Source organism: Magallana gigas, chromosome 4 (assembly GCF_963853765.1).
Source record: "Magallana gigas chromosome 4, xbMagGiga1.1, whole genome shotgun sequence".
NCBI lineage: Eukaryota > Metazoa > Mollusca > Bivalvia > Ostreida > Ostreidae > Magallana > Magallana gigas.
In genome coordinates, this window is record NC_088856.1 from 36,266,056 (window position 1) to 36,534,880 (window position 268,825).

General features: G+C 33.1%; 17 protein-coding genes and 1 long non-coding RNA gene across 34 annotated transcripts in view; 7 read left to right on the forward strand and 11 right to left on the reverse strand.

Moving 5' to 3' along the window:
• LOC105347524 (prestin) overlaps positions 1 to 16,730 on the reverse strand; it is a 32,627-nt gene extending 15,897 nt beyond the window's left edge. The window contains exons 1-4 of one of the 5 annotated variants that reach the window (XM_011456658.4): positions 16,470 to 16,730; positions 2,174 to 2,506; positions 1,535 to 1,645; positions 751 to 980 (exon numbers count right to left, since the gene is read on the reverse strand). In XM_011456658.4, the coding sequence (XP_011454960.3) occupies positions 751 to 980; positions 1,535 to 1,645; positions 2,174 to 2,495 (663 nt within the window). In that variant the 5' untranslated portion in view covers positions 2,496 to 2,506; positions 16,470 to 16,730. Of the gene's footprint in view, positions 1 to 750; positions 981 to 1,534; positions 1,646 to 2,173; positions 2,507 to 2,624; positions 2,764 to 3,992; positions 4,123 to 9,497; positions 9,787 to 12,515; positions 12,663 to 16,469 lie in introns of those variants that run through there. The other 4 variants (XM_011456656.4, XM_011456659.4, XM_011456655.4 and 1 more) reach the window with 4 other exon arrangements.
• A 5,578-nt stretch (positions 16,731 to 22,308) lies between these two features.
• Positions 22,309 to 25,066, reverse strand: LOC105347525 (probable G protein-coupled receptor 85). Its single transcript, XM_011456660.4, has one exon. The coding sequence runs from the start codon at positions 24,762 to 24,764 to the stop codon at positions 23,607 to 23,609; it is 1,158 nt and encodes a 385-aa protein (XP_011454962.3). The 5' UTR covers positions 24,765 to 25,066; the 3' UTR covers positions 22,309 to 23,606.
• A 2,104-nt stretch (positions 25,067 to 27,170) lies between these two features.
• LOC105320402 (3-oxo-5-alpha-steroid 4-dehydrogenase 1-like) lies at positions 27,171 to 30,972 on the forward strand. The gene is made up of 5 exons (XM_020063987.3): positions 27,171 to 27,762; positions 28,260 to 28,426; positions 29,149 to 29,250; positions 29,660 to 29,810; positions 30,795 to 30,972. The coding sequence occupies exons 1-5, from the start codon at positions 27,449 to 27,451 to the stop codon at positions 30,859 to 30,861; spliced, it is 801 nt and encodes a 266-aa protein (XP_019919546.3). The 5' UTR covers positions 27,171 to 27,448; the 3' UTR covers positions 30,862 to 30,972.
• Positions 30,973 to 33,962: 2,990 nt separating this feature from the next.
• On the reverse strand, positions 33,963 to 77,158 carry LOC105320202 (pleckstrin homology domain-containing family G member 7). 6 transcript variants are annotated; one of them, XM_066082292.1, is made up of 20 exons: positions 77,086 to 77,158; positions 53,644 to 54,532; positions 50,863 to 51,044; positions 48,958 to 49,028; positions 47,117 to 47,236; positions 46,550 to 46,629; positions 45,196 to 45,356; positions 44,679 to 44,722; positions 44,287 to 44,385; positions 43,540 to 43,704; positions 41,857 to 41,952; positions 40,928 to 41,029; positions 40,358 to 40,474; positions 39,939 to 40,113; positions 39,578 to 39,693; positions 39,378 to 39,474; positions 35,823 to 35,905; positions 35,331 to 35,460; positions 34,543 to 34,640; positions 33,963 to 34,182 (listed from the first exon to the last, which is right to left on the reverse strand). In XM_066082292.1, exons 1-20 carry the CDS (start codon positions 77,141 to 77,143, stop codon positions 34,084 to 34,086), a joined length of 2,982 nt encoding a protein of 993 aa, XP_065938364.1. In that variant the 5' UTR covers positions 77,144 to 77,158; the 3' UTR covers positions 33,963 to 34,083. The 6 variants fall into 6 exon arrangements, with proteins under 6 accessions (XP_065938364.1, XP_065938363.1, XP_065938359.1 ...); XM_066082291.1 differs by lacking the exon at positions 77,086 to 77,158 and adding an exon at positions 73,521 to 73,819; XM_066082287.1 differs by lacking the exon at positions 77,086 to 77,158 and adding an exon at positions 63,505 to 64,093.
• A 1,305-nt stretch (positions 77,159 to 78,463) lies between these two features.
• Positions 78,464 to 86,093, forward strand: LOC105320194 (uncharacterized). 2 transcript variants are annotated; one of them, XM_066082294.1, is made up of 5 exons: positions 78,464 to 78,799; positions 80,365 to 81,799; positions 82,259 to 82,409; positions 83,658 to 83,796; positions 83,970 to 86,093. In XM_066082294.1, the coding sequence occupies exons 2-5, from the start codon at positions 80,376 to 80,378 to the stop codon at positions 84,671 to 84,673; spliced, it is 2,418 nt and encodes an 805-aa protein (XP_065938366.1). In that variant the 5' UTR covers positions 78,464 to 78,799; positions 80,365 to 80,375; the 3' UTR covers positions 84,674 to 86,093. The 2 variants fall into 2 exon arrangements, with proteins under 2 accessions (XP_065938366.1, XP_019919533.3); XM_020063974.3 differs by having other exon boundaries at positions 78,464 to 78,497.
• Positions 86,094 to 90,719: 4,626 nt separating this feature from the next.
• LOC109617600 (adrenocorticotropic hormone receptor) lies at positions 90,720 to 92,068 on the forward strand. The gene has a single exon (XM_034451414.2). It carries the CDS (start codon positions 90,799 to 90,801, stop codon positions 91,867 to 91,869), a length of 1,071 nt encoding a protein of 356 aa, XP_034307305.2. The 5' UTR covers positions 90,720 to 90,798; the 3' UTR covers positions 91,870 to 92,068.
• A 9,883-nt stretch (positions 92,069 to 101,951) lies between these two features.
• On the reverse strand, positions 101,952 to 113,183 carry LOC105320185 (uncharacterized). The gene is made up of 11 exons (XM_066080717.1): positions 113,078 to 113,183; positions 112,856 to 112,888; positions 110,997 to 111,079; positions 110,706 to 110,777; positions 110,294 to 110,420; positions 105,795 to 105,889; positions 105,608 to 105,676; positions 105,244 to 105,412; positions 104,500 to 104,904; positions 102,532 to 102,924; positions 101,952 to 102,368 (listed from the first exon to the last, which is right to left on the reverse strand). The coding sequence occupies exons 1-11, from the start codon at positions 113,103 to 113,105 to the stop codon at positions 102,001 to 102,003; spliced, it is 1,842 nt and encodes a 613-aa protein (XP_065936789.1). The 5' UTR covers positions 113,106 to 113,183; the 3' UTR covers positions 101,952 to 102,000.
• An 8,696-nt stretch (positions 113,184 to 121,879) lies between these two features.
• On the reverse strand, positions 121,880 to 130,012 carry LOC117682870 (uncharacterized). The gene is made up of 11 exons (XM_034451431.2): positions 129,911 to 130,012; positions 129,669 to 129,701; positions 128,001 to 128,083; positions 127,712 to 127,783; positions 127,309 to 127,435; positions 126,033 to 126,127; positions 125,840 to 125,908; positions 125,455 to 125,623; positions 124,707 to 125,111; positions 122,509 to 122,901; positions 121,880 to 122,292 (listed from the first exon to the last, which is right to left on the reverse strand). The coding sequence occupies exons 1-11, from the start codon at positions 129,936 to 129,938 to the stop codon at positions 121,925 to 121,927; spliced, it is 1,842 nt and encodes a 613-aa protein (XP_034307322.2). The 5' UTR covers positions 129,939 to 130,012; the 3' UTR covers positions 121,880 to 121,924.
• A 2,638-nt stretch (positions 130,013 to 132,650) lies between these two features.
• Positions 132,651 to 134,391, forward strand: LOC105335819 (complement C1q-like protein 4). The gene is made up of 2 exons (XM_034451421.2): positions 132,651 to 132,860; positions 133,950 to 134,391. Exons 1-2 carry the CDS (start codon positions 132,725 to 132,727, stop codon positions 134,360 to 134,362), a joined length of 549 nt encoding a protein of 182 aa, XP_034307312.2. The 5' UTR covers positions 132,651 to 132,724; the 3' UTR covers positions 134,363 to 134,391.
• A 7,462-nt stretch (positions 134,392 to 141,853) lies between these two features.
• On the reverse strand, positions 141,854 to 177,019 carry LOC105320175 (interleukin cytokine receptor-related protein 1). Of its 4 annotated transcripts, XM_066082299.1 has the most exons (17): positions 176,657 to 177,019; positions 172,342 to 172,381; positions 171,211 to 171,381; positions 170,925 to 171,043; positions 170,180 to 170,354; positions 155,964 to 156,157; positions 155,722 to 155,772; positions 154,241 to 154,399; positions 153,057 to 153,174; positions 152,179 to 152,372; positions 151,925 to 151,975; positions 149,686 to 149,803; positions 148,813 to 149,006; positions 148,571 to 148,621; positions 147,114 to 147,272; positions 144,970 to 145,087; positions 141,854 to 142,471 (listed from the first exon to the last, which is right to left on the reverse strand). In XM_066082299.1, the coding sequence occupies exons 1-17, from the start codon at positions 176,789 to 176,791 to the stop codon at positions 142,467 to 142,469; spliced, it is 2,052 nt and encodes a 683-aa protein (XP_065938371.1). In that variant the 5' UTR covers positions 176,792 to 177,019; the 3' UTR covers positions 141,854 to 142,466. The 4 variants fall into 4 exon arrangements, with proteins under 4 accessions (XP_065938371.1, XP_065938368.1, XP_065938370.1 ...); XM_066082296.1 differs by lacking the exons at positions 141,854 to 142,471; positions 144,970 to 145,087; positions 147,114 to 147,272; ... (7 more) ...; positions 155,722 to 155,772; positions 155,964 to 156,157 and adding exons at positions 163,691 to 166,558; positions 167,031 to 167,153; positions 167,397 to 167,660; ... (1 more) ...; positions 169,029 to 169,079; positions 169,397 to 169,590 and having other exon boundaries at positions 176,657 to 176,973; XM_066082298.1 differs by lacking the exons at positions 141,854 to 142,471; positions 144,970 to 145,087; positions 147,114 to 147,272; ... (7 more) ...; positions 155,722 to 155,772; positions 155,964 to 156,157 and adding exons at positions 163,691 to 166,558; positions 167,031 to 167,153; positions 167,397 to 167,540; ... (1 more) ...; positions 169,029 to 169,079; positions 169,397 to 169,590 and having other exon boundaries at positions 176,657 to 176,972.
• Positions 157,177 to 161,922, reverse strand: LOC136274732 (uncharacterized). Its single transcript, XR_010713164.1, has 4 exons — positions 161,700 to 161,922; positions 158,393 to 158,432; positions 157,442 to 157,618; positions 157,177 to 157,295 (listed from the first exon to the last, which is right to left on the reverse strand). It is a non-coding gene; the product is annotated as an uncharacterized lncRNA (long non-coding RNA).
• Positions 177,020 to 180,262: 3,243 nt separating the features above from the next.
• Positions 180,263 to 189,450, forward strand: LOC105320509 (uncharacterized). Its single transcript, XM_034451427.2, has 4 exons — positions 180,263 to 180,452; positions 185,542 to 185,632; positions 186,345 to 186,520; positions 187,789 to 189,450. The coding sequence occupies exons 1-4, from the start codon at positions 180,410 to 180,412 to the stop codon at positions 187,986 to 187,988; spliced, it is 510 nt and encodes a 169-aa protein (XP_034307318.2). The 5' UTR covers positions 180,263 to 180,409; the 3' UTR covers positions 187,989 to 189,450.
• Positions 189,451 to 193,005: 3,555 nt separating this feature from the next.
• On the forward strand, positions 193,006 to 198,310 carry LOC117682862 (uncharacterized). The gene is made up of 5 exons (XM_066080718.1): positions 193,006 to 193,203; positions 194,881 to 194,965; positions 195,453 to 195,631; positions 196,138 to 196,296; positions 196,807 to 198,310. Exons 1-5 carry the CDS (start codon positions 193,161 to 193,163, stop codon positions 196,992 to 196,994), a joined length of 654 nt encoding a protein of 217 aa, XP_065936790.1. The 5' UTR covers positions 193,006 to 193,160; the 3' UTR covers positions 196,995 to 198,310.
• Positions 198,311 to 199,189: 879 nt separating this feature from the next.
• On the reverse strand, positions 199,190 to 209,466 carry LOC117682855 (protocadherin-like wing polarity protein stan). The gene is made up of 12 exons (XM_066082302.1): positions 209,368 to 209,466; positions 208,874 to 209,005; positions 208,452 to 208,586; positions 206,937 to 207,231; positions 205,760 to 206,266; positions 204,440 to 205,662; positions 203,496 to 203,772; positions 202,154 to 202,302; positions 201,415 to 201,619; positions 200,707 to 200,870; positions 200,047 to 200,325; positions 199,190 to 199,478 (listed from the first exon to the last, which is right to left on the reverse strand). Exons 3-12 carry the CDS (start codon positions 208,510 to 208,512, stop codon positions 199,399 to 199,401), a joined length of 3,240 nt encoding a protein of 1,079 aa, XP_065938374.1. The 5' UTR covers positions 208,513 to 208,586; positions 208,874 to 209,005; positions 209,368 to 209,466; the 3' UTR covers positions 199,190 to 199,398.
• A 647-nt stretch (positions 209,467 to 210,113) lies between these two features.
• LOC117683050 (protocadherin alpha-2-like) lies at positions 210,114 to 215,270 on the reverse strand. Its single transcript, XM_034451845.2, has 8 exons — positions 215,054 to 215,270; positions 214,206 to 214,336; positions 213,706 to 214,010; positions 213,290 to 213,386; positions 212,765 to 213,006; positions 212,368 to 212,482; positions 211,767 to 212,009; positions 210,114 to 210,346 (listed from the first exon to the last, which is right to left on the reverse strand). The coding sequence occupies exons 1-8, from the start codon at positions 215,215 to 215,217 to the stop codon at positions 210,204 to 210,206; spliced, it is 1,440 nt and encodes a 479-aa protein (XP_034307736.2). The 5' UTR covers positions 215,218 to 215,270; the 3' UTR covers positions 210,114 to 210,203.
• A 6,619-nt stretch (positions 215,271 to 221,889) lies between these two features.
• On the forward strand, positions 221,890 to 238,858 carry LOC105346451 (uncharacterized). Its single transcript, XM_020074609.3, has 14 exons — positions 221,890 to 221,988; positions 222,128 to 223,018; positions 229,632 to 229,753; positions 230,092 to 230,875; positions 231,166 to 231,348; positions 232,716 to 232,836; positions 233,198 to 233,404; positions 233,741 to 233,906; positions 234,174 to 234,344; positions 234,767 to 234,963; positions 235,790 to 235,915; positions 236,192 to 236,299; positions 236,467 to 236,595; positions 238,108 to 238,858. The coding sequence occupies exons 2-10, from the start codon at positions 222,177 to 222,179 to the stop codon at positions 234,934 to 234,936; spliced, it is 2,766 nt and encodes a 921-aa protein (XP_019930168.3). The 5' UTR covers positions 221,890 to 221,988; positions 222,128 to 222,176; the 3' UTR covers positions 234,937 to 234,963; positions 235,790 to 235,915; positions 236,192 to 236,299; positions 236,467 to 236,595; positions 238,108 to 238,858.
• A 395-nt stretch (positions 238,859 to 239,253) lies between these two features.
• Positions 239,254 to 250,165, reverse strand: LOC105346453 (succinate-semialdehyde dehydrogenase, mitochondrial). 4 transcript variants are annotated; one of them, XM_034451410.2, is made up of 12 exons: positions 250,106 to 250,165; positions 248,335 to 248,521; positions 247,107 to 247,228; positions 245,904 to 245,987; positions 245,383 to 245,553; positions 244,953 to 245,069; positions 244,563 to 244,706; positions 244,039 to 244,182; positions 243,442 to 243,600; positions 242,578 to 242,741; positions 242,144 to 242,202; positions 239,254 to 240,411 (listed from the first exon to the last, which is right to left on the reverse strand). In XM_034451410.2, exons 2-12 carry the CDS (start codon positions 248,447 to 248,449, stop codon positions 240,206 to 240,208), a joined length of 1,485 nt encoding a protein of 494 aa, XP_034307301.2. In that variant the 5' UTR covers positions 248,450 to 248,521; positions 250,106 to 250,165; the 3' UTR covers positions 239,254 to 240,205. The 4 variants fall into 4 exon arrangements, with proteins under 4 accessions (XP_034307301.2, XP_065938375.1, XP_034307299.2 ...); XM_066082303.1 differs by having other exon boundaries at positions 250,101 to 250,134; XM_034451408.2 differs by lacking the exon at positions 250,106 to 250,165 and adding an exon at positions 249,785 to 249,895.
• Positions 250,166 to 263,248: 13,083 nt separating this feature from the next.
• On the reverse strand, positions 263,249 to 265,810 carry LOC117682859 (alpha-2 adrenergic receptor). The gene is made up of 2 exons (XM_034451411.2): positions 265,651 to 265,810; positions 263,249 to 264,933 (listed from the first exon to the last, which is right to left on the reverse strand). The coding sequence occupies exon 2, from the start codon at positions 264,887 to 264,889 to the stop codon at positions 263,375 to 263,377; it is 1,515 nt and encodes a 504-aa protein (XP_034307302.2). The 5' UTR covers positions 264,890 to 264,933; positions 265,651 to 265,810; the 3' UTR covers positions 263,249 to 263,374.
• Between the last annotated feature and the right edge of the window lie 3,015 nt (positions 265,811 to 268,825).

The following is a 268,825-nucleotide window of genomic DNA, read 5'->3' on the forward strand; positions in this document are numbered from 1 at the left end:
AATGTTACCCTACTCAGTTCAAAAGATTACCCCTGTCAATTAAGTTTCACACCTTTTTTACGGGCCAGACCCTCATGAGTAGCTTGTATAAACACACTGACTTCCCAAATCACTTTCAAAAATTGGAAAATTGCGAACAACAGTGTATCACACACATATCACACTTGGAGACAAAGAATTTAGCTAGATTCGGTTATCATTATTGTCCGGTTAATATTTCATGACAAAATAATAAAATAAACCAGAGTTCTTTATCTCTTAAAAACGTTCATATCAACAGACAACTCTGGCATGTGTTGCTATATGGTATGAAAGGCAAAAAACCTAGTATCAACACTATCATTATAATTCATGACAACAATAGACACATTTCAGATATCCGGACGCTTCATCTATCCGGACGATTGAACTTGGGAACGAAGGCGTCCGGATAACTGAGGCTCCACTGTATATATAACAAATAAAATCTGACGAATTGAAAATGATATCTGTAAGGATGGCATACATAAGGTATATAGTTACCCAATATTTGAAAAATTGAGTTTTCAGTTGTTAAAAAGTTAAAATTATATTGCATGTAACATGCACTGAGAGACTGAAAAAAATGTAAGTCATCTCATAGGATCTATATAGCCTTCAATGGACGAAGTAATGCAGACCTGTATTGCATGTAACATGCATTGAGAGACTGGAAAACATGTAAGTCATTTGATAAGATCTATAGCGTTCAATGGACGAAGTAATGCACACCTGAATTAATCCAACCATGAAAGTGACGGCCATGGCGATCTGTAGCTTCACGGACTCCGTGTTATCACTACAGGACAGCGAGAACTGTTGAACCGTCTCATTGGTCAGATTGCTGACCGGTGTTACGGAGCTTGTCACGTTGACACACGTGGTTATGATGTGTACGTTTGGAGACTTCAAACCTTTCTCGATGGCTGAACCCATCATCAGACAAGCTACTGCAAAGGTACCTACAGAGATAAAAAAGTATTTCATATACAAGTATGTATATATAGAAGCCTATTATTTTCATATCAGTAAATGGTTTCTTTCTCTTCAATCTGTATCTCTTAGAAAATAAAAACTGCTTTCAAAAAATCTTATTTATTATGAAAATACAATGTATCATAAACTTAATAGTTTTTACAGTTACAATGTAAATACATGTACATGTATTAACTATGATATCAACATACAGTTGATCTTCGTATCTTGAACACCAAAATCTCAAATACAATGGATATGTCAAGTGATTTTTAAGTCCCAAACACTTAAACTTCCAAGTATTTTACCCTTGATATCTCAAATACTTGGATATCTCAAAGTTTTTAACCAGTCCATCTAGTTCAAGATAACGAAGTTTGACAGTAATTAAGTTTGTAGATTTTCCTAATATATGCACGTCTGATTTTCCAGCTCCTCGGTCCAGACTCAGCCGCCGCCATTAACAAAGTTGAGCAAAATAAAAATTTGAGAATTCTTAAAGTTTTATGGTGGCGGACCCAGAAGGCTAATTTTCTCCTACCTATAGATATATGCCGAGAGGTTCCAAAGAAGAAATAAATGATCACAGGGAAAAAGGAAGTATAGAGACCGTACACTGGGTCTAAGGTGGTCAGCATCCCGTACGCCATACCTACAATGTACAGCAACTATTGAGTAATCATTTATATCATCAAATTATGAATGATAATTTCTTTAGGACATGCGAAATCTTTACCCCAATCAATTCTCAGTAGTTTTCTTGGACATGATCATTTTCTATTAGTTACATTTTACATGCATGTAAATTAATATACATGTGTACTACATATTATAACTTTTTAGTTATAAAAATTCATTTTCATTCATTCAAACTTGAGTGGCATCCCTTTCCATTCAGAGTTTTTTTTTCAATTTTTTCAATTTTGCAACTTTTGCAATTACCTTGTTAGTACATGTAAATTAGATGAATACATATACACCCATTCAGAAATCATGGAAAATACTGAGACTGTGATTATATTTACTTTGAACATGTATTTTATCAAAATTAAATCCTCATATATCTTCAGTTCTTATGAGATCAGAGTCAAATTAGAATTTAAAACTTTCATGATATTAATACTATTTAGGAAACCTTTCTATTTCTGCTTTTTATAACTTTCGCTACTGACAGCCTCACCCTGAGGAATGTGCATGATCCCCACCGTCAGCCCGGACACAATGTCCCCGGTCAGATCAGTCCGAATGTTGTAATCCTTCATGATCCCGATGAACGGGAATATCTTGTAGAGAAATCCTAGGAAGCAGTCCTTGGAACACTGGCATTTCCTGCAGGACTTAAGGAAGCTTTCCCGGAATGTGGTCTGGGGTCGGGATCCGGGACTGAACCCCTCGTCAAACTTCTGCTGGGAAAACACCGGCCGCTCGATGACCACTTTGGCGTGTCCATTTGGTTGTCCGTCCAACAGTGACTCCCGAGACTCAACATCTTCGGAACTCATCTTCCTTTTACCTTTAGAAGTAAGAATTTTGAGAATATATGAAACCAGCTGCAACACTGTGTATCTAAAAAATCTTGGAGATAATTTTGATGGAAAGAACAGAATTTCCAATAAACACGACTTAAATACCTTCCTAATTTCGCTTTGAGAATATGCAAAATGGCACATGAATTAATGATGCATGTCTATTATAGTTAGTCGTGTGTCTATAGTTTTAGTAAGTTGCCAACATTTATATCCATAGCGATCGGGACAATACATTAATTAATAAACTAGACCTGAGGCTGTTCGACACAAGATTTACAAGGATCTTTAGATGACAATGGGGCCATTGAATTGAAACATTAATACTGCACACACATAGAGTGCAAACATGAATTATACCACATATACGCAAGTACTTATCCTACAATGAGGCTTTTACTCACAATGCAAACGTACCAGTATGAATCAAGGACTCAACAAGACACTGATGAATCTCATTCACTTAAAATTCAGGCTATTGTTCTACATGAATACATCTACATTCACCATGTCATAGCTCGCTAATCATTAGCTAGCCGTATTTATGTATGCGCATTTCACAGGTGTAGACTTAAAATCTAAAATTTCAGTTATTTTTAAAATGTAAATTAATCAATTAAACATGCATGTAAGATTTGTTTTAATTACTAATGATCAAATTACATTCATGTATTTTGCAGAGTTTCCATGCTATTCAAAATTCATACCTAATTTACATCAGAATGAAGTCTTTACGTATTTATGCATGTCAACATTGGTTTTGATGGAGAGTACACTTAACTTAAGATATAGTACTGTAAATTCCTTATAAATTAAATAGGAGGAATTTATATCTGTGTAAAATTGTGAGAGACACATCTCACAGATTTTAAAATCTTGCTTTTTTTTCTGACAGATATAAACTAAGTGAAACTACCATAAAAATATGGTGTTAGCGATTTTATATTCTCACGAATTGATGCGAAACAGTTGAACTGCAGAATAAAGTACTTGCATAAAACATGGAATCTACAGTAGACATCAATAGATAAAACTCCTATTCATATTGAGTCAGAAGTACATATCTGGACCTGATGTGGCCATTATAAGTATTTCATCAGATGATAGATTCTTATAAGTAACGTACATTATTTATTTACATGTACAAACAATAATACACATGTACTGTATCGTGTATCATTTCCATAAACTGTCCTTACATGTAACAAACCTTTGAGTGATAATACAGGTTATTGATACAGTAAAATGTGTAAAATATTCAGTACAAATAATATATATATGCGTATATATGTACATCAGCTTGTGCATACATGTACGCATACGCAATCACATTTTATGGTATATGTATACAGTCATGTATGTATATTCTAATCACATATTAATGCTTGTACATACACCTACAGACTGATCTATACAATCATTTACACCATACACGGCATACAGTACATGTTGACTATTCTATAACAACCCTACCCTTGATTCTGAGATCATCACTTAGCAGGCAGGATTTCTCAGTAAAACTTGGATGCCTTGACATCTTCTATCAATATCTATCGACATGCAACAATAGCTGATCGTACATCGATGACATTGTATAGCAGAGTAAGTGTCCAGTGCGTGTGTTCTTTATATAACAGAGTATAAATATATATATATATCATCATTGAGAGCGGAGAGCATCCTATTAGGATGAGTAAACCATTAGTATTAGTGTACATGATGTACATTTATATTTACAGTATCTATGACTAATCCTTTATGCTTTAAGATAATATGTAACATTCTTATAATTAAGAATGCTTAGGTTTATTATGAGTTCAATGCTGTGACTGAAGTATAGTGAAGTCTGCATCTTTAGACTGATTTTGACTCCATGCACCTCCAGTGAGTAAAAAAAATGTTCTTAATTACTTTGAGTAATTCTCTTTTCTTGCTTTAATTAAATAAGAGTAAATGCTTGCTAATTAAATGCAGATATACATTCCACTGCTGCAGTTGCAACTTAAAATGACATGTAAAATTCTGTTGTAAGTGCGTAGAATCACAGTGGAACCCCCCAGGAAATGTTTCTCTCTATTTCGAGACATTTGTCAATGTCCTTTGTTACCAGAATTGCTCATACAAGAGAAGATTACAAGTCATCTCATCACTGCAAACGTTTGCAACTAAACACTGAAAAACACATGGTCTGTCTAAGAATTTGCTCTGACCCAGGTGAATAAAGATTTAAGGTATACACTGTATGTACGTTAAACTGTAACAGCAGATACATAAATAAACTTGTTTTTTTTCTTACATTAATGACTTAGAAGATGTTCAAGAATAAAAGGTGCATGCAGTTCTCAATTTTTTATACAAAAAATCAAAATCAAGGTCTGACTCTGTCATTTTTTTGACAATTTTTATCAGTGACCCCCCCCCCCCTTTTTTTTACGTACCCCCCTCTTTCCTGGACGGCACTGAATTTACAAGTATAAATGTCAAATTTAGAAAAAATTTACAGAACATTTGCACATACATATGAAAGCAAAATAACTGTGTCCCCAAATCTTCTGACACACATGTACATGTAAATACATTGTAAATATATACTCAGCAAACTTCTGCAAAATGCAGATAAGCTAGGACAATTGTCAAGATTTACAACAGTTACTGAATTTTCAGCTCTGATCAAAGCCTTCCATATGATATCTTTAAGACTTCAGCTGATAAATCATCTTCAACATGCAACTTCAAAGAACCCAATATCTTAGGTTATACTTTCTGAAGAACAGCGACCTCCATTGGATTCAATGCCAACGACTATACACTCTCTTTAGTTTTTCCAAAGTGACAGATGAAGGGTACAGTGTAATTTAGGAGTTCTTTCGATCAAAGGAGACGGTGCATTGTAAAGTATCCATGCTTAGTAAAACACTTGAGAAATGATAATCTTGTTATCATATAGCAGCCTTATAATTTATAAGTTTATAACAGTACAAGCAAACTTTAAGACTGCAAGATTCAATCACTCAGCTCACCCTTAACATTTCTGCATAATAACCCTATAACCTTGACCTTTCTTGTACAACCTCATAAGAGCTACAAAGACTCTATCTGAAAATTATAAATGCAAATTGTGAATCCTTAATATTTTTTTTTTTTGAACAGGTGCACATATTGAAACCCTGTAGCACATAAAAGTTATACACCAGAAATCATTACAAAAAACTTAAACCAAAAAATTAATACCACCAATACAGTTTGGAGAGTCAGAGAAATATAGATAGTGAGAGAATGAGCTATTATAATTATAAGCTGAGACAGAGAGAAAAATGAGGATGGAATATGAGGAATGAGGTCTTGGACTTCCATTTTACATGTCTCACAAGAGTTAAGTGAGTCATTCTCAAAAAAGGTGGTTTTGGGTTGTTCAAGGGCACTAGAAAGTATAATCCTTGATTTTTGCAAAGTTTCACTTTTGTGCTACCTTTGGATATATATTAGCATACATATTGGCACATAAACAGTTAATTCTAACAAAATCTTAAAAATTTAGAAAGTTTATAAGTTGATTTTTTCACATTATTTGACTGTTCCCACTCGGAGTTTGCGACTTCAAATAGGTTTTGTGAGGTAGTAAGACCATTTTTTATTAAAATAATAGGGTCAAGAGATAAAAGGTAAGTAGAATACCTCTCTCAAACGAAAAAACAAAGAAAATATATGAACAATATTTTTCAGCGAGATCAAGTTTGTCTGTTACATGTTTTTACGTCCATGGTGTAACGAAACAAAATATTGGTGTGTAAGAGTTGTTATTCTTAGTAATTTGAAAGATAATTGATGCCTCCTTATTCCCATCGTATAGCTCTAAACAATGATAGAAGACAAAATAGCTGAAGATGAAATTTACTCAATTTTTATAATGATAAGTAAGTAGAAATAAATGTGTAAATTTTTATGTTGTCTTTGGGCTAACAGGAAATACTTAGGAAAAAGAAATATTTAGACACTCTGGAAAACAGACAAACTATTGCTATGTGTTGTTGTAGCAGATAATATGCTCTTTTACTCTGAGGGAGCAGTCATTATTTAGCAAAGACGAGTTAATTCATAAATATGTCCTTTGTGTAACAGTCCTTGGTGTAACAAGAACAAAAAGTTACACCATAGACTATCACTGTTATCCCAGAGACTATAATTTACATAATTTATTTTTTTGGGAAAGATATGATGAAATTATTCAATAAATATATCACAATGTATCACATTTGTTAGTTTATGCTTATATATAATGTTGATGCATCTGTTTGCTGTAGATCTAGATTATTTCTCAATCATGCAATATTTTGTTACTCCAAAGACACATACAATTAACACCACGGACATATGACCTAAAATATTCATTTTAAAAAAATTCAGCATTGTCAAATCAAATCAAATTTATCAATTCAAGTATAATTAATATTGAATTTGATATTGGACTTACAGCTTAAGCCAAATTTTCCCTAAAAAATATTATTTGACTTTAAACAAAATGTGTTACCAAGGACTTTTAATGTTACACAAAAGAGTATTTCAATTCCCATGCATGTATTTCTGATAGAAAAATTAATAAAACAAGTATTGTATAAATACATTTTATGACAGATTATGCAATGTAGTATGATAAAATACTAAAATTATTCATCAACTGGATAAAATGGTGTCCATGGTGTAACATGTTGTGTCTTTTGTATAACAAACTTAAATTTTAAGCCTGAACTTGTAGAGAATAACAGTAACATGTATAATATATCTGCTGAAAAGTGCATTTGGTAATTTTGAATTCATTTAAAATACATTCAAGCTTTCAAAACAAATTAAAATATTAAAACTTTGATTCTTATAACAGACAAAGTCCATGGTGTAGCATAAGTGTCCTTGGTGAAACATACTGGAACTAAATTGTGTAAATAATTTGACTTTAGGGGCACTATTATGCACATTGATAATGATTACTGTTAAATATATGCATTCATAAGTTATAGCTATGAAAACATTCAGTTGTCTCTATTTTGAAATCTGATGTTTTTGTGTTTAAATAAAGGTTGTCCTTGGTATAACATTTGGACTAACAATAATTGTCCTTAGTGTAACATCCCTTATTTTGTTTTTATTTTCAAAGATTTTTCAAGAAACATTGAGGTTTTTTCACTTAAGATTTTTTTTCTTGTCACTTACAAGTGTCTCCCAAAAAAAAATCAGACATTAAATGGAGAAGAAGTTTTCAGTGTGCAATACAATGTCATGAGATGGATGCATATTTCTCATTCACAAACCAAATATGAAAAATTAAGGAAAATACATTATTAAATTCTTGTTTTATGATTAAGTTCAAGAAAAACTTCAAAAAATTTAACTTTAACACCAAACCAAATGCATGAACAATAAGATTTAATGAAATTTATGAATATTTCTTGTGCGTTACACCAAAGACTGTTTTCTTTTCATGTGGTTGTAAATATCATATTTTTATAGATTTTCATTTGATGTACTGTTGGCATATTTTAGGAAACAAACATCATGATATGCACGATACAAACTATGATAAATTCAATCTGGTTGTAAGTACTTTGTTTTTAAACAAGTGGTACTTGAAAAAATCCACCTTTTTTGAGAATGACCCAAGTAGAGATTTATGTTGCATGTCCTTGCACATTAATATAATGATCTTACACACCTGACATGCTACTGGACAAAGCACCATCAGAGGTTACCACACTGGGGTTGTGTTAATGGACCCATAAAAGTGACCCCTAACAAACGACATTGGACGCCATTAAAAAGATAAATGGGACACCCTCTGAATGATATTACTAATTAATCTTTTGTAAACTCATTTCTTAAAAGCTGTGGGAAACATTCTCTTCACCATCAGACTTAGGCCTGTTCACATGCATGGAAAATAAATCTATTCCGGGACATCCAAAGGTCATGTTCGGGGTCACAAGGTCAAGGTGAATCAAGGTCCAAAAATAGACCATGAAAAATTCATTTTCCTGACTCCTGCTACATTTAGTTTCAACTAATACAGGTACATGTACTGATTAAAGCAAAAGAGGTGTATTAAGGTACCTCACTACACCCAGACTTACCTATACTTTTTAAGACACTACGTCCGTCACAAGATGGCGATTTAAATGTAATTTTGCATCCAAAATTGCACATTCTTTTGCCTATTTGACTTAAATACTTCTTATCCATTATGATATCTCTCATAATCAAGTAATTTTCTGTTGATCTGAGAAAATATTTCAAGGTGTAGTGAGCCACCTTAAGCTCAGTACATTTTTTCATGTTTATTTTACTGCAATAACAGCTGCAATTTGATATGATGAAGTACCTTGAACTGATCACATATGATTAATTAGATCAAAATTATTATGATCATCGAATTTTATTAGAAGAAAGACTTCACTTAACTATGGAATATTTAGCAGACCAACTTTTGTTCAGGACAATTCCTAAAAAAAGTTTACAAACTATATTCTTTTTTGTCATCTTTGTAGTAATTAATCACAATATGCAAAATTTTATGATAAAAAATTGCAACAGGAAAATTGCGGCTCATACTGCTTTAAATGAGTTTGTAGATATATAGCACGCATATGTATTAATTGCAATTTTAAAGACTATTTCTATTAAAACTTATTAATAAACTTTCCATTCAAATGTTAATACACCTTTTCTTACTAATTTCTTTCTTGAATAAAATTAAATGTCCAAGAATTTATTTTAGGTCATAATTACATGCATGTAAATATACATTCGGTTCATATCAAAGGAAAATCAAGGGATTTATGTTTACATCAAAGTACAGTATACCAACTTAATATATAACTCAATGCTAGAAACATGTATATCAATAAATCCATACAATTACTTAAATCAATTTCCAATATTTTGAACATCATTAAAATTCTAAATTACATAATATAATCAACATAAACTGACCTTATATATCCAACTCAAAAACTGTGTCAATTTCTATAATATCACACCTTGACCCAATTTTAATTGGGGTAGTACTTTATACTGCAAAAGTATTATCTTGTGAACAGGTGAGCCTGCAGTCACAGAATGGCCAGGTGAGACTAAGACAATCTCGTTTATATCTTCGTTTTACAGGTAAGAGCACAGGTAAGTTAAATAGTGCCTGTTTCAACTTACGTACATTATAAGTTACCACACAAAATTTACAAAGAAAAAAAATCCTTGACTGTCACTGAAACTTTTCAAGATTTTCATCTTTACAGGTGTGATAATTTAGGAACATGAGAATTAATTTGTAAACATATCATTATGCGTTCACAGTATTGTTTGTGTATATAGTGAATGTCGATAAAACTTGAGGGACCGGTAGCCGTACAAAGGTTAAAAACGTTACGTCATTGAGTGGTGATACAAACATTAAACACATCAACGTAAATCGTCTTAATGTTTGTAATGTTACAGTACGTGATCATAGCACATTTTACGGTGTCACTTTCAGGTCCAAATAAACAAACAAAATACATATATGCACTGTTTTCTTGAAGCATGTTTTTCATAAGTTATGGATCATAATGACACAATCAGTTCTTTAAAAGTGTTTCACATAACAATTCTTTGTATTGTAGATGATAGTACATTTAAAGAATAATTGACGGTAGAAATATGATACAGAAATTGTTTACCTGAGGCAAAATTTTCACACAGAAAAATAAACAATCTTCTGCATCGTAAACACTAAAGAAATTGGGATCAAATACGTCAATTTTTTTCACTCTAATATATTGTGCTTGATCAAATAACATTTTAGTACAGGATAGGAAAATTGACAAACATCTGCAGCAAAGAAGCAAATTATTCAATGACCTAAAATTGACCTGCACATCAATGTTTCTATATGTATTATATATATATATACATTTACTTAAATAGATATTGATATTAGAAAGAGTAGCTGATAATGATATACATTTTTTAATCAATATCATTGAATTAAATAACCAACAAAAGAGCAAAAATACCAGTACACTATTATAGGTAGTTTACCTGAAAAATTACAAACCCACAATGAAATTCTTATGAATTAAATCCAATTAAATTACATTTAACTTAACAGTGGTTGTCTTTGCAACTTATCATGTATGTAAAAAAGTATATGCATTTAATTATATAACTGTACTGCAAGTTTTACTAAATAGACTTTGACTTACTTAATTTACCTGACCGAAAAACTAAGTTATCATAACTGCAGGTAAAATATTTCATTTTATTTCAGTACCAACACACATTATTAATATTAATTACATCCTGTCGACTTTACGCTGCTAAGTGTTGAACCTGACGTCAGTCTCTCCCCTCGATTTTTTTAAAATGATAGATTCAACGTCAAATTCAACCTTTTTAAATAAGATCTGGAATTGTAGGTCCTTGCTCTGCCATTAGCCCAGACAGGTACAAACCACAGGTAACATAACACACAGATTGTCATATCCAGTCTGATATCTTGCACTCTTACATATTCTCATGCGTTTGTTGAATGCATTATATAATGCACAAAATAAAAAGAAAGATCTGTCTTTTACATGAGAATCAATGCCTGATGGAATTTGCATTTGTACATATGAGTACCATGGTAACATGTATAGTCACACATTTAAGATATACGACATATTTCTACTATACGCAGAAAGTTACAGCACAGTCATAACTTCTTGAAGTTCATTTGGAACTATATTTGACGAGATGGTTCCAAATTGTGATAATTACTTAGTTATAACCTTTGTAAAATTTTAACTTTTTTTAAGGGTTCATTATAGGCATAACTTTTTAGTGTTTTGTTTAGTATTGCTAGTGACATTAATAAGCAAAAGGTTGCTGGGCTGAATTCAACCTTATAAATTTAGCTACATGTTGGAGAAGCTTTTCCAGGTTTATAGTCAGTCATAGACTGCATGATAATACTTTACAAATGATGGTGCATGAACTACGATTACTTGTAATTAACATTTCCTATTGTGACCCTTGACATTCAAATTCACCTACATTGTATTGTAATCAATAGTATAACACTGTCATGTGGCATTTAGGGGGAATGATAAAATAGACTGCTTGCTGCAGAATCCCAAACAATATCTTTTGAATGAAATATTGTTAATTCTTTTTTAAGTAACACCGACAGTACTACACTACTAAAAGGTTCAAGTAATTTAGAAAGAATATGTGACATAAGTGGGGATCTGCAGTGGGGTGGGGGTTAGCGGAGCCTTAACCCTAATGGTGAACTTGTATTTATGGCACCCTCCCCCATCCACCTCCCAAAGACATACAAAATTATCCCTCAGACCCCACACCCCAGTGAACTTTCTGGATCCATGCATGGAGGAGGACACACATTAGAAAATATCAAATATTATATACGCACTGAAGATCGAGTTAAGGGTCAAAACCCACACATTCATTATGAAGTTGTCTAAACTGCACTTCTTGGACATCAAAAAAAAAAACCCACTCATATTTTTAAATATAAATTTAAAATATTATTTCACCAGCTGAAGATTATATTACATGTACATGCAAATGTAGACTTGTAAACATACAAGTTATAATACCAGGTAAACAAAACTAATTCACAAAAGCATGTCAATTAATGATGAGCACCTTATATTAATACTGAATTTCACACTATATACCCTTAAGTCTTGACTTTATAAAGCTCAGATATCAGTACTGATTATAAATAAAGTTATATTATATACACCTGTTACATGTATTATATATGAGTACTACAACATGCTCCAATAGTTTAATTATATGATGAATTATATAATGACCTAAAAATTGCATGATGCCCATTCCAGTCACAGAAATTTTTACCAACTACATGTATCTGACATGTCCTTTTGTTTTGAAAGATGCAGATTAATTAAAAACGCTACCAAGCATTTCAAGAGTTATGCCCCTTTTATTGTGTTTTCTACCTACCAAAAATGTGGTGGATCCATTTGGACCTGGGCTTTTTAAAATGTCTTCTATTCATTGTCACTTGACTTGAGAAACCGCACAAATTTGGGATTAAAGTCTGTATAAATGTCCCACAGATAATACAGCTAAAGTACAGTAATATTGTTCAATAATTAATGATCAATGTTCCTCAACTCGATCTGCACACAAGCTGCTCCATGAAAACATAAGTACGTCAAGACGTATTCATTATTGCCTCAGACAAAATCTCACCAACCATGATTGTACGCCAATATGGCACAAAAGTTTTAGTATCCACAGTACAAAAAAATCACAAAATGGCAGCTAGAACATGTTCTTTAAAGTTTATAAAAGCACAAACTGATTTAACGTGCCTGCATGCTTATCACTTGACGTTCCTCAAAAACACATTTTTCTAAATACCACTGAAATAAAAAAAAGTCATCCTCCATTTCCTGCTGTTACTACATTGTTAGAGTATATAATAATCCATAAGCACCTGCTGTCACAAAGGCACAAGGTATATAATCAGACACACACAGGTTTCATATAGAGATATTAGCCTGTTTTGTACAGTGCAGTTATTGATGCAGAGAGAGATATTGATCAGGCTACGAGAAAACCTCCCCCCTAACACCACACCATTGCAACGATTCGTGCCAGCTAGCCTATAATTGTTCATGTATCTAAAACAGTTAAAAACTGAATGGAGCCAGTTGGATTCAGAAACAAGTGGAATTGCTTCACTGTAGTTATTAATAGGAAGATTAGAACTTCGCTTATACAACATGATCGATGAATGGATGTAAAACCATTGCTGACAACAGATTGGGACTTTATTAAAATGGGTATTTATGAAAGTTTTCCAATTCTATTTGGCAATGATCTTACATATAATTAATTTTTCCTTTTTTAAGGTTGCTATTAATATTATGATTATTAATAATTTATTTGCATTAATAGAACAAATTGTTATTCAATGCAGTAATATATATCGATCCAATTTCTTTAATCAAGAACTGTCTTTAGGCAATACAATCATAATGCTTAACAAGCTTGGAGGCTGACACTTCTCACTGATAAATCTAAACACTGCATGTAACATATCCCCATGTCTGCAAGATTAATATATTTTATGATGCTGTATTTGAATCAGAGATATAGGAGAGAACATATATACATGTACAGGCATTAATTAATTCAATGTACATACAGTAGCATGTACATTGAATAAAATACTTATCAAAATTAAATCAAATTTGAATCTCCATATGTATACACGTAATATACATGCACAAAGTACTTTTTCAGTCGTAACTAAAAAGTACATGCATAAAAAATGTGCACATATAATACTACAGGTTGTCGATAAGACATATGCCTACCAGTATACATAAACTCAACAAGCAGTGCCTGCATGACTATAACCCCCCACCCCCTTCCTTCCACCCACCCACTGGAATCTCTACACTCACCACTTGTCCATATTTAATAAAAGTTGCACAATAAATTTCGTAATTCTAAAGTTTCTTATACATGCATAATCCACTCTTTATTCTCTAATCCAAGTATTTCCCAGAGGGCATATAGAAACTTAGAGATGTATGTTAGATGTACAAAATCAATAAAGCTTTAATTATTACATGTAGGTATTTTGGCCAAATGATGATTTAACTAATACTGTATTATTTTTAATACTATAAATTTAAAAATAAATTTACAAGTGAAACATCTCAAACTGCTACATTTTATACTACGAGCCACATTTTAACAAATATGGTGAACAAATTTCATATGTGTATGTATACTTTAATTATACATGTATTAATTATCACTCATTCTTTCAAAAAGGGAAAAGGCATATCGTTATAAGCAGTACTTTTCTTAAGATAGAGAAATTATACAAATGCATACAGTTATTACAAGACACTCAAATATTTGTACTTTCAAGTTATAATATATTAAAATGAAAAACTTATGAATATAAAATGCACCTTAATAGTGTAACAGTCAAATCATACAGGTGTGCTATCATGGTTATGGTAGTTGGGTTATTACAGATACAGTAAAACTCGTTTAGTACGAACACGGATATTGCGAATTCACGGATATAACGATTAAGTCATCTTGGATCCCCAGCTATGTAAATTTGATGAATTTCTTATACGGATACGAATTACGGATATAACGAAGTAATTTCTAAGGTCCCAGTGACTTCGTTATAACCGAGTTTTGCTGTATGTATACCATTAATTGTACTCACACTGGTAATTGCAATTTTTATTAATCACCCTTCAACTACAGTATGACAAGTCACTTATCTGAAGAAGTGACTGCTGTCATTAAAACATCATCAACAAACCAAGTTAAACACATATAAAGTAAGAAATTAAAATATTTTGTTAACTGTTACAAAAAGAAAGAAAATCTAATTAAAAGTTGAATTATCTTTACTATTCAAAGTATATCAATATGTATGTACATTAAACATATAAATTAATTATGTTAAATGATCATCACTTTTGCTTTGCATATTTAAAAAAAAAACAATCTTGCCAAAATCTATGAAATAATTATTAAATGAAATTTTATTTCTAATATTTAAGGTATAAGGAATAATTCTTTTAGTATTATGAGGTGATAATTTTGGTCGGGGCATGGTCAAATTCAATATGATAGATTATTTCCTATTTCTACATTTGAAACAACATTTTAACACCACTATTTTTTTCATGTAGCACATGATATGTATAACTAGGTGGCACATCCAATACCATTTTTTAAGTTATGCTCTTAGACAAATCCATTTTGTGTCACTCATCTTTTATGAAATTATTGGATTTTTGGCTCAAAATTGATTCGTAATGTTATCACAGACAAAGACAGTGGAAATGTAAATATATAACATTACGTTACTTTTGTTAATTATGATACAATTGAATACAAAACAAAGCCTATAACAATGTAAAATCAAGAGAAGGATATTCATGTAAACAAAGCCAATCAGAACTTGCTCAGCCTTTTCTGTCGAGAAAAAAAACCGGTTTTTCTCAATTGACAGAAGAATAGGCCGAGTGATGCTCCAAATGGATATTAAGCCTTAATTGTGCATTAAAATTTTCTAAACAAATTTCTAAATATTTCAATTCTTAAATTTTTAATTAAAATGAGAATTGAGGTCAGTTTAAACTCACATTAACACTTCAGCATGTTTGCCATTTACTGGCATACAAACATTAATCGCCAGTGCATTGTTACATCATTTTATAAACACATAAGTTTTGAAATAAAATGTATGTTCGAAAAATGATGTTACAATTAATGCATTGCCGATTGGCGAGAAATGGTACTTGGGGAGAATTGGACGCACACAAGTATATAGTGATAAACGTCGTACACTTACATATTTCAAGTTAATATTAAAGTATAACACAAATAATAAAGATTTTTTAAAATAAATTGTTATACATGATGATGATGATCATGATGATGATGTAATTGTATTCAAATTATATTAACTTAAATTGTAATGTTTAGCTATATTATATATACTTACAATACAGCCTTAATTTGATTCGATTTCCTGCCTTTCTTGAGATAATTTTTAAAAACTAGCTGTTCCAAAATACAACCTCGCTCCAATTTGTCACCCTTAACCATGTTAACCCCTTTCATCATACTCATATCTTTAAAAATATTTTAACACTGATTAAGTAAAATTGTTACAACCGCCCTGAAAACTTCAGATCAAACAGATACACGTTGAATACAATACACCAGTGTCTGATTTTCTAATTGATTTAACCTTCTCAAAGACATAAACACCCTATTATTCTCATATCTTTTGACAATGTTTTGTTTTGTTTATTTTGTAGGAAATTCGAATTGTCCGTGAAACGTGACACACGACCACTTCTGCTACGCCAGGGAAAAAAAAGAATGAATTTAACTTACTTGCGATTCCTTACTTATCCTTGATTCACATTTTGGCTAAAATCTCTGTCCGAATTTGTTTCTGTATTTGTAGAGCAAGGATGTACACAAATCAAATGAATGACAGAATACTAGATTTTAGCAATTTTCTGCAATATTTACGTTTTAAGTTGCGCACGAGTTTCTTCCCTTTGTATTTGTTAAATCATACCGAGTGTGTTTCGATAGAAATGTCATTCACGATGTACAGTGTAAAAACTGTAACATCGCAACATCCTTTCATCTTTCGTCGTCGTCATGTAATTGAAAGCACCTGATTTCGAAAGGAAAATTTTTACTAGAGATCTCATTCGATTTTTTCTGACATTATTGTCAAAGTTCAATCAAATATATGCCTTTTAAAATATTTCAATAAATTGATGGCATAGAGCAGACTTTGATTTCTGAGTCAGCAGAGGGATCATTAATTTTCGCTAGGCGTCTGATAATTCACCAGTTCACCAGTTAACTGACTGATAATATTTTCCTCTACTTCTCTTTCAATTTTAAAAACCAAATTTGGGATGAAACATTTTACAAAGTGAAACTCTACTGGCACTGTACCAGTTATCGGCTATAATTTAACGTTTTCTTTTCGTAATTCCTTATTTAATGATATTTTTGGATAAAACTTGACATACTTTAAAAAGTGAACTCCTTATTTATCAATCTGTTAGTTTATATCATTATTCAGAACCCAAAACATCTTGTTTTGTGCTTTTAAGCACGCCCCGAATTTGCCGAGTTTTTACGATTTACTGTACCAGTTATCGATATCGGCTTCGTGATAATAACATAGTAAAAATCCGTGTTCATGTTGATTTTATACTCTGCTAAATGTAGTTTGAATTATGCCCCTTGTGAGGTCAAAGTAAAGTATTCGGGGTCATGATACATTATAAACAAAACTCATAAAATAATTTGTTTATTATCATACGGTAATACACCAAATCGTATACTATTCAATACATAATTGTGCAATCATGCATTCAATTGCGCTACGAATCTCTCGGAAATTCGTGAATTCCTTTTGTTTATACATGTTAAATGTATTGATTTTATATGTCAAATCAAAGCAGGGATATAATTACGTATCACAAAGAGGTAATATTCTATTTTTAACTTATTACGTCACTTCCCCCACTGCTAAAAGTGCAAAGATGTAAAATCAGTGGTAAAGAATGATCGTTTAAGCTCATGTATAAAACATATTCAAGAAAGTTTTCAAGCAAACTTACTTTTCTTTATTCGAAAAAGACGACTGAATTAAAAAATCTTGGATTGTCGCGTGCTATAAACCCGAACTCTCAGTTTAGCCGATAACTCATATGGAGAAATGGTGTACATTTTACTAATTTGCATAGCGGCCATATTGTTATCACAATGGCGATTTTCAGTACAATAGAATATATAGAAAGGAATGAGAAAAATCGCAAATTTCAAAAAATAAGTATTTCGGAAATATTTTCTCCTCATTTGGTTCTCTCATTTACTACATCCGGCATCGGAATGTGCTTGTTTTGTTTACATTAGATATTGAGAGAGCGGTTCCTTTTGAATCTGAAAAATCGAAGCGGGGCGTTGTAGGAATAAAGTGTGTTTTAGTGATGAAAGACGTCATGAAGGGATTTTGGAATTATTTTTAAAATACTTGCCATACATAGGTAAATTAGTTTCTCATATATTTACAAAGTTTACATTGCAAACTAGTTGTGTCAGAAATCTTGACTCAAATTTTAAAAGTCTTGTCGGTTCCTTTTTACTTTCAATTTAGCATTTTTCAAGACTTTCTCAGTACGCTGTCGGACTTGCAACTAGGCATTTAGGCTTTATATTGAATCATTAGGCATATTGCATATTTCTATTTAAGAATTTTCGTTATAAATTGAATGAGATTTTTCAGGTTATAATTCTATTCTGTTTCAAGCTGATATTCTTAGCTGTTTATTTATTTATTTACTCATTTTAGCTGGTATAGTCCTATTTTTAGATTATCTATAATGGTTTGATAGAGAGGCATTCAAAGTGAATTTGAAGCGTGAATCACTGATTGTGGTGACAAAAACATACACAGATAATCTATGCATTGCCCCAACACATGTTCTCATTCTAAAAAATTAAAGTTTTGACGTAATCACACAAATTTCATACATAAAAGGTATGTAATTTTCATTCCTAAGGGAGATAATTTGAAGACATGAATATTAATGAGAACAGTGTCACGTGGCATTTAGCTCATGAATAAAGTGTACGTGATTTCTCCATATGTGGTCTTAGCCGATAACTGGTACAGTACCAGTATTCTCTTTTGAGAAGTGGACAGGCATAGCCTACAATGCCTGTCCACCTCTCAAAAGAGAATAAGTGAAACTCCAGCAGTTGGGCTCAAGTACATGTACCTTCCATGTCCTTTACCAGAAGGAAAGATAGCGAATGAAATTAAAATTTTTTGACATCTTTTGGCCAAATACATTTTTTTTATAATGATATATATGAAAATGATTTAAGTTGCAATGGTACCGATATGATTACACATTCAACACGATGAACATTATATAACTCAGGCACGTAGCATCGAGAGGGTTGCAGGGGGGCCTGGATCCCCACTTCTTCTCATATACATAGAAACAGAGAAAATTCAAAATTGAACTATGAAAGAGTTGCCCCCTACCCATCGTCTCAAGCCACGGGGTTTGTGTCCATTCTACATGTATTTCCACAAACTAGAATGGACACGAAACCTGTGGCTTGATACGATATCGATGAATATACTAGATAAGAAGTAAATTTAAAATTTATGTCATATTTGGATAATTCAAACCTCCCGAATTTTTCTCTCTGTGTAATTTGTTGATATTGTCTTATGAGAAAAGAAAAAAATTCTCATATAGAAACTGTTTATCAAGTTAGCTGAGAATGCAATGAGTTCTTTTTTAAATATATCACGTTAAGCTAAACAAGGTTAAAACAATCATTTATTGTAAATAAAACTATCCACTATTTTCACCATAAACATATAACGATATATGTCTATGTTTTCACTAAACCCTTTAACGCACTTTGAAAAAAAAATAGAAGGAAGAGCTAAACTTCCATATATGGAAGTCACGTATACAACTATTTGAAAGTGAGTGAGTCCTATATTGTCGTATCGATATATCCGAAACAAAGTTAACCTCAAAAGCAGGAATGAAGACAATGTGCCAATTGTTCATTATAGGTACTTAAATAAACGTTTTCATTAAATGTAATTAAAAGGTACTGCTAAATGAACAAAGCCAATTAAGGTTACGTACAAGTAGTTTCAGTTTGATTGACGGTGAAATGACAATGTGCTATATACATTAAACATGAACTTTCAAAGTATTTTTATTTATTTTTTAAGAAATATTCGATGAATGAAACTCACTAAAATGCGAAAATAATACATGTATATACTACAGATTCCTTTTTTACGCAAGTACTTAATTCCGCGATCCAACCGTTTTGCAAATAGCGCGAGAAAATTATCGCGAGCGCTGAATTTTCATCATAGTTTCATTTATATACATGTATAGGCCTAGCTCAGGTCCAAAAAAGCGGTATTTTAAAATCAACGTTTAATATTAGAAATATACAGTGTATTATAACGGAATCGGGAATTTTGCAATGTTTTTTGTAGGGTCTCTGGTTAACTTAAATTATAAGGAACTCTATGATAACGAATGGAGGGATAAAGTGAATAGATTTAATTTTGTAGAGATGAAGAATAATGAAATTTTAATATCAAATATATAAAAAAAACTTACGTGACAACAGTTAGAAATAATGGAATGAAATTAAATATATTTTTTCAGCATAAATCATTGTATTTATAAGTCATTTATCTCTCTAATGAAGATTATGCAATTAAATATATACCTGAGTGTAAAAATTTAATTCCCTTTATTTATATATTCGTCATGTATAATTTATTTAATTAGATACTTTATGATAAAATAAAATAAGTAAACGACACTTACAAGTACACTGTATCGTTTATTAGAAAGCTTTGACATTTTTAGAAACAATCTTCCGTAATACAACGTACAGTTGTTGATAAAGATAGATAGTATATAGGCTAAATGCGATCTTAACTTTTAGTTATCATTCTTTGAGTAATATGGGTGATCAAATTTAGTTGGGCTGATCAAATCCAATGAAGCCAAAAGGGCTTTATGGTAGATTTGATAAAGTCCGACTGTTCATGTATTTGATCTCCTCATAATGATAAAAGAATGATTCCTTATTAAATGTACATATAATTATTTATATAATTTTCAGTAATTACACTATTATATACTACTATTAAAATAGTAATTGATAAAATGCATTGGACTATACATTCTAAAATTAACTTGACTTGTAGTGTTATCACAGACAAAGACACTTGAAAGTGTAAATATATGCAGAAAATACTAACTAAAATCTGTAAATAAAAGAAATATGGAGAGAGAGAGAGAGAGAGAGAGAGAGAGAGAGAGAGAGAGAGAGAGAGAGAGAGAGAGAGAGAGAGAATGTGTTAGGGAGAAACAGATTGAATGGCCAAAAACCATATAACAATTTTACCCTGCATATCTTTTTTAAAAAATAAACTTCAAGCTATTCGTAATGACTAATTTTAAATGCTTGCATATGAAGGGAAAGATTAGTCCATCCTCATCCACTCCTAATATATAGCTTAATTGGTTCTTTTATTAGTTTTAAAGTTAAGCGGTTTTATACAGGTATGTATATCTATTTCTTTTAAAGTAGTTTGATGATAAAATACATGTATGTATACGCTACCTGTTCCACGTACATGTACACACATTACTGAAAAACATGTATCAGAATTCGTGCCCATTCAATGACCGCTTAACGCTAGGGTATAAAATGGAGCAAAAGCCGTCTTTTTTTCTGAGCGACTGGCAGATGTCCACTGAATTTGAGAATATTGGTCTCTTAAGCTTGTTATCATTTGCCATAACTAATAGTGTTTAAAAGCACTTAACACCTCATTCCCCAATCCTATCCAAAGTTATATGTAATTCTACAAGCAGATCTCCAAAAGATTTTTTTCTTAAATGACCACACGCTGTGAGGGACAACATCCGCAGTTTTAGACTTTGACACAGAGCTTTTATTTTCGGAAATTGCAAAACAGCCAAGAGAGAGAGAGAGAGAGAGAGAGAGAGAGAGAGAGAGAGAGAGAGAGAGAGAGAGAGAAGAGATCATCGCGATTGTGAAGACATTTAGATTCAATTCGACATGCTTCCTTGTAAATTCGGTTATCCATCTATGAATAGGAAGACTCTTCACTGACAATTGAATTAACGTTAACAATGTTAAGCCTTCTCTGTTTCCTTTTACATATCACCTCGGGATGTGGCCTCGAAGTACATGCAATACAAAAGGTGGGGGTGTTGGGTGGCAAACAAAATTCGAAGGGGTCGAAAGTACAGTAAGATTTTGTCAGCGAAGCAGTCTGATAGATAATAATCCCCTAATAATAGAATGACCTCTTGGTTCTGTTAGGTATTAATAGCTATTTGCTAATCAGATATACATGTGTCACGTGCATGCTATAATTATACCAAAAACAGAAAATCAATCAGCAACAAGACCCCCCCCCCCCCAAAAAAAAAAAAAACCCCAAAAAACCACAAAAACAAAACAAGAATTATATTAAAACAGCAATATTTTTTATCGTAAAACAATTGTAGCAGAAATTTTGTTTTCAAATTATATTACATTTTGTTATTATACAGTTGTAATAATAATTTTGATAATTTTTGGTATTGAACCATAGATCATGCATTATTTTTTTAATTCGGCGATTTTTTTAAAGACCAGATAAAACTGTAAAGATAGAGACCATGCAATCGATATCTGCATGGAGATGGAAAGATTCCGCAAACTCATTTTATCTTCTTCTTTTTTTTCCCCTTTTTTTCTTAATTTGAATGGAGTCATGTTACGTAATACTATAGTAGTCAGACCTGACATGGTATCGATCCCGTGATTTCGGTCCGGAAAATCAGCATATCTCATCATTTATGTAATTAAAGGACATCAAGAGAGAGTGCAAGATAAGGGGAATCCTGTGAGATCTGACAGATTTCTAAGTGGAAGCCCTCGCTTCCAGTTTGTTCAAACGATCGATTATATAACCAAATTGTTCCATCAAGACCGCATCCATGCAACGAAATGCGTTAATGTAATGGTAAAATGCCGGAGATGCTCAACATGGAACTTTACAGATATTAATAAAAATGTTCTTCGATATCAAGCAATTAACAATACATAATAATATGGAATGTTAAAAAATAATTTAAACAAGCATAGAAAAGATATAATTTTACAATTGCATGTGAATATCGAAGATTAAAATATGATAACAAAGCACATGTACACCATTCACTGCAAAAAAGTTAATTTAACTCGCTGAAAAACAAATGGATTTTTTAGATAACCGTTTATATAAATGGATTTTACCAAACTACACATTTTTTCTCCAAAAAAAATATGCTAATATTTCACCAAACTTAAAAAAAAATTACGGTTACCGTATCAAGTTATTTTTTTATTAGAATATCGCAAACATTGAATAGAAAATAGAATTCTAAACAAAAAAATTATAGAGATCATGCTTAAATAAATAATGAAAATATATAGAGTCTCTGTAACTGTTGTACTTCTTTACCAGTCTGCCAGACAAGAGGCAGCTTCCAACAACGAAAATATATAAATATGAGCTACGCTGAAAATATTCACATTTAAACCAAAAATTCATAAACATTGCTATAAAGATAAAATATTGAATAGACTGATTTACCTTTTTAGAGTACTGAATTGATATTATTATTGAAAAAAAGTCAGAGAAAATTTCAACCCCCTACCAACCCCAAACCCCTAAACCCAACATAATTAATTAATAAAACTAAACAAAACCCAAAATCACTTCTAAAAAGCCTGTCAATTGCAAATTAATTAACGTTCAATTGCACATAGAAATATAAATCGAAAACAGCAATCAACAATTATTCATAATGAAAGAAAAATGAGCGTCCATTATTATTAATAATGCCGCAAATTTCAAACAACAATTCAAAAATTAATCTAGTGAGATTCTTGTCGGCAAAGTTTTCTGCGTCTTCGATAAACTTTAATATTGTTTATGACGATTTTTCTGAAATGGAAAGTAAAAGTAACGGGACTAACGCAGACTTGGAGAAAAGTGGCCAGGGTCGTAATCCTTCGGAAACCCTTTGGTATCACCGTGTCTGAAAATATAAGAACAAGAGACTGTATGCAATAAAGCGACCACAAAAGGTAAACACACAAAGCCACCGCAAAGAAGAGTCGAGTCAGGTGCTCGTTTTTTCTATGGCGAATTCGGTCTATCTGTCCACTAGCACTCGATAAATTTTGGGTGATGGTTGGAATCGGGTGGAGAGGAAGACCGTTCCAAGCCATTGGGAACATATTTTGTAATCCGGGACCAGCGAAAGTCCAGTTAGAGCTCATGGAAGGGGGATTCTCCAGTGGTTTCATCCTTCGATGATGTCGAAGGAAAATGAAAATGCGACAGTAAATAAAGAAAGATCCGAATTGAACTGCGGTTAAAACGAGGAGGAATCCGAAGGTGTCGTTGTGTTTGTAAGAAGTATGCTGGAAAGTACACTGGTTCTCTTCCTCAACGAATGTGTAAGATCTGTCACCGAAAACGGGCGGAAGTGAAACGAGTCCGGACAAGAACCAGCCAATGGCAACCAAAACGAGGCTTGTCGGCCCCTGAAGGAGCCATCGTTTGTGTATATAGGGGTAGGCGACAGAGACGTAACGGTCAATTGCAATGACCAAAATCGTGATGAAGGAATTGAACACGAAGAAGAAATTGGTAAAGGCTATCACAGTGCAAGACACATCCCCGTGGACCCAGCCGACATCTTGGACAACGGAGGCAATCACGAACGGAACACAAAATAAACATCGGCACAAATCGGAAATTGAAAGGTTCAACTGGAAAAAGAATGGTGCTCTATGAAACGTTGCATTGCGTGCAATGGTTACAATGACCAGCAAATTGCCTAGAAAGCCAAACAAGAGCACACAAGTCAATGCAGTAACGTATAGCGCCGAGTCCATGATGCCACAGGACCTCAGCAAATTCAAACCTTTAGCAAGCCGAGTTGCTGAGTTCTGATGTCGAGTTTCTACGGTGTTGTTAAGTGACACCCATCCATTGCAGCCTGGATCAAATAGACAGAAGCTCATGATTTTTCACGAGCGTTCCACGTAATTGTTTACTAAAGTGTCCTCATCACAAGGACATTGCCCACGTGACTTGTTTGGAAAATTTCAGGATCAATAGCGAGCACCGTTTATATAAAAGTCAAACTCGGCTAAAGTCCGCTGCCAAAAAATATCGATTAATTCTTAGTATCCTTGCTCTGTCATTAATAGAGGGGAGATTCGGCTTTGATTTCTCTTCAATTGTTCGCCGAATAGCAGAAAAGGCAATTTTCAGAGAAATGAAGAAGTTACAACCACAATTAGGCAGGCCCGGCGACGCTTTTCCTCGCAAACAAGCCCAATAAATCTTTGACCGTCGCTTAAAAGCACTATTGGTTTTTCTAAATAAGCACCCTCGGGGTAATTCTTAATTTATATTCCACAAATAACCATGTCGAATAAAGGAATAAAAGCAGAGATGATTTATGGCTTAAACGCTGTCCGAGAAACTAAAACGAGCACAACTTTCTGTATACATTTTGATAACTTAATTTGGATCATACCGTACATGTAATAAGTTCTAATATCTGTATATTGCCAAACAAAATACGTCTACTAGTATTACACAAATTCACAACATGCACACACGTAGTACACACCATGCAGCATATGGCTCGCGAAAATAAATGCCTCTAAAATGTATAATGCTTAAAAACAATTGGCAACTGAAATAGATGCAGTCTAGAAAGCAATACATTTAATATGTGCAATTCAAGTGGTTGATATTAATTCAATTTGCAATATATTGGGTTTCAGTAGTTCTGATTCGCTACCGCTCTTGAGGAGTGATTGCAGAAATCACCACAGCATGAGAGTGGAACGCGCATAATTTTTCTGTACGATTATGACCTTTTAAACCAAACTAATTTGTTAAAATAATTAACCGATCTAAATAACATAGTATAAAAATATGAGTGTAATGATTTTAGTTTTAATATTTTTGCTAGTTGATTTAACAAGAATCTTTTTTTATGAATCAACGTCCAACCAAATGCCATAATACAAGCATATCTTTTAAAAAGGCTTTTTCCATCATGTAATTATAGTTAAACACCTTTAAAAAAATGTTACAAAATCACTCATAAACATCTACGACTTATGAATTGTTCGTATCATTTATACATGTAGAAACGTGCTAAAGTTAAATAAGAGCGCGCATTGCAAGATGAAACATAAATATTTTTTTAGAATACAGATTCACGTTTCGAAAGATTTTGAGCCCGCAGAATAAATCAAACAAACAAATTAAATCATAAATGAACCTACTCTATGTATAAGATGCTAGGCAGGAAGCTAAAGACTACTTTGATACAAGACTGTAGCCAAGTTATACGTCATTTTGTCTTCACACGATACAATCGCAACTTCTCGGGTTTTTCCGAGCTTGCCGGAAAGGCCCGAGAAGTTGCGATTGCACACGATACAGAAAGCTCCGTGGTCTGATCTCGAAAGCTTTCCAGGTTCAAGAAATTGAGCTTGACTGTTCAGGAAAAAAAAACTTCAGTCAATCAAGAATGGAATTTGAATACCAATATAAAACTTTGTAATCGCCGAAAACCGAGCTTCCACTTTACGTAGATTTTAGTACATGGAAAGTTCTATGAAAATTTTCAAGTTTTACAAAAATTAAGGATCTTACTATCCACGAATGTATTGAGATGAAAATTTTCAAGTTTTACAAAAATTAAGGATCCTTCTCTCCACGAATGTATTGAGATGGAACAATATTTACTTAACAGCGCGCCAGCGGTGTATTTAAATGCACGCATTTATAAAGCCTTCGATTAGCGGGTGGGTTGGGGTGGATTAAAAGTCATAGACACGCTTTAAAAAAAATAGTGAAATCAATTGCATACCTTTCCTGAAATACTAGAACTATATGTATTTGCAGTAAAATGTGTTAACATGTACTAGCACATGAAACGAAGCTTGACAATTGTGTTATTAAAAATCATAGATAAGGTTGTATGTAGGTACTAAAAGCGGCCTAAACAGAAGAAAATATCCATTATACGAAACAACCTCTCTCTCTCTCTCTCTCTCTCTCTCTCTCTCTCTCTCTCTCTCTCTCTCTCTCTCTCTCTCTCTCTCTCTCTCAAAACCAACAATGTTCGAAAAGAAAGATAAGAGACTATTGCCTAACGCACAAATGTTTCCTAAGTAGTAACACTAATCAATTTGAAAACGTTGATCTTAAGAGGAAAATCAACAATGAAATGAATACACGAATTCCGTTCAGAGAGAGAGAGAGAGAGAGAGAGAGAGAGAGAGAGAGCAAGAGAGAGAGAGAGAGAGCCGGATACTCGAGTACATTTACTTTATCAAGGTAGAAATCGGGGGGGGGGTATTTAGTCCTCGTCTGAGTCAACTAACTTCGCAGTATTGTACACGGCACTGAATTACCAGTACATGGCGATATGTTGTACCCCCCTGTACGAATGAATCATGTTAGCATGGCATTGTCTTCATGAATGAGCCCCTTTATTCATCCACACAGAATCGATAGGCTCCTTATCAGGAAACAAACAAACGGACAACGCGGAACTCGTGACGTCACATACCCCGAAAAAGTCAATAAATACGCGATTACTGCTAAATTCTCCATAAAGTCATTTCGACACTGCAAGGAGGACTAAATAGACCATTTTTATCAAAATATTTTCAAAATGATGGCATTAATACTGACACAGCTTGATGGCGCCTTTTCCCTGCACAGTTCACTGACTCTTGTTTCCGGTCTAATGATCTGCTGGGGATTCTGTAACTTCGTCATGCTCCAGTTCACCACGGCCCCCTACGGACGTTACAGCCGCTCTGGGTGGGGGGCCATGGTGCCCGCTAAGCTCGCTTGGTTCCTACAGGAACTACCCTCTTTTATCGTTCCTCTGTTAATCGTCCTAGGACGTTATGAAGAATTTCACAAAATGGACATTCACGACAAGGCATTAATCGGATGTTTTCTGGCTCATTATTTTCACAGGTAAGTGTGTTACACAATGATTACAGTTTTGTAATTAATTCAGCGTATTTAACATCATGTTGGAGTATAAAAAGTTTATTTTTAAAAGCACGTTTATAATCAAAATCATACCTGGCTTCCGAAACATGCAACTTAAAACTGACGCGTTTTTTGGCGAAATAGTTTTTAAATTGGTGTATCAAAAAATCGTTAATAATTGGCGTAAAAAAACAAGCCTTAAATAGTTTTCATTGTGAATTATCTTTTTAAAATCTGAAATCCAACTTACACCGCATAGAATAGCGAGTAAAATTAAAATAGTGAGCTGGTGGGTGTGGCAATCGGGGTTTCTCATGCAGAGGAGTAAACTCAGGACCCCATAAGTTGTGAAAGTTCATTCTAACAAATACCGTTATACATTTATTATGACAATGTAAACGTTCTCTGCAATAAACTGTATTTTACAGTTATCAAAATATGTACGCTTTGTCTATTCATGGTGTTATTTTAACTTACAGGACGTTTATTTTCCCGCTGCGGATCAAAGGAGGGAAACCGATTCCGTTGTTTCCGTTCCTGGTCGCCATGTTTTTCTGTAGCGTGAACGGAGCGGTCCAGACTTACGGCGTCCTTCTCCGGAACTCAGAGATCCGCCACTGGTGTCCCCATGCCAGGTTCTACTCAGGTATTAGGCGCGGATCTAAGGGCCTTTCAGCTCACCTGAACTGAAATATCAAGAGCATGAGGTTTTCCGATCACGTTTTATCTGTCTTCTGGCTGTTCGTCTGTCTGTCATTAAACTGTTGAAACTTTCAATTTTTTTCCGAACTACTGGTTCAAATTCAACCAAACCTGACACAATGAATCCTTGACTTAAGGAAATTTGATTAAAAAAAAATAAAATAAGGCCCATATACAGACCCTCTTCCAAGGGGAGATAACAAAAAATTATTTAAGAATTGTTAATCTTTAAAACTATCTTGAAATGTTAAATCTGGTTTTAAAGCATATTCTTGCAGTGTAGATTCAAATTTGTTCAAATCATGATCCACAGAATACAATACTTATTACTAAAATTTATTTAAATGATAGCAATACTGCTAGATGTTCCGAAAAGACCTTCAGCTTATCAAATATGTGATTTTACCATTATAAAACTTCTGTTAAAATCTGCATAATTTTTTTGTGAATCTCTACGGTTAAAAAGTTGATGTGTGAATAAAAAAAATCTTTACTTTTTCCCCCTTTAAATCGATTTCAATTGTTCTTTATATTGACAATTCGTCAAAATGTGATGGAAAAAATAATTGTTTCAGACTTAAACAAGATACATTGTATATCTGATACAAAACATTGGAGTTCCGTCATCAACTTATTTATACGGTGTATGAAACAATCTTTTTATAGGAATTCTGATGTTTTTGGGAGGAATGTACATAAACATCCGGTCTGACGTCATACTGACACGGCTAAAGGACCAGTCGGAGGGAACGTATAAAATTCCAAGAGGTGGGTCCAATTAACGCTTGCCTCAATAAAGTTTGGTCAGCATAACTATAGGATTAGCTACAGGTCTGTAGCTCCCGGTCTGAAAAAAATTCGGATGGACGTTTTGAGAGCTACAGTGCCTCCCATATTAAAAATCTGGTAGATTTGCATCGGAATTCCAATATTCGGCTTAGCAAAATACTTTACAGTGTGAAATCTGTGATTTATTAATTGATACAGCCTGGTATAATGCAGCATGTTGGAACATTCAGACCTGATATGATCGACCATTTACTTTTAGCTAATTATATAATATACCACAATTTCACATTAAAGAGTTCTGTTAACCATTGAATATGTATTCTTTGAAACCAATAAATCTGCAAGAGGTCACTGTCAATTCATGTGTACACATCATTGTCATTTGCAGGTTTTCTATTCGAATACGTATCTGGCGCCAATTTTCTAGGGGAAATCGTGGAGTGGATCGGATTTTCCGTGGCGTGTTATAACGTACCTTCCGTGGCCTTCGCTGTCTTCACCCTATGTAATATAGGACCAAGGGCGCTCCATCATCACAGGTATATGTTTAGCAGGGGAGGTTTCCAATGGCTATTTATAGAAACCCCACCCACCCCGACTCTCAAACCCTCTAGATCCGCGCCGGTAATGTATATACATAATTATGTATATTTCATATCTAAAAATGTGAAAGAAGCAAGAATGTGTAGGAAGCTGTTTGAATGATGATGTCTTCTTACATTTATAATTGATTAGAATCATCAAATTAGTATTACATGGAAGATTAATGCCAATATCCCATAACATTTACACTAATGTATCTTTATAAAGGGTTTGCATTAATGAGGGACTCCTTATCGTGCCAGCACCTTCAATATTCAAATTTCCTACATTTATATCCTAAAAACTAGTATTTTTTTTAGCGCTTGAGAAGTTATTTTTTTTTTAATTTGTTTGATCACAAACTTAAGTTTAACACAAAGAATTGGCATTTAAAATACTCATTTTAAGACATATGCATTGAAAACTGCTCAATGCACTGTAAATTTGTGTCCAATTTATGATAATAGTGAAATTAATAATTTGAACCAAAAAAAAAAAAAAAAAAAAAAGACCTAGAAATTAGTGGCCAAATCAATTATGCTCATTTTCATCTGAATTTGTTTTGAAATGGAAATGCACAGCACCGTTCTTTTTAATTTCAGAATGTTATGCATTGTTACGAAATACATTTACACGCAAGTCTAGAATGGAAATATATAAAGTTCACCATTGCTTTAAGTAATTCTTTCTAACCTTGCTCAGCTGACTCCTTTTTTAAAATTGATAATAAATATTTACTATATTGTATATATTAATGCAATGTGACAGTCAAATCCTGATTATGATAAATTATAGGAGTTTTAGTTCAGAAATATAGGAGACATTAGACATTGTATATGCCACACTAATATTTTGTTTGAATATATAATCTTCCTTTTGTAAGTATTTTTATTATATTTATTAATTGTTGTTTTTTTATTTTGTATTCTCTGATCCTACAGATTTTACCGCCAAAAGTTTGAGGATTACCCAAAAACCAGAAAGGCTTTGATACCGTTCATTCTGTGAAGTCGGTCTGCCAAAATGGGAAACTGCAATATATATTTTTAAAATTTTCAAATTCACAGTTTTGATACTAAAATATTGCACAATAAATGTCATTGATTTTGTATGAAATGAAAATAATAATAATAAATCTTACTTTAATATAAAATGGCTCCTGGTATGTTATATGTGTGAATATTGATTTGATTTTTTTTTTCTTGATTCGTGATTGTTTAAGTTATGAATTTAGTCAGGTCCACGTACGCCCAGAACAAAATTCCATTCATTATTTCGGTGTCCGCATATACATGATTGTACAAGCCCAAGTTCTCTCTTTGACACCCCTGCGAATGTGTTCGGAATGTTTTCTTTATCGCTAGCGCTGCTAAGTAACATTACTATATAATAAATCCAGAGGAGCTGGAATGAAAGTTCACGAGACTTCACCGAGATTTGTTCAGTTCCTGTAAATTTTCGAGCGGAAGTATAATATATTTATGTGTTCGGATAATATTCTCAAAATACGTAAGTACTGGTCCTTTTTCATATCATATCCTACTTTGACTTAATATGTTAAAACATGACATTTTTTTTAAAGATGTATGTTTTATTTCACCATCGATCAGCTATTTGAATTAAACTATGATATTCAGAACAGAGTTATCGTTCGTGTTCAACCTCGTGTAGAGTGGTTGAAAATACAGTCATGTATAAACATTGGGTTGCTTAATAAAAATCATAGCCATGTTTGATGCTTGTTGTGTGCAATACCATGTTTAAAAAAAAAAGATAATGGGTGTCTGTTTTGCATAAAAACTTAGTATATCGAGCCATTTTCAAGGAATAGCCTGCATAAAATAATACATGCATAGTCTGTTTCACTATTGATGCTATTACTAGGTCAGGTGTGGATCAAAAATAAACCTTTAGGGGGGATCTCCACTAAGCATGTTAATTGTTGCAACAGCAGAAACAAAACTTTTATTTGTATTGTCACATTTATTTCTAGAACACATTTTATCCACCAAATATTCAAGATAATGTTTAAAATAAATAAACCTCTAGATTTTATATTTGACTACCTAGTAGATTCTATGAAATAGACTACAAACAGGAGGCACGAGTTTCACTGCGAAACTGAAAGGGTCAAATAAAACACGTAGTCTAAAATTTAAATGACAATAACATTCGCAGAGGTTTTTGAATGCAGATGGTATTATTCATGGATCTTAGCAAACAATAAGTTTCATTCATTTGTAAGTTTAAGATCGTTATGTATACATGTAACAACAACTTGGCAGCTTGCAGAGAGAAGTGTTGTTTGATTCATACAAAGAAGGTTTGAATGACTGAACGGTTGATCGAGTGTTCACCGATTGGTTAAAGTTCTAGCGGAAGCTTTGTAAAAGTATGCAATATCATAGCTGATTGGTTAAGTAAACGTTAAAGGAAAATGTTTGTGAAAGTTTGATTGGTTAATGTTTTCGTGAAAGAAGCATGCATCGTCTTCTGATTGGTTAAGTAACGTTTATCAGTACGTCGGTTCGTGAATGTAGGCAATATCTTATCAAATTGGTTAATGTTTAAGCGGTATTATAGGTTCTTGGAAATAATATTATGATTCTAGCTATATATTAGCTGATTGCTTAAAGTTTTAACGATAGATTCATGGGAATAAGCAATACTCAAGCTGATTGTTTAACGTTTTTAATTAGCGAAAGTTTCTTAGAAGAAAACACTATCTTAGCTGATTGGTTATCGTTTTAGCGGTCGATTAGTGGAAGTAATCAATATCTTTGCTGGGTAGTTAACGTTTTATCAGCCTACATATTGCATAACAATTTCAACAAGTGGCATCCCTCTAACTAATGATAATAATTGAATATCATTTCATGAATTTTAGGAACACTTATAAGCCTTCAAGAACAGCAACTCTCAATTATACAATAATATTGACTATCCCTTGTTACCGTATATCTATCTATAACTATTAAAATAATATAGACTCGAATTTTTGGGCTTTAATACCGAGAAATCGGAAGAGTAATGTCTTTTGTTTTATGTATTTTAAACATCATTGGTACTTGAAGATTACCAATTTGTTTTTATTTTTTCTAAATTATTATTATTATTAACTATTAAAATAATAGACTCGAATTTTTGGGCTTAAATACCGAGAAATCGGAAGAGTAATGTCTTTTGTTTTATGTATTTTAAACATCATTGGTACTTGAAGATTACCAATTTGTTTTTTTTTTCTAAATTAAGCTTCGTAAATTAATAATCAACGAAAAATCCTTTAAAAAATCCGGATATCATCTGGATTTTTTGGATTTTACAATCTTGCGCATTACATCCACGTTAAATCACGGGGGGGGGGGGGGGGGGGGGGCTCTTTAGTTTATGTTTCCACAATATCACATTTGCATGGATTAACTCAGAAACGATAATACAATACGTAAAAATTTTAATTAAAAATTTGCGATATATTCTGTTCATGAAAGAAAATACGGGAGATAACTCTAACTCAGTGCTTTCAATAGGAAAAATCATTTAAAGCCTCAAAATGGTTGGTTATGAATAACTGTTATTTTCATTGCCGCTTTATTGATTTTCTCCAAAACCGTTTCGGAGCAATTTTGCAATATTTTGCTACATTACGGGGAAGTGAGATTCATTTTACTGTGGTGAAGGCCTGTCCCGAGACACAGTTAGACGGACCCCCGTTAGATTATTCTAACTAAGCAGAGTGTAGTGAAATTAATAGCATTATTGTAGGCTTAAAAATTGGTTATGTAAATGTCAACAAAACGGTGTGTCGATGTATCTACTTGAAGTTCGTAATAGTCCGATATCATATGCAATGCAAACCCGTGCATGCACGGGTCAAAGTCTAGTGATATATTAATTTATTTTATCATACACAACTACAATGTTTGAGTTCAGGTAATAAATTCAAGTGTTATAATAATTATCATTTAATCATAATTTGCGCAAAAATCGGTGTTAAAAGGTGACCCATTTGCACTTGTACTATTACGGAGATCCTACATGTATGAAGTTGAAGCACTCTCTCCTCCAAAAAATTACATTACTAGTATTACAGTTATTCAAAGCATGACTCGTTAAAAGTAAAGCCATTTATTTCCATATAACAAACACAAATAGGAAAAATACTCCTCTCATAATATTCATCAATAAACAATTTAAAAAAGTATCATAAATATCAGTGTTGAGTGACACTAGTCAATGTTTTGTTTGATTTTCGGAGTCACTCGTCCTTCTCTTAGAAACAACACTGTCTAGTCCATCCTTAGCCTCTCGGAGTTTATCCATCCACTTTAGCTAAAACACAAAGAAACTTAGCTATTATACATTGTAAAAGAAAGAAAAAATAGTCTATAAGAATGATTTGCACTCGCACGCACACTTTAATAAATAACTGTGTGCAATGCATGTAGAACCGCTTTAACAAGAGCTTTGACTTTCTGTGTGAAATTGACGCTGTTTCAGCGAAATATAAATCCCTGTGTGAAGTCGAGCGAGTTTCACTGCTTTCAATATATTCATATCTATTAGCCCAATGACTGGGCAGTAAACCATGAGTAGACCCCACCTTCATCAAATCGGAATTCGTCACGTATTACCCAAAGTCGAAGCTCTTGTTAACTAAAACGGTTCTATCTGATGACTTTACAAACAAACCTTTGTTGCGTCATTTGAGCATTGAAGCGTGAAGACACCAATAATTTGTTGATACCGACTGATCTGTACTAAAACAAACGCTGACTTGATCCCATTAGCTGAAACATAAGATAAATCTATGATGTCACCAAATTACAATATACATACATGTAGCAGCTTCATTTGACATATTTTAATCGATCACGTCAATCTGGTGAAAGTACATATCTAGTAAACAACAGCTGTAGAGATCTGTATCTATATTAGCTTGAATTAATCGAAACTCACTTCTCGGTCTTTTTTGACAATCAGATACCATATTTTATTTAGGATCCACGACTTCCTTTTTTTACAACATTAATTTCCATATATCTAAAGGTTAACAATTTCCTGTTGTAATTGGAGCTTAATAAAGCCTTATTTTATAAAAAAAAAAAAAAAAAAAAAAAACCCACAGAAAATGATGAGATAGCTGTAAAAATACTAAGTATACTGAAGAAATATTTGATGCTGTATAGCCAACATCTTAAATCATTGGGGGGGGGGCAATTTATTTATTTTGCGTATTTTAAGTTCAATATCTGGTAAAATTTAAACATTTAAAAAAGATTTTTCTCGCACTCTGTCAAAAAGGCCTGAGAAGATGCGATGTTCACATATTATTATTGTTTGAACCCCTCCCTCCCTCGCTGACCATGCACTTTCCCCAAAGTCAATTTCATTAATGTTCTTGAAAGAACATAAGGATATTTCCAAAGGTATAAACATTTGTAAATTTGTGCATTATCGTGTCAAGATCGTGCACTTACCGGCGGTCTCGGTGGGCGGCACGTCGTGCAGACAGATCCGGTCCAGTGATATGGGCTGTTTATACACGGTGTACAGATACTTGTCCCCCTGTAGGGGGGTCTTGGAGTCACCCCCAGAGTTCTGCTGCTTCTGAATAAAAGCATCAAAATTCCAATGTTTTCCTCTCTACACCGTTTTGTTCTTTGCACTTTACAGAATTTAATCACGTGACAAACCAAGTTCATATCCTGTGAACTTTCAATAAGCTATAATTTATTTCTTAAACATCATAATGAATTTGAACAGCAAAATCCAAAATCTTATCAGGTGTTTAAGATTGACACATTTTAACCGAATATATATATATATATCACGAACAACTTTTTCACTTTTTAATAGATATGACAAATGAATTATGTTCATGATAAACTATTCGCATACATTGTTTACGACTCATGCAGCATTTTAGAATTGAATGTGTTTGGCGTACTAAAGCCATGAATGTAACTTACTTTTTTAGCGGACTTTTTCATCCGGGTTATTAACAAGATGTCATCAAACAGAAACAGGTATATGTCAATCATCTTTGTGGATTCTACACAAAATGGGAAATAATATATATTTAAAATCACTCTTTAACGATTGTTATAATTATACAAAGTTGTTGAGTAACCATATTTACTTGTTTATAAACAAGTTGTTAAAATATACATAGAGAAAGTTAAAATTATATAAGATATTGAAATACTGTAATATAGCAAATTGAAATTGAATATATAGGTATATATTAAACAAATTACAAGAGGCCCATGGGCCACATCGCTCACCTGAGGAACAATAGGTATGATAAAATCAGCTTAATGGAGTCATAATACAAACTATCTGGACAATGTACAATAATACATGTAGATCCTGTATAAATAAAATCCATTTTCCCCTGGACATTCTTATGTTTATAATCATTAGTCCCTTTTCTAACAGGATGATTTTATAGTCATATCATATGTTGAGTATTGCAGTTCTCAAAAAGATCCTTAACAATAGTTTATATATGGGATATAAACGTACATCAAACTCTGAACCTTCTCGTGAGGCCTAAGAATTGTCCTGGGGCCAAAGTCTTAACAATTGTAAAGAATCATCTAGCTGATTAGTTTCTGAGAAGATTTTTAAAGATCTACCCTATATATTCCTTTGTTAAACTTTGACCCCCCCCCATTGTGGCCCCACCCTACCCCTGGGGATCACGATTTTCACAACCTTGAATCTACACTACCTGAGGATGCTTTCACACAAGTTTCAGCTTTCCTAGCTGATTAGTTTCTGAGAAGTAGATTTTTAATGGTTTACTATGTTTATTCCTATGTAAAACATCGACCTCCCATTGTGGCCCAAACCTACCCCCAGGGGTCATGATTTTCACAACCTTGAATCTACACTACCTGAGGATGCTTCCACACAAGTTTCAGCTTTCCTGGCTGAGAAAAGAAGATTTTTAAAGATTTACTTTATATAATCATATGTTAAACTTCGACCCCCCATTGTAGCCCCAACCTACCCCCAGGGGTTATTATTTTCACATCCTTGAATTTACACTACCTGAGGATGCATCCACACAAGTGTCAGCTTTCCTGGCTGAATAGTTTCTGAGAAAAAGATTTTTAAAGATTTACTGTGTATATTCCTATGTAAAACTTCGATCCCCCATTGTGGCCCCACCCTACCCCCGGGGGTCATGACTTTCACAACTATGAATCTACACTACCTGAGGATGCTTTCACACAAGTTTCAGCTTTCCTGGCTGATTAGTTTCTGAGAAGAAGATTTTTAAAGATTTACTCTATATATTCCTATGTAAAACTTCGACCCACCATTGTGGCCCCACTCTACCCCGGGGGTCATGATTCTCACAACTTTCAATCTACACTACCTGAGGATGCTTCCACACAAGTGTCAGCTTTCCTGGCCGATTAGTTTCTGAGAAGAAGATTTTTAAAGATTTACTTTATATATTCATATGTTAAACTTCGACCCCCCATTGTGGTCCAACCCCCGGGGGTCATGATTTTTTCAACTTTGAATTTACACTACCTGAGCATACTTCCACACAAGTGTCAGCTTTTTCTGACCGATTAGTTTCTGAGAAGAAGATTTTTAAAGATTTACTGTATATATTCCTATGTAAAACTTCGATCTCCCATTGTGGCCCCACCCTACCCCCGGGGGTCATGATTTTCACAACTATGAATGTACATTACCTGATAATGCTTTCACACAAGTTTCAGCTTTCATGTCTGATTAGTTTCTGAGAAGAAGATTTTTAAAGATTTACTCTATATATTTATTTGTTAAACTTCGACCCCCCACCCCCCATTGTGGCCCCACCCTCAGGTGAGCTTTAAAGGTTAAGTTTACAATACAATAATTGTTAAAGTTGGTTTCTGGAAGAACAGACTTTGAAAATTTTCTTAATAAATATTGACAATTTCTTTACTTTTTTAATCTTTAGTTTTTAAGATCTGTGTACAAACATAGAATTGTGAGCAAATCTCTGTATCTTGATTATAAATCGAAGCGTAACACTCAAATATGGTTAGTAAATAGAAATTGTAAACAATTAAACACAAGAAACATGCACTATAACAAATAAAGAACACAATTTATTTTTTCGAAATGAATCATATATATATATATACCTACATATTTCCGTCAGCGATATCAAACTCTATTTAAACTGAATAAACTCGAGAAAATGCCGAGCGACTCAACAAAACCTATTGCATTGTAATCTACCATTACGCAAAAGATAATGCCGAATTACCGATAGAATGAATTGTATTTCAGTACTTTTTTGATACATCAGATTTTGCTTAATTTGCGCAGGTAAACAGTTAACTGTTTGATTTACCGAAGTATCTGTTTGATTTGATACGTAAAAATCACGAAATACAGACGATAGTCTCCAAGTTACAAAGCATAAATAATGAAAACGAAACAAAAATCAGAACAAGCTAACACCAACGTCATGTGTGAAAACTGTCAACGCATTGAAATATTTAGCCTCAATTTACTTCACAAAATCGGCACCAATATATTTTTCATGTTTCAAAAATTTCCCTTCATACGCGAACTGTTGCATAACAAGCAAATTCATCATAGTCAGGTCGACCCTCTTTCGTATAATGTCATAGCTGCTTTAAACAAAGAGCCTCGTTTAGAAGTATGGAATACGAGTTTTGGTAAAATGGGTATGCAAACCCGGGCCGTGGCAAAATAAAAGCCGGGGCAGATCGGCAATCGTCAGTTCCAAATACGCATTATTTTGCGGCATATTTACAGCGAATGCAAATATTACTGGTCCATCAAATATCCTGAAATTTTAATGAGATTGGCAGATTAATAACTGCCAATCTTTTGTTTTGCCCAGGCCAAGTCTTTCCTACCCATTTTACCGGATGCCGAACGCGAAGCTGAAACACGCCTTTCCTTTATTATTAATTTTGTAATAACTCAGATTTGAAACAGAATTAGACCTTAATTTTTGCAATTTATATTTTCCTTCCCATAAGGATAATTTATGCTAAACTACGTTGAATTGAAATCAGTAGTTCTTGAGAAGAAGATTTTAAAAAATGCACCCCCCTTTTTCTACAGTTTCAAGGTTTTCTCCGCTTTGAATACAGATCGGACTTTTATTTCTGCAATTTATATTCGCCATCCCTTAAGGATGCTTTGTGCCAAATTTGGTTGAAATTGGATAAGCGGTTTTAGAGAAGAAGTTCAAAATGTAAAAAGTTTACAGACGGACGGACAGACAGACGGACAGACGGACGACGGACAAAATGTGATCAGAATAGCTCACTTGAGCTTTCAGCTCAGGTGAGCTAATAAAAGTATTAAAGTTTATACACTTGCATATACTTTGATTGTATGAAAACTAGAAAGATTGGTATCGATTTTAAATTTGTTATACCCCACATAAGTATACGACTAGACCTACTAACATTGTGAACCACAGCGATAAAATTTGCTGATCTTGGATCTGTTCACATAAGAATTATAACTACCTATAAGAGTTAGCTGCCCTTCATGAAGAAGCTGTCGATCGGCGCATGCCGCTAGGAGGCGGTCACACGGCTGCTTTATTAGCGTTGACTTCAAGTACTGTAAAAGGTATGGAAATAAATACATTCGTCTCATCAATTCATAAAACCAAAAATCATACGATTTTGAACATGGATTTAAAAAAAAAAAAGGATGGACTTACCTCTGGAATGAATACCCTGGGGTCGAGATCGGTCACCGGTGGCCATGACAGTTGCCGCGCAATTTCCTGTACTCTCTCGTAATTCTTTGCCCATTTCATTTTGTCTTCCATTTTTTCTACAGCAAGCAATACAATGAATACATGAACCTAACAGTGCAAAATAATATACGCAAACATGTACACTCCAAAGAAATTGTTTGCCGAGAAATTCTGTGATCACTTATTTTACTGCGCAGTAAACCATGTAACAAATTGTGCGCATGCTTTTTAAAACAATGTTTAGTCATCCAAGTTAATGAAAACAAAAGATGCAATAAAGGACAAAAATGATTAAAAACTTTAATTAAGATAAGACACGCACGTAGAGACATTTCCACTCTGGCTATGGATTCTGTTAATTTCTGCACCTCATCCTCGACTTCTGTGTACTTCCGGATGTTGCTTAGCAACAGAGGTAGTTTTGTGCAGTGCTGTAATGGCGCCACCAGCAGATCGGTGAGTTTTAATCTCTGACAGCGAGGGTCTTGACAGCAAGCCTGTGATAGTTTGTGTGTTAAAGAACTATGAAGCAAAAATAGCCCAATTATATAATGCATATTATTTGACGGCATTTAAATTTTTTATTTCGCAATAAAACTTGCAAGAGATCAAATTAAAATTTTGTGAAGAAAATAAAGTTTTATTGACAATCTCCGTAAAAAAGCTGCAAATTACTTTGCTCATTTTGATGTCATTTAAAAGAAATGACACTGAAAAACATTTGTAATTTCATGTTCATACTTTTTCAAACTCATTGAAGTCGTCGTTTCTGCGCAGCCGCTCCAAATACGTCAGAGCGTTTGTGTAATTTAGGCAATACGTGTGATATACATCGCCATCTTTGGAATGTGAAGAAAACTGTAGAAACAAATAAATCATGAAAATAAAAAAAATAAATAAACAAAATGAATGAGGAAGAAAATTTTGAATTATTAGAGTTTCTTTAATTTCATTTAATTTTTTTTTCTTTTTATAACCTAAAAAATTTATCACCTAAAAAATTTACTTCTATAATACTTGATGTCAGTTGAATTTGAAATTGAATTTTGAATTTATTCTTCAAAACACCTAGATTTTTTTCTGAGTACAAACGTCAACTACGAGTTTTATTAATATCATTACATGTACTTTATTCGACTACATTGTCTTTTATAACTTTTCTTGAAAAATACTTCAGTGAGCCGAATCGGACGCTAAGTAAACGTTTCTGCATACTCTCCCTATTGCCAATCGCTTTCAAACTGTTTTCCGATGACATATTACAAATATGGTTTTTTTAAAAAATAAAAGTAAAATGTGCAAGCTACTCACCCTGTCAAATGCCTTTAATAACACCGTTGTGCTGCCGAACTCTGTAGAACTCATTGCCTTCACCAATGTAGCGATAAAGTCTTTACAGAATGTGTAGCTCACCTACATCGATACAAAAAGGTATATAGTCACATTAACGATAATTCGTTAATTAACTGAAGACCGCAAGCTTTCGATGCGGTGAGACTATAATTATACTGAACTTTTACCTCAGAATTAAATGAATAATTATGAACTATATTAATGGAGATTGCATGTATAGTATCAGGCATTGCACAAACATTACGCCTCGCACTTCTTTATTAACTTTGCAGCTTTGAGTAAACTGATTTCATATTTTGATGCATTTTTCATGAAATGTGAACTTTTATACAGTGAAATTATCATTTATCCATGCATTAAATCAGGTGAAATAATTATTTAATCATGCTTAAATGCGTAAAATTTTAATCGGGAAGTACACAAGCCTCATCTACAAAAAGTATAGGTAAGCTCTTTCAGAAAACAATAAAACATCGCGATTTATGCTATTTTATGCACGTTGTAGATTCGGCATAACATACTGAACATATTCCATGATGCTGACAGTTTATATCACTTCTAAAAGGAATACAATGTTTCTGTACAGTTCACAGACAATTTTGCAATTATAGCGCCTTTGAACACGAGGATATACAATGTAACATGGCATCTAGATCCCGATTCGCATAAACGTGGGCTAGCCTGGTTCCATTAGCTACCCATAATATATCGCACAAGAACCAGGCTAGCTCATGCGCAATCTGAAATTTCCCCATTGCATCCGGTTTAACTTCGCTTAATATACATTTTCTGCGTGGACCTCAGGGTCCACGCATTGATATAAACTCCAAATGTTGCAAAATGACTTATACATGATTATATACAATGTAGAAATAATGCAAACTTACGTAACACAATTCATCGAGGTTGCCGAACAAATCCTCGGGCTCGGCGTACATTAAATGTCCCTCTACTTGGCACTTTTTCAAAGGTTCCATGAAGCACTGGAACAAAGGATAACTTCTGTAGATTCAAACCATAAAGCAATGTGTCAACAGTTCAGATCTGTTGATTTTTTGGCATGTCTTAAACAAATTTTTAACTAGTGTAATTCTAATCACTATTATTAAAATTGAAATAATAATGTTTGATGCATCGTGTATATATCATTTGAACTTGTAATATACCAATCATCTGAGATGCTTTTCATCAAAAGTCATAGTTTTTTGTCAGTATTAATATTTATGTTTTTTTCAGGCTGTACGTTGATTACATGCAGGTTTTTTAAGAATCTCCATTTAGACAGTTACGTTTATATTATGTATTAAGCTGTTAAGGAGACTGACTTGTCAACACATTTCAATCAAATCTACATGTACCTTAAAATTTTATGTGTGTATTTTTAGGAGCATCAGATTTCAGATTTTTTTTTTAAATCCAATATTTTAACATTAAAACTTGAATAGTTCTCCATATTTTCATGCATAATCTCAGCGAGAATCGTCGAGACTTCAATTAGAAATTTGACTGAGCTGGTCAAGTAGACGAACCTCCCTAAGATTACTTTATGCACAGCTCTTGATCTCACGTGATTAAAAAGAATCTGTCCATTCTATAAAATACATTGTATAATATTCATAAACATTAGATTATAGTATGGAGAGATCAGTTACCATACATGTAACATAGGCAATTGTTTTCCGATATCCGATATGTTAATTAATGAATGCCTTCAATAGTTGTGAAGAGTGGGTGTGGTTTGAATTTCAACGTTGGTGCATGCATGTTCTATTAATTGAATTGATTGTAAATTATGTGCTAAACTAGTTATCACATACAGAAAACATGTATGGGTGTGTTGTGTGTATTCTACTTTCTTTTTTAGTACTCGAACACTGACTTTAATGCATATGTACTGATTTTTGAAAAAATATCAAAATAAATTTTTGAAAATTGAATATCCGCGGAAATAAATACCCGATAACTTTTTATAATTTTACAATGCCCCCGCCCTTAAAGTGGCATGATCACGATTTTGGTCAAATTCTATTTTTCTCTATCTATTATATACAAAGCTTTAGGAATGCATTTCTAATGATCAAATGAAATTTGAGAGTCAGTCGTAGGGTTGTAGGCAAAATACAGTACTCACAATTCTTTGTCATGTAAACAAGGCTCGTATCCTGTTTTTTTGTTTACATACACTCTCTAGGTTATATTAGTAAAAATCTTTTTCAAGCTGATTTGTTTACCTTTTTATTCATTATAAGAATAAATAGAAAGTTTCTAACGCTAATTTAAAACACATTCTTTTTAGATCTAGGTATAAAACTGAATTTTTTACATCAACATTTAAAATGTAAACAAAAGCTTTGTTTACATACATGTAGGAAAGAATTGTAAGCTCTGTAACTCGCTTATAACTCAACGAATGACACTCAGATTTTGGTTACCCAGTAAAAATGCCTAACCAAAGCATTGTAAACATGAAAATCGTAAAAATGATTTTGGACCAAAATCGTGACAATGCCTCTTTAAAGACATCCGCTCTGGACCGAATAACCTGGTATACAATTTCCGGTGACACCTACGTGTTTGAGTACCATCAGATGATTCACCAGAAACACACACTCGCTTTGGAATAATTCCCATACTGCCTCGCGGCGCTTCCGCTCCACTTCCGAGAGCTGAAGTTGTTCGCTGGTTTTCTCGTTGTGTTTATCGGAACTCGCAATCAGTTCCGACCAATGGAGGTTCTGATTCAATTAATAAAAAAAGGAGACAGATCATCGCATGCTATTATCAACTTGTTTCGTCGATATTATGATAAGCGCATTCACTTTAAGGTTTAACAATACAAGAAGAAAATCAATACTTGTCCGTGTAACTTTCAAGATGCAGTTTTACATTTATCGTTGATGTTGCTTTATTTAGAAATCAAGTAAAAAGAAAGTGCTGTTTTAACATGGATCTGTACCTTGAAATTCCAACTATCGAAAGTCATAATTACAAAATTGTCAAAGGTTTCGAAAGTCTTAATAAATTGAAATCAATAAAAAAGATACAATGTATTCTATTAAATTGCCTGTCATGTTACCATATAATTAAAACAGGCGACTATATAGAAGTAAATAATTGAAATCTTAGAATGTCCAACGATTCAATAAAATGTGCACAGTACCTGCATACAAAGGACATTTTTTTTTTTTTTTTTTAGAAAAAACAAGCCTTTAAACCCAGACTATGTTCATTAAAATCAAATTAAATTTAGTTTCATAACTTATTTATTTGTTGATCAATTAATTCTGAGTCAGACTTAGAAGCTCTGTTGATTGTACCTTGTAAGCCAGTAGATGATTGTCCTTGAACTCGCTCGGTTTCATATTGGCTAACACGTCCTCTAGTTTTGCAATAGCCTCTTTACTTCGGGAACGCATCTAGGGTTAAAATAATCAAGCATTTCTTTCTATATCAGATACCCATTTAAGACAATACATTTGTAGATTGCTACATAGATTTCATACAAAGCTTTACTTATTTAACATATATTCATACTTAACTCGTAACCTACGTACTTTATATATCAAAGCTTCTTTTGCATGCATCTCATATATTTAAACATACCACTCGTAACCTACGTACTTTATATATCAAAGCTTCTTTTGCATGCATCTCATATATTTAAACATACCAAAACAAATCGACAGCCATTTACTAGTCTTGTACTTACAAGTTTAAGAAGAGAAAAAGATGATTGTCGCCCCTTTTTAGACTCTGTAAGAAAATGTCTTAGAGATATACTGTAGGATAAGGATAAAAACAAATAATCGCTCAGAAAAGTTGAACAATTGATTTAAAAATTAAAAAAGAAACCAGAACTGAACTGAAAGATTGATAAACATGTTCGATAACTTAATATATTAATAACTTTCGTTGGCACGGACGATAGCGCGAGGGTGGGTGTCATTGAAGTTGGAGGAAGCCAGACTTCCCGGAGAAAACCCACGTGTCCATGCAGGAATTTAGTTTAAAAATTAGAATGGCTCTGAATAACATACATGTACTTCCAAAAAAATGCATTTTTTTTCATTTCAATGAATTACGCTATGTAAGTTGTATTAATAAAAAATCAGTTGAATTCAAATGCAAAATAAGGACTGAATATAAGCCATTTGAGTTTTCAAAAGTTAAATCAAAGACGTGTGTAATGATTACTGCTTCAATTCATTCTTTTAAAAAAAATTTACCTTCATTGGAGTTCCCCTGCATAGAACTACGATTAAGAGAAAACTCCGCAATGGTATTTCTTTTCAGCAACTTCCGGTGATGGTCCGAAGCCAGAAAGTCACCCGGATGTTTGTACGAGTCCGCCTCTAGCGAGGAGCGATGGCGCCGAACTCGACCGTTTCTAAATTTAAGGATAGACGACAGAAAATTCATGTCAGCGAGTATTCTATAAGAACCTGATAATGTCTTATATAGGCTGATAATGGCTAGTATTCGATAATTGCGATGTCTAACAATATATTATTCACTTTGCAAGTCTAACAGTTTATCCAAAATAATTATCAAAATAGTATGAGGTCAATAATAATCCATCTTAATTGATAAAACATACTGAAAAATATTTTCAAGTTGGATAATTACTGGTAGTTAGCATATTACAAACGTACGTAATTGCATGGTTTTTATAATTTATATCATAATAATAGTATTTTGTTTACCATATTTGGTAATAAAGCAGTGAAAAGCCCAAGTTTTAGAAAAAAATTGCTCTTCATTAAAAGCAAACGTCGTGAATTTCAGACGAGATTTGTAAATGTCGTCGTCGATGTAGTTTTCGTCCACGATAAAATCCTAATGCTCAAAGGTCGTGAGTTTAGAGTAAAAGATTGGATTCATAGCCTTCAATTTTTGTTAAACGCCTCCACAAACCGTTAACGATTCTCATGAGATGCGTTAACGGAGAAAAATTAAACAATAATACTATTCCTTCTGATTTATTTCTGTAAATAAATTGCTCAGTGTGTGTGTTTGCCTACATGTATATAGGACACGTTTTTATTACACTCTAGTATGCTCATTTACATTGTTGTATCTTTTTGGTTACTTTGAAACATATCAAATTTGCTACATGTGTAAGTATGTACCAAGTAATTAACACTTATCTGAAAATATAAAAATCCAATTCTACTTGAGAGAATATAGCAAGCAACTCTATCATCAACATGAGAATTTATCATGGTCAGCATGTTATTCAATAGAGCTCTGTGTACACTGACCTCAATCGCAACTTCTCGGGCTCGGAAAAACACCTCGAATGTATTACCTAGGCGTCCATGACAACCCCCCTTTTTATAAAACTTGATATTAATACAACACATTTTACGATCTGTCGAGATGTAAGCTAGACTTCATTAAAGTAAATGATATACCCTAAACTATAACACAGAAACGACTAATAAGGCTGTCTAGCCGGTAATTATTTTAATGGGAAGCGACTCCATCTTGTATCAAATTCTAACATCCGGTAATGTTAATGCATTCGAGGTATTTTTCCGAGCCTGCCAGAAAGAACAGAGAAGTTGCGATTGCACTGACCTGCGAGTTTCGCCCTCGTCACATGATGTGGCCGGGGAACCGTCGGGGGACAGGTTTGTCGGGGAAACATCACCAACGTTCTGTGTGGACAAAGACATAAAATAAAATAGCAACGCTGAAAGGCAGACAAATAAATAATACTTGAAAATCATCTTTATATAAATCAGCAAACAATCACAGAAAGTGTTATTTAACAGTTAAATTTTGGCGGGGGGCAACAATACTTACATGTAACATGTATAAATCATGCTAGATTCAGTTGCTTCGTTTAGTAAGAGAATGCCCTTCGTGGATATACATATATATAGACGAGAGAGAGAGAGAGAGAGAGAGAGAGAGAGAGAGAGAGAGAGAGAGAGAGAGAGAGAGAGAGAGGTGTCCTTATTAACATCAGGAAGTTTTCCGTATATTTCCGGTTCAGCGCCATCTATACGCTCAGTTACCTGGACTTGTCCTCGCACCATTTGGGACTCGGTCATTTGGTTCAAAAGTATGCCTAATCATAGTGTATCAAAAACATGTGACCATGGTTAGCACCTTTCTTTAGTGTTCGTAAATCTTTCTCACCTTGGTGTCAACGATGGCTGACCTTCGACCTCTTCGCGAGATCGGCGGCGAGGGTTCATTATCACTCTCCTCCGAACAGCTAGCACTGGCCGAGGCATGTCGTCTGCGACCTCGATGCAACTACAAAACACTTAGGCGTTACTCACTAGGGACTATTTATTGTAAAAAGGGTTTATCAGTAACAAGTGCACACTAAAATTGATTTATCTAAAACGGTATATGGTTCATGCAATGTCCTCATATTTCATGACTTGCACGGCTTGATCAATATCCAGCTGTGTGCTGTATAGAAACAGTTTGTCGGCAAAAGATTCTGCATATATATCATAAACTGTATTTACCACAGTGACATCGCCAAAAATTACATATCACTGTTATCATTTTCTTTCTTTCATCTTTCTTTCTTTCTTTAATTATTAATTTCGAATATTTTGTTTTAAGACCAGATTTGACAATAGATCTACATGTATGTTGATTCTTTTGCTCATTAAAAAAAGAATGTTACAAAAAAGTAAACAAACTGAATACAAAAATATTTTAATCAAAATAAAAGAAGGAAAATGTCACGTTTCAACAAAATAGCAAGAGAATCTTATCAAATAATGCTAGCAAAACGGATGAAGATAAACGTCAAATTGACAGAATCAGACTGTATCCCATTGTCACGAGTTATATTATCCTGAGGATTGACTGTCACGATATTTTGATTACATAACCTTCGCCATGAACATTTTTTAACAGCTGGAAATGGATGACTTTTCACGAAACCTGCGTCGGATAATTAATTGGCATTTCAGTTGCATGTAGGTTTAAAAAAATGATTTATAACTCTGAAAAATGCGTAAATATTGAAGAGCGTCGGATGAACGTGGCCATTATTATTTTAGACCATGTCAATCTCCTTAAGAAGGAGGGCCCTTTATAAATACTGTATACAGGGAAATATTCGCCCCTGTTTTATTTTCGCTCCTTTCGGCCTCGTTGACAACGGGCGAATTTAAGACTGGACGAATTACAATGCTCTTCTTATGATAATCCCTCTTTAATTTAAGCAGAACTTTGTCTAGGCGAATTCAAGACGGGGTGGAAATGTATGCAAGTGATGAAGGGCGAAAATAACACGGGGCGAAAATAACCCTGTATACAGTATATAGTAAATATTCAAAATTTGAAATTAAGCTACTTGGAATTGTTCTTATAGTAATAACAAATAGTTTATGGTTTAAACAAACATATCTAATAGTTTAGTAACTGTAATTCTAATGGGGGTGTTTTTGACTATTTAACCTCCATGATATAAGAATGGCTTATCTTTCTGGTACATGTATGAAATGCTTGTAAGGAATTCATGTATGACAAAAACTCGATAGTAACGAAGCTATAATTTTTTACGTTCCTCAATTTTAAAATTAATACACATATAAAAGTAAATTATATAGTTTTCGTAAAAATGAAAGTTAAATCCATGTTTTTATACATCTGTATAATAGTACTAAGCACGTGTAACTGTAGATTTATAAACTGAACTTGTAATACAGGAATTCAAAACAATACGCAGTAGCAAGGGTTGTGTCTAAACTTTTCTATGGATGAATGCAAAACTATATTCTAAGTGCTTTTGATGTTTATTTTGTTGGTTAAAACTGTTAATTTTTTTCTAATTATAAAAAAACAAACATGTACCTGCAAATGTCAAAACGCACGCGTGACATTGTACATAGAAATCAGTATTTAGACTTTCATCACGTGTAAAAATTTAACGTGGAGCGCAATTGGCTGAAAACGAGCATTACGCCGGATGATTTGGTACATCTGCTTTTGATTGGTTGTTCACAACTAACCTTTCTTGGAACGGCCAGGAACTGTTGACCTTTCTGGAGATGTAGCAATGAACCGCTAGTTATGGAATCCCCTGAAATAAAAATTACACTGTGTACCATGTTACATGACTGATGGGCTAGCTGGCTTGATGAATCGTTCTACATACATGTACATTTAAGTTCGATTGAACTGTACTTTTTAATTTTTTCTTTTCAAATTGTAAGTTAATATAACCTGCAGCAGCGTCCAAATATTTGTCCATTTTGGAAAAGAAAATGTAATTGCCTGACAAAGCATGCTAGCACTCGTTATTCAATTTGTATGCACACACCGTTGCAGTTCTGAGACCCCAGTTTATAAAATATGATTTAATACTAAAATGTCATCAGAATGTTTCGTAATGCAAGTCCCTATTTTCTTAATGAATGTATTTTTGAGAATGGGAAAGTTAGTAAACAAAATGATAATTCATAAACCAGACCAACATTTCTTGTGGTAAAAAAAAAGAGAGCCAAGACTGACCCAATTCTTTTGGAATAAAGAACGAAGAATCAGGACTGCGTTTTACATAAGAATTTTAAGACAAAGTCGTAAATATTTTCAGTCAAAAACCATCGGAAACCCACTCATTCTCGAATGTGTTAACTGGCAGTAGATATTAACGGACTCATGGAACCTTCTTTGTTTTCGTGAATTATTAATGTTTCTCAATTCATCAATTAGACGGCAAAACTCTTAATTTTTTATTTTAGAAATAAAAACCAATTGCAAGATCATGCAATGAACACATTCAGATGGACACAAAAACCGTTAACACCATTTGTGAGATTTCCTTCATAAACACGAGAAAGAGCCAATTAAAATAGGACCTGTTTTATAATTCTATAGTCTGTCCCAAGATATTCATGCTGCATATTTGAACGATTTTGAATAAAAATACTAATATCTGTGACAGAAGTGCAGTTAAAATCGATGAAAGGGAAAATTATCAAGACAACTTCATTCACACATTATCATTTTTCCTTCGTAAAAATTCTTGGGAACGAAAACAGATTTCCTACGGAGATTTATGATTGGGAATGTTGACATCTTTTCTCCATTCGGAAATACTCGGGATGCCTCGCACAATTTTTCAACGTTATCATCCGGGCGTCTACATCTCCTTGGCAATGGAAAAACCCTGTAGGCTTTTTATTTTTAGCCGTGTTTTGTTACCCGACAAGCTAGAGGGGGCGTTTCAATGGGCAAATCTTGGGATTTTTTCATACTATTGAATGAACATCGTCTGAACCAAGAGGTATTTATAAATATCAAATAATTTAAGGAAATATGCGGAAAAAATATCTTGGGACAGACTAATATTTTTGTGTTTACAAGCCAACAACTGTTAGCGGGTTTCGTAAAAAGGTTTTGAACAATGCCATAAATTTTGGCTGTTTTTCATATTTCTTTCATCAACGTAGTCCCATTTTTAGGAGTTAATAAAAATCAAGAATTAAAAACAAGTGAAAAGCTGTCAATGTGACAGCAAACCGGGTTTTCTTTTATGTGAACTGTACCAATAGTCCATGTCAACCCGTATCCAGTGAAATGGATAAGGTGAATGGGTACCCTATATGCAATATTTTGCCAAAAAATGACTAAGTTCAAAAGCTGGTATTTTTTCATAAATAATCAGAAATCAAAATCCTAGCAATATGCACACCTCTGATATATGTACAATTGATCTGCAAAAGAACAATTTCCTATCTTGAAAACTGTAGGAGGAGTTATCCGTACAATGGGGGTACCCTTTTGGCAGCCGCCCGCCCGCCCGCCCGCCATTTTCACCATTTTAATAATCGGATTTTTCCGTTGGAAAACCCGGTTAATAAAACACCATCAAGGGGTCAAGGTTCAATATCATTTTTTGGTTAAATTCATACCAGAGTTATCCTCCGATTCTGACGTCACAGCCAGTCCTGGAATGTCATGAAATATGTCTGGAGACACCCGCGGGGACGGTAAAATGGCGACAGAATCCGTTTCTATATCCGGGATCCCGCCCAAAAGCGCCCGCAACTCGGCATCACAAGGCAAGCTATGTCCGCGTGAAATTTCAATACCACTGAAAAAAAAGAAACAAATTTTATGAATAACATTAAATAACATTTTTTTTTTTTGCTATATAATTTAGTGGCTGATATGAAAAAGATGAGATAAACAAAATTTACCTGGAAAAACAACAATGAAATTCCATGATTATAGATGAAGAAACCTTTTACTAAAGTGACAGAAACCTTTGCTTCTAAACCCAAAGTAATATCCGGTGTTGAGAATAAAACAGAATAACGCCTTCTGTCATAAGAACCGACTTCTACGCACATCGTCCAAAGTGACATAATAAATAAAGTAGAAGAAAAAAACTCTTTGTTTTAATATCAAGAGATGAAAAAAAAAAGAAAGAAAGAAAATTATTTCAGTCACATTATCAAGCTGTTTATTAGAAAATGTGACGTCAAAGTCGACATTTTTCAAAAACATGATCTGCTGGCAGAGAGAGAAAGAAAAAAAAAACAAAGTCGATGAAATGCTTGGGATCGACTAGAAGTCCTCTTGCTTAACAGTTAACTAGAGGAGTTTGTGTGACAGGTGTTAGGGGTTAAATACATCACTTTGTTGAACCCTGTCAATGTCGATTGACATGAACAACAGCAAACTAAACGGAGTCAATACAAGCCCATTGCTGCAATGTTTTCATACACGTTAATTTATGTATCAGCCTGTTGCAAGGTAAAACTGCGGGAATGAGTTTCTGACATAGGACCATATATATACATGTACCTTATACCTTATCTATAGAATTTTTCCACACGCAGAAGGAGACAATTGCTTGACGTAACACCAATATATGTTCAAATTTCTACATTTCCATTTATTATTAAAATTCAGCCATGTGTAATTTTTTCAGGACCTTTTAAATGCAATGTGTCCCTACTATATTGAACATGTTCACGCTTTATTAAGCTGAACATTTTTAATTCTTATTTTTACATTTTTAATATTTTACTGTTTCTATTGTTCAACTCAGTTTTTTAAATTCTTATAATCTGCAAAGTTTTAACAAAGTCTTTTGAGTTGCAAACGCGATACAGCGCATAAAATTCTTTATCATGTAAACAAAGATCGTGTCATGTTTTAATTTACATTGGTTTAAGTTTCCTTTTCAGATTTTTTCTATTCATTGCAGTTTAATTTTGTCCAAATTTAGACATTTTAAAGAGTTGTCCACAACTCATTTTGTTTAAAAAAGGTCTTATCTTTCAGCGATCGATACGTTACTTAATTAAAACATGACTAATGCTTTGTTTACATAACAAAGAAATATTTTTAGCTATTTCTGTCGCTGATACATGTAACATTACACTTAATTTGAAATCCATAAGTAATTCATATGCGCTAAAAGCATTAAAGGATAGAAAAGTGTGATTTTATTTAAAACTCTCGAATCATATCATGCATTTTACATTATGTAAACAGGCACACACATAGCACCCCCACCTCCCCTTAATCGCACCAAACATTTTCTTAACTTTTTAATTTTTACATAGAATTTGTTTAGGATTACCATGGAGATAACACCCCTACCCCCCCCCCCCCCACACACACACACACACCCACACCTTTTTTCGGGCGTTCTAAAAAAATCGAGATATGAATAAAGAAATGTATAGTGAAAATTGAAAAGCAATACTTCTATGGCATTAACCCCCTCTTTTATTTTTTGCTTGTGAAGATTTTTTGAATGCGTCCCTCTCCCTCCCCCTCCCCCCACCCCTTCGAAAACTACGCTACGTGTCTGGTTAAATAAATATGTTAATCTAAAATGAATGCCCCTTTTCTATACTTGATGGAATTTCATTCGATACAAATAATATACATTGATGGTGGTATCTTCTTGTGTGCCCCTCCATAAACATGTCTGACTGATTGTAACTTTATTTAAGCCAAATGTAGAGCTCTTGATTAAGATACATATATATGTAATTATACATGAATAATTTCACTGCAATTTCACATGTTGTACATGTACACGTATGAGACAAGCGCATGTCTAATGGTTTTGATTAATGTAATATCATTCTAAATAAAATTGAAAAAAAGTTCTTCAATTGTCACATTTTCGTGTTTGAAAAAAATATTTAGAATACTTCCCCAAAGTCATATCTAAAAAAAAAATCCATTTCATGATTTGGAACGGATATTTCCTTTATTTACAATTTCTCCCTTACCAAGAACTAAAAACTAAAATATCTTTATTTATAAGGTCTAAGTTTTTGTCCAGACGACTAGACTGGTATTGGATTGGACAAATTAAATGTGAATTATTTTATTTAAATAAAAATTCCCACGGGCGTTTATCGAACGTACAATGCACGCCATACTTTAAATATTGGCAGCATGATTTTGTATTTTTAAAACATATGAGGTAAAAATCGATTCTCAATTTACGTGTCGAATGAAAAACAACAACATCACACACACACAATTTAGAGTACAAGAAAAAAATTAGATACAACTATACAGTTAAACAGTAAATATGCAAAACTGCATTGCTCGTGGATGGTATTACATAATATGAAAAGAAGTGATTCGTCAATTTAGAATGCAGTAAAATATAACTAAAATCGTCACCAGTGTTTTAAATTGACACTCATCTGACATACCTGTTCAAGTCTTTATAACTTTTCCTCTCAGATCTCGTAGGTTTAATCACAGGCGTATCCATCCGCCCGGGAACTGCAGAGTCCACGGTGTCGGGTTCCGTCGTAATAAGGTTTCGATCACGTAGTCCGTTAAATGAATGAGGTCTGAAGCCCCGTAGCTGGTTCTGCTCTCGTGACACAGTGTCATTCAAACTTTTAGACCTCGCAACACTTTTATCATTTTTAGAAGAATCATAGGAGGAATTTACATGGTCGTACACTTCAGCGGATTCGATGGCGTCGTCTGCTTCGGTCATTTGAAGTCGAGGCCACGAGTTAGGCGACCGACGCAAATCTGGAGGTGCATTGTGGGTAAGAATATAGTTTTTGTCGGAATTTGAAGCTGAAATCCCCGGATTGAAATCACATCGGTTCGTGACGTCATCTTTAACGGAATATCGTCTGTGATAGTTGTAATTGTCGAGGACACGTTCCCGATCCGAAATCAAAGAACTGGAAGATTTGGAGTTTTTAAGGCAAGGTTTTACACGCCGGTTACTGTTAGCTTTGTTAACTTTGACATTGACTGCCGGCGATTGGCTAATGTCAAGGTCGTTTCGAAAATCATTTGGCACGTTGGTCATCCCTTCCGGATTGGAAAACCGGGTAAACTGGGGGGAACCCCACTCAGTCTGTAGCTGACCCACGCACTGGTTTGAAACATCCTCGTTGTTTTCAAGCTGTTCGCTCCAATTGCGCTGTGCGTCGTATGGCCAACTGTTACCGAGCTGACCCCGAGCATTGGGCTTTTTACCGGACTTTGATCGCCGAGGCGGAACTGGCGGCGGTTTATCCTCTCCAACTCCAGCATCTGGCTCGTTTTCTCTGGCGTCTTTCTGTTCGTCTTTTTCTGAAAAAAGGGAGATACATGTTTGCATTTTAATGTTTAATCTCCGCTGACTAATCGGTTGATAAACATGACATTGTACATTGTATATACATGTACATGTATGCAAATTGGCAGCACGCCAGCGCATACATTTTGTAACTATGTACATGTATTTATCAATAAATTAAAGCTCCAAAAAGGGGAAATAATAATTAAGGCCATCGCAATGAAACAGCAAACAATCAAAATCAAACCAAACGATAGGGAATTAATTAATGCAATTAAATAAAATCTAGGCTCAAGGGTATAGCTAAAAAGGTATCATTTTTATCCCTCACAGGCTGATTATATTTCTTCTTTTTTTTCTAAATCAAAGTCCGATTCTAATTTCGAACTGTACATAAAACCAGAAATTGCAATAACAGAGAAAATATCACTGGGTCGATCTTATCATTACGTCCCTCTTTAAATACCACCAGTTTATATTTATATATATATAAAGACTGCCTGAGGAGATCGACATTCAAGAAGAAATTCAATCTACAATACAGAAATACATTTTGACTTGATGTCTTGAAATGTTAAGGGGTGACGACCTTTCAAAAGACATCATTTAAAACTATAAAGTGCGTTTCGAAGTACGTTGTAATATTATTGGTCACTGGGGAGCTTTATTGATTTGATAACTGTTCAACGGTAATGTGATATTATACTTATTATTAATGACATAGCAATAATATCCATTTCCTTATTGAACAGGTTTGGTAAAATTCGATCGCTCACGAAAAAGGTTGTATATGTTTCATACATTCTAAGTTTTGTGACTTTTGATTGGGTTTCACCATCTTCGCTAGCCAAGGGTTTTCGGTCCACTTTGCTCCCCATAAATTTATGGGGAGCAAAGTGGACCGAAAACCCTTCGCTAGCGAAGATGGGGTTTCACTGCTAAAATATAGTATCAACATAATCAGAATGAAGCCAAAATTTTTCACAAATATGAAGTAATATATAATCAAATTATCCGAAAACTTAGAAATCAACTCATTAAGAAGGAATCATGGACATATTATTTTGTAAGAATTAAGATTAAACAACAAAAATTGATACTTCTTTTAAAACAACTCAAGATTTAGAGTGATTGTGAACAAACTTCAATGTCAATTAAGATCGCATGTAACCTTGACCTCAGGTGCTGCTAAAAGTATAATTCTATAATGTGACGTAATTGATGTGAGCTCTACAAAAACAAAATAATTGAAGATTCTATAAATGTGAACGTCGGGCACAGTTATATGAATATTTTGTGAAAAATGTTGATCTAGGATTCTGACTTTTAATTAAATTTTGCAATTACACCCACTTAGTCTAGGTTTACAATACGTTTAATCAATATGACAAAAACAACTAGGTATTCCCTAGGTAAATTAAGGTGCCCACGTCTAGAAAATAAAAGGAAATTGAGAAATCACGTGGTCTTAAACAAAATAAACATGGAAATGCAACTTATTCATTCACAGTGTAACATATTTTACAAACTGTGTCAGTTCGGCTAATACCACATACATGTAGATGTGAATAGACGGAAAAAAAAAAATGATAATGGTAGCATGGTAAACGCGATGTTCATCGAAAAAGTAATTTTACTTTGTAAATGAAAATATTACAGTTTATTAGGTGCATGAATCCAAGCTTTGCTGCTACCCCAGCAGGCCACAAAGGCAGTCAATTGCTTGTTGATACCCGGCGAGCGATTCCTTAAATTTTTGGATAGTTTTTGTTTTATTTTAATGTTTGTTTTGCTTTATTTGTTGTCTTTTTTTTTGTGTGTGTGTGTTTCATTTTTGACGACAGTAAAAGTCGATTGTTTGTTGACATTATTATTATGTGAGTTTTTCGAGGTTTTCTTTTTCTTAATTCATTTTTGGCCACTGTTAATGCAGATTAAATGATAGATGAATCTTTTAATTTTGTTTTGTTTTGTTTTAAGGCAGATTGAGTGTTAACGCTTTATATGAAAATAAATTTAGTGTTATATTGCGCAAAATTATAACATTTTAACGGAATGAATCCAATTAATCCATGTAATCAAACGTAGATTGGGCGTTTACACTCTATAAATGGCGAAACTGTATATCATATTAAAAGCGTAAACTGTTCCAAACCAGTTTTTATCCGTATAGCTCAGGTTCCTATCGAATATATTCTTTATTAATTGTTGTTCAATTAATAAGAACAGAAAACAGGAAAATACGTCATTTGGAGTAAAATTGCATGTCATTGTGACGTAGACAAAAAATCGATGCATGTACTTTATATAATGATAAGCTTTGCCAAAAAAATGGTGCGTAACGAAAAATTAAATTATGATTATATACAATTGCACATGTATACATACTGTATGTGTGTATATATATGTCCCAAGGCCGAAACATTCGAGTACAAGCCTTCGGTCTGCGTAAGTTTTGGTCAGTCCGGCCGTTTTCTAGGAAGAGAATTGCCGTTACCTACCCGAATGAGGGAGAAGTTCCCATCGGATTTTCCCTTGGGTATCCGAGACGCGACGGGCTAACCGAGGTTTCCTCTGGAATCTCCGCAATAAGCAGGACTCACTATTTCGGCGCTGCATAATGGCGGGAGCTGAGCATGATGGGGGAAACCAGACCCTTTTGCATGATTGGATCTGGGGCATATATGTAAAAGCTCTTGCGTAAACACTTCTGGTCGTTTTCAAAAATTAAAACATTCAAAAGATTTGCCAACAAAACCTCTTTAATAAGAGAATTAAAGTAAGTTTGTTTTCTTTTCTTTAAATACAAGTATTTCCCATGCCGGTCTTTATGCTGAATAGTTTCGAGAGTGGTTCGTTTCGAAACACACAATGGATAGTTGAAATATTGGTATTAGCATATCGCATATGAAAACAACCCCTTTAATGATCGTATTTATAGTTTGCCTGACTAGGAATGATCAGTCATTTTCAATTCATTCAGTGTATGATATTTGTAGACAAAAGCTAGCTTAAGGGTATATTTTTCTTATTCATATATAAGGAAATGCTTCAGATTTGCATTTTCTAGTCCCTGAGAATACCGCTGCTAAGAAGATTTATTTGCGGAATGCAGTGATGGTGGTAATTATAAGAGGCATGCGCGGACCTAAAAAGGGTGGGGTGGGGGGGGGGGGTCGGGGGGGTCGGGAGGGTTTTACCTTCCTCCACCTTTCCCAGGATCATTCAAAGTTCTTTAATTCACATAGTAAAATTACCGAATATCCCTCGGACCCCCCTCCTCCCGGAAAAAGAGATTATGGATTGGCGCATGGTGGAATGGGTGCAAAATTATGATGATAATTTTTTTTCTCGTCGACTAACTTGTTTAAAAATACCAAGTACATGTGTTTATATATTATGTTTTACATGTAAATCCTTATATTTACAGTGTACATCCACCAAGTAAGGTTCCCTCGACATTCTTTCGAAAATTGATTGAAATCTATAACTCTTTAGAAATTGAGAGAACTGAAATCTATATGAACCAGTTCTACATGTAACCAGTTTATCGATCGGTCGAAACCTTCAGCAACCTTAAAAAGAAAAATCACGGACTGCACGAAATAATCATGATGATGTCAGCAGAATCAAAAATCTCATATAAGACGACTTAGCTTTTTTCTTTTCTCTAACGTTCTTTAACAAAAATTTTAACGCGGGTAATGTATTTTTTTTTTTTGCAATGTCGCTACCTTCATATCCCGCATGAGTCACAAAAGAAAGCATTTATGGTTGATAATAAGCAGGCACGTAGCATCGTTTTTGAAAGTAGGGGGGACTCATCCAAAAAATCTTGACTAGCTAAAAAAAATTTAAAAATCCTTAAAATCCTAATCCGTGAGAGGGGCGGGGGGGGGGGGCAGCACCTTTACTTTTAATTCAATTTCACTGTGTATTTTTTTTTTCAATTCAATTTATTACATATTCCCAGAAAAGTGGGGGAGCAACTCCATGTTAATTCAATTTTTTGCGTGTAAATTTAAAAAAAATCTTTGCCGCGCAAAAAAAGTGGCCGGGGGGGGGGGGGGGGGGCAGGTATTAGTACTTAAAAGTATATCGATATTGATGTTATGCAATTGAAGGCAAAACATTGCTCTTGTATTGCATGCTACATCTATATATTTTGACCTCGACCAAATTACATGTATTACTGCAGCAATAGTTTCATCAACTTTTAAGTGTGACATTTGATAAAAAGTAAACACATACATTACAAGTATGAATGAAATTCAACAAGTTTTTATCGCTGTGAATTTGCATGCATGTATACATGTTAACGTTTGACCATCGTCTCAAGCCACGGTCCGGAGTCCGCATAGCTCTGTTGCAATCGCTTGTGAAATAATTTCAATAGTCAGTGGTTGTATTTTAATAGTGGTTGCAACATATCTCTCTCCGGATGGGAAATGATCTTACATATAAATTGGTCATGGTTTGCAACGAAGACGTTTGACATGCAGAGATTTATTATGAAACATGTCATACATGCTGTTGACCTAGATTTTAAAATCAGACTATTCTAAAGAATGCGTCATAAAAACAACCATAATTTCTAAGTAAATAGCAAGAAGACGACAAAAGAAGCAAATAAGAAATTTACTAATAGGAATCATGCTTGAAATTTAATCAGAATAAATTTGGATGATTTTTTTTAGCATTTTAATCTATAATGAACAAAACCATTTTTCCATTATTAATTATAAATCAATGGATGTTTAACAACAAAACAAATAATAAAACAGCTGTTGAATATACGTGGCGTTTTGTTGTTGAGGGGGCAGGCGGGGGTGGGGGATTATGGATTTGGGGTGAGGGTAATTTTTATCAATTGTAATAAAGTTTAGGTGCGCTATTAGTATATATACAAATACGTTTTTGTGATGATAAACTACCTGTACTAAGGTGACATTGCGTTATTAAATGAACTGAACAACCGACTGACCGAGTAAGGTGACAAATAATCGGTTTACGGAAACTCTTACAATTTTGTTTTCCTTTTCACTTTCTGACAATGGAGGTCTCTCCCATAGCGCACAATCTCTCCCTTCAGAGATGACCTCTGGGTCCTTTTGTCTACCATACCATACATACATACCTAGCCATTCTTGCAGACAGGTTTACATGATCTTGAAATCGTCAAAACAAATATTTATTTCGTACGTTTACAATACACAATTAAAAGATTTGTGGCGGGAGATTCAGCGAGGTGAAATCGCGCGCCAGTCGAGTCTTAGCAGACGTTCAATGTTTTCGTTTTGGCGACTGAAAATTGGGGGGGGGGGGGAAATTTCACTGAAGAATTGAAACATGTTAGAATTCCTAAATTTACCATGAGAAAGAAAAAGAAACGATTAGATTTCTCTCACAATGAAAATTTTTACGTCAAGTTGAACTAAATATTTATTTGGGTATCGGTAGTTCATACACGAATTTTCAACGCATGACAACAATTGATAGTCGCACTTTCGGATCGTGGTAAAAAAGAATATATATTTTTTAAAACCATTTTTATCCAATGAAGAAACGTTTACAAGTGCGAATAGTAAAAAAGAGTGAAACAAAAATTGAAAATGGTCTATGTAGAAAAACAAAACAACAAAATGCATGTAAATAAAATACATCTTTATCAATACATGTACATTTAAAAGAATATGTCTAAAAATTTTGCTTACCCTTAAAAAAAAAGGAGGGGGGGGGGGGGGGATAGACGCAAAATAATATCATATTCTGAAAAATTTAAATGACCTTTACCTTGAAGGTTTATGGCATGTTTTAAAGAACTTTATGCTTAACTGATCATACGTTCATCTTTGCTTCTGGCGACATTTTTTCTCAACAAAAGTTTTCATTTTGTCGAATCATTCTTTGGTCATATCTTGTTTATACATAAATAATGATTTTGTGTAGAAGTTTTGCCTTGAAATGACATTATAATTCAACTTTTGCATAAATCATAAATGCATTATCAATAACCTATATTTCACATCATGGAAGACATAATTGAAAGTTCCCCTTGAAAATCGATAATGTTATAATGTTGATATAACAAAACACGAAGTGTCAAGATATCGAATGCATGCATTATTTAACATTCGAGTCTGTTTGGTAATGAAGTAAAATGCAAGTTATTTTTTTTTTAGGGAAGTGGGGAAAAAATCGCAAAGTTGCTGTGAAATTTTTCTCTAGTTATTATTCAAGGACTTTATTTATTTGCAATCTTTGATCACGCCAAGCATTATATATAATTTAGTTTTGGGACTATTTTCCATGTATACTATGCAAACTTCAAGTATTTAAATTTGTTACGAGTTTCTACGAAAGTTTATTTTTTTTACTTATAATCGACACCCCCCCCCCCCCAAAAAAAAAAACAACTTCAAATTAAAAAAAACCCCAACAACTCATTCCTCTCACTGATCAAACAACCTGACAAAAAATTGTTGTCAACGTGAATTAAAATTTACATAATCCATATTTATCCTAATCCATCACAACCCACTTACTTTTAAGATTATCCCACTTCAGTTGCAGCCATTTTTGTGCGTTAATTAGCCGCATCTTTTCGCAGTCGAACACCTGATGATCGGCCGGCCCCATAGCTCCTTGATAATTATAACGCCTTCAACACGGAACTAATTTTATTTTTTGTTATTTTTTTTTTGTCCTTAACTGCCTCTCGACTGCGAGACCACTTGACACCTAAATCGGTATTATAAATACTGACATTATTATTGATCGGTTTGTATATATCGACAAAATACTGTCTGGGAGAACCCATATAGAACCGAGTATTCCCAAGTGAATGATAATAATAGGAACTCCTCGAGAAGATTATAATCCTATTATACCGAAGTACTTGGGGTCAATTCTATGTTTTTATTGCGGATTTTGCGCCTATCTCGCCAGTACACACAGCGATATATGGAATCTTTGTGCAAATTTTTTTATATCAAATTATTGGTGATGCTGCATGGGGACTTTAAGTACATATAAAGCAATATGATTTGCATTAAATTTATATCTTACATCTACTACATACAGGTACTTGCATATCGTGGTCTACTCATTTTTTTTTTTAATTTCACCTTTTTTCATTAATGTACATTTGACGATGCCATATTTTCAAAAATTAAAATTCCATCTATTACCAATAAGCACGATTTGAATAAAATCATAAATTGAATTGAAATTAACAACAAGAAATAACGCTTTGTTTTAATTTGTACATTAAAAAACTCCACGTTCATATGATAAAGCTGGATAAAATGAACTACTTCGTGTCTTGTGAGTTTGTTACCTTTAATTAAGTACATGTAATAGATCTTTATGTGAGTAAAAGATCTTAAATGATAGAACAAATCTGCGTTATCAATCAAAACTGTCAATAATATTTCATACACCTCGCCCTTGCCTTTCAATTACTCATTCGTAAACAAGGAAATACAATTGATATTTGACTATTACTATCAGTTACATGTATATACAGAAGAAAAAGGGGGGGGGGCTCAATCAAATATAAATCAATTTACTCGTCCATTAGATATAAATCAGTATTTAAATGACCTGACTTTCTCAAACGTGTGTATTCGTAATAAAATTCATTTTCTAACATTATCATGAATGTAATTCTCAAAAAAATATTTAACTTAAGGATATGATGACAATAAAACAAATTAAAGAAATTATTGGTGAATTTCGAAATATCTCAATACTAAACATCATTCAAGTTCAGGCATATTCTATATATATAAACGCCTACTGAATAAAATGTATGCTACAAAGATAAAATTGGGAAAATAAATTACACTTATAATTAAATGTAAGACAGATCCTGCAAAGGTTTGGAATGCATGGCATGCGAACAATCGACAGATGCTCAAATACACTACATTTTTATTGGAGAGAGAATAATACTTTTTTTTTAATTCAGAAGTCAAGAAGTACATGTAATTCATTAAACTTTAATTAAAAAATTCCTCCTCATTTATTCTTATTGAAAATGCTGAATAGACAAGAGTATAAAAGTTAACTTCAGAGTTTGTTTGCCCTAACATTAACCGATACCAATACGCTTTCATAATATATGTTTACTTTTTGCCAGACCTATATTGTGCGAAAGAGGAATGTGACCTTTTGTGATAAGATTAATTAGTTAATTTCATGATAAATACGTATAAATTCTGCCAAAGCACTAGATAGCTTATAGACCCTTGTATGTTCGACATGCAGACGATCGCACGTACCTGTGATGCAATCCAGGTGTAGACGTTTAGCGGGTTTGCCGCGTTATTTAACAAGGCACATGCAACATTTATACCGCGTGCCTCGAATAATCTTTTACAAGTCTCAAAACCTACTTTTTAGCCTATGCAAAATCTTTATAGATAATTGCCGAATGAATTAAAAAAAAACATGCCTTCAGGAAATCTTTCAGGGCAGGTAGGGTACGTTCAAGGCGGGTTTGTACTTAATTTCTAATTTAAAAAAAATTACACCTTTCTGAAAAATTTAGGAGTGGTGGTGGGGGGGGGGGGGGGGAGGGGGCTGGGGTGTGTGGTGAGGGTTCTGACCCCCTGATGATCAGAGCCCCCTCCCGCAATTATTAAACAGCGCATCGCAGTTTACAAAGTGTTAAATGGGTAATGTATTGTCTGCAATCTGCAGTTGAGATTGACATAACATGCATTCTGGTTTTCCGATTCACCACGCGGATACGTCGCCAAACTATTCTCATAGTTTGCCACAATTTCCGTACCATACAGAGAGAGCTAATGAACCAAGTATATTGTTCTCGCTATCGACCAGGAAGAGTGAGTAGCACAACATGCGTATATTTTTAATTTTTATACGACAATAAAATATAAAATATTAACTCAGCTGAAGGACAATTAAAAACACGTCTCTCTCTCTCTCTCTCTCTCTCTCTCTCTCTCGTTCGTCTCACCTTCTTCAAACGCCGACTCGGATATAGTCCTTACACGTGGATAAAACAATTTCCCGTACAAACGTCGCACGGAATCACCGTCTAGCCCCCCACCCCCGGGGTAGCCATGCCCGTGGGTCATTGGATCCACATCATAGGTCCCGTCCCAAGATCTCACCCTCCGACGAGAACCCAGGTCCAGACATGGGGCACTGTTTTGCTTCTGCAGTATCCGCGACCTTGGAAAATTCATTGCACCCGACACACACTAAATCATAATCCTAGGGTTGAATGATATTCGTTAAGTATTTACTCAATACTATAATAGAGGGCCATCTCATTCTTTTTCTCACTCTCACATTCTTTAATAAAGGAGGCTAGCGGCATAGATTTTATTCTTGATCCTTGTGTGAAAGATACTTCTCCCGAAATCACTGGTCCAAAAAAATCATCTTAAGTCCCTTGATAAAACACTTTGCCCAGCTTTCGGCGCCATTTTCTAATGTTTCACCAACGAATTAATTTCCTAAGTGCTTCAAGTCTCCGAGCGAAGCAATTTCCACCAAAATTGTCTATACTTCTTCACATTGTAAATAATTCATAGTAGCGAGAAAAAAAAATGAAGAAAATTTTCGCCAAAATAAGTGGCGGATCATCGTTAAAAAAAATGGTCCCTTCAAATACAACGCTGCAGATTAATTAATTGGCCCTCTCCGTTTGTGGTCACGATATCATGTTCTCATATTTTTATATCCAGTCCACACATGATGAAATTTTGGCAACATCGGCCACCGGCGTATAACATGCAAAAATAGTTCGCCCCTCTGTCGATCCTGAGCGCGGGGTGAATTATCGCGACAATAGACCATTGATCACGTACAGAAAGGAACAAATTGGATAAAAGCGACAGTCTATGGATAAAGTGCAATATGCCAGATTGGCTTCTATTGTGGAGTGAAATTGAGAGGTGTAGCTACGGTCCCTCCTCATTGCAAGACCCAGCTAGCCGCACACACAAAAATCTCTTATTCTAATTGGAAAGTCTACAAACATATATTAACGAGACACGGATTAAGAAATCCCTCCTAATCGGTTTCGTTCTGGAGCAAATCTGCGCCTCCAGTTGGAATTTCGTTACCTTTATTTTTTTAAATAAACAATTTTGAGTGTATTTGTTTGGCTTAGAAAATCCGGCGTTTCAATTCTTGAGTATGTACTCTATACTCTATCACTTTAAACAAGTTGAGAAGTATGTACATTTTAATTCCCCCCGAGTTTCTTAAATTTATATAAAAAGAAAATAAATATTGGCTGAACAATTTTAGAGGACTAAGAGAGATTCTTGAGATTCGATAATTAACATCATAACACTTGTAAATTTCGTCCTTTTCACACGTACCCGTGATATACACACGGGAAACATTTTTCGAAAATGACCCCAACTCTCGTCTGAGATTAAAAGTCGTGTTCTGATTTGGACAGTTTATCACCCCCCCCCCCCCCCCCCCTCGTTGTCTGCCAGGGCGACGCTAAAACCCGCAAAACGTCTCTCAAGACAACGAAAATTAAAGCCCCCCTTGTGTGACAAAAGAGGTCAAAATAACACGGAGTATCCGTCGCTGATAAAAAGCACAGGACTGGAGCCACTCAAGAGAATGAACACTGAAGTTCAATGCTTAATTTTCCATAAAAATTCAACGCTTTTGATAAGCGTATCGGAGTTATTTGACCCAGGTATATTATACGTGTATACCTATAGGTTTTTGCTTTTGTTTTTATTGCCAACGTGATATTTGACGATGTGAGGAAAGATGGTGTGTATTTTTGTAAACATCTCAAGATAACAGAGCATTAACCTGCTCAATTATCTCTGATCCATTAATTCAGGATACGATAACATCTTTTCATCAGGTTTATATGGAAAAAATTGATATTCGAGTCCAATAGGACAGATTAAGTTGAAAGTGATCTTTTAATGGAAAGTGGGTTTTTTTCCTAAATAGTTACGGACGCGTGGGTTGACAAATTATACTCTACTTTGATACTTTTAAAAAAATTAATAAAATTGATTTTAAGTTTTGTGATACTTTTCTTTCATGCAGCCAATTACAATTGATTCGTAAATTTTGTACTTAAAAATATTTCAAAGTTTAAAAAATCGAATTAAAAGGTGGTGGATTGCGTTTCTGAATTTTATGTCATTTTAAAATTAAGACACACATGAACCTTGCCAAGTCAAGTAATATTTTCAGAACATAGACACAGAACCATATTACTTTTATTTTGAAAAAAAAAATATAGTTCAAAGTAGGCGCTCCGCCTGCACAATGGTGCAGGGAATACAACAAAAAGTCATTGAAGAAGATTTAATTAGATTCCTCTGCAAGATTAATAACTACACTATGTTTCACTTTTATTCTTAATCTCAGAGGATCCATTCATGAATGTCATTTTGTCTGTTCTGCGATATTGATGGAATATCATAACTCTGTAAAATGGAGTATTATGACGATTAAAATTGCTGTTTCCGCCTAAACCATTTATAACAGCTCTGTTTGTCCACAAACAAATGCAAATTTGAATCAAAACAGGCAAAAATAAATGATTTAATCAAACAACGTCCGAAAAGACGGACGAAAGAACACAAAGAAAGTTCTTCAACTGTTCTCTAAAGATTCACAAATACATGTACACTGCCAAGATTGCGTATACGCATCAAAAGTTTCAGGATCATATCTCTCTCTCTCTCTCTCTCTCTCTCTCTCTCTTTCTCCCTCTCTCCGGATTTATTGATGTTCGCTCAGATTGTTCCTGAGTTCATAACAATTAGGTCCATTGCGACAGGGACGATGCAACAGAACACAACCAGATCGAGAGGAAAAAAATCAGATTCCCCCGCGGGATTATTTGATATTCAATTTCGTAAAACGTAGAAGGGGCATGAAAAAACGTTGATATTTAATTCCGATATTTATAAATGGTTGCTCGCTAGAAAAGTTTGTGTTAAATAATTGAACGGTCTCCGTTCCAGTCACTATAATATGCATCAGTTTTCTCCCTCGATAGCCTTGATATTGTGAATGCAAATTGCACTTACTAATATATGAATATTATTCATTAATCATTGATTGTAAAACTTTTCAACGAGCATGCAAAGTGATACCGTCTAGTTAAGGTTTTTTAAGTTTTAATTAAAACTGTTGTCAGAGAGAGAGAGAGAGAGAGAGAGAGAGCAGTGGAATTAAAGAGACGGTCGTATATTTAACCCCCTCCTTTTTCAACTAGCAAGCTTGAGGCAGGGATTTTTACTATATATGTACGCTAAAATAAGTTTTGTTTTGCATGCGTATAAAGATAAGAAAATGGGCTAATAAGGATTTAGATAAATGATTGTTTTGGTTTTATCTACGCAACAGATCTACGCAACAGATCCTTTATGGTACACATGTACATGTATATGTATATGTATGTATTCAGTAATGCCTTACGGGGGGCCCGACAAGACAGTAGAAACTCGAACTTAGAAAATGAATTATGTGCCAATTGCTTCAAGAATGATGCATAATTAAATTCAATCACCATGTATATCGGATGAAAGAATGCATGGGACCAAATAAATGATCATCCCTGTATTTCGTGGTCAATCCCTGTTCATCATTCTAAAATCTCGCGAGAGCGAGAAGAAGGCCAAAGCGACAGTAAAAATTTGCACATTTCACCTTATTAATTGAATTTTTATGATTCATTCGCATGAAAATTTAATCACAATGGAGTTAATCTATCAGTTATAACATAAGAACAGTCTGCAACGTAATGATAACCCAGACTTTCTGCTTTAACCGCCAATGAACACTTGATTTGTATTTTTACTTCTTAAATTTCATATACATGTACTAGTACTTATATATTTAATTAAAGAGAACTCGAGCCCGAGGTACTTCGGTACATTGTATGACCAGTAATTCAGGGGGACTATAATATCATACTTAGATCTATATTTGTCAGTGCCTTTGTCTGTGATAACACTACGTATCAATTTTGTACAATACATGTACAGTCCAATGAATTCCAATGACGTATACTGTAGTTTCATTAACATTTAAGGGTATCAATTTTCGTGGATAAAGTGAAAATCGCGGTTTAAAGGATACATAAATTCGTGGCCAATGACCCTATCAATACAAATTGTTAGTAGAAATTGCACTTCAATGAACATTTAATTTCATGGATAAACTTAACAACGAAATCCACGAATATTTGTATTCAACGAATATTGATGAAACAACGGTAATTGGGGCGCAAGCGGGCTTTGCTTATTCATATTCAAATCTTCAATCGTACAATTGCTGAAAATTATATAAATGTAAGTAATTAGGAATCATTCTTTCATTCTTTGAATATTATGAGGTGATAATTTCGGTCGGGGCGTGATCAAATTTATTGGATTTGATCATGCCCCGACCAAAATTATCACCTGATGATATTCAAAAAAAGATTCCCTATTCCTTGAGTTCATTGAACATGATAAGATTTTTCCAAGGGGGGGGGGGGGGGGTCCGAATTGAAATTCGGAGCGGGGTGGGGCTACAGTAATTAAAAAAAAGAATAATTCCCAAAATCATGAAATTCCTAATCCGACCCCCTCCCCCCTCTAGATCCGCGCATGCCTGATGTCTTTTTTGGGGTGGGGGTTCCTATCCTCAAGCACCTATGGTTTACATGTACATTGTGACATCTGAATGGAAAAAAGAAGACTCTCTATGTTATGCAAAAAATATACTTAAAATCCCAATGTCAGAATTGATACTATGTGACAGCACACTTGCTAACGGGGAACATTTTTTTCCCAATGAATATGGTAATTCTTTGAGCCTGCATAAAAGTAAATTGAATTAATATCATAAAAGGATAAAAAGATTGAAATGATTTGCATACAGCATGCATGACAGAGAAAAATGCAGCAGAGCAGAAGATGGACTCACACGCGAAAACAAAGTTGCCCGCGATCAATTTTGAAGCATTTGCCTAGACAGAGTGTAATGATAATAAATGCTCCATTTTCAAAAGCTTTTTAATAAAAATGTATATTATCCTATTTTTTTATTATTCTAATGGGTTTTTTTTTTTAAGTGTAGGTTGACATGTACGTCTACATTGTTATATATATTCGGGGTTGTTACATGCATATATAGGTCTTCACATCATTTTTGCATTACACGCATGATAAAATATTGCCACAATGCAATGCAGACTTCGCAAAAAAATTGATTTTATATGCATATCTATATGCATAAATATCATCAGCAGATTACTTAGGCAACATCTACATTTGTACTTAATTATACAGCTCATACATCTCATAAATATGAATGATATAGAAAAATGGAAATGAAATATTAAGCATATATATAATCCCTCATAGATGAGCTAGAAGCAATTCTAGCTCCAATATTTTTCTCAGTCTTTAATTTCTTTTCCTTCTTTTTATCCGACAAAAAGAAAAGGAATTCTTGCATCGCGGTTTCGGAAATGTCAGATATCCGTTCTAATCGTTACCGAGTGATTGATGTTTATCTGTATCATCAAGCAAATATCATAATCTGATAGCATATCTGTTGATATCCTGCCTCAAACTGTTTGAAATATTCACGTTTTTATTTGCTACATGTATATCACACCTTTAATCGATGCATGCTGTAGATTTCTTTTCTTTTTTTTTCATGGAATTTCAATATTGGAATGATTTCAAAAACATATTCTATAACGTTGCAATAATTCAAATGAATATTAATGTCGGAAAAAACCATGCTTTTTTATTCAAGACCACTGTTCTAAAAAATGAAAGCAAACAATGTATAATTATTATATTAATTTAAAATTTTAATATAGTAAAGTCACCTGATATCTCTGGAGGAGGAGGAGGAGGAGGAGGAGGAGGAGGAGAGAGAGAGAGAGAGAGAGAGAGAGAGAGAGAGAGAGAGAGAGAGAGAGAGGGGGGGTGTGGGGTGTGGGGGATACCAGGGAATCAATTATTAATTTTTGATCATCTTAAACAGTAAAAAAAAAGTGCTATATATCAAATTAGTTACAGACTGATACACTTTATGCCAAAGGTATTCATATTGATGCAACATGTAAGTCCTCTTGCCCACATTTTTCTTGATTCAATTTCAAAACAAGATAATACAGAGTGATTAGATACCCCAGGTCTGAGGATCCTTGAGTTTGAAGTCAGATGAAAATAGAATCATCAGAAGAATCTCAACTAATTTGTTCTAAGAGGGCGGGGGAGGGTCTGGCACATGAAAACGTATGACGAGCGATCGCAGCATTGTTTACATACCGTTACACCATTCCTTATAATTGTCAAATTTTTATTCCAGATTGGTTTCTGATGCGCAGATGTTTCAGGGTGATAAAAAAAAATTACATCGTTCTCCAAAACAGTTACACATTCAGTTTAAAGATGTGCTTTATATAAATCGATTCTTGTCGTAAATGCCAGTGCTAATTACAATGAAATATGAAATTGTCTATCGCGATCGAAGAAAAATCTTTGACGCGGCCAAAAATCCTACATTAAATTGTCACTGCCAATGACAGAATAAGTGTTTTAATAGTACTGTTGTATTGAAGATTATAGTGCAAACTGTGTATGTGTTAGAGTTACATGTACGATTTAGAACCATTTTAACAAGAGCTTGGACTTTGGGTAGTTGTGTCAAACAGTAATGTGACGTAGGCCTGTCTATTTCATTGCTGGCCACTCAGCCATGGCTCTTTGAAATCAACAAGATTTGTCTGGCTTTTGAACTAAGAGTACGCAGTCGGTGCATATTTCGCTTGAAACCGCGTCATTTTAACTTATTTTGACGCAAGAAATAGATAGCTACGCCCAACCGAAAGTCCAAGGTCATGTTAAAATGGTTCTAATTAATTTTTTTTTTAAATTCCCAGTATTGCATGTATGGTCCTTTTCAGATAGTCGATACACTGTCGTGTAGGCCGTGCGACTGGCAACCATGTAAAAAGACTACATGTAAAAAAACGCTTTGCAAATTTGCTATTGATTTCGTTACTGAGTGATTGACTTATGGTTAAATGATGGCGATCTTGTGAGCCTCTATTTAGATATAATTAATTGGATGATGAAGGAGTATGAAGGTCTACGTCCTAGCCAAACAATAAACTCTCGGGCCAATAACAGAAAACCTTTTGTAAAAACCTAGGAACGTCTACACACAAAGTATCATATGGCTAGATTCGAGGTGAACGCCATGAAATCTAACGGCATACATTTACTTGTACCTTAAACTTGAAGACAGAAAAGTCAGTCAACTTCATGGTGGCAATACATCATATGTAGATGGGGCAGCATATCTTTTATTGACAAAATTTTAACATTACGTCGAGGTGATTTTCCGAACATTGCAGAAAAGTCCCGAAAAATTGCGAATGCAACCGAACAAAAAATATATATTGCTTGTACATTGTATCTTGTAATTTTGACTATACATCAGTCAGCCCATCAGAGCCATATCTTAGTGAAAATCGGGCTAAAGCCTTCTTGCCCTTCTTAATTATCGCGCATAGCATGGAGCAGATCATTCAATTTGAATTACGTTATATCCTTTAAAAAATGGCGCATCTGAAATAAAATTTGAAAAAAACACTTTGCGATGAAAAAAGGGAAATTAATATTGAAATTAAGTTTTAAATAATCAGCTCGATACCACGAACCACAGGTACTAGTTAAACATATCAAACTAGGACCATTTTAGTTTGGTCTGTGCACATACTAGTACATTGAATTACTGACCATTTACTTACAACAGCTCTTAATTAGAGTACAACGCAACCAAATTGTAGTAACTGTTATACATGTACTATGACTTTCTTTGACCTAGTACTAGGTCGTGCCAACTACTGTTAACAACTATATGACATACTATAACTGTCATAGTCTCTAAGACATTGCTGGGTAAACCTTAGAGACGTTTTGACACGTATAATTCCTCTGCGTTCTCCGGTTGAAGCGCGGCATACATCGTGTACAAACTATGGAAGACAGATCAACACGGTTATACAACCGAAAGAGACAGGAACCTTGCCACATCTCAATGATATTATTTACATTCAGTATACGCGGGGGTCTACTGCTGCTTTGTTTTTGTGGTGTTATGTTTTGACACGAAGTCTTCGCACACAACAAAGGGAAAGGGGAGAAATGGATGGATATGAAAACAAGCACAAAGAGGGAGCTTTCTTTTAAATACCGGAAGTGCTTTGTAGAATCATGGTGTCTGGTCTTCTAGAATCTGTCTCTCAGTACAGAAATGTCATAGAGCCAAAAAAAAAAGCGACAGAGGGATCGATTTTAGAAACACCGTAAAACAACGTAACTCTTACAATGTATTTTGTCCAATCTACTATTAGCTATTCTTGTAGAAAAAAGATCGTTGAAACATTTACATGTAGATCAAGATCCTGATACAATGTACACTACATGTAGAATTCTTTATCTCCTTACATGTACATGTGTATAAGATTTCTAACTTAACAGTAAGTGTTGATGAAATTAGTGCAAACATTTGTTCTACTTGTAATTTCATTAGGATGTGAAGTCCTATGAATAACTAAATTAATATGAAACATTTTATAAATAAACACATGTGAAGACGTTTCAAAGGTATAAGTTTTAGACTATCTATCCAATACATGTACCTTCAAGTAAAATAAAAGCCTAAAGCACTCTATGCATACGTGAAAATCAGTTGCTTCTTTTGTCACCTAGTTTCATCGGACTTGTTATCAAGTTTGGTACATGTAACATTACGACGGTAAAATTGGTACTGTAAAATAATGCACGCAAGAATTTATCTAAAAAAAAACCATTTTGCCTGATAACAATGCCAGTGCCAAGGTAGCACTTTTGCACCCGTCTTAGCTGCATGTATTGAACAATTCAAATACAGGTGTATATATGCCAAATGATAGACCTTTCTTTAAGGAGTTTATAACTACTTTGTTATCATACCTTTCAGGTGAGATTCTTACCTTAAACAATAAATTCGTACTGGAAAATATTTTTTTTCGATAGGATTACCGAGATCAAAAAAAAAAAAAAAATCCTGAAGGAGTTTAAATTCCGATAGGATTTAATCAAAAGCCATTAGGATTTTAAAATCCGATAGGAAATCTTGATTTCCTACAGGATAACTACCTAGTCAGTGACAGCTTGTCAGTGTTTGAAACAAATTCCTGCAGGAAATCATTTTCTCCTAAAAGAAATTTAATTCCTATTTGATTTTTAGAAAATCCTTTAGAATTTTCAATATTTCTTGCAGGAAAAATATTTCTCGTGTGAAAATTATTGTTTTTCTTATGGAATATTAATTTTTAAAGGTAAATATCTCACCTGTCAGGTGAAACACACTTAAAATCAAAGTGGTTATATACTCTCTAGACAGTGGTCTATCATTTGGTATATTAGGATGTTTTTTACAAAACTGCATCCTAAGTAGGTGCATAATTATCACTTTGACACTGGCATAATTATCCGACACAGTGTTATAAGTGAAATACAATATAAGTACCAAAATGCAACAATGAATTAGCGCTATAAAGTGCTCCAATTGATAAGACCATAATTATACTAATCCCAGATAAGTTTTGAACAGTTTGCTTCATATCATTGCCGATCTCGAAATGAAGATAGGAAGAAAGTTCGATTATTCTTTTTTTTTTCTTTACGGTTGTCGTTTACTTTTCTCACGTTCATATGCATGCGACTCTAATCAATTAAATATGGATTTCTTACTGCAGTACAATTGATATACCATTTGACGAAACATGTATTGAAAATTTTAAAGCTTTTATAATCGTCACGAAGAAAAATCAGTATTTTTACATAAAAATTAATATTTCACTTATAAATAGTTCCACAGAATCCTGACAACTGAACGAAAACAACAAATAAAATCGAACATATAATAACATACATGGGGTTTTCTGTAAAGATTTCCCGCGTCACTTACTGTTGCCGAGTGCTCGAGACTTCCAGATTTTGGACTTGACTTTCGCGTTGACGACTTGGACCCACTTCAGCATCCCCGAGGAATTATCACCGAGCAAGAATAGCGACGTTTAACGTAGACAGGCATAAGGAAGCTGCCGGGATGAAATGATCCAATAAAATGGCTGTGAAGAATACGCAGACGACACAACAGACTTGCTTAACTAAGCTTGTTTGACGAAAAGGATTTTTTTTCTTCAAAGAAATAGTGTCCAAGATGGTGGAATCTGATAACAGGTGCGCGATTTACACACAAGCACCATGTCTTCTCTTTGAAAAAAAAACCATAACCGTTAAGGAGCACAATATTATCCAACACCTTTTTCTTCTTAATTTTTTTCTTTTACATGTTGCAGAGCATCTCGATTCAATCGTTATACTGGATCATCATCAAAGCATGGTGCGTGTTACTATAGCCGAAATATCTATTAATACATCATTCCGCATCAGCAGCTATGCAAAGGAGGCGACACGTCTATTTAACAGAAACAATGTCATTTATGTGCGAAACGAGCAATTCTGTGATTAAGTTGTTATCACTATCTCAGCACTTAATTATCACCAATCTGCGCTTCGACGGCAGCAATAAAATGAAAGACTCCTCTCTCTCTCTCTCTCTCTCTCTCTCTCTCTCTCTCTCTCTCTCTCTCTCTCTCTCTCTCTCTCTCCCCAAGAAGCAACAGACGATGTTATTAAGATATATAGACTTTTATAAGAAAAATCGAACGATGTTAAGATACATAATTATTTTTAGCATACATCCCCCCCCCCTCTCAAGAAAAAAGAGAAATTTCTGATGGCAAAATGGCCAAAAATTACTTGGGATGCGTTGAAACTTGTGTTTTACCAATAGACGAGCCGCCTACACATGCATAATACGATACCGCCATTGTATGGTTAGTGATTTGTTTGGAGAAAACGCAGACCTCATTAGAGGAAACTTCAAACCCGAGGCTAATTAAACACTTGTCATGCATTTCCAAGGGCTTTTCGTAATTAGCTTGGCGGAAATCAATCATCTGGGTGGAAAAAAAATTGCATAGCAAGATGGACAACTCAAATAAGTCAAAATACACGATTTAACTGAGCATTTTTTAAAATCAAAATTCAAATTGGAAAACTATCCGGAGTTAATAAGATTCTGTATTGGGCTTCAGAAGTCCCAGATTAAATTCAGTTTTTAATTTCAATTGTATCTATTACATGTACCTTTAAAGTCCAGAAACTGCAAACTGGGTTTTTTTTACTACATGAACCAAAAACTTACTGTTCTGAAATTATTTTTGGTGTTTGTTTGCCCTTATAATATTCATAAATTCCCCAAACGTTGACTATTTTGAATGTTAGATAACTCTTAAAAAAACAATTTTCAGTTTTATGTTTGAATGATTTATTTTTCATTCATTCATTCATATTTTATTTCCCTCATATGAGGATTATTTCAGAACATACAATTATACATACATGCAACACATATAATTATAAGACAAAGCATAAGTATTTACATATATACAAATAATGAAAAAAAGGGGGGAAGGTCCTACACGGGGGAGGGGGCACACACATACACAGGTTATGCTGCTAACATTCGGTTAGGTTGAGATTTGAGGGTCTGATTGTAGCGTGCAGCAGTGTCTCGGATGTAACGAAAGTTAAATATATGTATGTATGTATGTATGTATGTATGTACATGTTGCAATAGGCGGTTTTTGTAGGTCAAGACAAACAGAATTAATAAACATTTATTTTTTATACACAATAATGCATGGATTGGCTATACGTCACAGAGACATGATTGAATATGCATGGAATATTTCTGTCCGAAAAAAAAATCTTGTATACATTTTTAAAATTAATATGATGTCGAGAAAATTCTTGCAATACATCTCATAGCATTTGTTTGGAACTTATAAATAATTATCTTGTTGATAGTTTTATATATGGATACTGGTGACATTATTATTGCGATGAAATGTTATGGTGTTTTTTTTTCATGTATATAGATTAGACAGCAGCAAAATCGAGAAATAGAATAAATCATAACGAAAAGACATACAGTGTTAATCTGCCCTTGTCACTGCTCTATAGATACCTAATCTGTGCTTGAAGATAGGTATGTAAAGGAATACGTGTCACTGGCGTCGGAAGCAAAATGAAAGTGGGGGGGGGGGGGGCTAGACTAATCCTCAGAAATATTGAGAAAAAAGTAATTCCCAAAATCATGGAATCTTTCCTGCGAGAAAAAGTGTGGGGGGGGGGGGGGGGCTGAACCCTCTATCATGCTATGTTTCTAATGGTTAAGTATAACTTTGCAAAAAAAGTCCCCCCCCCCGGTTCCGACGCCTATGCGTGTATATGATAAGACATATAGATACTCATCAATGTCAATGATTTAAAAGCTAAAATATTAATGTCCAAAATTCTAAGTAAATAAAGCAAGCAGATATGTGAGAGATTACATAATATAATCAATAACTGGTTACATCCAATTTCAAGGAAACTCTTCTTTTTATCAATCGTACAGTCTTTTTACCGGTCATTTCCATCGCCGGTCTGTTTCGATTACTTCTTCATCAGAGCTAAACTCGATGAAGGCGAGGCTAATGGAATAATTCCGGGGAGGGGGTAGTTGGCGTTTTCGAGGAAAACGCGAGGGGAGGGGGGGGGGGGGGGGGGTAGTAGGGGGTGGTAGATGGGTATATGTTTATTTGTGGTAAAGTCAGTACGTATGAATTTTCCTGTCGGGAATGGGGAGGGGGTGGGGCCCCTTTGATCCCGTTTTTTTTAATCAGCACAAAGTTAAGACTAGATTAATTCCGATCGTTTGAATTTTTTTTACAGGTCGAGATGCGGTTATTCGTAAATACAAAGTAATCATCTTCAAATTTGTGGCTGCTAATTTTTGGTAGTGTTTAAGTCTCGCAAGTTCATTATGAACGCAACTTTAACGAATAATGAATAAAAACTGCTTCATTTTGGTTTGATGAATAAAATTGATATATTCATTTAGGAATAACAACGAAGATAAGGCAAGGAAGAACTATGACACAATCACAGAATAAATTCATGATCAATTGCAATATATGATTTAAAAATGAAATATTTACATGTTGAACGTTATCAACATATTTATGGAGACGGAAGCGTCAGAGCGTATATTATTCTAATCTTCACTCTAAATCTCTCATGAAATGAGAAGAGTCCTAATAAAACGGAATTTTACCTTAAATCATCTCAGACTTACTGCATATTTATTTTTTTTTAAACAAAATTCATGAAATCTATATTGGTTTTGTATCTCACATGAACAGCAATATGCCATTACTGTGTAAATGGCCAAAAAAAAAAACCCCAAAAAAACAAAACAAAAAAAAAAACCCCAAAAAACACACAAACGTCTGAAATGCATTTTAACTCATACAGCTTATAAATATTGCAGATAATTCCATCTAACTTTGCTTAATTACTCAAACAAATAACTTTTAAAAAAAAGGAATTTAAAAAAAATAAAAATTGAGATACCATACCTGGAATAATTTGAAAATTTCGATAAGTATACCACTGCGGTTTTTCAGTCCAATCCATCGATTCCAAAATCAAACCACCAAAACAAGAGCACCAATGTTGTGTGCCCTGGTTAACTACATGTACATGTAGTACTTCTCTCTCATCACATCAACAGTACTTAATGCCCGCTTGTACCATGCAACCATAATTGCAGTTTGAGCGCTTTTTAGATACAACATTTTTATATAAATATACATGGAGGAACAACGTACAGTTTGAAAAAATCAAAAGTTAAATACTGAATTTCCATAAATATTGCCAAAAAGGCACGGGAGAAATTGTTTTTTAAGACGGTACCCATTGCGTTACTGGTTGTTTGAATCACGTGACTCTCTGTGTCACGCTGATTTTCCCGCCATGTGTCGCCATGGAAATGTAATAATAGACGTTGGAGAACGCAATTAAGGAAATTAAATCAGAACATATACAACACTTCTGGGTCAAAGTCTACTGGTAAACTTGTTAACGCGATGTTGTTGTTAAACAAATATGCCCTCGATCATCGTATATTTTATCTTGATAAAACCATTAAAAATAGAAATAGGTAAAACATTATCTGTTGACATTTGAAACATTATAAAATACAAGTTAACGATTTATATGTTAGAATAAATCGAAGAAAATTTTTATATGTAACTCTCTCACTGTCTCCCAAACATTTCAAAAAATATTTAAATAATCCTATCGCATGTATAAATGTAACATGCAGCACGATTCTTCAAAATTAAAAAAAAGTTATTGTGACGGAGAGCTCCAAAGGGAAAAATTGAAGCAGCCAGAAGATTTTATTCAATTTAACACATGCGCGGATCCAGAATATGGGGTTTTTTTTTTTGGGGGGGGGGAGGGGGGTGAGGGGATATCAGAGTTGCCTGGGATACCTATTTTCGGTAATTTAATCTGGTAAATTTTAGAAATTTAACTTTGAGATCGAAGGGAGAGGTTCTTGATCCGACCATTCAACCCCTTATGTTTTCAAGCAGTCGAAATTGGGCAATCACTTTGCGTGTCATTATTCTGGTTAATACGAAAAAGGCGTCAGTACAAAATGTTGTCTCGACGAATCTTACACAGATTCAGCATATTAAGCAAATGACACAAACCTTGATTTTGAACGAAGTCAGTCAGATTTAAAAAAATATGTATATGTACATAAGTCTGCATTTTAAATGAATTTGTTCATTTAACGACACAACAAAATAAATTTTTATTCACCCCCCCCCCCTTTTATAGCTGACAAATCAACAAAGTTATAAAGAATCTCTCTCTCTCTCTCTCTCTCTCTCTCTCTCTCTCACAATTTTTTTGCCTTGAGTATTTTTATGTTTCATCAGTAAAAAGATCATAAGCAGCCGTGAAGGAGAGAAGTGTGGTGAGTATGATAAGGGAGCCGAGTGAGGCACTCGCTTCTGCCGTTTATTTCTGGAATATTAGCCGGCGCTCGTGCGCCATTGATCAGATTCTCTGCTCCCCAGCGGTGGAAAAATTGTCAGAAATTTTCTCAGAATTCCAGTCTGTTTTATGCAAACCACGCAAACAGTGTCAGCCACTAAATTCTGCGACAAAAATCTGCATTGATCCACTGAGGAGGAGAAAATAGTAAATGTGACGTCACAATCGGCAGGTGCCCGTTTTCCGACCAGAATACATATATGCCGATCGAGAAATTATAAGGTAAATTGAATTTAAACAGTAGAGTTTACGAGTTTTTGGTTATAACCATTTATGATGTTGATTTTATAAATCATAGAATTTTTTCCCAAAGAATTCCACATTTTGATATTCGATTGTCAGAAAGTGCTTCAAAATGCAACAAAATGCATATATAGATCTCTATCGACCAGCATGTATATGCACCAATGAGTTGACTAATTTTTTTTCCTTTCTCTCCTAATTCATAAGTTATCACACTATGTCATATACTTATGGAACGCCTGCTTTATAAAGATCGTGTCGAGAGATATATCTACTTAAGGGAAACAGTGTATTGTAATTGCATACAAATTCAAGTTATATGAATAAAATAAAAGAAACACATACATGTATGCGTGTACATGAAACTTGAGAAATGAAACCAGGAAGTTAAAAATAAATGAATGTATGCTACAATATGTGGTTTACTAATCTTATCTTCTTAATCTATCCATTCGTGACTGACAAAAAACCCCTCAAAAACAAATGAATATATCGGACATAGAAAAGACAAATAAAATGTTGGCGATCTATTCTGTCGAAGAGATGCAAATTGATAAAAACTGCTTCTGTTTGCAGTATTGACTTCCTACACATTCCTGGGTCCGCTCGAGGAGAAAGCGGAATCTGGTTAACGATTTTGCGTCAGTTAGTCGAACTCCCCGATTGATGTTTCATGTGTATTTACACTGAACTTATTTCCCGCATATTTTTTTTTTTTAGAAACAAGCTCGAGTTAATCCGTAGATGAGATGCAAGAGATATCGCGAAGTTTTCGTAAGGCAGCTAGGGCTGTATAATCTCTCTCTCTCTCTCTCTCTCTCTCTCTCTCTCTCTCTCTCTCTCTCTCCTTAGACGCTATTGGGTTTTATCATGACAATGATGCTTAGAATGTCACTTAGAACCGCGGATTACATAATTTGCAGACACAGTAAACTAGATAATTACGTACACAGCGGCCAGTTATTCCCTGTAATTACCGAGTTATTAGGATGGAACTTGGTCATAATTGCAGGGCACCTAGTGTGTTGGGCAATTAATCCTCTTCATCGGTCGATTCATTTTTTAAAAATTCTTAAAGAAGTGAAACCAGGCATATATTTCTTCCGTAACCCGAGCTGTATGTATATACATGTACACCGACATTCATATTAATTTACCGCTATCATACGTAAAAATCTTAAGACAAATTACTATTGTGTCTTATTGATGGACCCTTATGGTACGGAAGACCCTGTGTAATTTCTGTAACCATATCTCATTCATCGACGGTCATTATTGATCTAAGAATTCCCAGGATAAACTGATGCCAGTTGGTTCCCCGAGTTCGTCTTCCCTCTTGCTTCTAATCAACATTTTATCATTTGAAGATGTGAGCAAACCAGACATAACCAAACCATAGGCTAGGAATGTGAACTTCAATAATATAAAAAAAAGTCTCTGATTTTTAACACATTCACAATGAACTAATGTTCACCTTTCGATGCCTTTGGACTGCAAGCAGGTTTTACAGCTCAAAGTGATTTTTTAATTTTTTTGTTTTACAGATCTCCTAAAAATGGCGGAAGAAGTTAATATGGACAATTTCGAAGAGAAAATAACCTTCGGAGTTGATTTGGTCGAGGCTGCTTTGAAACAACTGAGTATTATAAACACTATAGAAAACGACAACCGATTTTGTGATGAAAAGTTTATACAACGCGCAGTGCAAAGGTACGAAAAATACTGGCTCCCTCTAGCGGCCGAAAACAAGGATAAGATTTTGCCAGCGCCACTGGACGTTGAATGGGTGTGGCACTGCCATTTACTTTCGCCTGTGAACTACGACGAGACTTGTCGTGAAATGTTCGGCCAAGCGATCGATCATAAACTCTTCTCCAGCGCTGAAAGAGAAAAAGAAATTTCAGTTGCCAAGATCCTGTGGAAGGACAAGTATCCGGATGTTCCGTTTGACGTGGAGGAAATTCCGGAAGAAGTTTCTGAGTTTGAAAGTAAGATAACGTACGACCTTCCAGGTGCCGCTAAACGACAGCGAGGATTTAATTACCAGGTGTCTTTACCACATTTTAAAGACAAAAAATATCTTGAGGACGCCGTCAGGCGATACAAGAAAATGCTTTACTTGAAACTGAAGAACCCGGGGGAATTTTTGGTTCCATGTTACGACATGGACCTCGTTTGGCACTCGCATCAACTTCATCCGAGTGTTTACAAACAGGATACAGAAAAGGTTCTTGGGAAAATCTTCAACCATGATGACTCCGTCGTTGATAGAAATCTAGGATCAAAACTAAACAAAGCCGACGAGAAAACGCGGAATCTTTGGAAAGAAACCTTCAATGAGAATTTTTCGAAGGCAGGAGCTATGTTCCGGGGGGATCCGCCCTACGACTCTTTGACACCTCCGACTAAAGAAGAAGTCCGGGCATTCTCGACCAAGATTGCAAGCATTAACTTCGATTACGTAGAAATAGAGGGATTACCCGATGAACTGAGAAAGTTTAAAATTAAAATTCATTTGATGGCGAATGAGAGGGAAGGCCCGCAGGTCGGGGCACTTAGAGGACCAAACAGGAAGTGGGACAAGAAGAAAAAAATCAATTTCACTTTTGACACAAAATCATACAATAGCGTTAAATTGACTCTCCTTGAGATTCACAAACCTCTCTGCGTTTCGACTTCAGAGCAACTTGGTCAGTGTGTGTTTCAAATGTTAGAACACGTGGAAAACGCACCTATCGAAAACGAGACTGAAATTTCGGAGATATTGACAGTAGATGAGGAACGGCAGATTCGTATACAAATAAAGGCAAGCGTAAAACTTACGGCGAAAATCGGACCCTGTTTACTTTTCCTGAAAAACGGGAATTACGATAATAGAATCTGCATCATGCCTGAACATGTAAAGCAAATGTGGGGACCAATTCCGTTACCTAGGTTACCGACAGGAAAAGACAACCAATGCATTGTTGCAACACACAAGTAATCATTCAATTTGTTTGCTCAACATGCATGCGTGAACCCAGATTTTTTTTTCCAGAGGATGGTCCGAGAAATACACGATACTTTTGTTTGTCGGTAGGGGAAGGGGGACCCACTTTTCGGAATTTTCTTATATTTTTTTTTTTATATTTTTTGTGATTAAAACTATGAATTTTCTAGTGGTCCGTATCCTCCCCCCCCCCCCCACACACACACACACACACGCGTGCGCTCTTAAGATCCGCGTAAGAATATACGCAATCCAAAGAAAATAATTGTGCTACTTTTTTCAAACAACATGTACAATGTATATAGCAGTAAATCAAGCAAAATATAGCAATCAAGTAATTAATAATTGGATTTCATTTACTTATTGTACGAAAACCTGAACATGTTCCGCTTATCATGAAACTCTTGACTGTTACATGTTCTATTTCGCATACATGTATTTATTTTCAGATTTCTGAATCATAATGGGGATTTGACCTTTACTTGTCGTGTGATACACAGCCTTCCTCTCCTATTGTCCGCCATTCAAGTGTTCTACCACGACAAAATGGCGGCCGTGGGTCACGTGATCAGCACGGATCAACTTCCGCTGTCCTCAGAAGTTTGTATAATTCTATAATTCAAAACACTTAAATTTATGCAATGCATATGGATGAGTACACATATGGAATTTTGGTAATTTATGTATGGTTTTATTTATTAATAAAATAATTACACACTTACATGTATATGACATGCATGTGACATTCGAAAGAAATTGTCAAGTTATGTGATTAATCGTTAATTTGCCAGCATTGACAAAAATGGGTACAATGCAGATATGCAATTTTCAACCGAGTGGAGAAATCAAGACGAGATACTGAAAAGCTTGAATGAAGAGCCTGTGGTTGTTGTTAAAACCCTTAAGTGACAACCGTGTGTTTACGGTGCTACAACTCGGTCGAATGTAACAATAAATACCGTGTAACCTGTTTTTTTCTGCAGGATGCGAGTTTTCAATGTTAATAAATAAATGCATCATTGTTTTTTTTTTCCAAAAACCCTGTCAGATATTTGAAACAAAAAAATTAAAAAAGATCTGTCAGATATTTTAGAAAATATTTTGACAATAGAATAATTTAAAACCATTTATCGTAAAAAAAAAACCTGAATTACTTGGAATTGCATCGCGAAAAAGGGATATATCGTCAGTAAATTTATAACACCCCCACCCTCCCCCGTAGCAACTTGAAAAAAAAGTTTAATTTAAGGTTTGAAGGGTTTGTTTCAGTCATTTGAAGCCGCGACATGCAAGTATTAACCCATAAATAACGAATATTAAGCCATTTTTGACGAAGGACTACTGTATTTAAGTAAAGGAATTCTGGGATGCAGTTGAAATTTCTTGATTCATTTCGAATGTACAGATTTATTTACATGTAGCTACAGCTCGTTCTATTTCCGCGCCTTAATCTATAGAACTAGCTTCTTTCCATTAAATTGCTATATAATAACGGTACCGGTTTTACAGAAAAATCAAAGCAAAGCTTTTTAAAGTTTTCTTGTCTTTATTGCCATTCATTTTTTTGTTTTCTCGGACACTGCTTCATTAAAGCATTGACTTGTCTTACAAAATCTATTGTCCTAGTGTAACATGAAAGTGAAAGAAAATTATCAACTTTCAGTTTCATCTAGGATATCGAATTTTTTTTTTCGAATAATCCTTTTGCTACATATCATAATCAATACAAGTGAAACGCAGTTATCTTTTCATTCTTTGACTAGCATGCTCATTTGTTTTAATAGCTAGACGACAACATGTCCATTTGTTTTTATAGCTAGACGACAACATGTTCATTTGTTTTTATAGCTAGTCGAGCCAAAGAACTGCCCCGCAATAGTCCCTCTGTCTGGACAGAGATCGATTCTGATTAAGAACAAGGAGGGAGACTGGGGCATCATAACGGGACAATGGACGGGATTCCGAAGGGGCAAAGGGGGCCTACCAGGTAACAGCTACGAAGTTTTATTTGAATGTCAGACAATAAACGTGTTTACAATTTACAATTATATTTATTGTAGCTGTAAATGTAATTACTTCTTGCATAAATAAATTATAATGATTATGGTACAATATTTAAATATAAAACTTTGAATTTTATAATGAAAATCACTTTGACAGGAAATAAGCAAAATAAAGGGAGAAGAGGGGTCCCCGGAAGCCCTGGAACACTAAGCATCCGGTTTTTCAAGTGCATCCGGAATAACTGGGATGAGCTTGCTTTGCCCTACCTTACAAATGTGTTTAAATTTCATCTTCATGACGTCGATGTTGACCTGGAGCATGGCGTCATTCAAATTGTCTCAGAAACAAATGAGATTGCGGAAAACTTGACTCTGGCATTTAGCGTAGCTCTGTTGCATGTGCTTTGCCAGCCGCGACCTTTAACCCCGGAAGGAACAGGCGCCACGGCAAATTCGGGAACTCCAATCAGGGGGTCTAAGGAGATTAAACATATACCATCGGAAGACCTCGGACTTGTAGTTGCAGCCGGATACACAGAAAAAACGCCAAATAACCAGTATATATACAGAAAACATGGCGCCGAGGGAGCTTCCGGATCTAAAACGGACCAAAATGGCGTGGGATACATGTACGCCATTGATCCTGTGGACGTCATTGAGTCTGCAGCAGAGGAGACTCCGGCGACTGAAAATCATACTGACCCGACAGACGAAATTCGACCTGCTACGGAAACTGCTGCCGAAAACGGAGACCACCAGACGGATATTCCGGACACGGCCGGATGTGGCGGTTGCGGAGGATGTGGAGGTTGTGGGGGTTCGTGTGGGAGCTGCGGTGCCTGTGGTGGCTGCGGTGGTTAATTGGCAGTGATCTACGTACATTTTAGATTGCTCCTTTACACATAGTCTGACTAATTATTAATATGTTAGGGAGTATACATGTAAGCAGCACATTGTACATGTACTTTTAAATAAAGTAGCCGATAGACAGCTAGCATACATGTATGGATTAGCTTAATCTACTACAAAGTATTATCTAAATTTAGGATATTTGATTTATTCGTCACATATGTGTACAAACCGATGGCTTATTTACGGTACTGTAGTGATTAATTTGTTAATTGATTAAGACTTTTTAAAATTTATTTTAATACTAGTATATCAATATGTAAAGAAGAACAAATATAATTGAATTTGAAAACTTTTGAGAATAACAAAAGAAAAAAAAATCGTATATTAATTTTCTGTCTCCTATGGGGAAGTTGTCAATATATGTAAGATAATTATACATAAAATAATAAAAGAAAATGAATATGCAAAATTAAAGTTTTGATTTTATATATTCAAGTATACAGATTTAAAATCAGTAATTAATTGTTTCTCTATTTCTCCAAAAAAATTGCTTGATGCAATGTTTATAATTAGCTTTTTATATGGCAACTTTAATTCTATAGTTGTTATAATAAATAATTTGTTCATGTTCATTAATGTCTTCATTGTACTTTTGTAGCTGCAGGTCTGCAATTTACGGCGCACAAAAAATTGCGCTAGTTTTGGACTGGTTAACCTTATTTACACACAAATTCAGTGAAAACAATTAGTACCATTAAATTCTTCAGACAATTTACTACTGATATTGTTACTTTACTTGCCTCAGACTTTCTTTAACACATGCTAAGTAACCGACCTCGGAAAATAAAGTATTATTAATATTAATTCACGTCGAGATCGAGAGTCGCCATTTTTACATGTAAACAAACTGCACCACTTCACTTTACAGGGCTGGTGATCGTGTTTAAAAGAATATCAGGGGCAAGTGAAGTGACGATATCTGTAGTCGCCATTTTTACATGTAAACAAACTGCACCACTTCACTTTACAGGGCTGGTGATCGTGTTTAAAAGAATATCAGAGGCAAGTGAAGTGACGATATCTGTAGTAAATTGTGCGAGGAATTTTTTGGAATCAAATATTTGTACAGAATAAGTTCGGAAATGAGATTAATCAGTCCAAAACTAGCGCAATTTTTTGTGCGCCGTAAATTGCAGTTTTTTTTACTATGGGAGGCACTGTAGCTCCCAGGTCGTCCATCCGAATGTTTTCAGACCGGGAGCTACAAACCTGCAGCTATGTACTTTTGCTGTTAATTTTCGTGGATTATTTCTTAATTAAGTATTCAATGTATAACGACCACATTTTGCACCTAATAAATGAATGGCCCGATGATCTTAATCATGATTATATCATTTTGCAGGTGTTATCAAATAAAAATGCTCCACCATAGGAATTTTCAGAATTTTGATTATGGTCCAATTTAATACACCTTGAATTTTGCATTGAAGTCTATGGGCAACTTATGTTTTATTAAGATATTGTAGAAAGTAACTTAAAATTCGTTAACTCTCCTGGTTAATACATACATAAACTTTCTCTTTGTCAAAATATGAAATAAAATGAATCATTTACCGCAGATATTTTGACGAAATTAATTTTTTCTTTTTTTCATAAAGGGGAAATAACTCTTAAAAAAATTTTAAGGTGCAAAATATGTTGTCAGTCAATGTGAATTTGGTTTATTTCACTTTCAATGTTATCTAGGAATACATATTAAACTATTTTAAAATGATTCAAAATTGTTTAATATCCCTTCATTATACATTGAATACCTTAAACGATCAAAAGTATAGCTAGTATATTGAGAGCACGAACTTCACGGACTTGCACGGGCTGGCCATGCTAGGACAGGATGCTCGAGAGTTCTAGCTAAACAACACAAATTTTGGCGAATTTCCCAGTTTTCGTAATGGCCCCGGCTCTGATGTTTTCCTGGCATGTAAAATATCAAACTCGTTAAAAAAAGGTCAGGCAAATTTTTAGAACAAAATTTATTGGACTATACATTACAAAACCGAATCCTAGTGTTGCGTGTATCACAGAAAATTAAAGACAGTGAACAATGTAAATATAAACATGTAAAAGTTATTACGTCAAAAAATCTCACTTCCTTGATCCGATTTCCACAGAAAGTCATTTTTTGTTTTTGTTTTTTTTTTTGTTTTTTGTTGTTGGTTTTTTTTTTTTTTTTTTGGGGGGGGGGTCATATACTTGTAAAAGAAGCATGACAAAGGGAAAAATACATATAGAACCGACCGTATCTCTCCGGTGTCTTCCCACTTAGCTAAAATTCTGAGTTTTCTATGGGTGACTGATTTTAGCTAAGTGGGAATGGTGCACAGGTAAGGGTGTCAAAGAACAAAGGAAATTAATTACAGGTGAATTATAGTCTGTTCTAGTTTTGACCTTAGGTAAATCTTTAAATAACAAAAAATATCAGGATTTTTTTTTTAAAGATTATATATAAAAAAAATTGAATACCTGTAATAGAAGTAAATTTTAATAATTAAAAAGGGGTTGTTCTATTGATTGATCTTACATAGATAAATTTTATTCAAAATTACCCAATATTCATTCTTTTGAGTGATAAGAAGGAAAACAGACATAGTTGCAATAAATTTTATTTTAAGTACAGTCATAGTCAACAACAAGCTGTGTATAGCATTTTAACATATTTTGATATATTTTTGCAAGTTTTACATAATTACTTAAGTACTTTAATAAATACATGCACTTTAAAATATGATTTCATCATGCACATCAATCATACACTTGTATACATAGCAGATAAATGCAATCATTACATATGCCACTGATCTTATATTTCACTTGAACATCTGTTAACATCACTCCAGACGAAAATGTTTAACATAACATTACACACATTTCACTCGACACATCACTCCAGATGAAGGAGACGAGAAGCTGCATCCGCATACTCCATCAGCTGGATGGTGCCCTGTTGGAGTCGGTCCTTCAGATGTCGGATACGGCTGTCAAGTTGCCTGTACTTCTTCTTCTTTGGACGCACAACAAAGAAAACGATCACCAGCCGAAGTACAGGTCCACGGTCCCTCGAGGTTGATGTCTTCCTGGGATGTTGGTAACTTTGGGGTTGTGGTGGACCGGTTCCTGTAGAGTGAGGACTTGCAGGCCTGGAAAGTAGGAATGTTCCTTATTATGTCCTCCACCGAGTCGTCACACTCAAAATTACGCAGTCCTCCTATTTCTTCATCGTAGATGGTAGGGATGGGTGTTGCTTCCTCTCTGCACCTCTTCTTCACGCCACTGGTGAAGGACTCTGCCGCCAGTCCAATGTAGTCCTCTTCATGGCTATGCGGTCTTCCAAAGGCTACCACGATGTTGTTGCATGTTGTCAGTGTGGCTGGGCACTGCCTGTCGACACATCTCCAGTAGGTTCTGTTGTTGTACTTGTTCCGAATGGAATACTTGAGGCCAGCATGTAGAAGGAAAAAGCCTCCTCTTCCATTGTCTAGAAAATCCAACCGTACTAGCGCGTTTGCCATACTTAAGAAGATGATCATAAAAAAGTACTTACTTTATACCATTATGTTTTGAAGATACAAACATTATGTCAATTTTCTTTAAAACATCGAACAGAACACTTTGAACCAAGGAATGAGCATTTAATGAAATTTAATATTGCATTTACATCAAGCATCAGTTTGATTGAAGATTCATATTTATAAATATTAACTAATAAATTATCTCAATTATAAGTGAAACAAAATAATGATGATCTTATTAAGCCGTCAACCTCTGCTGTGTATTGTTTATTTAAGCAATTGCTTACCATGCCTATCAAATTTATTTTATTTTAAATCTAATTTTGTTTTATTTTTTTTTCAAATTTTATTTTTGATTTATAAATATAAAACCTTTCAATAAATGATAATTCTTACGAAATTTTTATAACACTGTAAATCAATGTTGTCATGAATATATAACTATATTTCATTACATATAACTTGTTAACTTGTCTATACAGGTAGTTAACACCTAAAACAGACTATACTCAATGCTCACTCAGGTGTGAAAATCACAATTTTAGCTAGGTGGGAATAAGAATTTCAGAATTTTAGCTATCCATATCCATCTCTCCATATAGGAATAAGACCGAACGTGACTTTCTGAATAAAAGTTAGACTGGTTGGTCAGGAGAAGAAATCGTTTTAACACAGACAAGAATTTAAAGCGGAAAGTCTGGACATGACATTATGTCACCATTTATTATTATCATGTGACCGATTTTTTCTTTTGCGCCCTAATTATTGCTCGCTATAAGAACAAGAACATGCTTCTTCAAGTTACATCGGTTTTTCCTTCTTACGTCGACATCCTTCCTGACAAAACAATGTTACCCACAAAGTACAAAGTACCATGTATAACTTGGTAATCGTACCACATACATGTAATCTCCGGCAATATGCGTCATTGTTTTCCTTCAGTATAAATTTCACGAACATCTAAATATCATAACAGTTTTTTTTTTTTAGACTGTGAATGTAAATAGAGGTAAGATGTTCATTTGCAAAATGAGTAGCTATTTTAACGAATTTACGTTTGCCTTAATAACTAAATATGTTATTGTTTTCAATTCATGACATCATAAAAAGTCTAGATCTGTCTAAACGACTTCCAGTATATATAACTTACAATTGGATTTTGCAATCGAAAGTAGTTTTTGTCAAGTAGGATAACTAACAGCTAAATAGCCTTTTTCTTGCTCAAATTTTATCGAAGTGAACCATTGCATGAAATGCAATCTCTTAGTCTATATAAATTTAATATAATAATCAGAAAGAAAAAGTTCCCAAACATATCAGGAAATAATATTTCGACCTTTTTGCACTAGTCTAACAAAACGCTATCTTCAGATACATGTACATGTAATTCATTTCAAAATTAGAACAAATTAATTATACCAGATCTATAGATTTTAAAGTAGTGATAAATTGATGTAAAATTTTATAGATGGAATAAAATATGTTAACTTAAAGTAAATCCACCCTCCTGTGACGTCATACATTTTACATAAACCATGAATTCATTAAAATTCTTGCAAGTAGATTTGTAATTTCTATGTTATCATAGGTGCACATCAAAAACTCAAATCATTGTTTACTTGGAGATATTTAATAAGCGTTTTTCATCCTTGTATTCGACATAATTCAAAAATGACAAAGGGAAATAACTCTTTTCTACTTTTCTCTAAGTGATATATCTAAATGCTATATTTTTTCTAAAGTAAACAATTTTTTCTTTTTTTTAATTAATTTTAGTTTTCTGGCATAGTAAGCAATAAAAATTAAATAGACAAACAAGTTTCCATCCAATTATATTTAATTTTTAAACAAAAAAAGTGTGATTTTCAGATGATAATTTCAGCCTTTGGTTTTTATTCCCTTACATCTTAAATAATATGGATACATATATATTTTATTTATTTTTTGATGAAATTCAAGTCCAATAAGTTAAAAAAGAGTTAAGTTTTTAACTTTGAACCCATGATTTTATAGGTACGGGAGTTACCTTAAGGCAAATGAATTGAAATTAGTTTTTTCTTGACTTAAAGAAATTTTTAAAAAATCGAGGAAAATAATCATAAAAAAAACTGTTAAGATATGTTCCTATATTACTCTTTCTTTGCATTATAATTTAAATTTAGCAAAATTAATAATTATAAATTGCATACCTTGAAATCAGGACATATCAAAAACATAAAATTTAATAGTATCATACATGTAACAAATAAAGTCTTGGTAGGGGCCTGATTAATATCCTTGTTATGTCACTAATTAATTGCCACAATCGAGTTGTATTACAAAGGATACCCAGAAAACAAAAAAACCTTATTTTAGACTAACGTTTCCCTGAGTTTGGGTTACATGTGACAGCGATGGTTAAACCATATCACAAATGTACCTTAATCACTTATCTTTCTTAATTAAATTAATCTCATGTTAATTATCATTTTATTATAATATATTTACAGCAGACTTGTTCATTCTGACGCAGGAAAAATTCAAAAGCACCAAATCACAGAAAAGGGTCAACATTAAAGGAAATAAATGGCTTTCACAAATTCAGATCGCAACGCTTTAGATGATGATGATAAAAACCGCACTGTTTTACTTGGAATCAACAATACAACCTCTGGAATAAATACAACTTTCCCCGAGTACGATCCGGAGCAACAAACAGAGAAATTGCCACTAAACAGTTCTTTATTGTCCGTTTGTATCCTTGTAGCAGCCTTGGGCATCACTGGGAATATCGTAACAATGGTTAAAATCGTGTACGATTCCAAATTACACACACCAACGTTTGCTGCAATCGGGCACCTCGCGTTTGTAAACTTCTTGGCACTTATTGTTCTCACCGTTCATTTAATTCTGGTCGTGTGGGTAATCAAAATCAAAAACTTGTGGACACAGTTGACCGTCGTGTTTATAAGCGATACATTATACTTAAGCTCTGCCTGTCACGTGTTGTTACTGTTGTCCGTGAGATATTTGATCACAGTCCATCCTTTACAGAGCAGACGACGTTTAACGGTAAAAGCAGTGTCTTTGTGCTCTATGACAGTGTGGCCTGTAAGCGTCCTGTTCGGAGCCATCAAATCATATTTTTTCTATGTCCATAAACAAACCGGAAGCCATTTCATGATGCTTATCAATAGCATCACCTATATTATCTTTTTGCTTTTAGTTTGTTTTATTACATTTGCTTTGCATGTTTGGAAAATCAGAGCTATACAAACATCTCGCTCTGCTACAAAACGAATACAAACGAGAATGAATCTTGTTGTAACAGCAATTATAACTGTTTTTGCGATGTTTCAGATTTTTGCTATTGCAAAATCCCTTTACATTTACAAAGGCTATTGCTCTAAATCTAAATATGTTGGAGTGTATACCTTTTTTCACTTAAGTATGATTCTGTCTGGATATTTGACGTTTTCTCTAAATCCGTACATATTCTTTTTTCTGTCATTTTTTCGGTCTTGTACAATGAAGAAGAAATTAAGTGCCCCGGAGTCAACTGAAATTCCAACATTAGATATGCGTAGCCCTATAAGGTTAATCAAAATGGTAAACCATTTTTCTGAAACCAACCGTAAACAATATGTATGTAAATGATCAGAATTGAACAAATGATTTTATACATGTAGTACACAGGTGTCGATATTTTAAAGACTTAGTGCTTTTATGTATACTTTATTGAATGAAATCAATGGATCATGAAATGTTTATTTTATTCGATCTCAAATTTTATTATTTAGTAATGTTGTAGTTTTACTGTTAGTGAGTCAAAATAAATGATAATTTATAAGAAAAACTGTAATGTTTTTTTAACCGTCTGCTCGGTAGAACAAATCTACATACTGTTGTTCAAAACTCAGCCCCGACGATCGGTGTAATTCATGAAGCTATGAACATTGTCACAGTTGTTTATGTTATTACCAAGATGACAATTAAAAGGGTATGTCACGATTTGGTCAAAAATTCTTTTAGGTCAACATTAAAATCCAATAAGTAACTAAAATTTTAGTGTCATTTGTTGAGTTATAAGCGAGTTAAAGGGCTTACAATTTATCGCTATGTAAACAAAGCTTTTGTTTACATTTTGAATGTTGAAGTAAAAATTCCAGTTTTAGATCTAAAATGAATGTTAATCGTTAGGAACTGTTTATTTATGCTTAAAATAAACAGGAATATAGACAAATCAGCTTGAATAAGATATTTTACTGGTATATTGAACCTATGTAAACAAATTTAAAACAGGGCACGGGCCTTGTTTACAAGACAAAGAATTGTGAGCCCTGTATATTGCTTAAAACTCATCGACTGGCACCCAAATTTCATTTGATCACTAGAAATACATTCCTAAAGCATTGTAAATAATAAAAACAGAAAAATAAAATTCGACCAAAATCGTGACCATGCCCCTTTGAGCACCCGTCTGTGGTGAAGTTTTCACAAAACTCAAATATGTAAAAAAAAATCAAAAAAAAAATCAAAGACCGTTTCTTCGAGAGATTATACCCAATTTAGATAATGATGTCTACACCTATCATGTGAGAAATTTATCTCAAATTTTCTAAAGATGTTCCTTCTGGAACAATGAACGTATTGATAAAATGTGTTGAATGTCCTACAGTATAGATAAAATAAACAGACATGAAATATATCATATTTCATAGCAATAAAAGTATTCCCAGCACATTTTAATTCAAAAGTAATTGAAGTAAACTCTATTAGGATATTAAAATCTGATGAAAGAAAAATAATTATAAGGGAAAACTACTCGTTAAATATAATTTCTGTGGGAAATACGTACGTTTGTTTTAGATTAAACAAAATTACGACATAATTTTTGAAAAAAAACCTTACGCCATTTTCCAAAATATCCTGTAGCCAAACTATTTTTTTCCCTTCAGAATTATTATTTTGAAATATAACATAAATTGTAGAGAGATTTTTTTTATTTACCTTGCAGGTGAGACATACATTTACGAGAAACTAGTGTTTTATATGTTCTTTTTAATCCATCAGCGTGGATTTGAAAGAGAAAAAACGTCTAAAGATGTTCAAAATACCACATGACTACTACATGTACATGTAGCATACATGTGATTTCTCTGCAGAGTGTAGTTTTTATTTTATTTTGGCCAAATGCTTTGTAATTCATGCATATACATGTCAGGATCCTGACCACTAAATCAGTAGATGTATGATTATTAGAGCTTACTAACTAAAGTTGCATACATGTTATTACACTAAAATATCTAAATTCATCTGCCGTTTTTTTGAATTTTTATTTCGTGAGATTTCAATTAATAAGGTCCTCAACAATATTTATGTCAGTATACAATGTATCAGCAGAAAATTGGAACATGATATCTTTACTGTTCATGTTAACTGAATTAAATTTTTGAAAATGTTATTTTTCACTGAAAATTGCACATATTTTTGCCTATTAGACTTAAATACTTTTTATCCATTATGATATCTATCACAATCAAGTAATTTTCTGCCGATTTGAGAAAATATTTCACGGTGTAGTGAGCCACCTTAACAATAGCTTCGACTTTGGGTAGTTGTGTCAAACAGCAATGTGACGTAGGCCTGTCCATTTCATTGCAAGCCACTCAGCCATGACTCTTTGAAATCAACAAGATTTGTCTGGCCTTTGAGCTAAGTCTCTGCAATCGGTGCATATTTCGCTTGAAACCGCGTCATCTTTAACTTGTTTTGACGTAAGGAGTAGATAACTATGCCCTTCTGAAAGTCCAAGGTCTTGTTAAAATGGTTCTAAGTAGTATTTAACACAAACATAAACAAATTAAAGAGAATATTTGATCAGGAACAACAGTGACAAACCTAACAGTCATGCTATAGTTTCTTTAGTTTTATCGTCTTTAGGATAACAACTTAGGTACATGTGCATTTTAGTTTACATACCGCTTCCAAAACACTTAAATAAATATTTACATCATTGGCTCAAGATATAATTTATTTCATCTAGTCTACTTTTCTGTCGAAATCTATCCTTATTGAAATCGCGGTGTATTGTCATGTTGTAACTAGTTGTCATGTTGTAAATTTTGTATTTACACCCAGTAAATTCAAAATTTAAAACATGACAATATCATGTTTGTATGCGCAGATATTATGTAAACATGTACCTATATTTAAATGTACCTAGTTTAAGTTTGCAGATAAATGGCACGTGATTCAAATAGGTTTGTTTTGACTCGATAAGATTGAATTAATACCAAGATTTATGATATCATATCAGAACAAACAATATAAATTATATATTTTTCAAACATTAGAAAACAAACAAATATATATATATATATATATATATATATATATATATATATATATATATATATATATATATATATATATATATATATATATATATATATTATATGTTGTTGAGAAAAAATGTATCGTATAGAATATTTCTCTTTATTTTAATTCAAAAATGAAAGTTTTCTGACAACAGTTGTTGTTCTTACCTAGCTGCAGGACTGTAGCTCCCGGTCTGAAAAAATTCGGATGGACGACCTGGGAGCTACAGTGCCTCCCATAATAAAAAACTGCAATTTACGGCGCACAAAAAAATGCGCTAGGTTTAGACTGATTAATCTCATTTACGATCTCATTCTGTACAAAGATTTAATCCCAAAAAATTCCTTGGACATTTTACTAAAGATATTGTCACTTCACTTGCCTCTGATATTCTTTTAAACAACATCCCCAGCTCTGTAAATTAAAGTGGTGCAAGTTTGTTTACATTTAAAAATGGCGACTCTCGATCTCGATGTAAATTAACACACTTCATTTTCCGAGGTCGGTTATCATGTTTAAGAGAAAGTCTGAGGCAAGTAAAGTGACGCTATCAGTATTAAATTTGCTGAAGAATTTAATGGTTCTAATTATTTTTACAGAATTTATGTGAAAATAAGGTAAATCAGTCCAAAACTAGCGCAATTTTTTGTGCGCCGTAAATTGCAGTTTTTTACTATGGGAGGCACTGTAGCTCCCAGGTCGTCCATCCGAATTTTTTCAGACCGGGAGCTACAGTCCTGCAGCTAGTTCTTACCTTGCATAAATTTTAAAATAAATTATGATAAAAAAGGCAGTTATTAGAAAGCACTTCTTCAATTTTAACGTATACCTTCACTTCATATATTGGCCCAAGGACATAAGTCGATGGAGTGTCTGACACATTTACCTACTTCATAACCTACTCGGATGCTCTGGTTATTGGGATAAAGAGATATCAGTGGTATATCACTGACCTAATGAGACGGGCAAATCTTACTACAAACTTCATTTTTTTTTCGTTAAAAAAGTACCCTGTTATCCTAAAATTTAAAATCTATGGTGGAATATCTCTGCCCCTTGTGTGCAAGTTATTTTTCTATCAAATATGTCGACATGCAAGATAAATATATGTTGACATGCAAGATAATTATGTCAACATGCAACATAATTATGTTGACATGCAAGAAAATTCCAATCAGATAAGAATTGTACAAAATCTCAAAAAATCTCAAATATCACCCACCTGTTACATCCAAGATGCTAGATGCTACCTTTTTATGTCGACATGCAACTTATTTATGTTAACATGCAACTTATTTATGTCGACATGAAACTTACTTATGTTGACATGCGATATGAATATGTTGACATGCAACTTAGTTATGTTTGCATGCGAGATAAATATGTTGACATGCAACTTATAAGTTGTTTATCAACATAACTAAGTTGCATGTCGGCTTAAATATGTTGCATGTCAACATATTTATTTTGCATGTTAACATAACTAAGTTGCATGTTGACATAAAGAAGTTCCATGTCGACATAAACAAGTTGCATGTTAACATAAATAAGTTGCATGTTGACATCAATAGGTAGCGTATCTTATAACTCTTATTTGACTGCAGTTTTCTTGCATGTCAACATAGTTTTTGCATGTTGACATAACTATCTTGCATGTCAACCTACGTATCCTGCATGTTGACATAATTAATAGAAAAATAACTTGCGGACAAAGGGCAGAGATATGCTACCATAAAAATCTAACCATAAACGCAATCAGAATATTGTTGTGAAGTTAGCATGTCTTGTCTACAATTTTTAAGCAATGAGATGCAATCATGGAGAAATAAAAAAAAAGTTCTATACCCTTAAGAGACAAATCTAGTATGATGTTTTCAGATCCATTTACCGTCAACCATAACAACTGAAATCATTTTTGATTAAAATGAAATAGAATGATATAAACTTTCCCCAGGTCCCTTATTTAAAAGGCTGAGGCGTTGTTTCTTTTATAAAAAGAAAACTCTCGTAGTTGAACAGATTTTGCATATTTTGGGATAAATATTTTGTGTTGGCTATAACAAAGACCAGTGACTCTTTTAAAATGTCTCTATTGGGACCATTTTGCTAAAATAAAATGACATAAAATTAAATGCAATATTTTAAAAAATTTTACAAATTATTTCCCCTTCTCGAGATAAAAAAAATAAAAAAAAATTTTACAGAAAGGTTCTGAAACTGATGAGTTACCGGTGATGAATGCTGGTTTCCTGCATAAATTTTCTATTAACCTCAGCTTTGCGCCGTAAGCCGGCTTTTCTTTTGATTTCTCTTTCGAATATGTCAAATGACCGATTGCTGCGAGGCGTTGAAGAATCTCGTATAAGTACACCATTATCAGCATTCAGGTTACGGGGTTCATAATTCCATTTACGCAGGGACTGTAAAATGTATCGGTATTTTGTCTTTTAATGTCGCCAAAACTTCATCAAATACCAACACATACTTGTCAAGCATGCGGTAGATGTCTGCAAAATTCAATGATTCGGACACAACACTCAAGGAATCCATTCTTCCTGCCATAAGCATGAATGGAAAAAAATCATTGGGGTATATTTTGAAAATTATGCGAGAACTATTGATGATGAAGACTTTACGTAAAAAATCCAACAAGGGTCTCATGTATTCTGATCGATATTCAAGCAACATTGTGTCCCACATCTCTTTAGTCATCGCTTTCATTTTTACCCAAATGCTTCTCTCTCTCTCTCTCTTTTTCTCTCTCTCTCTCTCTATTTCTCTTGGCATATTGCACAGTAATAACAATGTAATTTAAGTTTTGTTTGAGTGGAACTTGCTTTTCGTTATTGTATTCAATTTCACTTTTCATATGTTGCAAGAAAATTTGAGTTATATTAAAATGTACCATGTTCTTGTCCTGTACTTATTATTTCCAAAATACTAGTAGTTGGCTCTTGTTTATTTCCTCTGTTTTATTAGACCCAGCATGAATTATGAAATACATTGTTCATCCAACAATATTGTCTGTGTTGCGACAAGTAAGCTGTCAACATTACTTTTTAAAATGTGTACCAAAGTAGTTACAAACCAATGACATGTCTTTTTTGGAAGAATGTATGTAAGTTAAAAACATTGTGTCGTTCTTTTTGTCGAAGTATTACAACTCGTGATTAAATAATCATAAAAAAATGACCAGATACACTGTTGATTTTTTGTTAAAGAAAAATTATATCAAAAAATGACTGATGGATTATAAATAATAAAATGATGAAATAAATTTCAAGCGACATAAAGCATTACCTCTTTATATGGCATATGATATGTCGTTAATATTGTTAAAAAATATTTTTTTTCTTTTGTTTTATCTTTTTTAAGCGAAGACGAACTGTTCAAATATTCATTTAAAACAAATGTAGTTCGTACTTCACAAAATGTTTTTGATATTTTCAAAATATTAACTAGTACAAATGTTTGCTTCAATGTTTTGATAATATGTTTTTTCTATTTACTAGTATAACATTAATCACAAGGTTAATCCATGTAACTTGATTAAACACTTACACACTCGAGCAGTGATATGAACAATTTTTACACATACGATGCATGATCATAAAAAGTGCTTTTTGTATCAGAAAGATGCTCACAACTCACAAGGTACCATGAATATGAATTTTGATTTAACACTTATTTCATGATCATATAATCCAAAATGAGTAAAGTTAATTCAGACAATCCGTTGCCTCATAAAGCATAGAATATATACACCTATAAGTGTATGTCCATTATGTCCATGTCTATAAGAATATGTCCATTATGATTCTAAAGCAAAACTAAAACCCGTTACATCCTTAACTGCACTTAGAAACTTAAAGTACATAAACATTAGCCACTGATGGACTATATATAAATATCTTTTTTTTGTTTGGGGGGGGGGGGTCTCAAACCTTTCTACATAACAGTTGGTGTTAGTAGAAGAAGTAGGAGAAACTCCGACACCGGATAAAGCTTCCTTATGATGACCGCTGAGTTCAAGGTTTACCACTTAAGGTGAACAATTTGAGCATTTTCTATATTGATTTCCTTTACAATCGGAGAACAATTAGCAGCGGCAATGGTATACTTTATCTGTATCAAAACATATACAGTCATACCAAATTTGGGGTTTTCTCAGTGCATATGAAGAGAGAATGAAAAGTGAGTAGCTTTTATGCCTTTGGTTTTCTTAGTCTTTAATGAGAAAAAGTATATTGACGTCATGGGCATTTTAAAAGTCTTAAGACAGCTCAGTACATGTATGTATAAAAATTCAATAATAAAATTTCGTGGTTGTAGGTCTCACTGTAAATTTATCCTTCTTTTCTTGATAAAAAATAAAAGATTAGGTTTCTTTTCGATTTATTAAGTTAGTTTATTTTGGTTTTTTGTCCTTTGATTTAGTTTATCTTTTTATGATAGACATTTTTTTCATACCAAATTTCACCAATACATTCCGTGATATATTACAATGTCTTAAAGGGTCATTAGTTTGACTAATATTCAAACTCGTTTCAGGTTCTTTTTCTGATGACCAATGCATTCTTCTGTATCACTTCGATAATTCTATCAAATGGCTGAGCTGAATTTTAATCTAACGTCAAAGCATGTTGGAGATGCTGAATACAACATTTCTTACAATGGAAAGAACAATACACCATTAAATGTAAATATGGCTGGTCATCAATACTATGTGGATAATCTTTTTTATGTGCATAAATCAATAGAAGATACCTTTATGTGCATTTGTTTCATTATCGCTTCCTTTGGGTTCGTCGGGAATCTTGCTACAATAGCTAAGATTGTGCACGATTTAAACTTACATACACCGACCTTTACTGCCATCGGATGCCTGGCAATGGCAGATGTTTTGTCAATTGTTAATCTCAACTTCATTATTGTTACAAACAATGAAAAATTTACAGAGACATGGATTATCTTGATGAGGTCGTTCTTTTATTATATGTTTTATTGGAGTTCTTCCGGTCACGTGTTGTTGCTGTCCAGCGTCAGATATCTACTTACAATGCATCCATTACAAAGCCGACGACATTTAACTGTGGCACTGATAGCTTTGTTTTCTCTGGTAGTATGGCTTATAAGCTTCCTTTTCGGAGTGATCAAAACTTATATATTCTATATTCATGTAAACAATGGAACCAATGCACTGGTGTTAGTTAATGGTATCGCCTATACCATTGCACTACTTTCAGTCTGTTCTGTCACGATTTTGTTGCATGTTTGGAAGATTAAGGCCATACAAACTTCCCCGTCTATTACTAGACATACACGAAAGAGAATGAATTTAGTGGTTACTGGAATTATTATTGTTTTTGCGCTTTATCAAATTTTCACTATTGCGGGAGTCTTTTACACATATAAGTGTAAGGTTTCTGAAGATTGTACACTAACAGTTTTTAATGTGTTTACTTTCGGTGGGATATTGACGGGATGTCTCAGTTATTCTGTCAATCCTTACTTATTCTTTTTCTTATCGATATTTTTATCCCGTTATGATTAATAACGTTACTTGTTCGTGCATGCATAGATAATCAAAGTACAACTATAAAATATGTATAAAATTTATAATGTCCGATTATACGATTTAACAGGAATATATATATATATATATATATATATATATATATATATATATATATATATATATATATATATATATATATATATATATATAATCCAAAATGAGTAAAGTTAATTCACACAAGTATTAAATAATAAAAAATAACAGAAAGCCAAATCAAAACTCTACCGGTTTCATTATAATCTTCAGGAGTTTATAATGAAGATTATAATGAAACCGGTAGAGTTTTGATTCGGCTTTCTGTTATATATATATATGCCTATCAATAAAATTACAAAATTAATGTTTATACGGTTTAAAACAAATTTTCAGGTTGTGCTTTTAAGTTGAGTTTCTGACAACTAAATTCTAACAACTAGTTGAGTTTCTGACAACTAGATTCTAACAACAAGTTTCGTTTCTGACAACTAGTTTCTAACAACTAGTTTAGTTTCTGACAATTAGATTCTAACAACTAGTTTAGTTTCTGACAACTAGATTGTAACAAATAGTTAAGTTTCTGACAACTAGTTTAGTTTCTGACAACTAGATTTTAACAGCTAGTTAGGTTTCTGACAACTAGTTTCTAACTAGTAACAACTAATTTAGTTTCCGAAAACTAGATTATAACAACAAGTTTAGTTTATAAATGCGGGTTTTAATAAATCTTAGTTACGAACACTGTTTTATTTTGTTACACTTGTAAACCATTAAGTTTGTATATTTCATGAAACACAGTAACCTTCTGCTTTTTAGGAGGTGGTATTAGATGTAATTATAGAAATAAATAAAAGACTAAGATTTTTACTAATACATTTTTGAATGACTAAAAAATCGTTAATAAGATTAAAGGGGAAAAATGCTTGTCCTGACGTCTACAAATGTATATGTTGTATCGAACTTGGCAATATTTGATTTTGTTTATAATTATTCTTTGTTTTGTTTAATTTTTCATTTGCATGGTATGTTTTTTTTCCTGCACGGATATCAATACAATGATTTGTTTTTTGTTGTTGAAATTATTGCAATTTTTTTTATTTTTGCATTGAACAATTAAAGTTTGGGTCGTATTATTGGCAGTTGTATTTTATACTGCTTTGTTTGTTAATAAAATTCAATAAAAAAACATGAAATACAGTTACCGCATAAATGTACAAAAACTAAAGAATTTTTCAAGACTGATTCCATTCAAATTGCATAAAAAAAGTAAAAAGAGTTTCTCGTGAGTTGACCTAAGAAGAACAAAAAATGCTGAGTAAATAAGCTCAATCTAAATAAATTTATTATGAACAAAATTACAGGGTTTTTTTTAAATTGAATGATAAGATTTTGAATTTACCTTCTGTAGAAACAAACAAGTTAATACATCGCTTCGCATTTTCTAAAATCGTTTACATTTAGCACATGTTTATAGCGTTGTAATCCAAATTAAAATGAAGTTATAACGTGCGAAACGGAAGATGTCGTACTAGATGAACAATTACTAGCTTGCTAATGATTTTACAAAATTTTATCATGCATCGTGGGTTAATTTTTGCAGTTTCAAAAGTGTTCGCATGTTTGCTATTATATTTCTAAAATTGCAAGTGTCCTTTAATTTCAAAATAAATAAATTTTGTTTACTCTCATATAATTTATCAGCAATGTTTTTCCTGGGCATGCTTTCATAGTGCACCAGGCAAATGAATATATATATATATATATATATATATATATATATATATATAATACAAGTCTTTGACAAGATACAACTTTTCGCAAATGTTTATCAAAGAACGTCAATCAAATTGATTTTAGGAAAACATAAAGTAGCCAGAAATCATTGTCTGGTCGCCATCTGCAGTATAATCTTGCGCTACCCTCACGTAATCATTTCTACGCAGGCGCAAAATGGCAAGATTAGAGCCACTATCATAACCTGCAGTGTTGCCGTCAGAGACTGTCCTCCCGACGATTGAGTCGTTTACTTCCAGGAAAGTACGGAGGTATCCAGAGGAAACCTCCATGTTCCAAAAAAAGAGATAGACACCATCCTTTGGCGCTTGGAAGGATGAGATTGAAAAAGAGCTGGATATGTCCAAAGCTTCTCTGTTGAAGCGCATAGGGGTTGTACTAGTTGACACGGAAGTATACTCAACAAAGGCCGGTGTGGATAATGTTGCTACAATTAGATACAGGGATACAATTGTTTTCTCTAAAGGCGGGCTACAGTTGTATATAAGAAGAATGTCTGTTTGTTTTTATCGATGCAGGTGAAAAGGAAATTGAAACTCATAAACTAAAGGTTAAAACATATATATTTACAATCAAGTTTAAAAACATACGGTTCTCTATGCGCCATCCAGAGAATGTAGAATGAAAGGGTTTGATACGTGCATCACTCTCAGACGGATAAAGATAAATTTGATCCCCTCTAGTCAGAAGGAAGATCTGAAGGGTGGAGGAAGTGTCCTGAAGCAGGCCGTCTGAAGAATCAGGCCAGACCCCAATCTCATTTAACTTCCTTCCTCCACGATAAAAATAAACCATAAAGTCAAGGCCACTTGTTTCTACGGCGAAGGCTAAGGCATAAAGACCCGTCTCAGGACACGTAAATACTCCTTTTGTGGAATCATATACGTTTCCATTGTTGACGACGCTTTGAAATTCAAGGCCGTGAGATATTGATGAAGGCCTATCCAGAGATGACATCGCTTTTGCATAAAAGGAAGCGTTGTCTGAAAGAAAATAGAAGTGATGAAAGTTACTAAATGGCCTTATTATTGTGTTTTGTTCCGGTATTACCACAGAAGCCCTTTGAAGTTGCTCATGTAATAATAATTGAAATTTGAATGCAGAAAAGAAAATATAGTTATTCTATATGTAAGTAGCATTCATGTATTGCATATCTTTTAATAGTGTACCGAATTATTTCTAAATAAAATAATATTCTTATATAAGTGAAACTTAAATTTCATTGTGTTTTTAAACAGTATAAAGTTATGCCTGTATGTAAAATTGTTAATTTATTTGTTAAAGAATGAATCATCTAAACAGTGCGATCTCGCCCCTTAGTAATCACTAAAATCGGCACTTTAAAACAAACAAGCATTCTGAGAGTATTGCTTAAGCAATACACGTCCCCTACCGGTTTGTAAGAAATTTGTGAAAACAATGCACTCTAATGCAGAATATCATTTCTTACCGTCTTCTGCACCCCGAATCAACAGACCAACCCGATAACGAACCCGATTATAATAATACAAAAAACACTGTCGATTAAATTTACGACACAATGCTTGACGCTATTTTACAGAACTTATTTGTTTGTTAGAAACAGTAAAAGGAATGGTCCTAGTAATGCACGATATTATTACTGACTACATACCTTCCTTGTTTATTCAGTACACCGAACCCGATAACGAACCCGAACATTTAGAGATTGGAATATTAAAAATTAATTTTCTCTAACATATGTAAACCAGACGCTACAAAAGTGTAAACTTGATCTGTAGTTTGACATTTTGAAGCTGTTCAGCAAATTTCATATTATTCCTTAAACGCATAAAGAAAAAAAGTGTGGAAAACTGAAGTGGGACAGACAGACGGACGGACAGACAGACAGACAGACGAACGGACGGACAGACAGACGGACTGACGGACGCAAAGGAAATCTATAGTCTCCTCCGGTGAAAACCGGTAGGGGACTAATAAACAGGCGTTGCAAAATAGTTACCTGACTTTTGGAAGCCATGTTTAAAATCACCGGGCGTAAATCCGGCCAAAATGGCCCCCTAATGCATGTAAAATGTATAGCTCCGGATCAAAATCCGGATAAAAATACGCTGACCGTTGACTGCGTTAGACAAGTGACCGCCTTTTAGAGGGCAATCTTATATGATTGATAATCGGGTGAAATATATAGACTGAATACCAAAAGTAAACCCTTAGTAAACCCAGAAAGCAAACCCAGGGTTTAGTTGGGTTACTCTGGTGTTGGGTTGGTTTTGCTTGGTACCGTAGGGAGGTAAAATGTGAAATTGAAATAATAAAAACCTCATTGTTTGAAAAAAACAAATGAGATAATAATGTGACGAAAATCATTTATTTGATTCCTTTGCAAATTATAGGAGGCCGATTTTGGATGTTTAGAGGATTCCTTCGTTAGTGTTGATGATCGTGAAAATTGTATCTCCTCTTGATATGAGAGAAATGCAAAATGTAATTGGCATTAAATGACATTAGGTATTTGATAGAGGCCTTTGATTTATTGTTTATAATAGCTAGACAAACGAAATAAAAAAGAAGCATACTTTGCTGAAGCCTCCATCCTGAAAACGTAGAATACAATGCATCAGCTGTTCCGTTGATATTGACTCTGACTTTGTCGCCGACCTTGAGGTTAAACACAACAAAGCCAGTGCTGGAATCCGCTGCTACATTTCTACCTCTAGAGTCTGTAAAAGACGATCCAATCGCAACGTCGTTCACAACAAGATCTGCGTTTGTGTATCGCTGACTACTGGTTGCAATCGTCCAAGAAAACGCATGAGCGCCGCTGTATTTGCAAGTGAAAATTCCCGTAGTCCCACTGTAAGCTGATCCCTCATTGGTTGTGACATTTTTGAAAATGACGTGACCAGTTTGTGCCATCAAAGTAAGTTGAGCGTAAAAAGCGTAGTTTCCTGGTCTTTCAGGTAGACTAGTTCCGGTTGGTGCTTTATCAATCAAACATCTTTATTGCAATTTAATATATATGCTTTGAAATCATGAGACGAAATATAGATAGATGGTATTTTTAGCAACCAAAATATTTGATGAAAATGTTTATCTAAAGTTTCAAATTAATAAACAAAAGGTTTTTCGGCCCAGGAAGGAAACCACTTACGTAGGTAATAATGCCCAAATTTGAATGTATTAGTACTGAAAATGAAACATCATTACAACGAAAATGAATTCCTATGATATCTCTTAGCTGGAAACCAACGCTTATTGCCTTTATTTGTTCATTAGAAATTACAACTTACATGTATAAAGACAATACACTGTACATATACCTGCAGTGCTTCCAGAGTTTACAACAGTATTAGGGGTGAATGTTGCGTTACAGTTGATGTTACAGAGGTCTCCATGGCAACAACCAGAACAGGGTGTATATGACCGTTGTCCTCTCAGTAATCGTTTCCGTCCAAAGATTATAGGAGCAGATGCATGATTTTCGCACGCCTGTGCATACAATCATAAGGAATGTTTTATTTAAAGTAGTTTTATTGGTGATAGGTATTTTAAAATTCTTCCTACAATAGTTACGTTATTTCCTTAAACGTATTTGTGTTACATATTATAAGAATAAAACAAAAATTATATATTCTTATTAATTTTTTACACATTTTTTAAAATAAAATTTGTAAACATATTTACATGTACGTCTTCACAGTGGCTTGTAAAATACCTTTGACCGAAAATCGGTTTCTCTCCAAGAAAACAGAGCTAAATAAGGGAAACACAAGTTTGATCTGAACATATGTGCATAATGAGTCCCGATACAAATTGTTTAATATGAATCACAGATATAAGCAATCGAAGTATATTTTAATACAGACTTTACCTCATTGGCTCCACAGACAGTCACGTGATGACAATCACTTGGGTTCAAGGTGTGAGCACAATTGAAACACATCGGTCCCCTTGAGGTGGGGAGACCTAGAGAAAATATTACGTGGAACCATCATTATAATAATAGATGAAGTAGTGAGATAGTCTTTACATGTGAAAAAGAACACTTTATCCAAAAAAGAAAGATCTTAATCACATGTAAGCTTAAATAACATATATAAAAAGTAAATGTAAAAAAAATAAGATATAATACAAATCAAATCAAAATAAAAAAAAAACATTTTTCATTTGATATTATTAATCTATGACTACAAAAAAAAATGTTGTCGCCAACACGTATTACACTGGTTTTCAAACTTATGCCTTATCATTGTTCATTATTGTAGAGAATTTTCAGCAATTTCTAAGGTATAATATAATCAGCAGACAATCAACATCTATTTTCAATTACTTTTTTGTATAAATAGATGATCAACTAATACCAAACGATAACATTCACTTTAACTGCTCTTATTGGTTCTTCTAAGGATTCTAAGCGTACAATGCATGTGGCCTTTGGTATGAAGAGGCGAAATATATATATATATATATATATATATATATATATATATATATATATATATATATATATATATATATATATATAGAAAATTTGAAAAACGAAAGACAACACAGAGTAAAACGTTAGCGCTTTCATTCAATCTTCAGACGTTTTTAAAATAACAATTACGTTACTTGGTGACGTCTACAATACAATGACGTCATAGTTAAAGTTAACGTAGTAGAGGGATATTTCCGCGTAATCTATAGGGTAATTCAATGAAATATATACACAATACATAAAAAAGTTAAATTATAGCAGTCTGTTGAGGCAAGGTTTTAAAGTTTGAATAAAATGTTTTTCTTTTTCTCTTCTTTCCGTTGCACTCTCTGTAAAAAGTTTATAAAATGGAAACACTTTAAATTGCCCGCCTCCGCATACATCGATGTGCTCGCTGAGTTTTATTTTCCGGTACTCTGGGTCTTTAATTTGCTGTTTATGCACCCGGATTCTTGTTCTTAATGTTGTCCCAGTTTCGCCGATATAAAATTTGTTGCAACCATCACATATAATGGTATATATTAAATTTTTGGAATGACATGACATGTCCGAATTTATGTGGAATTGTTTTCCTCTGAAGTCAACCGAGCTGCCTTGTTTTAAAAACGGACACGTGCCGCATCGTATGTCTCCACATTTAGATACCGTTTTTATTGACGTATTAATTGTAGATGGACAGAGTATTCTCTTAAGGTTCTGTGGTTGCCTTTTACTGTTAGTAAACTTGAGTTTGGTTAAAACGCGAGCCATATCTTCATCTGTTTTGAGAACTCTGTTGAGATGATTGACCACTGGAGCTATATTCGGGTTCCTAGGGTTATGGGTAGTAACAAGCGGTAATATTTTGGTTTCCTTGTTGTTCTGTAAAATTGGATTAATAAGATCCTGTCTATCTATTCCTTTGGCCTTCATTATTCCGTCGTTGATAAGGTTGATAGGGTAATGCTGGTCAGTTAAAAATTGTTTTAATTCGTTGAGACGCTGATTTCTTGTTTCCTCATCACTGACTATAGTACATATTCTCCTGGCAAGGTTGTAAGGGATGGCCCTCTTTGTATGTCGTGGATGGGACGATCCAAAATGCAAATATTGATGAGTATCTGTACTCTTGTAGAAGATATCTGTAGAAATTTTATCGTTCTCCTTTTTGACTAGAACATCTAAAAACGGAATTTTTGTGGAACTTTTTTCTAATGTGAATTTAATATCTGGATCTAGATTATTAAGAATATTTTTCAACCTTTGTAATTCCGAGTCTTCTTTATTCCATATGATGAAACAATCATCTAGATATCTTTTCCAGTTCTTTTTCAGAGTCTGGCTGAATTCTTCACCGAATTCCTCCTTTGTCTTTTTATACAGACTTTCTTCTAAAAATCCTAGGCATAATGTAGCGTATGTTGGGGCCATTTTAGTTCCCATGGCTGTACCTTTGATTTGATGAAAGTATTTGCCATTAAACGTAAATACATTATTCTTTAAAACCAAGTCTGTAGCCTCCAATAAAAACTCCTTTGTAAATCTGTTATCAATGTCCGTTCTGCAATTATCAATCCAGAAATTCAAAGCTGTAAGTCCTAGTGTACTGCTTATATTAGTGTATAAGTTGACTACATCCAAGCTTACTAGTTCAGCATCAGGATCCACTTGTTCCGGTAGATATCGTAGAAAATCTAAGTCATCCCGGATGAAACTTTTTACATTTTGACATAGTGGTTTCAAAATGATATCCAATAAATTGCTGAGTCGTTGGGTGGGTGCTGCAGGTCCTCCAACAATAGGACGGAATGTTAAATCTGCGGGATGTTCACAAGTAATGTATTCAGAATTCTGTTTTTGTATAGCTTCTTTGATTGTTTTTGATTTGTGAACTTTTGGTAACCCATAGAAGGAACTTTCTTTATATTCAAACTCAGTGACAAATTCTTTCTCCTTATCTGTTAAAGTAGAGGAATGTTTGAGTAGCAGTTTTTTTATTTTTTGTAGGATTGCTTTGTCCTGGTTTTCAGATATTTCAGTATAAAATTCCGTGTTAATACTGTGTCCATAATAACCACGGCTCCGCCTTTATCCGCGTGGTTATTATGGACACAGTATATTATGAGCAAAAAATAATGGATATGCTTTCAAACACGGAAGCTTGGATGTAGTCAACTTATACACTAATATAAGCAGTACACTAGGACTTACAGCTTTGAATTTCTGGATTGATAATTGCAGAACGGACATTGATAACAGATTTACAAAGGAGTTTTTATTGGAGGCTACAGACTTGGTTTTAAAGAATAATGTATTTACGTTTAATGGCAAATACTTTCATCAAATCAAAGGTACAGCCATGGGAACTAAAATGGCCCCAACATACGCTACATTATGCCTAGGATTTTTAGAAGAAAGTCTGTATAAAAAGACAAAGGAGGAATTCGGTGAAGAATTCAGCCAGACTCTGAAAAAGAACTGGAAAAGATATCTAGATGATTGTTTCATCATATGGAATAAAGAAGACTCGGAATTACAAAGGTTGAAAAATATTCTTAATAATCTAGATCCAGATATTAAATTCACATTAGAAAAAAGTTCCACAAAAATTCCGTTTTTAGATGTTCTAGTCAAAAAGGAGAACGATAAAATTTCTACAGATATCTTCTACAAGAGTACAGATACTCATCAATATTTGCATTTTGGATCGTCCCATCCACGACATACAAAGAGGGCCATCCCTTACAACCTTGCCAGGAGAATATGTACTATAGTCAGTGATGAGGAAACAAGAAATCAGCGTCTCAACGAATTAAAACAATTTTTAACTGACCAGCATTACCCTATCAACCTTATCAACGACGGAATAATGAAGGCCAAAGGAATAGATAGACAGGATCTTATTAATCCAATTTTACAGAACAACAAGGAAACCAAAATATTACCGCTTGTTACTACCCATAACCCTAGGAACCCGAATATAGCTCCAGTGGTCAATCATCTCAACAGAGTTCTCAAAACAGATGAAGATATGGCTCGCGTTTTAACCAAACTCAAGTTTACTAACAGTAAAAGGCAACCAAAGAACCTTAAGAGAATACTCTGTCCATCTACAATTAATACGTCAATAAAAACGGTATCTAAATGTGGAGACATACGATGCGGCACGTGTCCGTTTTTAAAACAAGGCAGCTCGGTTGACTTCAGAGGAAAACAATTCCACATAAATTCGGACATGTCATGTCATTCCAAAAATTTAATATATACCATTATATGTGATGGTTGCAACAAATTTTATATCGGCGAAACTGGGACAACATTAAGAACAAGAATCCGGGTGCATAAACAGCAAATTAAAGACCCAGAGTACCGGAAAATAAAACTCAGCGAGCACATCGATGTATGCGGAGGCGGGCAATTTAAAGTGTTTCCATTTTATAAACTTTTTACAGAGAGTGCAACGGAAAGAAGAGAAAAAGAAAAACATTTTATTCAAACTTTAAAACCTTGCCTCAACAGACTGCTATAATTTAACTTTTTTATGTATTGTGTATATATTTCATTGAATTACCCTATAGATTACGCGGAAATATCCCTCTACTACGTTAACTTTAACTATGACGTCATTGTATTGTAGACGTCACCAAGTAACGTAATTGTTATTTTAAAAACGTCTGAAGATTGAATGAAAGCGCTAACGTTTTACTCTGTGTTGTCTTTCGTTTTTCAAATTTTCTATATATAAAACCGGACACTGCGATATTTTTTGGATTTAACTATATATATATATATATATATATATATATATATATATATATATATATATATATATATATATATATATATATACATATATATATATATTATAAAACTTTTATATCAATTCGGATTCAATAACGTGAAGCATTTACCCGGCGCCCCACATCCCTCGGAGTTGCAGAGATCGCCATTACAGCACTCCTGGCAGAGAACAGATCCATGTACCGCTCTCCTGCTGTTTATTTTAAGTATTGTTCTATTTGTGACTTTGGCACAGTTCTTAATGCAAATAAAAAGTATATATGAGAAAAACATAAAGTTTAAAGGACAATATCTGGAACTGTACTTGTACCCACCAAAAACGAAAATTAAAAAGAATCTGTATTTTTGCGACTTTCACGTTAATGCAAAGCATGCTTGTTGGGTGAACAATTAATTGACCAATATTCGGGTTTTTTTCTTTTTTAACAAGAATATAAGGTAGATGTAGAGTTCTCTAAACAGGAGACACAATACTAGTAAATACAGAAAGGATTCACAGATTGAGAGAGAACTTCAACTTACAGAGTGTGGTAGACAACCTGACCAGAAAGAAACATCGCCGTTCTCCTTTCTATATCTCTGTACACCACAGACCTAGGACAGGTATTTGAAAATGTGTGTATTTTCATTAAAACAATTCTGAACTTCCAACAACTAAAATTATCTAGCGTTGAAGTATTCTATTCTGGTATGCTACCGCTTTTAAAAAGCGGCAGTGCATAAGTGCAAATGACTTTATTCATGAGATCGTTCAAATTAAAATTGTTCATGATCAAGAAACAACACATGTGCAATATGATCTTGCAAACTTACATCTCCGTCTTGGCAGTACTCAATTCGTTCACAGAACCGAGGCTCTAATACGTCATCACAGCGTAGACATTTTAAGCCAAAGCCTTAAAAATAGTAAATATTACAAACGTTTCTCTCAACTTTCGTTGCAAATCTTTGCCGAATAATAAAGAGAAACTCTACATGTAATGAAAACAATGCCGCTGGTTCTCTTTAAGACTACAACACAAGAATAAATGTATTTTGATCCTTAATTTATCATATTTAACTTGAGTTTTTACGATAATCTTTTTCTTATCTAGACGTAAATATGTAGCAAAAAAGATGTTGGTATTATAGTGGTTTGGGTTAACATGGATGAGCGGGTCTAATACTAGTAAGTTTATGTTTTTTTAACTTTTTCAACATCGAATGGTAACAATTATATACATAGTTGGACGTTTTAAAAGTGTTTGTTACGTGCACAAATATATTTTTCCAATCATTCTTCAAAGTGGCTGAATGGTCAACAATCTGGCCACCAAACCTGCCTTAAACTTTTAAATATGATACATTGTTTTTTGCAATTAACTTCCATTTTATAAAGAAAAAAATCCAAATAATTAAGCTTTAGTTTATCAGATTTTTCCAATTTCTTTTTAATTTCATTTCATTTAATTTTCATTCAAGATAATTCGTAAGCATTTGCACAGTAATTGTGTATCGCAAGACTTGGAGAAAAAGATATGAGGTTATTTCTAATTTCTCTTGTTTATAACATTGTGTATGAGAGGTGTTAAACGCTGTGGCGGATAATTATGCCAGTGCCAAGGTGGAATTATTCCACCTGTCTTATCAGCATATAATAAAAATATCTGTCATATGATGCACCATTTATTAAAAAAAGTTCATAATCACCTTTGCTTAATATAAATCTCACTTGTCAGATAAAATACTATCATAAAATTAAACTCCTAGAAGAAAACAATTTTCCCCATAAGAAAAACAAATTTACAAGAGGATATTTAGAATTTACTACCGGAAATAAAGACTTCCCTACATGTATTGAAATTCAAGACAAATTCGATAAGAAATATTTGGTATCTTTAGGAAAACTGCTTGTCTGAATCAAATTTCTGCAGGAAATGCTTTTCTCTTATAGGAAATATAATTCATTTAGGATTGTCAAAATTTCTTGTAGGAAAATTATCTATCCTATGGGAATTATTACTTTTCTACAAGGTATTTAATTCAAAAGGTAAACATCTCACCTGTTATTGAGACAAACTTATAACAAAAGTGGTCATATACTCTCTAGACAATGGTTTATCACTATGTATACATGAATTTTTACGAATCTGCATCATAAGTGGGTGCAAAAATGCCACTTTGGCCCAGACATAATTATCTGGCACAGTGTTAAAGGTATGATTATTTGTATTAAAAATATTGAAATTAACAAGAAAAAATTGTCTGACGTTTTAACTAGGATTAGTGTTTTGAAAGAAATCTTTTACGACAATGACACGATTGCATTTATATTATTTTATTTACGTAATGGAAATGCTACAAACTTTGTGCAAACCATGTTTTTAGCAAAGTATAATAATTATGAGAAAAATTACAATACTATTTGATTTGTGCATCTGATACTTGTATTTAACTGAACATATTCTTAAATATTTTGCATAGTCATCTATCCTTTAAAGGAAAAGAACCACTTGTATAAAATGTTGACCAATATTTGCCCTCTTAATACTTATTTCTATGATAAATGTTATAACGATGTATAAAACATATTTTCATTATTGCAAAGATTTTGTGACCAAAAGAACAAATTGGGTTCATTAAAAGTTTCAATAAAATATTTATAGCAGAAAATAAAATGCAAAACATCCTACCTTCTACTTCCTGTGAGGAAAGTACAATCAAACCTGGAAACAGATCACGAATTCCAATTAATATGTACGCATGACATATCTTATTGAGAGAGAGAGAGAGAGAGAGAGAGAGAGAGAGAGAGAGTTTGTAGAAAGACTGAAAAGTAGAGAGAGACGAAGGAAGGGAGTTTACAGAAAGTTTACAGAAAGACTAAAACGAGAGAAATAAAAGGAAAAAGTGACCGTATATTGTGCAAAGACAACGAAACATATTATCCAAAGAGATCAAAATGGCTGTTAGATTTCCAAATCGCCTCAAATACCAACGTGCAATTTCAAAATTCTTATCAGAGGACTGTTGTACTGGAAATAAAGATAACACAGTATAATGCGGCTAGTTAGTCAAAACCAGGTACTAATCAACGTTATATGGTTTTTGTATAAGTGATAATACTGTAAAATGGTTTCAGTAACCATATCAGATGAATTAACTAAATTGAAATCAAACTTTTTTTGGTTAACATTTGATCAAGAATTATCTCTTCAAAATGAATGTTTTATCATCAAGAGATAAAAAGAAACCAAACAGGTATATAGAGATTGAATATTATAGACTGCCACAGGTAACTGTTTCCCAAACATTTTGACTTGTATTACCAAAATTATACAAGTCAATGAAGAAAAAAAAAATTTCCTGAGGGAAATAAACAAGAATGGAAGCAAATTGCTTACGGTTTATAAAGGGAAATGTTGAGAACTTTTCTGCATTCGGAAGCACTTTGCCCTAATTTTAGTCTATTTCATATAAGATTTTAAATAAATAAATGTGAAAATGCGCTTGCATATGAGTCTTTATTGAATGCTATTCAAACTCTCTTTTCACAACATCTTTTTTTTTTTAGAATTATAACAATATTATCATTAATATTGGAATATGAAGATTTACAATGTACATATAAATACTTATAAAAACGCTTTTTGATTACAATTAGGACAAAATATTGGTACACAATTCACTTTACATCTTTTACACGTTGCTTCAAAATCCTGACTTTTATGTATTTATCCTAAATCCCATAATAAGTAGCATATTAGAATATTCAAATTAACTTCAATGCAAAGCCATGTGATGCAGTTGAGTCATGCGAGCATCAGAATATCTAAGAGCCTTGTGAATTATCACATTTTTATTAACAATGTAATGTTCTAACAATATGCAAATATAGATTTCACTAAACAGATAAAAGAAAAAAAATCAAACTGTTTTATTCCATCGTTCATTGTACATATAAGTACAGGAAAAAATTCCACATCTGAACTCTACATTATGTTTTTGATAATTTTATAGACAGAAAAAAACAGGATTTGTTATACATCTACAAAGTAACTTCTATGTAAACAAAAACAAGGTTTATGTTTTGATTATTTAAATAAAAATTCTAAACTGTAATATCTAACTTTCATCTTAATTATTGAAATACTAGAAGCAGGGGGAAAATACATCATGGACATGTATCTTTGACATGTTTGCAAAAAATGTTAAACTCCCAAAAAATAAATTGTTGATGTGCAAAACTTAACAACACCAAAAACATGAAAAAAAATGAATCAGTCTGAAAACGTCATGCGTTTGTACGAATTGATATCTGTAATATCTTTTATTAAAACAAAACGGTGGAAACAGTGATATTCAGTCACGCTGAAAATTATCAAAAGAGGGGAATGAAAGAAAATAATTTAACTTCATTCTGTCAGTGATGTGTTTTTGAAGTATTTAGAATAACTTCGTTATAACTGTTATTAAGCATGCTGCCGCCTTATCTTATGCTCTCACGAACAATTTTGTTGTGTTTATAAATCGTGATATATTTATATATAATAATCTCGTAAATATTTTTCTAAGAACATGATATTGAATAAAACTTTTGTTGCTCGTATATTTTGATAATCTCATACCATTTAGCCATTTGATGAGACTATAAATATAAATCACGAAGGTGTGTCCATCATTGACAACATAAAAGTTGACTTCACTGGAACAAAGTTTAAAACAACGTTGTAACAATGTTACGAAGTTTTGCTCTTGTCTTTCTTTGTCTGTTTGTTGTCTCTGGTGACGAATCGTGCGACCTAAGTGAAATGGAGAACACAATTTGCATTCTCTGTAGCCAACGAAGAGGAAGTGAGCTTTTTGAAGCAGGTAATTGTTTGACATAAAACAATAATATCGCTATGTTTGTCATCGTCCTTTATAGAAATTAATTTTCAAGTTTTTCATTTTGTTCATTGAATTTTTTGTAAAGTCAAGAGGGACAAAAGTTTATTTATTTTAAAAATCTGATTTGAAATCGGTGCATACATTGCCCGCCCCCTCCCAAGCAGGATATAACGGGGGGGGGGGGTCATTATTCTTAATAAAAAATTCTAAACAATCAATTTAAATTCATGATTATAAGTCATATTTATTGCACCAAGGATTTTCGCATCTATCATTATGGTAACACTCTACAGATTTCGATTTCCGTAGAGGTAATCACCGCAAAATCGGAAATATTTACGTGTTACGTCGAATACGTACTCAAATGCACAAATAAATGAGCTTAGCCATTTTGAAATGAACAAACTTACTAGAAAAAACATTACAGACACTATAATGGATATTTTAAAGAATTTATTTTTATAACATGAATATTTAAAATTAAAACACTATCGTCGCGTTTCTATCTCATTCTGCACATTTGTCTTTGAAGTGTTTAATGCAAAAGTTTATTGTACATATTAACAAGACTGTACATGAACACTGTACATGGTAGCATGCGCTTATTATAATATAGTAGATGTCTTTGATTTCACTTGAATAAAATTTTTTAAATTGTTTATAGTTCAAGATGATATTGCTTTCAGGGAGATGGGATTTCTAGTTTAGAATAATAATGATTTAATCAAAATTATTCCATTTGAGTAATAAAACACTACATAATTGCTTTATTATCAAATCATGATAATGAAGTTTGTATTAGCTGAAAAGTATAGTATATGTAAACTTAGAAAATTTTACTGCACCATATTCATAATCATGGTTTAATGTTCCCAAACAATTTACTGCAATTATTGTGAAATGAAAACTCCATCATTTATTTCGAGTCACTAAATTAGAGAGAACAATTTAAACGCTTTGCAATTTATAGTATCATTTTTGAAATTAAATTGATAAATTAACAAATATAAATAAAACGATTTATACATGTATTGCAGGGCATCAGATTGCCTTTTTTGCCTACATATGCATGTCGCAGAATGTTAAAATAAGTGGCATTTCCAAGCATATGGTATTTGTATACGATCGGGTTGAAACCAACCATGGCAATGGATATGACGTACAATCTGGCAACTTTACAGCTCCAGAAAACGGGGTCTACGTTTTCCATACCAGCTCGACTTCGTATGACAAATCTTACTGCTCGGTAGAAGTTGTTAAGAATGGCCAGATTAAGGATATCACTTTTGCTGACTCAGGACATCATGATGACAGAGCGATAGCCTCTTCATTGACTATTCTCAGTTTGACGAAAGGAGACATTGTTCACACCCGGGTGGGTGAAGCAAGAGGGGGGAAGCCATCTTGAGAGTAATCGATACACCAGAATGAGTTTCTCAGGATTTAAACTGGCATAAAAAATATAATTATGTTACTTTTACAAATATCATATATTTATGTATGTGAATCTAAAATATACAATGCATTGATTTGCTTCTTAGATTTGTATTATCTTGTTTTATTTGATATCATTTGTGGTTCTGAATCCAAATTACATTTAAATTGTTCTACAAAAAATGATATAAAAGTTTTACCAAAAAGTAGATGTTAACCAAGTTTTCATTTATTCAACTCTGTTAACTTTTAGCATTGTCTATTTGTATGTTTCTTTGTTTAGGTTTTGTTGTGTTTTTTGGGAGGTGTTTGTTTTACTGTTAATGAATTTTAATTTTTTTTTTTTTAAGGTTTTAACCGTTTATAAAATGGCTTTTTGTTGTCTGCAACTTCAACATATGTCTTTGTTATCTATGCTATACCTGTATATCTGTAATATAATTTGCTTGACATGTTTCGAGGGACATACAGAACCTTCATAGTGTGACCCATGGTCTTTCAGATGTCTCATTCAATCTTATTGACTTTTTTGCATTACATATAAATCATTTTATGTCGGACGTAAAATGTCTTTTTACGTTAATTATTTTTGTCATGTGTTAGGTTATGAAAAAGTCCCTCAATGCATCCAAGAATGTTATATGTGTTAGTGATTATATGAACTGCAACAAAATAACAAAAATTACTAAAGTCGTTACTATTTTCTTTTGAACATACCGTAAAAGTTCTATATGTGATAAATGTTCATATCATTCAGTGAAATCTTTCTGTCCTAGAATCACATTAGTTGTCTTCCCTGACGAAGGCAAATTATTTCGTATGCAGCTGTCGATTTTAATTTGATTCTAAGACACCTGCGTGTGTGTTAGTAACGTTACATGTACGAGAAAAAATATGAAAATACAACACCATTTAAGAACTTTGTTTCGATGACTGGAGGAAAGCCTAGCATAAGATAAATTTAATTCGTAAGTGACATCAAGGTTTATGAAAACTTAACTTCATCCAAACTGGTTTTTGGTTATATTGGAGATTTAAGGTGAAGAAATTATGATTAAGAGCTGTGTAAAGATATTTGAAAAAGTAGGCATCGTCTCATATAGCACACAACGCCTCGAAAAGGTGCAATTATGCGTCAGACGTCCAAATATATGTTACGAAATGACTCGGAAACATCAAACCTCGCATCTTGGATGAATGTAAAGATTTTCCAAAACTTAAAGAGGTTGTGAACATTTATTTATGAAACGAAAGTAAGATATAAAGATATACAAATCCAATCAGACCCAACCTGACAGACAGTAAACCCCAACTAAACCCTGGGATTACTTTCTGTGTTTACTCTGGGTTTACTTCGGGTTTACTAGAGTGGACCCAAAGTAAACCCAGAGTGGACACAGAGAATAAACCCAGTCAGAAGTAAACCCCTGAAAGCAGACGCTAACTGTGTATACGGAATATACAAAGGGTAGGAATTACAGGCAGTAGGATGGTAAGATAACATACTAGTCTGCTTCACACTCCAATGCATACAGTTGACCTCAAAAGCAATTTCAAAGTAAACCCAAAGTAAACCCCGAGTTAACCCAAAGTAAACCCCAAGTGGACCCAAATTTTCCAAAAGTAAACCCAGAGTAAACCCCAAGTAAACCCAAAAAGTAAACCTGGGGTTCAGTTGGGGTTTACTCTGGTGTTAGTTTGGGTCTGATCGGTAATGTAAGATATAAAGTCTTGGCATTAGAAGAAGGATGAAACAATTTGAAAAATGTGTACAAAAGCTGTGACAGTAGATTGAAAACTTACGATTTAAAAGTTTAAGGTCAAAGATGGCATTAATTCTTTTCTTAATGTCTGTTGGATTTTTTTTTATTTTGAGGATGTCTCTCATTTTGGGGTGTTTGACTTTAAGTGATATTGGGTTTCTAGCGGATTGTCAAACAACATCCAGTAAGATATATATCAGTATTTATGTCCTTTTCCTGACATGACTCGCACTAACAGTTGCTCTGTTTGATGTACTATTCACATGTTTGATAACAACACAACATAGCTTGAAGATAAAACGGGTCATTTATTTTTAAATATAATTTGTAAAATTATTACAGACTTGAAAATTGAGTTTTTAAGTTTACATTTCCATATCAATGATAAAAGTATCACCACTTGCTACCTCAAAAAATCCAAACATTACTGTATAAAATGTTTACATCAAAGGTGGGTAACGTAAAAATGCCATACAATCAAGGGAAGAATTGATGATACGTACTTCTTAATTATTTACAACAGTTGAGGAATTACATATTCTTCAGAACGAGGGAGAGGTGAGAGGGTTGCTAGAAAATAACTTGCAGCTTACATAAACAAAATGGCGCTAACACTGATTCTACCCAATCTGAAACTGACGCTGTTCCAAAAACAAGAACCCACAATAATGTTAGAGTTATCTCGCTTGCCCCTCTTTAACCACACAAGAAATGGGCATAAAATTATTTATGAACATAAAAAAAAAATTGAATCATTTGTGTTTGTTTCATATATCAAACAAATGATTATGGGGTCCACATTTATACATATAACTTTGGTTCAGTGTATACAAGCTTGTAATCTAGGGTTAAAATAGATGATAAATAACAATATGAGACATGGAATTAATAAAAAAAATGTACAAGATGCACGATTCTGCACGGTAAAAGTATATATAGTATGTAAGCATTTTAAAAAATTTACTTCCATAAATAACCCCCCCCCCCAAAAAAAAAACCCCCCAAAACAAGATCGAAATTAAATGAAACAAAAAATAAATCATAACAATTTGGCGGCAATTGTAAAAGCAAATACAAATTTAGTATAACAAAGATTCTGATGACGAAGTTTGAAAAAAGATGGCATTGTTCAATGACTGGAAACTTATAAAATGTAAAACCGCCGCAAAGATTTTCTTCTTTTTAAAGTACAGAAACATCCACGTTTTAGTGTAATCGAATCAACAATAGCCAAGCGGAGACAAAGCTCAATTCAAATTATTGAAACAATTGAATGAGATGAAATTAATCATAATGACTAGAATAGTATGATAGGGCACAGTATATGCATTTCTACAGTAAGTGGGAAAATGTCTCTCAATATTTCTCCCTGTGTGCCAACAAACATCTTAATATTCTAAATCTAAAAGCTGTATGTGTTAATGAAATAGCATAGATACATGTATTTCCTTTAAGCACTGAACAGTTAGCAGAAGGCAATTCTATGACGTATAAAAACGGAGAACTTCATACAGCCATCCAATAATAGCAGAAATGAGGCAAATATATCCTTTATGACGGAGTGCCGTTTGTTCCGACGCTGCAACAAATTTAAGATTTTTTTTAAAAGTGCACCATCTTGTTGTTAAAGGGGACAGTTGGGTATAAAAGTTTCAAGGCTTTTGTGTTATAAGTGATCAGTATTAATTTTATGCATAAATCATAGGCAACAAAAAAAACCCAGATGTATGTTCATTAATTGTCTAACAATACTGATGCCGTTAATGTTTTTGTTTTTGTTAAAGACATAAATCAGTTTAAGCTATATGTGGTAATACATTGTAATAATGTTCTAATGTACAATTTTAATTTTAATTGGATACTTCTTTTACATATTATTAACCATCGAGGATATGTTAACCAAAAGTTTACATCCAAACAAAATTGCTTCTTTAGCTTCATTAACGTTTGCGGTAACTTAGAATAATTATTTCTTATTTTTTAGAACAATTTAACTACTGCGAGCTAGCATATGTTATGTATTTTAAAATTAGACAAGTTTAATCTGTGATTAATGTTTCTTTATAGAACATTAATCAAATATTGCTGATGAATATACACATTTATCTCTTAGTTATTCTACATAGGTGTGATCTGATTGGCCTAGACATTAACATAACAGGGCAAACAAAACGTCGCGTTTACCAAAGAAGCATTGGGATTTTTCATTTATTTGGTATGAAAATGCCGCTATGACTATGACAGTCGACTTAAACGAACAAGTTTATATATATCTATCTAAAATCTAATTCTTCTTATATCGGAAAGTTGATTCTAATTACACGAACAAGACTAGATTCGAATAACAAGTTAGTTTTTGACACTAGTTTCTAACAACTAGTTTAGTTTCTGCCAACTAGTTTTTAACAACTAGTTTAGTTTCTAACAACTAGATTCGAACAACAAGTTTAGTTTATAAATGCGGTTTTTAATCAAACTTATTTACAAACACTGTTTTATTTTGTTAGAGTTGTAAACCATAAAGTTTGTATATTTGATAAAACACATTGACGTTCTACTTTTTAGGTGGATGTATTGGATGTAATAATAGAAATAAATCAAAGACTAAGATTTTAACTTATACATTTTAAAATAGCTAAATAATCTTTAATAAGATTATAGGGTGAACAAAATGCTTGTCCTGACGTCTACAAATGTATATGTTGTATAGAACTTGGCAATATTTGATTTTTGTTTATTATTCTTAATTTGTTTTGTTTAATTTTTCATTTGCATGGTATGTTTTTTTTCCTGCATGGATATCAATACAATGATTTTTTTGTTGTTGAAATTATTGCAATTTTTTTAATTTTTGCATTGAACAATTAATGTTTGGGTCGTATAATTGGCAGTTGTATTTTATACTGCTTTGTTTGTTAATAAAATTCAATTAAAAAAACATGAAATACAGTTACCGCATAAATGTACAAAAAATAAAGAATTTTTCAAGACTTAATCCATAGTAATTTGCATAAAAAAAGTAAAAAGAGTGTCTCGTGTGTTGGTAAAATAACAAAAAATGCTGAGTATATAAGCTCAAACTAAATAATTATATTATGAACAAAATTACAGTTTTTTTTTTAATCGAATGTTAAGAATTTGAATTTAGCTACTGAAACAAATTAATTCACTGCTTCGCATTTTCTTTAATCGTTAACATTTAACACATGTTTATAGAGTTGTAATCAAAACTAAACTGAAGTTATTACGTGCAATACAGAAGTTGTCTTTTTGGATGAACAATTACTAGCTTACGAATGATTTTACAAAATTTTATCATGCACAGTGGGTTCATTTTTGCAGTTTCAAAATTTGGATAATTCTTGGATATAAAAGGGTATACTAATATTTTAGCACAAATTAATGGAAGTTATTGCTTAATTATGTCTACTTAGTCTTGTGATAATATGGTGTTGAGGAAAAGTGTTCGTATTTTTGCTATTATATTTCTAGAATTGCAAGTGCTCTTTAATTCAAAATGAATAAATTGTTTTTACTATCATATATTAATTTATATATGATATAGCAATGTTTTCCTGGGCATGCTTTCGTAGTGCATCAGGCAATATAATACAAGTCGTTGACAAGATACAACTTTTCGCAAATTTTTATCAAAGAACTTCAATCAGATTGATTTTAGGAAAACATAAAGTAGCCAGAAATCATTGTCTGGTCGCCATCTGCTGTATAATCTTGCGCTACCCTCACGTTATCATTTCTACGCAGGCGCAAAATGGCAAGATTAGAACCACTATCATAACCTGCAGTGTGACCGTCAGAGACCGTCCTCCCGACGATTGAGTCGTTTACTTCTAGGAAAGTACGGAGGTGTCTAGAAGAAACCTCCATGTTCCAAAAAAAGAGATAGACACCATCCTTTGGCGCTTGGAAGGATGAGATTGAAAAAGAGCTGGTTATATCCAAAGCTTCTCTGTTGAAGCGTATAGGGGTTGTACTAGTTGACGAGGAAATGTACTCAACAAAAGCCGGTGTGTTTGATGTTGCTACAATTAGATACAGGAATACAATTGTTTTCTTTAAAAGCGTGATACAGTTGTACATGTATATACATAATTATAAGAGGAATTTATGTTTTTTTATCGATGCAAGTGAAAAGGAAGAACATATTTTTAAACAGTATCTGATTATGATTATTGAAACTCGTATATTAAAAGTTAAAAAATATATACATGTATTCACAATCAAGTTTAAAAGCGTACGGTTCTCTATGCGCCATCCAGAGAATGTAGAATGAAAGGGTTTGATACGTGCATCACTCTCAGACGGATAAAGATATATTTGATCTCCTCTAGTCAGAAGGAAGATCTGAAGGGTGGAGGAAGTGTCCTGAAGCAGGCCGTTTGAAGAATCAGGCCAGACCCCAATCTCATTTAACTTGCTTCCTCCACGATAAAAATAAACCATAAAGTCAAGTCCACTTGTTTCTACGGCGAAGGCTAAGGCATACAGACCCGTCTCGGGACACGTGAATACTCCATTTGTGGAATCATATACGTTTCCATTGTTGACAACGCTTTGAAATTCAAAGCCGTGAGATGTTGATGAAGGCTTATCCAGGGATGACATCGCTTTTGCATAAAAAGAAGCGTTATCTGAAAGAAAATAGAAGAGATAAAAGTTAATATATGGCCTTATTATTGTGCTTTGTTCCGATATTACCACAGAAGCTCTTTGGAGTTGCTCATGTAATACTGTGGTTTCATTAATATTCAAGGGTATCAATTTTCGTGGATAAAGTGAAAATCACGGTTTCAAGGATACGTAAAGTCGTGGCCAGTGGTCTAATGAATACAAAATGCTATTAGAAATTGCACTTCAATGAACACTTAATTTCATGGTTCAACTGAATAACGAAATCCACGAAAATTGGTATTCAACGAATATTGATGAAACCACAGTAATAATTGAAATTTGAATGCAGAAAAGAAAATATAGTTTTTCTATATGTAAGTAGCATTCATGTATTGCATATCTTTTAATAGTGTACCGAATTATTTCTAAATAAAATGATATTCTTATATAAGTGAAACTTAACTTTTATTGTGTTTTTAAACGGTAAAAAGTTATGCTAGTATGTGTAAAATGGTTAATTTATTTGTTAAAGAATCAATCATCTAAACAGTGCGATCTCGCCCCTTAGTGATCACTAAAATCGGCACTTTAAAACAAACAAGCATTCTGAGAGTATTGCTTAAGCAATACACGTCCCCTACCGGTTTGTAGAAATTTGTGAAAACAATGCACTCTTATGCAGAATATCATTTCTTACCGTCTTCTGCACCCCGAATCAACAGACCAACCCGATAACGAACCCGATTGTAATGATACAAAAAACCCTGTCGATTAAATTTACAACACAATGCTTGACACTTCTTTACAGAACTTATTTGTTTGTTAAAAACAGTAAAAGGAATGGTCCTAGTAATGCACGATATTATTACTGACTACATACTTTCCTCGTTTATTCAATACACACCGAACCCGATAACGAACACGAATATTTAGAGATTGGAATATAAAACATTAATTTTCTCGAACATTAATTTTGTAAACCAGACGCTACAAAAGTGTAAACTTGATCTGTAGTTTGACATTTTGAAGCTGTTCAGCAAATTTCATATTATTCCTCAAACGCATAAAGAAAAAAAGTGTGGGAAACTGAAGTGGGACAGACAGACGGACAGACGGACTGATGGGCGCAGAGGAAAGCGAAGAGGAAAGCGGTGAAAACCAGAAGGGGACTAATAAACAGGCGTTGCAAATGGTTACCTCACTTTTGGAAGCCATGTTTAAAATCACCGGGTGTAAATCCGGCCAAAATGGCCCCCTAATGCAAGTAAAATGTATAGCTCCGGATCAAAATACGCTGACCGTTGACTGCGTTAGACAAGTGACCGCCTTTTAGAGGGCAACTTATATGATTTGTAATCGGGTGAAATATAAAGACTGAATACTAAAAGTAAACCCTAAGTAAACCCCGAAAGCAAACCCTGGGTTCAGTTGGGTTACTCTGGTGTTAGGTTGGTTTTGCTTGGTACCGTAGGGAGGTAAAATGTGAAATTGAAATTTTAAAAACTTCAATGTTTGAAAAAAACAAATGAGAATATAATGTGACGAAAATCATTTATTTGATTCCTTTGCAAATTATTGGAGGCCGATTTTGGATGTTTAGAGGATTCCCTCATTATAAATGTATATGTAATTTTTTCCCTCTGTTTCCAAAACTTTTTGGTAAAAATCTAGATACATGTAGTTAGTGTTGGTGAGCGTGAAAATTGTATCTCCTCTTGATATGAGAGAAATGCAAAATGTAATTGCATTAAATGACATTAGGTTTTAGAGGCCTTTGATTTATTGTTTATAATAGCTAGACAAACAAAATAAAACAGAAACATACTTTGCTGAAGCCTCCATCCTGAAAACGTAGAATACAATGCATCAGCTGTTCCGTTGATATTGACTCTGACTTTGTCGCCGACCTTGAGGTTAAACACAACAAAGCCAGTGCTGGAATCCGCTGCTACACTACTACCTCTAGAGTCTGTAAATGATGATCCAATCGCAACGTCGTTCACAACAAGATCTGCGTTTGTGTATCGCTGACTACTGGTTGCAATCGTCCAAGAAAACGCATGAGCGCCGCTGTATTTGCAAGTGAAAATTCCCGTAGTCCCACTGTAAGCTGATCCCTCATTGGTTGTGACATTTTTGAAAATGACGTGACCAGTTTGTGCCATTAAAGTAAGTTGAGCGTAAAAAGCGTAGTTTCCTGGTCTTTCAGGTACACTTGTACCGGTTGGTGCTTTATCAATCAAACATCTCCATTACAATTTAATATATATGCATTGAAATAATGAAACGAAATATAGATAGATGGTATTTTTAGCAACCAAAATATTTGATGAAAATGTTGATCTAAAGTTTCAAATTAATAAACAAAAGGTTTTTCGGCCCAAGAACTAAACCACTTACGTAGGCAATAATGCCCAAATTTGAAAGTATTAGTATTGAAAATGAAACATCATTACAACGAAAATGATTGTATTCCTATGATATCTCTTAGCTGGAAACCAACACTTATTGCCTTTATTTGTTCATTAGAAATTACAACTTACATGTATAAAGATAATACACTGTACATATACCTGCAGTGCTTCCAGAGTTTACAACAGTATTAGGGGTGAATGTTGCGTTACAGTTGATGTTACAGAGGTCTCCATGGCAACAACCAGAACAGGGTGTATATGACCTTTGTCCTCTCAGTAATCGTTTCCGTCCAAAGATTATAGGAGCAGATGCATGATTTTCGCACGCCTGTGTATAAAATCATAAGCAATGTTTTTATATGGAGAAGTTTTATTGGTGATAGTTATTTTAAAAATACTTTAATCAGTTCAATTCTTTCTACAATAGTTACATAATTTCCTAAAACGTAATTTTGTTACATATTATAAGAATAAAACAAAAATTATCTATTCTTACTAAATTTTTTTTCATATTTTTTAAAATAAAATTTGTAAACATAATTACGTGTACGTCTTCACAGTGGCTTGTAAAATACCGTTGACCGAAAATTGGTTTCTCCCCAAGAAAGCAGAGCTAAATAAGGGGAACATAAGTTTGATCTGATCATATGCATATGTGCATAATGAGCCCTGTTACAAAATGTTAAATATGAATCACAGATATAAGCAATCGAAGTACGTTTTAATACAGACATTACCTCATTGGCTCCACAGACAGTCACGTGATGACAATCACTTGGGTTCAAGGTGTGAGCACAATTGAAACACATCGGTCCTCTTGAGGTGGGGAGACCTAGAAAAAATATTACGTGGAACCATGATTATGATTATTGATGAAGTCGTGAAATAGTAACACTGTGCCGGATAATTATGCCAGTGCCAAGGTGGCATTTTTGTACCCGTCTAAGTTGCACATAACGAAAATTTCAAATATGCCACATGATAGATCACTGCTTAGAGTTTACAACCACCTTTTTTATCATCTCTCAGGTGGGATATTTACCTTTCAAAAATAAATTCCTAATATGAAATAATATTTTCCCATAGGAAAAACAATATTCCTACAGGAAATTTGAAATTTCTTATCGGAATAAAAGAACTTCCTATAGAAATTTCAATTCCGTCAGTATTTGATAAAATCCGATAGGAGATATTAGTTTCCTATAGAAAAACTGCTTGTCTGAATCACATTCCTACAGGAAATACCATTTTCTTACAGAAAATATAATTCCTTTATGATTTTAGAAAATCCTATAGGATTGTATATATTTCCTGTAGGAGAATCATTTATTCTATGGGAATTATCATTTTCCTATGGGATATTAATTTTTATAGAAAATATCTCCCTGTTATGTGAAACACACAAAAACAAAAGTGTACTTTCTAGACGATGGTCTATCATATTGTATGTAGGATTTTTTTTCGAAACTGCCTCTTAAGCGGGTGCAAAAATGCCACATTGGCATTGGCATAATTATCCGGCCAGTGTTTAGTCTCTATATGTGAAAAAGAACACTTTATCAATACAGAAAGAATTTTAAAAAAAATAAGATATAATATAAACAAAATCAGAGTTAAAAAAAAACAGTTTTCATTCATTATTAATTTTACAAATAATATCTATAACTAAATGTACAATTAAAAAATGTTGTCGCATACACCTATTCCACTGGTTTTAAAACTTATGCCATATCATTGTTTATTGTTGTAGAGTATTTAATCAATTTCTAAGGTATAATATCAACAGCAGACAGTCAACATCTATTTTCAATTACTATCTTGTATTAATAGATGATCAACTAATGCAGAACAATAACATTCACTTTAACTGCTCTTATTGGTTCTTCTACGGATCCTAAGCGTACAATGCATGTGGCCTTTGATATCAATGAATTTAGTAAGAGGCGAAGAATATATAATATATAATTTATCAACTTTTATATATATTCGGATTCTATAACGTCAAGCATTTACCCGGCGCCCCACATCCCTCGGAGTTGCAGAGATCACCATTACAACACTCCTGGCAGAGAACAGATCCATGCACCGCTCTCCTGCTGTTCGTTGTAAGTATTGTTCTATTTGTGACTTTGGCACAGTTCTTTATGCAAATAAAAAGTGTATATAAAAAACATAACGTTTAAAGGACAATATCTGGAATTGTACTTGTACCCACCAAAAATGAAAATGAAAAAGAATCTGTATTTTTGCGACTTTCACATTAATGCAAAGCATGCTTATTGGGGGAACAATTAATTGACCAATATTCGGGTTATTTTCTTTTTTTACAAGAATATAAGGTAGATGTAGAGTTCAGGAGACACAAAACTAGTAAATAAAGAAAGGATTCACAGATTGAGAGAGAACTTCAACTTACAGAGTGTGGTAGACAACCTGACCAGAAAGAGAGATCGCCGTTCTCCTTTCTATATCTCTGTACACCACAGACCTAGAACAGGTATTTGAAAATGTGCGTAGTTTCATTAAAAAAATTCTGAACTTCCAACAAGTAAACTATCTAGCGTTGAAATATGCTGTTCCGGATTGCTACCGCTTTTAAAAGCGGCAGCACATCGGTGCAGTTATTTTTAATCATGAGATCGTTCAAATTAAAATTGTTCATGTTCAAGAAACTACAGATGGGAAACATGATCTTGCCAACTTACATCTCCGTCTTGGCAGTACTCAATTCGTTCACAGAACCGAGGCTCTAATACGTCATCACAGCGTAGACATTTTAAGCCAAAGCCTTAAAAATAGTAAATATTACAAACGTTTCTCTCAACTTTCGTTGCAAATTTTTGCCGAATAATAAAGAGAAACTCTACATGTAATGAAAACAATGCCGCTGGTTCTCTTTATGATTACAAAACAAGAATAAATTTATTTTAATCATTAAATTATCATATTTGACTTGAGTTTTTACGATAGTCTTTTTCTTATTTAGACGTAAATGTGTAGCAAAAAGATGTTGATATTTTAGTGGTATGGGTTAACTTGGATGAGCGAGTATAATAAGTTTATATATTTATATATAACTTTCTTAACATCGAATGGTAACAATTATATACACAGTTGGACGTTTTAAAAGTGTTTGTTACATGCACAGATATATTTTTCCAATCATTCTTCAAAGTGGCTGAAGGGTAAACAAATTGACCACCAAATATGCCTTAAATTTTTAAACATGATAAATTGTTTTGGGCAATAAACTTCCATTTAATAGAGAAAAAATCCAAATAATTAAGCTTAGAAATTTTCCAATTTCTTTTTAATTTGATTTCATTTGAATTGCATTCAAGATAATTGGTAAGCATTTTTCACAGTAATTGTGCATAGCAAGACTTGGAGACAAGACATGAGGCTAATTCTAATTTTTCTTGCTTATAATTATTACATTATGTATAAGGGGTGTGGAACGTTGTGGCGGATGATTATGCCAGTGCCGAGGTGGCATTTTTGCACCTGTCTATTCAGCATATAAAGATATACGTCATATGATACACCATTTATTAAAAAAGTTTATAATCACCTTTGCTAAATATACATGTATATCTCACTTGTCAGATGAAATACTATCATAAAAAAATCCTAGAAGGAAACAATTTTTTCCATAAGAAAAACAATTTTACAAGAGAATATTTAGAATTTACTACCGGAATTAAAGACTTTCCTACGTGTATTGAAATTCAAGACATTCGATAAGAAATATTAAGTTTCTTTAGGAAAACTGCTTGTTCAAATCAAATTTCGGCAGGAAATGATTTTCTCTTATAGAAAATTTTTTTCATTTAGGATTTCAAAATTTCTTGCCACCTTGTCCCTGCCATGATTATCCGTCACTGTGTTAAAGGTATGATTATTTGTATCAAAAATATACAGTCAGGCATTAACAAGAAAAAATTTTCTGACGTTTTAACTAGGATTAGTGTTTTGAAAGAAATCTTTTACGACAATGACACGACTGCATTTATATTATTTTATTTACGTAATGAAAATGCTACAAATTTTATGCAAACCATGTTTTTAGCAAAGTATAATAATTAAGAGAAAAATTCCAATACTATATGATTTGTGCATGTGATACTTGTATTTAACTGAACATAAACTTAAATATTTTGCATAGTTAAATATCCTTTAAAGAAAAGAACCACTTGCATAAAAATGTTAACCAAATCTTTGCTCTCTAAATACTTATTTCTACGATAAATGTTATAACGATGCATAAAAATTTTTCATTATTGCAAAGATTTTGTGACCAAAAGAACAAATCGGGTTCATTAAAAGTTTCAATAAAATATTCATCGCAGAAAATAAAATGCAAATCATCCTACCTTCTACTTCCCGTGAGGCAAGTACAATCAAACCTGGAAACACAAATTCCAATTAATATGTACGCATGACATATCTTATATATATATGTATATATATATATAGAGAGAGAGAGAGAGAGAGAGAGAGAGAGAGAGAGAGAGAGAGAGAGTTTGCAGAAAGACTGAAAAGTAGAGAGACGAGGGATAGAGGAAGGGAGTTTACAGAAAGACTGAAAACGAGAGGAATAAAAGGAAAAAGTGACCGTATATTGTGCAAAGACAACGAAACATATTATCCAAAGAGATCAAAATGGCTGTTAGATTTCCAAATCGCCTCAAATACCAACGTGCAATTTCAAAATTCTTATCAGAGGACCGTTGTACTGGAAATAAAGATAACACTGTATAAGGCGGCTAGTTAAGTCAAAACCAGGTACAAATTAACGTTATACGGTTTTTGTATAAGTGATAATGCTGTAAAATGGTTTCAATTCAATTATCAGATGAATTAATTAAATTAAAAACAATCGTTTTGTATGTATAACATTTGATCAAGAATCATCTCCAAATTGTTTAAGCTCTCCAAAATGAATATTTTATCCTCCAAAGATTAAAAGAAACCAAAAGGTTACCGTTTTCCACAATATTGACTAATTTTACCGAAAATATACAAATCGAGGAAGAAAAATACTCCCAAATTTCTTCAGTGACACGTCATCTTTTTTAACAAGGGAAATAAACAAGAAGGCAAGCAAATTAATTGCAGTCTATAAAGGGAAATGTTGACAACCTTTCTGCATTTGAAAGTACCCGAGCCACTTTGTCCTATTTTTTGAACGTGACCATCTGGGTATTATCATGTTTGCGTCAAGGCAAAATCACCGGATAGTTTTTTTTTTTTTTTTTTTAGTTTTTTATTGTGAAACCTAGAGGACCCGTTTTAGAAGCGAGTTCTTTTATTCTTTCATACATGTATCATTAAGTGATCATCGTTTTAACCCTGAGCTATTTAAAATGCGATTCAAAGATGTTTTGTGATATGATATAGGATTTTAGATAAATAAATTTGAATATGATTTATTGAATGCTATCCATAATAAAACCTCTTATTTTGTAGAATTATATCAATAGTATCATTAATATTGGCAAAGTGAAATTTACTATTTACATACAAATACTTATAAAAATGATGTGTTATAATTAGGACAAAATGTGGGTACACAATTCAATTGAAATCTTGTACACGTTGCTTCGAAATCCTGACTTTAAGATGTTTCCTATATCATATAACTAGTATATTAGAATAATCAAATTAACTTCAATGTAAAGCCATGTGATGCAGTCGACACGGCACTGTGTTTAAATGATATAATGATACGTGAAGAGATTTATATGAGCATCAAAATATCTTAGGGCCTTTTGAATGATCACATTTTTATTAACAATGTAATTGTCTATTAATATGCAAATAAGCATTAAATTTTTACTTAACAGATAAAAGAAAAAAATCAAATTGTATTATTCCATTGTTCATCGTACATAAAAGTGCATGAAAAATATTTCCACATTAACTCTTTATTTTTTTAATAACTAGACTTTACCCGTGCCTGTACGGGTTGACATTGCGTATGATATCGGGCATTTACAAAATAGATACATCGAAATACGGTATAATATTGCTGACATTTGCATAAGCACACTTCAAGCCTACAATAATGCTATTAATTTCACTACACTCTAGAGAATCGCTCCAAACGATTTTGGAGAATTCAAAATTAATAAAGTTGCATTGAAAATAACAATCAAATTGTTCATAACAAACCATTTTGAAGCTGTAAATACATTTCTTTGAAAAGTTTAATTCTATAATTGCAGAATTCAACATATTTCAACAACGTCTCTTACACACCATGTTGACATACGAAACTCTTGGGATTTTTTTAATAGTAAATGCAGGTTGTTAGAGTTATCTCCCGTATTTTCCTTGATGAACAGAAAGAAATTCCAGTGAAAATTAACACGCATTTGTTTTGTCGTTTCCAAATTTATCCATTCAGATGTGTTATTTGCGGAAACATAAAATAAAGAGCCTCTCGTGATTTAGCATGAATGTAATGCGCATGCGCAAGATTGTTAAATCCCCAAAAATTCAATTGATTTTTTGAGGAATTTTTTGAGGAATTTTCGTTTATTATTAATTGGCGAAGCTTGATTGAGAAAAAAATAACAAATTGGTAATCTTCAAGTACCAATGATGTTCATAATATATATAAAACAAAACACAGTACTCCTCCGATTTATCGGTATTGAAGCCCAAAAATTCGAATCTATTATTCTAATATAGTAGTATAGATTTTATAAACAGAAAACATACGATTTGCCGTATATTTACAAAGTAACTTCTATCAAAACAAAAACAAGGCCCATGCATTGATTATTTAGCTTAAAATTATAAACTCTTATATCTAACTTGCATCTTTTATAATGAAATAGCACTGAGAAAATATATATCATGGACGTTTCTTTGACATGTTTGCAAAAAAAGTTAAACTCGCAAAAAGAACTTGTTGATGTGCAAAATTCGACACCCCAAAAAAGAAATGAAAATAAATTAATCTGCCTGAAAACGTCATGCTTTAGTAAGAAATGATGTCTGTAATATGTTTTGTAAAAAAAAAAACAAGGTGGAAATTGTGATATTTAGTCACGCTTAAAATTATTTAAAGTGGGAAATGAAAGAAAATGATTCAACTTCAATCTCCCAGCGATGGGTTTCTAAAAGTCTTTAGAATAACTTTGTTATTACTGTTATCAAGCAGGTTGCCTCCCAATCCAATCTTCTCACGGACAATTTTCCGGTGTTTATAAACCGTGGTATTTTTTTATATATATTAATCTCGTAAATATTTTTCTAGGATCTTAATAATGAATGAAACTTTTGTTGATCGTTTCGTTTAGTCATCTCATACCATTTACCCATTTGATAAGACTATAAATATAAAGCACGAGAATGTGTCCACCAGTGACAACATAAAAGTTGACTACACTGGAAAAAAGTTTAAAACAACGTTGTAACAATGTTCCGAAGTTTTGTCTTTGTCGTTCTGTGTCTGTGTGTTGCCTCTGGTGAAGAATCGTGCGACCGAGGTGAAATGGTAAATACAATTTGCAGTCTTTGCAGTCAACGAAGAGGAGGTCAGTTACTTGAATCAGGTTTGTTATGTACATAAAACAGTTTATGTTTTCCATGATTTCGGTATTTTGTCTTACTTATGTTTAGCATTTTTGGCATTGTATTTTTTTTCTAAATAAAGAATAAATAAAATTCGTGGGGGTTGAATCATAGTAAGGGGCGAAATAACGCTGTACCAACTGATGTAAAGTTCGATTGTAAACAAATTTGGCATATCATTTTCCAAGCTTATTGACCGGGAAGGCTACTTTAATGCTTATGACTATTTTTATAGACACATACAAGTACAGTCATCGTTTAAAGCGCGCAAAAAAATTTGACATATAAAATCGAATCAAGCAACTTTAAATAACTATGATTTTATCCAAAACGTTTTGAGAGAGCAATAAAAAATACACGGCTTTTTAAAAGCAAACTTTAATTAAGCAAAATGATATAATAGTAAACTTGGTTACTGTTTAAACCCATTTGATTCAATTATATTGCTGCACTATATTCACGATGGTTAATGTTCCCAAACAATTTCTTAACCGCAACATAAACTTACAAACACCGTAATGAATTCAACGTATACTGTACTAGTATATCACTAAACAAGAGACATTGCAGACGGTTTCATTAATATTCTCCTGTTTATGATACCTATATTAGAATAAAGAATATATATAAACAAGTTCTAAATATTTCGTACATGTAATAAATATTATTCTTTTATTAAAAAAAAATCATTTCACAGAGGTACCGTACTTGCGGTTTTTACGCGTTACATAATTTAGGAAAAATAAGAAACTGTTTTTAATGAAACAGTTTAACAGCAAACAATGTCGAATAATATTTCTGCGAATTACATATTTTGCGTTATGAAAATTTCGCGAAAAAAAAAGCAAAATGATATCATTGCGGAAAGTACCCGATGTTCGGTATCCCCTTTGAAGTGTTTCTATTTTAAAAAAGAAACTTTAATAAGTATATTGAAGCTAGATCGGAATGACAGAATATAATTTATATATGTATAACAATCTTATCCAATCACAAACGTATTTCAGTGAATGCAAGATTTGTCGACTGAGCACCAAGAAATTAAAGTAAAAGATTTATTATAATTTCAGGACATCAGGTTGCCTTTTTTGCCTACATGTCGCAAAGTATTCAGATAAATGCCATTTCCAAATACATGACTTTTGTCTACGATCGAGTTGAAACAAATGTTGGAAACGGATATGATGTACGATCTGGCAACTTTACAGCTCCAGAAAACGGGGTCTACGTTTTCCATACCAGCACAACTTCGTATGACAAATCTGTATGCTCGGTAGAAGTTGTTAAGAATGGCCAGATTAAGGATATCACTTTAGCTGACTCAGGACAACATGATGACAGAGCTGTTGCTTCCTCAATGACTATTCTCAGTTTGACGAAAGGAGACATCGTTTTAGCCCGAGTTGGCACAGCGCAATCTGGAAAATATCTGGAAAGTAATCAATATACCAGAATGAGCTTCTCCGGATTTAAACTGGCATAAGGGATAATAGTACATTTACAAATATAATTCATGTACATGTATGTATGTGAAATTAGTTTTATTTAATGAATTATTATGCTTTTTACTTCTACTTAAAAATTCACTGAATTATTATCAATTTGAAACATTCATTTAAAAAAACTCAATGAATGTCAAACGATTTGTTTCTGTTTCTATTTGTGATTCACGATAAGAACTACATGTAATTCTGTTAGTCATAATACAGTATATATGTATTGCTTTAAAATGTCTAAAATATCTGCAATAATTTTCAATTTTAAAAACATATCTTACATTTGTTATATATTTATTTAGTGTTCTTATCATCCAGTGTTATCTCCCTGTCCTTGAATTGCCTTTGTCGTCTTCTCTGACAAAGAAACATCATCCTGTAAGCAGCCGCCGTTTTTAATCTGGTTCTAAAGCGCCTGCTTATCTCTTAGTAAAGTTCCGAGATAGCGTATAAACATGTGAAGATAAGACAGTATTTGCGAAATAGAAAGTAGTAAGACAAAATGTTCTAGAAAAGTTGCATGTAGCATTATGAAAACAGGTACCTTGTAATATTGGACCTTCTAGGTAGAGAAAATGATAAATAAGAGCTAGGTAAAGATAAGGACACCTCAAAGTGGTGATTTACAGAAAGTAGATGTTATACTCTATTGTAAACCAAGTAAACCTAAATGTATGTTGCTACTTCGGAAAAAGCAGTGTCTTTTCTCTAATTTACAAAAAGCCGGCACTACACTTAATAAAAAAGTGTTTACCTTGATAAATAGAATAAATTGAAAATAATGAAGAAAATAATATGAGTTTTTCAAAACTTTGTAACCGATTTGTTTTCTTAACTGTCAGGTATTCATCCAAAGTCAATTAAAGTGCCCCAAAACCGGTTTTCGTTGTTACAAGCGATTTTTGAAAACAAAGGCGTCGAGCTGACATTTTCTTTTAAATAGATTTATAAAATTATATCAATAATTTGAAGTTTTGTACTAATAGTCGCGTATATCAAATGATACATATTAGAATTAAAAAGTAAATGGTTAATGTTTTGTGTGCTTTAAAAACAAAAAATCAGTATATTTCCTTATAAATTAGGTTGTGATGCGTTTATAATACAATAACTCGTCATGGTTGCAAAAATCTAAGATATTTCAAATTTCAAAGATAAATTATATTTTCTTTCTGCTTTAAACAGTCTTTGAACATATTTCAAGGTTCATAATTTGAATACATTTACAGTGTGTCCCTATTTATAATAATAAAACATACTTTTATTTATTTCAATTCCCGTTTAAAACAAGATTACCTATGGTTGTTTACAAACAAATCCACAACACGTGCTATTTAAAATGCTCGACCAAACTGACTGCATTATCGTGTTTATTTATTGCAAAAAATCACTAGATACGTTTATCGTTTACATTCATTTTGGAGGCCGTGCCCGATAACAAATAAATTTATATATCAAATTTTATTTCTATCGGGCACGGTCTCCAAATAAAATGTAAGCGATAAACTAAAATAATATTTAATGAATGTTTACACCTTATTGTATTCATCCGCCATTCTTGATTAGGCAAATTTATACTTATCCAATGAGTTGTCAATAACCAGGGAGGCAAAGTTGGATTTTTTGTACACAATGTAGTTGAATAAATGGAGTAAAAATTTTGTAATACTTTTAATAATTTAAGGAACTTATTTCTTGTGCGCATTTAAAAGGCGGTGCAGAGCATTAATTTTTGGGCGATTGCCAATCCAGACGATTGCTAGAAGGCTGCCGAGCATTAGCTCGACACCTTAAATTTTTTTTTTACATTTTGTATTTCTCCATGAAGTTACGTAATTCACTTCTTAAATTAAACTTGATTTGTTGAATGTGTCTGAAAAATATAACAGCTTATTTTCCAGAGCTCTTATATGTGTCTTCTGGTCATTCAGATGTTGCTTTATCCAAATTTATACATATCCTGCGATATCTTTGAGCCGTTCTTTGAAAAATTTTGTGGCACTTTAACTGACTTGGATGTATTAAGACAATACCGATTGAAATTAATTACCCGTGACAAAACTTCAAAACATCGAACTTATATTTTGCAGCGTGTGCTTTATGATAATGGTTTTATTTTATATTGGATATTTGTTTTTGGTAACAGTGTTCCATGTTAAAAACGGGCATATTGACCGTTGAGTAAAGACACTTTGTCGAAAAAATATTAGTGACTGGATTGGTCATACGACAGGTCGTACACAATTTCAATCCATTGTCAATTTTCTCCCTGAAAATCTGTAAAAGTTATTTCAAAATTTTTCTCTCCTATAAGTGTCTCGATATTTTCACCAGCAAACCACAACAAGCTGAAAGCTTTGGGCGAAATTTAACGAACCCGGAACTGTACGTGAATGTCCGCAAATGTCAAGGTCAAACTGTGGTCAAGGCCGCTACATCGTCCCAACCACTAAAAAAATAAGTAAAACTCGGCTACCATAGCAAAGGCATGAAAAATTATGACTTTCAATTGCCGTCTTATATTTTCTCAAAACGCCCACTTCAAAGAGGTACATTCGCAAGTCAGACGCTTATACAAAGGTTATGACTTGAATCAGAAAAAATCAAACTACGCGTCTGTATTAATGAAAAGATATCTAAGATTAATAGAAAGATGTGTAAAACAGATGATGCAGCAGATGGGACAGCCTACGATTCAGAGGTACATTGTTTCAATAAAGTGACCTTTCTTTGCAGAGATTAGAGTCAGACGTGGTGATATTTTGTTTTTCTAAATTTGTCGTTGCTTTTTTCATTATTTTGATGGTTTGACATGTTTTGAAATTTTTGCCTTAAAGTAATATAAATTACTTTGCGGATTTTCAAACTGTATTCATTTAGAAATATGTATCACTATCTATGAATAAAAACTGGTCGTGATTTTTTCATATATTAACTAAAAGATTATTTGGTGGACAAATATAACTTTGGTTCAATGTATACATACTTGTAAAAAGTCACTAGATGCACATGTGGTTAATCAAAGTAAATAAAAATTCAAAACGAAATGATTGAAGATTTATAAGTAAAATATTAATCTTCTATTAGTTAGAAAGTATTTTAAAAGGCTTACATTCCAAGATATATTTATTAAGAAGTTACAAGTTATTATTGCTTTAATAATAATAAATTTGTAATAAAAGATAAAAAATAAAAAAAAAATAAAAGATTTGTATATTAAGCAAATAAAAAATCGTATTAAATTAAACAAAACGTTTAATCAAGACAAGTTTGCTACTAATAAGTAAACATAAACAATTTTAAGCAACCTTTGGGTACCTTTTGACAGCAATTGTAAAACCACATAGACAACTATTGTTAAAAAATATTGATGTAGAGATAATAAGATGAGCCTAACATTATAAAGTTGTTTAATGGAAAGTTATGAAATATTAAACCACCACCTAGATGTTTCTCGTTCTTCAAAGACATGTATTAACCAAACGTAATGAAACATCCACCTTTTAGTGTGATAATGTCATAAATAGTGAAATAATAAGACAATAAAAACTTTTTATAAAGATTTTAAAATAAGAAAAATAAATCTTTGAACATGTATTTCCACAGTAAATGCATGCTTAAATGTCATATATGTTTTAAATACCTGACCATTCTATAACTAAACTTAAATTTTCATGTGTCAATATAAAAGTATGCATATTCCCATTCAGTACTAAACAGTTGGCAGAAGGCAATAACTTCTGTGAGGTCTAAAAAAGTATAACTCCAAACAGCACTCCAATGACAGCAGCAATGAGGCAATTACATTCTTTATGATGGTGCTCCGTTTGTGCCGAGACATCTGTACTGCAACTAAATCAAGTGCATTACCTAGTTGTTGAAAGGAACAGTTTGGGAAAATAGTTTCAAGTCTGTTGCATTATAAATTACCAGTATCAATTATATGCATAAATAATAGGTAAGGATAGAAAAACCAAATATTTAAATATGTCATAATTTGCCTTACATTATGACAATCGTAATTTTTATTATTTCCATCAACATCGTATATATATCTAGCTACCCAAAAGTTTACATATACACAAAATTGCTTCTTCAGCTTCTTTAACGTCTGCAGTTACTAAAAATAATTTATTCTTATTTTAGAAAAATTTGGCTCCTGCGAACTAACATTTGCTATGCATTTTTAAACTAGGCTAGTTTGATGTATAATTATTGTTTCTTTATAGAACATTCATCAAATATTGCTGAGCAAAATAAAAAAAAAAATGTTTATTATTCTATAGGCCTATACGTGTCATTTGTTTGCTCCAGACATTAACATAACAGGGCAAAAAAAAAACGTCGCGTTTACCAAATAAGCATTGTGAATTTTCATTTCTTTGGTATGAAAATGCCGGTATCACTATTCGACTTAAACGTTTATAGGAAAATGTATTTATTTAATAATCTAATTCTTCTTATATCAGAACATTGATTCAATCGAGCCTTTAGTGTTATCTTTAATCCAGGAAAATAATAATTCATCGTAAAATAATTATATAAGATTTTCTTGAAGAAAGGAACGCTGGCCATCGATTCTGGTTTCCCTGGATATTTTGTTTCCTTCGGAATATCATACAGGTGAGAGAAATCGGTAACTGCTTTTGCCAAACAATCTTCAGTACGAATGATATATAAACTATATGAATTTTGTTTCAATTATTCTGTAGATTGTTAATAGTAATTCTTATGCTGGAAATTATTTTACGTTGGAAATTTTGTAATATGTGCCCCCTCAAAGTAATAACTACTCGAGGAAATTTATTATATTAAAACAATTCAAGACAAACAACTAAAAAAAATATACTAAAAATTGCTAAGAATTATTTTTTAAATTAAAAAATTTTGTGATTTTTTGTTCTTTTTTCTAACGTACTGATACTTGCGTTCCCGCATACCTGCATTCTGTATATGATACACGAAGCATGTGATGTTGGGCTGCAATATAAAAAGACACAAATTAACCATGGTGTTGTTAATTTAACATATAATCTAATATACAAAACAAGAAGCTCACAGGATCGAAAATGGCTGACCATATAAGATTGATAATTTGCTATTTTAATTGGGATCATTATAAATCAAAATCACATGGGTTTTTTTTTCAATTTCATGAAAACTAAATCATTTCACAATATATTCTGAGATATTTAATTATATCCATAAAAATATATCTGAGGCAAACGGATTTGGTTTTAAAAAGTCAATAAATAAAAAGACACATATACATGCAATTGACTGTTGTTTCAAAATATGAGAAGTTTGACCTTTATAACATTTTAAATCGTGCAATAAAACATGTACAATTTGTTACATTCTGATATAATCAATAGCCCGTTTAAAAAACACTTCAGTTATGAATTTGTTTATAATGTAATGCTTTAACGATTAAATTTCAAACGAAGAAAAAAACCTAAAGAGTTTAAAAAAACAACTCATTTTCATTTAAAAGCACGACTTCTGCATTCCTGAGGCAAATTTTTCCCCGTTTCACACTGTGCCTACAAAAATGCAACTGCATTTCGCGTTTTAAGTATACCTGTTCCAAAATAGCATGCATATGCACATCTCGGATTGCTTTTGGTAAATCGATTTTTCTTTGATAAGAAAATGTGCATGCGCAGCAGCTGTGAGATGTGTCATTTTTGGAATGCCATTTTAATTTGATTCGTTCTATAACGTTCACATGATACAAAAAAAAAATGCACTGAAAGCGCAAAAAAATTAAAACTAATTGTTTCAACGATTATTAACCTAACAAAAGTTGTTTTTGATATTTTGATATTTAAGACCAGCTGTTACAAGGGCATTTTTTCTCCAGGTTTTTAAAATTATAAATAGCAAATATTGATTAAAGTGACTTCATCGCAGCGAATGCTCATCTAAAGTACATCTGGAAATTAAGATTTAAAAAAAAGTTTCTCTCTCTCTCTCTCTCTCTCTCTCTCTCTCTTAATGCATTAATTGAATAAATAGTAGGTCAACATATAAAAATCAAACACCTCTCTCTCTCTCTCTCTCTCTGTCTGTTATTCTATGTTATCTATGTACTTACGTTTAATGAACATGTGTGATTGAAACTTTCCACGTGCCAATCATCCATTAATTTATTTAAAAAAAAATCCGCAGCTCCACACTTGATTAATATCAGAATATGAAACACGGAACATATTCCTGAAAGCGAGTTTTGTTTTCTTCTCATTGTTCCAAAAATGTGGTTAAAATTGTTTCACAAAAATCGTCTTAGTTTCAAACAAAGAGTGTGATCGATCTTTCTTTGAAACTGTTTCCGATGGATGGATTTCTTTTAAAATATTATGGATGGATATTTGCGGTACAATTTTTTTCTTAAATATTATGGAAGCATTTAAGAGCCACATTGACACCTATTTTATTTTCTCATCTAAACTCTATCATTGATATTTGATTTTGTAATATCCACACTGAAAAAGCTTGAAAGGTTAATTAGAGTGTTAACAGGGTTTTTTTTATCTAAAAACTCACGTCTATGTATCCACGGTTGCTACATTAGTGCCACTTTGAACTTTTCTATACACGAAATATAGTGCACATACTCTGTAAAACTTACACTTCAATACTTTAATATGTAACTCTAAAAGTAATTGTTTAAACCAACTGATGTTTGCAAAATTACCTTAACATTTATATGACATATGAAAAAAAAATTGAAAGGACTCTATATGACATGGGCCTAAAATGACAACCTGAAATTAACATCATCATTTTTACTTTAATTCTCCAATTTCTTTGTATAGATGTATACGTGATGTTTTTTAAAAGTAATTTTCATTTTAATTCAAGTATCCACAATTTAGAATTATGACATCGTAAAGATAACCTTTTCCCGCCATTCCAGCATTTTAAACATAAAACAGTTCTTTTTCAAGCAGTTTTTCCGTCAGAAATAAAGAACGCATACTTGAACACACAAAATATTTTAATCAGAGATGTTTCTAACCGAAAGTAATAAGTGACAAAAAAATTTCCTTGTTCATGTTCAAAGCCTTGCTGTATATTTTCCATTCGTAAAAAGATTTTAAGATATGTCTATTTTTGACTGATTTGAAAAATGAATATTTTTTTGGTATCTTTTGTATTTGTTTCGGATATTAATCAAACTTACATATACTTTTGGTACAGTGTGTACAAACTGGTAAGGAAGGTCACTATATGGTTTGAAATTATATTAAAATAAAAGAAAAGAAAATTTATAAAAAATTGTATATGATGCATCATTTTTAACGATAAAATTACATCTAGTTTTTAAGTATTTATAATAGTTTACACACCAAATGTTATTTTGACAAGAAGTTATACAAATTAAATATTTTATTGGCAATTAATCAAAGATTTGTATAAAGCAATTAAAAAGATTGACAACAAATGTAAATAAAAATGAATCATAACAAATTTACCACCTTAAAGTAAGCACAAACTAATTTATACAATATCTAGTTACCTGTTGACAGCAATTGCCAAACTACATAAAAACTTAGTTTTAAAAAGATTTTGTTGTAGAGAGACATGCTTGAAAAAATGATGACACTAATATCATAAAGTTGTTCAATGACAGGAAATTTTAAAAATGTAAAAAACCGTCAAGATGTGACAGTCTTTCTTTTTTCAAGTACATGTATAAACCAATCGTCGTGAAACAAACGCCTTTTAGTGTGACCTTATTCAGACTAGCAAAAAGTTCAGTTTATAAAAACAAATTATTTTTAACAAAACAAATCATTAAAAGGTTTAATCAATAAACATATATTCCTAGAGTAAATGGTGAAATATTTGTCATTATTTCATTGGGGTTCTCAAATATTAAATATTCTTAAAATTATAGATAACAATGTGTCAACATAATAGTATTTACTCATTCAGCTTTAAATTTAAACAGTTAGGAGAAGGCGGCGAATCCTAAGAGAACAAAATACGGAGAACTCCAAAACACCCTCCTAGAATAGCAGCAATGAGGCAAATATTTCCGTCATGCTGGAACACAGCTTGTGACGATACATCCGATACTGAAACTTAATCTGCATTCAAAACAAAAAATATAGCATTATTATGTTTTTGAAAGGAACATGGGAAAAACAGTTTCAAGGTTGTTATATTAAAAAAGTAAAAAATATGAATTTTATGCATATATGTATGAAAAGAAAACCAACATTTACAAACATGTAAGTATTTCATTAATTATTAATAAAAAATGGTTTTGCTCTTAACGAAAAGAAAATCAACTACAGCTGCATGCTGTAATACATTGTAATAATAATCAGTTGTTCAATGTCATACCTCTTTGTAGATGATTTATTTTCATAAACATCGTGATTATATCTAGCCGACATAACGTCTTAATGTTTGCAGTTACTTTATATTTTCTTAATCTTGCGAGCTGACATATACATGTATTTAAAATTAGACGAAAAGTAGTTTATTAATAACTTAATTTCTAATGTTTCTTAACATAACAAGTCCTAATTTGATTATATAAGGATGAGGGAATAATCCTTCCCAGTAAATTCCGAAAATCTTTATGAAAGATTTGATCATGTAAATTGTCCTAACTGTAAATATCACCTCATTAATATTTACTTAATTGTTTAACTATTTTACGTACGATTAACATAATCTATATCTTTAGAAGTATTTGTTTTTTTTATTCAACTTCTGCTTATGTTCTATACATTAACGTGATTTGACACATATTGAACTTTCAAGGGTTTAACCACACGGTGCAAAGCAAATACATGATCATTTTAGGCAATGAAAAATCATGAATTTGTTGAAAAGTAAAATCAAATAGACATGTCAGCGTTATCAGACAAAAAAGTAATTAAAAAACTTACCAGTTGTTAAGCCTATCAACTGTTTTCAATAAAAATGCTTTTTAAGAATAAGAAAAAAATGTAACATATATCTTTATGACCTCATAAATTTTGATGTAACACCAACTTGCGATTTCCATAAAGTTCTGTGAAATGTGAAATTGTTAACAAGGTAATACAAATATTCAACTGCAATAAATTTCAGGCTAAATTTTATATATGTATCATTATCCATGTTTTCAATATGCTTGTATAAGGTTGTTTACAACAAAACATATTAGTTATATTATCTAAAATCATATTAGTTGTCTTGAAACATTGTATTTACAAAATTCAGGAAAACAGTGGTACTCAGAGGCGATAGTGGTAGTGTTGAATTTTTTCAATTGGAATTGTTGTGCACGGTGCTCTGTCAGTAAAAGTCGTTCTGCGAAGTTTTATCATGAAAAGACACCATCAAATATTTCTAAGCAATCCACAAATTTATCTCAGAATTACTCTATATGTCGAGTTATCTTATTGGTCTAGACATTCACGTGACAGGGCAAACAGAACGTCGTGTTTACCATCGAATAAATTTCATATTCCATTCCTTCCAAGTAAACCTCGGGATTTTTCTTTTCCTTGGTATAAAAATGCCGATATGACCATACCTCAAATTTAAAGTTAAATATAAGAATTTTAAGATTTCTTAAAATTCTTTATGTATATTGATAATAGCACAATACCATATGTTTTGGCATCTTCATATATGGTTACGAAATTAGCAGCATGTAACCAATGGAATTATAGTTTAGCCGGATAAATTGTGGATGAGTGGTTTTATTAGCGTGAGCAATCACTTTTTCACTGGATGCCGGGCAGTTTACAGTCTTTGGAACCTTTTTTTTTCTTTTGCTTTATTTGAGTTGTCTGCCGGTTTCAAACCACAATAATTTTTTTTTACAAATTGTGTAATCAATAGCGTCATTAAGTTTATGAGTTATAGGATTATCATTATATTGGTTGTGAATTAATTTTAGGCAGAAAAGATCAAATATTCATAATTTTATATCAATATTATAAAAGGGGATAATTACATAATTATATATTGTCATACTTTATTTTTACTTTATTTTTTTTTTATTTTTTTTTTTTTTGATTTACTTTATACAAATGGAACACCCAGGTGGTTAATATTGATGATTCTGATTTTATAATCGTTAATTTGGAATATTATCTGTTATGGATGAATAATGATACAATTGTTCTTGTACCAAAACACCAATTCAACTGTATTTGATTCAAATTATAAAAGATAGGGAATAATTCAAATAGAAAACCAAACTTTTCCGACGTTTTTCTCTTTTAAAAGATGAAAACCTATTAAAAATTGACCAATTTGGTGTATGGCGTTTAGTATAATAAACAAACTACAGCATGAATAATGTATATTTAACAAATATTAAGATTTAATCTATCACAAATATCAATTTTCCCTCGGGTGATGCCCTCAGGAAATTTGATTATTCTTAGGGTTTAGTTTTCATATATCGTACATATACATATGCAATGTACATGTGTCTCCCACACCATGATGCAACAAATGTATAGTACACATATTAATGAAGAATATTTTAATGAATTTTTTTTCAAGTTCTATTCGGTGAATGATTTAAATTATTTAAATGTGTTGAAAAATTAAATAGATAAATATCTGTACATACTATATCCCACCGTGAAATCGCTTGTAATCGTAGGAGTGCATGGAAGACACCTGCCGTTTTCATTCTTGCAAAGACAACGGCCTGATGCTTGATTGAAATATGGATCAAAAGGTAAAACCTGAAAACAAATGATAGGTTTCTAGTCAATATATCAGGTTTTTTTATTCTTAATAATAATTAGACTTTGACCAGTGCGTGCACGGGTTGATATTACATAATATCGGACATTTACGAAATAGATACATCGACACTATAGATATAGTGCCTGTTTTGGAGGGTAACATTTCAAATTGACACCCCGAGGAAACCAATGTCAACCGACGCGAAGCGCTTGTTTACATTTTGAATGTTGAAGTGAAAAGTTCAGTTTTAGACCTAAAATAAATGTGTTAAACGTTAGAAACTGTTTATTTATGCTTAAAATGAATTAAAAGATAGAAAAACCAGCTTGAAAAAGTTTTATTTACTGTTATATTATATAAAACAAACACAGGGCACGAGCCTTGTTTACATGACAGAGAATTGTGAGCCCTGTATCTTGCTTATAACTCTACGATGGACTGTCAAAGAACAAGTGCACTTAAGCTATAGAGAATGGGCCCTTTTTCAGTGCCGTTTATATGTAGAAAATATCATCAAATTGCTTTTTTCTCATAATAGTTAAGCACTCATGGATACTTCTGATTTATATGCACGCTTAAATTTACCAAAATTAGAATACAATTTAAAAAATTGAGGATTTTTAAATGCCTATAAATAATCTAAATCCGGAAAAATCGAACCGAACCTACTTGAATTGTGTCTATTTAAATCAGAGGGAGGAGACACTTAAATCAACATTGCTCTGTTGGTGGATCGATTGGCGCGTTTGCTGAATTATACTTTATGCATTATTTTACGTCTGAAAAAAAAATCGAATGAAGCTTTGAAGTTGCATATTACCATAGTGACAAACAAATATTCCTGACCATACAAAGATGAAGGAAAGCAGTCTAAAACGTGTCAATGTTTTACAGTGAGCACATTTGACAAACGTTTACCTGGATAGAAACCACGTGATTGTTTGAAATAATTTATTCCATGCGTGAGTTCAAACATGGGTCACGCAGGTTATAGATTTCGCTTGCTATAGGAAAAACCTTGAAATTTTCATACCTTTTTCATTTTTTAGGTACCAGCCTAACCGAGTACAAACTTCTTACTTTCACAGGAGTTTACTAAATGTATAATGCGTATATTGTCTTTTCCACAAGTTTGTACTCGGTTAGGCTGACAGTAAACAAAGGCTTTAAAATGAATGCCTGTCCTCGATTTACTATACAAAATCACGAATGTCTGCTGACCCCTACTATGTTTTAAAGCTTCGTGCTTTTCATAAACAATAATTTCAGCGCTAAAACTTGTTAATTCTTATGGAATAGATATCAATAGATAATGTTAAGGAAAAAAATATGCTTAATTTGATTCTTCATTCTTTCACCTTTCACCGGGGCCCATAAGTGCACTCGTCCTTTCATTTGATCATTAGAAATGCATTCCAAAAGCATTGTAAATAATAAAAAAAAAAAGAAAAAAAGAATTTGACAAAAATCATAACCATGCCCCTTTAAATACACTGAGTAAGAGTTATCTCCCGTATTTTCTTTCATGAACAGAATATAAATATATATATATATATATATACATATAGCAAATTTCGAATTAAATTTACACGCATTTGTATTATCGTTTCTGAGTTAATCCATGCAAGTGTGATACGGTGGAAACATACACTAAAGAGCCTCCCGTGATTTAGCGTGAATGTAATGCGCATGCGCAGCATTGTTAAATCCAAAAAATCCAGATGATTTCCGGAATTTTTAAAGGAACTTTCGTTGATATTTAATTAGCGAGGCTTGATTTAGAAAAAACATAAACAAAGTGGTAGTCATCAAGTACCAATTGTGTTTAAAATATTTAAAACAAAAGACAGCACTCTTCCGGTTTCTTGGTATTAAAGCCCCGAAATTCAAGTCTATTATTTTAATAAAGTAGTATAGATAGTAATAATGTAATAAGTCAAATGATTGTTATAATCTTTTTAAGCTCAAATGGATAATATGTCATTGATATAAAACAAAGAACCCATGTGGTTCGAAGCTAACCTGTTCAGCAGTGGTGATCTCTGTTGAATCTCTGTACATACTGTATCCCACCGTGAAATCCCTTGTTATTGTAGGAGTGCACGGAGAACAAATACTGTATTCATTCTTGCAAAGACAACGGTCTGGTCCTTGATTGAGATATGGATCAAACGGTAAAACCTGAAAACAAATGATTCAGTTCTAGTTAATGTATCCGAATTTTGTTTCGCAATTCCTTTATCATCAAAAGTGTTTCCTCTAGTTTTCTTTCAACCATCATACATGTTTTGCTTAATTGGTCGTCTATGTGAACACGTTAATAAATAAAGTTATTTTGATTTGTTAATATTAATCATGTATTGATGATTTATGATATCTTTATATTTTTTTAATAATTGCACAGCTATCTAATGTGAATTGCTGTTTTTGCTCACATCCTTTAAATATGTATCAATAATTTCAAACAGTATGAATTATTTTTTTATTCAAAGTAAACATCATCTGAAAAAAAAAAATATTATTTCAAAGTGCCTTCATATGAACGATATCAACGCAATTTGAAAAAATCAAACGTAATTGTTTGGTCACACTTCAATATGTCAAACAATTATTCTAATTTTGTTTAGCTCAAACGGTTAACATGTCATTGATGTAAACAGTGAATCCGTGTAATTTTAAGCCAACCTGATCAGCAGTTTGTCAATGAACAAGTTAATATAGTCTTTATTAGTTCAAAATTAATCTCAATGATAAAATTATGAGAGATTTACAGACATAAACTTTGATAATAAGTCATGGCCTACATCGCTTAGCCCTCTTTTGTCCAATCAGATTTGTTTACAATTTTACCTTGTTAATATAAATACCCTGCAAACGAACTCGTTTAAAAAGGATTTTTTAATTTGCTGAAAACATTGTGCTATGCCAAAAAACCAAATCTGTTTAATTGAAATTCATAATTTAAATAACTTTAATATCGTACACGTATAGTGTATCAAGTGTGTAAATCAAGCATACTATCATTTTAAGTTAGGTTGTTACAAGTACACTGTTACTTCCTTACTTTTTATAATGAATATTTAGATGTATATGATGATATATTTGGGAAGGAAATAAAAGAGATAAGGCTTGAGGGGCTCTCTTCCTGTAATCAATTAAAATAATGGTCTGGTAATTACAGTGCGACCGTTGGGGCGAGCAAAGCAGAAATTACACATATCTTGCATCATTTCAATTATATAATATTTTAACAATTATGAATTAACTTTTGATTAGAGAATTTTAAAAGAGAGAAGGAGAGAAAAAGAAAGATGGATAATATTCATAAGTATAAGAAAATAATTTTAACATAATTTTTGTACTGTTGATATAAAATATCTATATCGTGGTATTAATAAACAGTGCTGAATATTACAAAGATGGCAAGTATTATGTTGTTCTGTAAAGATTTGACATGTTGACATGTAGAAAATGTTTACCTTTACAATATACGTTCCAGGTGAAATTCCCTTGAACACGTGACTTGGAAACTGTAAAAAGAACAATCTCTGCAAAGTACTACAGGTAGTAGACATTTCGTTTTGTATAGTTTTCCTATGAACATTTAAATAATGAATTTTCTTAGTCGTTTAATTAAGAACAAAGTAGTAATAATCATTATAAAAGAGGTGAACTTTTTAATTTTTCTGATTAATAAAGAATGTTGCTTACTGACACTTACATCTTTAGTGACGTTGACGGCAGACACTGGAGATGTGTCATTAACGTTGTGAAGGCTGATGGTGTAAACGGTGAACGGGAATTCAGGGGGAGCAAGAGAAAACGTTACTTGGATCTTGTTAAAAGGACCCGAGTCGTTTGTGAGGGCTTTGTTCATAATGGTCGTGACCCACTTGCAGGAAGGCGTCGGGGTGCCTAGAACAATATAAAGTAAACGTCTAGAAAGATACATTTAATGTATAATAAAAGGGGATAATTACATAATCATTTATTGACATACTTTATTTTTACTTTATTTTTTTAGTTTTTTTAGTTTTATTTTATACAAATTGATCACCCAGGTGGTAAGTATTGATGATTGTGATTCATAATCGTTAATTTGGAATATTATCAGTTATGGATAAATAATGATACAATTGTTTTTGTATCAAAACACCAATTCAACTGTATTTGATTCAAAATATGAAAGATAATAATTCAAATAAAAAACCAAATTTTTCCGACGTATTTCTCTTTTAAAGGATGAAAACCTTTTTAAATTGACCAATTTGGTGTATGGCGTTTAGTATAATAAACAAACTACAGCATGAATAATGTATATTTGACAAATAAGATTTATTCCATCAGAAATATCAATTTTCCCTCGGGTGATGCCCTCGGAAAATTTGATTATTCTTTGGATTTAGTTTTCATATATCGTACATATATATATATGCAATGTACATGTGTCTCCCGCACTATGATGCAACAAATGTATATAGTGCACATATTAATGAAGTATATTTTAATGAAATTTTTTTCAAGTTCTATTCGTCGAATGATTTGAGTTATTTAAATGTCTTGAAAAATGAAATAGACAAATATCTGTACATACTATATCCCACCGTGAAATCGCTTGTAATCGTAGGAGTGCATGGAAGACACCTGCTGTTTTCATTCTTGCAAAGACAACGGTCCGATCCTTGATCGAAATATGGATCAAAAGGTAAAACCTGAAAACAAATGATAGAATTCTAGTCAATATATCAGGTTTTTTTATTCTTAATAATAACTAGACTTTGACCCGTGCGTGCACGGGTTGATATTGCATATGATATCGGACATTTACGAAATAGATACATCGACACTATAGTTATAGTGCCTGTTTTGGAGGGTAACAGTTCAAATTGACACCCCGAGGAAACCAATGTAAACCGACGCGAAGCGTTTGTTTACATTTTGAATGTGGAAGGGAAAAGTTCAGTTTTAGACCTAAAATAAATGTGTTAAACGTTAGAAACTGTTTATTTATGCTTAAAATAAATATGGAGATAGACAAATCAGCTTGAAAAAGGTTTTTTTTTACAGGTATATTAAACCTATGTAAACAAAAACAGATCACGAGCCTTGTTTACATGACAGAGAATTGTAAGCCCTGTATATTGCTTATAACTCTACGACTGACTCTCAAATTTCATTTGATCATTAAAAATGCATTCCAAAAGCATTGTAAATAAAAAAAAAAAAATAGAATTTGACAAAAATCGTGACCATGCCCCTTTAAATGCACTGAGTAAGATATATCTCCCGCATTTCCTTTGATGAACAGAATATATATAGCAAATTTCGAATTAAAATTTACACGCATTTGTATTATCCTTTCTGAGATAATCCAGTGTTTAAGTGTGATATTGTTAAAACATAAACTAAAGAGCCTCCCGTGATTTAGCATGAATGTAATGCGCATGCGCAAGATTGTTAAATCCAAAAAATCCAGATAATTTCCGGAATTTTTAAAGGAATTTTCGTTGATATTTAATCAGCGAGGCTTGATTGAGAAAAAATATTAACAAACTGGTAATCTTTAAGTACCATTTGTGTTTAAAATACTTAAACAAAAGACAGCACTCTTCCGGTTTCTTGGTATTAAAGCCCCGAAATTCCTTTATCATCAAAAATGTTTCCTCTAGCTTTCTTTCAACCATCATACATGTTTTGCTTAATTCATCGTTTATGTGAACAATTGAATAAATAAGGATATTTTAATTTGTCAATATTAATCATGTATTGATGATTTATGTTATCTTTATATTTTTTTAATAATTGCACAGCTATCTAATTTGAATTGCTGTTTTTGTTCACATCCTTTAAATAATGTATCAATAAAATCAAACAGTATGAATTATTTTTTTTATTCAAAGTAAACATCATCTGAAAAGAAAAAAAATATTATTTTAAAGTGCCTTCATATGGTCGATATCAACGCAATTTGAAAAAATCAAACGTTATTGCTTGGTCACACTTCAATAAGTCAAACAATTATTCTAATTTTGATAAGCTCAAATGTTTAACCTGTCGTTGATGAAAAACAGATAATACGTGTAATTTTAAGCCAACCTGATCAGCGGTTTCGCAATGAACAAGTTTATATAGTCTTTATTAGTTCAAAATTAATCACAATAATAAAATTATGCGAGATTTACAGACATAAACTTTGATACTACGCCATGGCCTACGTCGCTAAGCCCTCCGTTCTCCAATCAGATTTGTTTACATTTTTACCTTGTTAATATAAATACCCTGCAAACGAACTCGTTTAAAAAGGCTTTTTTAATTTGCTGAAAACATTGCGCTATGCCGACAAAAGCATATTATTATTTTAGTTAAAAACATATACATGGTTGTTACATGGAGACTGTTACTTCCTTACGTTTTATAATGAATATTTAGATGTATATGATGATATATTTCGGAAGGAAATAAGAGAGATAAGGCTTGAGGGGCCCTCTTCCTGTAATCAATTCAAATGATGGTCTGGTAATTACGGTGCGACCGTTGGGGCGAGCAAACCAGAAATAACACATATCTTGCATCATTTCAATTATATGATATTTTAACAATTATGAATTATCTTTTGATTAGAGAATTTTTAAAGAGAGAGATAGAGAGAGAGAGAGAGAAAGAAAGATGGATAATATTTGTAAGTATTAGAAAATAATTTTAACAGAATTTTGTACTGTTGATATAAAATATCTATATCGTGGTATTAATTAACAGTGTTGAAGATTATAAAGATAGCAAGTATTATGTTGTTCTGTAAAGATTTGACATGTTGACATGTAGAAAATGTTTACCTTTACAATATACGTTCCAGGTGAAATTCCCTTGAACACGTGACTTGGAAACTGTAAAAAGAACAATCTCTGCAAAGTACTACAGGAAGTAGACATTTCGTTTTATGTAGTTTTCCTATGAACATTTAAGTAATGATTAAAATTGTGAATTTTCTTAGTCGTTTAATTAAGGACAAAGTAGTAATAATCATTATTAAAGAGGTGAACTTTTTAATTTTTCTGATTAATAAAGAATGTTGCTTACTGACACTTACATCTTTAGTGACGTTGATGGCAGACACTGGAGATGTGTCATTAACGTTGTGAAGGCTGATGGTGTAAACGGTGAACGGGAATTCAGGGGGAGCCAAAGCAAACGTTACTTGGATCTTGTTAAAAGGACCCGAGTCGTTCGTGAGGGCTTTGTTCATAATGGTCGTGACCCACTTGCAGGAAGGCGTCGGGGTGCCTAGAACAATATAAAGTAAACGTCTAGAAAGATACATTTAATGTATAATAAAAGGGGATAATTACATAACCATTTATTGACATACTTTATTTTTACTTTATTTTTTTAGTTTTTTTAGTTTTATTTTATACAAATGGATCACTCAGGTGGTTAATATTGATGATTGTGATTTTATAATCGTTAATTTGGAATATTATCAGTTATGGACAAATAATGATATAATTGTTCTGGTATCAAAAAACCAATTCAACTGTATTTGATTCAAAATATGAAAGATAGGGAATAATTCAAATAAAAAACCAAACTTTTCCGACGTTTTCCTTTTTTAAATGATGAAAACCTATTAAAAATTGACCAATTTGTTGTATGGCGTTTAGTATAATAAACAAACTACAGCATGAATAATGTATATTTGACAAATAAGATTTATTCCATCAGAAATATCAATTTTCCCTCGGGTGATGCCCTCGGAAAATTTGACTATTCTTTGGGTTTAGTTTTCATATATCGTACATATTCATATGCAATGTACATGTGTCTCCCGCACTATGATGCAACAAATGTATATAGTACACATATTAATGAAGTATATTTTAATGAATTTTTTTTTCAAGTTCTATTCGGTGAATGATTTAAGTTATTTAAATGTCTTGAAAAATGAAATAGACAAATATCTGTACATACTATATCCCACCGTGAAATCGCTTGTAATCGTAGGAGTGCATGGAAGACACCTGCTGTTTTCATTTTTGCAAAGACAACGGTCCGATCCTTGATTGAAGTATGGATCAAAAGGTAAAACCTGAAAACAAATGATAGAATTCTAGTCAATATATCAGGGTTTTTTATTCTTAATAATAACTAGACTTTGACCCGTGCGTGCACGGGTTGATATTGCATATGATATCGGACATTTACGAAATAGATACATCGACATTATAGATATAGTGCCTGTTTTGGAGGGTAACAGTTCAAATTGACACCCCGAGGAAACCAATGTCAACCGACGCGAAGCGTTTGTTTACATTTTGAATGTGGAAGGGAAAAGTTCAGTTTTAGACCTAAAATAAATGTGTTAAACGTTAGAAACTGTTTATTTATGCTTAAAATAAATATGGAGATAGACAAATCAGCTTGAAAAAGGTTTTTTTTTTACAGGTATATTAAACCTATGTAAACAAAAACAGATCACGAGCCTTGTTTACATGACAGAGAATTGTAAGCCCTGTATATTGCTTATAACTCTACGACTGACTCTCAAATTTCATTTGATCATTAAAAATGCATTCCAAAAGCATTGTAAATATAAAAAAAAAATAGAATTTGACAAAAATCGTGACCATGCCCCTTTAAATGCACTGAGTAAGATATATCTCCCGCATTTTCTTTGATGAACAGAATATATATAGCAAATTTCGAATTAAAATTTACACGCATTTGTATTATCCTTTCTGAGATAATCCAGTGTTTAAGTGTGATATTGTTAAAACATAAACTAAAGAGCCTCCCGTGATTTAGCATGAATGTAATGCACATGCGCAAGATTGTTAAATCCAAAAAATCCAGATAATTTCCGGAATTTTTAAAGGAATTTTCGTTGATATTTAATTAGCGAGGCTTGATTGAGAAAAAATATAAACAAACTGGTAATCTTTAAGTACCAGTTGTGTTTAAAATATTTAAAACAAACGACAGCACCCTTCCGGTTTTTTGGTATTAAAGCCCCGAAATTCAAGTCTATTATTTTAATATAGTAGTATAGATAGTAATAATGTAATAAGTTAAATGATTGTTATAATCTTTTTAAGCTCAAATGGATAATATGTCATTGATATAAAAACAGAGAACCCATGTGTTTTTTAGCTAACCTGATCAGCAGTGGTGATCTCTGTTAAATCTCTGTATAAACCGTATCCCACCGTGAAATCCCTTGTTATTGTAGGAGTGCACGGAGAACAAATACTGTATTCATTCTTGCAAAGACAACGGCCCGGTCCTTGATTGAAATATGGATCAAAAGGTAAAACCTGAAAACAAATGATTCAGTTCTAGTTAATGTATCCGAATTTTGTTTCGCAATTCCTTTATCATCAAAAGTGTTTCCTCTAGTTTTCTTTCAACCATCATACATGTTTTGCTTAATTCATCGTCTATGTGACAATTGAATAAATAAAGATTTTTTAATTTGTCAATATTAATCATGTATTGATGATTTATTATATCTTTATATTTTTTTAATAATTGCACAGCTATCTAATGTGAATTGCTGTTTTTGCTCACATCCTTTAAATAATGTATCAATAATTTCAAACAGTATGAATTATTTTTTTATTCAAAGTAAACATCATCTGAAAAGAAAAAAAATATTATTTCAAAGTGCCTTCATATGAACGATATCAACGCAATTTGAAAAAATCAAACGTAATTGCTTGGTCACACTTCAATAAGTCAAACAATTATTCTAATTTTGTTAAGCTCAAACGGTTAACATGTCATTGATGTAAAACAGATATTCCGAGTAATTTTAGGCTAACCTGATCAGCGGTTTGTCAATGAACAAGTTTATATAGTCTTTATTAGTTCAAAATTAATCACAATAATAAAATTATGCGAGATTTACAGACATAAACTTTGATACTACGCCATGGCCTACGTCGCTTAGCCCTCCGTTCTCCAATCAGATTTGTTTACATTTTTACCTTGTTAATATAAATACCCTGCAAACGAACTCGTTTAAAAAGGCTTTTTTAATTTGCTGAAAACATTGCGCTATGCCAAAAAAACCCAAATCTGTTTAATTGAAATTCATAATTTAAATGACTTTGATATCGTACATGTATAGTGTATCAAGTGTGTAAATCAAGCATACTATCATTTTAGTTAAAAACATATACATGGTTGTTACATGTAGACTGTTACTTCCTTACTTTTTATAATGAATATTTAGATGTATATGATGATATATTTGGGAAGGAAATAAGAGAGATAAGGCTTGAGGGTCCTTCTTCCTGTAATCAATTTGAATAATGGTCTGGTAATTACGGTGCGACCGTTGGGGCGAGCAAAGCAGAAATTACACATATCTTGCATCATTTCAATTATATAATATTTTAACAATTATGAATTAACCTTTGATTAAAGAATTTTAAAAGAGAGAGATAGAAAGAGAGAAAAAGAAAGATGGATAATATTCATAAGTATAAGAAAATAATTTTAACAGAATTTTTTGTACTGTTGATATAAAATATCTATATCGTGGTATTAATTCACAGTGCTGAAGATTATAAAAATGGTCAGCATTGTGTTGTTCTGTAAAGATTTGACATGTTGACATGTAGAAAATGTTTACCTTTACAATATACGTTCCAGGTGAAATTCCCTTGAACACGTGACTTGGAAACTGTAAAAAGAACAATCTCTGCAAAGTACTACAGGTAGTAGACATTTCGTTTTGTGTAGTTTTCCTATGAACATTTAAGTAATGAATTTTCTTAGTCGTTTAATTAAGAACAAAGTAGTAATAATCATTATTAAAGAGGTGAACTTTTTAATTTTTCTGATTAATAAAGAATGTTGCTTACTGACACTTACATCTTTAGTGACGTTGACGGCAGACACTGGAGATGTGTCATTAACGTTGTGAAGGCTGATGGTGTAAACGGTGAACGGGAATTCAGGGGGAGCCAAAGCAAACGTTACTTGGATCTTGTTAAAAGGACCCGAGTCGTTCGTAAGGGCTTTGTTCATAATGGTCGTGACCCACTTGCAGGAAGGCGTCGGGGTGCCTAGAATAATATAAAGTAAACGTCCAGAAAGATACATTTAATGTTGTAACATTATACCTGTAGTCATGTGGTATATTTAAACATCACGCGGTAATCTTGTGGGTTGTATATTTCTAAATACTTCGAGTTTGTAATATAAAGTTGCTGAGCGGCGGAATACGTCATTTACACTAATAGCCTAGGTCATTCTAAATTCAGAGATTCTGTTATCAAGTTCAGAGTAAAATTGTTGCTAGAATTGTTTTCAGAGAAGTTACAACAATTAATCTTACTTGGTGGGTTAAAAATATTACTACATGACGATTTCTTCTATCTCTTTACGTCACCAACATACGTATGATTAATACGCATATAAACTCAGTTAACTATTTAACAATGTCTATTTGGTCTATAATGACATATTAAATAAAAACGTTTTTAATACAAATCAAATGAACCAATATATCTGTACGTCAAGTACGTACCTAAACAATCAGAATTTGGAGGACATAATCCCCATTCACCCCACGTCCAGACGGTCTCTGTCGCGTTCAAATAGCGGTCATATTCCGCTGGGGCTGGAGGAAGACTCCTGCTGACCAATAGAACAGCGTGGGCATCGTACACCTTCATAGGCCATATATCAACCCAGAAGTCAGTCTGTGTAGGTATTAAACAGAAGTATTTTACGTAGCTTGACATTGTTATATATTAATATCAATTACATGACAATCTATGAAATATCTTTAAATTTGTATTTTTTAAGAGAAACGAAACACACAGTTCAAGCTGACAGTGTAAATGAGATATAAGATACTTTTTAAAATATGAACTAGGATAACCTTATCTCAGTAAAATATGCTAACATAATATATATATTTACATGATAATTGTTCTCATAAGAATTAAATGTAGAAAAAAAATTTTAAACTGTTTTTTTTTTCCATTCTATTAAAAGAAAATGAGGAACAGTCTAGCCAAATTCGCATTGAATTTCTCAACCTCAAAAGAATTTCTAAGAACCAGAAATATCTACTTGCCTCCACAACATCTGTGTACGTTAGTTTAGCATCAGATAAATCGAAAATCAGACAGCCATAGTTGATTTCCAAATTGTAGGAGTAGATTAGTTCAAAACCTTTAAGAACCTCAAAGCTCACTTAAAAAATAGCATAATGCTTTGATAAAAAGAAAAAATATATAAAACATAATTTATAAAACAAAGAGAATAGTTTCTTTCTCAGAAATTCAAAGTATAAAATCAAGCAAGTTAAGGTTGACTTAAAAACTTGCCAATAATCAAACCTGTGACAGAAGCCTTCAGTTTTATCGTCAATCCTGGGTAGTACTTATTGTTCGATGTATATTTCTTGTGAAATGGATTGATGACCATTGATTGTGGTTTTTCCGAAAATTTATTTTCCTTCGAATTCGACACATCATACAGGTGAGGGAAAGCGGTAACTGCTTTAGCTGAACACCCTAAATTCAAGTAATGAAAAGTTATTTACAATTATTACAAATTATTACGTAATACATGTTTTATGTAACAAGAAACATGGATAAGAAAAAATGTACAATTACAAAATATTATATTATCATGCATATAATTATGTATAACATTGAAGATTTTTTGAAATTTTCTTATATTCATAACTAATGTTTAAAAGTCGCTTTATTAATTATTTTCACTTTTTTGACATTCATTTAGCAGGTTTAAAAAATGGAGGTGATAATAATGAACATGTTCATTGCTAAAATAAAAACTTTTACTCATTTTGTAAACTATACATTTTATATAACCGGTATCATATTGCTTCGCACAGCGGTTTGAAGGGTACACGTGTAATTAATAAACAATGTTTAAATAAACTTTTGTTAAACACCTTATTTCTCGGTAGAAAGACAGAACTTGTGTATATTCAGTAACCCCTGAGATGGGCCTTAACCCAGAAGAAGAAAAATATAGGCCGGGTGCCGATTTTTACCTATATATATAAACTTAAAAGATTTTCTCCAAGTAAGCCCATTGACAAGGTCTTCAAAAATCGGAAATCATTTGTACTATCAATTGTCAAACTGTTAACATTTTCTGTGGTGTCTTTTTAAAAATATTTTTTTTAACCTCAAGAACGTCAAATAAATTGAGAATAATTTATACAATCTCTCTCTCTCTCTCTCTCTCTCTCTCTCTCTCTCTCTCTCTCTCTCTCTCTCTCTCTCTCTCTCTCTCTCTCCACTAACAGCAATACATACCTTGATATCTTATAAAATAAACAAAACAGGTAATGTTTGGCTGAAATAAAAAACAAACGAACTTAGAAAAGTTTATTGAAGTAAATAAATTATTACATTGTACGTGTAATAGTAAAAAGTATAATTAGGATTTTTTTAAATGATGTGATATTGTATTACCAACTAAAATACACACGCATTTGATCCAAATTAGTGTAACTCTAATTGATGTTTTACCATACCTTCAAAATGTTTAAAGACGGCTGGCTGATCGTAGCCATTTTTTGATTATAATCTTTAGAAGGAGAGGCTTGTAAAAATATATTAAAAACTATTTAAATTCTAAAGCTGAATATATTCACATCTACCAAGTATTATTTCCTCTAATTCTTACGGAAACTTATAGTTAATTCATAGCTCTATAGAAACAGCCAGATTGAAATCTACACGCCCCGTTTATTGATTGGTCGAAATCTACAGCGGCTGAAACTGACAAGAAAGTGACAGGACCATACTTGACACGCCCAGTTTATCGATTGGTCGAGACCTACAACTACCTAGAAAAAATCACGGACTGCACGAAATAATCATGACGACGTCAGACTCAAAGTCTCACAGGAGACGATTTGGCTGTTTCTTTTAGTTAACGTACTTACGTACATTAACAGTAATTTAGTGAATTTTACTTACTTTTCATAATCAATATATCAATTGGCACTGGAAAGTTTAGAAAAAAAAATTTCATATAGAAACAAGTTACGTACCCTAATTACCTGTGGCGTCCTTTTCTATAAGTAGGTCATACATAGATAAGATTACACTTCAGCATACCGATACACGTATCCTATGGTTTCTTCTCTAAAACTGACACCACTTGAAAACGAAAATCCCTCTTATTTTTAATACGTGTATGTAGATAGTAAATGTTTCCCTAGGTACGCCAACCTATCTATCTATCTATCTATCTATCTATCTATCTATCTATCTATCTATCTATCTATCTATCTATCTATCTATCTATCTATCTATCTAATCTATTCATCTATTTGGGATAATAATGTGAGCATAGCTTTCATGGGCAACAATCAAAACTATTCAATAACACTATAACAAGCAAATTGTACTACATACTTTTCAAACGGGGAACAATTATAAACCGCTATAAACCATATGCACCAAACTACTAAACCAGTTGTGAGTAAATACTATGCATGAAAAGGTAGATAAAATATGTCGAGTATAATAACGCTCTGCTAAAATAATGGTTAAATAAAAAAAAAATTAAAAAGTCGTGCTCTCTCTCTCTCTCTCTCTCTCTCTCTTAGCTGCAATAATGTAGCCCTCTCCCGATTTTTTTTTTGGGGGGGAGAGGGCTACAACTCCATAGGATCTCCGTAATGGTGCAAGTGCGGGAGTGATTCACTCCCGCAACGATTTCGTCTCAAATCGTATATAAATGACGATAACATCTGCATTTCTTACCTGAACTCAAATATTGTAGATGTCTATGGCATAAATTAATCCAAAAATATCAGGTATAGTCCATATATCGGTTATTTTTCGTGTATGTCAACAACGCAAGTTGAATTTGTCCGCCATGTTTACTGACCTTGACCGGTTTTATTTTGAGACAGCCAATGAAAATTTAGGAGCGGATCTTGAACTGAATATAGGAATTCCCCTATTTTAAACATAATTAACGCGGTAAATATGAATTTTTCATTACATACCAGTTCCTTAAATGATGTTTTAGTGATAGAACGAGGTTAGATAAATTATTTATAGTGACATTCACGTTATCAAGCCCATCAAAACTCCAAGCGTAAATCCCATAAAATCACGCGAGAACTGTCATGGCTGCTGAAAAAGACGACTGGTAAACATGCTGATGTGTTTTATCTGGTTTTGATTTATATACGGTTAGTTTGTTCAACCTGAATTAAAAAATCATTTTATCTAAAGGAAGTCAAATATAAAATCGATCTTTTCAGACCGAAGTCAGTCGCATTAAAAATTTAATTTTGCACCATTACGGAGATCCTATGGAATTGTAGCCCTCTCCAGTAAACATCAGATATAAAAAATCGGAGAGGGCTACATTATTGCAGCTATCTCTCTCTCTGCACTTTTCTGTCAAATTAATGCACCTCCTTTATGTATATGATAAACGAAGCTGGTGAGTTGGGCTAGTACTGTAACATAAAAATATCTCAATTTATTCATTGTGTTGCTGACTGAACTTAATACCAAATACAAAACGCGAATATCTCACGAGCCAGAATGGCTGACCTTTCTGTATCAAATTAAGTATTTTCTATTCTAATTGGGATTGTAAGTTTTGGGTTTGATATTTTTTTTTGGGGGGGGGGGTGTTCGTTTCATTAAAACTTAATCCAGTCACAATAAATGATTAAATTATTAATTATACTCTTAAGAGTCATTTCAAATCGAGCATACAGCAATTGAAAAATCAATAAATCAAAGACACTTATACATACCTGACATTTATCGTTTATTAAATATTAGAAATTTTCTATTTTAGAAACATGTATTTTACGATTTTACGTTTTAATCTTCATTCACGAACAATACATAGTTTTCTTTAAATATACACGCATTAAAGTTAGTAAAATTTGAATTCAAATGAAGGGAGATTTAAAATAACTATTATTTTAAAAAAGCTCGGAAAGTGTCCATATCATCTTTCCTTGAAAAGCACTACTCCAGACCTTTATTTTTCAGATGTTACAGACTGTGCATTCGTGTGTATACAACGGCACTTTGTGTTTTGACCCCGTCTATGAAACTAAAAAAAACCATGCACATCTTAAGAACATCGGATTGCTTTTGGTGCGTCGAATTCTCTTTGAGAAGAAACTGTGCATGAGTGACAGATGTTCATAAATGTATGTGATTTTTTTCATTATATTCTTGGAGCGCCCTTTATATAGTTAACCGTTAATATAATGCAAAAATAAAGTAGTACTACACTAAAGGCTTTAAAACTGATAAAAAAAAATTCAATGTTTCAACGGGTATCTAAAAATTATTTCTTGTTTTTATATTTCAGAGCAGCTGTGACGAGGTATTTTTCTGGAGATTTTCATCTCAATTTTAAATTAAAAGTATGCAAAGTGACTTCACCTAAGCAAATACTCATCTATACGAGTTCATCTGGAAATTAAAGTGCATTACGTGCACACGTTCTCTCTCTCTCTCTCTCTCTCTCTCTCTCTCTCTCTCTCTCTCTCTCTCTCTCTCTCTCTCTCATTTCCCTCTTTATCTCAATATGTGGTTGGTAGTTATTCCATGTAACATAAGTACTTACGTTTGATGAACAGGTGCGATTTGAAATAATTTCCACACCATTAACTATAAAACCCGCGGTTTCGGACCTTGTCAACATCAAAATATAAAATACAACAATTGGTCCTGAAAGCAAATCTTGTTTTCTTCCCATTTTTGCCAAAAATGTAAATGAAAGTGTTTTCTAAATAATCTTTTTTAAATCGTCATTTTAAACGCATATTATGGTTTCCTTCGGATGTATGCTAACGATACAATTTCCTTTCTATATATTATGGAAGCATATTATTGCCACAACTGACACGTATTTTATTTTCCTACCCTTACTGTTTTATATACACTTGATTTTGTAATATTCAAACTAAAAAGCTTGAAAGGTTAGAATTAAGGTATTTTTTTTTTTAATTTATAAACTAACGTTTATATCTAATACAGTTAATACATCAAATTTAGTGTCACTTTAGTGATATTTTTCTACACTAAATGGAGTGTAAATTCTGTGCAAACTTACACTTTAATCTGTTACTTTAAAGGTAAAGATATGGATTCAAACTAAAATTGTCCTCATAATATAATTCTGCAAATGTTTAAAATGAAACCTTTTGATGAATAAGTGTCATGTTATTTCTTAATTACAATTATTTATTGTTTCTGTCAATCTACTTTCTAATCACTTTAATTTGTTGTTATTTAAAGGGTTTAAATCAACTTTGCAAATTTACCTTAGCATTAAATTTGGTACATTAAAATTTTTTTTAAAAAACTAGGTAAGGTAAACAGGCCCTGTTTTCAAAGTTAATGAAATTTTAAGGTGGTATGGGACACTTCCATGTTGTGACGTATTGTTTATCGAAATAAACAATAAAATAAAGTAGATTCTTTCCAAAAATGGTCACATAACTCCGTAGCGCAGTGGGTTAGAGAGTTTACTTCGAACCTGTAAGTCATGAGTTCGAATCCCGCTGGGGGGTTTACAATTTTTACCGTTACAAATATTTTTAAAAGCTATTTTTTGGTTAAATATTGTAATATTTATAAATTCTAAACCGGTGAAAATTTTTCAATTATATAGTACTGTACTTTAATTCACATTAATATCGACAGATGTCCCATACCACCTTAAATGAAATATTTGGAGAATAAGCTAGCTTCAAATAAATCTCTTAACAGATAAAATACTTTTTTAGGAGTCGAAACTTGATTTTTAAGAAATGAATAATGTGAATTGAAAGTTGTACCTGCGAATCATTTTGGGTGGCATAATATAATGTTGTCAATTGCTCGTATAGTGGTAACAACGTAGTTGCTGACAAGTTAATGTACAAAGTGGATTAAATATATATGTTTAATACGCATTTATAACTCAAATCAAACTTATTGTCAAATTTAGCTATTAGTTAGTGCGAAATATACGATTAAATGCTTTATTATTGAAAATATTTCAGGATTTATTAATTCACTGACAGTATTTACACATAATAAGTTGTAAAATTTCAAAATGAAACTATTTTTATCCATTGTTAGCGAAAACAACTTAAATGATTACAAATGAAAAATGAAACAATGTAACATAATATAGATCCATATAAGTTAGACAACTCGGGACAGCTGAATATCTAGGACAGATAACTAAGATATAACTTTTTCTACAATACTGTAATCCTCCTAACCTATTACAAATGCAAATGCTATTCCTCGTCAAATCCTCAAAGAAAGGTAATTTTCTAACTTTTAATTTTCTATTTATTTCATTGGACTTTTTATAAGAATCTAAAAAATGCTTTCTTTGAACTGTTACCCACAGTAAAACAGATTGATGTTTCAAAAACGCACTTTTAATTGTATAATAAACTTTCATGTTGATGAGTTTGATATATAAATCTCTCTATTATTTGAATGGCAACTGTATCTAACTGTAAGTGTCTAATAGTATGTACAATAAATTCATTTTTTTTTCTTATTTAAAAATCCAAAATTATTGAAGTTTGTTGCGGTTCCACCAATTATATGAAACACAGTTCACATTAATTTTATTTCATAAAAATTTATTATCAAAGTATATTATCTCAACTAAGTAACTATACAAAAACTCAATGATAACGTCGGGGGAAAATGTACAAAAAATACTGAAACATTCATTAAGGTGGTATGGGACACCTCCATGTTATGACATACTTCCTATTGAAATAAATATAAATAATAACAGTCATAACTTTATATATTTATATTTTCTTTCTGCTTCCTAACAGCGTAGCGCAAAGAGTTAAGATGTTAACTATCAATCTGTTTGTCAGGAGTTTGAGTCCAGCTGAGGTTTTGATAAGTTTACCTTCCAAAAACAATTTTAAAAATATTTCGTCAAATATTGTAAAATTTGAAAATTCTGAACTGGAGAAAGTATTTTGATTAATATATTTTAATATAATAATTTTCCCTTCATGAAATGTGATGCTAACAAACAGAGTATTTAAAATCAAAGGACCAAAGGTAAAATCCAAAAGTAAGAGCAGAGCAAACACGAACCTCTACACAAGATAGGGGTAGGGTCAGGTGCCATGGAGGAGTGAGCATCCTCCTCTACCATATATGCTGACCGGTCACACCTGCCCTATGCTCTTTGTCGTAATCGGGAAAACGGAAAAATCCATAGACAATTCAGTGAAATGACTTAACAATAAGTGTTAAAAACGTCAGTCAGCATTCCATCTAGCAAAAGATTATATTTGTTGACAAGGTCGCAGTATCGACCATAGAACTCATTAGTTATTATTCATCAATTTCGACTGGTTTCCCATACCATCTTAATTTTAACATGAACCAATATTGCAATGTTTACGTACAATTGAACTTTTTCAAAATCACAAACACGTATGTAAATGCATAGTTATAAGTCAGCAACTTCATGCATATTGCGAATGAGACACTCAGATTATCATAAAGTAAACAATCCTATTGCTACGAAAAACAAACAGCAAAGTTGCTGAAGAATTTGTTTATATTCAACCTTGCAAAGACAGATTTGTACGAGATTAGAGAACATGGCATATTTAGGACACTAAGGAAACTACTTATTTTCATATGTTCATCATATCTAGATATCTGCATGAATGGTTTGTCAGTAAGTAATGAATTCTAAAAACAAGGCAAAGACATTATAATCTTATATTCTTATTTCAAATTAGTATTAAGGTTAAAGATCGTTATGAAAGAAATTAAGTTAGATATTGGAATGAGGTACATCATTAGATTTACTCTCTTTCTTTTCATTTTGTATCAATCAGTACATGTACATGTGCAACAATTACTGTAAAGTTTTTGTTTGCGTAGTTTTTGTAAAGTTATATTAATCATCTGTAAAACAAAATCTTTTTAATCAGTTATTTTTAAAAGAGAAGTTATATAGAAAAATAGGATCACGCTTAACAATAAAAAAATTCATTATTAATTGATCACTCTTGATAATCATGATGGAGAAAACAAGTAAAACATTACAGCATACAAATAAAACCATTAAAACAGCATTGTATCAGCAAAAGGCTTTACATTTTATTTTTTTATATGTGCTAAGCAATTGGTTCAAAATACAAAATTTTTAAAATGAAAAACTAAACAAATAACTTCTTTTCTTTATAAAGAAGTTCAACGTAGAATTTAGAATACGTCCTTAACTCTCAGATCAGAATGTCAAACGCTAAAATCATTAAAACATGGCTTATGTCATCTGATATTCTTCCTCTATATACAAAAAATAGCAAAAAAGAAGATCAGAGTAAGTTGTTTTTATCATGCACTTGCTAATTCAGATCTATTGTAAAAAAAAAAAAACACTATGTCATCAAAACAAAAAAAAATAATTTGGAGGTCAGACACTTCTTCCTCCAATGCTTATACATGATTCGCCATCGAACGTAGACTCGCTGTCTCGGTCTTGCTCTATAAAGTCCTCCGAGGCTTCATAGCCAAGATTTCTAAAGTTAAGTGACAGCATTTTATCCATGAGGGCACCACTGGTCTCATCGAAGGATACACTGTCGCTTGGGGGATGAAAATCTGACTTAGTTATTGGTGGTTCATAGCTAATATCCGGTTCGCGGATAAAGTCATTTGCAATGATTTCCGTTATACTGTCACCAACAGCTTCCATTTGAATGGTTTCTTCACTCCAATTGTATCTGTTTTGCTCATAGTTTTCTTTAATAGTCGCCTTGTCTTCCTCCGTTAAACTGTCCATCCCAGAGTCGTTTGACATTTTGGAATCCATACGCCGAGGAAACTTGAACTCGTATTCCTTGGCTTTTTGTATTTTGTCCTTTAGTTGAGTCCCATCTGGAAGTTGTGTGTAGTCATCCACAAATGCCAGTCCAACGTTTTCCATCTTGGTTCTCTGCTGGTCAATCTGGTGAACATGGCAGAGGAATTCTCGGAGATGCTTCGTCAAAACGTATTCTCCTCCAGAGTTCAGTTCCGTGATGGAGTGTTCTTTCGAGGTGTATTCAAAACGAACCATGATAAACTTCCTGTAATTGGACTGATTATTCAACCGAATGCAGGTTTGGTTCAGGATTGGGATAAACAAATCTGCCAGCGGACTGCCTTCAAAGATTTTACTATCCTTCTTGCCATTCGTTTTCCATTGTTTAAATTGTTCGAATGCCGTGAAAGAATTAACTATAACGGTATAATCTGCTTGTTCCATAGAGTTAATAACCCATCGGAATTTGTCTTGCATTATATCACTTAATCGCCACGGTGCAAAAATCACATTGCAGCGACAGTGTGTCTCTAGGAAATTTGCGAATGATGTCAACACATCTTTGTGCGACTCGTGGTCCTCAGCATACGCAAGAAAAATTGTTTTCTTTGGCAGAACACGTCTTTCACCTATAATGAAATATATAATAAAGATTCCTGTATAATTTGTTTAAGGTGGTATGGGACACGTCTATGTTGCGACGTAGTATTTATCGAAATAAACAACAAAAACAAGTGTAATTTTATAAATAGTTTCATTCCCAAAATTGTCGGCCAACTGTTCAATACGAATCTGTAAGTCATAAGATCGAATCCAGCTAGGGATTCGAAAATCTCTACCTTTTCAAAATTGTTAACACGTATTTTTGGGGTTAAATATCTTAAGATTTGAAAATTCTAAACCGATGAAAGTATTTTAATTATAATGTACTTTATTCCACATTAATATCGACTTGTGTCCCATACAACCTTAATGGTGTTTTGAGACAAATAAACTGCATAATTGAAATGTCAGTTAAACAATCTTTTAAAAGTTAGATTTGATCAGAATAATATATTATTACAAACTTTCACAAAAACTTATTTAATATATTCTACGAACCATCGTTATCTTCTAAACCATCATTTTGAAACCACAGTGGGTTGCCTTTATCAGCGACTTTTATGTTTTCGTCTTCGATGATATTATAATTATCACCTCTTTCAGTATCATTATCATCGTCATCTAGAATGAAAAGACGGTTGGAACACTGGTGGGTTTTTGGCAATATTGGTATGACATACAAAACTGTCTAATAGTATTGACAATTAAAGCATGTTATTCAAACAAAAAACAAAAACAACGTAAAAATGGTCACTAATCGATGAAATATTTCCTTTTAAGTGAGGAATGTGTACTTTGATTGCAAAAAGGCGTGCCATTTTTCAAATAAACCTTGAAATAATGGTTTGCCATCCAAAAATGTACCTCTTTTGTCTTTATTTCTCCAGTAGAAGAAGAGGAATCCCATGACAACAACCAATAAAACCCCTATCAATACACCAATGACGGCTGCAATAATGCCTACACCTGTGTGAGGACTCTCTTCTGATTTTCCCGAGGTGTCTGCAGCTGTAACAGATTCAATGGTTGAAGGAGAATGTGACTCCGCGACTGTAATGGAACCAGTGATTGGAGGAGAATATGAATCCGAAGTAGTAACAGTATTAGTGTCTGGTGGAGGACGTAGAACTGGAAGTTTGATATAAAAAAAAAAGTAAAAGATTTTGCGTGCAATTATTGAATGTATCTGAATCAATGTTTGGTGAAAGCTTCGTTTTCTAAATTGTATAGGCCGTTCGATTTTGATCACATTCACAATGTTAGCAATTTTCAAACTTCTTGCTAAAGGGACCTTGACACTTTTGAAATTCTGTAAATTTGTTACATCGCAAAAATCAGAAAAAAAGTGTAACTGCTTTTTGATTAGAAAGCTAAATAAATATTTTAAAAGCGTGTGTTTGACCACCGAAGTATATTTCGATTTTTTGTTAGTCATTACATTGTATAGTTATTTTAAAAATATTACACATTTGTACATTGTATAGTTGTTTCATTTTTCTTACGTATGAAATAATAAATATTAAATATGAGAATTTATATTTAACAATTTTATTTTAGTTTAAAGTTAGTTTTGCATCTATTTTAAAAATGAAATCCAAAAAGTAATGTTAATAATACTTATTACATGTATAAGTAGCAAACAGATTCAATATAATTTTTTTAAAATTACGATTGTGTCATTTTTCAGATTATTTAATTTTATTACAAAAAATCTTTGGCATAGAATCTACATCTTCAAAAAAAAATATTTTAATGGTTTCGCAACTTTGTTCAATATTTGCCAAATGTAAATTGTATGATTTTTATTTTGGCGTAATTTGCTTTTGTTGACACAACATGAAAATTGATTGAGAACAACAAATGTTTGTACGTACTGTATCCCACGGTGAAATTCCTTGTTACTGTTGTTGTACATGGAAAACAAGTATTGTATTCATTTTTACAAAGACAACGCCCTGGTCCTTGATTGAAATATGGATCAAACGGTAAAACCTAGTAAGAAGAAATGATAATTGCTAAACAGTTTTATCGATATAAATTTTATTGCTATTACTTTTTATTCTTTACATTTTAAGTAATTCGAATTAGCTTTGGTATGCATCCATCAAATATGGAATTTTCCATATGTGAAATCGGTCTGATAAACATTGTTTTATGAATTTATAGCATATGGTTATAAAGTATTTTTTCATTGTAATAAAATGATTTGTTTAATTAAACCAGTACACACAAGATCAAGGAATCCAACACAATTATTTAAAATGTTAAGATATGCTATCTTTAGAATTACACAATTAATATAATGGAATAATCTAAAGAAATAAAAATAAATGCATAAAATTCGCATGATGTATACAATTCACATGATAAGAAAAATATTTGATCTGCAGTTCTATATAAAATGAAAATATATTATTAATAACACATATCAACACTGACAATTTGAATGAAAAATAATACATTAATGTCAGCTGTATACCCGTGAAAAATATTTACCTTTACAATATACGTTCCAGGTGGAATGCCTTTGAACACGTGACTTGGATGCTGTAAAAAAGAAAGATTCTTCCATATACATGTGCATCTATCTAATATATTTGAAATAAGGAATAATATCTTCGTAAAACTTTTGCTCTTTTAATGAATGAAGATATATTTTAAATTAAAATTAAGATTCTCGTTTAAAGATTTAGAGATTTTTTTTAAATCTCCTGAATCAATGTATCGTGTTTTCGTTGTCAACCTCAATTAAAGAGCTTCGCTGATGTTTGATAAATCAAATATTAATTATGAATGTCCATATCAGCAGTCAGTCTACTGTTTTGTTCGTTTTTTTAGGAAAATATTGTTAAACAAAAACTTACATCTTTTGTAACGTTGACGGCAGACACTGGAGAAATGTCATTGACGTTGTACAGGCTGATGGTGTATATGGTGAACGGGAATTCAGTGGGAGCCAAGGCAAACACCACTTGGATCTTGTTAAAAGGATCCGAGTCGTTCGTGAGGGCTTTGTTCATGATGGTCGTGACCCACTGACAGGAAGGCGTCGGGGTGCCTAGAAAGATGCATTATAAGTAACATTTCACAAATATTATTTAATTCTGGTTGTAACACGGCATTTGATTGGATAAAAAAATATACAAGTTAAATTTGTATAATCTGGTTTGCACGTCACAATGCACAAACGTCAAAAACGTGCTTATCCACTTGACGTTACGTTTCAATTTTGAACAGATTAATTAAATATCATTTTTACAAGTGAAACTAATTCATTTTGTACAGTAAATTACAGATAATTATGTATACAAGTATGTACATGTAACTGATAGTCATAGGTATAATAATTTCGTTTCACGAATACTATTCACATAATAGTTATATATTTGATGATTGTTAATTTCGTGGATATCACTTTTTAACATGTTTAAATTTATATCTTATAAAAAATTTTGTTTGTTGAAAAAATCGGTTACTCGTTAACCTTAAGAACATTTGCTTCCAGAACTTCAACTTATGCATCTAGTAAAAAAAATATCAAACTCGGGAAAAAAAATCATGACATTTAATGGCCTTGAGAACATTTAAGTGTATTAATGATATTTAATTTGTTTAAAGAATATGCCGTTATTTTGTCTATTACTTACCTGTACAATCCGAATTTGGAGGACAGAATCCCCATTCACCCCACGTCCCGGCGTTCTCTGTCGCGTTTAAATAGCGGTCATATTCGGCTGGGGCTGGAGGAAGACTCCTGCTGACCAACAGAACAGCGGGGGCATCGGTCACCTTCATAGGCCATATATCCGTCCAGAAGTCGGTCTGTGTAGATATCAAGAGAATTATTTTATGTGATTAGACATTGTTATTAATATACCAATTTATAACCCATTTTTTTTTCATAGATAGTTTCAGCTGTCAATAAGATATACATGTAAGATAGTATTTAAAATATGGTCGAGGATGTCAAAATTAAATTTATCTATAAAAGATTTTAACATGATCTCAAGTTTAGAGAAAATTTTTTACCCTAGCCAATAAAAATAAGGAAAAGTTCAGCCTAAGCTGCATCAAATTTCTTGACCAAAAACATTCTTAGAACCATTTACATATTGTGGATTAAAAACAAAATTGTGACACGGTCATTTTTAAGGGGGGGGGGGTGTCGTACATGTATTTCCTTGAATTTTATCAATTTTATCTTCATTCCAGGATACGACTGGATTATATTTTTTTATATTCAGATCATGCAACACTCCATATTCACCTTTCAAAATCAATATACATAATATAAATTTTTTGTTTGTGAATGGTAACATGTTGAAATAAGGAGTTTCATTGCTATTTATGATACAAACTTAATGCTACACAGTGAAAATAAAATCCACTTGCCTCCACAACATCCGTGTACGTTAGTTTAGCTGCAGATAAATCAAAAATCAGACAGCCGTAGTTGCTATCCAAATTGTAGGAATAAATGAGTTCAAAACCTTTGAGAACTTCAAAGCTCGCTTTAAAAAAAAAGAATATCATAATCATAATAAAGAAAAGGTATATAAAAAAGTATACAAAATATAATATACCAGTATAAAACTAATAAAAAAAATTCTCTCTTAAAAATTCAAAGTATGAAATCAAGTAATATTGGGTTGTCTTAATGAATGGACAAAAACCCAACCTGTGACAGGAGCCTTCAATGTTATCGTCAATCCGGGGTAATATTTATGGTTCGTTGGATATTTCTTGTGGAACGGACTGATGACCATTGATTGTGGTTTTTCCGGAAATTTGTTTTCCTTCGACACATCATACAGGTGAGGGAAAGCGGTAACTGCTTTAGCTGAACATCCTAAATTCCAGCAATGACAATTTACATGTATTTACAATTATAACACGTTATTACGTTATATATGATTCATGTTACAATAAACATATATAAGTAACAAAGTACAAATACAAAATATTATGTTATCATTAAAATCACAAATGCATATAATTGAAGATTTAATGTTAATATAAATATATTCTAATGTACACAATTGACTCTGTCTAAAAATTTGGATTTTTTTTTCAATTTCATTAAAATCACAAATGCATATAATTGAAGATTTAATGTTAATATGAATATATTGTTATATCCATTTCTAATGTACACAAGTTGACTCTGTCTAAAAATTAGGATTTTTTTTCAATTTCATTTAATTTTCCAAACCTATAACTATAAAAAAAAAATCCCGAGCCTGTTTTTTATGGATTCAGAGTATTTTATAACCACCAGAAGAAGGGTAAATGAAAAAAAAAACCTGTTCTAATAATTTTCTTCTTTATTCTAAATGAGAGCTTTATTTTTGACTCATTTCGTAAACTATACATTTTATATACAAATGTACATGTACCCACTAGCAATATATGCTTCGCACAACAGACCTCTGTTCCATTTAAAGGGCACATGTGTACTGAACGCACGAGGTTAAAATAAACTTTTGTTAAACACTGTAGATTTCTCGGTAGAAAAAAACAGAACATGCTGTGTATTCAGTGACCCCTAAGATTGGCCGAAACCCGGAAGATAGAATTATTGGCCGGGTGCCGATTTTTACCTATGTATATAAACTTTTAAAGATTTTCTCCAAGTAGATCCATTGACAAGATCTTTAAAGATCGTAAATCATTTGTACTATCAATTGTCAAACTGTTTACATTTTTCTGTTGCGCCTTTTTAAAACTATTTTTATCAAACATGATCTCTCTCTCTCTCTCTCTCTCTCTCTCTCTCTCTCTCTCCACACACAAAAAACAATATACATACCTTGATCTCTTATGAAATAAACAAAGCAGGTAATGTTTGGCTGAAATCAAAACAAAAAAACAAATAAATACTCACTGAATATTACATTGACCATGTATTAGTGAACAGTATAATTATGCAGAAAAAAGGTTTTAAAAAATCATGTAATATTGTATTATCAACTATAATACACATGCTTTTGATTTAAATTAGGATAATTTTAATCTATTTTTTCCGATACTTTCATTAAGAGGGCTGGCTGATCGTTTTAATTTTTAGATTATAATAATCTCCTTACAAAGGAGAGTTTTGTAAAAAAAAAAAAAAAAAAAAAAAAAATTGTAAAATGTTAATTGTAAAGCTAAATCATTTGAATTTTTCTTTTCTAAAATAATAACTTTAAGGCTAAATATTAATTCATTTCTAACGAATATACAGGTCACTATAATGGGTAATTTATTGATCAACCATCCTCCTTAACACAATAATACTGTACAACAACCAACATCTCTCTCTCTCTCTCTTTCTCTTCCTCATTCTCTCTTGATGTCATTTTTCTTTCCTTTTCTCTCAAGCTGTTGTATATCAACGTCAACATTTTTCTGTTGCACTGTTTTCAAACTATTTTTATTAAATTCTCTAGTAGGAATGTCAAAGTGTATATGAAGATAAGGGTTACTCTCTCTCTCTCTCTCTCTCTCTCTCTCTCTCTCTCTCTCTCTCTCTCTCTCTCTCTCTCTCTCTCTCTCTCTCTCTCTCTCTCTCTCTCTCTTCTCTCTCTCTCTCTCTCCTGAGCCACTATGTTTTTTCCCGTTTCAGTCACAATATTTAACTGCTACAGTGGTTTCATCAATATTCGTTGAATACCAATTTTCGTGGATTTCGTTGTTGAGTTGATCCATGAAATTAAATATTCATTGAAATGTAATTTCTATTAACATTTTGTATTGAATGGGTCATTGGCCACGAATTTACGTATTCTTGAAACTGTGATTTTCACTTTATCCACGAAAATTGATACCCTTGAATATTAATGAAACCACAGTAAGTGATCCTTTATCTCTCTCATCCAATAAAAACAAAACAGTAAATAAAAACAACAAATAAAACAAAACATCCTTTTTATCTTCAGCAGGAAGATAGGAAAGTTTAGCAATACTTCATATTTACATAAAAACAAGTTTTGTGCCCTAACTACCCGCGGTTCAGAGCCTCGCATATTGTCATCATATTGTACATTTTGAATTTCCTGGGTATGCGTAGAATATGTAAATACATAATGCATGAAAACAACATCAATATTTTGGATATTAACTAAAAATAATAAAAATTGAATCTGTATGATACTGAGTATCAAGAATATTGATTCTGCAGGATACTGAATCAATGATATTGAATCTGCAGGATACAGAATATCAAAGATACTGAATATCAGGGATATACTGAATCTGTGCAATACGGAACATGAAGGATATTGAATCTGTGGAATCTGTGGAATACGGAACATTAAAGATATTGAATTATTGGAATATGGAACATAATGGATATTGAATCTGTGGAATACGGGACATTAAGGATATTGAATCTATGGAATCTGTGGAATACGGAACATAAAGGATATTGAATCTGTGGAATACGGACCATCAAGGATATTGAATCTATGGAATACGGGACATTAAAGATATTTGATCTGGAGGATACTGAATCAAGTTTTCAGGATGACTCGCAGATGGCGTCCTTTTATATATGTAGGTCATACTTAGATGAGAGAACACTTGAACATACTGATACACGTATCGTACCGTAGGGTCTATCCTCTAAAACTGACACCACTTGAAGGACTCTTGCCGATCACTCGTGACTGTTTAAGTTCAACTTAAATCGAGAAATTGACCACAGCTCGTAGTATAGTATTTTTCGAAAGCGAACATTTTTCTTATTTTTAACACGTGTATGTTGATAGTAAATGTTTCCTTAAGTACATTAATTATAAGTAGGCCAACTCATCTATCTATCTATCTATCTATCTATCTATCTATCTATCTATCTATCTATCTATCTATCCATCTATTTGGAAAAATAATGTTGAGTATGGCTTTAATGAGCAAAAATTGAAATTATTAAATAAAACTAACAAGCATTTTGTAATTAATACTTTTCAAAAGGGGAATAATTATAAACCATTAAAAAAAAAATACATCAAACTTCTACACCAGATGTGCGTAAATACTATGCATGACAAATTCTCTTGATAAAAAAAATCGCACGCGTATCAAAAAACTAGGTTAGTACTTCAGAATCTCTTTGTGTGAAGCGTTTTTACAAAATGTAGTTTTTTTTAAAAGACTCTTGAATTTGGAGAAAGAGTACTCACTTAATTCAGGAAGTCATTAGTAGAACTTTGAAATGAGCGAACCAGCGAAAGCCTGATGACGGCGCGCTATCTCATGTACGCAATCGTAAGGGAGGGATTCTGAGAGGCTTTGAACCATGGGTAATTATGGTACGTAACTTGTTTTTATGTAAATAAAAAGTAATTATACAAAATTGCACTCTCTTCCTAGTGCAGATAATTTTGTTTGTTTTGGAGTTTTTATGTACTGTTTTGTTTTCATTGCATTAGAGACGATAGAACAATTTGATGTAGAGAGAATTTAGTTTAAAATTATGAAACTGAAACAGAAATTTTTTTTAAAAGGGCAAAACCAGTATATCAATGTGAGAGAGAGAGAGAGAGAGAGAGAGAGAGAGAGAGAGAGAGAGAGAGAGAGAGAGAGAGAGAGAGAGAGAGAGAGAGAGAGAGAGAGATGGTGTGCGCTGTGAAAGAGGGAGAAGAGAAGGGCAGGGAAAGTGAGAGAGCTAGAGCGAAACGCATGCAATAAGAAAGAGGGGCGCAAAGAGACAGGGGCAGAAATGTAGATATAGATAGTAACTTAGACAACTTGATAGCAACCTGACTGATCTGACCAAGGTAGCATAACACAGGTAACCCACAAAAAACTTCAGAGATTAGTCTGCGTTTTCTTTAGTGCAGCGCCGAGATAACCGGCCTCAGATTTAAATCTGAACAACACCCCTACACAGAATGAATATTTCAACACATCCTAGCACAAATAGAAGTTTTGTTTGTATTTAAACTGCATTCAAGTCGGTTTTTTTTCAGCATTTACATTAATCTGTTAGTATCGATTTTCTATGGATGACCTATTTTTCGTTAATGACACTAATGAAAAGCTATAGCAGAAAAGGGGGAATTTTAAATGGAAAAAACCACCCCGGAATGTATGGAAAAATATATAACAAGAAGCTACTTGTTAAAACGCGATAAATAATTACAGAAGGAAGATGGAGGCTGGGGGTTTACACAAAATATAGTTGTAGGTCTTAATTGTGAACAGTACGAACAAATGTCGTTTTATATATGCGTTTTAACTTTTTATTCATTAATTTATTTTTAAATCTTTCAATATTCTACCTCTTTCTAGTTAATTACAACCCTCTTTGTATAAATAGCTACTTCTATTTACCATTGAACAGCTTAAGAAATGAGGAAGGTATATATATATATAACCTTTTTATTACTAGGATTTATTTCCCCGTTGATTGAGGACGTTTTATCATTTTTATTCATTTCTTTTTTTTTTTCTTCTTCTTTTGTGCAGTAACTGCCTATTATCATTCAGGATTAAATAGCACTTAACAAAAATCAATTATCATATTGAATTCACACAAGAATGAATGCATGAGATCCAATGAACTGCAAGGTTTTTTTTTTTTAATTCTGAATAAGTGGATATTATTTACGAAATAATAGTTATCATACTGGGGAAAAACGTGTTTATACATGTACATGTGCTTCTTTTGACACATTTACAATATCATATGGCATAGTTTTAATTGTGATCATAAAACTTATGAATTGCTGGCGATGTTAGACCATTCTTGGTATAGCTATATCAGGTTGCTAGTGGAAACGTTTTTATAGGCAGATATACATGTTTAAGATATTTTTTAAATGTAAGTCGAATCTCCGTGTGCTTTAAAATGAACTTTAAAAAAACTGTTGTTGCAGGTAACCTGAAGCTATACTTTTTGTGAAAAAGAAAGAAAGAGGAAGAAATTTAACTCTATCATATTTGTCTCTAACTAATTTTTCTTTCCTCTCTCTCTCTCTCTCTCTCTCTCTCTCTCTCTCTCTCTCTCTTAACATTTCAATCTATCTTTGTCTCGCTTCTTTTACTGAAACTCTCTCTCTCTCTCTCTCTCTCTCTCTCTCCCTCTCTCTCTTTCTCTCTCTCTCTGGTGAGTTGTAATTCCATATTATCTAAGTACTTACGTTTGATGAACAGGTGCGATTTGAACTAATTTCCACACCATTGACAGTAAAACTCGCAGTTTCAGACTTTGTCAATATCAAAATAAAAATCACCACAGTCAGTCCCGAAAGCACTTTTTGTTGTGTTTTCTTCATTGTAATCAAAAACTAGTGCCGAAGAGTCAAAATTGTTCCGATAAAAATTCAACCGGCTCAAGATTTCCCGATCTACTGATAAAACTTTTCTTACACATGCTTCTACACACACCTAGAGATCTTCCTTACTCATGTCTGTTAAAAAGTTGTAAACAAAACGAGTGGTCGTTCGTAGCTATTGAAGCTACAGGCGCTTACGAAATTTCCGGAACGGAAAAAGCTCCTTCAGATTGAACCACGACTAATGCTTATTTTTCTAAAGTCAATTCACATGGGATTTTTCATCAATGAAGGGAGGGACAAGGAACTTAAAATCTATTTATAGGATATACCTCTGTTATCTTAATATATGAATTACAATCACTTTCCTTGTTTGATGTCAACGTCGGATTAAAGATTAAAACAATATTGATTTGATGATTGATTTTCTGAAATGCTGCTATCATTTCCTTATATATCTCTATGGTTTTACAGATAACACTGCAATATCTAGTTTCATTTTGATCTTGATTTTGATATAGACCGTGAGAGTTTCAATGAGCAATAGGTCCCAAATTGTGACATAAATTATACATTACATATTATTTGTATATTAAATGTTGTTTTTATACAACTTATTAGAAAAATGTCTTTTTAAAAAATTTCCTCAATGAGAGTATGTACATTAATTTATTCGCAGAATGAAATAAAAAATAAGGCATTACACTCTATGTCTTTAAGCTACATGCAACTATTGTGCTTGAAGATTTTGTATACGTTGTTTGTTCTTATTAATGATAGATAATAAAAAGAAATTGTGACATAATTAAGTTTTTAAATTTAACCTCAATATCATTTACTTTATGTATGTTGGATTTTCTCCAAGGGGAAGGGGAGGCTGTTATGTATAAAGTTACTGGTTTTAATACTTTGAGTACAAATGTACCAATCTTATTGATCGTGCAGACACCCTCCCTTAATACTCTCTGTGATTGGGCCAGCCTTGTTAATGCATAGCCGCAGTTAATTACCTTAATTGCTCTACATTATAAATGATACATATGCTCTGTTAAGCACCTTACATGCGCGGATCTAGAGGTGAGATAGATCGTACCCTACTCCTGGATAACTCAAAATCATTAACTTCACTTAGTAAAATAACAAAAAACAGGACCACCCCCCAACCCCAACCCCCTCCCCCGTGAAAATTATCTAGATCCGCGCATGTCTTAGTAATATTATATAAATAGTGCCCGTTTAGATGGTTAAGAGTTGAAATTGACACCCCGAGAAAACTATTGTCAACCGACGCGAAGCGGAGGTTTACAATGGTTTTCGAGGGGTGTCAATTTCAACTCTTACCCTCCTAAACGTGCACTATTTATTTAATTATACTGAATGTCTTAATTTTAAAGAAAACTTTACTACTTTTATATATGAATGACGTGAATTCTTTGGCGAACCGTACGCGCATAGTTTACGCGCATGTAACAATTCGTTATGTTACCCGTTGCTTAGTGTGTTGCTAACGCTGAGGGCAATAGAACGGATTATCAACTGCGTCTAAACCAATCAGATTTCAGTATTTAACATGAAAGTATAATAATAGGTATTATCCTAAATGTATTTTCTATAATTCAAAGTTAGATATGGACGCTAAAAGTTTACTAGATAAATAAATTCGAGTTCAAAGAAAAACTGTACTGATAAAATTGAACGATAACCGGGAAGTCTTCGTTGTTCTGAGAATATAATAATTATGGTGCATAGTAAAGTAGGTCAAGTAAAGTGGGGAAAAGTGAAACAGATCTGAGTTAAGGAAATCTTGCTTTTCCTTGGACCAATCAAAAGACCCGACCTTCTTTCTTTATGCTCAAGGACAATTCCGTGTAAATTACACGTTGCGAGCGAAAAAGATGAAGACTAAAATTAGTGCATTTAGTTGCAACATACAATGAACAATTACCGAAAGATTTACAATCAAGGACATTTTTATAACCATAACGCGGACCAAAAAAATTTTCACGGGGGGGGGGGGGGGGGGGTAATATTTAATGTGCGAATCCAGAGAGAAGGGATTGAGGGGGTCGAAACCATCCCCATCCACGGGAAATTCAAGCCTCCTTATTTCAACAAAGTTGAGTTACAAAAATTAGGCCTCGGACGCATCCACCCCTGTCCACCGGAAAATAAAATTATCTCGCAAATACCCCTCCCCACTGGGAAAAATATCTTGATCTGCGCACGTGCTGGAACTAATTTGTCCATTTATTTGTCTGATTGATAAGAAAGTTACAATTTTGATTATATGGTCAATACAAGTTCTAGGCTTAGGGCCTCACACATAAATTATAAAATTAAGATTAATTTTTAATCTTGAGTAATTTAACTAAAGACTGTTGTTTTGATTTTTTTAAAATAATAGATCTACATGTAATATGTTTACAGAACAGATGGTACATACGGAAAGGGAACTTTTTTTTATCCAAGTTGTTTAGCAGGTGACATTTTTAACGACCTTTAGACATAGCTATAAGAGTATTTTTAAAGACCATCTGTTGAAGTTTAATTTTAGTACGATGAAAAGATAAAATCTCTTAAAAATTTCAAGTTGCATTTTCCTGGGTGTCTACGACGTTCTGGATAGGCACCCATTGGGGCGAATCTACATCACTTTATACCATTGAAAAGTGGATTGCATGCAGGTTGGTAATGAGTACTGTGTCCACCGATACAACGCGATGACTCAGATTTAATAAAGTAGAAAAATACTGTGAGAACTGAGTAACTACTTAAGAGAGTCAGAGTAAAAAAAAACACAATACAAGGACAAAATGACAGACGAATAAAGATGAAGAGATAGAGAGTAAATCGCAGACATACACACAGACTGATAGACCATCGGAAACACAAAAACAAAAACTGACAGAGACAAAAGCAAATCATACCAGAGAGAGAGAGAGAGAGAGAGAGAGAGAGAGAGAGAGAGAGAGAGAGAGACGGGAAGGTTGAACGAATCGCAGACGGGGAATGTAGACAGAAATTCAATGACTGACTGTTTTTTAAAAAAAAATTCCAATACCACATTGCATACGGTTGCATGAAGTTATAACATTAGAATATCTTTTAAACATTGTATGTATAAAATTGATAATTATCTACAGAGCAGTGCCTCCCCCCCCCTCTCTCTCTCTCTCTCTCTCTCTCTCTCTCTCTTTTAAACTGTGGTGTAAATAGTAAGACAAGTGAAAAATTCCGAACTGATTCTCAACTTTGAATGTATTAGGTTAATCTAATCTTTAATGAAAAAAAACCTGATAATACAATTATAATACATGTAATAGATCCAGTGGGTCTGAGGCACCCAATGTAAAAATCTTTGTACAGTGTATTCTCCTTTTTATTTGACGTATTGCATACAAATGCAAACAAAGCTATGATCCTCAATGTGGAAATATTTCCCATTCATTCTCAATGGAACAGCAAACATTCATATATTGATTTTCCCCCAGTAGGTACCCGAAAATCGACCCGCACTTGTAATAATTCGATATTGTAAAACAAAGCTACTATGAGAGATTGCGTTTTGACTGAAATTAAGAGACTGTGCACGAATTAATGTCTTGAAATTCAGAAATCATGCTGGAGTATTCATTTGCGAGGATGTTTTTCCTAGTCTCGTGTAAGTACATATTCTTGATTTGATTTGAACATATTTTTATTGTACAATAATACAATTGGGATTGGGCACAAGTTCCCTAACTTAGACCGCCCTCACCAATACAAAGATATAATACAATATATGTGTAACAACATAAATAAAGGTCAGTGAATAGAATGGACGTATACATACATGCAATTGACATGTATATAATTAACAACAGTGTACTAGTAGTTATCTATTCTTACATATTCTTATTTTATGTAACATTTACATACGAGTGATTTCAAAATTGACAACCATTTTTTTCTATTGAATTCTGTATCATTTCATAATTTTTTTTCTAGGAATTTCATTTATTTAATCATTATTTAATCATTATGCATCTATTTATAGAACAACGATAGCGAGAAAATAAACGGACCATGTTCTAAATAAATAAAATCAATAACAACATAGCAAAAAGTAAAACAGAACTCCGATTATTTTTCAAAAGTATCAAATTGGTTAGGTATTAGTTTCAACGTTTCATTGTATCCTACAGTAATAAACTAATATCTGAGCCCAGGAAAACTGATGTTATTAATATTTCTCACAATTAAAAAATTACCCTCTACCTTATAATACACAAAATATTTAGATACGAGAATTTTGTTTTATTATGTCAAAAGTATATAACGTCAGGTGTCCTCGTATCTAATATTCAAATCGCGTGATTACGTTTACTTGTGCTCATACGTCGTGTTAGGTTTGACGTGTACATGTGAACTATTGAATAACGAAATTTCAACTAAAACTTAATTTTTGTTGTTGATATTGTTATTTATGAACACATTCAATCTGCTTATCTTCAAAAATCACTTTGTTCAAATTACGGTTATTTCTTTACAATACCATAGTCGTAAACTAAAACAATTTTCGAGTGCTAGTTTTCTTCATATAAAACGAATTTTGACCTCTGAATTTATATCTCGATTGCAACGTACCGTTATCCTCCGATATGGCGAAAGATCTAAAAAAAAAAAATACCAAAGATCATTAATTTGTACATAAAAAATGACAAAACAAAGAAATATTTTTTCAAAAAAGTCATGAGTAGATCCCACTAAGATGAAATAAATTCAAAGCCAAGATAAGGTGCACCAAAGAGCAATTACAAATGGCAACGATTGCCATTACAAATCAAGTGTAAACATAAGCGAGTTATCTCTCTTTTCGTACAAAAGCATTAAGCCTGCACGGATCCAAAATCTGAGTGCGCAGGATACAGGATCTGAGGTAAAAGTGACGCGATGATTAATACAGCCACGCATGATTATATATATTGGAAGTGAAGTGAATTGCACTTCCTGTTTTTACGGGAGCATAGAGAGGAGTGGGGTTCACCTATTGTGCCATAAAATGAAACGTGCAAATAGACATGTAACGTACGTTCACTTTTAACTCTGCAGAATATAAAATGTCCTTTTCTGACCCAAACGGAGATATATAAGATGTGTCATTTGTTATAAATGACACATTTAATTTAAATTACTTATTTAAATTAACAACCACGGATCTTAAAGGGGAATGTGGAGGGATTTCCGCCCCCTTCCCCTCCCCGAAAACTCTGATATCTTGGACCAATCCCCCCTTTATGGAGGGTAATCGTGTTCAAAAATCTAGACATGTAAACTTGTAAATCCTAATATGTAATCGTGTTGATGTGTGAGCCTGAGTATGAGTATGTGTTATTCTGATCGTGTAACCTAAAAAACTCGGACATACATACGTGTAGGATTTGACTCAGTTCCTTCGCATGATGCACATTTTGCAACTTAATTGTTTACATTAGTTAATTAAACCTTCAACTTTGCACACTTTCAATCCGTAGTTTCTGCATTTGTAACTCCAGGCTCGACAATAGCACATCTGACATGATACAAATTGACAAATGTTAAGTCTACAAGTTTGTCGAATTTTGACATGACCTTATATGGCAACTGCCTTGCTGCAGGAAAAGGCATGCCGTAACCGCCGGAATGAACAAAAAATAAACATAATATTCAGCTAAACTGTTGCAATAAGCTTTTAATGAACGACACCTTTTCTATCGAAAACACCAGTATTATTTTTATTTTAAAAAAATGAGGTATGATTGAAACTGGACCAAACAGGAAGAGGTTCATGTAGAAAAAAAATCGTTGCCGATGTGATGAATGTGCTAATTTCCGTAATATAATTAAATCTCGTAGAATTATAAAAGGAAATGCCTAATATCTTATTTTTATAAAAAAAAAATTGACATGTAATTTAAACTGGAATATAAGTTAATGCGTACTCTTTTCTAAAAATGAGACGGATCAAGAAATTTCCTACATATAAGGGGGTAAATATATTTTAAGCGGCATGGGGTTCGAAGACCGCCGTGAGGTCCCATGTAACTCCATTGCTTCTAAATTCTACGAATTTTGAGAGAGAATTTTCAACCGGGTTTCCGATTACTAGTATTGAAATAGTAAAAATGGCGGGCGGGCGAGTGGCTGTCAAAAAGGTACCCTTATTGTACCGATCACTTCTCGAACAGTTTTCAAGATAGGAAGTTGTTCTTTTGCAGATCAATTATACATATATCAGAGGTATGCAAATTGCTAGGATTTTGATTTCTGATAATTTATGAAAAAATATCAGCTGTTGAACTTAGTCATTTTTGGGCAAAAACATTGCATATAGAGTACCCCATTTCTTTGGATATGTAGTATTTATCAATTCAGGATTGACAAATGGATTATGGATAATGTTCACACAAAAGAAAACCCAGTTTGCTGTCACATTGATCTTGTTATTTTTCTGAATTAGTTAGAATAAACGACCTGCAAAGATTTGGTAATTTTTCGCGGAAAATTTTATGTTACTTTACATGTATTTAGACTTTTTTTGTTGTGTAAGTGAAATAACACAATCTTCAATAATAAAAAAAACTAGCGCATATTTTTGTGCGCCGTAAATTGAAGTTTTACTATGGGAGGCACTGTAGCTCCCAGGTCGTCAATCTGAATTTTTTCAAACCGGGAGCTATAGACCTGCAGCTTGTTCACAAGTGGCTGTAAGCTGTATTATAATATATAGCTCTCCAGAAAATTTTTATCAACCAACTTCACAAAGTGAGTCTGTATTGAACCGACATTCAGGACGTCATACTCATATCCCGTAATAATTGCTTGAAATAATTTTAAAAAATGCCAATTTTTACCTGCATGATAGGCTTTTTTCCCCATATATTGCAAAGAAACATTTCTTAAAATAAATTATACACATTTTAATTTCACGACAGTTAACCTTATCTTTGGAATTTTTATTCATTTTTTAAGGGGGTGTCGCTTCTTATGTCTCATATTCATCACAATCTCAAAACCAATGTCTTTAAATAGTTTGTTTTTCTTATCGATAACTTTGCAACTCAGCTGGCCGACCCCGTGTAAATTTTATCAGGGGATGTGGGGCGCGGGGGGGGGGGGGGGGGGGTCTTGTCACAACTTTGTGGTAGCGATTAGGATGCATTTGGAGATATTTTCCTAATTCAGCCGAGGCCTATACTTTAACAATTTGTTGCATGTACTCTAGCTAATAACCACTGGCATCGGAAGCAAATTGAAAGGGGGGGGGGGGCTAGACTAATCCTCAGAAATATTGAGAAAAAAGTAATTCCCAAAATCATGGAAATCCTAATCCGAAAGGGGGGGGGGGGGCTAGTATGAATTTAGGAACAATAATCTTTCCTACAAGAAAAAGTGGGGGGGGGGGGCCTGAACCCTCTATCATGCTATGTTTTTAATGGTTAGGTATAACTTTGCAAAAAAAGCCCCCCCCCCCCCCCCGGTTCCGACGCCTACGATAACAGTGGCGTCGGAAGCAAATTGAAAGGTGGGCTAAAGTAATCATAAAAAATCTTGACAAGAATTCCCAAAATCATGAAAATCCTATACATGTATAATCCGGGGGGGGGGGGGGGGGGTATACCTTTAACTCCAATCTTACCTGCCCAGTTTTTTCCCCCAAATCATGAAATTCCTAATCCGTGGTGGTGGTGGTGGGGGGGGGGGGGTGCGCTAGTATACCTACTATGACTCTACTAGTATACCTACTATCACTATTAATATTTCATTCTCTTTAAGGTCTTTTAAGGAACAATTTTGTTTGTTGCGAGGAAAAAGTGGGGGGGGGGGGGGGCTGAATCCACCCTGTTGCTATGTTCCTAATGGTTAGGTCTAACTTGGCAAAAAAAGTGGGGGGGGGGGGGCTAAGTCCCCCCCTAGCCCCTCCCCCGGTTCCGACGCCTATGAATAAAAATGCGTATATATCTTTATACACGTGTATTCATACAAAGTCATTAAATGTATTTTTTTCAGTTCTAAGAGGATAGCTGAAGCCGGTCGAATTTTTCACTCGCATCTTTTATACATTCTCTTGATATGTACACCAATCTCATAATTCAATTTTCCGAAAAATTATACTTTCTATGAAATGTTGTTATTCAGAGATATTATGATTATAGGCCTACCTAATATTTTTTTTTATTTACTCCGTCCCTATTCCGGCGATTACGGCATGCCTTTATCTGCAGCTATCCTTTTTCTATCGGTGACGTAACTGTTTCCATATATGGTCATGTCAAAATTCGACAAACTTGTAGACTTTACATTTGTCAATTTGTAAGATGTCAGCCGTGATATTTCAGAAAACGGAAATACAAATGCAGAGATTACAGATGAGAGTTTGTATTATAGTGGTAGGTTACATGTGAATAACAAACAGCATTTTACAGCTGCAATTAGCATCTGTAGAAAAAATTAGATTAAAGGCCAGCGGGGTCAACTCTAAAGTCTTTATCCCTGAGTTTGATAGGTTACACGATCAGAATTACACATATTCATACTCAGACTCACACACCAACACGATTACATATTCGGATTTACAAGTTTACATGTCTGGATTTTTGAACACGATTACCCTCCATACCCCTTAGCCCACGGCCTCTCAACCGCATCCCTTCCACTCGCCGCCTCGGAAAGTTTGCTGTCAAGTGATGTTTGTTATCAGTTTTTGGTTTTTTTTTTTGTTATTTGGACAGGTGTGTGGAAGGCGTCGAGTAGCTGCTATTACAGGGCGTACTATAGGCGGTACTACTGTTACAGATACTACTACGGCTACTCCTCTGATGTGTAAGTCTCTTCTGTAATACATGTAGTACTTCTTTACGGATGATGGGTAGTCAACAAATTAAACATTAATGCATCAGATCAAAGATAATTTGTTAGGCTATACACTAATATTTAGTAAAGAAAAATTTCATGTATTTAAACTTTAAAATTTGAATGTTTTTTCGTAACTCTTGATTCAGAACTTTTGTTTTTATGGAGATTAAAACGGGCTAAAAATGGTTCCGACCACCACCCCTCTGTTAGTTGCATTCATTGAGTGATTGAGGGTTTGTTAGATTGTTCACCAATCGCTCTTTTAGAAATTAAAAAGTTTCTATACCCTGTATAAAGCACAAGCATCTAATGTTAATATCTTTTCTCATAATAAAAATAAAGACCCCCTGCTTATATGTTTATAATTATCTATGTATTACTTGTATGAATTTTTATTATGAGAAATATACATGTAAGTACATGTAGTTTTTTATAAGAAATATACATTACGTAATTATAAGGTGGTAGTCTGTATTCTAAGTAATAGCAAAAATTGTCAATTTTTAAAGCTAAAAATATTAAGATTTTTCTTTAAATACCCTTTGATAGTTAATAGCCAAAATTATCATATTTAAAAAGTTTAAGGTAGATTTGATAGGTAAGTTGTTAAACATCCCGTCCAGTCTTCTTATTTCATAGGAACAATTATATATACACCAAACTTGTTTTGTACTTGTAGAAGCGGTGGTGCCATAGCAGGGATTGTAGTAGGGGTACTAGCAGTTTGTGGAATTGGTATTGCCATCTTTGTCATTCTCGTACTGAAGAAATGTAAGGGGAGAACGATTAGGGGTCGCTCCATCTGGGGGACGCCGGTCTCCAATGTACAGACTGTGGTCTCATACAACAACACAGGTAATGGTACTGCGATTTCAATCATATTCGTGGGTATATTTCAATTTTGGTTGATTTTAGTAAAACAATTCACAATTTAAATTCGTAGCATTTGGCCCTATCAATACATTATATGATTTAAAATAATTGCACTTCGATTAACACTTGATTTACGCGGAATAACACACAACGAATTCCACACAAAATTGGTAGTTGACGAATATGGACAAATTTATGGAGTCTCTTTGATAAGTTGGTATATTTTTAGATTAAAAATGCCGAAAGAATTTAATTTTCTTTATCGATTCCAAACGTGCTCAAACAATTTTTGCTACATATAAAAATTATTTCTTTTAGTGCAACTTTTTTCATTACTTATTTTTCATTCGAAAACAATGCTAACGAAACACGTCATCAAACGATATTTACCTATTCAAGTTACAAATAAAGTTTGTGCATAGACTAACAAAGATGCCTGTAGGTTCGTGATAATAAGTTCATTTGCGACACGGTGACTTCCTTTACTTATACTCATATAAGCCCTGAAATATCATAAAACAACAATATAATTTACCATCAGTTCAATACATGTACATTCCAATCCATTCCATTCCATCGAAATAACATTCTTTAAAGTATTTCAGCGGGAGATAACTCTTAAAATATACATGTAAGACATATCTACAAATGAAGTCATAAAAATATATTACTCAGATAGAAATGTTCAGAGACAATTTCTCACCATTCTATAGGAATAAGCTCATGACACTGAATGCTTGGCGAGGTATTATATTACATTCACACCTGACTCTGTAACATAAACAAAATAAATCTAAGAATGTTTCTTACTACAAAAGTAATCTAATTGACTTACAAATGACCAATTTACTCAAATATCTGATCATCATAAAATTCTTATATACAATTGATTTTAGAATCGATTTATACTCTTATAAATAAAACAAATATTAAACTTTATAATCAACACTGTATTCAATATTCAAAAAATAACTTTTTATTCAAATTCATTCACACTGACTCATTAGCACTTCTTGTTGCACGTTTAGAGCAAGTGTTTTTACAATTATATATATGGACATCATACAGCCGATACATATACAACGATATATAACATACTGTGTAATACAGGGTTTTTGGCATACTATAGTAAGCGATCCAGCTTTTAAATGTACAATAAACGTATTAGTTGGCTCCAGGACTAATTCTAAATCTTAAAGCTTGCACAAATTTTTTCCCTGATTATGTTTTCTCTAAATTTTAATTTCAAGTCCAAAACCCAACCATGTTTCCTCAGCAACATTTTCCTCAGCAACAAGCTTATCCACCCACAACGGCGAACTATGGCATGGGTCAGGGTTCAGCCTTCCAGTACGGACAGCCCCCTCAACAATACGGAGTGCCGCCTCCTGCCTACAATACAAACATTGGATCCGCACCCCCACCAACTTACTCCTCCATGTACCAATGAAAACCGTATATAGCCGTCCTAGAAACTCATTCCTGATTATATCTGCGGTCCGCCTGAAATCTCGTTTTAAAGCACCTCTCGCAGATTTCAAAATGCCGCTTTTCTTTTTAACTGACAGTAATAATAAAAAATTATAGGCATTTGCGATTTGATATTTTTTGCGGTATAATTGTATGCGAAACGACAGAATAAGTAATCAAAAATACTTGTTCTGTGATGAAGTTTAGATGTACATTATACTCCATAGATTAAGGAGGCTGAATGTTTTACAAGTTACTCATCAGATCTACCGTACAAATTTAACAAAATTAATGCGATTTTTAGCAAAAAACTATACAGCATGTGTGAAATAAAACTCTTAATATTTTCAGTTCAAATTTTCGATATTTTCTTTCGATACCTTTATTTTAAACAGAGATCTTCGTCCTAAGAACATTTATTCTTAAGATCATTGATCGACCCTGTTAGTATAAACACGAGCTTTTAAGTACCGAATTCTAATCAAATTGACGAAAAGTACGCCCCTAAATTGCAACATAACCCCTCATTGTCGGGGCGACCTCAAGGTACTCTAGATAATTGCAATTAGATGCCTTGTTTTGTTCTTACACTAAAGATCAAGCGCGTGTCTGTGATATGTTTGTACATGTATGGAGGTAATCGTTATTTGTATCACATAACGTTTTTTCTCTCTGTGATATTATTTGTCAATTGTTGAATTTTATTGTAATCACTATCAAATACAGATATTTTTATCTGAATGTTATTTTTGCCTTATCACCAGATGAGTTGCCTCTTTATTTCTAGCATTGTATGTGTAATTTATTTATTTATTTTTTTTGTTAATGAAAAATGTTTTTGAAAAAAAGTTTCATGTATTAAATATATAAGTCAACACAAAGTCCACTGTCTATTAAAATTATACTAAGGCATGAAAAACAATAATAAAGATATCAAAAATGCTTCATACAGAAAAATCGAAACTTGGTGAGTTTATATCCAAAGGTTGTATTGTAAAGCAAGCTATTTATTTTATATCTATTTTTTTTAAAATTAATTGTATCCCTTTAAACCATCCTTAAGCAGGCTGGGTGGTCAACCAATGAATAATCAGCTCTGCTTAAAATTTAAAGCTATAAGCAACTGTACTTCTATAGGAGATAAATACAGTCTTAAACTGACAACGACAATCGAGTCATTGTAACACATCTAAGCTCTCACCTGATAGAGTTTAGGGAAAGCCTTTATGTGCCTGTCTATTGTTCATAAAAAATGTTTGTTATACTGAACACAATGTCCAGTTTAAATGTTTAAGGCATCTTTTGTTTTTATTATGTTAAAATAATCGGAACCATGTCCATGTTCATTTAAATATAACTTAACATTGACGTATGTTACTTACACGTGTTTACCATGTTTGTCAATAAAAATAAAACATTACAAGTTAAAACTTGGGTTTTCATTGCAAAGATTTTGCAAAACTAAACGAATGGAATGCAGGAAATCCATCATATTTTGCACCCAACAACGACCAAAGAAGCGTATCATATCATCAAAACGATTTTTAGAAGTGTTCCATAAAAACTGTCAATTCACAAATCCGGCCCATTATGCAAAACGCAAAAATCAAGACTACAATATTAATATTGGTCAATTTCAAAAGCAAAAAAACTAAGATAATTACATTTATCTTTTTACCCATTTCCCTCCACCCCGTGGGTGAATTGAATTAAAATTTTCCCTTTCCACCGTCTTTATATAAAAAAAAAAATCTTTTATGACAATAAAAAAAATACAATAAGATTCTATTAATGTGCACATGTTTATATTTTATACTAGGTAAAAATGTATTGATCAAGTTTGTGAAATAGCCAGGATGGTTTTATCATTTATCACTTGTGTGGGGTTCTTTTTTGTGAAAGTGGCATTTATTGATACACTTTTTTTTCTTATACCACACTGCACGTTCACGATTGTATGAGGTATTACGGTATTAAACCCTTAAAAATATTAACACCATGGAATGTGTAAAATCATCGACAACTATATAGAACAGTGCCTTATTCATCTCTCTCTCTCTCTCTCTCTCTCTCAATTTACTTTAAGGTGACAAATACAAATGAATGGTTAAAAAATTAAAATGGTTTTTGATGGAATTTATTTGACTGTACATAACAACAATATTGATTTGTAGTTTCATCTCAGACAAAGACACTGGAAATTGTGAATTTCTGTAAATTTCTGACTCCCTAAGTAATAAGTTCTTAAAATTCTAAACTTTCAATCATATACTAAGTAACATAACCTTTATCGGCATTTCCAATATTTTTTTTTTTAATATCGAATATATCAGGTCAGGTCGATCTTAGACACCAAAGGTACTAAATTAAAAATCTATGTTTTCGGCTTCACGCGTTCATTGGTACATGTTTGTTTGACTTTTTTTCATAGAAATGCAAACAAAGACATGAAGTACATTGCAGATATCTCAATGAACAGCAAAAGTTCATATATTGATTTCCCCAGTAAAGACCCCAAAAACTGACCCTTAAATGTAAAAGTATTCATTATTAAACGAGGCTTCGATTGAAATTAAGGAAATATTTAAACATTTGGCTTGATCTAGAAAATTTTCTATTTTTTAATCAAAAAATCATGTTGGAATATTCTTTGGTGAGGTTATTTTTCCTAATCTTGTGTAAGTACATATTCTTAGTACATTGTATGTATAATATTTTTACAAGTGTTTTAAAAACAAATTCAAAATGGTTAGCCTTTTCTTTCTATCGAAATGTGTCTCTTGTTTTTTCAGGAATTTGATTTCATGTTTTAATCATCATGGATTGATTTTTTTTAACACAATACCAAAAACATGAAATGAACCTTGTTCTTAATACATTTTGCAATCGCGATTTTGCAGGTGTCACTCAATAAAAATTATATTAAAAATACAATTCCTTATAGATTGATTTAACATGTCCGGTTTTTTTTTTTATTAAATTAAGATAATCGGAATTAATCATGCGCATCTTTATTAAACTTAACGTTACGTATGTTCTTTATGTTCTTAACGTTACGAATATTACTTACGAGCTTAATGTTACATTTGTGACTTACACGTTTTTACAGTGTTTGTTATTAAAATTAATATGATATTGTAAGTTAAAACTTGTGTTTTTATTGCAAGGATTTTGCAAAACAAAACGTATGGAATGCAAGAAACCCATCATATTTTGCGCCCAACAACGACCGTAAAAGCGTATCGTATAACAGATTGCACCAGGCACTGTGTGCTTCCAAACTCTTGTTACATAGCTAGAAAAAATATCGAATAAAAGCATTTCAATTTTATGTTTTCTTTAATCCATATTTAAAAGAAATGCTCTGATTTGGAATTATTCAACAGTCAATTCTCTTTGACCTCGTGTTGTTTTAAAACTCCTATACTTGTAATCAGTGCCTCTTTTCCTCGCTGTCGTATTTTCTGTTAGATAAATTCTTAAATTTATCACTTTTAACATTGTTGATTACCGGGTACTTTTGTCCATGTTCTGTGTACATACAACAATTATTTAAGTAATTAGGTAAATGACATGTATTTTGCCTATCAAAATGATTAGTACGTCAGGTGTTCAATAAAAACTGTCAATTCACAAATCCAACCCATTATGAAAAATTCAAAAAATGAAGAATACAATAAATGTTGGTAAAACAGTTTCAAAGGCCAAAAATCTAAGATATTTACATTATTTTTTACCCCTTTTCCCTTACACCCTGCTTTATATTTATTTATTTGTTTTTTCTCTATCCTATCCCTCCTCTTCGTTGGTGAATTGAATTAGAACAATTTTATCAAGAGCTTGGACTTTGGGTAGTTGTATCAAACAGCTAGTAACGCAGGCCTGTCTATTTCACTGCTGGCCACTCAGCCATGACTCTTTGAAATCAACAAGATTTTTCTGGCTTTTGAGCTGAGACTACGCAATCGGTGCACATTTCGCCTAAAACCAGCTTCAATTTAACTTGTTTTGACGCAACAGATAGATAGTTACGTCCAACCGAAAGTCCAAGGTCTTATTAAAATGGTTCTAAAATCACCCTTTCCCACCATATTTATAAACTAAAAACAATTTTATGACAATAAAATAAATACAGTTAGATTTTATTAATATGCAAATGTTTAAATTTTTTACTAGGTAAAAATGTATCGATTAAGCTAGTGAAATAGTCAGAATGCTTTTATCACTTGTGTCTGGGTTTTTTCTTTTGAAAGTGGTATTTATTAATACAAAAGTTGTTCTTATACTACACTGCATGTATACGAATGTATGAGGTCTTACCCTTAAAAATATTAACACCATGGAATGTGTACAATCATCGACAATCATAAAGAAGAGTGATTTATTCATCTCTCTCTCTCTCTCTCTCTCTATCTCTCTCTCTCTCTCTCTCTCTCTCTCTCTCTCTCTCTCTCTACTTTAAAGCGGAAAATAATTAACGAATAAAGAATCATTATTTAAGTATCATAAGGTTATAAAATACTGTCTGGAGTGATTAAATCTAATAAAGCCCAAAGTACTTTTTGATAGATGCGAACTTTCCCGGTTGTATTTAATCACTAGATAATACTCAAAGAACGATTTTCTATTTCTTAGAATATTTACATAATTTTCAGCAATTGTACAGTTAAACATTAAAATGGTTTTTGATGAAAATTGGAATATACATGATTACGAACTTGAATTCTCAGACAAAGACACTGGAAAATGTGTATTTATGAAATAGTCCAAAGTTAAGAATTCTTTTAAAAATCATAATCTTTCAATCATATACTAGGCAACAATATCGGCATTTCCAAATTTAAAAAAATCGAATATAATAGGTCAGTTCTATCTTAAGCACCGAAGGTAAATTAAAAATCTATGTTTTCTACGTCACGGGTTCATTGGTGCATGTTTGCTTGAAGTGCAAACAAAGACCTGAAGTACGTTGTAGAAATCTCAATGGACAGCAAAAGTTCATATATTGATTTCGCCAGTATTTAAAGACCCCAAAAACTGACCCTTACATGTATAAGTATTCATCATTAAACGAGGCTACAATTGATATTAAGGAAACGTTTGACATAAGGCTTGATCTAGAAAAGTTTTTTATTTTCTTAATCAAAAAATCATGTTGGAATATTCATTGGCGAGATTATTTTTCCTAATCTTGTGTAAGTACACATTTGTAGTATGTATAATATTTTTACAAGTGATTTCAAAATAATTTCAAAATAATTCGCCTTTTCTTTCTATCGAACTAGTCCCTTGTTTTTTCAGGGATTTGATTTCATATTTTAATCATCATGGATTGATTTTTTTAACACAAAACCGAAAAAATGAAATAAATCTTGTTTTTAATCCATTTCGCAATCGAGATTTTGCAGGCGTTACTCAATAATAATAATATTAAAATACAATTGCCTGTAGATTGATTTCAATTAACATGTCCGGTTTTAATATGTGTATTCGAAATGATGATCAAGTATACTAATATTCAAACAAGTATACAAATCTCTCAACATTTAATTCATATAATCTAATCTCAGAGAGAGAGAGAGAGAGAGAGAGAGAGAGAGAGAGAGAGAGAGAGAGAGTAAAACATAATTATACGTATGTCTTTCTCAATAAAGAAATTGAATTAGATATGTTATTCAATAAACATTAAACCAGTTTTTCTTCTAAGTCCCAAATCAGTTTGTTTAATTTATGGTAATTTCTTTACAATATTTTTTTTGTGAACAAAAACAAAACTCGAGCGCTAGTTTTGTTTGGATAACAACGAATTCTGACTTGTGTATATTGTTTGTACAAGCTTATCCTTAAATATAAAAATAATTGAAAGGATTTGACTAAACAATGAAAAGGCCCAAGTCAACCATTTTATACATATAAATTTTTAGATATCGTGTCTTGGTCTCATTGAAAAGAAACACATTCAAATAAATTTAAAGCCAAGATAAGTAATTTACGATTGTATGTAATGTAATAATAACGGGGTTACTTCTCTTTGCGTACTTTTTTGTCGACTCATCGCAGGCCTGCGCGGATTCGAAATTGAACAGCTGATCTGAATGAAAAGTGACACCTACATGTTTATATAAACGATTATAACGTACATGTATGGTTTATAAAAACCTTTATAACGTACATGTATGGTTTATAAAAACCTTTATAACGTACATGTATGGTTTATAAAAACGTTTATAACGTACATGTATGGTTTATAAAAACGTTTATAACGTACATGTATGGTTTATAAAAACGTTTATAACGTACATGTATGGTTTATAAAAACGTTTATAACGTACATGTATGGTTAATATAATCGTTTATAACGTACATGTATGCAATAATACATGATAATTTATTTTTGTGATATAAATTAGTTTTTAAATGACTTGCAAAATTCGAGAGATATGAATTTAGCATAGAGAATAACGCATTCTGTTCTCACGTCCGCTAAGAAAAAAACAAGGTTTACTTATTGAATTCTTACATTAAAATGAATCTTTCAAGAAAGACTTTCACTTTTCAATCTATTACTGTTTATACGCTTATTTTTGCCAGATTAAGATTATATCGGATATCAAATATATAATTTGATTTAAAAAAGTAAACATGCGCGGATCTTCTTATGTAGAAGGCCATTGGGCGAGGGCTCCGGATCCACCCACCCACCACTCCCTTAAAATTCATATTCATTAAATTCAAATGGCTAACAAAATCATGATACATCGGCTTCTTTACCCTACCTTAAACTCCACCCCAAAACCCAGTGGATCCACAGGTGGTTTATTGAAAAATGATGTTACATTTATTCATGTGCTGTGTTTTTTTTATTCGGACAGGTGTGTCGAAGGCGTCAGATGCTTGCTATTACAGTTACTACTATAGCTACTACTACTGCTCTTACTATTCTTCGGATACTAGTTTGTAAGTCAAAGTACTTTTTTAACAATGTTTTTTGATTGCATCCATTGAGTGAGGGTTGAGTGAGGGTTTGCATATCTCGTTTACCATTCATCCGTTTACAATTTGATATACATATATATATATAAATATATATATATATATATATATATATATATATATATATATATATATATATATATATATATATATATATTTCTTTCAATAACAAATATATTATCTTCTTGAATGTGAATTTAGGTAGGAGATGTAGATAACTTTATAGAGAGAAATACATTATGCCTGTTGTGTAGGCTGTATAAGAAATTAGTCTAATACTAAACTATTTAAATGTTTTACACTTCAAGATAGTTTTAATATGATAGCTAAAATATCAGCTGCAAAATTTTAAAGATAGATCTGATAGGTAATTTCTGACCACCAAGCCCTAGTAATAAAAAAAACCAATTATTGTCCATCACTCAACAATAATTGCTGTTTTCACTTGTAGAAGCGGCGGTGCCTGGGCTGGAATCGTAGTAGGGATGATAATATTTTCTGGGATTGTAGCTGCCATTATTTTCTATCTTGTATGCAAGAATGTATGCCCTGGGAAATCACCTTTTAGCCGCCACCTCGGGCGTACTCGTGTAGTCAATATACCGGGTTTGGTTTCTAGCAACAACACAGGTAAGAGTACTGTGATTTCAACGATATTCGTGGGTATCAATTTTCGTGGATTTGGTGAAAAACTTACACATTCAAGTTATGTAAATTTGTACCATATAACCCTATCAATAAAACATATTGATTATTAAAAATTGTAATTCGATAAACATTTGTTTTACGCAAAGTAACCCTATAACCAAACACACGCAAAATTAGTTACCACGGTGTCTGTTTAATGAGTTGTACATGTATTTTAAATTTTCCGAAAGTGTTATTATTGTAAACGTGTTCGAAATTTGTACACTGTCTTGTTGTTTTGAATTTAGAGAAATTAATAGTTTATCAAGGGCGTTCATAGCTACAAAATTAGTTCAAAGCGGAATTTAGATAACATTTATTATAATTTTATGAATTGTTAAAATTTGGACTTCAGTCTGAAAATGCTAGATGATCAAGAAGCCAGGACTAATACGGATTTTTAAAGATTGCACATACATATTCATTACATATATTTTTCCTTTTTGTAGCTCCAGTTCAAAACGCAACTCTTTCTCAACAACACGCTTATCCGCCCATTACAGTAACCTCTGGTCCTCGGAAATCACTTTTTAGCGGCCTTTTAAGCGGCCACTTCGGGCGTACTCATGTAATCAATATACCGGGTTTGGTTTCTAGTAACAACACAGGTAAGAGTTCTGGGATTTCAACGACATTCGTGGGTATCAATTTTCGTGGATTTAATGAAAAACTTGCACATTCAAGTTACGTAAATTTGTACCATATCACCCTATTAATAAAACATATTTATTATTAAAAATTGTAATTCGATAAACATTATTTTGTTTTACGCAAAGTAACCCTTTTAACCAAACACACGCAAAATTAGTTACCACAGTGTCTCTTTGATGAGTTGTTCATGTATTTTAAATTTTCCGAAAGTATTATTATTGTAAACGTGTTCAAAATTTGTACACTGTCTTGTTGTTTGAATTTAGAGAAATTAATAGTTTATCAAGGGCGTTCATAGCTACAAAATTAGTTCAAAGCGGAATTTAGATAACTTTTATTATAATTTTATGAATTGTTAAAATTTGGACTTCAGTCTGAAAATGCTACATGATCAAGAAGCCAGGACTAATACGGATTCTTAAAGATTGCACATACATATTCATTACATATGTTTTTCCTTTTTGTAGCTCCAGTTCAAAACGCAACTCTTTCTCAGCAACACGCTTATCCGCCCAATACGGTAAACGATGGTATAGGTCAGGGTTCATCCTTTCAGTACGGACAGCTCCCCAACCAATACGGAGTACCTCCCCCTGTCTACAATACCAACATCGGATCTGCACCCCCACCAAAATACTCTTCCATGTTTCGATGAAAACCTCGCCGCCTAAAAAACTTAATCTTAATTATATCTGCGGGATTATTATCCTCGTAAAATTTTGAAAAGTACTTCTCGCGGATTTTAAGATATCTTACATTAGTTATTATAGGTAATAATAATTTTAGGCACTCGGAATTTCATATCTTTGCTAGTTGTACAAGGCAACACAATATTAAATTATCCGCGTTAAATCTCGAAAAGCACCTCTTACGGATTTTTGAATTGCTGACAATAACTATGAAAAAGAAAATAACGCATTCGCGTTATTGTAATTAACTCTGTCGTATGCACTTTTTATGCAATAATGTTTGAATTTATCTAAAATTTTACCAAAAAGTTTACGGGAGCTGGATGCTAAACCAATTTCCTATCAGATCTATCTCAAACTTTGATGAAAAAAAATAGTGCAATTCAAAGCAATAAGCCATATAGTATATGAAAGTTATTTAAATAACTGTTTTTATGTAAACGAATGAATCATTATTTTACCCATTTTCTGTTTTTCCCCGTATGATACCTCATGTAGTGTGTAACCCTTGGTGAGCCCCTATGCATTTGATGTTTCTATGATTTCTGATTGGTTAATAATATTTAGGTATCTTATTACATTGTTAGCGTCCCGCATGTAAACACTGCAAAAAATCGGCGTAGTTTTTAAATATAATATATACTCTTATCAATATTTTTAGTTTAAAAGTTTACTATTATCTTATATCTTTGTACAGAAGTCTTCTTCTTAAGATAGTAATGTTGTCAAAAAATAATTTATTTGGAGAGGGTTTGCATAGGCTGCCTGTTCTCCAAATCTCTGTGAATTTTCGATAAAGTATACTAAATTTGTTTTTAATCAAATACAGAATTTTTGAACCTGAATATAATCTATGCAATCTTACTAAAAGAGTCGCTTCATTTCCTCTTTGTATGGATGATTCATTTTCTTTTTCAAATGAAATATATTTTTGTAAAACAGTTTTATGTACTTAAGAAACTGAGGTAAACATCAAGTCCTTTGTTTATTAAGTCATACTACATTAAGGCATGAAAAGCACTGACTCTTAAATAAAAGAAGACGTCTTTCAAATAGACTTATGTCAGTTTGGTGAAAAGTATATTCAAGTTTTTATTGTAATACAAAGATACCTCTCATTTTGTATTTTATTAACCAAAGGTGCGACTATATCTGTTTGCCATTCTTTAAAAAGTTGGGTGGTCAACAAGTTAACCACCAGATCTGCCTAAAAATTTTAAGGATGATAAGGCCATAAATATTTTTTTGTAAAGATAAAATCCAAGTATTTTAGCTTTTAAGTTGGAAAACATTATATATATATATATATATATATATATATATATATATATATATATATATATATATATATATATATATATATATATATATATGTATTTCAATGATTCAGTTCCAAATACAAGTCATTTTGTTTTTGTTGTTGCATATGCTACGTTGTTGTTGAAGATTTTTAAAGATAATGTGTTTGCAAATTTGTTGATGTTATATGGTTTTGTTTTAGTTTCACTTGAAAATTAATCAGTGACGTCTGATTATTAGAAAATACAATTTTATATACTGAATGAGCTTGAAGAGACTAAAGAAACATTGAATCACAACAATTCTGTTAAATCTGGAAGTTGTATGCTTTCAAATAATTTAGGTATTTTGAAATCTACCAACCGTAAATAGAACCAAAGCTTTTTTTGTTTGTTTTTTAGTTTGTTTTGTTTGTTTGTTTTTTTTGGTTTTTTTTTGTTTTTTTGTTTTTTTTAACAACTTAAAAAATTCAAATACAATTGTTTTTGGAATAAGGAAACATTCGTCAACAATAGTTAAAGTGCATTGGGGGATACACTTCAGAATTTTCCCCTTCTACATTATGCTCTATTTTCAGTTGCATGTTAATATTCATATATTGCATGTTTGTGGGCATCGTCAATCATAGACAAGGACAAACGGAACCTAATTGAGCACGTGTGTTAACATCTCGTTTGGGGTTTGCTGTGTATATTGGTTTCTATTTTGACGTACATGTTATTCTGATATATTGCAAAAGAACATTTAATTTTGTTTTGCACATTGAAACTCAGAAAGATTCACTACGTTGTGTTATATTTTTATATGCAATTTTATATAATTTGTTTTGAAAGAATAAATGATTTCTTGTTACATATTTGTCATAATTTATTAAACAGAAACATCAATTCATTACAAATAACATAAAATGTACATTAACTATCATGATATGCCAACACAATTTAATTTAATAATGTAAGATACATTTCACTTTTGTTTAAATTTGAATGTGTTCATTAAGATAATGAATTGTCGATTATTGATAATATATGTCATATTTCAAAGGGTTTCTCTTGTTATTCCTTTTGAGTTTTATCGAGAATCGCTGTCAGGGGTTCGAAGCCACTTTCTGGTCTTTGTTTCAGGGTCTTCTTCATAAATCCAACCAGTCACTTAGGATAGAAATATGTTGAATTTTTAAAGAAATAGTTTGATGATGTTGAGTAAAATTTTAGTGATAAAGTTAAGATGGGGGGGGGGGGGTAAAAATGGTTACCGTGCCCTAACTAAATTACTTGAATAAATATGATACAACTTGATTAGAAAATAACCGACTTTTCCATTGTCTGTTCAAATGATCCGCGCCAAATAAACGAAAATGTTAACTTAGATAAATTCTTAAAGATTAAAAGCTTTACTTAATAGAATTTAAGCTATTGCTGATTGGAATTACAGGGAGTTAAGTTTTAATGTTACAGTAACAATATCATCTACATCATTATAGTGTATATATATTGTATGATAAAATCGAATCTGTCAAAAACATTTGATTAGTTAAATGTATTTAATAATTCAAAAGTGGATCGACATTTCATTATTTAATCAATTTATATACGGATAATTTTGTATTTAAACTAGCATTCTGGCACTTTGAACAATAAAATGTTTGAAATTATATTTTTATTAATTATATTATATCAAATTTGACACATCGGTAAGATATTTCTGACTAATACATACCAAAATCAATGCCTCTGTTTGGGTTAAATGAAACAGGTTTTGTTGGTGCGGGCGTTGAAGTATTGGACATTGGATTCCCAAATAACGATGGGCTTAAAGTGACGCTCTTGAATTCCTGCCTCGATGAGATGCCTGAATAGTCAGGCGAAGTCTTCCCAAAGACTGGGGTGTCCGGTCTTTGAATGGATAAATTGGGTGAAGTCTTCATAAAGACGGGCGCTTGAGACCTCGGAATATTCAGTAATGGTTCATTTGTGTCCCTCTCGGGTTTAGGTAATTCTTAAGTAAAAATTTTTTTTTCAGGCAAAAATATATTTCATTTATACATATACTTTGTCTAATACTATGCTCATTATTTAGACAAATCAATATGTCATACCGGGTAATTACGTTGTTCTCTTATTCAAAAATTGTTCCACTTAAATGTAAACGCTAGCTTAAGTCTGTTAAAGCCTCTTGAATATAAAAAAAGAATTACATGTGTAACATTAATTTAACAGTTTTGCGGTTACAAAACTTTACGATTTTACACCTTGTATTTCACCAGCCAGCCCAGATCTGATGAACTTTGAATCAAATTGACATTCAGCAGCTCATGAACCAAATGGTCTATCAGAAAATTGAAGTAGTAAAGCTAAAAAAAAACATGAAAACACGTACCAGTGTGCTTTAGCGGGAAAACGGCTAATATTGACGTCACCTTCGTTCCTTTGATCTTACTTCCGGTCATCTCGTCGCTATCATCTGGTGATTTATCGCTCAAACTCTTGATTTCTATTATCTGTACGCGAGGATTTTTAGAGGAATTAAAAAAGTTAAAATCTCTGAAAAAGAAAAAAACGAAAAACAATGTAAGAAAACGGATACAAAAAATCAAGATATTCCGGTGGTCCAGAATTATAGGAATTTGACAAATTAATTTCTGTAAACTATTAAATAAATCATATTTTGAGCATGTCGTATTAATAATTGATTGCAGTGATTTAAAAAGTAAGATTGTAGATTATAGTAACGCTTTAAAAAATTAAATAGATACATAGATAACGATATGTACATAGTTTTTACAACATTTATGCAATGCTATTAAAAATTCGTATGACATTTGTTGTGATATGACGTACAATTAGCTTTTTATTCGCACCAATATTTGCACAATGGTTTTTTTTTTTATAAATTAACAAATCAAGAATAACATAAGAATAATTTTTCAAACAAAAGGTGTAATCATTTATCTTTATTTCCCACAACATTTAACAAAATGTGTACATATATCATTTTAGCATATTTCGATTTGTAGTTATGTCTAGAACAAATTTTAACAAGTAGATAACGGTTGTTATGAGGTCCAAACACTGTTACCAAACCCACCTATTTTTACACCATTTTCGTCTCCATGCCAGGTAAACAATGAGAACGGAAATGATGAGGAATGCCAGAAGACCAAAGGTCAGTCCCAAAATAAGTCCCAAGTCATTTTTTTCCTCCGCTTGTGTAACGGGATCGGGTGGCGAGTAAAGGAGCGTTTCTCCTAACGGTACTACTTTTTCTACCTGGAATCTGTCCCATGTCTTTCCTGGACCGGAATGAGGTCAAATAGAAACATTGTAATAAATTAAAAGTAATTCAACTGCGTATCTTTTCACAAACTACTGTTGATCTGGATTTGTTTTTCTGACATTTGAATGATTGTTGTATCAAATAAGAGATAAATAACATGTAACTGATAGGTAAAGGAAAAGGAATTGGAAAAGGTAAATTAAATATGTACAAGTATTTTTATCCGATGGATACGCAATTAAATTGCTGCTACACCTACACATTGCTGTCATCTTAATACTGCTCTTTTTACGTTTCTAAAGATATTTACTTTAGAATGAAGTTGTACTATAAAGTCACCAAAAAAGGATTACTTCGAGGCCAGTTCACTCAGCTACCTTCTCAAACCATTTAGATAAATTATATAATTGACCAAACCACAGCGTCCTTATGTGTATTATAGATCAAAATAATCCACTAGCAGCATATATCGTTCCAATCCTAATCCCTCCATTATTTGAAAAATCAATTAAAAATAGAATCAATCAATTTGATTATGTTTAAGATTTACCTTCGACTGAAACAGTTGGAATTTCGTTGAGGTTCAGTTGCAATCTTTCTATAAGGTCTCCATTCTTTAAAAACGTCTTCTCCAACTGCAAATTTTTGACGTCATTTGTGATGTCATTTCTTACAGCATATACATGTACAATAACTGACCTATAAAATATGTAAAAAACAAAACAAACAAACAAACAAACAAAACAAACAAACTACAGCTTAGTTTCCTGTGGATTCTGAAGGTGGGATGCTACAGTAAAAGTTTACTTTATGGATCGGTTTAGTATCATTTCTGAAACATAATTCATTGTTCAAAGGATTTAATCTATATTTAGACGGTTTCTTTACGTATTTTTCAAGACCAAAAAAAAAACCAAAAAAAAATACTATAATTTGCTTGATATTGTTATCTAATAAATAATGCCCCGTAATGTCAATAAAACAATGATGGAAAAAAGCACCTTTTGTTCATAGCTTTGGATAATAAACCTTAACCTGTTCAGTATTTTAGTTGCAACCAGACAGATTGTTCACCCTTTCGTTAAAAGTAAAAATATTTAAGATAGTATATCCTCTCTAAACAACGAGATCATGCTTCAGTATGATACTTTACAATCCATGAAATTAAGCTATGAAGTAGCATTAAATTGATAAACATTTAGGGGGTTTTTTTCTCAAGGTACGCTACACCGAGACTTATACTTTTTTAAGACCCTACGTCACAAGATGGCGAGTTAAGTGTTTTGTTAAACTGTTTGTATCAATCGATTCAGATGTATATCGTCATAGCTCAGTGGTTAAAGTATAAAGGCTTGTCAACCGCAGGTCATGAGTTCAATCCGCCTGGCTTCATGTTTACTGAATGAAATTTTTGAAAATATCATTTTTTTATCAAAAATTGCACATTTTTTCGCGTATTTGACATATATACTTCTTATCCATTATGCCATCATGCTTATTTGAGAAACTATTTCAAGGTGTAGTGAGGTACCTTAAACACAAAAGGTTAATATGGTAGAAACGCATCCATATATTTTATTTAATTTTTTTATCGGGTTTATTAAAAGCATAAATATTTTCGTAAACTTCATAACAAATAACAAAATATATATCATTAATGTTGGTTACATTAATGATATATATCGATACAAATAATCTAAACGCTCGATAATACATACTTTAAAATTAAAAAATAAGCAGCTATAAGGTTTTTTTCTGCAAGTGTATTGCGAAATTATTACATAATATTTATATAAATCGTCTCGCGGTATTTGCTCGCTTTTTCAGTATGAATACTTAAGACCAAAAATATCTATTATCTAAGTCCATGTAAACAGGATTAAAGTATTTACTGTATTTTGTCCGTAATGCACCAGCGTCGAACATATGAAGTAGGAAAATCTTCTCTGAATACCTCTTGCAAATGGTCGATAAACTCATTTTCCATTGCCAAATACGTGACCAACGTCAACTGCAGGTAAAACGTGATAACTACCATTTCTGACTCAAATGTATCAATCCTTACTAAAGCATCTTTTAGAGAAGTAAGTGGAGGTTCTCCTCCATCAAATGATTCGATTTGGAGAACGTATTTAGATTCTGTCAGTTGGTTTCCAGATTTAACATCTCCTGCAAAAAGTAAAAACATAAGTTAATGGTTATCAACGCGTAAGCGATATTTCTGTGCGAAATTTGATGTGCAAAGTATGTTTACAAAACAATTTTTACGTAACTGGGTAACATGTGATTATAAAGATTTGCCCCAGTGTTGCGGAACTTGTTCAACGATTTTGGCATTTGATGTAAAAAAAAAAAAAATAAAGTACATGTATCTTAGCTTTTGAAAATGTTTGCAAATTAACAAGAGTGTGTTAATGTTTCACAAATCTTTTGGAGTTTGTGCTTATAATTGATGAATAATATGCGGTTGGAATACATCCAAATAATCGGTAGACGAAACCAACTGGTTCCCTTTTTTATGACGCATTGGGTCTATTTGTTTGGTTTGGGTTACTGATGATTTTCATTTTTGGGGGTATCAGCATACAAAAAATCTAAAATCTTTTTATTTGTTTCGAAAAATTCATCTTTGAAAATAGACAAATTCGGGAAAAGTGTACAACTTTCCAACATAGTTTTTAATTGAAATTGTTTTTATATTGTGAAAGTCATAACAGCGGATCAAGAAGCATTACTTTTATACAAATGTTTTTGGCTCAGATATATGGGTTATTCAATTTTGGGCTTTTTTAAATAAACATTAGAATGTGTTAGAGTCACTTAATTGTATATTTACCAAAATTATCCACCTGGAACAGAGAATCAGTCTCTGTTGGGTTAAGTCGATAACTAATAACGGCATTTGCTTCAGAATCTCTGTCAACAGCTATTACTGTGGTGATAACTGCGTCACAATAATCAGTCATCGAAGCCTCTGAATTATAGAACTGGGGCAAGAATTGAGGCCTGTTATCGTTAACATCTATGATTTCGATAGTCACGTTAACTTTCGACGACCTTGGTGGAGCCCCACTGTCCCTTGCAATCATAGGAAACGTAAGTTCCTGGTATACCTCTCGGTCAACTTGTCTTTTTAGAATGATATCTCCAGATTCCGACCTTACACCAAAGAACTGTTCCGCCAATATACCCTCCTGTGTGGTGAAATCTATCTCATAGATCACCTCACCATTTAAACCCTCATCTAAATCCAAAGCTTTTGCTGTCAGAATCTTGCTTCCTTTCGCCACGTTTTCTAGTATTGATGCTTTATATGCTTGTTTTTCAAATACTGGCTTCTGGTCATTTATGTCTTCCACAGTAATGTTTACGTTGATCTCAGTGGAAAATGGTGGAGATCCGCCATCTTGAACTCGAATCCACAATAAATATTGTGCCTCGATCTCGCGATCTAAATCTTTTATCGTATATATTTCTCCAGACGATTGGTTTATAGCAAACATCCCGTCCCCTCCTGTCCATAGAGTCGCTATACTATAAAACAACTTGGAGTTTTCTCCTTCATCACCATCGGTTGCCTCCACTTTTCCAACTGTTGTCGCTAACATTGTATGTTCTTTCACGGAAAAATCGTACGAAGACGATTTGAACGCAGGTTTAACATCGTTCACGTCATCTATATTTATAGTAGTGGTCACAGACGTGGAAAACGATGGATCGCCTACGTCAGCTACCTGTATGACGATCTCGTACCTTTCGACGAGCTCCCGGTCAAGCTTAGATGACAATATTAGATATCCGTCTGTAGGGTCTAGAGTGAAGCTAGAATCAATATTTCCAGTTAGAATGCTAAAGTTGAAGTTGCTGTTATTGTCTGGATCTTGAACCTTTATTGAGAAAATCGTAATACCAATTGCAAAGTCCTCTGGTATTGTTGTGTCGTAAGTTCCAATGACGGATGGTGGGTTGTCATTAACATCTGTGACGAGCACATCGACTGTAAGAGTCCCACTTAACTGCGGATTCCCTTTGTCAGTAGCAATGACTATCATTTCATATCTGAAAAGAAATGTATAATATCAACATTTAGATACGGCTATATTTGAAGAAAAAGGCGAACTTTCCTCAGTATAGAAAAGCAAATTTTTAGAGGTACCTTTCAGTAGTTTCTCTGTCCAAATCATTTGTAACCGTCACAACTCCGCTGTTTGGGTCAATTTCAAAGGGGACATTTGAATCAGAACTATAGCTTAGTTTGTTGTTGCCGTTGAGCGCAGAATCTTTGTCTGAAGCGAATATTTGTGTCACTGATTTGCCAACTGCCACGTCTTCTGGTATCCATATCTGAATTGTGCTCGAAGAAAACATTGGTTGATTGTCATTGATATCCTTTATTTCAATCCTTACAGAGCATACTTCAGACTGCTGTGGAGTCCCTTTATCAGTCGCTCTGATCACCAAAAGAACTTCTGTTGCAACCTCGTAATCTGGTGGAGAATCGACGATGAGTTTTCCAGTGTTTGGGTTAATTTGGAAGAAGGACTCTCCGTTGCCCGATACTATGCTGTAACTTAGCTTCATGTTGTCCCCGGTCGTGTCTTTATCATCGGCTGTTACAGACTCAATAGTCTGACCTGACGCTGTGTTCTCGTTTACAGAAAACCTGAAGGTAGAACCATTAATAACGGTGCAATATGTAAGGAGACTGGGTGGTCAACAGATTACCAATCATATCTAATTTACATTTTCAGATATGATTTTTATAGTTAATTGTACAGACTATAATTTGGTCAAGAAAAAGTACACATATTTAAGCTTTTAAATCTGAATACGTTCTTATGTCTTTATGAACAGTTTTTCAGGGTTTTTTCCAAGGAGATCAGTATAGTCTAAAATCGTTCAATACCATCAAGCTCTCTTAAAACTTTTAGCATATATGTATCATTATAATCTGATAAATCTGCGTTCCACGCAAAATATCAATAAAAACAATACGTTGCTTGCTTTGTTAAGAAAGGAAGATGAATTGAAAAATGTTAAAACTCTAATTGCATGTTCAGTGATGTGCATTATCAAACATATATTAATACTGTCAAGTGTGTGTTAGTATACTTTTTTTTTGGGGGGGGGGGGTATTTACTTTTTTTCAATTATAATATTCATATAAAATAGTTCAATGAGGCTGGATTGTCAACAAATTAACTATCAGAACTAACTAACCTTTTAAGATAAGGCTATTATTCCATATTTTTATAAAGAGCTATTAGTCTTCTTAAAGAGAACAGTAGTCTAATTATGGCTATGATGACCACAAGATCTTCTTAATAACTTACCTGTAATTTGATTTAGTAAACTGAGGAGGCTCATTCACATCTATAACTTCAACCATCACTGTAGCAGTAGACTGCCTACCTCCATCAGAGGCCAAAACGTGAAGTTCGTAAACATCTTCCATTTCTCTGTCTAAAGGACTGGTAAGGAAAATTTCGCCGCTGTTGGAATCCAAAACAAAGTTCCTGTACGTGGTTCTAAAGTTGTATGTGAGTCGGTCATTGTCTCGGTCTATTGCAGAAACGGTTACTACAGGAGTTCTTGGTAATTGGTTTTCTGGTATCGATACTTGAACGGCTGGGTAAGAGGGAAAGGTAAGTAACTGATGAATACTCATTAAAAGTAACTGATTTACGCCCATTTTATATAACTAAAAAGTGGTTTGACTTATATATGCTGTTGTTTTTAAGTTTTGATTTTTATGAATGAAGTTTGGTAGTTAAGTTTAGATGCTTAATGTAGTAAATTAAAGTTGTTTCATGCCGTCGATGTTTTATAATAAGAAGTTGTAATTTCTCTTTTTATTACGATCTTAAGGGGATGTACGGCCATCTTGTTTGATGACGAAACATGTAAACATTTCTAGAACTGGTTTGTTTCTGCAAAAAAAAACTGACCAAAACCGTTCTCAAAAGATTTTATTCCCTTAGACCTGGGCAGCTGCAAATTTAATTAAACATTACAAAATCTGGGAAAAAAATTGAGATGTCATTTGTGTCCACTCTAAAACCATTTGTTGATGAAAAGGTTGAAGCTTGCCCATTTAGGTTATAACAGCAGCTCTAGATCCGTCTTAAAGTATGGTTCCTTATTCTTAAAACGGGTCTCAGAAACTAACAGTTGACACGATAGATTCTTATGTGTCTAATGAAGTACATTGAAGTTATATAATCACAGAATAATATATGTATATTTTCTTATTATTCAAAACTTAAAAAAAAAAAATTTGGTCTGGTACATTCCACACATATTGTTTTGAACTGACATATATTTATTTAATTTCTATGGAATTATAACTTCAAAGTGCTTCAATAGACACAGGGTTTTAAGTATTATGCGTTGTAATTTTTTTTGTTCTAAAAAAGATGTCGAGCCGACATTTTTGAGACAATGCTACGAGATAAATGTGCAAGATTCAACATTTTTCTCCTAAATGTTGTAGGTTGTAGAGTGGACACCAATGACAACCTCTCATACTTGGAGATTTTCTAAATCAGTATTCAGTTTTATGTTTGCAATTGCTTTGTTCAAAGTGATTAAAATACACATTGTACTGTGCTTCTTTAAGGATGTGCATAGAGAACAAATCGTAAAATCTCATAGGTTTTGCTTTTGTATCCTTTGACAGCAGATTCATAAATTTTGGGCATAGACAAATCAGCTGAAAATATTTTTACAGTTTGGTTCACATGTGTACAAGATGGCCTTACACCCGCCTTAAACTTTACCAAAATGTAGATCAATCTTTTGTATATGTGTGAAACTAGTAATAATACATGTATAAAGCGGTCCTTTACCTGATTTAAGGAAAGTGGGTGGCCATTCGTTTTGATTAATAATTTCGACTGCTATCGACATGACTGTTGTGAATTTTCCATCGTTAATCGAGATTTCTATACTGTAAAATGGCGTTTCTTCATAATTCAGTACACCTATTATGGAATAAATTGTTATGATATGAGTAAGTTTCTTTATTAATTCTACATGTATTTATACAAAATATAATAAACACAAAGCTCAACATTCCAAAATTTATAATATCAGCAATTAAAAATCATTTGAAAATACATTGACTTTTTTCATTTTGGTAATTTTTTGGTTTGTTTGATGTCTTCATATTTAAGTTTTAGTTAGTTTTAATCGTCGTTTTAATTATACTGTATCATATTTACATATTCAACTATATTAAAGTTTATAACTTAAAGTTAAACTACATTACCATTAACTTTAAGCTCTCCAAAAGGAGACACTGTGAATCTATTGTCACTTGGCTGTTGATTGAAAGAATAAGAGAGGGCATCTCGATCCCGATCTGAACAACCCAAATTTGGGATGACAACGAAACCAGTATCTGTATGAAAATCAATCTAATGGTGCATAAATTTTTCACGGGAAACTAATCATAAATATCAAATTTCGTTACATTCGTATCATCATAAAATGATTTATGCAACTGGTTTTCAAATTGATAGCCAAAGCTTATGAAGAAAACCAATTTTATTACAATACAAAGTGTTAAACAGTAGTTTCATTTGAATTTAGAATAAATTATTTTGAATTATTTTGATGTTGATTTTTTTATTGACTTTTTTTACTGTACCAACATCAAATAAACAAACGGTCATAAATATTGTTGGAAAAAAATCCGCCGTATAAAAGCATTATCCAACAAAATTAATATTGTACATGGTAAATAAAATCCGTGAGCAGTACCTGCTAGTTCCGAGACTGAGGCTGTCAGCACAGATTTCTGACACACTGGCCAGTTATCATTGACGTTCTGTACATATACATTCACGCTCCCTGTCGTCTTTTACCCAACGCAGTTTGAAATAACAAATGTATCATTACATTACATAGTACACTGTACATCTCTGTGGTAAGTTTAATGTACCATTGTTCGCAAAGTAAATTATTTTTATACATAATATTTAATATTTAAGATGCAAATTATGGATAAATTTGTCAAATAAGATGATAAACGTTGCATTGCTCCAGATTTCAGAAAGAAATTTTGAATGTTTAGTTTTTAAATAATGCTTTATTGCTTTAATTCAGTGCTAATCCCTAATGATACAGAAAATAATACCATGATAGATATTATAGTAATATGCTTCACAGCCAATAATTTATACCAACTTGCACAATAACATCATCTTCGCATGCCAAGGGGTTTTTGGTCAGCAGAGTGAACCGAACATTAATGCTTGCTTTTGAGATGATGTACCAATATAGCATTTACATAATATATTTTTAGGAAAATTCACATTCTCAATGATAAAAAAAAGAGGAGAAAAAATTCAATTTCGCTATATACTGTAAATTCCTTATTTTACGTGAGTACTTAATTTCGCGATGAAGTATCAAATCGCAAGAATATAAAATCGATTTTTGTTCTAATTTTAAATAGTTCGAATCCGTCTGAAATAAAAAAAAAATGAGATTTTAAAATCCGCTAGGCTTGCTTCTCGCGATTTTACGTGAATATTAATTCCTCGCGTTAAGTTAGGAATCTACAGTAGCTATATAATCTAAATGCACCACAATTATTAACCTACCTGGTAAACTCCACCATCGTCTACAGATATATTGATCCTGTAGAAGGTCGTGCTCTCGTAGTCAAGTTTATGTGCAAGGTATATTTTACCACTGGAACTGTCAATCAAAAAGTCATCAGGTAGTCCGTTTTCCACTGCATAAAAAATTATAATGGCATGGATATTTTGTTATAAGAAACTTAAAGGTCATGACTGGGGAATATCTTAAGAAAAGTTAAGACACTCTAAATACAGTTAGCTCAACGTCTAGGTTTGAGAACATGGATATTCGCCTCACGCCTAGGCCTGACATTCAAAAGTTTTGTGGAGCGTAGGCAATAATGGTATTTATTGGTTTCGGATATTAGTTTTGATATGCATGTACAGTGATTACAGCCTGTTTGAAATAGAGCCATCAGGAATACAAAACTTGGGTGTAATTTTTTCGTTATAAAAAATGTTTTAAAATATACAGTAGAATTGAAAAAAAAACATCTGTAGATACACATGTACGTGTTTTCTTTTTTTATTTTTCAGAATTAAATAATTTTCAAAGATCAAGTAAAACTACTGTCCAATAATATTAAAATAAAGAAATCAGTTGTAAGCTTACTTTAAACACTATATGATATCTAAATAGTCACAATAAATCCGATAAATTAATACAATTTTCAGCAAGATAACATATATTATAATTTAACAAAATATCTACAAATAAACTTATTTAATTTGTCAGATATACATACAACAATGGACAAAATTCTGAGGAAAAAACCGCCAATGTTTCTAGCCTAACAGTGAAGACGAATTAAGGAGGTTGCATAGTCAACATATTACCTATCATATCTACCTTTAGATATTAAATAACAATTTAGGGTAGGAAAATAAACCAAAAATTAACTTAAAAAATTAATGAACATTATTTTGTATCTTTATACGCTCTCTTCGTCTCAATGAGAGTCTAAAAATGGCCAAAATCATCTAGCCTTCTTTAGCTTCAAATTGACTCAAAACCCTGATGGAACTGTACATGTAAGAAACCCTGCAAGCATTCAAGAACCTTTAAATGGTTAATGGTTGGCATCATTAAGACAATGTTGATACATTTCATAGACAAATACATGTAACAACAGTAGCTGGTATATTAACCGAAAGGGAGTTGAGAGCTAGAGTTATGTTAATAATGTTCGATGGCAGCAAGAAAGGCAACAATCAAACTTGTTACGTTTTCTTTGATCGACAAGACCGTATTAAACAGACATGCTAACCTCATTTGCTTATGACCGGTCAAACTAATAAATAGTGATACATACATGCATGCCCGGTCCATTTGTATATACATGTATTATATATAAACAGGTGTAAAGTAATTGGTCCTACCTGAGTATCCTGCTTGAACATAATCATGTAAAAGTGACACAAATGCTTGATATTGGTTACATCTATCATAACTTACACGTATAAAAATGCATTGCTAACCAGATCAGGTTATAAGGTCAAAATCGTGTACCAGAGATCTATACCTGCTAAACCAGAGCAAGTAATTGGGTCAAGGTGTTATAATGTCTGAATTACCTGATACGATTGAAAATTGGTGGACATTATCTGGGTAGGCATCACTGTCAATGACAGATACTGTGGCGATCTCTGCTCCAATTAGCGTGTCCTCTCTGACGTCAACGCTGAGTGCCAGAAAATTGGGTCCATTGTCGTTAATGGGCGTCAGAAGTATTAAGACGTTTACCGTTGCTGTGTGTACCGAGTCTCTAACCTCTACGGTCAGGCTGTGGGAGTAGGTTCCTGAATCGTAGTCCAAACCTGTGCCCCAAAAACAACATTATTATGTCAAACCAATATGGCCTCCAGCAAATTGTGTACACTATGCTCAGGGATGCAAAAATTCCACTCATATGAACATTCAACCAACAATGTACCAAATTGTCAATCAACTATAATTGTAGTGAGTGTTTATATATTTTTTTAAATAACTAGGTCAATGACTTTGCATGCACGTGACCTCTTAATATTCGTCAATAGTGTTCGTGAATCTCTATCCTGGATGTCTTTATTTTGAAATCATCACAGGTAATAAAACGTAGAATTGTGTTTTTGTTCTTAAGTACCAGGCAATGCAACCTTTATTTTTTTTTAAGTAAGTGCGTTACATTTTGCGTACCTCCGTTAACCTGTAAATCTCCACTTCCGGTTATGACGAAATAACCTTGCGGGGAAATACTGTAACTTAATGGAAAGCTTGACCCATCTTTGTCTGAACAATCAATAGCGGCAATCTGTGATAAAATACTTTATGATTATAAGGAATCTGAGAGCATGAAAACAAAATATAATCAATGCAAACTACATTATAAATACAGGATATTATAATAATACTGATAATTATGATTATTAACAAATTCACAATTTTTTATTGTACCAATAGAAAAAAAGGTATAACACATGACTTGTATAAAAACTATTTGATAAACAAACTTTAAGGATCTTTTTCTCGCCGACAGAAATCAATTTATCATGTTTTTTTTTGTAAAATAGATGTCTTCGGCATGCGCATTTACCTTGCTTCCGCCAGTAGTGTTTTCAGCTATGGATTTTTGTAAATGGGGTTCTGAGCATTCGGGAGGGTTGTCATCTACATTCCCCATGGTAATGGTAGCTACGGCAGTGCTGGATGCTCCACCCCCGTCCGTCACTCTGATCGTCAGAGAATAGGAGGGCGTGGCCTCATAGTCTAAGAAACCTTTCGTGAAGATTTGTCCAGAATCTTCCATTATCATGAATACATCTCCCGTATTTCCGGCTGGGATTTTGTAAAACGAAAACAAAATCTAAGATAGATGCAAGAAATTGAGGTTGTTTGGATAGTATACAGTTTGATTTTATTTCTTGACATTGCGGTTTTAGATTTCTTATCGTAAAACCTTTAAAAGGACTTTTACCTTGAGAACAAAGGTTTGATAGCAAATAAAAATTTAGATCGAAGTGTATTAGATATATTTTATAAAATATTCACGTACATCTCTCTTTCTCTCTCTCTCTCTCTCTCTCTCTCTCTCTCTCTCTCTCTCTCTCTCTCCACATACCCGTGATTTCAAACGAGACCTTCCCGTGATCTCCTTCATCATTGTCTGTGACGTCAACATCGAGGACTTCTGTACCGGGCGGGACATTCTCGTCAATCTGTTGGAATATTTTATATTAAGAATTAAAATTGAATCTAAATTAATTGCCAATTTGCTTTTCAAATGATAATTAATAAAATTGTGAGTTAAAAGTCGATATTTGATTTGACTCAAAATTACAGTCGTTTTACAACAAAATTTAAAAGTTTATTTGGAACCGTTTCTCATGATCAGTCATCCATTACGTATATGTCACTTTGAAAAATAATCTGACATTGAAGTTTTTATCAAAGAAACGGCTTATTAAAGACCAGGGTTCTTTTTGTCTGTTTTCAGATATAAAAGAATTTATTCATTTGAAATGTGCATTTATTTACTCTTCTGCCAAGCGGTTGTCCAACAATAGATGGCGTGAACTCATTCACAGGATCCACGGCGACAACGAGAGTCATCGTTCCTGTTCTAACGGAACCGGTAGGTGGCGCATCAGTCGCCTCAATAATAAGATTGTACAACATTTTGGTCTCGTAATCTAGCGGTGTGTTCGTTGTCCTGATCTGCTGGTTGCCAACCAACTTAAACTTGTTTTGTATACCGTCATCACCGGAAGTTATTCGCAAATTAAAACATCCGGAGCTACCAACATCCGGATCATTACAAGTTAGCGTTGCTACTAATGCATCTGCAAGATTAAAAAACAAAAGCGGAATAAGATTGTATTCCTCCATTAATTGAATAATGAAGACCGAAGATGTTTTTGGAAATTTTAAAGCAAGTTTTCAATATACAAAGAGTTTTCTGCAACATTGTCTGTATAATTTTTTAATATCTATTTTTTTTTAAATTATCGTTTCTTTGTTTTTGTAGTTACTTGTACCATTTGGAGTGTTTTCGTCGATTCTTTGAAAGAGAAGAGAAGGTGAAAACGTGGGTGGGTGTTCGTTCATGGGTAGAATATTCAGTACGAACTCCGCGGTATCGGGTGTGGAGCCTTGATCATCAGACACACTATTCAAAATAGATCAAATAAATAAATAAATAGATAAATATATAAATAAAATCATTATATTTTATATTAAACGGATATATTGTCTTGAAAACACGACATACATGTATAAAGTAATAAAGGACTATATATGATAAGGGCATAAAATGGCCCCCTAAAATGAACATCATCATTTTACTGTAAATCTTTGTTTTCTTTGTACAGATATATATGTGATGTTAATACATTATGTTCATTTTGATTCAAGTGCCCACAATTTAGAAATATGGTATCATGAAGACAGTCTTTTCCCGCCATTTTTGCAGTTTTAGCATAAAACAGCTTGTTTTCTAGCAGTTTTTCTTTCAAAAAACATAGAGCGCAAGCTTGAACAAACAACATATTTTAATCAGAGATGTAACTAGCCAAGACTAATAACTGACAAAATGTTTTTCCATGTTCAAGCATGCGCTCTATATTTCCCATTCGTTTAAAGGTAAGAAAAATGTCTACTTTTGACTGATTTTGAATGAAATATAGAAATAGCGTCACTTCTGACGTCATATACTGCAAGTGAGTGCAAATAAATCAAATAAATAGGTGAAAAATATATTTTATATCAACTCCTCTAAAACAATAACATAACATTTTAATATTCCCGAAACACTTTAAAAATGGCGAATTATGGGGGCAAAATTCAACTCATATCATATATAGTTCTTTGATAAAAATACACTTACCGAACGCTAAACAAAATTTGTTTCGTCACTTCAAAGTCTAAAGCCTTTTTCAACTTCAATGTAGCCTGATTCCCATTATCTACTAATTCGATATACTCGGAAACTCCGGTCGGTATGATAGCATATACGAGTGTCCCACCATTATCATAGTTAACAGTCATCATAAAGATTTCATTTCCTGGCGCAGTGTTTTCTTCGATGTAAATGGTTTTGTCTCCCGGCGCTGGGGGATCCGATATTTCCAGAATGGACTGACCTGGGGAGGGGGTAGGGGGGATATTATCATCAGACAATAATATTACTACGTGAACATCATATTAAAGCTTCCTGTTGGTTTGTAACATGTATATTATAATTTTGTGTTTTAACTATTTTCAATAATTTTTTACTTATTTACTTAAATTCACTAGTCTGAGATGAAATTAAACTATCAAATGATATAAAATTTGTACTCACACAATGTAGATAAAGAACTAAAGATTATCCAAAAAGTAAGCGTTCTATCAAAGAAACGCATTCTGAATTTCTCATACTAAAAACACAACGACATTTTAGTATTTGTCCCTTACGTAGTCCTATGCGTAAAAATATTTGTGACTTTATGATTTTTTGTGTGTCGTCACTTGCTTTTAAAGAGAGAGAAATAAACAAACGAATATTGAATGATAAAATCTTTGACAATGTTTCAATAAAATGTATATCAAATAATCTTATGGAATATTTTGAACATTGACGCATATGGAAACAAAATGGCATCGCTACAATAAGATGGCGACACAGGTGATCGTCTTACTGACTGAAGATACATTTAAATTTCGGTGTTCACTGAGGGTTTTGTTTTACTTTGTTGGTTTTTTCTCAAAACTTCTTTTAAAGGTGAGAAGCAAAATGCATAGTTGTAAGTTATTTATTAAATCGAATTAAAGTTGCTGTTTTGGTCTCATTCTTTTACTTTGTTCGAACAATTTTTTATCAGTAATGACGCATACAAGACCCGGGGGATGGAAGGGTGTGGTTTGTGGTGGACTCGTTTGATTGAAATTTATACTGATGGATGGATGGATGGATGGATAGATGGATGAATTTTTCCTTTTTCTCATGTCTAAAGATCTCTCTACATCAAATGAAATAAAGCAGAAACTTGTATTACAATCCAAATAATGTTACTTGAGCTTTCTTGAGATATCGATCGCATTAAATTTAAAAAACCAAACGAGTGCTAAATCAATGTTTATGTGTCCTTTGATGCATTCTTTGAACTTATAGATATTGTATGGTTTAGTCTAAGCTGTTTTGTTGCTGTTGTGTTTTTGTTGTTTTCCGAGTTTTCAAGATCATTATCACCCTTAGTAAAAACAATATTATTTTTATTGAAACCCATTTGATAACAATAAACAGAACTTAAGTCTACTTATTTGTTCCCAGAATAATGTTCCTCCTTTTTTTTCCCGCATAACAAATTAAGTCATTACCACTCAGTTCAGCCAACGCGCGGTCTGGGTAATTGCGCTTTTATATAGATATATATAAATACAAAAACCTTCTCCTTCTTAATCAGGCACGTAGCATAAACTCGGGGGGGGGGGGGGGGGGGGGGGGGGGGCAGCAATCTATCTTTCTTGAATTGAACATATAAAAAAGTGTTATTACATAGAGTCCCCCCACCGCCACCCCCCTTATGGTGATCATGTAAACAATTGAAGTGAAAGGAAGAAAATTGACAGTAAAATTGGAAATAAAGTTAAATATTCAGGTACAACTGCCCCCCCCCCCCCAAATGGATCCACTGATTAGGATTTTCAGGATTTTTGAAAGGTTGTAAAAAAAATTATTTAAGCTTGTCAAGGATAAGACCCCCCCCCCTCCCCCCGCTACGTGCCTGTTAATCTCAAGTATTCGTGGATTTAGAATTGGTGGTGGATCTTGAATTATTTATAGAAAAATGCAGCAGTGATTGAAGTTGAATGTACATGTGGATCCTTTTCACACCCATTCCACCCCGAAAAAAATCTTAATTCCTGTATCTGCGTTGAACTTCGTGAGGTGAAAATTATCAAATAAGAAATGGAGATGAATAAATGGTATTTTAGATTTTTTGTGAGAGAAGAATAAAATCGCCCAAATTGATAATAACATTTTTCTTACAATTCATATAATTTGGACGTTTTCATTATCGTTTTATAAGTATTGTAATGATTTTTAAAACGAATGTTTCATCCTATTTAAGCATTTTTCGCCATTAAAGTTAAGCGATAGAATAAAAAAAACGCTCGCCAAAAAAAAAATTTACAGTAAAGTTTGCACTTGCAACACATCATCCATTCTAAAACTGAATCGGGCCAATAAATAAATTGCATACATAAAATGATTTTATTAGCCCATGTTTTTTTGTTTCTATAAAGATTTTCTGTTTGATTATTATATTAATGATGAAAAGACTTTAAAAAAAAAATGATAATAGCCATTTCAAAAATAATCAAAATTTGTAAGTTTTGGCCACAAAAATGCATCAACTTTTTATTTGTTTAAAAAAAACCCACAGCCAGTCTGGACCTCACGAGATAGAGATAAATGTATCTAGGGACGCATTAACCAATTCAGCTTAATAATTAATGTTTAAAGAAAAAAAGGTATAGATCTAATAGAACCATTTTAACAAGACCTTTGACTTTCAGTAGGACGTAACTATTTCATGCAGCGCACAAGTTAAAAATGACGCTGGTTTCGAATGAAATATGCACACATTGCGTAGTCTTAGCCAAAAAACCAGACAGGTCTTGTTGATTTCATCAAGTCCACATGATGGCTATTGGCCCGCGATGAAACAGATAAACCTACGTCACATTGCTGTTCGACACAACTACTCAAAGTCCAAGCTCTTGTTAAAATAAATTATCTAATTTAATAATGTATCTTAAAGTACTGTGAAATTGTTTATAAGCTGATAGCAAGAACCAAATGGTTCATATTAGGTTCAATGTATTTATTACTGAAATTTGTATGTAGGGTTATTTTCGCCCCGTGTTATTTTCGCTCTTCTACTTTTGCAAAAAGTTTTGTCCCGTCTTTTATTCGCCCAGATGCATTGATATTAATAACAAGAACAGAATTCGCTCAGTCTTGAATTAGCCCGCTTACAATGAGGGCGATAGGAGCGAAAATAAAACGGGGGCGAATATTTCCCTATATAAACAGTAGTTGTACATATAGATCCGGAAACATAAAAGACAACAATTCTAAGCTAGACTGTGGAATAGTACTGTGGCCACATCAAACTTACGCATTTAATGGCAATGATATAAGAATTGTAAAACAGAGAAGATAATGATCTAAAAACACAAGTAGAGTAGAAGGGTCACAAAATATAGGTGCCCCGATATTTTTTTTTTAAATTTATTGATGATATACCCGATGATTAATACACAAACGACTAACACGTATTGGTACTGATAGTCAAATGCACATGCAATTACCTAGATATGTTTTAGTAGGCTACTAGGTTTATAGAGCAATTCAAAATGAACGATGTTGCCAAAGAAGAGACAATGGCAAATAAAAACAAAAATTTGACGCACATGTATAAGCGCAAATAAGCACAGAAACTGCAAGGTCGGTGCTAAAAACATAAGTCTTAATAATCTAATTCGAGGTCAAGTGAAGATCAGTGTGTACTTTTCTGCTATTCAAAAAAGTACTTTCAATTTGTACTTTTGTATAATAAGAATATTTTGGTTAATTAGCATGTTTGCCTGAGAGTGTTTTTGGTAACCTACATGAACACCAATTGTCTTCACATGATTGCAGTAATACCTTTTAATCAACGTCCTCTATGGCAATAATGTGCGGGAAAAAAGCCCGTAGATTGGCGTCATTTAGCAATAATGTGTTGGAACAGAAGGTACAGGTCAGATTTAATAGGATGGCTTAATGCATGTTTTTGTGCAAAAACAGTTTTGTACTGCAAACCATCAATTGGTCATTTAGCAGGTAGTTGGGAATAGAATGCTGTTCAAAGTAATGGTAAACATCTGACTCGTTTCCTATAAAAGGGACTCCGAATCTGAATCAGGAATCATTTTGCATTTTAAGACGTACACGGCACGACATGACAACAGCAACCATGCAGCTTATTGAGCCGATGAACTACTCCAGATCTTGCCTTGACAAGAGCATTGCCAGCATTTCCAAAGGGCTAATAGGAAGCCCCTGTTGCGGCCGAGCTCCATTGTCGCCCCGCCTTGCCTTGAAGCCTCTTTATGAGAACAAGGTAACGCCCGTGCAATCGGCGAAACCTTCTCCGAAGTCCCCGACGAAGGAGCAGAAGAAACAGGAGTCGGCCGCCGTCTGTGTTACAAAAGATTTGATTGGTGTAAAAGACAAACCCTGGAACAAGGCGTGTGAGGCCAAACCAAAGAAAAGCAGTGAGGTAGACAATGGTGAACTGATAGAAATCCTCAATGAAAACCGACAGCAGACGAAACCCAAGGCGCATAAGTCATGCCGTCGTAATATGTCCATCGATGTCGCCTCGCTTTCTCACAGTAATAACGAGTCGTCTGCCAAATCAACCACGCACTTTCTTCTGTTCTATCAGGAAAATACTGCTCGGTTGCCATCGAGGCGATGAAGCTCGTACAACCATTCAAATGACAGTCGTCTCTGTGATACCATTCAGACTTACTCAAATCAGAGTATTGAACCGGCACAGATGATGCTTTGAAATAACTTATAACTGCTTGCAAATGTGGGGTAGTCCAAACTGACGAAAAAGACGCCACTTGTCTGACTTCGTAAAAGGAGGACTTAAAACGCACGAAAAATAGAACGATGCTGTTGATTGTACATATATATTTAACTTTTGTTTCTTATTGAATGCCACATTTTAAAACTTGTTTTGAATCACAATAAACCCTTGAAAGAATCTTTATTCCTTTGCTTGTATTTATTTTGTCGTTCACATTGTTAACATATGACTTGAATATACTTCAATATTAAGGAATTTAGTGAAAACAATTTATATAGAGGAGATAACGATTTATTACTGAATTATATTTTCCGGCACGTGTCACTATCATACATGTAAGTATCGGCATATTCCATTGGAGAACCTTAAACCTTAGACTTAAATGATATGAACCTGTTGTCATTGGAAAGTTCTTATCAAAATTACAGCGGTATCTTCTGGGGTCTTTCAGGCTGAGCTAAAAAAAAAAACTGCTTTTCGGAAAGGTCCGAGATATTACGATTGTTAAAATCAATCATTGCTCTTCTTTATTTGAAGGAAGAAAACTATCAAAATTGTCTGGATTTTCAATCCGAATTATCATTCGGCCTAAACCGTCAAGTCGAGAAAAAAAAACGACTTGACAGAAAAGACCGAGTGATGTTCCGGTTTTCTTGACTCCTCAGCTTTTTAGAAGACGATGTTTTCATTCAGACTTAATTTATTCACCTTTTCTGATAGAAGCAAGATGATTCAATTTTCCTTCCATTCATTGTTTGACCCCTATCTCCCGCTATAAACCAATTATTCATTCATTTACCGATGAATGTTTGATCTCCGAATTTCTTTCCACACATGGGACCATTAACACCATTAAAAGAACAAAATACAAAATATATGCGGGCATCGCTCCTATATATACATGTACATGTATACAGTTGCTTGAGGTCAGGACACCCCCCCCCCCCCCCTCGCGATTTTCCGGGGTAGTTGACGCTTTTTTGATAGAAATTCGTTAAATGCCATGTACACAACATGTTTGATATCAAATATCTTAAAATTAATTAATAAAAAAAACATTCATTTAAAACAAACCCAACCTGCATATAAAAAAAGGAAAGATATGCAATGGGGTGTTATACATTAATCGTTTATTTTCCGTTAATTTTTAGATATTTAAAATGGAACATGTTGTATATATATATATATGACTTTTTAAAGGATTTTTTTTCAAAAAGGTCAACTATCCCAGGGGTTTAAATCGCGGGTGGAGGGGGTGCCCTGTCCTCAAGCACATGTGATGTGTACATATTGTGGTGTCGAAGAGGACTTTTTTCAGTTTCTGTATTGTCAAGTTTCTTTCTATGGAGAAGAAAGATAGTTTTCATATTCAAATTTAGATGATATTAATATTTTTTTTCTTTTTGGAAACGTACATAGTCATGCATATCGCATGTGAGTATGTGATAAAACTTAACACTCGAAATCAGATTCATGAAAATGTATATTACAGAATTATATCTTGTATATATTTGATTTTGAAATAATCGAGTTTGATTTTCCAGGTAGCTTAATGGATTGTTATTGTAAAATTTACGCATGCCTGAAAAATCGAACCGGTAATTAATTGAGATCAATGCTAATCGTTGCGCATGTACATCGTTATGCTCATAAATGAATAAATTTGAAAACAAAACAACAAACAACATTATTGAAGATAATGTATTTTAATTGTCCATACGGTAAAACATTAACAGAATTATTCACTTTTAAATCCAAGTTTTTTAAATCCCACTTTGAGCGAGAGTTTAAATACGTACGCTTAATGTAAACAAATCGATCTGAGTTACGGATAAACAAACCATGCAGAAACAGCGGTATCCCGGCATTTTACAGCTCATCTATGCTCAGTCGATCTGGTATATATTAAGGTACGTGTAGGAACGTAAATAATTGATAGTATAGCTATAATGAATTTTCTCCATTTTTTTCTTTCTTGTATCTTATTCAGCATTTGGATACGAGCGATTTCAACTGGCGATTGCGCAATTTTGCTCGACATGTAAGAAACTATGCAAAAGGTAGATAACTCCAGTTGTGTTTTTCTCTTCATTTCAGTATGAAGAATAGGTAAGAATACAATGCAACATGATTTTGCATTTATATGCACAAATGGCACCGAAGAAGAAAACAGAAGGAATTTAAAATGCATGTAAGTTAATCATTTATATACTTAGTACATGTAATTCATTATGTGTTATAAATCATATTTATCTTTTTTTGTGAGTGAATGAATATTGGACAATGTACTATATATAGTTTATGTAGCTAAAATAACAAATTTTCTATAGAATGATTGAGTCGGCGCGTTAGGAGGCGTTATAAGGCTATAAAGCCAACATGGTAAACAAGACTGTCCGATGCGAACAAAGAACAGGAAATTCCATTAAGACCCATGTCTGGAGAAATATTTGTAGTTCGAGGGATGCTTACGTGGAGATGGAAATCGATCAGGGGGACATCGATGTCCTTGATATCGGGAACATCGAATACACGATGTCCGAATTTTCTGACGGAATTCACGGGACTCCGAAGTCCATGGAGGAATCAGTCACCAGCGGCCATATTAGAGAGAACGGGTCACTCCAAAACAATATGGAGGTATTGTTTTCTCTTAACAAACGTAAAAGATGGCTGCTCCAGGACACGGTAAAAGCCAGAGCGTATGAACTATGTGAAGAGAAATTCAAAGTAGTTTTAGCATGGCGGAGGCAAGTGTTGGTGCTGAAAAATAAATGCGAATACGATCTGGTCAGTGTTTATTTGCAACAAAATGACTGCGCTGAATATATGGATAGCTCAAAACTTATCAAAATGCACCTGCCTAATAACACTTTTGCGAATTTCTTGGACCTCAAGAGAAAGAGTGACGAAATCGAGGACGGAGAATCTCGGAATTTGCGGCGAAGGAAGGTATCGATGTCCATGATATCGAATATTCTTGACTACAAGAGAAAAAGTCAGAAAACCGAAGAAGAAATTTTAAAGATGCGACTTGAAAGAAGGAAGGACCCTCCAATAAAATATCTATCGAAAATGAGAACACAGGAAATTCAACGACAAAGAGGTATTCAGCGTCCGATGGAATTATTCTGGCAACGTGTTCAACTTTACGACCTCCAACTTCCAAGCGACAACGTAAGACCTCAATACGACCAGAAACAACCATCCTGGGACAACCAGTACGTAACATTATAAAAATAGATTATCAATCGGTCCTAGATTAGAAAAGAAGATGGGTGAATAAGGCATGTAAACTGCCCATAGGAGAATAGTTAAGATACTATAAAATCAAAATATCAACAAATCTCTGAATTTCTTTCTAAATTTTTGAAAATAATGCATATTTACCATAACATCGATTTATAACCTTTAAATATGTTAAATATTTGGAATATGTTGATTTAAACTGGCGTATCCGTGTCAAAACCTCCAAATAGTGTCATTTTTAGAACTTCCATGTCTTTTCTTCTATAGAGTGGGTCTGAGCTCCATATTTTTGTCATAGTCTATATAAGGTTTAAAGGAAATCAAACCGATTTCAAACAACGAAAACATGGAGAGATGTACGAAAGCCGAGAAGGATCATTCGAGATTCGAGATTCGAGATTCGAAATACGAGATTCGAAATTCGAGATTCAATATCTAAATTAACCAATCAAATCATGGATCTGAAACCTGTATCCTAGCAACATCAAACTGTTCTAAATAAAGATCATTCGTACATGCTCTTTCCTACAAATAAATGTCTTAATAGCTCTTATATAGTGGTTATAAAATGGTTAAATTAACATTGATGAATTAATCCCACACAGTATAAACCATTAAATTAGAAATAACACTGTTGGCTTTGCAAATCTAAGTGGTTTTGTTTGCCCTGTATGTATTTCCCCCCGAACAATTTTAACCCGAAGTGTATTCGCCCCAACTGTGTAAAAAATCGGCTCGCGGAGAAAGATCTGTTTAATCTAAATGTTTTAGCTATGAAACGAAACTCAATGAAATAATCGACATGTCAAAATATAGGTTATGATAAAGTTTTAAACCATTGAAGATATAATGATTTACAACCTCAAAGACAAAAATCCAGATAAGAATAGTGTATTGTAGGGTATGGCAATGCCATTGTCGATATGAAAGAGAGAGAGAGAGAGAGAGAGAGAGAGAGAGAGAGAGAGAGAGAGAGAGAGAGAGAGACAGACAGACAGACAGACGGACAGACAGACAGACAGACACAGAGAGAGTTTTATAGTGTCAAATTCAGTTTGATTTAGAATTTGAAATTGATTTGATTTGTTACAAGCATATATAGACAATAATTAAGCCTCTTAAACGAGAAAAGAGAGGAGGTAGCTAGGGTAGGGCAGACCAACTAGCAAGCTTTAATTTTAACGATGTTAGCGCACCTGTGATATTCATCGACTCTCTCTCTCTCTCTCTCTCTCTCTCTCTCTCTCTCTCTCTCTCTCTCTCTCTCTCTCTCTCTCTCTCACCTAGCATTTCCTTTTCCGTGAGGGGGTTTGGGGTATTTGTGATGTCTTACATTAGCTAGCGAAAATGATAAAAAAAACATGAAATTTTCTTTAAATTGTGTGCGGATGTTGTACGCCAAATATCTTTTTTCAGTATATACATTTCAAGAGGGGGGGGGGGGGCTATATAGTCCTAATTAATTTGTCAGTTATTCTGTCCCCACTTTGTTTTCTCTTCGTTTTCCAGGTTTATATTTATTTGGCTCGGCAAATTAATATAAAACTTTCTGTGTAGCTCCATAACGATGCAATGTAGATAAATTATGAGTAGTTTTACTTTTGATAAACAGGTACATATCCCTACTTGATTTTTAATTTGACTCTTATAATCGGATTTAATATTCCAATAATTATAGGGTAGGAAAGAGTAGACGGGACTTTTTTGCGCATATCCTACTGTACCATTCAATCAACACAGGTATTAGCACTCATCGAGTTCGACATGCTTTCCTTTTCTTTCATCCACTGGATTTAAAGCTATTAATTTTTGAAAATATTTTGAATTTATGGCCTGATTATATATAAATTAGAGCTGCGCTGGTGCATATATTTACCCAAATGGACCAAAATATAACCAAATGAATCTAAATATTTTGACAAAATTAGTTTTAAACGTACGACTCTTTTTCAATTCTAATCGGGTATGTCCTTTAGAAAAATCTTGAACCACGCACATTTTAGCAAACAAAACGGCAATTGTTTCATTTTTTAAGGGGAGGGAGGTGGTGCCGGTAAAGGACATGTATTGTTTGTGGCAGTTGTGCTATACTCTCATTTGTTATAATAGGTAATACTACATATTGATATAAAATGAAAGTTTCCAATTACACTGTACATAGCTTCTATCACGCATTTTGACCCGTGCGATAGTTTAAAACAATTTTCAAAGCATTTAATGTAATTCAACCGATCATTTTTGAAATTTAATTTTCTGGATCCCCGCCTGATACGTCCGCCTTCTTGTATATTAGAATGACATGTACGTTGACCATATGTACACATTAACTTAATCGGCTATGTTATGGGACGATAACATTTTTTATCAATGTTTTTGCAGGATATGTAACAAATAACAGCCTATTTGTGGGTTTTTGCACTGATTATTTGAGATAATTTGCCGCCATCTTTTATGCATTCCACACACCACTCACAGTTTCTTTATTTGGTGTTCTGTGTGTATGGCGACAAATTGGTAAATTTGCACCACTCACCCCTTGTAGCTTCATCCTGATTACATTTTATCTGGCTAAGTGTAATGTAGTAGTATATTAAATACACACATCTTTGTTTGCAGTGCTTATTTACATCTTTAGAGATTTACTTACAAAAAAAGTAAACATTTGTGTGACTTATAGGTAATTATTGTCAATTTTGGTGCGGTGGGGGTAGGGGGTAGGAAACTACAGAGAAACTTAACTTGGCTGTGAAACATATGCTTTTATTCTTTCTTGTTGATATATCAATGAATGAATTATAACAAAATATATGTACAACAATTAATTTTGAAATATTCATGCACAATCAAATAAAAGGTTTTACTGTTCTCTGCACAAGAAATCGGCAATGCGAACAAATTGGCACCCTATCATCCCTACCTTTAATTGTAGAGAGTAGGTATCCTTCTATATTGAAAACAATTCCAAAAGTAAGACTCATAATAAGTTGTTTACTGAGGAAAAGGAAAAAAAATGTATTTATTAATAATTCCGTATGATGTGATAATATCTCAATGATTTGTTTATAATCATAGTACTAGCAGCTGACTAGTGTATCACTGTATGCATACATAAAAACGATAAGTAATGCTTATATTTATTAGTGAAACAGGACAGATTATTTATATTTAGATTATTATAATCATTGTACTAGTGTATCACTGGATGAATACATAAAAACGACTAGATCTCGTTACGAGTAACGATTAGGTCTTCCGCCCGATTTTGTTTTCATATGATACGATGAAATATCTATATTCTCTGCCAAATCTGCGATCTTGGTGAATCTAGGTTTTTTGTCTCGAGACCGAAAACAGACGAACAAAAGAGGTTTATGAAAATAAAAGCTAGGTTTTTTTTATACATTTGTTTAGTGTACACCACTGTTAATCATGGAAGATGAAACACCAAAGATAATCAGTTAAACTTGTGAAAAAAATAAATTGTTTGAACTCTGGTGAGTACCGGAAGTGACGGTTGACAAAAGAAAACCCGTTAAATATATCGTCAATCGATTGTCTATCATTTATAAAAGTTTGTGTCTCAATCACTTACAGTGACTAAAATCTCGCTGGTATCAATTTGGAAAAAAGCTAGGTACCAAAGATATTTGAAATCTTGATTGTTTTCAAGTTATCTGTAATACAGTTTACGAGTGTCTTGGCCCCTCATTTAAGGGGCCAGTCCCTTTTTCTTGAGTTCAATCGAAAGGTCTCACGAATACTAACATTTTTTGTTCTTACACCCATCTAAAATTGTTGTTCATTTTTGAGATACAAATGATTGAATATTTTAGGGGCCAGCCCTCTAGATCCTTTATGGGGACAGACAGACAGAGTTTTGATTAGTGGAATCGATTAGAATCATCAATGCAAACATTTTCTTTTCTACATTGCCTAACAAAATATGTCTCCTTCTCAAGATATATTGCATCAAAGTTTAAGTACTTTGGTCCCTTAAAATCCCTAATTACATCATAAATGGGTGTAAAAATGATTTTACCTGATAAATATTGCTACAATCAACAACTTTGCTTCTATCTTGCATTACAAAATTTTGATCGTTTTTAAGTTATTTGTAATAGAGTTTACGAGTGTCTTGGCCCCTAATTTAAGGGACCAGCCCCTTTTTCTTGATTTTATTGGAAAGAACGTTTAATTATCTACTACTTTTGTTATATATGTCTTAAGAAACTACCAACTGATAAAAAGATACAGATGAAAACGTATGAAAATTTTGAATGAAAATTCGTACTCAATTTTCGAGCCCAGGCGAGCTCCAAGAAATGGCGCCAATGGCGTAAAACAACATAATAGTGCACAACTTCAAACTATAGACTACCTATCCTGAAAATTTCATAGTCATATCTCTGATAGTTTCTGAGATCAGCTCTGCACAAAATAGGTCGTGAAAATGTGCAAAATGGCCGATAAATCGGTACCGGAAGTGACGACAGAAAAAATCTCAAAAATGTATAAAGTTTACATCAAGTCCCATCTTTTGTGAAAAAATGATTGAAATCGGTCGAATAGTTTTCGAGAAATCGCGTGCACAAAATTTGTGGAAAAAAATAATAATAAGAAGAAATCGTACGAAAACTATAAGGTCTTCCGTTGGAAACGGAAGACCTTAATAAGTAATGCTTATATTAATTAGTGAAACAGGACAGATTATTTATATTTAGATTATTTAGATACATGTACTAATCTTCATGCGGGGATCTAGAAAGGAGGGGGTCAGGGGATCTGGACCCCCTCCTCGGGAAAATTGGAGCTTATTAAATTTACATAGTAAAATTTTTTAAAATTGGCCTAGGACCCCCTACAGAAAAAATTAGCTTCGCTTATGAAGTTCTCTACCATAACCGCAGTTTTACACAAAAGGGGTGAATAAACCCGGGTTTTAAACTATTACTGGTGGTGAAATACCTTAGGGTTCAAACGCATCAGGTGGAAATGCACCAGGGCAAACAAAATCACTTAGATCCGCGAAGAACACTGCATTATTACTAGTCTACTTAGATATTCTGTGTAAAAGTAAATACAAATAATTATTTAGTAAGGTAGGGAGAAGTGAACAAAGCATTTATTTGTATATAAGAGCATGTACGTATGATTTTTATTTAGAACAGTTTGATGTCGCTAGGATACATATTTTCAGATCCTTGATTTGATTGGTTAATTTAGATATTGAATCTCGAATTTCGAATCTCGAATCTCGTATTTCGAATCTCGTATTTCGAATCTCGAATCTCGAATGATCCTTCTCGGCTTTCGTAGAGATGACCCACTATACTTTAAAAATGTCATTTTGTATCCCAACAATGGAACGTTTTAGAAAAATAATACAAGTCCGTAAATTCGTGGTTGTAGTCGCATATAGCATTTAACAAAGAAGTTTGTTGTGACTGAATTGGCTCAGTGGTTAGAGCACCAGATATTAGATAATATTATAGACTTAGGGTTTTTAAGTTGTGGGTTCGATACCACCAACACTTTAGATTTTTTTTCTTATCGTTTGTTAAAATATTCAAAACTAAATATAGTTAAAAATTAGTCCTTTGTAGACTTGTATTATAACATTATCAAGTATATTCAGTTGGAAAAAATTAAATTTGAAATTGTATTTTACGACTAAACCAAATGGGCATTTGCGCTACCTTGTTCCCCCATGTTCTTTAAATTAATTATTTATTTTCTCCCAGGCTTTAATTTGTTTAGCATCGTTAAAAATGTTGATAAAGTATTGCCCTTAAGAATGATTGTTTACATGTTGTAAGACTAATTATTGCAATCATGGTTATAAATTCTGCAGAATGGTTTGATGAAATACCAAACATACATTATTAAACACAATCGCAGCCTACATGTAGTATTAAGACTGGATATAGTTTAAAATGAAAATTTTCAAACAAGATTTTTATAATGTTGTAGTCAGTGAAACGGAAGTTTAATTAATATTCATTGGATTTGGAGTGTGTTTACAAAATAGGTCATGATTTTCAAGTTTCTCCACAATACTGACACTGGACACAGTTATTTTCGCCTTGTTTAATTTTTGCACTTCTACACTTACAAACAGTTTCGCCCGTCTGCAATTCGCCAAGACACAGTTGTGTTCGGAGAGAGAAACGGTGAGACATTGGAAATCGCCCAGTGTTAAATTTGCCCTCTGACCATAGTAGGGCGATATGTGCCAAAAAAACGGGAACGAATATTTCCTTGTTTACAGTACTTGGTTTTGTAAAATGTCACTTCATATGTGACAAATCATTAACCTGATATAGACAAATGGTGATTCGCTTGAGAGAAACTTTCGCAAGGTTAGCGAGGGCCTCGTCGTCGCGAATATTTCTCTCTCAAACTAGTCTTTGTTATATGGTTGTTATAAATCATAATTAAACAATAATTAAGATGTGTATTCTAGTGCCACGAGTAACACAGAAACATGTATATTATAGGGTAAGGGTAACCCCAACACTATCCCAAAAGCACTTAGCCCTTTGTAACCTACTGTTTAGATTCAATTGATGTCGTTTCTTCCGTTAGATTGACGCTAGGTCCGGTAACAAGTTTGCCGGAGATCAGATACATTCAATGGGGACCGGCAGTCGTCACTTCTCATTTCCACCCACAACATATGTACAACTGGAGGTTCGTTAGATCCAGAGGTATGTGCAAGTTTGCTACAGTACTGAACTACTAGTATTAATACATACATGTACATGAATAGCTCTACAGAGAAAATTTGCGTCGTCCATCCAAATTTATTCAGACCGGGAGCTTCAGGTCTGCAGCTATATAGTAAAAACATTTACTGAATGGTTAAACAATATACATATATTACCAATTTGAAATCGGGAGGTGTCGATCGATTGTTTGACATTAAGCCCAAAATATGTTTATCAATATCATTTTAATGTAAATGAAGAATAAAATGTATTAATATCAACATATTCAAAATGCTTACTTAGATTATATTAAGACTGACGTATTTTTTTCTTCACAGAATTTCGAAAATATTCGGAGGTAAGAAAACAACATTACTCGAAGAAAGGCCAGAGTAAGCAGAAAGGATGTGTAAATGGTAGAAAAGTGAAACACTGGCAGAAATGGAACAATACAGACCTGGGACATCACGTGCAATTAGCTTCGGTAATTCAGACAAACAGCAGCCAAAGAACTATAGGGGCACAGTCTTGTGTAAACAAATTAGACGATGGGTTTAAACTTGGAGGGTCTGATATTAACAGATTGAGAGACGATGATTTCACAGGAAAAGCAAAATCACCAATACAAGTCAATATGGCGGACCTAATAAAAGGATGCAAAAAACGAGAGCCCCATAGACTGAATAATAAAAGATGGATATTTAAGACTAAAAAGGGTCCAGAAGAAATACACATTGGTGTTCGGAATGCCAAGATCCACACGTCAAGTGTATGGGATCATTGGGATGTTGCTAAACGTCAGCGAGAGGCAACTGATTTAAAAGAAATTGACAACAACAATCTGCGGAGAGAAGAAACCAATGAGAAATATGATCGTGACAATGAGCAGACGTCAATATTTTGTCAACTTTTAAAATCGGAGTTCTTTGAGTTCATGGCCAGAAGTTACGTACGGCGGTCTGGAAGTTGTTTTCCTCCATTGGTTTTTATTTCACTGAGACAAAACTCAACGAAAAACGGGAATATTTTCAGTGCAGATACATATCTACAGCCTGGACTCGTAGTGCAAGAAATGTTGCATCCCGCATCATCTGATCCATCGGAACAGATCGGAGACTACATGTAAGTGCGTTTGCGCATCATGTGAGTATTACAATTATCACGTGATGCTGAATGAATATTCATGAGTGGAATATTAAAAGCAGTGTTTATGACTTCATATCATTAAAAAGATTTTATTTAGAGATGGGTTTTATTGAGCAACTAACGCATTGACAAATAGAAAACCAGAGGCATTCTATTTGATAAAATGCACGAATCAGTCAAATTTGATATATCCATTGTCTTGTATGTTAATTAAATTATTAGTCTACTCTAGCGTAATATAATTGAATATGTGTGTTCCCCTATAGATTAAAGGTACATGCTGAAAAAGACAATGACCACCAGAAACTTATCGGAGAAGAGATTTCAAAGTATGTAGCCTCTTCCAAACCATCGCCAGTTTCTCTCAGGAAAATCTACAGCCTGGCACAAAACCTGCTGAAATCACGCAACAATGGTGACAAGTATATGTACCAACACCAAACGGAGGGGTATGTCATAATATGGATCTAGAGCTGAACTGAAAAGTTTCGATATTTGGGTTCATGGCCAAATTAACCGTCAGAAATATAAATGCATGTGTTACATTAAAGTTTTAAAATTCAGAGAATTTAAAACTATCTATGACTGTTATAGATAGTTTTAAATTCTCTGAATTTTAAAACTTTAATGTAACACATGTATAAAAGGATTAAATATGATTTTTTTGGTTTTGTTACAATAAAAGAAAATTATCTAGGGTTATAAATTGTTCCTATATGTACACATAGACTACTCGTACTTTTGTTTGATGCTTCAGGATGATAGACAAATAGATTAAACCAATATTTGCCTTCGTTCGTTGATACTTGGTGGTGGCCAAACGGTTTCAATTTAAGGTGTTTCGGGACACCTCCATGTTGTGTGGTATTATTTATCAAAATTAACAATAAAATCAAGATAGTTTTATTAACAGTTTCTTTCCCAAAATTGCTCCCTCTATAACAGCGTGGCGCAATGGCCATGGGTTATAGGGATCAAAACGAAACTGTTATTCATGAGTTCGATTCCTACTAATGATTTTAAAAATTTTTAAACGTATTTTTGGGGGTTAAATATTGTAAAATTTGAGAAAATTCTAAACCGGTGAAAGTGCACAGTATATCATTCCATGAATAATAAGACCAAAAGTCCGAAATATTGTTAATAATTTAGAAAACTAATATAAGAATCAACTGCTCATCATCATTGCCAATTATTGCGTGGACCCTGAGGTCCACGCAGAAAATATATAAGCGAGGTTAAACCGGATGCTATGAGGAAAATTCAGCCTGCGCATGAGCTAGCCTGGTTCATGTGCGTAATGGGTAGCTCAGGGAACTAGGCTAGCACACGTTTATCTGAATCGGGATCGGGATTCCGTGCCATATGGTAGGCAAGGCTAGAGAACTTCCCGATTAAACTTTTTAAGCATTTATAAGTATGATTGAATAGTTATGTCACCGTATAAAAGTTTGAATCTCAAGAAAAATGCATCAAAATATGAAATTTTTAATTTACACAAAGCTGTCACTGCATAACGTTAGTTTACAAAGTAGTGCAAATCGTAATGTGTGCACAAACAGTAGAATTTACCGAATGCCTGATACTATACATGCAGACTTCATTCATATATAGATCATAATTATTTTAGAAGTCAGGGCTATACATACATGTATACGTAATGCAACGTACAAATTTAGTGGTTAAAAGCAGAGGGCTAGAGTCGGTGGAATCTCTGATAATCTTAAGGCTTTCACGCTTTCGTCGGAAACACATGCAAATGGTCCACGTATTGTAGTCCTTTTTTAAAGGACAGCAACTTGTTTAAACATTTCAGAGCCTCCATGTATTTGTCCAAGGTAGATAAGCCTCTATTTGATTGGATGACCACCATTACGTACAGGATTTCTACCATTGATCACATCTACAGAATTCACTTCCATAAAAGTGAGAAGAAGGTAAAAAACAAATTAAAAATGAATATAATGACGAACGTGTAACTTTATAACACTGTGTTGCGTAACTGATTTTTCGGACACCGCGCATTGTTTCTAGATCTGTTGAGGTTTACGTCATCGGTACATTGTATAGCTAATGCACTTCCTTAAAAATAGAGACTTAATTAATTCTCGAAGTTGTTCTTTTTTATTTCGATTTTGCAATAACCACTGTTAATATATACACAAAATGTCTTTCTGAAATAAAATGTGTACCATTCAATTTAAAAAAAATATTTCTGCAGTGACCAAAGTAAAACAATGCTTAAGAGCAGCGATTCGCTTTGCATAAATTTTCATCCCTGGATTTTAATGTTTTCAGAGTTCAAGCAAAGAAACCTTTACCTCAGTAGAATTCCTTGATGACGACAGTAAGAAATGTGCCGTGTGTTTGACGTTATTAGCAGGCAATGGTGCTAAGCTTAACGGGATGTGCGTCTTGCCGTGCGAACACGTGTTCTGTAGAAACTGTGTTTATCGAAACATTGTAGAGATGATTGAACAAGGGACGCAATCAATTCCTTGTTTGGTGAGCATTCTTGACTATCTTTGACATGTACCCGACGTGTATACCGGTATCTCTGCGTGCAGCTGTTTGCAACATCTTGCCAGGCTAACTCTGGACATACTTGTCCAAAGAATTAAGTCAAACATTAAGCAAATTCGATAAAACTAAGACACTATATGACAATAAATGTCATGCATACATATAATTATACTACCAAATGCAATTAGTACAAACACTATTAATACCAAGAAAGTACATGTACTTATCCATCAACATCCTAAGACAAATATTTACATTTAATGTATTTTATTAATGACATCATTAACAGTACTTTGGCCATTTACAATCTGATTGCAGGAACATGGCTGCAAGAGTGAAATTGATGAAATCATGATCATGAGCCTAGTTCCGTTTGAATTGTTTCGCTCCTGGGACAAAGCCTACAGGGAGAGAACGGTGATGTCGACTGGACGCTGGACGCTGTGTCCGAATGATCAGTGCAGTCATATTGTCTCTGTTTCTGGTATAAAAAAAAATTCATTGTTTTGGAGTCATTGAGTGGGTTTTTTTAAACTAAAGATACTGTTAATAGAATGATGGAATTTATTTCTGGTATCAAAATGAAAACTTGACAAATATTTTTAGATATATCTGTGTATGTGGAGAGAGAGAGAGAGAGAGAGAGAGAGAGAGAGAGAGAGAGAGAGAGAGAGAGAAAAAAAATATTGACATCCATATCAAAATTGTACATAATTATTTAATTAGAATTATTTTCTTCCCCTCCATCTAGAGAGAGCTACCAATGACATGGAGAATCCGAGTCCAAAGACATTATCGTCCAGACGGGAAGTGACGTGCGTTTGTAAGAGTCAGTTCTGTGTGGACTGTAGGGAACTCCCTCACTGGCCCGCCACCTGTCTCCAGGCGGAAACCTACCAAAAAATCACTAGTCACGTACTAGGTAAAGTCCTAAATGGCCTCCCTTGGCTGCTTTCCGACTATCTCTATATAAATGTAGCTATACATTGCAAAGTTCAATGCAAGTTAATGAACAAGTAGGGGCGCATTATAGTGTTATGTCCAATATTGTTTCAATTTCATCAATTTCCGGCTCAGCGCCATCTATGAACAAGCTTGGCTGAATAGAATATTTCATTACTTCCCTTGATTTTGATTTAGTGTACTTAATTTACTATATAACGGCGTATAAACTGAAATATGAACAAGTGATTGTGTTTACATACATTGTCCCAAATGAATTTACTGAACCCAATAGACCTGCATGTGATTTTTTAAGCCAATACATGATTCTGCAAAGGACTATTTCTACATGTAAGTCCTTGACTTTCACTTTATTAAAGTATTTTTTTTTCTTTCTAAAAGGTACATGTAGTGTATCAGTTAACGAAAATGAAAGTTTCCTTCTGAAAGTAAACTCTTGTCCTCGTTGCCGGGAGAAAATCAACAAACACAGCAGTCGGGTGATAACGTGCAAATGCGGAAATTATTTCTGCTGGGATTGTCTGAGACCCGTGGCTGACCACAAAGTTTGAGACATCTGTGGGAAACTTTCAGAGGAGGTATATCACATATATGATATGTACAATATTCATAAAAAAAATGTCCATTCATGTGACCAAAGGGCGAAATTTAAAGTCGATGTAGAACAAAGATGAGATTCGTACGTATAGTCCATAAAGAGTCCGAATGAACCAAATTAAAGGAATTTTAGTCTTCAAGTTTCTTTTTCCGTAATTCCTTTTTTTCGTTAGACAAACGTGTTTGGTCAATCATAATTCAAAATGTGCAATACATACAACTAATTTTTATTTCTCATTTGTTCAAAATCTGTGAGAATGGGGCTTTTAATGTATATTTTCGTATTCTCACTATTATGCAAGTAAAATTAACCCAGCTTTAGCATACTTAAGCTGATTCATCTGATTAAAATATTTCATTAAATGTTGAGGATCAGCTATTCCAGTTTAAGATAAAAGCTTGATTCAACCTTACGTTAAATACTTCTAACTACTAATTTTTAGGCACGTAGCATCGTTTTTAAATGGGGGGGGGGGGCAGACTCATCCAAAAAATCTTAACAACCAAAAATAAATGAATTAATAAATTTACTGTTCATTACCTTACTTTCACTTAAATTTTTTACATGGTCCCAAAAGAGTGGGAGGGGGGGGGGGGCAACTCCATAATTCATTTTTTTTAATATGTGAATTCAAGAAAAATGTTTGCTGCAACAAAAAGTAAAGAAGGGCGCCCCCCCCCCCCCACCCCCCCCCCCCCCCCATGCGACGTGCTTGGTTTATTGTTTGTTTGTTTGTTTGTTTGTTTGCTGTGCAAGTTCCGATTCGGATGTTTTTATTGACTGGTTCACCCTATATTTCACCCCAGGACCTGGATTCTTCTACCCGAATGGTGCTGACATTGCCATCACACAACATAGAGAAGGCCGTATTCTATCGCCTGATGCAGATGAGACTGTTAAATTGGAAAAAGAACAAGTCCCGTATATTTACAGTATGCATATCTTTAATATTTGTTGAAAGAAGTATTCAATGAGAGTAATTTTCAAACACTCCCGCAATACTAGAAGTAAGTATTGTCTTGAAAATTAGCATTACCGATAATTTTGTAGGTGACTAGATGACCTGTCTTTTGAAAGGAAAAAAACCAGATTATGTTCGCCTGTTTTGAGATAGATTGCATTCGTTTGAGTTGAAGTGCAAAGTGTTTGTACTTGAATCTATGAATGCCTGAATATTTCATTCTAACAAAGAGTTCTGTACGTTTCAGAAATTCAGACTACTAGTTGGGACTGAGAACCTAGCTCAGAGTCCAAGACCACAGCAGGGTGTGGAAAGCAGGACCAATGCCTTTCACAGCCTCAGTATATTCATCAAGGTAATTTACTGAAAATCTCTCTCTCTCTCTCTCTCTCTCTCTCTCTCTCTCTCTAATAATTCTTGCACACACAAAGAGAGAGAGAGGAGAATAATATTACAAACAACTCATGTTTCCATCATCAAATAAAATGATATTGAACGACGTTTTGTTTTAAACAATTTCAGACACTGAAGGTTTTAGAATATATTTACGTCTCCATACCACCCATACCAAAGGGCTTCCACAGCAGACAACTCACCAAGATGCATGATGTTGGAAATAAAACCGACTTTATCATAACAAGAATGGAACAGGTACTAGTATAATACAGGCTAAGCCACCCAACTTATTCTTGAAAAGTTTTACATAACCATAACCAAAGACCTTTTTTGGGGGCTTGTTAAGATTTATAAGTCTAGCCCCCCCCCCCTTTCAATTTGCTTCCGACACCACTGAATTACTAGGTTAAATACCAATGATACTTACGTCAGTGTACAAGTAATTAAAAATGTGGAATCGAAGTGCATGCATACAATATTACCACACTGTTTGCGCTTTTTAAAAAGTATATTGTTTGCATAGGCATACTGTCAGTGATGGTCTGCTTTTGTATATACGGTAGATTTTATTGTTTGGTTTTCAATTAATATTACCTTGAATCACTTTTATGACAACAAGATGAAGTAACTTAAAAATCTACCTTCTACCCCTTGTAGACTTAAATGCAAGGAAAAAATGTGAAACTTGTTAGATAAGACCTATATGTACTCTCTTTAATTTTTGTCCCCCGCCGCAACGCGGTGCGGGGACATAGAAATGCCGGGCGTCCGTCCGTGCGTCTGTGCGTCCGTGCGTCCGTGTGTCCGTCCGTCACACTTATTTGTAAGCGCTCTCATGCCTACAAATTTTGACCGATTTTCATTAAATTTATACCAAATGTTTATACCACATATACTTTGGTCAAGTTCGAAAATCAGCATTGGTCGATACTTTTTGTTGGAGTTATAGGACTTTGATCACAATAATGACTCTGTTTTATCCAAATATTGACCTTGTAAGCGCTCTCGTACCTACAAATTTTGACGGATTTTCATTAAATTTATACCAAATGTTTATACCACTATTTTCTTGGTCAAGTTCGAAAATTAGCATTGGTCGATACTTTTTGTTGGAGTTATGGGACTTTGACCACAATAACGACTCCGTTTTATAAAAAAATTGACCTTGTAAGCGCTCTCATACCTACAAATTTTGACGGATTTTCATTAAATTTATACCAAATGTTTATACCACTATTTTCTTGGTCAAGTTCGAAAATTAGCATTGGTCGATACTTTTTGTTGGAGTATGGAACTTTGTGACGGATTTATCACACTTTTTTGTAAGCGCTCTCATGCCTACAAATTTTGACGGATTTTCATTAAATTTATACCAAATGTTTATACCACTATTATCTTGGTCAAGTTCGAAAATTAGCATTGGTCGATTCTTTTTGTTGGAGTTATGGGACTTTGTGACCTTGTAAGCGCTCTCATGCCTACAAATTTTGACGGATTTTTATTAAATTTATACAAAATGTTTATACTGCTAATACTTTGGTCAAGTTCTTTTAGATTGTAGTATTTTGGATATATTTGCGACAGGAAAAATAGAAGAAAAAAAATGAGTGGTGGGGGTAAAAAAATGTTCCCCCCAACCTCCCCACACATTTAATTCTGGAGCAGCCCTGAATGTTTGAAAATATTCCAATATACAGTATACTAGTACATGTATACTGCTTGACCGGCGGGGGACCCTGGAATTCTATTCTTGTTAATTTTGTTCAGTTGTTGATGAACCCAGTGCAGCACTCCGAACGCCAGAAGATCCGGACTTTCCAGAATCTGCTGTCGGACAACCTGTGTGACCTGTACCTGCTGTCCATGTGGACCCGCAAGGGGCTCCTGGACTCAGGGCAGTGGGCGGACACAGCGGAAAATGTCCGCCTGGCCAAATTATTGCATGTGTTTCCGTCAGCTCGGCGGAAAATGGAAAAAACTTAGAAATGTTTATATTCAACAAGTGCAACAAAAAGCAAGAATTTAATTCTGTGAATTTAATGTCTCGGGTTTTTTTTATGTTTTTCAAGCAGAAAATTGTTGAAATTAATGAAGTTTTATAGATTCCAATATTCAAATTCTGTGAATTTAATGTATTGTCTTTTTTCTATTTGTTTTTCAAGCAGAAAAATTGTAGATATTTTAACAAACACCAATAATTTAGTCTATTCTATTCTATTTATGTTTTTCATACTTTTTCACATGATCAATAACTTTGTGAATCTGTTATTCTTTAATTAGTGCAATAATATTGACTATATAATTGTCTTGTCAGTATATTTTCTAAATCTGTTTATTTATTTATTTTCTTACAATTTTGTGCAATATCTTTTTGATATATTCAAAATTTATATCCCTATACATTCCTAACTTGTATTCAGTAAACACATTAAGTGGGTTTTTTTTCTCTATCTTTATGAATAAATGAACAATTCTGATTTCAAGACTTTTTAATTTTATCTATCAACATCACTGATGAATAATTGTTTGTTTTGCATGTTTTAATGAAACCAATATTTATTTATATACAATGCATCTGAAGGGGAAAAACACTGATTAATTAAAGACTGAGAAATCCATCAAATGAGTTATTTATTTTTAAACACTCAAATATCAAAATTAAGCTTTAAATTTATTAACAGTGGTTTCATCAATATTCATTGAACACCAAGTTTTGTTTATATTGTTTGAATTTTTGATGAATGAAATCAATCAGTTTATTAATTATTAAAAGTTTTTAAATGTAATTACTTAGGATCAAATATACAAATTTATGTACTGATTTTCACTAAATCCTTAAAAATTGATTTAAAATGAATATTACCATTGTTTAAATATAAACAAGAAGATTAAAATTACAACAAGAGAAAACAACAAAATTGTGCGTAATATTTAATTCCGATTACATCTTTAACATGTTTAAAAACTGTTTCATTACAAAAATTAACAAGGATAAATATTGTCGGTCTTAAAATAGACCAAATATTTTTAGAAATATTTTTTTTAATTGGATCGACACTCATTCACAATGGAACATACATTCCTTGTATTGCATTTCATGAATACAATTAGAGATTGATAATCACATACAGCGTTATGTTCATGAAAAAATATTGATTTTATTTTTTTTGGATGGGTGCATCACATGTTGATTTTTAAGGACTGGCTGGCTGAATAGTAAACAAATTATCCATCAGATCTAACTTTGAATTTTAATACATTTTACCATAAACCATTATTTTGTGATGAAAGAAATAAAATATTCCAGCTTTAAAAATTGAAATATTTTCAGAACTCTCCAATTAAAGGAGATTAATATATCGGTAATCCAAAAATGGCCATGGTCACCCAGCTTCCTTAAAATATTATTTTTTAAATTAAACAAGTTCAAATATCCATGCAAATACTCTTAATAAATGAAAAATACATGTATGTAAAAGAACAGCAAATACTTGGAACTACAATGCTTATTCTAAAGTATAAAATGTTTTTTATCATTACAAGTATAATATTATAAATGTTATTCAAATTAATGAGGGGGGAGAAAATACATGAATGTATGAAATACATTCATTTGGATATGAATGAACTATTTCAAGCATACTAAAAATAATTATCAAAAATAACAATACAACAAAATAAAATCAATAACAGATTAAAGAAGACATGTTTAAAATCAATAATATTACCCTCTCTACACAATGATTAGGAAATTATCAAATCCCTTCCCGTCCAATACAACATGAGAAAAATCATCTTTTTCAAATTAATATGTCGGAAAAATAATGAATTTCTTGATGATCTGCTATTACCTGGTACTTTCCAATCAAAGACCTCCCATGCACACATACTTTATTTCTAAATACTCATCAATACCGTAGCGCCCCCCTTCACGCCCCAGGCCCGATTCCTTCCATCCTCCAAACGGTGCGTCCGGAACGGAGATGACCCCCTCGTTGACCCCAACCAGACCCGTCTCAAGACGCTCGGCCACCCTCCAGATCTGTCCAAGGTCACGAGAGTAAAAGTAACCTGGGAAGGAAAAATCAAAATCACACTCAGGTAATAATCAAAGTACTGAAGTACTGACGGGAGTTGATTTTATCTATTATTATTTATCTTAAAATCAACTTACATTGTATATGTAATTTTGCTTGGCAAGTAGTTTATAATCTCTATTTCAATTGCGAACATTTTTATAATATGGATCCTCGGACTTTTCCGACAAGAATTTCGAGAAAACCTCTTATGAATCATGTTGTGTAATATTTAAAAATAGAATTGATTTCATCAAACTATGTATCGGTATTCGAAATATTTCAAAAAGTGTATGGATCCAACCAATAATGAACTCTAGTCTCGTTCAACCAGATGCTTGGCTGTCTCCGTTAATCTCCGACAATTAAGAGATACCAGGTCACGTGATAGCTTGATGATGCGACGTCTAAATATAGACTGACTCTCTGCTTGTTGGAGATGTACAGAGACAGCTGATGGTTGAACGAGACTATATTGATCTCTGGCGTAGGAATACATTCAACTGTAAAAAGCGTCTAAATTGTTCGTACTATTTAAAATCTAAATTTAAATTTTAAATTAAATAAGTTTCCTTTAAAAAAATGCTTCAGCGTACATTACATTGAATTTATCGATTATTTTCAAGAACTAACTCTTGTCAGCAGTGATGATTTGTGCTTAGTTCCAAACACTGTTTCAGTTTCGGTTTGCCAGAGTAACTGCATAGGAGAGTTGATTAAAATCAACTCCCAAAAATCATATTTAACTATTGCAACAGTAAAAGTACCCTGAGGGGGAAAAATCTAAATCATTCTCATGCAGGTAGAAAAAAATCAGAGAGAGAGAGAGAAGGAAAAGAGTTAGCTACTGCAACAGCAAAAGTACCCTGTGGGGAAAAGAATTAAATCAGACACAGCCAAACAGAAATCTATACTGCATCAGCAAATTTTAAGGTAGCTTTGAAGGGAATTTCAAAATGATTTATTTTCTAGGGATGCAGATCAACTTAGTACTTCAAGAATATTGTCTATTAACAATTTGGTTTTCCCTTACATTAACAAAATGCAAAAACCCTGCACTGTAAACAATTTTCTGATTAATAATTTCTTTATAAAGTAATAATTAATTTAAAAATGATATGTCTACTTTTAGGCAGATCATGGATAGGTACCTTAGATGTTTTCATAGTTTCTTTAAAGTTGCTAAATAATGACTATTAAACAACAACCAGTTTACAAGACATGTACATGTAAAATTTCGCTATTTGATCAAACCTTGGAGCCTAAAGAGCTTCTCAGAAGATCTAATCATGCAACAATCCAAGTTCATATACAATTTAAAACTGGATTCCAAAGTTAAAGTAAACACTTGATATTTACACAAAATGGAATGAACGTAATTAATTACAAATCTTTGTCTATGACAGAAACAAATACAAATCTTACATGTAATCATCGTAGTTACATTAATTTTAAGAATTGTATTTGTATCTTGTATCATGTAATATCATTACAGTTATTATGTTATGTCAATTATTTTTTCATACTACATTCATACTTCGTTATCACAAACTAGATGGGAGCATTTTAAAACTTCTGAGATATCTGAGTATTCTGGATATCGAGGGTAAAATACTTAACAAAAAAGTTGTTAGGACTTACAAATCAGTTCGACATATCCATTGAATTTGAGATATCAGTGTTCGAGATATCAAGTTCAACTGTATTTCTATCTACATGTAGCTTACCTGCCAATCCTGATGATGTCGCATTGGCCAACGCAACAACTTCATCCTCCGTTTTGAACCTTAAAATCAAAAAGAGACTACCGTTATTACTTCTTCAATACTTTATATGAACTCAAAATGCAAAAATTAAACACTGTAAATAGTTTCAAATGTATCATACATGAAATTTGAACTAAAGACTGTATTCCAATGAATATGATAAGTTAACAGTTAAATTTTTTGATAGATCAATACCTGAATGAGGTATTAAAATAAGGGTAAATTTCGACCCCATATTACAAAATTCTAAACAAAAAGCAGTGTTGTCTAAAAAAAAATTGTGTATATCTAGGTAATCATGATTCTTATAGATGCATTTACACAATTACGTATAATATACTACTAAATAATCCCCTTTCGAAAAAAAAAAAAAATACAGATGACTTTGTACATACTTGATGACCCCAGCAATTGGTCCGAAGTTCTCCTCCTTGGCACACCTCATGTCATCAGAGACCCCCATCAGGACAGTCGGCTCGAAGAAGTTGCCTCCCGTACTTTTCCCTCCACAGACGATCTTCGCCCCCTTACTGACGGCATCCTGTACCTGGGCCTCGATCTAAAAATAGAATAACAGCATCAATGTAACTTCAACAAATAATTTATAATGCCTAAATGAGAATATTACAAGGCTTAGAAAAATATGTACGCATGCATCAAAAAGATGTTAATTGAATCTATATTAAAAATTATCATATCTTTTATTCTATCTTGAAGAAAAGAATAAACTACTGGCAAAAGAACCACAGGGTTATTTTTTGCCCCATGTAATTTTCACCCTTCTACACTTGCAAACAGTTTTGCCCCGTCTTGAATTCACTCACAGTAGTTTTTTAAGAGTGATAGCTTGAGACATTTGAATTCACCCAGTCGTAAATTCATTCGTTGACGACGAGTGCCAAAGGGGCCAAAAAAAAACCGGGGGCGAATATTTCCTGAGTGTATACAGTATTGATTCATGATTGAAAATAAGTCAATTTTGAGAAGATTCTTTGAGCTTCAGAAAACCTTGACTTTACTGCATAGTGCATAAAATGTGAGTTACAATAACCCAGTGCGGTGGTCTGACTGTTTGACCGCCAACGTCAGATAGCTCAGTTGGTAGAAAACCTGAGATAGAGATCCACATTTTCCAGTTTCAAATGCTGGTTTGAAAAACCTCTAAACATGATGCAAGGGGTCCAGGTTCAAATGCAGATCTAGGAAACGTTAACATAGATACAATGCAAGTAAGAATTAACCAGCAAATATGGTCCTACCTTCTCGACTGCTTTCTTGTTGATGAGCGGTCCCTGGGTGGTGCCTGGAGCGGTCCCATCCCCCATTCTCAGTTCCTTCTCCACCGTAGCTCCAAACTTTTGCACAAATTCATCGTAAATACTCTCATGTATATAAAACCTGTTTGCACACACACAGGTCTAAAATAGAAAATCATTGCAAATTAATATTTTGGAGAAAAGTCTTACTAACAGATTAAGTAATATTATAATATTATTTAGTAGTCTTTGTTAAATCATTATTCTGGTTTCTCGCATCATGGTGTCCATGATTGACAACTGATATACATAGAAAAACATTTTGCAAAAGTATTTGATTTAAAAATAACTTGTTTTAAGTGAGATTTTTTTTTATTGGACAAGAATTTTTAGGCGAGTCTCCCCCCTTTCCACTTTTTTTACTATGCTACCTGTTTGAACAACATATCATGGTTTCATTACAAATACCAGTAAGAAAGAATTGTGTTTATATATAAACCAATATTATTGATATCTCATGCATTGTACCATACACCAGGTTCTATTAACATTAATTGATAAAAACCAAGTTTAGGAGGGGGAGAGAAGGATATATTTTACCTGTCCGGAACACCTGAACTTTGCCCCCATGGCCCCCAGAACAGCGGCGTCTACGTCAGCGCTGGGGAACACGATGAACGGGGCATTACCCCCCAGCTCTAGGGACACCTTCTTTACCGTGGATGCACACTGCTCCAGCAACAGCTTAAATGTAATCAAAGAAAATCGTCATTTCAGTCTAAATCTTCTTTTCTTTGTTTTTTTATGAATACGAAAATATAAACAGTGTAAACATGTTAAGTCATTATGTACTGAATTTCTAACCATTTTATAAGGAATAATACTGCGGCATCATAAAATTTTGTTGAAATACCGGTAATTATCAATTTTTTTTACAATTTGTTGAGAACATTATTTTCATGGATGCATTTATATCAATCATCATTGCATCAATAATGTGTTTCGTAATTCTTTGAGGATGTAAATTGAATTCATACATGAGCGGGGCCTATTAAATCCACAAAAATTGAGCCACCTCATATTCAAATAATACCACACTCATTTCTTGATTTTCATACACATACTTTGCCCACAAAGGTTGATCCAGTGAAAGACAGTTTGGTCACTAACGGACTCTTACAGAGGACTTTCCCGACCTGACTTGCGTTGTCACGGGAACTGGTGACCACATTTAGAACGCCTGCCGGAATCCCTGCCTGTTTGGCCAACTGAAACATTTTCAACACAAAATTTTACTATGTCTTATACGTAATTTAAAAACAGGTAAATGTATAAAGGTACACTTTGCATACATCACAGAGAGCAAATGAAATCACAGAGGGCAATTAATAGCATCACAGAGGGCATCTTTTAAAAATTACATCAAAGAGCTTGAGGGCAATAAATGCATCACAAAGGGCATTTTGCACTATATTACAAAGGGCAATATGTACATTACAGAGGGCAATACTTACATCACAGAGGGCGAGAGCTGAGTAAGGCGTGTCCTCAGCCGGTTTGAGCACCACAGTACATCCAGCAGCAATGGCTGCCCCAGCCTTCCTGGTGATCATAGCATTGGGAAAATTCCACTGAACAAAAAAGGAAAAGTAATTTTGTTGAACATGTTATGATAACATATACATGTATAACAATTTGTGTCAGCATGTATTAACTGATAAAACTGCGCAATGATTATAAGCTAAAAAGTCACCATGCCCTGTCTCTCCCTATTTCAAAGTTTGATTTTTTCTTGGAATAATTTGTCTATAGTTGATATCTAATTTTTTTTTCAATCAAAGCAAGAGGAAAAAATTCTGTTTATCATAACAAAATTTAGCAATATAATACATGGATGATATGAAAATAAGGTCACAGGAGAAGAAATTTTGAATTGTTACTGACAGGTGTGATCATTCCGGACACTCCAATTGGTTGTTTCAAAACAAGAAGTCTGCGGGTTTTTATCTGGGTCTGGATTATGTCCCCTTCCACACGTTTGGCCTCCTCTGCAAACAACTCCAGAAATCCAGCGCCGTAATTGAGCTCTCCTACCGACTCCGCAAGTGGTTTACCCTGTAGAGAATTGAATCAAATTGAATATTTCTTTAAAGAGATAGTGTCATATCTAAAACTTTATCTACCTGGTAGGTAAAAATTGAGTTTAATATGTGCATTAGAGGGATACAAAATATTGTTTTTAGTGTATATGATATGATTTTGTATTATGGAGCACAAATTTTCCCCACTGAATTCATGAATTTCACATAAAATTTGTGTTATTGCTCTTTTGATTCATATGAAATTTGCTGGATATGATATTGGTTTGCTTGGCATTGTTTACTTTTTTTAGAGTGAGATATGAAGTACGGTTTATTAATCAAAGCATGCATTGTCGAGTTCAAAGTTTTCATTCACTGATTTACCATCTCTGAGGTCAGAAGTTTGGCCAGCTCTTCTTTATTTTCATGCACCAACTCTCCCCATCTCCTTAACAGTGCAGCCCTTTCCTAGAAGTATAATTATCAAGATATGTTAATTCAATACTGTAACATTACATGTATTTATGTAGGTATACATGTAATTTATTTCATAATGTTGAACATGTAGAGCATTACATTTTCACATACCGTACTGATCAGACCCATCCTAACAGAAAGAAAACTCCAACTAAATCCAGCTGGGTTTACTTACAGGGTTTTCTCTGGGTTTACTCCAGGTTTACTAGAGTGGACCCTGAGTAAATCCAGTTTGAGAGTAAACCCAAAGTAAACCCAGAGTGGACACAGAGAGTAAACCCCAATCAGAAGTATTCCCTGAAAGCAAACGCTGCATGTATGTTTGGAATATACAAAGGGCAGGAATTACAGGCAGTAGGATGGTAAGATGGGTCTGCTTCACACCTACATGTAAGTGCATGCAGTTGACCTCAAAAGCAATTTTCAAGTAAACCCAAAGTAAACCCTGAGTGGACCCAAATTTTCAAAGTAAACCCTGAAAGTAAATCCAGGGTTTAGTTGGGATCTGCTCTGGCGCTGGTTGGGTCTGATCGGTACTGTAATATATGGTGAATATCATTCACTTGCAAGTAGTAGTGAAAAGCTTAACATGCCAAAAACCAGGTCACTATTGGATAAATTAAATTGCCCTATTGAATTGAACAAAGAAAAAAATCATCCAAATATGCATTTTCATTAACATCACATCGGCTAGCTTGATATTTAAACTACAATCACTAAAACCTTTTCTTAACATTATTATGAATATTAATTCAGCCCAGGATTGTCTGTAGAAGGGGGGGTCTGTGGGTCTTGCTTGTAGCTACACTGTGTTTGAAATGCAATAATAGCCGGGTAATTATGTCATTATAGGCGGGGGAATTCCCCGCCCTTGGGTCTTAGAGACAACCCTGCAGTCTCTCCCTATAATAAGACCAAAGTCTGCACATGTTTCTAACAATCTCTCTGCTTTTTTTTGTAACAAATGAGTGAGACAACAACATATAAGTAGACCCTTCAGCATAAAAACCATCGCTCTTCCAACTGAGGAACAGTAGTCCTAGTACAATGTAAAACTGTGGCAGCACTGCGCTCATCAAACACACCCTCAAACCTGTAATTAGCCCTAACCTTTGCGGTGGTTTCCTTCCAGCTTTGGAAGGCTTTGTACGCGACCTGCACGGCCTTCTCTGTGTCCGCAGCATCCATGTCAGGTACAGACCCAATCACCTTCCCATTGGCTGGGTTCACAACTGAAAATCAAATTTACTTCAATGTTTATTCATCGGATTCCGAAGATGAATCAAATTGTATTCAGATATGAAAATATACAACAGTTTCTAGTACCAGTATTTCCATTAAAGTACTAAAGTGTATACCATATTTTAGAATTCCGGAGTAAATATTTTTCTCTTTTTCATCATATCAACAGGTCCTATTTTATTCAATTCAGAGACGTAAAGCTTCTCAAATCTTTCCACCTTTTTCCATTATTCTAGTACAAACATTGCCACCTGATATATAAACAAGATGGCCTGACGTATTCAATTTCTTGATACATTGCACTGGAAAGTCATGCACCAACTCTTTTTACTATTTTCATTCTTATAGGAAGACAGGGTTACAAACTAGGACAAATTACCATGCTGAAACAGCAAAGAGAAATCTTGACAGCACTACGTTTAGATGGTGTCATTTTATAATATTTTGATATTCACATTTGTTTGAAAATTATTAGAACCTGAATAATTCCATTTAGTTCCATATTAAACTAGCTGCCAAGTAATTCATTTTATGGAAGGAGGTCTCTGGCAAAAGTTATGCAATATATCAGTTATCCATCGACCAATAAAAAAACTCCTGTCTTATGTTGACCTTGACTGTTACCGAAAATGACCTTTGACCTTAACCTTTCAACTTAATATGAAACTTGAGCCAGAGTCGACACATGCATCTTGTATTATGCAATATATAGTTCAAAGGTCAAGGTATAATTCATGGAAACACCCTGCTGTGACAGGCCAAAAACAGTATGTACCCTGATATTTGATCTCCAAGACTTGTACCTGATTAAGAATTCTGCATTATGCAGTTGCGATATTGCTTTACAGTGCAAGACTCTGAAAATTTCTTGCTATGCATGTCTGTTCTTATATCAGCTGGTGATCGGCATCACACAGGTATACATGTATATGCCTGAGAAAATTAAACTTTAAGCAATACAATACATTAGATTACATACCCTGGTGGTTTTAAAACCACTGGACCACATACATAAACAGGTATACATGTACATATATGAGATATTTAATAGAAACTGGACCACATATACAGGTATCTGAAGCTTCTACATGTGTACCTTCAAAAGTTTTGCCGCTGCTAGCTGCCACCCATTCTCCATTGACGAAGGCCTTGTCAAACACGAACGAGCTTGCTGCTCTAGCTCCAGCTTTGGGTGGGGCCAAGTTGTCCATGATTTTATGAAAGGTTGAATATAAGCGATGCCTGGAGGCTGATCTGAAAATCTTGGCTGCTGCAAAGGCCGGCTGAAAAATTCAAAATACACATTTTATCACTAGAGCTGCAAATTTTTTTATTATCAGTATATTATGACTTCCATATTGTGAAGGTAGAAATCAAGATGGGATGTGACATGAATTTCGATTTAGCACATTTACAGCCATGCTCAGGAAAAAGTCTGGTCTGATCAATGTTTCTCTATGTCTACAAATTTTACCCAACATGGCAACTGTTACAATATATAATATGAATAACTTTAAGCCATTGATGATTTTATTCATTGACAAAAAAAAACCCAAGGGTAATAGATTGCCAGGGTTTTAACCTGTGATGAAAAAGATTCTGTTTTATAGTGTACTACACATGTGCAGACCTAGGGGGTGGGGGGCTCTGAGGGGATCTAATACCCCCCTCTTTGCAAAATTCAAATTCTTTAAATATGCCTCAGACCCCCCACCTCCCTCCCCCCTTTACCTTGGCAAACACAAAAAAACTGTCGGTTCCCCTACCCTGGAAAATTATTTTGAATGTGGGCATGTTAAATAACAATCACAGAGGATAATCATGATAATTGTACTTGCTATTGATCATCATCATGAAAACTATAAATCAAAATTAAATCATAAGCTATATATGAATTTTAACGTTATACATACCATTTTGTGTGTGTGTGCGCGCTACTGAGATTTCACAAATACAATGTTTTTCTTCTCCCCCCAAAACCCATCAAGCATTTCAACTGGGTTAACACACATGTTTGTATCTATCACATGTCTTTCTCTTTTTTTTTTACACATTCAACAATTCTCAAATGGTTGCCCTGTAGCATATATCATATAACACGGGCAAGGAACGCGGGGTATTCTACACAAACAATTATTTATGATATCGTTTACTAAGAATACACAAGTTGGTAATTGGAGTAGATATAGTGTAGATACTTTAAATAATTATGTACAGGTAGCCACCCCCCCCCCCCCACCCCCCCCCCATCCCCACCCTTTTAAATCGATGGTCGTCTGTACGTTAATTTGCAAACGTTTAAATATATGAATGGTTTATTTAACAGTTTGCAAAAACAATAATGTGTGATTGTGTACCGGGTATTTTTGCACACGTATGAAGGAAGACGTAACAACTAACATTGATGAGTCGGGACAATAAATAAATTTGTTTTTACGACGTAGATATTTATTGTCATTCTCCAGTGCAGTGATAAAAAGATGCCGTATGCACTCCATATCTTGAAATATATACAATGCAATAAGATAAACAGCTTGTATTCCTACCATCTTCATCTTAATATGCCTCTCCCATGTCAATGCCCTTTTATTTGTCTCGTCTACTTTCACTTTTTGTTTCAACCCCAAGGACTAGTTTACCAACCAAGCGCGAGTTACTTCCCTTAGACTAGGCCCTATTACGTTAATGATTGATGCTTAAAATAGGAAATTTATTTCAGCATTTATACTGCTATAGAAATTCATAAGATTGAATATTTATGCATACATATACGGTTATACAATTCATTACTTTTGATTTTTACAGAAAAAATGTTTAAAATTATCCTGCTTTCTTCTTCGTGTCACTCAAACTTTTCTTCACCTTACCTTCCACGTGCGTCGGAAATGTCAGTGTGTTTGCTCTAGACATTTATTTAGATAAGGTGGGACAAAGTAGGCCAATTTACCTGTATACGATAGGACAATCGGAAAGTCGTTTCTAATAACTCATATAGCTACGGTTGAAATCAGTACTTGAAACATGTAAATTCATCAGAACTCCAGTACTTAATTTTAGAATAGCAAAGATTTGCCATGTTACTCAGTGCATGTGCAAATCTAGAGGAACTATAGAGGGTGTCAGGGCGGCCCTGACCCCCCCCCCCCCCCCCTCCTACCCCTAAATATTTAAAGTTACAAAATATAAGTTAATCTTTTTTTATGCAAAATGAAGAATAATTCGTGTTTTCCGTCACAGGTGCTTGAGGACAGGATCGACCCTACCCCTTCCACCCCCACCCCCAAGTATAAAGACTTTACTCTTCTTTTTTTTTAAATTAGATTATTCTTTTATGACATATTTCTAATCTTATTTATTCATTCATGGCCCAAAAACTGTTTGTTTTAGGTAATTTTGTGCCATGAATACGATACGTTTAAATACGATAAGAAATATGTCATAAAAAGATAATTTTAAAAAATATATATTTATATATAGTCCCGATTAAATGTCTATATACTCGTGGGTAAGGGGTGAAAGAGGGGGGGGGGGTCGATCCAGTCCCCAAGCCCCTATGGCAAAGCATATAAAACACAGGATCAAGGAAACGCGTTAACATGACGTTGCAATGATTTTGGGTTGCGCTGGGTCACTGGACGTCAGCTTACATGTACCAGATATGATCTAATTATCATTGCAATTTGTATGGAAATTTTTCACATTAATGAATGGTATCCAGGTTAACTTTTTAGTGAAATTCAATGGTTCATCTTTTTTCTTAAGGGAGTAAGAATAAAATGTCTAAATAATATCCAAACAACACTTATAATATATTCAGCTCTTGCAATCTAATTATTGAAACACGACTCCTCTGCGATACGATAAAACTACTATATAGCACATCATATTTTACATGTCAAATTTTATAGATTGACTACTCTCGATGCGATAAATGAAATGTAATTTGCAAGTTAATGAAAGATTAAAGCGATTGTCAAATTTCAATTTTACCTACTTGTATGCAACCATAAATTGCGTTCAAAGCTCCATAATTTAAGCATATGCCATCAAATTGGAAATGCTATGTAAAATTCAAATGGATATGCAATCATAATTAACAAGATATAGATCTGTGAGCCAATGCTCATTAGTGATACCCCCGCTCTGATGTGAATATGCAAAATAAGCAAAGTCGACATTTAACAGAAAGCTGGCATCCGATTGGTACAGAAATATATCTCACAATATGGCATGCTTAAACGGATAGTGTGTTAAAATTTCAAGCATCTGCGATAAATAGTTGCTGAGAAATCTTTGAGGAAAATTTGTTTGAAAATTTTGTCTAAAAATAAACAAAGTCATTATTTAACAGGAAGTTGCCATCCGATTGGTACAAAAATACATCCCACGATATGGCACGCCAATACAAATACTGTGTAAAATTTCAAGCATCTGTGATAAACAGTTGCTGAGAAATCTTTGACAAAAATTTGTTTGAAAATTTTGGCTTAAAATAAACAAAGTCGTTATTTAACAGGAATTTGACGCCCGATTGGTACAACAATATATCCCACGATATGGCATGCATAAACAAATAGTGTGTAAAAATTTCAAGCATCTGCGTTAAATAGTTGCTGAGAAATCTTTGACGAAAATTTGTTTGAAAATTTTGGTTAAAAAATAAGCAAAGTCGTCATTTAACAGGAAGTTGACGTCCGATTGGTACAAAATATATCCCACGATATGGCATGCCTTAACAAACACTGTGTTAAAATTTCAAGCATCTGTGATAAATAGTTGCTGAGATAAATGCGACAGAAATTTTTGTTACGGACGGACAGACAGTCGGACGGACAGACGGACAGACAGACACACAAGGGTAAAACAGTATACCCCCTCTCCTTCGGAGCGGGGGTATAAAATAATCAGTATTTATTGTACCCATTGTATCATGAACAGTACTTGCTTTGCTAGAACATTTTCCATAATGCTCTAAATGTCACATGCGTATACATGTACGTTTAGAGCAAGAATGTGTGAATCTTAGGGGAGGGGGGGGGGTCTGGTGGTTTCAACCCTCCATGGCCACCCTGGAAAATTTAAACTTATTCATTTCATTTATGATAAAATTATAAATATAGGTCCTCTCCCCCCACCCCGACTGGCAAACATAATTGTCAACTCGGATCCTCCCGAAAAGTTTCTGAATTTGCGCACGTATGGTAATGAAGGGTTCTTTAACTTTGTGGTACAAATTAACTAGATCTGTCTCGACTGCAGCACAGGGGCCAAGCCCATTTTAACATTAATTTCATGGTTACATTGAAATTAATGTTAAAACGGGCTTGGCCCCTGTGGACTGCAGTATAAAGATAGAGATGAGATTAATGTAATACATTTGTGGAGAAAAAAATTGTGACATTTACATAAATTTTTGGGGTGACAGACTGACAGTTTATTCTTCTGATGTGTACAAAAACTTGGTAATCTGATGGTAGTATACAAATGTACATGTACCTGTACATATCTCATTTTTAGTTCTATTTCTGGGAGAGTTCTTCATGCGGTATCGAACGTCATGTTGGAGCTGACTTATTTTAATATGAGTTATAGTGGCTTTTACATAGTTAACGCTTTATTATTTTGCGATTTCATATAAAAAACGGAACACATTTTTGACTTTTATCTATCTACAAATCAAGATGAATGCACAAACTATCAATAGATTTGAAACGCCATCGCTTCATCAGGGAAATAAACAGCCTAGCTGACCAATCGCAGTTCATGGCCACATTCCAAAAGCAACACGCATAATTCTAATCATTGATCAGTTTATTTTTTTTCCATCAGTAACACCAAAAAGAGAGCTTTAGATCAGAGAGTCCGATTGCTGGATGTACAATAAATATATTTATTTTGAAGATATTCTTATTGAGACAAACTCAAATAGATTAGATTCAAATTCTTGCAACTTACTGGATCTTCTCCTTAATTGAAATAATAACTGCATGTCATGATATAAAATTAAAATATCTACTGATATACACATATAAACAAAGACAAATTACTTGAATCTCGAAGATTCGTCAAAAAATTTGTGCACAGAAGCAAAAAAAAAAAAAATTGATATTGTTAGTATGTAAAGATAGGTTATCGTTACCATATAAAAGTAAACTGTTATCAATATTGACTAAATCTTGCATAAATAAAGCTTGGACTTTGGGTAGTTGTGTCAAACAGCAATGTGACGTAGGCCTGTCTATTTCATTGCTGGCCACTCAGCCATGGCTCTTTGAAATCAACACGATTAGTCTGGCTTTTGTACTAAGACTACGCAATCGGTGTATATTTCGCTTGAAACCGCGTCATTTTTAACTTGTTTTGACGCAAGAAATAGATAGCTACGTCCAACCGAAAGTCCAAGGTTCTTCTTAAAATGGTTCTAATTGGTCAAACAAGTTGTTCCGAGCTCTAGAATGATTTTAACAAAGTTAACAAAGAAAAGAAAAAGAAATGATACACATCTACTGTTTAACCAGATAAACACAATGGATTATTTATGTATAACATAACGTTTATAAAGATCATAATTTAGTACACATTGTGTATCAGCTCTTTATGAATTATGTTGGTACAACGTTTGCCAAAAGAAAAATAATTTTGTAACATTAAACGGACTTGGACACGATTTGAGCTCAAAATTTCTTACGAGTTATTAACTGAAGAAACTGTAATTCCATACATTACATTATTTGTAAACAAATATAAGACTCGAGCATAAAATGAATTCTTACCTTATATGTCTCTTATAACTTAAAATACAACGTTTAAATTTTGGCTAATCATTTAAAATTTGCAAATAAACCATTTTATATCGAAAAAATAAACAAATAAAATTTTGATCTAAAATCGTGTCCAATTCCCTTTAAAAATTTGTGCATATGTTTACGGAACAGTACGTTGCATGGCTGGCTGGCTGGCATGGCTGGAGTTGCATGGCTGTTCTTGGTTCTGCATTTAATGTATTCCACTGGTTAACGGCATTGGGTATAAATGATTTTTTTAATACATCTGATCTACAGTTAGGGACATTAAATTGATCCTTATTTCGTGTGTTTTAGTGTGATATGTTTTGGATATATCGGAAGAACATCTTACTTCAATAGTTTTATACCACCTACAATTATATTGTGGAACAATCTACCTCAAAATACAAAAAATATAACTACAGTTTCAGCATTTAAGAACAGCCTCAAAAATATTAATAGTAAAAAACTGAATATGCATAAATTATTTAACCATGGCAAAAGATTAGAAAATATTTGGCATTGCCAGTTGAGAAATAACAGTAGTAACTTAAATGCTGACCTTTACTCACACCACCTCATTGCTTCTCCACTATGTCAGAAGTGCTTTCTTGAAGTGGAAGACTCTAAACATTATTTCTTACACTGTCCATTCTATGTCTCCCAAAGAAAATCTCTATTTGATAATATGAACGTCAATTCAATACCAATCACAATAAAGAATATACTTTTTGGAAGTGATAAACTAACACTTCAAAATAACTTACTATTATTTGATAAAATTCATTTTTACATAAAAAGTACAAACAGATTTAAGTAAATTAATAGGTAAAAATGTACACATTGTATAAAAATTGTATCAAAATGGGTACCACTGACTTTCCTTACACTCCCTTCTTTTCAATTTTTTTATTGCTTATTTGTTCTCCCCCTCCCGCTCCCACCCCCTCCCCCCGAAATTTCCATTTTTCTTTACTCTGTTTTCAATTTTTGTTTTTGTTTTTATTACATGTTTTTTCTTTTCTCTCTCATTTTTTCTCTACACTACATATACTTTTTTTTTTATTTTCAACCTTAGCAATTATTTTTCTATTCTTTTGATTTTCATTTTCCTATCATAAGCTATTTGTTTTGTTTATTATTATTTTTTTTTTTTGCACTATACCTCTTCCAATGCTATTTATAATATTAATCTATTATACAAAATTCAGCTGCAATATATATATATATATGTATATATCTATACTACTATCTTAAAATAATAGACTCGAATTTTTGGTCTTTAATACCGAGAAATCGGAAGAATACTGTCTATTGTTTTATATATTTAAAACATCATTGGTACTTGAAGATTACCAATTTGTTTTTATTTTTTCTCAGTTAAGCTTTGCTAATAAATAAACAACGAAATTTCATCAAAAATCCCGGAAATCACCTGGATGTTTTAGATTTTACAATCTTGCGCTTGCGGAATACATTCACGCTAACGGGATCTTTAGTTTATGTTTCCACAATATCACATACATATATATCTGCATGAATAAAATCAGAAATGATAATACAAATACGGGTAAATTTTCATTGGGCTTTTGCTATATATTCTGTTCATATATATATTAATGATTTCTTATGAGAGAAATAATAAAATAACGAATATACATTTCAACTAAGTACTTACTTTTGTCTTCGTGATGAGAAAAAAATATTTGATTACATGCTCAAAAGTGACATTATATTTGTTAAGAGAGTGAAGATAAAATATGTTTTATCGTAAAAATGAATAATATCCTACGGACCAAGTTTTACAAAAAATACGTGTACGTTGGTGAAAAGGTGTTGAATTTTTCCATTCTATGGATTACAATTTTTAGTTGAAAGGTATTTGCAGTCTCAAAAAGGTTTGTTGTGATGAATTTGACTGTTATTTTCAAGGCAACTTCATTAACTTTCTCCAAAATCGTTCCGGGGCGATTCAGCAATTTTCTGCTACATTACGGGAATAAGGGAGGCATTCTAACTGTGGTGAGGGCCTTTCCCGAGTTTCTTTGTTATGTAAATGTCAATAATAAGGTGTGTCGATGTACCTATTTCGAAAATGTCCGATATGCAATGTCAACCCGTGCAAGCACGGGTCAAAGTCTAGTCTTATATAAAATTATATAATTACTCATATTATACCTTGACTACAGGAGAGAACATAAATAGGCATTATGCCTGCTGTTCAATCCATTTCAATGTATCTATATACTTGAATAAAATACTTCTTACATTAATATATCGGAAGAAGAAAACTCAAAAACCAAAATAAAAAAACATTCCACATGAAGACAAAGGGGAAATATGACAAACAATCAGTTGACCGCAATATAAACACTTCCCGGAAGTTTCCTTTCTCTGACCTTTATCTATTGATTGCTCTTGGTTATCAGTATTAAAACATCTACTGCAAACAATCGCTAATGAAGATCAGTTTTCCGTCCTCCTTTGTTATCACTTAGAATGAAAGGAAATCTAACTTGGTTTTAGATTTTGAGAAATTCAATTTTTTTCAAGAGTTTTTTTTCTGTTTGATTATTTAGTTTTTATTACATATAAACACGTACTTTATCCTTGCACTATGTATAGTGACCATTCTTTCTGTCATGTTGTAAATTTTGAATTTACCGGGTGGCAGTAAATTATAACATGACAACTTGCAAATTTTTTATTTACTGCCACCCGGTAAATTCAAAATTTACAATTAACATGACATTTCTGTTATCCTTTTAAGATAGGCATTTTGAATATAATATTTATTTATTATTATTATTTTTTTTTTTTTTGGTAACAGTTTTAGTTGATTAAGAAGGACAGTTCCTTAGAATTAATCATTGCGCTCAATAAATGTATGCATACACTATAGCTAGCAGGAAATAAAGGTGAAAAAGAAATCAAAAAGCATGCAATGTGCTTATGAGTAGTAAACAACGTTTAATATTGTGATCAAACATACATGTACTTGTAGTACTGTTTTTTCCGATATAGAACCATTTTTACAAGACCTTGGACTTTCGGTAGTATGTAACTATCTATTTCTTGCGTCAAAACAAGTGAAAAATGACGCTGGTTTGGAGTGAAATATACACCGATTGCGTAGTCTTAGCTCAGAAGTCAGACAAATCTTGTTGATTTCAAAGAGCTACGGCCGATTGGCCAGCAATGAAATAGACAGGGCCACGCCATATTGCTGTTTGACACAACTACCCAAAGTCCAAGCCCCTGTTAAAATGATTTTATTTCATTTTATAAAATAAAATATACAACATGACTAAGACAGTACGAGAAACTCGAGCTTGGAACATGGATCATGCCAATGGATAAAATGCACTTCATGATTAATGCAATTAATTCTAATAATTCTAATAATTTGAAAAACAATGTGTATTGCTTCTATAACTTCAACAAATTCTTCCTTAATGTTTTTGTAGTTTCATTTAGTTTTAGTTCAGATATAATAACTCATGTATAAAATGCATGAAAAACTATAAAACCAACAAAAATCTACATTTTTAATTTAGACACCCGTCTTTTTATATACTAGTACCCGATTATGAAAGTAAGAAGTATTGAATTTAAATGTTCGTATGAACGTTAATTTGACTGCTTTTAAGTATGGACGTACTAGCAGAGTAAAAGCAAGAATGTATCAATTGGTGACATTATGATATTTATAATCTGACTAAGGTTTCTATTTTTTTCAAAACATAGACCATGCTAATTAAATTGTGAAAAAAATACTTAACAATCATGTTGTACTATTTTTTCGTGTATCTTTTATCATTTACCTTAATAATTAACCTAATTTTGCAATAGAAATTAAACCATTTTTTCTTTTCGTCACTCCTGTAATTCGATTCATAACTACGTAAAATACAGGTAATAGAAAAATACACATTTTTTTCTCCCTTTATTTTAATTTCATTTGGGGGGGTTGTGAATTTGGGGGGGGGGGGGGGGGTGAGGGGGTTTATGGGAAAATAACAGTTTCTTTATTTTTCTGGATAATCTGATTAAAAATAAATTGCTTAAAAATAATAAATTAGACTAACATAGCTGGTTTTATCAGAAACGGTATCATGCATGCATCATGACATCTGTGGTATCATTTATACACCATCTCGCTTTATTCCGTAATTGACATGAAACAATGTTTTTTCCTATTGCCAAAACTGTAGTGTTTGCATGCTTTGGGTATATTTTGGTTTTTAAGTTTTGATTTAATATGTATAAAGATTTCTGCATCAAGATTATTCAATAATTTAACTATAGACGGAGCAAAGCTGTTGTAATAAAAAGTTGTTCGACATAGTGGCAGACAGTAAAAATTGCCATTAGATCTACGATTATCTGCATGTTCAGTTGTAAAATATGATTAAATTAAATCTAACTAGTATTGTGGTGCTAAACCATTAACTATTTTGTGGAATAGAATAAGTTTATGATTATGCCTTCCATATTGTATATTAGGGTTTTCAAGCCAATTTCATTATATAAGATTCTTTTAGAAGAGTCAGCTCTTAGCCCTCTTATTATTCTAACTGCTTCAATTTGAACCTTTTCAAGCAATTCAAAATTCCTTTGTACAGCTGCCCCACACAACACCACCATATTCCAATCTAGGTCTTATAAAAGCCATATATATTTTAATCAATGTTTCCCTCTATATTAATTCCATGATGTAGCACTCTTAATATTTTCAACTTTTTGCATGCTTTTTCATAAATACCACTAATACATGTATGATTGTACCAACTACCATCAGACTGTAGGCGAACATGACTTTTTTTATTGTTTACAATTTGACCAATATATACAAACTGGATTGTGGGAAAGTTTACATTTTTTATTGTTATACTTTCATGTTAAATACTGAAATCTGATTGGTTAAGACGCAGTTCATAATCCGTTCTATTACCCTCAGCGTTAGCAACACACTTGGCAACGGGTAACACAACGAATTGTTACATGCGCATAAATTATGCGCGTTCGGTTCGCTGTAGAATTCACGTCATTTTTATATAAAAGCAGTAAAGTTTTCTTTAATATTAAGACATTCAGTATAATAAAATAAATAATGCCTGTTTGGGAGGATAACAGTTGAAACTGACACCCCTCGAAAACGCGAATCGGAGGTTGACAATGATTTTCGAGGGGTGTCAATTTCAATTGTTACACTCCCAAACAGGCACTATTTATATATTAGTAAAGTCAACATTAACAGTTTTATTTGTATCAAAATTTACAGCCCATGTGTTTGACTAATTTTTTAATTGTGTCAAGCTTAATTAAGGTAATTAGTAATTGATAAAATTTGTTGTAGGACATCATCATCAATAAAGGCCCTGTCACACCAAGCTGCGTTCCTACGGTTAAACTCATGGAATCGCCGTAGGATCGCAAGGAAAATTCAGAAAAAAAGTAGTTTTATTTGAAAATTTTACAAGTGGAGATGTCACGGCGTCCTGACGGCGACCGAGGCGTTCTTACAGAGCTCCCACGGCATTTGACTGCGTTTCCATGGAGTTCTACTTGGCGATTAACTTCGCTCTCGCTGAGTCTCCGCCGAGCGCTCATGACGTGCTAGGAGTTTTTACCGCGCGTCCACGGCGTGCTCTGCGCGCTGACTGCGCTTACAAGACGTTCTTTACTTCTTGGTAGGTTAATATTAATTTGTACAATTAGTAAATAAATGATTAAAAAATTGTTTTGATTTGATGAAAATGTACATTGTAATTGAAAATAGTTACTTCTAAACAATTTGTGAATGACTAGGATACAACTCTAAGTAGTCAGGTCTACAAAAAAAGATCGTTGTTAGTTGTTAGAAAACATTGACAAGATGTAAAACATCAGAACCAAATGGCGTGAATTCCATCTACGTCCATTGCTATGTCTTGGAATATTAGCAAATGCTACTTTTTACATAGCCATCAACATCCAGTTTGATAATTATTACATCGCTTGCTATTGTACCACAGCCATTTTTTGAGTTTTTGTGGTCTTGATGACAACGCACTAGAAACGCCGTGGGAGCGCGGTATAAACGCAGAAAAAAACGTCATGAGAGCACGATGAACGCAGCAACAGCTCTTTGGGGTCGCTGTGTGAACGCAGCCAAATAGAAACAACTTGTTCAAACGCTGTGGATGCGCAGTGAGAGCGCGATAGAGACGCAGTGAGATCCCAAAGGACTCCGTGAGGTCTCTGTGCAAGCGCAATTGACTTATCACTGCTGTTTCAATTTTTCAGGAGAAATCTGAAAATACCATGTAGTCTTGAACATAAACTAACATTCTTGGAAAAGTCATCTTGTCTTAATATTAAAAAGCTTATGCTATTCTGAGAAAAAGTACCCCACATTTTGCCAATTCCATTGAGGTTTAAGAAAAGTATGGCCATTTCAGTGAACCCACCATTTCCACTTTCCTCTATTTAACACAGATTCATAGGGCTCTCCATAGATAAAGCATCTTTACCTAATCTTTTAGAGGTAAATTGCTGTTCAACCTCTTTAAATAAGAAACCTTATTCAATACTACTTACATCTACTTGATATTATTATGATAAAAGCATCAAATCACTTAGAAATACCTTTACATGTATACCCTCCCCCTATCTTTTGATTTTCACAATGTTAATTACTGAGATAAGAATAAATACTTTAAAACAGTTTTTATCAATTAAATCAATAAATTTATGAATTGGCAGCCATTTTGCTGTCTGATTTTAGGAAATAACATTAAGCCACCTGACTTATATCACCCAATTTTTTTAAAACAGCATATTTTTATTTCAAATGAACTTTACATGTAGACAAATACAGTTATCAAAGCATACGATATGTCAAAAAAAAGTTTTTACAAATGATATTTTAGATGTATTTACAGAATTGAAAAAGCCACCCCCTCTTTCCAATGGACTATTTATGGAGTAATGACATCTACATACTGGTTTTTATGAGATTTTGAACGTTTCGTATTTTGCTAATTTTTCATGATTTTTCAGCTTGTTAGACCTCTCCCAGCTAATTCCCTGCAGAGGGTTGACCTTCCGTCTGTAACTTGCAATTTCACTGTGTAAAGTCAACACAACAGTCATAGCCGCAGGTTTCGCATTTTACTTCTGATTCTCATGTACCTAACATATGGGGCCTACATATTGCATATCAATTTCAACCAGAGACACCCCCCTAACTAATGATAATCAGTAATCAAAGTACTGAAGTACTGACGGGAGTTGATTTTATCGATTATCATTTATTTTGAAATCAACTTATCTTGCATGGCAATTAGTTTCTAGTCTGTTTTTGAATTACGCACTTTTTTATTATATGAATTTTAGACTTTTCCGACAAGAATTCCGAGAATCATCATATGAATCATGTTGTGTAATATTTAAAGATAGATTTCAAACTATGTATAAGTAATCGAAGCAATTCTAAAAAATTTATGGATCCAAGCACTTTTGATATCGAACTCTAGTCTCGTTCAACCAGACGCTCGGCTGTCTCCGTTAATCTCCGACAAGCAAGAGAGCCTTTCTGCTTATCGGAGATTTACGGAGACAGCCGAGCGTCTGGTTGAACGAGGCTATATTAAACTCTGGCGTAGGAATACATGAGAGTATAAAAATATCTTAGTTGTTCGTATTTTATAAAATCTGACTATTTTCAAAGTGTTTATTGATAAGTTTCCTTGAAAAACAATGCTTCAGCATACATTACTTGATTTGATCTATTATTTTCAAGATCGAACTAAGTCTTGTCAGCGGTGATGATTTGTGCTTAGGTTCAAACACTCTTTCACTTTCGGTTTGCCAGAGTGACTGCATAGGAGAGTTGATTAAAATCAACTCCGAAAAATCATTTCATGAATTTTAGCAACACTCATAAGCCTTCAAGTACAACAACTCTCAATTTTACAAAAATATTGACCGGGTACTTTATCCGAAACTGCGTTCCCTTGCTACCTTCGCTCTGGGTGATTGATAACTCTTACTCAGAAATTTCGATTGATAACTCGTATACAAAGTTGATTATGACATTGATTTAATGAAATGATAATTTGTAATAGTATTAATGGTTTAGAAAGACACATGCATTTTTTATTTATTATTTTACAGAAGTGTGCAATGTATGATAAATATTTTTAGTTTTGAACGAATTTTGCCATAATGTAACCCCCCTTCTTTACAATGGTGTAAGTTTTTGCATAAAAATTTGACCAATTAATAAGACATTGCATTTGTTTTAATCTTTTACAATGAGGCATATTTGTGCAAAGGTTGAGGAAATTCTATTGGAAGATTTTTTTTTAATTTATTAGAAAATTGAAATGGAGTGCACACACACACATACACACATACGAACACACATACGCACGGTAGCGATGCTATATCCCCTTCGCAACAAGTTGCGCGAGGGGATAACTAAAGACTATCATTTGTCTGAATTTAACAAAAATCGTTTATAATTCTATCGGTAGAAATGCTGCAAATGACAGCACTTGGTGACAAATGACTATCATAGCTTACTGATGGCTACCAATTGCTGCCAGAGATTGATTTCAAATTCACCGAAATCTGAACGCACCTAGTTTAGAACCATTTTAACAAGAGCTTGGACTTTGGGTAGTTGTGTCAAACAGCAATGTGACGTTGGCCATGGCTCTATGAAATCAACAAGATTTAACTGGCTTTTGAGCTAAGGCTATGCAATCTATGTATATTTCACTTGAAACCAACGTCATTTTAAACTTTTTTGATGTGCAAGAAAAATATAGTTAGTCCAAGGTCTTGTTAAAATGGTTCTAAACAACGCATCAATTGGTAACCACACCCACAATGAACAGAGAAGGTCGTCCGAGGGTTTATAATATTGACTGGATGTGTCGGTGATATCGCATAGCATCTAAGCATCATTCTGTATAATTTCATTTTCAATTAATACTATACAAGCACTCAAAACACAGCAAATGATAAAGTGGTGTTTTAATAATAATGTACCCAGCATATTAAATTGCCCTTCAAATGGAATTACGAGTAGATGAAGACGACAGGATTTCCGAGTGATCACTTGAAATCCTTCCTTATCATTGCTGTGCAGTTTACTACAATTCTAATATGTCATTTTAAACTATGAAATCTAAAGGGGGGGGGGGTCAATACAAAACAAAACAAAACACGTAATGAAAAGTAAAAAAATCATATTTATTCAAAAAATATTTTATTGAATCAAAATCAATTTTCATAAAAAAATATATCAATTATCGTTCTTAAAAAAACATAAAATATACATGTACATTTGTATCTGATTTACAAGTTCTTGGTTTCAGTGTTCTGTGATTGATTCGTGTGTTCGAGTAGAACTTCGTTTGTTTTCACATCGCTGTCGGTCTTTTGCAGCTTTTTACTGGATCCGCTCCTAGAAGATCTAGAAGAAATCGACGCTTTTCTCCTGTACAGCTTTTCGTTACATGTGGAAACAAGTCGTTTGTACGCTTTTGCGCATTGGTTGCGGAAGTTGACGTTTAGATAGCTGTAGATTAACGGATTAATGGCGTGATTAACAAAATGGACCCGAGCCAAAAGCTTCAATATGACCTTGACTACGTCAGACTTGGTCATCTGAATGCTTTTCACGTTTGCTTGGAGAAGATTGACCGTGATGCTTGGCAGAAAGCAGGCAATAAACGCAATGGATACCGCGATGAAGATCTTCGTTGTCCGGGTACAGCGGACGTTTCCGATCATCGTTGTGACGCTGGAACCGATTCGCTCGATGCGCGACTTTCGCGGAGTACACGACTGGTGATTGTTCAGCATTTGTTTGCTGTCGCTTTTGACAAATACGTCATCATCGCTGGTGCTCGATTGGTTTCTCTTTCGTTTTGTGAAGCTCCTACGCGAGTCTTTCGAATCGTTGCTTTTAACAGAAGAATGGATGACCGACGGTCTGTCCCCGATAACGCTGTTTCTTCTAGTTCTAATAGCAATCCAAATACGGAGGTAAAACCCAATCAGCGTAAACAAGGTTATGAAAAATAAAGCAAGTAACAAGGCGTAGTAATATTTATTGAATTTAGTGTTTCTGTACTCATCTGAGACGGTGCAATCAAATCCGCAGTACTTTCTTAAATAGATTTGCTTACGCTTGATGCCGAACAGCAAACAAGTCGGTGCCGCAATTACAAACCCAAATACGGTCGCTACAGTACACATAAGCTTACTTCGATTTGGGGATTCGGGTAAAAGGGGTTTGCAAATCTTCAGGTATCTATCAATGGCAATCAGAATCAAAATGAATGATGAAGCATTGGTGAAAGCAGACTCGGAATATCGGAAAGCTTTGCACGCCACAGGGTTGAAAAAGGTGTAGTGGAAGCGCATATCATAGATATCTAGTGGGATGGCGATGCCGCATGCCAGGAAATCGAATAATGCCATAGTGATGATGAAGTTGTTGGCCGGTTTCCGCTTGGAGTCGGAGCAGTATATGTACAGGACTAGGAGATTCCCGAGGATTCCGAAAATCATGATGACACCGAGAAAAAGTATGACAGGCAAATACGTCATTGCTCTGTCGTCACTTAATGCATCTAATTCTAGGTATGCCGTTGGGGTTAGGTAACTGTCGTTGCATGAAAACAATGACAAAGAATGCGGCGCCCCCGGGGTGTTTCTGGAGGAGTCGAAAAGATGCGTGATTTTCTTTCCGAATGTCAATGAAGAATCCTCCTTCTGATAAGTGCCCAATGCTGGTGATTTTGGCGGCATGCGTGGTTCCCCTGCAGAGACTGCGGTGGTGAATAGAAAGTCGGTGACGTTCATTGTGATATGTTTTCTGATTGATACAGCTTCCGGAATAGGATACTCTGAAAAATATTTGCGTTTTATAAATGTAAAGGTTAACCATCTTCAACTCCCGATAACCCTCACCCTGATTTTTTCTACTCAGTTAATGTTAGTTGGGTTTTTTTTTTGTTTTTTTTTGGGGGGGGGGGGGGGGGTTGTGGTTTTTTTGTGGGTTTTTTTTTTTGTATAAAATTTTGTGTGCGAGTGAGGTGTCAATTGATTGTAAGAGCATACAAAATGCAAGCATGCAAATGCATATCAAACTTTTATCTCGCTTGTAACTTAACTTCTAAAATTTAAATGCTAGTCAATCATTCAAAATGCATGCAAACGTAAACAATTTTAAAAATGAAAAATAGGTATTAAAATTTTGATCTCAAATCGTGTCTAGGTTCCCTTTAAGATTAAACGAGATAGAACTGACACATTGCAGTTCCTGTATTCATTGCAAAATATAAAAAAAAATTCTCACTTTTCTGAGTAATATAAATAATATTTGCTAAACTATATGATAAAGAAGTTACCAAGAAAAACAATACCGATTACATGCTAAATCTATGCAAAATACATGTATATGCAAAAGGTGTTCTTTTATTGAGACATGCATAATATATTCTTTTGTATACACATTATCTATATGCATATGTATACATCAGTCATTTTACTCTTTAATCTAAATGTCAGTTTCATAAACTATATTTAGAATAAATATGAAATAGGCTACGTAAACAACATACCTGCGGCTATGGGATTCAAATGTTTCTCATTTTTCCTGATTTGCAATTGGGTGATAAGGGACGCGCTGTTTCGAGTGCAAGTACTTTTGGTTAAACCAACCACAGTTGTATACTTATCTCTTTGTACTATGGGGCATTTTATACTTGTCTGCAAGTGACTATTTCCGAATGTTAAGAGAGATAACTTAACTTCACGTTGTCGAAATGCTCTATATATCTAGAACATCGCAAAATGTAATAAAATAAACTCCCAATGCATGCATTGCATTTTGCATTAATACTGATTATATACTTAATTATTGCTGCGTCTTTTTACCCCAATGAACCCCAATGATACCCAAATGAACCCCAATAATACCCAAATATACCTAATGATACCACTATGATACCAAATGATATCCCAATGAACCCCAATGATACCCTAATGAACTTTGAAATATTAATACCCCAATGAAACTAAATGTGTGCATAGTTAAAAGATATTCCGCGCAAGCGTGTGAATTAACACTGCATATTAATAATATCATGGGGTTTTTTTCCATTTTGTTTTTTTTATTTTTGACCGAAAGTTTTCTCAATTCTTAACTTTCTTCAAAATTAAAATAAAAAACCCAAACCATGGCTGAATATTTAGAGGAGCGGGCAGGGTTTTAAAAAATCCACACTGAAATGGATGATATATATACAATTTGTTCCAAGATCAAATTTCTCTATAATTTTTTATTACTGTCCCAGATAAGAATTTAAAGCAATTGGGGAGCAAATTTAAAAAGCATCTGGGGAGAGAGGGGTTATCCCATCTAACTTTCCCGTTTTCTGCATTCATCATTTATTCGTAAAGACGAAAAACACAATCCACGTTCATTGTTTACAAATAAAGTATAAGTATAACTATTAACTACCAATCTGTCGTGCATCTTCCCAATTCAAGGGTTTCTGATCCGCAACGCTTCTTAAAAACCGGTTTATGTATAGCGGAGCGGATCAGAAACTCTTATCTTGGGAAGATGTCTGTCGTGGTATAAGAATGAAATTAAAAAACGCTTGCGTATGCGTGTTTATTTGCATCAAATTTGCTTGATCTAAAGTATCAGTCCAATTGTTAACTCGCCTTAAACTTTCCGTCTTGATGTTAATGAGTCAATCCGCGTTCATAAAATTTGATACACACCCACCGGCAATCTTCGATTGGTATTACGCACCCCTTTCCCCTTAGCATTGACTATTATGACATACAGTTCGGTATGCGACGTTCAACTCCGATCTCCGACTGTATGTCGTCAAAGTCGACGTCAACTTCCAGGGCCGGGCGGATCCAGGATTTGAAGTTGGAGGGGGCGTCAGTTTTAGGCAGGGGGTCTGGGGCCGCCTTGAGGCTGGAAGCTCCTGGATACTAGAAATTTATTACGAAAAAAATGAAGTCTTCGAATTTTTGACTTTTTTGAAATTCCTTTAATAAAAGTATTCAGAATTTTAAAGATTTGTAGCTTCGCCCTTGGAAGCTCCTGGATTCTAGAGATTTGTAGGACAGAAATGAAGTTTTCAAATTTTGACATAAATTTGTGTATGGTGGCATATCTCTGCCCCTTGTGTGTAAGTTATTTTCTATCAAATATGTCGACATGCAAGATGAATATGTTTGTAGATTTGAGACATACAGTAATCCCACCAAAACCCTCTGCCTTGCAGAAATATAAGAAATATTCTCACGAATGGCTGTAAATTAATCAGTCTTAAAAAATCAAGTTCAATGGTACGAGGTAAATGAAGTTTAAAAAAAAGATAACCATAATAAACATGGAAGAGTATTTAATTAAAAACACTAGCTAAAATAACCAATTACTTAATGTGCATGGGTGACTGGTCAGATTTAAAAGAACGTAACTAAAATGGGCAAATTGAATTAACTTGTTTGTTCGTTAATGAGTTATATAATATAAAACAAAATCGGATGCAAAAAGGTAATCATGAGAAAATATTGAATGAATGTAAATAAAATTGCGTTATAGTAATTGATATCCAAATGTATCCTACTGTACCTAATGAACCCCACTGATGCTACAATAAATCCCGATATGTACCCCAATCAACCTTATATTTTATTATTTCCTCAGCAATGGACAGAATTATGTTAAAATGTAGTTAATCACCGAATGAATATTGTGTTATTGATTATTAATCAATTACTGTCGGTCAATTACTTTATCAAATGTGATCGTTGTTGTACATTTTTATGGTAAATATTAATTTTCTTGGCATCTTGTGAAATCTTCCTAGTTCAATTCAATTTCCTTAAGTGCAGTAGCATCGGAAAGAGGGGGGGGGGGCTGCCCTCCCCTTTTTTCTCGCTGGAACAACTATTTCTTTCTTAAATTTACACTTTACATAAAGTAAATTCGCTCTACACCCCACCCTTACAGGTTCGTTTTTTTTGGGGGGGAGGGGGAGTCAAGATTTCGGGATGAGCCCCCCCCCCCCTCCATACATGCACTTTAAAAAACGATGCAATGTGCCTGTGCAGTAGACTTATCTATTTTTCTTCTATTTTCACGACCCCCCCCCCCTTTCCCCTATTTTTGTTAATTACATGTCAGATTCTTCTTTTTATAACAGTTCCAATAAAAAACTAGATGTTGTCATTAGACAGCAATACCCGCAACAAGTGTTTCCCCTAAATAACACTATCTTGTAATAGTTTTGGTAAAAAAAAGAAAAAGAAAAAAAAAGAATACCACGTTCTTTACAACACTGTAGGTACATGTACCAAAGCGACATATCAATTATTAACCTTTTATATCATTATCTTTGAAATCCATGAACATAATGAGCATAATTATCTTTTAGTCTTCCTGCAGGGACTTAATTTGATGATTCAAGCTATAAGTTAATGTTTCCGTTGGAAAGTTGCACACAAACACAAACACAGAGAGAGAGACAGAGAGAGAGAGAGAGAGAGAGAGAGAGAGAGAGAGAGAGAGAGAGAGAGCTCTGTACATCTGAGATCTCGAGAGTTATCTCTCTTTATACATGCATTCATGCATTTTGAAACTTTTTAAAAAATCCAACATTCCCAAATTCTAAGTTATGGTACACTGAAAATATTCAAAATATGTTAATAACCAGATTTTTAAATACGAATTGCGCATTTTAAAGTTTATATTGATAAGCATTAAAT

Bases quoted from the DNA above. Each gene is read 5' to 3' on its own strand.
- LOC105347525 (XM_011456660.4), bottom strand. From the start codon at position 24,764: ATGAGCTTCTGTCTATTTGATCCAGGCTGCAATGGATGGGTGTCACTT.
- LOC105320402 (XM_020063987.3), top strand. From the start codon at position 27,449: ATGATGGCATTAATACTGACACAGCTTGATGGCGCCTTTTCCCTGCAC. The intron at 28,427-29,148 runs GTATTAGGCGCG...ATCTTTTTATAG, and splicing joins CCATGCCAGGTTCTACTCAG to GAATTCTGATGTTTTTGGGA. The intron at 29,251-29,659 runs GTGGGTCCAATT...TGTCATTTGCAG, and splicing joins AACGTATAAAATTCCAAGAG to GTTTTCTATTCGAATACGTA.
- LOC105320202 (XM_066082287.1), bottom strand. From the start codon at position 63,736: ATGAATTTTCCAAGGTCGCGGATACTGCAGAAGCAAAACAGTGCCCCA. The intron at 47,237-48,957 runs GTTAGTTGTGAA...AGTGTTTTGTAG, and splicing joins TCCTGGCCGTTCCAAGAAAG to TTGCATCGAGGTCGCAGACG. The intron at 41,953-43,539 runs GTAGGTGTCACC...CCTTTGTTCCAG, and splicing joins ATCTGATGGTACTCAAACAC to TGCTTCATGGAACCTTTGAA.
- LOC105320194 (XM_066082294.1), top strand. From the start codon at position 80,376: ATGGCGGAAGAAGTTAATATGGACAATTTCGAAGAGAAAATAACCTTC. The intron at 81,800-82,258 runs GTAATCATTCAA...ATTTATTTTCAG, and splicing joins TGCATTGTTGCAACACACAA to ATTTCTGAATCATAATGGGG. The intron at 82,410-83,657 runs GTTTGTATAATT...TTGTTTTTATAG, and splicing joins AACTTCCGCTGTCCTCAGAA to CTAGTCGAGCCAAAGAACTG.
- LOC109617600 (XM_034451414.2), top strand. From the start codon at position 90,799: ATGGCTTTCACAAATTCAGATCGCAACGCTTTAGATGATGATGATAAA.
- LOC105320185 (XM_066080717.1), bottom strand. From the start codon at position 113,105: ATGTTTCGTTGTCTTTGCACAATATACG. The intron at 110,778-110,996 runs GTAAGTTTGCAA...TACCTGTCCTAG, and splicing joins AGTACTGCCAAGACGGAGAT to GTCTGTGGTGTACAGAGATA. The intron at 102,369-102,531 runs GTATGTTTTTAA...ATCTAATTGTAG, and splicing joins TGGATGGCGCATAGAGAACC to CAACATTATCCACACCGGCC.
- LOC117682870 (XM_034451431.2), bottom strand. From the start codon at position 129,938: ATGTTTCGTTGTCTTTGCACAATATACG. The intron at 127,784-128,000 runs GTAAGTTGGCAA...TACCTGTTCTAG, and splicing joins AGTACTGCCAAGACGGAGAT to GTCTGTGGTGTACAGAGATA. The intron at 126,128-127,308 runs GTAAATGCTTGA...TATTTTTTCTAG, and splicing joins CGAGGGATGTGGGGCGCCGG to GTCTCCCCACCTCAAGAGGA.
- LOC105335819 (XM_034451421.2), top strand. From the start codon at position 132,725: ATGTTCCGAAGTTTTGTCTTTGTCGTTCTGTGTCTGTGTGTTGCCTCT. The intron at 132,861-133,949 runs GTTTGTTATGTA...TTATAATTTCAG, and splicing joins AGGTCAGTTACTTGAATCAG to GACATCAGGTTGCCTTTTTT.
- LOC105320175 (XM_066082296.1), bottom strand. From the start codon at position 176,791: ATGAAGAAAACACAACAAAAAGTGCTTTCGGGACTGACTGTGGTGATT. The intron at 170,355-170,924 runs GCAAGTGGATTT...ATATCTACACAG, and splicing joins CGTACACGGATGTTGTGGAG to ACCGACTTCTGGACGGATAT. The intron at 167,154-167,396 runs GTACATTTTTGG...TTTTCATTCTAG, and splicing joins GAGAAATAAAGACAAAAGAG to ATGACGATGATAATGATACT.
- LOC105320509 (XM_034451427.2), top strand. From the start codon at position 180,410: ATGCTGGAGTATTCATTTGCGAGGATGTTTTTCCTAGTCTCGT. The intron at 185,633-186,344 runs GTAAGTCTCTTC...TTGTACTTGTAG, and splicing joins TACGGCTACTCCTCTGATGT to AAGCGGTGGTGCCATAGCAG. The intron at 186,521-187,788 runs GTAATGGTACTG...TTTAATTTCAAG, and splicing joins GGTCTCATACAACAACACAG to TCCAAAACCCAACCATGTTT.
- LOC117682862 (XM_066080718.1), top strand. From the start codon at position 193,161: ATGTTGGAATATTCATTGGCGAGATTATTTTTCCTAATCTTGT. The intron at 195,632-196,137 runs GTAAGAGTACTG...TCCTTTTTGTAG, and splicing joins GGTTTCTAGCAACAACACAG to CTCCAGTTCAAAACGCAACT. The intron at 196,297-196,806 runs GTAAGAGTTCTG...TCCTTTTTGTAG, and splicing joins GGTTTCTAGTAACAACACAG to CTCCAGTTCAAAACGCAACT.
- LOC117682855 (XM_066082302.1), bottom strand. From the start codon at position 208,512: ATGTCGATAGCAGTCGAAATTATTAATCAAAACGAATGGCCACCCACT. The intron at 201,620-202,153 runs GTAAATCTTAAA...ATTCCGGTCCAG, and splicing joins TCCAACTGTTTCAGTCGAAG to GAAAGACATGGGACAGATTC. The intron at 200,326-200,706 runs GTACGTGTTTTC...TTTTTACTTAAG, and splicing joins TTTCCCGCTAAAGCACACTG to AATTACCTAAACCCGAGAGG.
- LOC117683050 (XM_034451845.2), bottom strand. From the start codon at position 215,217: ATGATGACTGTTAACTATGATAATGGTGGGACACTCGTATATGCTATC. The intron at 213,387-213,705 runs GTAAATAAATGC...ATATTCCAACAG, and splicing joins GACAACCGCTTGGCAGAAGA to ATTGACGAGAATGTCCCGCC. The intron at 213,007-213,289 runs GTATGTGGAGAG...ACAAAATCCCAG, and splicing joins GGTCTCGTTTGAAATCACGG to CCGGAAATACGGGAGATGTA.
- LOC105346451 (XM_020074609.3), top strand. From the start codon at position 222,177: ATGGTAAACAAGACTGTCCGATGCGAACAAAGAACAGGAAATTCCATT. The intron at 232,837-233,197 runs GTAAAAAACAAA...TAATGTTTTCAG, and splicing joins TCCATAAAAGTGAGAAGAAG to AGTTCAAGCAAAGAAACCTT. The intron at 234,345-234,766 runs GTAAAGTCCTAA...TCTTTCTAAAAG, and splicing joins AATCACTAGTCACGTACTAG to GTACATGTAGTGTATCAGTT.
- LOC105346453 (XM_034451408.2), bottom strand. The intron at 245,988-247,106 runs GTTAGGGCTAAT...TTATACTTCTAG, and splicing joins GGAAGGAAACCACCGCAAAG to GAAAGGGCTGCACTGTTAAG. The intron at 244,707-244,952 runs GTAAGTATTGCC...AAAATGTTTCAG, and splicing joins CAGCTCTCGCCCTCTGTGAT to TTGGCCAAACAGGCAGGGAT.
- LOC117682859 (XM_034451411.2), bottom strand. From the start codon at position 264,889: ATGAACGTCACCGACTTTCTATTCACCACCGCAGTCTCTGCAGGGGAA.